The sequence below is a fragment of the Castor canadensis genome, chromosome 6 (genome assembly GCF_047511655.1).
Source record: "Castor canadensis chromosome 6, mCasCan1.hap1v2, whole genome shotgun sequence".
Classification (NCBI taxonomy): Eukaryota; Metazoa; Chordata; class Mammalia; order Rodentia; family Castoridae; genus Castor; species Castor canadensis.
Window position 1 is genome coordinate 19,006,908 of NC_133391.1, and position 288,358 is coordinate 19,295,265.

The following is a 288,358-nucleotide window of genomic DNA, read 5'->3' on the forward strand; positions in this document are numbered from 1 at the left end:
GTGCTGACTCACTCAGCCAGTGTGAAAAATGAAACAAGAGATAAGCTTAGGGAAATGGAATTGCATTTCTCAAGAAAACATACATTTGCATCTACTGCTTGAGTGTAAACATAAATTTAAAAGCAATTGAGATTAAGCCATCATTTTAGATGAGCCGAGGGTCAGAAGGAGGGACGAAAGTGACATTAAAAGGGTCCGGGATTTGAGCCATCAGCATAAAAGGAGCCATTACAATTAAAGGCAGAAATGATATGACTGATTGGTATAAAGCTAGCAATGAGCAGATGGGCAGGGCACCCGGCTTGCTAGGGTGCTAACACCAGTATGTTTTGTGTTTTGTTCCAAGTTCACAAATATTAGGATGTTAAAATGCATGAAACATGGCGTGAATCCCATCTCGCCATATTTTTATTACCAAGTTTGAAAGAATTAGGCTGTGTGAGATGTATGTAGATGCAAGCTCAACTAAGCATCTGGGGCTGGGGGAGGAAGGTCAGCTAGATCTGTTTTCTAAAGAGGAGCCAGCCAGTCCTGTCCATGTAGCAGCCCTAAGTGTTCACCCACTTCCAAAAAGACTGGTGGGGAAGATTAGATTGCCAGATGGCACTTTTGTCAGTGGTGGCAGTGACTCCCCATGGTGTTTGTCCATAGAAGGTTTCTTATTGGACTTGAGTATGCCACCCTAAGCTTTCTGTGGTTGCTAGCCTGTTGATCGTATACCAGGTGATGTCATTAAAAACCCATTTTTCCATACGTTTCCCGGTAGGTCTGTCTGGTGCCTAGGCTTACTGAGGCCATGTGGTGAGCCCTGGGATTGCATCACAGACCTGTTCAAGAGGCCAGTGACCTCACCTGAACTTCCTTATGTGCTCCCAGCCTGTAATAGGATTGTGACTCTGGTTCCCTGATGGAAAACTTGTCAAGTTCCTTTGTTCATGACTGTCACGTTCTAGGCTACCATGTTCTCTTCTGTCTTCAGAATGCATAGCAATATTTCCCTGAAAACAAAGAGAAAATTCTCCCTCTTCTCTTCTCATTTATGCCTGAATTATAACTGCACTATATTCGTTTACTTATTCAGTCACTTAGTCTGTAGTTTTTGAGTGCTTTCTGTGTGCTAGGTACTGATCCAGAAAGTAGGGAGAAAATGGCTCCTTGTTTATAGGTTTAAAAAAAGATCAACTTCACAGCTGTGTTTATTAACTGTGATTCCTTTTGACATGGTCTAAACACGCTGGGAAAGAACATCCAAGTCTAACATTGGTAGAGGCTTCAGCTGCACATTTAAAGGAATGCCAAGAGAGTGCATGCCATCCCCCGCCCTGCTCCAAGTTATGCTTTGGAAAATATTATACAGAAAAAGGAAGACTCTGTGGACACTATAATTTTTTCCCCAGACTGTGGGGTCATTGGAAAAGAGCATTAAGCTCTTTGATGAAAGGGAGCAAAACAAAATTGTGTAAAGTCATAAGTTACATAATTTCATTGGCCATGCCTAAAGATACATTTATGTACAAATTAATTTCATCTCATTATATATTCATACTGTACTAGCACTACAGAAATTAACATACACAGTTAAAAATATGGTTAAGACGTCTGTCACTATAGCCATGAGTTTAGTCAGCTTTCTGTTGCTGTGACACAATAACTGAGCTAATCAACTCATAAAGAGTAGAAATTTATCTTGGCTCACAGTTTTGGAGGTTTTAGTCCATGGTCACTGGGACTGTGACTTCTGGCCCTGTGGTGAGGCAGAACGTCACGGAAGGGGGTGTGTCATGTGGCAGAACTGCTCATCTTGTAGTGGCCAGGAAGCAGGGAGAGGAACGGGTCTCAATATCCCTCCAAGGTCACATCCCAGTGATGGGACTTCCTCCACTAGGCACCATCTCCACTGCCTCCCAATGGTGCCACAGGTTGGTGACCAAGCCTTTAGCATATGGGCCTCTGGGGGACATTGAAGATCCAAATTGTAACACCATGGACTGGAGGAAGTATAGGTGAGTGTGTATATGTGTGTGTGTGTGTGTGTGTGTATGCATGTGTTTACCTCCATGCATGTACATGCATGTGTGTGTACATGTATGCATGTCCACGTGTGTGCGTGTATGTGGGGGTGTGTGTTGGGATAAGGATGGGGGCTAGGAGTGGATGAAGGACCAAGAGAAGGAAACCAGAATTCTTGATGTCCACCGTCACAGTTACTGCACAGGTGTGGGTGGTACAGTAATCACGACAGGTCTTGACAGCAGCAGTGGGGGGACTTTGGAAGGAGATGGAGTAGAGTGAGATAGTAGCTTGGCTGTATCAAGAGCAAGTTCTGTCAACTTAATACACAATCATGTGGATTTATGTGTAATATACTGAGACAGATGCACACACATGCATAATTTATGAGCCAGTAGTAAGGAGAAATGTCCTTCAAAGTTTAGAAATCACTACTAAGATTTCTGTACTTGGTAGTAGAGTTAAGCTCCTTTATTTATCAACTATACATCAAAAATAACTTAAAAAGATGTCTGTGAAATTTGTTATAAAGAATGAGTACATTTTAAACCTAATGAAACATGCATATCGTTAGAACCATACTCAGCTGTTGATTACATGATATTTTAAAAGCCAATAATTATTTCAATATTCATCCAAAATATTCTGATTGAATGAGAAGATAAACAAATCTATTAAAAGATGAAAGGAGCATGCACATGTAAATCATCAAGGAGCACTTTAGAGAATTACACAGATACTCGAGGAAAAATTATGTAAATATAATTTTTAGAAACTCCAAGTGTGTTATACCATTGGATCATAAATATGTATCATTCTAAAAGTAATGCTGAATGTCTAAAGCATTTCTCTTCATGATAAACACTATTTAATGAAAATAGAAAACATTTTCAAAGTAACCTGATTGCTAAGTATTTGCAAAGCTACAACTGTTTTGGTCAAAAATAAACATAGATACTCAGGTAAAGAAACAAGCTGAAGTATTTTTGAAGTGCATTCCTTAAACATCACATAATTCACGGATAGAAATAATTTTAAAAGGTTAAAGAAAAAAACCTATAAAGTTGAACCATACTGGAGTATATTTTCCAGGACATTTCACAAACATTAATTCCTTTTACTAGCTCTACTGTTCTTCTCCTTCTCAAAATTATGGTTGCATGGTTTCAGCTAGCCAAAGACACCGGGCAGGCATGAAAGAGACAGTGAGCTCTGGATGTTGTCTATCTACTAACATGGGAATGAGAGATAAATGTTATGAAAATAAATAACTAATATTGAGGGTTTGCTATGTGCCAAATTTTGTGAAGCAGGTTTTTGTCATTTTAAAAGTTTAATGTTTCCAAAACCCCATGAGAAATTACAGTTATTATCCCCATGTTGCAAATGAAGGAACCAAGACTTAGCGTGATTTATGGAGACTTGTCCAAGGTTGGGGATCTAGAAGTTAGCAGAGCAGGACTGGGTCTCAAGAAGCTACACTGTTAACCGTTACTCTGGATGGCCAACCACCATAAAGCCAACTGTAACTTGAGGTGATTAATTTTACCTCAGGAAGCCAGAGAACTGTAAAATAACCTGCTCAAGGTTATTCTGAAGATTAAGTGTCAGAGTAAGATTTACACCTGAGTGTAAGCCAAAGCCACCCTGCTTGTGCTTTGTGCCTCTCACCTGAGATGTTTCCACATTCTGGCACCTGCAGGTTCCTGGGCCTTTTGGGGCTGTTCATGGATCCTCAGGGAGCTCAGGTACTGGTAGGGGCAGGGAGGAGGGGACCCTTGCCTCAGTGTACTCTTGGGGCTGTCCAGTGCAAGTCGGAACCCAGGTGCTTTGGTCATGCTGAGCCCTGGTGGGCCTTGCATCTGTACAGTAAAGAACTGACCCCGTTACCTCAAAATGAGACAAAAACGTGTGGATCACCATAAACATGAGGTGCAGATTAAGGAGAAACATCAAGCTAGGTGTATGTCAACAGTAGTAAGAAGGATATAAATATTGGAGTCTCTAAGACTTAAATGAATATTAAGAAGTGCATCAGAATGCATGTGACCTCATGTGCAGCTGAAATTTTGAGCATTGTTTAGAACCAAGTTTAATCAATATACCATTAAGTAGCTAGCAGTCATAATATTTATATCATGATACAATATTATAATCAAACGAGCATTATTCTTTCAAAGGACATAAATGTGACAAGGGTCTTTATGCTATATGAAAATAAAAGAATGAAGCCTGTTGAAATTATTCTAAGAATGGGGAGGAGGGGGAAAGAGGGAGAATGATGGAGGGAGTAAATCTAACTAAGCTATATTAAAGAACATATGTAAATATCACAATGTATCCTCTGTACAACTATTATATACTAATAAAATTATTTTTAAAAACCCTTCAATCCTCCTGCCTCAGCCTCCCAAGTGCTGGGATGACAGGTGTGCACCACCACGCCCAGTAATCTTTGAAGTAATCCACTGCCATTTATACCCTCCCCTGGAAAAGATTTATTTTTCCTTCCTGCCCATTATTATTTTTAAATTAAGAGTATCTTGATAGTTCAAGGGGGTTTCACCTTGGCACTTAGGTCTGTGTCTATCATGCTTTAATCAAACTAGCCCCCTCCCCCCATTACTTACTCATTCTCTACCATATGCTCCCCTAACATTCACCAGCTGACGGTACAGTGCATTATATTATGTCCATATATAGATGGCTTCTTTCAATCCTTTTCATTCTTTGACATTTTCTTTCTCCCACATCCTGTAGCTTCTCAGACAGACTCATTAATACAATTTTGTTCTCTCTGTTATTATATGTATGTGTGTGTATATATATATATATATATATATGATCATAAATGTTTCTGTGTGTACATTTAACTTACAGGTCTACCGTACACATATGAGGGAAAACATGTGACCTTTGATTTTTTGAGCTTGGCTTACTTTGTGTTGCATGAAGCTCTCCTGTTCCATCTATTTAGCTGCAAACAACATAATTTCATTTTTTTTTTTCAGTAGTGGGGCTTTAACTCAGGGCTTTTGCCTTGAGCTACTCCACCAACCCTATTTTTGTGAAGGGTTTTTCGAGGTATCGCAGAACTATTTGCCCAGGCTGGCTGTGAACTGCAATCTTCCTGATCTCTGCCTCCTGAATAGCTAGGATCACAGGTGGGAGGCACCAGTGTCCAGCTTCTTTCTTCTTTATGGCTGAATAAAACTCCACTGTGTATATATACCACATTTTCTTAATCCATTCATGCATGGAACATCTGGGCTGCTTCCAAAGCTTGGCTATTGTGAACAGTGCTACAATAAACATGGGTGTGCAAGTGGCTCTATCATTTTCTGGAGCACATTCCTTTGGATATATGCTGCTGGGTCGTATGGCAGTTCTATTTTTAGCTTTTTGAGGGACCTCCATATTGCTTTCCATTTCCACCAACAGGGCAAAAGTGTTCCTTTTCCCCGTCATGGAGGATTAAAGGTTGAGCCAGCCTAGGCTACATAGTGAGGCCCTGTGTCAAAAATAAAAGCCAAACCAAAGGAAGATGCTCTTCTGCATCAATGCTAGTCACATAGCTGCTGAGTAATCCCTTCAAAATGACCCTGTAGTGTGGAGGTTTAACACACGTACATGCTTCCAACTGTTTAAATGTCGGTCAGCTGATACGGAAATAAACATCTTGGAGTTACCAGAACTGTATTCCTCTAAGTGGATCATTTTAGTGAGGACACAGGTCTTCTGCACCTTGCCAAAACTGGTGCGTCACGCAGAGAAGACAGCTGGGACCAAGTGCTGCAGTTATTAAGTAATGGTTAAGGAAATTGTAGGTAGAAAGAGGGCACAAAGGCAAAATTTGGTGAGACAAATGACCTTTCAGTGTTGCTAAGGATTCTTATGGGGGATTTTCCCATTCAGTTCATGAATTTCCCAGGCATGAGGAAATCATTTCTGTTGCTGAGAGGACTCCTTGAGAGGAAGGAGGAGTCAGTGGGAGAGGTAAAGTGCGTTCCCCTGGTGTCTGCTCCACCTGCTGACATCCAGTGACCAGACACAGAGCAGCCTGTCTCATAGCCTCACCAGGCTGCCCTCTCTTCCCAGTTGGGAAGGGATGCCAGTGTTGTAACTCAGGCCTCATGTGATGTGGGGACCCTGGCATGCACTTTTCTTTTCCCTCTATCTTTTGATTCCTCTTCCTAAAGCACTGGAAAATATCCCTGAAGAAGCAGACCCAACTTCTTTCATGCCAGAGATACTATAATTCAAGAAATCCATTTTTTTCACCAAGGAGCTATATCATTATTTATAATATTTTAAGGCTGTTCTTTAGTCTGGCACAAACAATTCCAATAAAATATTTGACACTCTATTTGGGAAAAATAAATTATAGAAATAAATATTTAAGTAAAATAGGTAAAGCATGTCTAGAGGGTACATTAAACCCAAAGTTCCCGTCTTGCACAAGTTTACCATTCTCTGTGGGTTTACTATCCTGAGAACGGTTACCAAGTAAAATGAACCATTATTAAGTTTATGCAATTGTATAGCCAGATCTGGATTCTAGACCAGGTGAGGTTTTTTCCTTTTCCCAATAACTTCACTGTTCTGTATTTCAAGAAAATCTAATTTGGGTAACTGTGTAGTTGCCTGTTTGAAAAATTTCCTGATGCTAAAACATTAAGGAGTTCATCTTATCCATGGTTTAGCTAAACCCGTACAATTCTCTACGTCAGAGAAGAAAAGGCTGGTGGAGTTCATGTGTGGTTCTTAGAGGACTCAGTTCATTACTTTCCAAGTGGGTGTCAGCCAACTCTTTCTTTCAGAGCTCTCAGTGTACCATATAACCTCGCTCGACTGCTGACACAAATAAGATCTCTGTTTGCTAGGGGTAAAAAATCTTACAGCCAAAGCCCTAGAAAGGAATGGTGTAAAAAATGTGTTTTCCAGAAGAGGGGAAAATAAAAGAAAACAATGTTTCTAATGAAGCCAATGCTTTGATCTGTGGGGAGGAGCTCCCCAGGGGTGGAGTTTTTGTTCTGAAAAGCTTAGGAGGTAACTGTGTAGAGACAACTTGGGGTATCCCCACGTATGTCTCTTTTGTTTATGTTTTTCTTCCTTCACTGGGGAAGTAAGTAGAAACACTCCCACCTGTGCAAGTGTTCCTTAAACTGCATCAGACGCTGGCCAGCAGCCTTCGAGAGCAGTTCTGTGCCAGTGATGCATCAGGACTGGGCAGGCTGGCTTTCAAAACAGACATGGCTTGTGATCTGTCAGCTCTAGAACCACCAGACAAAGGGTGACTACAGCCTCCCCCGTACCACAAGAACGTTTGTGGTGTTTGTCTTGCCCAGTAAGTGCTCTAACAAGGAGGGTGCTGTTTCCTTGCTCCTCCTTGGCATAAGTCAGAGGCTTTTTCACCTTGACTTTGCTCATGGAACGGAAGGCCTCAGCTGCTGTGATCCCAACCTCTATTCTGGGGAGGATCCTGTCCTCCATTGCTCTTCCTAGATACTCTGGAGTGGAGGGCACTGTATAAAGGGTCCTAAGCTGGAGCTGGAAGGTTGGGCCTATTCCAACCTTCCTTTTTGAACTTCCACAAAATTTTGTTTGAATCCCAGTTATGGGTCTGGGTTCAATGTTAGGAAATGGTGTATTGTGTATAAAGTAATGCCTCCTCCTACATCATGTAATTATCAAGTAATACCTACATTATGGAAATACATTGCCTGTATTTTGCATTTCAAATATTTGTTGTCCTGAATGATGCAAAGATAGTCTTTCCCACCAGCCCACGATCTGGTCCTCAGATTCAGTCTCAGAATTTCAGCTGCCATCTCCATTTTTCAGCATTAGTCCTTACAGGAGTGTAGTTCTAATAGAGAAAGCTTAGTGTGTACCCTTTCAGCAGTGCTTTTGTTTGCAGAATGTGACTTCTCCCTGAAATGAGAGTTAAAAGGAAGAAAACAAACCCATTACTGTGGTAATGTGATTAGCAGAAGGACCACAAGTAAATGCCTAATTTACTGAAGGACTTTCCCTGGATGGCCTGTTGGCTACTGTGACAGAAGCTCTCTTCCCTCATTGTGTCTGGGGCACTTTGTTTGGGGAAAGCATGGTGGGTAAGGTCACAGACAAACGTGGATTTAGATAGCCTTGAGAAAGTTGCTTTATTGACCTTCAGATGCCTCCCATAGAAATAGATAAGGATTGTAGGGTATCATTAGAAGGAAATGCAAAAGCAAAATCTCATAAAGGTGCTTGCTCCATTGAGAGAGCTAATGACACTTGTCTGTCAGCACTTTTTATTTCTTAACAAATGATCAGCTTATCATGGTATAACTTTATGTGTCATTTTATTCAATATGGTGAAACAGTTAATATGAGAAAGGCTTTATTCCACTCAGAGTTCATGGTCTGCTCTAAGTGTATATAGACACGAGTCATTTCATCTGAACACAGGGAGAAACACTTTCTTATTGCATTTCCTGAATCTTCACACCCCCAAGAAGTTCAGAAGTCACATGTACTGCAATTTAATTGGACAGGAATGCAGACTGTAAGTGGACATATGCAGGAAGGGGTATTGCATAAATGCCATGTGAATCTTACACTAGGGCCTTACATACTTCATTCATCAGTTTACATTCATGATTATAGAATTTTTGCTGTCCTTGGCTCTTGTTAGAGGTATATCCACATAGATGCTAACACATTTTTTTCAAGTAAAAGGATTTGTGACTAACTGGCAAAGTATAAGGGCCCATCTTCATGGTTTTTTTTTAGAAGAAAAATGTGACAGCAATATCTAAGAGAGGGAAAAGTCACTGTTGGTGACAATCCAGATATACAATGACAGGAGATCAGCTAGCAGTGAAATCAGGGAGAAATCCAGGGGTGCCAGCCTGTTAGGAAGGAGCTCCAGGACAAATTTCCTACACCAGTGGATTTTCCTAGGTGACTTGAATTGAAGGATTCTTATATCAATTACAGCTTTTCTTTGCTATTTGTAAACAACAAAGATAGACAATCTATAATTGTAATTCTCTGTTAATCAAAGCAGAACTTGAGCTATGAATGCACTTTTGATCTTGCTGATCCACTTGTGAGTGACATTGATGGACATCTGGTGGGAAATGCAGAAAAACGTGGCATTTGGAGTCACATGCAATCCACATTTGATAGTGCATTAATGCTGACATTGCTTAGTTATTTTTACATTATACTCTATATTGAAATACTAATGCTAAATATCTCAAAAATGAATTCTTCATGGGTTTCACACCCCCATGGGAGTGAAATCACTTTTCTCCCATCCCTTCCATTGTCGAAATCTTCCTCATGTTACTGAACTCATGTCTTTCCAACCAGTATCCACTTCTTCAACTACAAACCATGGGTTGATTCTGACTCACATGTAAAAATAGCCATGCCATTCAGTGCCTTCTCATGCAAACATCATACCTGTAGACAGCCACAGACTCTTCAGTTTTTTTTTTTTGCAGAACTGCGATTTGAATTCAAGGCCTACACCTTGAGTCATTCCTCCAGCCCTTTTTGTGGCTTTTTTTTTTTTTTTTTTTTAGATAGGGTCCTGAGAACTATTTGCCCTGGTTGGCTTCAAACCACGATCCTCCTGATCTCTGCCTCCTGAGTAGCTAGGATTACAGGCATGAGCCACCAGCGACTGGCCAAACTCTTCATTTTTTAAAAAAAATTTCTTTAAGTCAGTACAGATTTAATATATATATTTCCTGCAAAGATCAAATAGACTGTTTATTTTATTGTCATATAAATAAAAAATCACATAGCCTCAAAATCACCTGCTTTTTAAAATAGGTATACAATAATAATGAAAATATCATTTTGTACTAATGATTAGGTGCTGGTGGTAATGTATGACACCTAGAACTCTCATACACTGTGCTGTGCTAATGCGAGTTGTACAATCACTTCCGAATGTTTCATTTCTATTAGAGATGACTGTATGTCTACCAAGGACACAGCAAGGGGAAATGCATAGATGTATTCTCTAAAAACATGTATAATATATTCACAAGAGCACCATTCATGACAGCCAGAAAGGAGGACTATCTGCTATCCACTGCCTACGTCATCAGAGTGGATAAGTGGATTAATTAGTACAATTGTAGAACTGAGTAGGGCACGGCAGTGAGACCACACAAACCACTACAACACTACAGCAGCAATACAGGTGAAGCTCAGAAACATTTTGAGCCAGATGAGAACTTACCCTATAATTCCATTTACATGTAACTCAAAACAGGCCACGTGGAGCCAGGAGAGCGATTGCTTTTGGGGTGCTAACAACTACAAGCAGACCCCTTTCCTGGCAGTTCACAGAGGGCAGGGCTGGGTCTGGAGCCATCACTTTGAACTCCATCCAGCTGTACTTCATGGCTTGTTGCACTTGCTCATGTATGTTAAACATCAGTAAAACACCAAAGAAATGTTCCAGTGGCAAAGTTAAGATACCTAAACCTATTACTTGGATGGTGTCCAAGTAATATTTCCCAGACTGGTATGCAAATTAGTCATAACATTCTGCAGAAAATTTTTGATTCAGCACGTTTATGATCCACATTTCATGAGCCTTTTCTCTTACCTTGGCATCACCCTGGACTGTTTCACGCCTCTTGCCTTCAGTATACTATGGATACTCTCTTCTTTGTCTGTAGCTGAGGCAAAGCTTCGAGGTCAAAGAACGTTAGTTTTATAACTGCTGTTTCCCAGCAATGCTGAAAAGTCATGAAGTGTATTCTCATTGTTAACGAGCCAGCAAAATAGATGGCCTCCTACCTCAGCTTTACTGTTATTAGGTTAAATAAGACGGCAGATGGAAAAAGTACATAGTAAACTTGGTGCAGTACAGGTGTTTGATGTGATGGCTTTATTAGTTCAAAATATTTCTCAGTATAATATATAACAGAGATAAATGAAAAAACCTGTAAGAAGCTCCTTATAATGCAAGGGTAATTACAATCTAGAACTCCAGATAGGGTTTTCCAGGTCCATACATGTGGAGAAGGTGTTTAAATATTTTAAGTAACCCTGAGGGGAAGGAGAGGCAGGTGAGGATGTCGCTCAGTGGTACACTGTTTGTCCAGCATGCACAAGACCCTGGGCTCATCTCAGCACTGCTAGGAAAAAAATCAAGAAGGAAGCAGAGATTCTTGCTAAGGACAAATCACCCTTTTGAGTTTTAATTTGTGGGTGTATAAAGCAAGGATTTGCTCCATTGATAAATAACTTTCTAGATGGACATTCTGTGTTTCACAGCATGTTATTTTGTATGCAGTTCACAATATAGCACAGCATGGAGGAGAGAGCACCACACTCCAATGCAGAAACTCATTGAGGGCAGATATGGCTCTGTCCCTGATCGAGGCCGTGGAGAGGAATCTAGAGACACAGATCACAGGTTAGGAGGACTTGAATCCCACCTGCCAGTCTAAGACAGAAACCCCAGGGTCGTTCCTGCTCATAAAGTGCCTACTGTACTGCATTCTCTAGGAACTCGGATGCCATTATTATGGTATTTTATCCAAAGAGAACAAATGTTTTAGTTCCATAACTTGAGAGAAAAGTTAAGTCAAGCTCACAGAACTAAATCTGACATCAAGCTGTGCTTTTTAAATTTTGTAGTTCGTTTGTCCTTATACACTTAGGTGACTGTCTAGGCTTTTGTCTCTGAGGCAAAGCACGATGATGTTCTCTCTAGTGGTACAGTCGCACACACGAACGCACATAGATCGAGAAGCAGCTCAGGGATTTCCCATAATTCTGACCAGTGATCCATCCTGGCATTTACTCTCAATGCAGCGTGGAGGATCTCAGGAGAACACGTAGGAAGAAAACATGTTTTCTTACAGATCTCAGAGTTCCCATTGATGGAAACCTTGTTTTTCTCAGAAATGGAAACAAGTCCTCATCTATGTCACTGCACGAGATGGGCAGACCTTCTACTTTAAGTTGCAGAAAGAAGCTAAGAAGAGAAAAGAGTGAGGAAGGTGGAATGATGTGCAAATCTTGTGGTGAGCTCTCTCCTCTAGGCCTAGATACATGGCTGTTAGTGACCAGCTGCATGTTTTATGGTAACCAAATGACATGAAAGCTCAGAAGAGCTGCGAAAAGAACAAGGGGGGCTGGGTCTGAGATCTGACGACCACTTAGCCTGCTTTTAGGCAAAAGGCTTCCTATCTCCTTAGGTGGACTATGAAGTGATAGTATACTGTGAATGTCCCTTAGGGAATAGCCAATACCACATAGTGAAGATAGTCGCCATTGTCACTGACTCAGCACATGTGTCTGCTAAAAGTTTACCCCTTTCTTACAATGCTAGAAATCCCTTTTCCTTGTGTTGAAGTTTTCTTTATGATTTTTCTAATAAGAACATTGGCCTAACTGGCCCAACTATAAAAATATAGTAGGAGAAAGGAATGGATTTGTAGAATGACACAAGAAGTAACAAAAAAATTCACCAGTGTCAGAAGTAACCAATAGAAGGATTCATACAATGTACCAAGAAGTAACTGATAAAAAGAGAAAAATCACCACACAGCTTAAAGAGTACTCTTCAGAAACTCCTGAATGAGAGGAAAGTCCAATTCCTGAGTCACAGAACACCCACAAAAAATGTATGACAAATGCCACCATTGAAGATTTGTCACTGATATGTTCTCAAGCTGAAGAGCCTGGAGACTGTGCCTTGTGGAGTTTATTACTGCTGTTGATTGCTGGGTTTAAGGACAGGTATGGACTAGTCTAGAAGGATGTTTAACATTGTTTTATGGAATGTGTGATAGTATGCTTTGAACTTAACAGAAGAGTATTTGTCAATAATCAAAACACACCTAAAGACAAGACTAACTCGGAGAAGCGCTGTTATTATCGTGGATTGTTGTAACTGGTAGATGTCCGAGATGCTGGTTTTGTAAGTTGTTCATTTATTCAAGGTGTATTGACTAAGTGTCTGGAAAGGCCATTGTGCTAAGGCTTGCGTACATTGTGAGGACATAGGGTTCACTCTACATGTTCACTCACATTTTCTACCTAATGAAGATGTGCTGAACACCACACATCATTGAGGAATTGTGAATTAAACAAAGAAATGCTAGTGCACACCTATAGAATGGCTGAGATCCAGAACACTGAGCATGCCAAGTGCTCACACGGATATGGGACAGTGACAGCTCTCATTCGTTGCAGGAGAGAGTGAAAAGGGGTGCAACCACTTTGGAAGACAGTTAGCAGTTTCTCACAAAACTAAAGATCCTCTCAGAATATGAGCATGAGCTCACATTCTGTATTCACCCATGTGAGCTGAAAATTTGTGTGCACACAAAACTCTGCACATAGATGTTACAGAAGCCTAAGTCCTAAGTGCCTAGATTTGGTAGGCAGCAACATGTTCCCCAATACAAGAATGGATAAGGAACCTGTGGTATATCTACACAATGGAATATTACTCAGCAAATGAAAAAAAAAAAAAAAAAACAAGACAGCCAGCAGGCCATGAAAGGGTACAGAGGAACAGTGAATGTGTATTTCTTAACAAAAGGAGCCAGTCTGAAAAGGGGCATGCTGTATGATTCCAGCTACAGGACTTCTATAAGAGAGAAAAAACCTGGAGGGAAGGAGAGGCCAAGGGGTAGAGCCCAGGGGACTGGTACAACAGAAATTATTTGCACGGGAATGTTCAATGTGATCTTTCATGAGTTACGGTTCTGGTTTTGTGTATAGCCTGGGAATGGATTTGTTTTGGTTTGGTTTGTTTGCTGTGTAGATGTGCCATTACTCTAGCATCTTCTATTAAAAGTCTGTCCTTTCCCCACTGGGAAAGAAAGGGTGCCTTTGCATATTTGTCAGGTCAGTCACCTGAGTGACACACTGAGATGCCATCACACCTAATAATGTCCAACGTAAGTGTGGATCAATCCAGTTTTTCCTTGCCATTTTGTTTTTGCTTTGCATCTTTTAAGGCCTGTTATTTAGGGTGTCAAGATTTAGGATTGTTGCGTCCTGTCTGTCAGTTTACCCCTTCGTCGTTATGAAATGCCTCTCTATCCACGTAATATTGTTACTCTGATCTGAATATAGCAAGCCCAGCTTCCTGTACTCACAGAAGCCCTTAGTGTCTTGATATCTAGTAATGCGTATGTTGGCTCTGTCTTACCAAATCTGTTTTATCTAATTTGCCTTGGTGTGTTCCACCCTTTATACTCAGTGCGGCTGATTTAATCTGCTCTCTCGCTACTGACTCTCTCTCCTGTGTTCTCCACTCTTTTTCTTTCTTTCCAGCTAGGATTTTTGGATTGAATATTCTTATGATACCACTTCATCTCCTTCGCTAGCATGTCAGCTGTAATGAATTTTTGTATTAGTTTAGTTACTGTCTTAGGGATTTTAGTGTACATCTTTAACTTATCATAGTTTAATTTAAGAACATAAGAGCACTACAAAATATATTTCATTTTCTCTTTTCTGGGGTTTTGGCTTTTATTTTCATATATTTTACTTCTGGGTAAATAATAAACTGCACAATGTGCTTTCAGTAGTTTTACTTTAGTCTACCCACTTTTAAAGAGAAGTATGTAATAAGAAAAACATTGTTTATATTTGCCAAGGCTGTTAGCATTTCTGGTGTTCTTCTTTCTTTTTTTGTTGCCAAGTTTTTGTCATATCATCTCATCCTGCTTGAAGGATTTCCTTCAACATGTTTTTTAGATATGTTGTCTGATTCTTAATTCTTCCTCTTGTTATATGTCTGAAAAAAAGTGTTTACTTCATCTTTGTTTCTGAGAGATATTTTCAGCTAGTGACATCTTCTAGGTTCCCAGAGTTTTCTCTTTCAGTGTTTTAAAGGTGTCTCTTCACCACCTCTAGTGCACATCACCTCACTGGGAAATCTGCTGTTAACCTGTGTTTATCCATCTGTATTAATGTCCCCATTCCCAAATGGCTTTTATGATTTTCTCTTCATCTTTAGTTTTAGGAAATATGTGATGAATCCTTCCTTTGTTTTCTTTTCATTAATTATAATAGGAGTGTGGTTAAATCTGAATGCTTACAATTTTGTCAAATTTGGGGAGCTTCTTGGCCAGTATCTCTTCAAATATTTCCCCTACTCCAGATTTCCCCAGTCAAAGTTCACATTTACGTAGTGATTACATATTGTCATGTGATTTGGTGATGGCTTTCTTTTCCTTACTGTTTCATTTTGGGTAGTTTCTATGGCTATGTCTTCAAGATTGCTAATAATTTCTACTGAAATGTCTAATCCCGCCTTAATTTCATCAGTCTATTTTTCTCTCAATCTTACAGGTTTCATCTCTGATTGTTCAGTGTTTACTCTTTATATCTTCCATGTCTGTTTAATATGCTCAATTTTTTGTTAGCTTTTCGATGAGTGAAGGATAATACCTGACTCCGTGCCCTTGTGTACTGTTGCCATCATATGCATCATTTCTGAGTCACTTGTTATTTCTTCCTCCATTCTATGCCTTGAGACTTTTTTAAATGGGGTCTTAGATATTCTGCAATTTGCTTTTGGGGTCCTGGGTATTTTTTAATTTTATGATTATTCTTGAGATTTATTCTGGGAAAGTGTCAAGATATTTGAGAAGTTGATTCTTGTGGCCCCTGCCTTCAAACTTGTTAAGTGGGGACTAAAGCAAGGTTAATTATTAACCCTCCTATTGAGGCAGAGCCCTTGTTAGTACTCTCACCAATGTCCTAAGAATCATTAACTCTTCCATCCTGGGTGTCAGGATTAAGCACTGCTCTTGCCCCTTTGCTCTGAACTCTCCTCTCAGAATTTCTGCTGGAGCTTTACCCAGCTTTGGTGATTTTTTTCGTGTTCGTGCTCACCTGTCCTCAGCTGAAGATGTGAAGGAGACCTTCTGCAGCTTTCCAGAGCTATCTCCATACATCCTATGCCTGTCCTGCATGAGCCTCTTAGAACCTCAGCCACCTGACTTCCCCATGATGGCCAGACCCTGAGGCAAAGGTCTGGGAGAGGGAGATCCAGGGCTGCCTTCCACCCTGCTGGGGCAAGAGATGGTCTCTGAGCAGTAAGCTGTGCTGGTCAGAGGCTACCTTACTTGTTTCTGTTGTGTTGAGGTCATTGTCCTTAGCTTACCAAAGCTGTTTCATACACTTTTGCCCATTTTTAAAGTTTTTTTAGGAAGGAAGATAAATTCATGTCCTTTTACTGTGTCTTTGCTGGCCATGAAACTCAAAATCGACTGTATTTAGAAAGTCACGAGAAGTAAATCTTCAAGCAAGAGTGGGTTTCTATGCCTGGCACTATGTTCAGATATATTAGCTCAGCCACCATGTGAAATTCATACCACGTACTTAATTTTTTAAAGCAACCCAGAGCGGTTCATATAAAGTCACGCAGTTGCTAAATAGTACAGCTGAAATTAAAGTCTCAGTCTGTTTCTACAAGCTTCCTCATAGACATTCCACACAGACTCACATGAACAAATTCACCTCCTTAAACGTGTAGAAAGCTGGGTGCTCACGCCAGTAATTCCAGCTACTCAGGAGGCAGAGATCAGGAGGATCATAGTTTGAACAGCCTGGGAAAATAGTTCCTTGAAAAAGTCTCAAAAAAACCCCATCACAAAAAAGGACTAGTGGAGTAGCTTAAGGTCTAGGCCCTGAGTTCAAGCCCCAGTACCATCAAAAAAAAGTGTATTGAGAGCCCACCACCCACCATATTCTGTGAGCTGGACTCACAGAGTTCATGTGATTTGTGATTTTCCTCACTTACTCCCAATATCTCAAATCAGCCCCACTAAAAGGACAAGCAACCTGTCCAAGTAAGAGTAGGTCAAGACTTGTTTCCCACCTGTATTGGTTTATTAGCATCAAGTATGAATTTGAAAGCATATAGTCGGGCCAGTGGTTCATGCCTGTAATCCTAGCTACTCAGGAGGCAGAGATCAGGAGGATTGAGTTCGAAGCCAGCCTGGGCAAATAGTTCTCAAGACTCTTCTTAAAAAAAAAAACAAAAAACAATCCGTCACAAAAAAGGGCTGGTAAAGTGGCTCAAGTGGTAGGGTGCCTGTCTAGCAAGCGTGAGTCCTGAGTTCAAAAAAGAAAGAAAGCATATGTGTGTGGTGTGGGTGTATATGTGTGTGTCTGCGATATGTGTGTAAGTATAGTGTATATGTGTGTGTGTTCGTATATGTGTGTGTGTGTGTGTGTGTGTGTGTGTGTGTGTGTGTAATAGCTATAGTGCTGGCATCTGGGACTTCCATGTTGGTGTGCTAGAGAACTTCTGCCTTGTAGCCAACTGTACATTTATCTTAGCATTCAAAAATGGCCTGATAAGTGTTTTAGGTACAATTTAAGGGAGGAAGACTCCAGAATTGTTGCTGCTCTGGAATAATTTCATGGTCCAATGCTTCTGGGTTTATAATCACCTAGGAACATGTTTTGTAAATTGCTGTCTTCTTCCACGGTAACCTTGTCCTGTCACAGGGAAGACAGGGTTTGACCTTCTCAAATGACCCCTGATGTGGCCGAGCCACTGAGGAGCATCTTAGTTTTTTGAGGCATCTTTTCCTCACTAGAAGCAGATTATTCTCTATCATTGTGCTGTGACATATTACCTGTGACCCCTCTGTCCTCTTGTACAGCTTCCTACAAAAGAAACAGAGCCTGGAAATCATTGCCTCTCATGCTTCAGAATGAGACATTCCTTCCCTTTTCCTGTCTTACCTGTCTACTGTCTGAAGGTGAGAGACACTGAGTTGTTGATAGCTCATGTGCCTCTCAGATAAGTTCTAGTAACGTCTTCCTAATGAACAAAGTCTCTCTTGGATATTTAAATAAATGAACAAGGGTGTCTTCTGTACCATTCAATGATACTCTGACTATATATTCTCTTATACCTGAGTGCATCTACATCTGGCCCTTAAAAATCTGCCACTTGTCAAGGAAAGTTGTCAGACGTAAAATGTAGGTCAGGTATAATGGGAACTGGTCAACATTAAAAGAAGAGAGTTGAGAACTAGTCCCCAAGGGACACTTGTCTTTTGAGGGCATTCCAGATGTATAAATGCAATTGTTCACATGACTAGATGACATGTGAGTGACATTCGTAAACCTCACACGAATGAGCTCTGGAAGGATGGTACAGCATCCAGTGCTGGGAAATCAAAATTTCCTTTCATTGAAGTTCTACACCCTTCAGACATCTGCCAGTGGTTCAAAGGGAATGTTTTTCCTTGTTCTGACCAGAGGTCTTCCATTGGTTCTGTTTTCTTCTCTTCTCATTCTGAACAGAGATCTGTAATTGGATCTGTTTTCAACTCTGAAGTGCAGAGTCACATTGAACTTCAGAGGACAGAAATCTAACGCCAGACAGCAAAACAGGAATCAACCATAATCAGAATCACTCTAGAGAAGCTTCCTGAACCACCCACCAAGCCAAGTATAAGTGGCTTTGTAAATACAACTTTCCATAGTAATTTCTAAGAACAATAAATTACGAGAGTCACTGGTGAAGAAAGAAGCTTGGGTCATGTAAACACTGCTGCTTTAAAGAAAAGTATGAGGAAATGGATGAAAAACTTCTAAAATAAAATTATTCTGTTAAGAACTTGTCTGTGTCTGTAAGACATTTTAGTAGAGTTTCATGTTCCTGTGATGGATACATGGGGACATTTATGTGAAACCTTGTAGCATAGGGCTTTGCACCAAGCTTCACCCCAGTATAACAAAGTACCCGAGGCAGGCAACTCATGAAGCAAAGAGAGGTTTGTGTTTGGCTCACAGTGCTGGGTTTAAGTCTAAGATTTGTGTCTCTGGTAAGGGAGGAATCTGTGTTGAAGTGTGCTCACATCCCGAGCCAGGAAGGGCGTGGAGAGGGGGACAGAGAGGAGAGAGAGAGAGAGAAAGAGAACTGTAGCTATAACTTTGGGCCTATGGCAATAGCGCAGCAAGACATTATGGCAGGAATGTGGAAGAAGAGGGTGTTGAGGAAGCAAAGAGAGGAAGTGCAGAGTCCAGGGTTCCATCATCTCCTTCAGGGACACCCTAAGTGACCTAACTTCTTCCACTAGGCCCTACCTCCTAAAGGTTCTACCACCTGCCAATAACAACACAGACTGGGGACAGAGCCTTCAGCAAGTGGGCATTTGGGGACATTCAGGACCCACGCTAGAGCATTCCATAGAGTAGGGACTTTGCTTCATCTGTATCCAGACTTTTAGCAATGAGAAGCATGAAGTAGGTGCTCTATCAGTCAATCAGTCAGTAGTAATGAATGTAATTGAAGATATGAGTGAATTGTTACTTATATAATCCCTGCTTAGATAGACAGTAAAACAAAACAAAACCCCACAGGTCCTATCTTCTTTTCCTGGGGTTCAGCATCTTGTAGGATGATAAAGAATGTGTCAGGAAATAAGGCTTAATATGTGCAGTTTTCTCAGTAACCCTTCTCTTTATTCTCTCCTTTCAAAACCCAACACTGCTGCCAAGGAAACAGTGCCCTTCACAGGGTCACAGACCCTCAGGTTGTCTTTATGAATTCTTTTGAACTTGAAAGCTGCCTTTGATGTCTGTTGGAGTGTCTGGAGAAAGCTAGCACACGGTGAGCTTAGCCCCCACATCTGTTTGACTGACCTTATTGTCCTGTGCTCTCTGGGGCTAGAGAAAACATGAAGGAGAATGGCTGTAGCTGGGCTGGGAATGTGTGCCCCACCCTCACCCCTCCCAGAACGCTCTGTCCTGGCTCGCTCAAGTGACTGGTGTCAGGGGTTAAGCTGTCTCCATGACACCATCTGCACAATTTCTAAGCAGCTTCTCAGAGGCAGAGGTGCTTCTTTTCCCCATAGTACTATTCCTTCCCTGGCAAATACAGAGTGCAAGTTATTCTATTTGGATATAGGGGAACCTAGGTGGACCAGAACAGAACCGGGGGCCTGAGTGTTAAGTAGAGCTTTGGTGCTGGGTAGGGGAAGAGCATTATTAGAGAAACAAGAGGACAGGGATTTAAATATCTAACACTTACCAGCTCTGTGACCTTGGATACTAGCAGTACTTGTTTCCTGCGAAAGATGGAAGCACTGAATGAGCAAATGCTGTGCAGTGCTGTCATACGTGGTGTGTAGACATGTTCAAACTTTGTTTTTTAATGTAAGTGTAATACCAGGCATTTAATACCAGACATTTAAAAGTAAAGCGTAATGTGGATCCTTGGATCCTAGCATCCAGACCAACTCAAGCAGTGTCTTTATTTAGATTGCAGTGTTAAAAATGAAAGATGATTAAAAAAAAAAAGACATGAATGTGAAATGAGGGGGACAATTGGTGAGTGGGGACCAGAGGATGGGGAAGAATGAAAGAATAGGGTGTGGGTAGGGAGGTGAGCATGATAAACTACTTCCTATACATGTATGAAGATAAATAATGAAACCTGTTAAAATTGTTTAAGAAAGGAGGGGAGGGTGGATAAGAAAGAGTAGTAGCGGGGGTAAATTTGATCAAAGTACATTCTATACATGTATGAAAATGTCACAATGAAACCCTTTATACAATTAATTTACACTAATAAGAGAAAACATTTGCAAAGCCCCACCCTTTGTGTGATTCCATTTGTATGAAATGGCCAGTAGAGACAAACCCAAAGGGACACAAAGTGGACTGGTTGGTGGCTGCTCAGGGCAGAGCAGAAACGCATCGCAGAAATGATGCGTGGCTGCTAATGGGTGCAGGCCTTCTTTTGAAGTGGTGAACTGTCCTGACGTTGATTGTGGTGATGGTTGTACAACTCTGAATACACCAAAAACCATTGGATTGTGCACCATAAGTGGCTGGATTTTGTGGTATGGGAATTAATGCTTAATAAAGTAAAAAAAGATGAAAGACCCACATTGCGTTTTCACTGCTTGTGCAAACATCTTCAGCTGCCCCTTGCAGGTAGACATTTGCATATCTGTATTTCTGTGTATTTGTCAGTGACCTGGTCAGATGACTCACAAACATTTATATTCTGATACCTCCTGCAAGTAAAGTAGTTCTTTCTTAGGAGCTTTCTGCCTCTCCTTCTTCATATATCCCCACCCCCCTCAGGCCCCATAAGGTACCCTTCATGCCTCCTGGAGCTGTGAGGACAGGGATCTGGGTTCCCCCACATTTCTATAAATTAAGTTGACATGAAAGAGAACCTTTGATTCAAATATCCTGTTTTTTAAGGCTTAGCATTCTCTGACTTGAAGCTGCCACCATCCCAGAGAGAAGAAAACAGCATTCCTATCACTGTGCTTTAATCCCAGGATGGAGTTCATTTATTTATTTTTTCCATGAATTATTTTGTGGTAAAAATAAATTATTAAAAAATAAGTGCCACAGCACTCACAACCTTTGCAACATCTTACCATGTAAGTGGAATCAAAATCGCATTCCAGGATAGAGTGTGAAGAGAGTTCTGTATTGTTGACCCCAGGTCACCAGAGATCACCAGTTGCTTAAAGCTGATGGTCCTGTGGGGTCACATGGGACCAAGTCAGTAAGCTAAAGGTTGAGGTGGACACGAGGAAGTAAGTGGGACACCCTCCTCCTCTGCCAGGCAGAGTCAGTTTGGATGATAAGGGCACAGACCTGAGTGTTGTGAGGTGTAAGTCTGTCACAGTCTCTCTCACTGAACCTTCTGGCCTGAGCTCCCCATTTAAAAAACAAGAGCACATAAGCCAGGAATCTAAGAACTAGGAATACTGGTCAGCACTTAGGAAGCTATCAGAATATAAAATCACTCTTGGTAAATGTCACTTTGGCCATTTTAATCAGACAGCTAGGGGGAGAACCTACTGTATATTGGAAGTTAGTTTAGATCTTAGATCCTGCGCTCTGCATCCTCCAGTGTTTCCAGGATGTGTCACTGGGGAAAGGATGACATTCTTGGTTGGTCAGTCCTTGAATTCAGGAGCTGAGAAATTGGAATTTAAGCTCTTGTGTGTCAAGGCTTTGGGAAAGCTGTCTAACCCTGGGGCTTTCCTCACCCTTTGAAGGAAGTGTCCCTGGTGAGTTATTGAGAGGCTAAAGTGAGGTAATTTGTATGGAACCATTCCATAGCATTTGGTGGAACAGGAAAGTCCACACGCCAGAATCAGAGGGACACTCTTTTCGATTCTCTGCTCAGCCACTCGGTGCCACAGTCTGAGAGCAGCTGAAGGATACCATATAACAGGCTGTCAGGTCAAGGTTCTTAGGTACAAACATGTCTGTAAATTCTCCTGGGGGGAAAGAATTTTATTTTTTCATCAGAACTCCAGTGTGTTCATGACTCCAAAAAAATGTTAAGAACCCCTGACATTGTGGACGACATTTTGCCTCCTCACTTTTTTACTGCTTCTCTTCACAAATGAAGTAAAAAGATACAGAAGAAAATGTTACTTTCTGCCACTATAAAAGAGAATTTTTCCTACTATTCAGCCAACATGAATTATTCCAGTGTTGGATGAGTTCTCTTAGGATACTAATTATTTTCTCAGCAAACCTAGAAATTAAAAAAATTGCATGGTTTGATACAAATGTTACTATCTTCCTGTTTCTGAACAACCCATTCTAAATTCCATTAAATTGGGCTGAGCAAAGTGCGGTTCAGGGATTGGGGTGGACAATGGTGTTGTCCATACAGGACGAGAAAGGATATGCGATGGGCCTCCTGGTTTAGGGTCTTGGAGTGAGAAGAATGTCTGTGTTTCAGAAAGGAGGACAGTGGCCATAGAGAGAGTCTGGCTGCATATGGAGGATTGACGGAACAAGTAAATATGTCACAGATGTGGGAGCCAGGTTCTCTACCATTAAAGGAGACAGTTACAAACAAGCAGAGAAGTCTTTAGAAGAAATGTGTGTTATTGGATTATAATTTGAATAATGGGTTTGAACTCATGTTTTTCAACTTACAGAAGATACAGAAATACACGTGTTATGTATTCATAAGGAGCACCGAGTGCAAAGACCCCTGTTTTGAAATTCCACTCTCCATTAACAGGAGCTGGGGCTTCTTGGAAAAATACTCAGTTCCAGGTTTAGGGCAGGAAAAGTACACAATGACTCTGGAACACCATTTGTGCCAGGAATTCGGGTGTGTTTTTAAAGCATGATGGAGCTGTGCCAAGAGGACATGAAAGCCAAACTGAAGGGGCTCTCACTGGCCAGGTTTGTAAAAACTTGAGCAGTTATAGTAATGGATTAAAACTGAAGAATAAAATGCAATCCATGAGTCTATACTGATAGGAATAAATAAATGAAGTAATTCTTTATGGAGATATTTATATATTTTCAAGCTGTCTTCCCACAAAATAGTTACTCCAAGGAAAAAACAGTAGCATCACAGTGGTGAGACCTGGCAGACACCTCAATCAAGTGACTTAACACCAACAGAAATAGCATAAATAAGACTCTGTAGAATTCAGGGAAGAGACCATGACATCACTGGGACATCCCTGCTATGGAACCGGCCCTAATCACTGGAAAGGGGACTTCTTCAAAGTCACCAATGACCTGTAATCTACAAGACTGCTAGAAGTATGGCAGGCCAGTGAAGATTGGGAACAGTTCTAGATGTGACAACTAAGCATAGCTTGCCATTCTGGACTGAATCCTACAAAAGACATTGTTAGAACAATTTGCAAAATTCCCATGGTGTCTCAGAGCTGGTTGGTAGCAAAGTATCAGTATGAACTTCCTGACTTGGCTGACCTACTGAGCTCTCTACAGAGCATAGCCTGTGAAGTGTTTGGGGATGAGGAGACATGTGTCAGCAACAAATGCTCAGATTGGTCAGGAAAATGAAATTTTGTACTGTTTTTGTAATTTTTCTGTAAGTTTCAGGTTCTTTAAAAGCCATTAATAAGAAGCAACATGACTACAATAACGATAAATTATTTTAATTAAATTTGTATATAGTGTTTAAAGCCCAGTGCTCAGAAAGTATACATATTTCAACCCAGAAAAGTAAATCACATAAAAGAACAGTAGGAACAGAACAGAGACTGACAAATGTTTAATGAGCTTAGATCCAGGACTCCAGTTCAGAGTCTGCAGCAGAGAGTCTGTGTTCAATCCCAGCCCCACCAGATAACTCACTCTGTGACCCAGGGACTAGTTCACCTTGCTGAGCTTCAGTTGCCTCTTCTCTGAAAAGGAATGATAATGTTCCCTTCCCACAAGTTACAAGGATTAAAGAAACCAGGGTTCACCTATGACTACAATGCTTGACCCAAGCAAGTGCTTACAGATAGTGCTTGCTGTGTGTGCTGCTGATATCTTGAATGTTGTATCCCAGCATCTCGGGAAAAGTCATCTGTGCTCTGCTCATCTCTTTCACTTCCCCAGTTTTGATCTTTTGTCTAGAAAAAAGTCAGATTCTTTGGTAGGGACGTTTGAACTCAGGGCCTGTGCTTACTAGACAAGTGCTCTACCTCTTGAGCCAAAACTTTTCAAGGCATTTCTAAACCCAGAATATGGTGTAAAGATAAAAGTAACAGTAACAACCAGAAAATCTGTATGTCACATACATCTGTTCGTTAGTCATTTTGTGTATGAAGTTAAGAATATTCCTTCTATAGATGAGAGAGAGAGAGAGAGAGAGGGAGAGAGAGCGCACTAATTATCTTCTTTGTGACTGCACTTCATATGCTGGAGCTATATGTGAAAGAACCCTTTCTTCTAAGCAAAGCGAGCAGTGGCTCTCCCCAGCTGATCCATGTCCCAATAATTGGACTAGTTTATCATTTTCCTTTGGGATGGTTCCAGCCGCCCTCTTCTGTGACAGGGAAACTCCAGTCTGACCCCACTATTCTAATGGCGCTTTGTTGCCTGCCAAATCCAGGCTGGGAAGGCTGGGCTCACTTTATTCCTGCATGCATCTCAACAACAATGTGAGCAGCAGGTATAGTTGTGACTTATCTTCAGAAGGGTTTCTGACCATCTGTGGGTCCAATTTTCCATGCTAGGGCAATGTTTAACAACTTTTCTTTCTCAGAAGCAAACATAAATCAGTGATTTGAAAGACTCATAAAAATGAGAAATTTTGGTAGTGTACACAATACAAGGTTACAGAGTAGCAAACTCCCAACCAGAAGTGGTTGATATTAAATACCACTTGTTCTTAGATTTTCTCTTTTTTACCTGTAACAAATAACATTTGCACTTTACAGAGGGATAACTTATATTAACAGGAATTAGTAAGACATGGAATACTGTCTTAAGTCTTTGGAAAACATGAAAATTAGAGCAATATTGATGAAATTGGTTCCTCATCTTTTCTGATTCCTAATTTATTTCACACACTTAATCAATCTGTAGAAAACAGATTTTTAAAGTGAAATAATTACGGTTATAATAATTTCCTAAACACTGAAAAGATTAACATATTTTAGACTGGAATTGCTCCCAACGTAGGAAGTAAAATAAAAAGTCTTATCTATTGTTCAAAGAGGTATTTCATTTATTATGATACAAAAGAAGAAAAAACAGTTTAACCCAAAGTCATCTAACATTCAGAAGTTACTTCAACTTAAAATCCAAGAAAGAGAAACTGTATTGTTGAAAATGATGACTGTACAGATGAACTTGGTCTAGTTTTTGAAGATTAGATACAAAAGGATTCCTTGACCCCAGTCAGTATGTCACATGTGTGCAGGGAAAACTGGGCCTGAATCCCACTAAATCAAAGCCTCTGGCAGAGACTGTGAATGGTTAATCTTAGATTAATGAAATCTATTTGTGGACAGAATGAGCAAGGAAATGATCATAACAAGGGCTGAGAAGTAAGAAAATAACCCTTTTTTTCTTTTTCTTTTGAAAACCAGCACAGGCAGCCTGTAGACCTCTACAGAGAGGCCGACTTAATTCTGATGTTCATTTGCAAAGCATTTAGCTTAAAAGGGAAAGCAAAATTTTTCCTGGGTAATTTGTTCCTGAGAACAGGTTTACTGTGAATAGAGTGGGAGAGAAGGAGAGGAGGAAAGAGGGAGACAGAGACAGATACAGAGACAGGGACAGAGACAGAGCAGAGAGACACACGGACGGGAGTATGTTTTCTGGGCACAAGCAGAACAGAGGTTGTTGACATTCACTGTTTTGTCAAGGCTAGGATTCTTTTGTTTTGCTTCTGGTTCTTTTCTCCTAGCTCAGTGACAGCTCCTCCTTTTAATCCATGCCACAGAGGTACACATGCTGCTAAGTGTGACGGGTCAGGGCTCCTTTTCATTTAGTCCCAGTAGGAGAAGAAGCCATTCTTCTTTGCCTAGGTGATAGAAGGGTATTTTCTTATGTTATTTAGGGTTCAGCTGTGTGAACCCCTGAGAATCAGTGCTGTCATGTCAAACTTTTTTAAATCATTTACAGAAGCAAGGGTCAGTCCCCACTTCCCACAAAGCATTGCTTTGGAGTTTGATGCTCTGGAAATGAGCCTGTGAAGTTGCTTATACACATTTTAGGGCATTATTTGACTGGCATTACACTTAGTAGGTGTGATGGGACAAAAGCAATTAACAAATGAAGAAGGTTCTGGCTTGGCCAGCTGAGTCCTACCCTTCCCTGCACACAGAAGGCAGCCCTGCCCTTTCCAGGCAGTTCTTTGCAGTTTTATGATGCAAAATTGGTGGAATGAGGAAAGATAGCAGGGCCAAGAGCCAGCAGATGGGGTTCTGACAGAAATGCAAAGAGTGCTGAAGAGAGCTGTAGTGTCGAGGGCAGGCAAGGCGTGTCTTTTGCTGGAGTGATTGGGAGTAAGTCTGGATGGTGGAGTGATCTGAAAGCATCCACACTTCTGGGGTAGGAAAGTGGGGGTTTTCCAGAGCTTTAGTGATATAAAATAAGAGGAGGAAAGGACTTTGATGTTTTGCTGTTTATAAACTGTGTACTCTGTAAGGATGTTGCAGTTTGGACAGAAGCACTGGGTGAGCTGTTAACAGCTCTCTGGGACTAAACACTGTGACCTGGGCTTCCTTGGTATCATATCTTCATTTTAGCTATGACCTTTTTCAGTGGGCATTTTCTGCTGGCACTTCCTACTTCAGACATGTTTTAGTACATTGGAAAAGTTCCAATGATAAGAGGTTTCTGTGAGCATGTGAGTATCTTTGACCTGATAGATACATTCATTGACAAGGCCATTTTAGACACTCATGAAGTATTCTCTGTGTCATCCAAGCAGTATCTCTATGACAGTGTCATATCATAAAACATGATTTGTGATATGGTTAAGAGATGCAAGATGGTAAGTGTGCTAACACAGTATAGCATTTCAAATGCCTGAAGGTGAGCTGGAAATAAATTAAAATCAAGCTTCAAGAGATTTATTTGCCAGTACAAGGCTAGAGAAAACTTGGCAAGGTGTGCAGAAATGAGTAAATACACAAATGAGCTATGAAGTGGCTTGAAACTTCCATCTGGTTCAAAATAGTCCTCTGATCACTTGCTGCTTGTTCTCTTAAATCTCTAAGTTTCTCTGGGATTTTCACTTTATAGCAATGATAAAAGATATTCAAAGGAAAATTAAGTATTTCTCAAGAGCTATTTGTTTCCATTTCCAAACACACATCCCTGATTTTGTATCACGTGATCAGTTTTTATCTTTGAAAGTCTTCTGCCCCCCACTTTAGATGGCACAGGGGCCTCCTGGTGAACTTACATCTACCCAAAAGAAAGATATTAAGCAGTAGTAAAGCCATTGATAAAAGTCTTTTGCAAGGCAGTGCAGTCTTCTTGGGAAGACCCAACCACACAGGTCATATGGCCCAACTGCAGGTGAAGATCATGGAGACTCGGAGGATTGAAAGAAATCTTTAAACCACAGCTGAATGTGTCCCCCAAATTTCTGGGTCAAACCTTAATCACCAGTGAGGTCATAGTGGGGCCTCTGGGAGAGGATTAAGTCATGGGAATAGGAGCCCTCATGAAACCATGAAGGGACTTGGGGGAATTAGCTTGGCACTTTTCCTTTTTCCTTCCCTTCCCCCATGTAAGATCAAAGCAGTGGTTCCCTGCAGAGAATGCAGCAACAGCACACCATCTTGGAAGCAGAGAGCAGGCCAAATACTGACTGCCAGGCACCTCAATCCTAGACTTGCACCCTTCGGAAGTAGAAGTGCCCTTCTGTTATTTATAAATCTCCTAGCCCAGTGAGCCAGTATAAATGGACCGAGGCAGCAGCCCTTTGAGCTCTTCTAGGTCATGCTTGCTCACCTTTCACTGTCCTGTTCATGGTATGTCATCTGTTACGACCCATTCCTTTATTCAGATAGGCTGTGCTGTCAATCACAGGTTCCTGTCATGGCCAACCATGAGGTCAGATGAGCCTGTGTTATTCTCCAGTTGTCACAGAATTTGGAAATGGAGAGCATGCAGACAATTGTCCCCTCTGTTCTGAAAGCATATTTCCCAGATACTTTAGAGATACCTCAGTTTACTTTAGTAACCTTGTGAGGCAGGCGTCTGTATTGGCCAGGACGAGCAATGAAGACTGCTGTAATAAGCACCTAACACGGTGAACATTTACCTCTGCAGTTTGATGGAAGTGATCTTACTTGGCAGGGAGCTGTCCACCTGGCCATACAGAAGTTCAGACTCCTGTGACTCTGCTGTTGCCTGGGGCCTTGAAGCCCTCTGCTAGATCCTCTGTATTGATTCAGAAGACAGGAAAAAAGAGTGTGAGTATCACTTGGAGATTTGTGGGGGCCAGATCTGAAGGCAATATCCACCATTTCTGCCCATATCTTAACAGCCAGAGCCATCTGGCCACAGTAAACCAGAAGAGAAGCTGAACAATACAGCCTGGCTTTTGGCCAGAGCAAATGAATCGGGGTTGGTGAGAAATAACCTGCCTGTGGTATCACTGGTGTTATTTTTTCCACTTAAACTGGTAAAAGGACAGACATACAGAGGTTAAGTAGTACACTAAAGTCACCTGGGCACAGGTAGGGAGGTAGAATCTGATTCTAGCAGAGCACTTTTAGCTTTGGTACCTGCCTTCCTACCAGAGAAGTAACTCATGGTACTCCATGCCTTGAAACAAGGAAAGCGACATGGAGAGAGTTCCTCCCTCAGTTTTGTAAAACTCGGTATTAAACTTGCTTCCACCATGGAATTGCTGCTCCTGCTAGGATGAATGTGTGACCTTTGGTCTCTGTGGCTCTTCCTCAGGATCTTCCTTACTCACCTTGAAAGCACCCAGTCTGCTCTCTGGTTCTGCAAGTTTGAGTTCTTAAAGGTTTTTACACCTAACAGATCATACACCATTTGTCTGTGTCTGGCTTATGTCACTTGCTACAACATCCTCCCATTTACCAGTGTCACAGATAGCAGGATTTCCTTCTTTTTATGGCTGAATCAAACTCAATTTTCTTTAACCATTGAAGGACATACAGTTGTTTCAGTGTCTTGGCTACTGTGAATAACAGTGTAAAGAAGGTGAGGGTGCAGATATTTCTTTGATGTATTGAAGTGGGATTGCTGGATTAAATGGTAGTGCTAGTCTTAGTGTTCTGAGGAGCCTCCATACGGCCTTCCATAATGGCTATACCAATGTCTAATTTTTGAAAATTAAACCAGATCATGAATTCCCCTGATTAAACTTGATAACAGCTCCCATTCTCATTTAACTAAAATCTCAAATCCTTTCTTTAATACAAAATGGTTTTTTCCTTATAGGTCTTGTTTGTCCAGGACAATCATGTCTTACACCATTGTTCTCAGCTTATTATTAATAGCACCTCTTTTCACTTTCAAGTATCCTGAAAAATGTCAAATTATATGATCTCTCAATTTTGATCAACTTAGAGCATTCTCACCCTAAGTAAATACTGCAAATGTTATTTGCTTATAAGACTTTAAAAAGTTTTAAGCTGGGTATAGTGGCACACACTTGTAATTCTAGGAACTTTGGAAGTGGAGATAGGAATATCATGAGTTCAAGGCCTGCCTGGGCAAAGATAGCAGGACTCAATCTCAAAAACAAAAAATAAAAATGTTAAAAAGGCCTGGGAGCATAACCCAACGGGTAGACTCTTGCCTGGCTTGTGTTCAATCCCCACTACCACAGCAAAACATTATTACGGGGTGTTGTCTCCTCCTAATTTGATTAAAGTCCTATAGTCTTAGATATAAAGCTTGAAGCAATTTGATTATAATGTTTAAGTTTGGGTTAAGTTTGGTTGGCTTTTAGCTATATTTAAACAGTCTGTGGGGGGTAGTCTATCAAACTCCATAGTGAGTTGCCTTAAGCCCAACATTCTTCTAAGTGAAATAATTCACTAAAGGATTCAGAGGTGACACCAAGTTCAAATCTAGGCACTCTGGGTCCAGTGTTGATCTTCAACTGCCACCCAAAGTTGGCTTCCCTCAAAACCCTTTTAGGAGGAGAGAACCACCTGTCTTATGTGCTGCTGTGTCTATACCCAACACCTCACACAGGACTTGGTTTAGTTAGTGTTTGTTGAGTTTGAATGAATACTTATTGCTATATAACTGTGCTGCTGTTTTATTTTCTGTAACCAGCGAACTTCTCATAGCTTTGTTTAATAGAAATGACAAAGTCTGGTCTCGAATTTCCACAGTAATGGAAGGCAGAGGCTCAGCCTGTTCCAAAAGTTGCAACAAGTTCTAGGAAAGTGCATGTGGCCCAGAAGATCCTGAAGGAGTCTGGGGAAATCTCAGGGTGATGCATTAGTAACTTTTGCACAACTGTGCCCAAACTACCTGACAGAATAGCTTTGGCTCATAGTTTCAGAGGTGTCAGTCCTTCATGGTAGGGAGAGCATGGTGGAGCAGAGGAGCTCACATCATGGAGGCCAGGAAACAGAAAAAGGGATTCGGGAGGGGCCAGGGAAAGATACAGTCTTCAAGGACACCCTCCAACGGTCACTATCTTCCAGTAATGCAGTTAATTCTAACCCATCAGTGGATGAATCAGTTGATTAGATCGGAGCCAATGATCTAATCAGCTCTGGAAACCTCACAGACACACCCAGCAGTGGCTTCATGTGTCTCTTAGGTGTCTTTCAATCCAATCAAGGTGACAATCAAGACTGACCATCACAAGTAGCTTTCTATGGGGTTTCTCCATTACTCATAAAGTAATCCAGCACCAGTTTACCAAATCTAAAGGAAATAAGATGGAAAGCAAATCAGAGACTGAATTAGAAATTCCTTTCATGGGTTCCTCAATGATGGGTTAGGAAATTCAGCTGTCTTAGATTGACTTTGTATTGCTTACAGCTGACTACCAGGGCCCTTCACCCCTTCCTCCCCTGCTACATCTCCTCTGGGCTCCCACAGCCTTCCTTTTTTTTTTGACAATGCAATCACAATATATATGAACTGAACCCTATTCAATGCTGGTTTTAAGCACACTTTGTTTTGGGGGGGAAGTGTGAATGAATTGCCCATAATACCATGGGTGGTCCTAGCTCCATTCTGTCTGCCGCTCCCCGTCTCCACCTTATCTATGTAGGGAAACAGAGCAAGAGCTTCAAATATGATAATTGTGTGATATTTGGCAGCCAGTTTTTCTCTGATCTTGTTTGGAGTAAAGTAAACTCAGGAAAATGACTTCCTTTAGTTTTAGGGTGTTCTCAAAATGTCCAAAGTATTTATTTCATGTTCTTCCCCCGAATTTTCCCTTTGTGGGCAGAATTATGAGTGTGTCCCACAGCCTTCTGTACAAACACACATATGTCTCTTTCCTTACTACAAGGTAGAGAACATAACTAGTTACCTGTAAGCCCTTTGACAGTCTCCTGTCTCTTCTGTCACTTACACACCTCAGCACCGTTCACAGCATTGGCTTGGTAGGTGTTGGCTGAGCCACTCTGACCTGCCACTCTAACCTGTAGGTACGTCTGTGACAGTGAAGGAGAGAATTTTATGGCTCATTTGTGAGTTATCCTCAGGCTACACGGGTGGCATCAGTCAGGTAAGGGATGTGCGTCCTTGCTCTGGAATGGAATTCTACTGCAAAAAGGTGATTCTTTGTCTGAACACACTAGAATCTGGCTGTGCTCCAGCTCACTGTAATGGCTCACTATGCCTTTTCAGTGTTGAGTTTCCATTTCTTCCTGAACTGCCAGTTAGTTATACATTTAATATGCAAATGTGCCAGCTTATACATCAGAGCCCAGCCCTGCATCCACGGGGCCTGCAGAAGCAAATCTGCATGTTGATCTGCAGTCATCCATTAGTCTGGGCTCATGGTGTTTGCAGGCTGGGCTTCTCGTCAGTCTGCCTCTGTATCACTGATGTCTGTGTAGCCCTTGTTTATTCTCTTTCTCTGGACATCTGGTATGCAGCCATTCCTAAAAGAAAAATAACACAAAATGGATTGACAGCAGTATCCCTGCCCTAGGAATTCAGAACTATTTTATACAGAAGAGAGTGATTTGTGTCATTTGTATTATTGCAAAATCAACTGCTAATGCATTGGGAGACTGCAATAAGGTGTGAGTTTTGAAATCATCAATAATGATCAATAATCAAAAGATTTCTAAAAGACAGGTAAAATCGAACCATCATGCAACATTCATCCTAATACTCACTATACAAAAGGAATTTTGTTCCAGACACTTGAACCACTATGCATTTGTTCCTTCTTCTTGCAAATTCGTTATATAAATATAAACAAAAAGGCTGTTTTTAAAATATTGAGTCTATTTCTTCAGTATGTCTTTCAACAAACAATTGTCTAAATATCATTGAACACATTTTGTGTTTTTGGGGACAAACTTTAGTTTCTTATTCCTTTAAATATAAAATCCAAACCATATTCTTCCATGAAAGAAGAAAATTGATTCACTAGAGAGGAAAAAATAATCCCACAGATGGGAAATGGAAGAATTGCTGGAAGATGCCATGAGTAGTTGAGAGTGGGATTCAAGGTACCTGTCTGGGACAGGTACAGGGTACAGGTGGTCTATCAATACTAGCCAGAATTTCTCCTATGATTGTATTTGCTCAATTAAGTAGGAAGAATGGGATCAGCTAAGGATGGGAGAGAGATGTTGGAAGAAACCTTTTGTCTTTTTTGGTAGTACTGGAGTTGGAACTCAGAACCTCACACTTGCTAGGGAGGTGCTCTATCACTTGAGCATGTCTCCAGTCTTTGCTCTGGTTATTTTGGAGATAGTGTTTTTTTTTTTCCTTTTTTGCCTAGGCTGGCTGGTGCTATGATCCTTCCAATTTCAACATCCCACAATGATGGAGGGGGTGAATTCAACTATGATGTATTGTAAGAACTTTTGTAAATGTCACAATGTACCCCAGTACAACAATAAAAAAAATTAGAAAAATTTAAAAGAATCCCACATAGCTGGGATGGCAGGTGCACACTACTGCACTCAGTTTTGGTTGAGACAGGGTCTCATGAGCTTTTTTTGCCAGGTTGGCCTCAAACTGTGATTCTCCCAATCCCTGCCTCCCAAACAGCTAGGATTACAGGAGTGAGTCACTGGTGCCTGGCTGAGCTATTGAGAGTATAGGAAGAAGTTGTGAATGGTAACCAGTGAGTGAAAACATTCAGGATCTGTGGAATGGGCTCTGAGTATGTCTGCATCTAGTGACTACACGAGGTTCACACTCAAGGATTTAAAGTAGTACCATGTCTAGCCAAAAGGATGCAGATATGAGATAATTCAAGCAGGGGCTGTGGTTTTACTAAGAAAGTGAGACAAAGTTGTGTGGCCTTGGACAGGTATTTAACTTCCATGAGCTTTGTGTGCAAAATGAGGACAATGATAGTGTGGGGAAAGCTGTGAGGACACAAACATGCTTGTCACAACATCTGGTACATAGCAAGTGCACAGTAGCCTCTGCTGTCTGTTTGGGTAGGAAAATTTCCAAAGGGTAAATACTGTTTGAGGCACACAGCTCACCAAATGTCTCTATGCTTAGCACATATCTTCTTAGCAAGTGGGGACCTAGAGATTAGGGCTGCGTTGCCTGACTCCCATTGTTTCACTTCTACTGGTCATTAACCTGTGGTGGGGGTGGGGGGGAATAGCTTAGAGGGTCATTTGTGTTTCTCTGCAGTGCATGGATTCCATTGTAGAGCAACATTTGGAAAGCCCAACCAGTCATTTCACTAGAGAGACTTTTGACATTTGATCATTTGCTAAATTCTTGGCAGTAGTTTTAAGGCAAGTAAGAACTGAGTTGCTTAGATCGATATAATTTTGAAGTTATTCCCATTTTGCTTTTTTTAAACTAGTACTCTAAATACAGAAACTCTATGCAAGCACTGATAGCTTGAATGTCTGCTCTACCTTCAAGCATCATAGAAACCATATTCAAGGATACAATAGCAGAATATTCCCCAAATCTAGGGAACAGGATCATATAGAACCTGACATAGACATCAGAAAAGAACATCTCCAAGTGACATCATAGTCAACATACTAAGACTATGGAATAAAGAAAGAATATTGAAACCAGCAAAAGGACAACACCAACTTATTTACAAAGGCAGACCATCAGAATTACATCATACCTCTTAGCAGAAACCATAAAAGCCAGGAAAGCATGGAGTGATAAATTTCAGGCTCTGAAAATAAATAACTGCAAACCAAGATTACTATATCCAGTAAAGTTATCCTTTAAAAATTGGTGGAGAAATAAATACTTTTCAAGATAAATATGAAATAAAGCAATTCATGATTACTAAGCCTGCATTTTAGAAGGTATTTAAGGACCCTGTGCACAGATGAGTGACACACGCAGTCACAAACACAATAGGTCAGGAAAGGAGACATTTGAGGAAAGGAATAGACAAAGAAATGAGAAGAAGGAATGACTCAAACATGCTTACCTCAGTAAACCAGCAAACTCCTAAAAGGAACAAGGGGGAAAAAATACACACAGTACTCATATCAAACAGGAAATGATACAACATGAAATTACAGAAGTCAATAAACAACTCTTAATTATAATCCTAAATGTAGATGGTCTTATTTCTCTAATTAGAAGATGCAGATTGGCTGCTTGGACTGAAAAATAATATCCAACTATTTGTTGTCTGCAAGAGACACACATCACTGACAAAGACACGGACTGAAATTGAAAGGTTGGAAATGACATACCAAGCAAGTGAAACCAAATGCAAGCGAGAGTAGTTATATCTGACAAAGGAGACTTCAACTAAAGTTAATCAGAAGAGACAAAGGTCTCTCTATATATACATTATATGGATCAATACAAAAAGAGAAATAACAAGTGTAAACATATACGCATCAAATATTGGTGCATCTAGTTTTGTAAACAAACACTATTGGATATAAAGGGACAAATGGGTCTAGATACAATAATAGTGTGTGACTTCAATACCCCACTCCAATGAACAGATAAATCAGCCAGACCCCCCCCCCAAAACAAATCACAAAGGAACTTTGGAGTTAAATCATATCTTGGAGAAATGGACATAACACATCTCCACAGAATATTTCATCCAACAGCTATGGAATACACAGTCTTCTCAGCAAACCATAGATATTTCTCCAAAACAAATCACACTGTAGTCCATAAAGCAAGTCTTAATAATGTAAGGCAATTGAGTATACTTTTGCATCTTATCATACAATGCTGGAATAAAATTGTATATAAATAGAACAAGAAACTAGATTCTTGTCTCTCACCTGTATAAAAATCAACTCAAAATGGATCAAAGAACTTCATGGAAGTTCTGAAAATTTGAAAGCATTAGAGAAAATTTTAGGGAAAAGGCTTCAAGGTGTAAGTATAGGTAATGACTTTCCCAACAAGCTACTGGAGAGTAGCTCAGAAATAAGAATAAGAATTGACAAGTGAGAGTGCATCGAATTAAAAAGCTTCTGCACATAGAAGGGAACAATCATCAGAGTGAAGCCAGAGCCCACAGGATGGGGGAAAATCTTTGCCAGCTATTCGTCTGACAAGGGATTAATATTCAAGATATATAAAGTGCTTACTAAAATAAGCAGCAAAAGAGTAGTTCATTTAATAAATGGACAAATGAGTAGGACAGAAAAATTTCAAAAGAAGAAGTACAGATGACTAATAAGTGCAAAAAAGTGTTCACCACCCTTAACCATAAAAAATGTGAATCAGAACACCACTAAGCATTCCTGTACCCCAGTGAGAAGGAATCAACAAAACAACCAACAAATGTTGGTGAGGATGTGGGAAAAAAAGAACTTTTATACACTGTTGGAGGGAGTGTAAATGAGTGTTTTCATGGGAAACAGATGGGAAGTTTCTCAAAAACTAAAAGTAGAACTACTGTGATCCCACTATACTCAAAGGAATGTAAGTCAACATGCAGTAGAGTCACCTACACACCCATGTCTGTTGCAAGTGATGCAATCAGCATAGGTGCTTATCAACAGATGAATAAAAAGACAATGTGGTATTTATACACAATGGAGTCCTATTCAGCCATAAAGAATGAAATTATGTCATTTGCAGGAAAATTCATGTTAGGTGAAATAAGCCAGACTCCAAAACATACAAAGCATATTGTATGTTTTCTCTCATTGTGGAATATAAATCTATAAAAAGAACATGAACATAAAAAGAGGACTATTCAGGGGGACCACCAAGAGGTGGAAGAGGAAAAGACAGAATAAGGGGGGAGCATACAATTGAAGTAAAATGTATGCCTATATGGAAATAGAATAAAGATATCCATTTGTAAAAATTTGCAAGTGAGTTATACACAAAAGGAGGGGTTGGTGGGAAAGTGGTAAGAAAGAGCAATGGTGAGTGCATATGGTCAAAGAACATGATATGTATGTGTGGAAATGTGACAATGAAACCCTCACACTGCAATTTATATATTCTAACAAAAATAACTTTTTAACAAAGCATCCATTGTCCATCTGAAATTCACGTTTATTTAAGCATCCTGTGTTTGTCATTGCTAAGTCTGACAGTGCTAACTTAACCATTGACATCTGCCTGACTTGTCCCAATCTTTTCTCTACACATATTTTCCTTTGCCAGACCATCTGGGGAATGTTTAAAAAATAAAATCTGAGTAGCTTTTGTGTGTGTATATGAAGCAAGATTGTCTGCATCTGGAGCGATATTTCCATTTGCTATTACAATAGCACTAGTCCCTTGCTCTTTTCTGGGCCTGGCCTGGCTGAAGGACTCATCCATGGTGTAATTACAAAAGCACTTCAAGGCTCCCGCCACAAAACCAGGTGCCTCACCAGCGAAGCAGTCCTCACCCTCCAAGCACAGACCGTCTAGAGTTGGTGCTTAAGCCTTGCAACCTCAGGGCTAGCGTCTGTGAAAGCTTGGTACTGAATAAGCAGCTCCATGGCTTCTCTGTATTTCTCCAGTGTGAGAGGTCTGCCCTTATCTAGATGAGCTGGGTAATGAGTGTTTAAGAGCACGTGTTCAGGAGCTACACAGTCACAGGTTAAAATCCCGTCTCCCAGTCGTGGTCCACTCAAGGAAGATGTGTGGTGTCTGTGTGACTCATTTTCTCATCTGTAAGACGCAGGGCGATGCACAGAGAGCACAGTGGCTTTCAGCACAGTGGCATCCGTGTTACTTTCTACCATAATTTGTCAGACTTCCACTGAAGCCAGGTTTATTTTGTGTGTTCCCCAGAAATACTTCCCACACCTGTTTGAAGACTTGTAAACCAAGCTCTTGCCAATGACCACTTGTTACAGCACATCCAAAGAGTTATATAAGAAACAGAATTGAGGTTAAGAGGGATGAGGTCTTGTCTGGGCAGAGTGGCTTACGCCTGTAATCCTCACTACTCAAGAGATGGAGATCAGGAGGATCGAGGTTCAAGGCCAATCAGGCCAAAATGTTTCCGAGACTCCATCTCAAGCAGTGGCTGGGTGTGGTGGTGTGTGTCTGTCATCCCAGCGAATTTTTAGGCTTGTGATCCAGGTCTAAAATGAGACCCTGTCTCAAAATTAACAAAACAAAAAGGGCTGTAGGCATGGCTCAAGTGGTAGAGTGTCTGCTTACCAATTGCAACCAGGCTCTGAGTTCAAACTCCCATAACACAAAAAAGGGGGGATAAGGTCTTAATTGTATTCTTACACCCATCCATACACAGCTGTGGGCCAGGGACTACCAGCCAGCCAGAAGGACAGTAGGAAAAAATGACTCCACCCACCAATGACTACACGGTGTGCCTGGATTTGTGTGTGCATGTGTATGGGTGTGAATACTCCGTGCGTGTATTTGGGTGTGTGGATGTGTGCATGTGTAGTGTATGCACATGTGTGAGTGTGTGCATGTGTGTGTGTATTTGAATGCGTATATTTGTGTGTGTGGTGGGCGTGTGCACATGTGTGCATGTATATGGGTGTGTGGTGTGTGTGGTGTGCAGACGTGTGTGCCTATATTTAGGTGTGTGCATGTGTGTGCATGTATTTGGATGTGTGCATGGGCACGTGTATTTTGGTGTGTGCACATGTGTGGGTGTGTGTACGTATGTGTATTTGAGTGTGTGTATATTTGGGTGTGTGCATGTGTGTAGTGGGCATGTGCTCATGTGTTTGTATTTGGGTGTATGCATTGTGTGGTGTGTGTGCACGTGTGTGTGGTGTGCACACGTGTGCATGTATTCGGATGTGTGCATGTGTGTGGGTATGTGTATGTGTGTGAATATGTGTGCACGTGTGTATTTGGGTATGTGCACATGTGTAGGTGTGTGTACATTTGTGTGTGTACATGTGTGCACACGTGTGTGGTGTGCATACATGTGTGTGTATTTGGGTGTGTGCATGTGTGTGGCCGTGTGTGTGTGCACTAGAGATGAGAAACACCCTAAAATACATAAAAGCTCATGTGTCCCGATGGGAACGATTTTCCTTCCTGTGCCATATTAATCAGGCACTTATCAGATCTGTTCAGTTTGGGTCGTGAGACATTTAAAGGAGTGGAGGAGACTCCGCTCCCATTTCCTGTGTGCCTGTGTGGGGAGCAAGTAATGATTCTCTCTCCTTTTCTCTCCCCTTCCCCACCCCGGGTCTATATTCCTATTATACTAAAATAAATCCTTGATAAAACTTTAGATAAAACAAAGGAGTATGGAGACACTGGGACAGACTCAGAACCACAGGTAATATTTTAAAAAGTTAAAAGCATTGAAAACGTTCAGCTTTAAGACGGTTTTGGATGTGGGAGAGGTAGAGCACTTGCATAGCATGTGTGAGACCCTGGTTTTGATCCTCAGCACTAAAATCAGTAACTCAATCAAAATGAAGTCTAAAAACTAAAACCAGAAGGTCTTGGGTGACTTGGTTTGTTTTCAAGAACAAGAATGGCTTCCATGAAGATGTCCAGCCACTGTCCCTGTGTCCACACAGGACCAGACTGAGAAGAAAAGGGTTACACAAAGCAGTGTATGTTTGTATTTTGAATAAAGAAGTACTTTCAGCAAATTTGGTGGCTGAAGACAGACTGGACTTCTGAGTCTGTTATGGAGTCCCTAACAAGGGTTTTGTCTACTGTAGCATAGTAGTCAAAACAGAAGCTGTTTACTAGAAATAATTTTAAAGTGTTGGCTTTTTGTTTTGGTTTTGTGGAACTGGGGTTTGAACTCAGGGCTCCAGGATTGTTAGGTGGTGCTCTACCACTTAGCCACACCCCCAGCCCAAAGAATCTTCAAAGCAAGAAAATAGCAAGCAGCTGCACATGGAAGATGTGTTGCACAGTTTAAAATCTGCTCATCTGTTGAAGAGGTGGGCCAGTCCTAACATGGAGACTGGCACTTCACAGGCGCTGACTATCACACAGAGGGGACACAAGACCCATCCATCAGCTCCCAGCAGACAGTTCCAGGTTAGCCAGACAGAAGGGATTTTAACGCTAATTACATTGGATTTGGATTTGCTATTACAAAAGAAGATAGCTAACAGTTTCTGGGAACATAAATTCGTTAAGTCTGTCTTGACCTGTGACTACTGATACAAACAATAAATGAAGGAATTACCATCCAAGCTGACCATCCCCAGACTGGATGGCGATATTGTCTTTCCTGACTCCACAGTGAGGGGGAACTAACTGCAGATGACTGACGGGCCTGGCTGCAAACCATGCTGGCTCCTTCTCCAGCCACAGTGACTGGGAAAGTTGTCCTCTGCTCGAGCTGCATGGCCGTAATCACATCTCCAGGTGCCTTTTCCTCTCAGTTTTTGTATTCCTTTTGTCTCCAGCCTCTAAAACGATGTGTGACTGTGTTCCCTGTGCTATGTTAGTGTTAGCCAGCTCATTCTTGTCCTCCTGAGCTGTGTGCCTGTGTCCCTTCTCGTGGTCTCTGTTTTTTCTTTACCTGATTAGTACAACCCCAGATAAGCCATCTTCTGCACGGCCATACCCAGCTATCAGTTGAGATGGGGTTTCACTAACTTTTTGCCTGGGCTGACCTGAAACTTTGAGTCTCCAGATCTCAGTTTCACAAGTCACCAGGATCACAGATGGGAACCACTGGCACCCAGCTCCAAGAATTTTCAGCATAAACCATGGCAGACTCTTAAGAATTCTGTGACGGGGTCTGTAGTATAATCACCACATACACGCACGCACGCAAGCACGCACTCATTTGGACACCATGGGCAGTTTTCAGGAGTTGCTATTGATCCTTATGATTAGTTGATGACATCTTTATCTTTCATGTGCTAAGTGTTGTCCTGATCTTTATGCTTGCTAGAAATGTGGACCGTGTAAAGTTTATTCTAGCTCAGTTCTGTCCAGTGGCTGCAGGGCTGTTTTGAAGTGCTTCATTCTTACAGCTCCTGCAGCAGTTGAGACATTTCTGTGATTCAAATGGCACTGTCAGGCCATGTGGCTGGGGACATGCTGTGTCATTGGGAAGCCTTGTCAGCTTGGTCACAGGACTGATGGTAGACTCCTTGTGAAAAACAGGATTTGAAAGGTTAAGGGATTGATTTCATTCTAGAGAAAGATGTTTTCTTGTTTTGATTATATGGCAGAAAAAAAAATCAAAATTTTAGTTTCTAGACAGAGACCAATGTTTGGCAAGTTGGAAAAAACCTACCTTGTTATCCTGAGTGCCAAATTAATGGACCATGACCTGAAGGGAAAACTAATTCCAGAACAACCAGTGTTTATCTTAATCCATGTTTTTCAAACTCAAATACCACATTTCTTTTGTATGAAATCAAAACCTACTCGTCCAGGGTCCACTATATAAATATTTCACATCAGTTGATCTGAGAAATTATCTTCTTTTAACATAGCTGATGAAGGGTGGGGAAGATTTAATGTTGTAGAATTCATTACTATTCCAGACTTGTCTGAAGAGGGATTTTTGTATCACTTTGTTTCTATAAATCATGGTATAGTTTTCCAGAAAGAACTGAACAAAAAATGAAATAAAGACACAGAGATAACATTTTTAAAGAATGTTTATTATTGAAATTGTCAAATATATCAGAAGAGTGGGATAATTCTATCACGAGCCTCAGCAGTCACCAGCACATAGCCTCTCTTGCTTTATCTCCCTCTAACCTCACCCCTGCCTTTTGACATGATGGATTATTTACGAGAGATCTCAAACCTCATGTCACTTATCTGTAAATAGCCATCATGTAGTGTCCGTGAGGATGGGTTCCAGGACTTCTGTGGACACCAGACACCATGGATTCTCAAGTCCCCTGTATAAAGTGGTGCAGTATTTGCATAGCGCACAGCCTCTGCGTTCTCTGACCAGCTCCTGATTGCTTACAGCACTTACTTGCTGCTACAAGGTCCTAGGGATAAATTCTGTGTGTTCAGTGCACGTGCAGTTGAATCTATACCATGAACACAGAAGTCTAACTTTACCTCATTATGGGCCTGTGCAAACTACAGATTGTGTTTTAAAAAATACATTCCCAAACACATTGTAACTCAGTGGAAAAACTAACACGTGGCACTGCCCATAGGATCTGTTTATTTTGCCTTTTTCTCTCTTCTTTTCACAAGTCAGCAGACTTGAATCATGATCCCAGCAGGTGCACAAATCACATTTGGTTGTTTTGTCCCCAGCAGTCCTGGTGAACTTTTCAAGTACATTTCTCTTTTCTTCTGTTTGGTTTACACCTTACTTGTTGTGAAATTCTCATGTGGGTTGCACATCGTGGACTTTGCTGGTTTGTAATCCTGTGAGGTCATTTACCCCGCTCCTCAGCTCCTTGTGCTTCTGTAAACCGGATTCTCTTCTTTTTGCAAGAGTGTTTTATAAATGGTGCCACATACATCCTGTCGTCTTGCGTTGGGGACACAATGCCAGCTGTCTGTCTCTGTGTTGTTCAGGTTGGTCAGTTTCATTAGGTAATCTAGGCCAGACATCTCCTTTATAAAGGTCCTCATCAGCTTTTCACCAGATACTTTCAGCAGTTTTCGTGATTACGGAAATCAGCTGTTTATTTCATTGACACTGCAAAATCGAGGTTGCTTAGGGCTGTAATTTCTTCTTTTGTGAGCTGGAATTCTACTGTAAATTATGGCTTTCCATATCACCTTGATGACACTGAAAAGGTCCTTGTAGGGAAAGGCTGCGTTTATCCATTTTCAGAACAACGAGCTTATTCCTTACACGTGGGGAAGTTCACCACTGAGCACTGAGTGTCGTAAACAAATGATACTTCATTCTTTTGGGGTGGTGCTGGGGTTTGAACTCAGGCTTCATGCTTGTTAGGCAGGCGCTCTGCCACTTGAACCACTTGGCAGCCCTTTCTGTTTGTCAGATTGGGTCTGCTGCTTTCTGCCTAGGCTGGCCTCTGATAGGAATCCTCCTACCTCTGCCTCCCGAATAGTTGGGACTTCAGGCAAGAGGTACTGTGCTTTTCCTTAATTCTTAATATATTTAATTTCTCCTGAGTCTCCTGCTGTTTTTATTTCTTTCTGGATCCAGTCATCCTCACTCTGGACATTGAGAGCATCATCAGGCTGGCTCCTGGGAGTTCCCCATGGCTCTTGGGCAGCCGATGGTCCCTGCTGAGTTTTACCTCGTCCTAAGGCTGCAGTCAGGCCTTTCTTTGGGGTTCCTGTTAAGGTAGAGCCGTGTTTTGAGCTTCGTGTGCTTGCTGGGCTGGCTGTTGTTTCTAGAACTGTTCAGTGGTGAAAGATACAAAAATAGTTGAGGAGCTCATAACATTTCCAGTAAGAGTTTGGATTATAGGATTTTTACATTTTTTTTACTTGTATTTGTAATTTTTCCTCTTCACTGAAGACCTCGGTTTCTAAATAAAACACTTTTTGCCTTATCTTCTCATGGTATCAGAATGACAGTGTGTCAGTGCTAGTGATATGAGTACTGTAAAGACTTTTTGCTTTTCTTTTGTTCTAGAATATATGCCACTGGAAAAATTCAACAAAATCGCTGTTTAAAAGCACTTTGAAGTAATTCTTCTTTGAGTAGTTAGACCATCACCTCAAAAATAGTTAGGTTTATTATTTTCTTTTAGCTTTTTAAGTTCAGAGCTTTCTTTTTATGTTTTGATTTTTTTTTTTTGGATGATGCTTATTTCCGGAGTGAAATCAACAATATCTTTTAAAAATCTAGATTTCATCCTCATCTCCTCCCCCACTTCCCGTCCTGACCTAATGGTGCCCATCACTTTTAGTTTTTGCTTTATCTTGGCATTTTAAAAATCAGCAGTGCATGTTTTCATGTGTGTGTGTGTGTGTGTGTGTGTGTGTGTGTGTGTGCCTAACCCTCTCTCCTCAGCGGGCACGTACCATGGTGGCATTTCTCATGTAGGAATGCGTTTCTGTAATCACAGCTGCTTAGTGCCTACTTTGACAGGTGGCCTTAACTTACTCACATTGTCCACAATTGGTGAGAATTTGGATCCTTCTGAGTTTTTGCTGTTTCACGTCTATAAGTGAGTATCTCTTATCGGAAGTACTTGAGACCAGAAGCATTTAGGTTCAAATTCTTTTGCATCTGTGAACATTTGCATCTACATAATGAAATAAGTTGGCGTATCCTCAGTTGACTCATGACTGACTGTCAAAGTCTGAAAGGTCATGTTCCTCCCAACATGTTCTCGGCTCACTGAGGACTGCACCTTCCACCTCTTGGTGACATTGCTGCTGTTCTCACCCCAAGTCCCCTGTCGTGGGACCATGTCTTTGTGAGGCTGTCCAGGCAGTTGATCAAACGCGAGGTGAGGTGCGACCATGTTCTTCATCAGTCGTGTGTCCTACACAACACTTGTCCTTTCTTTACCTGCCTGATAGGGGCAGAAAGAAAGGGGTGTGTGATGGGGAGGGAGTCACAGAAACAGCAGGTGTCCTGAGTGTTGGTCTCAGGAGCCCAGCATCTGCTTCTCTGGTGAGAAGGAGAATGACTTGCTGTGATTCTGCAGATTTTAACTAGTGCGGTGGCCAGGGAACAAGACTGGATGAATGACTCCAGACAGAGTGATTTAGTGAATTACAGGCTCTGGGTTGATTAAGTATTGATCAGTGACCCAGCCTGGTCTCAACCAGCCTCGGCTCTGCCTCGTAAAGCAAAAGAACTGCTCACCAATGTCACTGGCAGCCTCACTGTGGATGCTGTGAACCCTGAGGAATAAGAAGTTAGAAAGTTTGAAAACTCAATGCTTAAACTTTTTTTTATTTTAAACTGAGTTTATTAGATTTTATGAAGATAGATAAGCAGTCAAAGACAAGGATCAGTTGTGATTGACAGATATATGATTAAATAGATGACAAATGTGTAGATATTTTGAACCTCCAGGAGTATACTATCTCTATATATTCTTAAATCTTCTTTCATTTCTTTTAATAAAATGGTTTAGATTTTTTTATCTCAGTCTTGCATATTTGTCAGATTTATCTCTGCAACTTTATGCATTCTGTATCTTCTTACATGAGAGTTTTGAAATTATATTTTCTTTTTTCTAAGTACTTCTATCTTTATTATGTAACATAAACCAGTATTTTATACATTAACTCATTTTACTATGAAAATTTTATGTACAACTAATGAGAAACCACTACACAAATTGCTCTAATATAAACAGTGAGTTGTAATTTAAAAGTCCATGAGTTGTTTGATACATACCTTGGAAAATATTTTCCTTATAGAAAATAGTAAAATGGTAACATTTCCAGGCTAGCCCAATAAATCCATTTAAACCAAAGAGTAGCTGAATTATACACTTAACAGTATAGTTTGAATTCTGGGATCAGAAGAAATGTTAGCTTCATTTATTGAACACTCCATGTTTTACCTTAAAAAATGAAGTGAATAATTCTTGTTGGTCTTCCATCTCACTCTAGATTTAAGCTTTTTTTCCTTGATCATGAAATTATGTTTTCTAACTATTTGTTGCTAGTGAATGTACAATTGCTTTTTGTTTGTCCTGCGCAATACAGGTGTTGGGCACTATTACTGGTTATAACATCAACTTTTAAGCTTTTAAAGATTGACACTCCAGGTTTACTAAGGCAAATGCGACATTAATTAATCAATGATGTCTTTGAAAGCAATACATTCATTCTTATTTGAGATTCGTAAGTGCCTGAATCAGCTGTCATTAGAACTTTTTTTAGGATGAGTGCAGGATGTAAATTCTATAGGCTCCAAGTTGGAATAAATATCATATTGTAGCATGGGACCTTGGGATCTGGAGACATCAAACTATAGATTCCATGATGCTGTTCTCTGTTTACTGTGTTGGAATCTGTGCCGACAGTGCAAAGCACGGTGTGTAAACGTGGTGCAGACTTGGGAGGAATCAGGAGGTGGCACTGGGCAGTGTGTTCTTCTTTGCCATGAGCTCACTGTTTAAAAAGATGCCAGTTTTAATAATGCCCCGATGAACGAACATCGGCTAAATCTCAATGTCCTGCACACATTTTTCTAAAGGAAAAATCATTGTTCAAGTTGAAAACTGAACATTTTCACTGAAAAGAATGATGACAAATGGCACTTTATTAAGAGTGAATGATGCAAGCCTGCCACTGCAAGGAAAGTAGCTGACACTTGTTGCCAATAAGACTAAAGCCTTCAAACAAAAATGTGCATTTTAGGTAATTTGTATGCTAACTGTGTACTTCCCCAAACATAAAAGGACTTTTATTATGGGATGTGCATATGTTATGTGGAGGGCATTAACAAAGACAGCATTTTGACACTGTTTCATGAAGGTCAACATTAGGAAGAGGCTGCAGGACCCAAGGAACCAAAATTTCCAAATAGCAAATGCATCGGTACAAAACTGTGAGTGGGTGAAAGATCCCTAAGGGGGCAACTCAGCCCAGTGGATTTCATGTGACCAGCCTGAAACATGTTGCTATGGTGTTGGAACCCACATCATCAAGGTTGGGTGAGTCTCAGGGAAGAATTCCACAGTCATCCCAAAGGCCATGAAAATGCTTGTTCTTTTTCCATCTGTGCACTCTGTGAGGCCGGCCATGTCGTGTCATCTTCAACCAAGTATCGCATGGCAACTGAAGAGCGTGGGAGCATACGGGTGAATCCAGCTGCCTTCAGTTATCCAAACTCTTGGGAGGTTTGGAAAAATGTTAAAAAAGACATTTCTTTCTAAAATTTTTGTTTTGGAAAATATGACTATTTTCATCAATAATTATGTCAACATGCAGTGAGCTGTCACTATCGTTTTAAAATTAATAAATATTTGAACATTCTGACATGGGAAATATCAACAGACACATTCATATAAACATATCTCTTTAGAGTATAAACTGTGGATTAGCATAAATAAAACCTCTTGAGCTGGGCACCAGTGGCTCATGCCTGTCATCCCAGCTACTCAGGAGGCAGAGATCAGGAGCATCGTAGTTCAAAGCCAGCTGGAACAAATAGTTCCCAAGAAAAAAATCTATCACAAACAAGGGCTGGTGGAGTTGCTTAAGGTGTAGGCCCTGAGTTCAAGCCCCAGTACTGCAAAAATAATAAGAAGAATAAAATAAAATAAACAAAACCTCCTGGGGATCCTTAATTTTTGGAAGGCAAAATATCCTGAGCTCAAAACATGGGAGCAATGCTGCAATGGAGAGCTAATTATTATGTAATGAAGCAATGAAATGGATAGCTGTGCATTGTGCTGGGTTCTCCAGAGAAATAAAACCAGTATGTTAACTATGTAAAAGACATTAATGAATATAAATTATATGCAATACCTAAAAATAAATATGATAAACTGCCAAATAATGTAACAAATATAAAATCTGTACTTGCACACAGGGTACAAGTACATTTGTGTGTGTATGAGAAGTTGGATGGTGCAGGATGGAGGTCACGTGGTCCCAAGATCAGCAGTCAGCCAGTTGGAGACCCAGGGGAGCTGGTGTGTGATTCTGGTCTGAATCTGACAGGACCAGGATTGCTGACGGCAGAAGCTGCAGTTTGAGTCCAAGGCTGGAGGCAGGAGAAGACGATGTGCAAGCTAGAAGATGGGCAAGGGAGAGCTCTCCTCCTGCCCATCACACAGCCTTTGTCTCATGTGGCTGGGACAGATGGATGAGGCCCACGTGTGTGGGGAGTGTGGTCTCCTGTGTCAAGTTTAATCTCATACAAAGAGTCTTTCAAACAGACCCAGAGTAGTATTTGGCCAATGTCTTTACACCCCAAGGCACATTCCAGTTATACCCAGAATCAACCATCACAATCGGTAGCAGAGGAAGCACTTTCACTTTCCTGGGTTCACATAAATAAATACAAATGTGCTCATCTCAGGAATGTCCACATGCTTCGTGAGTGGTTAGAGAGGGATTCTTTCCTGAGCCTCATCTTGGGGATGGGAAGTTGTACTTAGCCACAGCCTCAAGTCCATGACCTCAGACCCCTCTGCTCTGCTCTGCTCTGGACTACTCACTTCCACCCGTTCTTCTGCAGTGCTTTCTGCACGGATTTCTGTCTCTCTGGAAATGCATACGTAAAGTATATTGCGGTTTTGTGTTGCATATATTGTGAGATACAAAACTTTGCCCAGCTCTTCATCTTAACACTGTGTTTTAAGATCTGTCCCTGTCACCTCCTGCTGATGAGGCCATTTGATGGATCCACACTTTTCTCATCACACACCTGCAGCTACCGGTGTGATGGTAGAGTTAAAACAGTTTACCTTTTAAGAAGAAAAACCATCGTTAAGCTCTGAAATCTATACAATCTGTTCCAAAATGGCTTTACCATTTGTTCTCAAAGCTTTTATCCATGGTCCCAGCTTGCTGCAAGCTCTTCCACGCTGTGAGAGTTTCTAAGAGACACAAAAGGACTCCAAGGCTTCAAATCTTGACTTCACAACTGTGTGACCTGGACAGTGTCACCTCTTTGATCTTAATCTCCTAATCTGTAAGCGGTGTTAAAAATAGTGCTGGGGCTATGGCATTGACATGAGGGTTTAAGTAAATTAGTATTTGTAAAATGCCCAGCACCCAGGAAGCTCTGTGTAGGTGTTTGTGGAATGAGATAATGAAATGAAATGAAGGAAAAGAGGAGCTGTCTGAGAACAGTGACTTGTTCCTGTGAGGTTACAGCACTTCTCCCCATTTCCTTCCCTAGAAAATGTTTGGTCATAAAAAGTCACTGAATGTTTATGAATTGAAGTAGTGGTACCTTATTCTGTTATTTTATGATCTTAATAGTTGTTTAGAAGGTTTAAAGACTTCATATAAATATTCTGAGTAGCTATGAGAATTCTCAGTGTAAGAATCAAGGAGCAGAGGTTCCTAGGTCCAAAAGAATTGTGGGCCTTGCAGACAAAGAAAACAAACTGACTGTGAATTTCACATCAAATACAACAAGTTGCCAAGCTCTGTAGGCCCCCCAGGCTGTCCTCTTCTCTTCCCCATCAGACAGCTGCCGCTTCTCCAATTCCTCTTGGCCACGGCAACCAGGAGACCCCATGGCCAGGAGGTGTGAAGTCAGAGCCACGACCAATGCCTTCAGGTTCTGCCCAGGACCATGCCACTCCTGGCACTGGTAATTCCTCCACTTTCCTCTGATGTTGTCCTTATCACCAATGAAGATGTCATTTGGGAGGCACTAACTGGGTGTCAGGAAAAGATGGGCATTTTTATTGGGGTTTGAAGAAGTATCCTGAGTGGAAGCAAACCATGGTATATATTTCTTAATTTGAAAATCCTGACTGTTTTCTGTTACAGACGTTGCTAACTTCCCTCCCTGAGTGCTTACAATCACTTTCAGATTGGGTGCCCTGGGATAAAGCCATATTAACTTTGAGCCACAAATTTTACAAATACTTTCATTTAACACAATCAGTTTAAATAGAGCCATTCTACAAAATGCAGAGAATGTAATTTGTGTAATTTTATTATTTTGTGGGAAACAACATACAAGCGTATGCTGGCTTTGACTTCTCTGATCTTCTTACAGCCAGAATTCTGGCAGAGTAATAACCAGAGTTCAAATCAGAGCCCCAGTGGAGGCACAAGCAGGGCCACCACAGTGCCTGTATTGGGATGGTCCCAGTCACCATGCAGCCACTTCCCAATCTTTCTCATCCCTGGCTCCTATTTGAAAGAAACAGTCTGAGCTCTGTGTTTGCTTTGAGTCACCCCAAACGTTCACTGAAACGACTGTTTCCTTCCTATACATTTGTATTTTTGTAGAACAAAAAAGAATTAAATAAAGATACGGACTGTTTGTGTTTTAAATATGCTTGGGGACTGTTGGAGAGTCTCCTCTTTGGGGATTAGAGTTTCTTTAGAGTTGTATTTCCCCACTTTTCCTGACCATGGATTACAGAAGAGCAAGATCAGACCTATGCCCTTGAATGGCCAAGCTTTTTAAAAAATTAGGTTATGTTTTTCTTTATTTATTAAGGCTCAAGAGGTCTGTATGCTTCTTTGATTAAAAAATTTAAAACTAAGGGGCTGGCAGAGTGGTTCAACTAGCAGAGTGCCTGCCTAGCAAGTGTGAGAACCTGAGTTCAAACCCCAGGACTGTGCCCCCACAAAAAAAGAGTTTAAAACTACATACCTTGGATAAGATTTATTCTAACCCCACTGCACTCCTACCTCTCTACACCTTTTACAAAACGGACCTGTGGGCCTGCCATGATGGCTCGTGCTTGTCACCCCAGCTACACAGGACACTAAGATCCAGAGGAACATTGTTCCAGGCCAGCATGGGCAAAAACTCCTCAAGACCCCATCTCAATGGAAAAGAGCTGGATGTGGTGGTACACACCTGTCAGCCCAGCTAGTGGGAAGCATAAAATAGGAGGATTGCAGTCTAGGCTGAGCTGGGCAAAAATCAAGACCCATCTCCAAAACAAGTGCAAACAAGGGCTGGGTTGTGTCTCAAGTGGTAGAGCACCTGCATAGCAAGTGCGAAGCCCTGAGTTTGAACCTCAGCACTGCCAAAAAGAAAACCAGATGCACTGGGATTGTTGACAGGAACAAGAGACAAAACAACCCATCTCACACTAAAACTTTATGGGTTACTTTGAAATTTTAATTAGTTTGAGTATTCTATACCATTGGGATATATTGACAACCATTCCTCTCCTGAGACCCAATAGGGAAGAGTGTACCCAAGTCCACTTGGAATGGGGGAGAATGGAGATCCAAGATGCCATGTGGCTGCATGTGGCTGTCTCGGGTCCCAGCTCTGAACAGTCACGTAACTAAGTACATGGATTTTCTGATGCTCCTGATTATTTCATGACATTTATCACAAACTGAGGAGAGTATGTTAGGAGACAGATTCTGTCGTAGGAATGCATAGTCTCTAAAATGAAGCTCATGTGAGTTTTCCCCAGGAGCCTTCAGCAACAGAGAAAGGAAGATTGTTTGTGTGTCTCAGAAAGCTGTACGGTTAATCGAGTCACAAAATGTTAATATTATAAGTGATACCGTCACACACACCTGCATGGCCCAGTCCACCTTCCTAAGTTCTCTAACTCAGCTCTCTGGGCTTCCGTTCCCTCACGTGATAAGTGGCTAATTACACCTCCTGACCCTCAGGAGCTCTGGGGAGAATTAAATGAGATAAAGGACTGCTGGTACAGTGCCAGAAGCACAGACCTGTCCTGACTAGCATTTAGCGTTTTTAGGCAACACACACAAAGAACTAAGTCTTCCTGAGAGTCCTGCCTTCAGGGATCTCACTCTCTCACTGAGGGTTCCACACACGCACAGACACGAAGTGAAATCTGTTGCAAATCAGGATATGGTTTAGCGAGTCGAGGAAAAGCTTTAGACTCTGGGGAGGAAGGGATTGTTATGGGGAGAGAGGCGTTGGGCTGGACCACTGGTGGAGCATGGGACTTGGTGATGTTCTAAACAGAGCAGTGGAGGGAACGCGGCCTTTCCCGTTCTCTCCAGCTCTCTTGGCTGGCGTTCTGCCTTATAAACCTGTGACCCTTTGGTCCATTTGGCTCTAGTCTCTGTATCCTCAACACGGTGAGACCACCATGCAATGTTAGTTGTTAGTTCTGTCTCCACTCTGCTGGCTGTATGTCCTAGACACTGTCATCAGGCAGGAGCCAGTGCAGTCTTAGGGCTCATTTGTATCCTTCCTTTCTCTTAGGGATATCTCATGACATCTGTTGTCCAGTGTCTGAAAACTGGCTTTTCCATGTATTTTATACTCATCTATATTGAAGACAATCAATTTGCTGTTAATTCATTTTGGCCAAAAGCTGAGTCCCCAATTGTGCTCTATGAAAAGGCACCTTGTCCTTTGTACCTCATGATTCTAGGAACTTTAGACTCAGGGACTCTGGAGCTCACGTGAGCAAAGTCTCAGAGTATCTGGTCGGTGTTGTTCCTGGATGGACAGAAACGTACAGAGGTGTAAATTCATGTCACATGCCAGTCCAGCTGTGTCAATAACAAGTCACATCACAACTGGAATAGAATTTATTAGCGATGGCACTAAGGCACTAGGATAATTTTCTGGGCCTCTTCACCAGTTAAATTGTCTTTGGGAAGTGCTAGTGACTGTCTTAATGCCAAAATGGCTCTTGTAAGGGGTTTAAAAATGAAAAAAAATACTCTTGGTTTTGTTCTGTTGGCTGTTGGCCTCCATTCCTGCTCAATCTCTATACTTCAGGATTCTTCCTTAAACCCAGCACTCCAGGTGTTAACTGTGTCACTTGCTCCTTTGTCCCTGTGACAGACACTTAGGTGTTGCCATTGCCTGTTAGTGACTTCAGATCTGGTTTCAAATGCACCTGACCTTCAAATCCCTTTCCTGCCCACTCACCTGCTCTTCCCTGTTGCTTCTCTTTAATACCAAGTCTCTAAGGGTTTCAAGGCTGTCTGCTAATGTGGACACTTGAAACTTGACACGTGTCAAACGTTAGCCCAGAGGGGCATAGACTCTGGAAAGCCATGCTTTTTCTTTTTCTGCCTTAGAAAATACCTGAGGGAGATAGATTTATATTGCAATCCCTTTGCTAACTGAGTTGTAAATGAAAGTCATGGTTACAGATCTTAGTAGGGGTGTGTCTTCCATTACTGAAAATGTATACACAGAGGAGATCAAGATGATCACAAAGAATTCTGGTGGGTTTTACGATTCTGTCTGCACCCTGCCCTCCTCTCTCCAACATGAATGTGTCATAGAATTAGTTATTATCAGGATATCATTTTAAAAATGAAAGAAAACTAAAACTATGGGCAAGTAATTCCATACCTGTGTGTTTTTTCCTGTTTTTCAACCCTCTACCCCCCCCATTTTGGTACTGAGGTTTGAACTTAGGGCCTCACACTTGCTAGGCAGGCACTCTACTTGAGCCACTCTCCCAGTTCCACCTACCCCATTTTAAATGCTATTTGTTTCAGTTACTCAGACTATTAAGGGACTTTGGAGAAAAGTTACTCAAACTGTATATTAACCTTTTCTTATATTTTATAAGGCCAGATTTTTAATATAAAATTTCAAACATAATTCGCCCCCAGCAGCATCTGCATTTGTGTGTTTTATTGAGAAGAAGCCTCTGTCTTGAACACACTGCACACTCACCAGTGACTTGCCTCTTATCAGCTAAGCACTTGGTTAGACTAAAACACAAAGCTGCCCAAAGAGTCTTACGAAGTCCCTGTCATCTACAAATATAGTCTGAATTGCTGCGAGTTGCCACTGTCGGTCATAACACATGTGATGAGTGTTGCAGCCTGGGATTTTCCAAAAAGCTGCAAGGGATTTTGCCATATTTAGGGGTGGCCCCTTTGTCACAGCCCAAAACACTGCCAGGGTTCCAGGCTGGAGATTAACTCCCTGTCTCTCAAGTTGGGGTCACGGAGGGAGGTGCCTTGCCAGAAGGCCTGTGGCAGTGAAAGCGTTGCATTCTGTTCTCCAGGTGAGTGCTTCCTACAAGCTCTCCATCTTCTCAAGAGATCCCAGCTGAATTTTCTCTTCTGTCATTTCTTTGCTAGATTTTTTTTTTCCCCTTTTCAGTGTAGTTGTGGTTCTGGTTTTCTCCGTACTTTCTGTAATGAATCGTCAGCAGATTGCGCCACCCTGGGCACCACGGTGAGTCTGTTTGCCTCGCTCCATCTCATCATGAGGCTCCTGTAACAGCTCTGAAATCTGTGCTCTTTATCCGTCACCTTGCAACGGCCTCTGGGTCTAAGCCACTGCATCCACGTAGACGAAGTAAACCCAGCAGGTCCCCTGCGGACCGTACACCAAGCATTCACGGAGACAGACTTAACACCCAGCCTGACTGGCGCCAGAACAAAGTTGACATTATTTTCCTTTTAAATAGCCAAACAGCTTGATAAACACTACTGTATGAATTAGATGCATGTATGCCTTCAAACGGGAAAAAGGAAGATGCTCTGCTTATTTGAAAAGTCAGAAATTTGACAGGTGTGGTGGTGCATAGCTGTAATTCCATCCAGGCAGAAGAAGTAAGTAGGTAGACTGAGGTCCAAGGCTGTCCCCTGGCAAAAAGCACAAGACCCTATTTCAAAAATAACCAAAATCAAAAAGGGCTAAGGCAGGGCTCAAATGGTAGAGCTCTTGCCTAACAAGCTCAAGGTCCTGAGTTCAATCCCCAGTATTGCCAGGGGAAAAAAAGTGAGAAAATTACAGTATTTGTTAATTTGGGTTCTCCCAGGTGTGCATGCCAAGGTGGACTTAAATGGGTGAGGAGTTAGACAAATGCCTTGAAAGACAGAGGATGGAGGCCAGACAAAGCACAGTGACTGAGAAGAGAGAAGGAAAGGAAGGCCAGACAGAAACTTCTTAGGCTAGCACGCCATCCAAGGAAGGCTCACTGAGGTCATGGGGTCCTGTGGCCTGGCAGAGGCTCCCGTGTCTCTGGAACAGGCCTGTCGAAGTGTCCTTGCTCCGCTGACTTCTGTCCTAAGCAGATGTGGGAAGACGTCCTGTGCCCACACCGGTGGATTTCAGAGCAGGGCAGCTGGTGCTTTTCAGATCTTCCGTGATGAGAGGTCTGTGAGACACATTCACGCCCACCACACTTACCTACTTAAATTATTCAGCAATGCATTTCACATAAAATATCCAAACCAATCTAATTACAAGCTCTTTTGTCACAGGACTTTTATATCATTAGTCTAAACAAGATTTGACACAATATCAGTAAAACAAGTTCTCAAAAGCAGCATACTTCATATGGGAATTTCACTGCCAGGGTCCCCGTGATGGTCTGTTATTATTTGCACCTTGAACATGTGTAGCACAAAGAGAAACACATTAGGCTGCCCTGTTTTCTTTTTTTGACAAAAGAAAGCAACACACTCATCATTGAAGGTCATGTTTGTGCTGGACCTAAACTCAATGGGAGAATTTACAACTTCCTCCCTACATAGAGAACACTTATACCAAAGGGGTCATGTCTCCAATTTCAAGTTTACAAAAGGTGGGGAAGTGGGTTTAACAGGTGACTCTTACACTGACTTTCCCTAATGGTCAAGGTCACAGCCCTGAACTGTAAAGTAATTTCTATGTCTGGCTTTAATTATGATTCAAAAATCCTGCCTTCAAATATTCGAGAGCAATGCATCAAAGAATTCAGAAAAGGAGGTAACGAACTTGCTCACTGGTCTAGGGTAGACCTTCTCAATTGCCTAGTGTCATAGGGAAATGGTGACCTGTTCTTGACAGTGGTCAGTTCACAGCAGAATTTGTAACCATTGTTTCCAAAGTGTGGTGTGAGTATTGCTCACATCCCAGGAGAGGTCAGAAAACAAAACCCATTTTATTAACTGAAATGTTACTTTATTGTGCTTTAAATAAAAATATAGCCAGAATAACCAGACCATCAAAACCATTAGCTCACAAGTAGGTTAAATTTAAGAAATGAAGACAAATATTAAATAAGTAATTGCATCCTGGTAGCAGGAAGGTGAGGACTATGTGGTAGATCAGACTGTGGCTTCAAAGATGTCCAGGTATTGATCTTGAACCTGTGGTGGTCACATGGTAAAAATAGGACAGAGATACCATCAATTAAAGACCTGGTAATGTGAGATTATTCTAGATTAACTGCTGGGCCTGGTGACATAATCCAGGATCTTTATGACAGAGCAAGAGGGCCAATGACTGAAGGCTTGGACAAATCATGGGGAACCAAAAGGCTGGAGTCACTCAGGGAAAAAACATGGTGTCTCTGGAACCTGTAAAAACCAGGAATGGCTTCTCTGAAATCTCCCAAAGACAGTCTGGCAGCACCCTAAAATAGGCCCCACTTCAGACTCCTGACTTGTCTCGTTTATCCTTGTAGTCCAAGGGCACTGAGAATGTGTTGTAATCTCTCTTGCATTGACAATGAATTTGCTTTGCTTCATGCACTGAATTTATGGTAATTTGTTACAGGAAATAGCAGACATTGTGAAACCTTGGCTTAGCAAGTGTCTGGATGTGGGTTTTTCATGCCATTGATAAGACAATAGCCTCAGGTTGCATGTGCAGACTTCAGTGTAATCTGTGTACTCACTATTCAGCAAATATTTCCACAAGTTATTCGTTATCCTGAAATATAGCTTCCTGTGGATCTGGAGACTTGGAATCATTTATTGAATTAATGATAATAATTATAATTGAAAGCATTCATTGAGCACTGAACAGGTCAGGAATCATTCAGGAACTTTCTACACTTTCTCTAACCTCACTCAGGAAGTTCTGTCCTAATCTCTGTTTTACAAAGGAGAAGTGAAACAGTGTACCCAGGGTCTCCCAGAGGTAGAGCCAGAGTTAAACCTATGGGGCTGTGTCTGTTGGTGCCTGAATTTTCACCATATGTCAGGAGTCCTAGATGCTGTTTTCCTGTTTCCTTGCGTAACTTGTGTCTCTGTTCTCTACTGACAATTCTGTTATCCTCTTTTCAGTCAATGGTCGGTCACGCTGCCAAAGCTGATGTAAGACAAGATCAGAACAGCTCTGCGCTCTGCTGCGTTAACCTGCCGTCCCAAACCAAATGCAATTCGACTTACCTTTACTCACTCTGTGCCCTCTGATAGTTCTCTCGAGAAGAAGCTACTTCAAGTAGGAAATAATATCAAGTAAAAATAGCTTTAAACAAGTCATGGAGCCGTAATAAAAATGCGGCTCTGTTCAAAGGCCACCCATTCTTCGCAGGAATTTAAACTCCTCTGTGATTTTGCTTTTTGCCCTTATTGTTTAGCAAAGGAATCAGGATTTCTCCCTTACTATGGAATCTTCTAGAAAGCACTGAATTCTTTAGAACCTTCCTCTGCAATCTGGTGTGGACCGGAAGAATACCAAGTTTTCTTTCAGTTCTTAAAGTCACACATGCATACTTATGTCTCTGGGTAAAAAAATAATGAACATAACTTTGTCTGTTGACATGACAGGGGACCTGTCATTTTCAAAAACCTCGTCTTTGGGGTTATTAACCTTGTGGGCTACTTCTGAAATTCTGGAATGTGCTTTCCTGCCATGAATGTTCCTGCTGCACTGTGGTTATTCTCTTCATTGTCCCATACAATAGCTCCAGGTAGCCACTGAGCATGTGAAATGCGGACAGTGCAACTGGGGAACTGAAGCTTCAATTTCATGAACTGACATTCTGTAGTGTGTGACAAGTGGCTTCTGTATGGAACAGCACAGCTCTAGATGGGGTCATGAAAATGATTGTTAGTGAGGTTCTCACTTGGTGCAGCAGCTCAAACGGACAGTGAGGTTATTGCACACTTAGGCGCTCTGCCACTTGAGCCACTCTGCCAGCTCTTATTCTACCAAATTAAATCCCAGCCTGGGATGAGGACTGGTTTCAATTCTCCCCCCTTAAGAGAAAGTCAAGGAGCTGAAGCTTGCTTTATCATTGCAAAGGCAGCAGTAGCAGAGCAAAAAATCCAGCATCACATCCCGGAGGGGATAGAGAACATTCTCGGATTGCAGAATATTGACGCCATGCGTCTGTGGACATCAAAGCTGCTGACTGTAAATCTTGCAGTCACCCGCCCACCCACCATAACAAAGGTAATGTTGACAGAGAAGTTTGAACGTTACCACAGGCAAAGAGGCTGTGCAGCCCTGGACGAGCAGCAGCCAGTTGCAGTGTGACATCCATCACCAGGCTCCTGTGGGACTTGGCCAAGCACTCAAATGCCAGTGTGTGATCCCCACATCCCAGGAATGAAAGGGCTGAAGCCAGCAGCAGCTCGGTGTTGAATATTCAGCACCCCAGCGCCAAGGAGCTCAGGTAGAATCTTAAATGTCAGTGCGAACCAGCTCTCACTTGCAGAGGCTCTGTTCGGAATTCTTTGGTAAAGGGTCATTTTTAAAAGAAAGGATGACAGAAATTTTGAGTTTCTAAGTGATTTTTTATTAAGTTGACCTGGCGAGTGACACAAGAAGCCATTGCCTGCAATTTAGTAGGGTATAGTTATAAGGGGAATCCAGGAGCTCTTTCTGGTTATTTTCTCTTACGTCTCCATCAGCTTCAGCTGTGAGAACTGAAAAGCATTGGGCATCTCAGGCAAATTTCAAGATTTTGTCTTATGTTCTTTCTCTGTATTTATGTAGTGCATGGAAGCCACATTAATGTGACACCACTGAGCTGGCAATAAGCCAGGATATCGGAGGTGGTGATAACTGGTATTGACATCGGTGTCTTGAGAAATGGAAGGCACGTGTTTCCTGAAGTTCAGTTCAATAGGAAACTTTAATTGCCATAGAGATAATTCGAACCATCTCTAGAAAACAGGGTAAATATATAAAGATTATGCTCCATGTGTCAGGCATGGGGATTGATGTTTGGGGTTATAATAATAATAATATTAATCTTAATATTAATATTAGTAAAGGCATGCGCTAAGCACCTTTGAAATTATGTAAGTGCTCTACATACATCAGCTCGTTTAATCCTTTAAGGTCGTAAACACTCTTAAGTGTGTGTGGGGGAAACTGAGGCACAGCATTCCTAAGTGATGGGCATCAATTCAGATCCAGAAGAGTCTGATCCCAAAGTTGCCCTGAAACCATTGTCCACAGTGCCCTAATCCCACATTTCAGTGACATTTTGAACAATCCTCTTTTCCAAATTGCTGTAGATATATTTTTTTGTGTTTTTGTTTGTTTGATTTTTGTTTTGTTTTTGGTGGTGCTGGGGTTTGAACTCAGGGCTTTGCGCTTGCTAAGCAGGCGCTCTACTGCTTGAGCCATGCCTCCAGTCCCCTTTTTGCTCTGGTTATGTTGGAGATAGGGTCTTGATTTTTGCCCAGACTGGCCTGGACTATAATCCTGCTGTTTTACACTTCCCACTGTGGCTGGGTTGACAGGCACAACCACCACACCTGGCTTTTCCCCCACTGAGATGGGATTTCCCAAACTTCTTTTTTTTTTTTTTTTCCTGAATTGGCCTTGATCTATGACCTGCCTAATCTTAGACTCCTAAGTTAGAATTACAGGTGTAAGCCACTGATGTACAGCTTGCTCTGGGTATTTTTAAAAATGAAACTTGCCTCTCACCAGGTCATAAACATTTGAGGTTCTTCCAACAGTGGGATAACTTTTTCTGACTCAGTGTCTTGATACAGTGGTGGGAGAGCAGAGATTTGGGGCTTGGGGAAACTGAACTGGAAACTCAACCTGACTGCTCTCGAAGGCATGGATCCTACTTCTGCCCCTGGAGTGTGGGATAAGGGGGTTATTGAGAGAAGTAAATGGGATGATGATGGAGTTTTTAGTGCAGACCCGGCATATAACAAACTTGCAATGCAAGTTCTTTTATTATTGGAATAAAGTATTTGTTTTAAACAACTGTTAAGCACTACTTCCTCTTTAAACTAGAACTAAACTTAGAAATACAGGGCCATAAAAGACCTGAGGGAGGCTCAGCCGCAGCCTAGAGCTGGGTAAATCGAGGTCCAGCCACACAGGCACTTGACAGTCTAAAGCCTACTCAGGTCTCTACACCAGAGGTCCCCTCCCTATCCCCTCCCTCCCTCCCTTCTCCCTCCTTCCTCCTCCTTTTCTCCCTCTCTGTGCATTCCTTCCCTCCCTCCCTCTCTCTTTCTCCCCCCTCTGGCTGTACCTACTCAGCCACCTGGCAGTATGAAGTAGCCACTGCACCCAGGCTCTGTTACAATCCTTCAGTTGTGTTCAGCAGTGTTCTTAGAGCATGGACCCAAGACCAGCAGCATCAGCATCCCTTGGTGTGATTGGTTCATTAGTTGTCAACTTGACTGAACTACAGGGTGCCCAGATATACAGCTAGACATGTTCTGAATGTGTCTGTGAGGGTGTTTCTGGGCAAGACTAACATTTGGATCCACAGACTGAGTAAGGCATACACCCCTCACTACTGCAGGTGAGCCTCACCCAGTCAGTTGAAGGCCTAACTAGAGTCCAAAGGTTGAGTTACAGGGAGCAACTCCTGCCTGACACAGGGCATCCAGCTCTTCCTGCCTCCAGACTCAACCTGGGAAATTGGCTCTTTCTGGGTCTGGCGCCTACCACCTTTTCACTGGGCTGGTTCTTGGGACTTTGGATATGGAGTGAACTATGCCATCAGCTCTGCTGGGTCTCTAGCAGAGGGGGCTTGGGACTCCTTAGCCTCCATAATCGGTGTGACAATTCCTTACAACAAATCTCTAATGCTGTCTATATTGTCGTGCTGCTGCTGGGAGTCTCTCTGGAGAACTCTGACAGAGCTTTGGAAACTCACTGCAGCTTCCCTTGAAAGGGTGGCTCAGAATCTGGGCTGGCACAAGGCCTCCAGGTGACACCCAGGCCCACTAAAGCCCAGAGCCACTGACCTTGAGAACCACGTCCTCCACTGACCTCGCCACAGGGGAGGGCAGCATTTTCAGCATCAGTAGAGTTAAACTCCTGGGTCATGGGTGATTCTCAGTCTTGGGAATGAGTGTCACACCCCTGAACGGCCATTTGACATCACCTTTCCTCAGTACAGCAGGACACTGTGTTGTGAGTAGGAAGGTGACCGTGCTGCATATTTGTTTGTGTGCTCAGCACAAATCTATTCTAAAGGGTGACAACCCCTCCGTCCCCCAACCAAGGATTCTACATACTCTACCTTTCCCAAACTGCAGGGACAATAAAACATTTTTTTGCTGGGTCATGGTGAGCAGAGGCCACTGAGCCACAGGGTGTCTGTCCCAGGTGTTCTGTCTGTTTTGTTCCTTCCCCGCCCGGGATTAGAGAAGCCAGCTGCACTCTGGCCATCCAGGGACCTCGCTGGGGACTTTGTATTCCACTGCTCCACTGTGAAAGTGCACTGCTACCAGGGATGGTCATCATTTCTGAGTTGTTCACCAGGGCTAGTCACCATTTCTAGTTGGAGGTGTGTGTTTGCTGTTTTCACTGACAAATTGGTAGTGGAAGCACAAGCTTCTTTATTTTTGCCTCAAGGAAGATCACCTGGAAAGAGTGTCATTTCAGTTGGGGCACTGGAACAGACTACAGAGCTTTTGTTCTAGACACACTGTGCAGTGCTTGGTCCCTGTACAGTGTGTGCCCAGGGAGGCGAGGTGGGCCCAGCCAAACAGCTCTGGGATTCTGTCAGGCATAGTGGCAGTCTGTTTTTAGTGACAGAGGAGTCAAACATGTTATGGGCAGTTAATCAAATCATCTCAATGTCCACTATCCTCCCACACGTTTACTGAGGGCCACCATGGAAAAGGCAGTGTCCATGGTATACCCACACGTAGATAAAGACAGACACACACAATCAGACACACAGACACACACAGTCATACACACAGACACACAGACACATTGATATAGACACCCACACATAAAGACATGCACACAGCCAAACACACAGACTCACAGACACACACATTGATACAGACACACACATAAACCTATAGACACACACACATAGAGACACACAGCCCTTCACCCTCGGCAGCACCAGAGTGTGCATCAACTGCTCCCAGGGTAGAAGCCAGTGCGAGGCAGTTATGCACAGTCACGCAAAAGCGAGGTAGCCTTTACAATGACTTACACATATTCATTGTGTCCTCTTAACATCACTATGAAGGAGGCATTATTGTCACATTTTGTAGATGAGGGAGTGATACAGAGAGATGTTAATTTGCTTAAAACACTTGTTTTGTGAAAAGGGAGAACGAGATGATAAATCAGCTGCTTTCAAATCCCAGCACTATGGGCTTTTCCCTCTGGTTCTGGTTTCTCTCTTAAGTGAGAAGTCAGAACGCCTACATTTAAAAACCTCAGTAAGGATGCAAATCCGAAAACCCCATTTGACAGAGGAGAGGTACAAAGAGCTCTAAAGACACAGAGATGGATAGGGGCTCTGTCCACCAAAGTTCAGCGGGAAAGACAGAAACCATGTCAGGTATTTTAACGAAGAGACTGGCCACATGGCATCGCTGGACTGAAATGGGTACCCTATAAGTACCCCCAGGCAGCAGCTGCCTCAAGGCTTCCTTCCTGACACAAGGAAGAAAGGCCTGAGTTACTAGAACTTCCATGATCAGAGAGGCCTGCTGGTGGGGAGTGCATTGATTTGGGGAAGAGGCTGTTTGGTGAAAATGGTAGCTCTGAGGTGGTACGTTCAAGTCTGTTCTGGGAAAGTGGGGGTGGGAATCTGAAAGCTGTGACTGTCCGTCACAGGAGCCACTGCTGTGGGGGGAAAGACACTAATGTGAGCTGCTCAGGGGATCAGGCTGCTGCAGAGAGCAGTCTAGGAGCAGGCCTGCTGTCCAGCTTCTACCCTCCAGGACATCTGTATCCCTGTGGGCAGAAAATGTCTGCTCTTGAAGCCACTTGCTCCTGGCTAAACCTTCTGTAGGGGGAGGGACAGACAGACTCTCCACTTCTGCACCGACTAGTTCAAGAATTTAGGAGAAGCCTGTGTGCAGAGCTCACTCTCTGCACTGTGCACCGTCCTCCTCCCTGATCTCTACTCCTCTCTCTCTGTGGATCTGGGATTTGCCAGGTTGATCACCACGACTGAGTGACTGGTCCATGGGCCCACTGTCTTAATTGAGTCTCAAACTTTACTACTGCCTCTGAATATGTATCCCCTCTACTAGAATAGATTTCACCTCTGCTTGGCACATCGTTCTGATTTTCATCTCTCTTTGCAAATAGAACCCATCTGTGCTGAGTTTTTTCTTTTTCTACATTATTATCTTCTACTCAGAAACACTCAGCATTTTTATCCCAAGTTGTAGATTACATTCCTGGAAGTTGGGGTTTCAGGTGAATACAGTTATAGCCAAAAGAATTCTCCAGAAAAATAAATGAGTGGTTCACTTCACCAGACCTCACACCAGTGCTGGTCCAAGATGACGTTTTCTGTAGTGAAAACATAAAGGAAGTACCAAGAGCTGTGAGAGGAAGCAAGGTGTCCCAGCTAAGGGTAAGGGCTGGGGAGCCAGTGGGTCTGGTGTGAGTTCTGGCTCTGTGTTCTTCAAGAAGTTACTTAACCTCTCTGTACCCCAGTTTTCTCATCTTCAGAATATTGTAATAATAACAATTGTTCCTTGGAACAGCAGGGATTAGGTTAGTTATTTTTTGAACACATGGAAGAGTAAGTGCTCAATAAAAACTACACAGATAACATTTTCTGATAGTTCAAGGATGCTAACTGGCCTTTCACGGGAAGGACTGATGTATATTCAGAGATCACAACATTCCTACTTCTTAAATTTTATTTGAAAATGTTTTCTGGGTAACCTGGGATCTGCAGTAGAAACAATGAATCTAAGGTCTTAGAACACTGTTGTGAAACGCTCCTAAACTATGTAAAAATGTAAATGACTTATGTGGGCATCAGCGGGAGGGGGAGGGAAGGAGAGAGGATGGGAGGGGGAAGAGGATCAGAGCAGAACGAAACCACCAAACACTGTTTGGAAAGGGGGGAGAGAGGGGTGTTTAGGGGACGTAATAACAACAGGGGTGAACTTGCTCCGAGTGCACTGTGCATATCTATGGAATTGTCACAATGAACCCCTGCACTGTTGAAAAAAAATGATAATAATGAGAAGCAAAACAGGGAGGGGTGTGCTCAGGGCTTCCTGATGTCATCATTCAACCTGGACATGGCAGGTGTCACCATGTTCCAGCCCCAGGGACAATGCCGCAGCCCCAGGATGAGCAAGACAGAGTGGTTCTGTCCTCAGAAAGGGACAGCCTGGTGGCTGTCCACATAGCAGATCCCTTGTCCTCCAATCACCTTGGAGAAGGTGTTGTTATCACTACCCTGTCTTTAAGAGAAAAGCAAAGTCTCATGAAGGGAAGTGACATTCTTTGCTCTGTACACAGACACATGTGTTATGGTTGGATGCTTCCTGCCCACCATAACACAACAGTGTACCACGTGCAGGCTGAGTGCTTCTCCCAGGATGCGTGCCTCTGGTCTACCATGCGAGCCAGTGGGCAGATGTGCCAACCACTGTATGTGGAGATCACTTCTCTGGAACACATCAAATCTGTGACACAAGACGGAGAATGGATTTGGAAGATTTTCCCCAACAGAACACTTGGCTCAGGAGTTTGACAGTTGGGTCTCTCACCCTTTCACTTCTTCTTCATGAACGAGGGGAGCATGACACACTTTATTGTGTCTGGCTCCTTTTTTCCACCTGCTTTAGGACCTGTTATCCACCTGTCCCCCAGGAGAGACCTTACTGTCTAATACCTACTGGTCTCAAAGCTCTCCTCTTTCTCATTATCTTCACAGGGGTGTCCACTCAGGGATCATTTGAAACAACTTAAGGTGACCAAAGTGTTGGGTCTCACAGGAAAGGAACTGAAATGTCAGGCAAGAGGGTCTGATTTTTGCTTGTTCCATACTCCTCAAATCAGAGCACTTTTGCTTCTCATTTTAACCTTTTGAGTGGTATGGCTAGTGCCTTTTATGTCTCAGTTTATAAATTCTCACAACACAACTATCAGGCAGGTACCTGCTATTCACAAGCCAGATGAGAAAGCCAGGTATTAATACTGTTATCCCTCCCAAGGGTCCATGGTCACGTGTGTTTGAGAAACAGGGAATGTACTTGATCCTGTGGAGAACTGGAGTCTATTTTTAGCAGATCAAGCAGCTGAGAAGTTCTGCTTAAGAGAAAAAACTAACAAGCAACTCTATTTATTTGGCATAAGCTAGCATCTGGGCTGGGCTCCTTCCTGAGTCAAGCACTCAGCACCCTTGCTGTGGGATGGAGACAGGGTCAGAGCAGTGAACAGCCCAGCCCAGCTGCTGCATTTCGATAAAAGCATTCCTTTGGAGCCAGGGTCAGGTTCAGATGGACAGAGATACCTGCTTAGTTGTAGAAGGCAGTGTTCATGACAGCCTTAGGACAGAGGTGTCATGTAGGGACCCGAGAAGGTTGCCTGCTCCTAAGAGGGAAAGGGCTCTTTAAAAGGATTCTTCTTCAGTTGGAGGTGCTGGGTGATTAGGACATGGAGCAGGCTGGTAGAAGCTGCAGTACGAAAAGAACCAGAACATTACAGTTTTGTATATTGTTATAACAGAGTCCTGTTCTGTTTTACAGGAGGAGGCGGAGAGGGATTGGTTCTTCCCCGGGGTGACAAATGTATTCAGCTGTAGGCCTTTCAGTGTTATTTGGATGAGCCCTGGTCAAATCTAGACAGTTGGTCACTGTACACTCATAAAAACTGATGATGTGCAAAACTGATATACTCCAACACCACATTTGCATGTCCTAACATGGCTTTCAATCTCATCTGACACATGAGGGGCAAGTCCAGGCGCAGACAACTGACGGTACACTTCTGGTTTAAAGTGAGGCATTCTTGTGTGTCAGATGTTAATGATAAGATTTGGGATAGATCAGGGATACATAAAATTTTTATTTTTAGCAAGTCAGAGCAGTGGGCAGTATTATTTAATCTGTATTGGCCCCTTTCTAATGTAGGCCTGGCCCATGGAGACCTAGGGCTAACGGGGCAGACCCGCCTGAGATGCAGAAAGTACCAAAAATCCAGACTGCAGCAGTCTCCAGCAAGTGACCAGCCTCAGGAATCCATGATGCCAGCTTAGAGACATTAACAGTCTGCATCTGCTGGCCTGAATCAGGATGGGACAGACCTTGGCCCCAAAAGGAAGGCAGGCCAAAGCTCTGGTTCTCAGAATTGACAAGCACAAAAGAGGACCAGGTCTTACAAATAAGGCAAGTGCAAAAGGCCATTGTCAGAGTGGGACATTGCAGAGGACTGAGGGGCAGCGTGGACCAACACACCGGGGCCTCCAATCTCAATGTTAGGCAGGCAGCAAGGTGTCCCACCTCCCAGGCCATTTAGTATGAAACTTTTCCCAGCAGCAAAGAGACCAGGGACCTAGGTCTGGGAAGGGCAAGACCTTACATATAGCTAGGGTGACTGTCAGAACCATCAGAATCAGCTGGAGAAAGACAAGGAAAGAGGAGATGAGGTTCACTGCTTGTAGGAGATTCAGTTTACCTCATTCAGTTCTTGCAAACCTCAGGATTTCTGAGAAAGGGTAAGCAGAAAGACCAACCCCGAAGTCCCGGGAGTTTTCTACCCACTCAGCTTTGAAATTTGTGTAAGGAGTAGCCATAAGTATTGCAGGGGCACACCATCCCCTCAGCTCCCATCAGCGCTCTGCCAGAGAACAGAGCTTGGTGAAGGCGGGATTTCTCTCAAGATCAGGACTTGATGATGTAGAACTCAGGCAAGAGCTCTAAGTCATGTGACATGAGGAGAGCAAAGGTCAAGTGGATGGGCTTATCCTAAAGAAAGGGAAATGGAGGAAATTGGCCAGGCTGTCATCCTCATCCCTCATCCAGCACCACCTCCTGTCAGCAGTCTGCTTATCTTCCAGTTAGAAACAAAGGAAAGCCGGCTTTGGGAAACTTCAGCTTACAGCCCTGCATATCTTCTGAACCGACATGAATTGTCTGGTTTGAAGGATGCCAGTGTTGAGTTATGACACTGAACCACACTGCCACCCTCTGAAAACCACGCGAGATAAAAACCTCATAAAGTCCCTGTGAAAATACTATGTGTGGTGTTCCTTAAACTAGTGTATCTTATAGAGTGTTTCAGATGACTAGAGAGGAAGTGGAGGGCTTAATCTCTTCGACAGCAGCAGTGACAGTGACTGTGTTCCTGGTGTCTAACTGGACAATCAACTTTAAAAGCAATACACATTTCTGGAACTTACATTGCTGTGCTTCAGCGAGTGACTGTGGCTTGTTCTCTGGTTTAACAACTTACTCATTTATATCCTCAAATCACTGTGCTTGTGGTTGTTTCTTTTGTTTGAGGATCAAGTTTCAGATGAAATACTTTGCAGTCAGTTCTTTGAAAGGAAATATCAGGAAATAAAGAAATGATAGAATTTTCCAGAAACAGCTCTGCAGATTAAGTTCTTGGGGTGATTTCTGAGGGCATCAGTTCCCTGCAGGTCTTCTGTCACCCCTAGACTCATCCTGTTATTCAAAGTCCCACACTGGGGTCACCTTTTACTGCTCGTTTAATGTGCATAATCCCAGGGCTTTGCTATCTTTCTGTCTCTCTTAGTGTACTGTCTCCAGACCATCTCCTTGGTAGCCATTACTTCAACTCACATCTCAAAGCCAGTATCTCCAAGCTGTGGCTTTACCTCAAAGCTATGGTTTGGACGTGATCCCAGAAGCTCTCATGTTGGAAACTTTAATTCCTACATTCACACGTGAATGGATATTGGATGAGAGGCGCTGGGGGCATAAACAGATTACGTGAGTACATGAGAGTGAAATTCCCATGATGGCACTAGTTCATAAGGAGAAGAAAAGAGACCTGACCTGTGCATCTGGACTCTCTGAAATGCTGCCAAATCATGGCCCCTTCCCTAAAAAGTTTCATAGGCAGCTCCAATGGATCATGCTCTGGTTACTGCTGACTCCTCTTTTATTTTGCATTTCAGGAGACAGTGCCTCCTCTGTTGGTTGGTTTGTGAATTGTCTTAGACTTTGTCCTCCACAGCAGCACCGCTCACACTCCACAGTGAGGGTCTCAGAAGTGGTCCTCACACATATCCTCCTGCCAGTGGTGGCTCCTGAGCCTCTACACCCAGGGTGATGTCGCTTACTGTACTGGCTTTCTGCACTGCGAAAGCCCTCTAGGTGTCTTAGAAAGGGGTTGAGCTGAGTCCCCAACTCCTTTCTCTCTCTGTTACCCAGACATGAGCAAGGGGATGAGTACAGTTCCAGAAGCAGTGCTCCGTCTCTCCTTTCATAGCTCAGGGGTTACTGGTCTGTGGCCGACACCATGAGTGGTCCCTGGCTACTCTCAGTGACACGCTTCAGTTCCCACCACAGGCAGCTCTTCCTCCCCTCTCCCTCTTCCCACTCCATTTTTCTCTCTTCCCTGTGCTTTAGGTCTGAACAGTTCCCCTGGCAGTACTCAGCGCAGCAGACTGGACTCCTGTCCTAGAGACCCTTCCCCTCTTCATAGTCTGCAGAACTTTCCAGGAGCCAATCCCACCCTCATTATCTGTTTCAGGTTGGGAAAGAGACAATGTTAGCTCTCTCTAGCATATGAGCTGGGGCCAGAGGAGCAGTGTGCTCAAATAACCTGCAGAGCTCTGGCCGTACACCTGTGGCTTCCTCAAGTCTAGGAAACTCACCTCTTCATGACAGTATTGCAGTGCGGGGAGGGGTCCTCAAAGGGAAACACAGCTACCCCCAAATTTGCCAGCCATCTGCAGGGCACAGTGGCCTGGCCCTAGACATCTAAAATGTGGCACTTATGAAGAGTGCCCGCAAGGGGAAGGAGTTCAGTTTTCCTTCAACAGCTTATGCTGAGATCCCAGGAAGGAGGCTGGGGAGGAAACTTCTAGAAGAGCCCTTGCCTTGCTCGCAGACATGTTGTGAGGAGGAAGGAGCCAGTGTCCCTAGTGGGAGGCCTGGTCTGCTCAGCACACACTACAGTAGCGGGTCAGAGCACTGAGCATATGAAATGTGAACTACCTTTGGAGTCACTTTTGGGGAAACAGGATAAACTACCACTTTGCCACGTGTGTGACTTCTCGATTTCCCACCGCAAGTTCCAGTTTTTAAAAATAGAAATTTCCAACAAAAAATAAAACTCAAAAAGCTTAGGTTTAAAAACAAAAAGAAGCTGGGTAGAGACGCTTCTGAGGACGGCTACTAAACAGCACTCAGGATGCAGCATATATCTTGGTCTGCAAAAAAATACTCAGTTATCACTTTTTCACACATATGCAGAATGTCTGAATCCAGTTTGGGCTCAGCCCTGGATTCCAATCATCTGTGTAAACAAATGGCACGCCACCTTGAGGCGCTGAACAGCTCCTGAATGTCTTTGTCCAGGTGTGGGCTGTGGTTTCTGGGCTGTTCACCTGTCCAATGCATAATATTTTGGGAAGTGCTGTGACATTGCATAAAGACGTCAGAAAGAGGCTCCAGTGATCCCATGACCTGGGAAGTGAGACTCTTTCACCAACCTGCTCATTAAGAAGTTATTCTTAGGGGCCTTTGCCCACTAGAAAGGAGAATTGTGAACCCTTATTTTGTATGACGTGGTTCTGGGGAGGCAATAACTTGTCTCCAAGGCCATACTGAACAGGAGCTGAGGCACCCGTGGAATTGGCAAACGTGAAAATATCCACGCTAAGTGTTGTGTGGTGATCTCGCTTGGAGTCATTGCTGAGTTTCAATTCCCAAGGGATTTGTTTCTTCCATTACCATTCTGAGTGTTACGCTACTATCATGAAGTGAAGGAGAGGGTGTGAGAATCTTCACCGGCAGTTTTGTATGAAAGTCAAACTTTGGAGAAATTTATGACTTCTTTCAGAAAGAGCATCTGCCCTCGTGTACTAACTTGTGCCTTATCTTCCACGTCCAGCCACTCTACGGCGACATAGAGAATTGTTTCTTGTTTGATAATTTCTAAGTTTAAATGAATGAAAACCAAAGATTACAACTGAGTGAACTGGCTTTCCTCTGACAGTCTCACTCGAATCTCGATACTTTCATTTTGTTTTCCTTCCAACTCCGCGATCATTTTCAGGAAGCAATGTCAGCATTTTGTCATGCTCTCTTAGTTCTTCCTCTCAGCTCAATAATCTCTTGTCCTTTTGAAGCCTATGACATGTGATTATATGACATAGTGTCCCCCATCCAAAGTCTATTTCTGTTGGTTATTTACCATATCAATGTTTCTGAGGAGCAGGGGGAAGTCCACATGCCCAGAGACTAGAGATCTGGGGTAGAATGGTGCCAGGTGAGTCCGGAGGTGCTGTAAGAACTGGAGAATGAGGACCCAGCGGGCTGTGTTGATAGTTTTTATCTTTATCCCAAAAGCAATCAGAAGCTCTTAGGGTCTTCAAAGGGTGAAATGACAACTAATGTGGGGTTTTAAGAGGCTACTTTAACTTCAGTGCCTCAAAGGGAGTTGAATGGAGCAGGAACGGATGTGAGAGTCATTAAAGGCCAGGTAAAAGTCAGGGCACAAAGATGACAGTGGCTTTGATGAGAGTGCTAATGGCAAAGGTGGGCAGGGTGCTAGGAGAAGCAGGCAGAATGTGAGGATGATTTGGATGGAATTCACAAAACAGAGAGAGGAGCCTAAGATGATCACAGGGTTTTGCAAGGAGCAACAGAGGCTGGAGGTCAGTTGCCTGAGATGTCCAGCATGAGAACTGTGGGCTGTCTTGGGAGTGAGGGGCACTTTGATTTCCTCACCCGCTGACTCCCCAACGCCTGCCTGGCAGGTGCTGATGCTGCCACAGTCCCCAGACAGGTAAGTGCTGCAGGAAACTCACTCAGAACACTGGGGCTGGCTACATGGCAAGTACATCAGTCTCTTCTTATATTAACATACGTTAAGTGTACAGAGACACTTCCATACATGCAAAGACTGTGTTCTGACCATGTTCACCCTCTTTACTCTCATATTTCACTCCCCTAAAAGCCCCTCTTTTACTTTCATGTCCTTAATTTTTAACTTAGATTTTATATTTGAGAGAAAACAAGTGATAGTTGTCTTTGTAGGACTGGCTTATTTTACTTAATAGGACAACCTGCAATTCCATTCACTTCCCTGCAAGACATAATTTCATTCTTCTTTATGACTGAGTAACTCTCCATTTTGTATACATACCACATTTCCTTTATCCATTTATCCACTGATGGGTACCTAGGCTGATTCCATACCTTGGCTATTATGAATAGTGTGAAATAAATGTGGGTGTGCAGGCGTCTTTATACTGTGCTGACTTTGATTCTCTTGGGGATGTGTCCAGCAGTGGTATGGCTGGATCATACGACAGTTTTATTTTTAACTTTTTGAGGAACTTCCATACTGACTTCCATAGCAGATGGACTAACTTACATTCCCCTCCAGCACTGAATAAGGATTCCTTTTCCTTCACACATCCTCACCAGCATTTGTTGCTGTTTATTTTCTTGATGATGGCCATTCTGACTGGTGTGAGGTGGAATCTCAATGGAGTTTTGATTTGCATTTCCCTCATGGCTAGGATGTTGAACATTTTTTCATGTACTTATTGGTCATTTAGACTTCTTCATTTGAAAAATGTCTGTTTGCCTATTTACTGCTTGGATTATTTGTTGTTTGTACGGGTTTTTTTGTTGTTGTTTTGTTTTTGAGTAATTTGTATATTCTGGATACTAATCCCCTGTCTTCTGAATATCTGGCAAAGATTTTCCTGTCTCTTTGCTCTGTTCATTGTTTCTTTTACTATGCAGAATCTTCTTAATTTGAGTCTCTCACATTTATCAATTCCTGCTCGTTTCCTGAGCTATTGGAGTTCTATTGAGAAAATCCTGTGTATGTCTGTATCTTGAGGTTTTTTCCTCTAGTAGTTTCAAATTTTCAGGTCTTTCACTAAGGTTTTGGAACCATTGTGAGTTGATTTTTGCAAAGGGTCAGAGATAGGGAACTAGATTCAAGCCTTCTCATGTGCGTATCTAGTTTCCCCAGCACCACTTGTTAAAGAGGCTGCCTTGTTTTCTAATCAATATGTGTTTTGGCACCTTTGTCAAACATCAGATGGCTGCAGATGCTTGTGTTCACTCCTGGATTTTCTGTTCTATCCATTGGTCTGTGTGTCTGTTTTTGTGCCAGCACTGTGCTGTTTGTTTTCTTCTTTTTTTTCTTTTACCATGGTTCTATAGTGCAGTTTTAAATCTGGTATTGCATCCATCCTTGCTGTTTTGCTTGAGATTTCTGCAGCTATTTGAGTCTTCTGTGTTTCCATAAGAATTTTAGGTTGTTTTTTCTTTCTGTGAAGAACATCATTGGAATTTTGATGGGAATTTTATTGAATTCATACATCACTGTTGGTAAGATGGCTATTAAACAAATATTTATTCTGCCAATCCATGAACCTGGGAAGTCTTTCCGACTTCTACTATCTTCTACAATTTTTTTTCAGTGTTTTATTGCATTCACTGTAGAGGTCTTTAACACCCTTCATTAAATTTATGAATAGGTATTATTTGTGAGGCTATTGTGAATAGGATTGTAATCCTGACTTCATTTTCAGTGAGTTCATAGTTGGTGTGTAGAAATAGCTACTAGTTTTTGTATGTTGATTTTGTATCCTGCTATTTTGCTGAAAGTGTTTATCAGAACTAAGAGTCTTCTGGTGGAGTCTTTAGGGTCTTGTAATACAAGATTATATCATTTGCAAACAGGGATAATTTGACTTCTTCCTTTCTTATTTGTGCCCTTTTACTCTTTCTCTTGCCTTAGTGCTGTGGCTAAGACTTCAAGCAATATATTGAATATGAGAAGTGATAGAAAAACAAGAAGCCAGTTCCAAAATTAGTAGAAGGAAAGAGTAATCAAGATTTGAGCTGAAATTCATAAGAGAAATACTAAAAGAAAAATACAAAGGATGAATAAAATGAAGAGTTGGTTCTTTGAAAAGATGAACAAGATTGGCAAATTAACCAAAAGAAAGACACAAATTAATACAATTAGGGACAAATATGTGATATTACAACAGATACCACTAATATCCTTAAGATCATTAGGGATTACTTTGAAAATTTATATTCCAATAAATTGGAAAATATGGAACAAATGAATAAATTCTAAACACATATGACTTACAAAAATTGAACCAAGAAGATACAAAAAAAGCTAAGTAGATCAATAAAAAGTTATGATTATGAAACAGTAATAAAAAAATCTCACACCAAAGAAAAGCCCAGAAGTGGACAGACTCACTTCTGAATTCTACCAGAACTCTAAGGAAGAACTATCCCAATGTTCCTCAAACTACTCCCCAACATTGAAAGGGAAGAAACACTTGCAAACTTTACCTGTGAAGGCAGTATTACCCTGATACCAAAACCCAGTAAGGAAACAGCAACAATAATAAAACTATAGGCCAATTTCCTTGATGAACACAGAGGCAAACACCCTCAATAAAATACTTGCAAAAAGGAATTCAACAGCACATTAAAAAGATTAAACACCACAGTCAAGTTGGATTCATTCCAGGAATGCAAGGATGGCTCAATATGAATCTAATACAGTACATAAACAGAGTCAAGGACAAGATCTACATCTATCTCAATAGATGTAGAAAAAGCCTGTGACAAAATCCAACCTCTCTCTGGAAGTTTTTAAGACTTGGGAGTCTTACTGCATTGCCCAGTTTGGCTCAAGTGATCCGTTTGCCTCAGGCTCACAATTCACTGGGAATACAGGCACACACCATGATGCCTAGCTTACTTGGAAAAACTTTTACCAAATTCAAATCTCTTACACTGTGTTTTAAACATGTTTTTTCTCTTCCATCACTTCCAGCCCTATCTTTCCTCCTCAGTGTTAGCCAATTTCCTTGCCTGTTAATGTACTAAAAAATTACAGAGATCAAAATAATGTGATATTTCTCCAATTCTTTTATCTCCACTTTGAAAGTTTTCCAAATTCTCCTTCATTCTCCTTTTTCCATTGTCTCAATAAGAAAATGGTCCCAGTCCCTGTGCTGTGTGTTCTCCACCTGTGTTTCTGATATTGCTCCACACCATTATTTCTGAAACATTGCTTCATAGGCTATCCCCAATCTTACATCACACATTGAAGAAAATAATTTTTTGGGTTCAGTAATTATATACCCAATGTAGAATATTTGAAAGGTACAGAAAAAACAAAGATGAAAACAAAAGTCATCCACAATCTTATATTACAAAGAAAATTATTTTTAATTCCTAAATCTTTAAAATCTTTTCTTACAGATTCCCTTTCCTTAGCCAGAAAATGAATTCGGGTCTTTTCTACTCTAAAGAAGCCCCCTCCGCCCTGCCCCACTAAACTGTCCTGAGAGCTCTTTCAAAGTCACCTGCTCTTCCAAGCACTGTCTGAGAGCTTTCTGATGCTTCTGGAATGACAGATGCTGCCCCAAGCTCATGAGGCTGAGCCATGTCAAAAAGCAAGACATGTGTAAAACTCATCTAATCAAATTACCTACACCTCTACCTTTATTTCCTGGATGTGCTCCTGTCACTTCACTACCCCAGCTGGTTCCTTTGGGATCTTGGCTTTGGGCCCATGTATGATGGTGAGCTTCCTCAACCAGCCTGCTGTGTCCCCTCTCCTTTTTCCGTCCTGTCCTATCCATTCTCTTGGCTTTATCACTATGGGTGATACATGGTGGGTTCACTTGGGGTTTCTAATCAAGACTTCTCACTGGAAGCTAGAATAATATTTCCAGCTGCTTCTGGTCATCTCAACATAGTTGTGTCACACCAGGAAACTCCACACATCCCAAATTAACTTCATTGTATTTTCTTAAACTTTTTTTTTCTCCACCTTTGTACTATTTCAGTTAGTGGTATTCTTTTCTCCACACCAAAAGTAGAAAATAAGGAGTCACCTCTGTCTCTTTACTTCCCTCAATTAAACATCAAATGATACTTATTTATTATCAAATTAGTTACTTATTGTGTCAGGCATCACTAAGTGTGAAAGGCCCATTTCCCCTATGAAACTTTCAACTACGCTGCACCATTCCATTTAACATTTCTTTTTTTTTTAATTGTTTTATTATTCATACGTGCATACAAGGCTTGGGTCATTTCTCCCCCCTGCCCCCACCCCCTCCCTTACCACCCACTCCACCCCCTCCCTTTCCCCCCACCCCCTCGATACATGGAAGAAAGTATTTTACCCTTATCTCTAATTTTGTTGTAGAGAGAGTATAAACAATAATAGGAAGGAACAAGTGTTATTGCTGGTTGAGATAAGGATAGCTATACAGGGAGTTGACTCACATTGATTTCCTGTGCATGTGTGTTACCTTCTAGGTTAATTCTTTTTGATCTCACCTTTTCTCTAGTTCCTGGTCCCCTTTTCCTGTTGGCCTCAGTTGCTTTTAAGGTATCTGCTTTAGTTTCTCTGCGTTAAGGACACAAATGCTAGCTAGTTTTTTAGGTGTCTTACCTATCCTCACCCCTCCCTTGTGTGCTCTCGCTTTTATCATGTGCTCAAAGTCCAATCCCCTTGTTGTGTTTGCCCTTGATCTAATGTCCACATATGAGGGAGAACATACGATTTTTGGTCTTTTGGGCCAGGCTAACCTCACTCGGAATGATTGTTCTACAATTCCATCCATTTACCAGCAAATGAAAACATTTCGTTCTTCTTCATGGCTGCATAAAATTCCATTGTGTATAGATACCACATTTTCTTAATCCATTCGTCAGTGGTGGGGCATCTTGGCTGTTTCCATAACTTGGCTATTGTGAATGGTGCCGCAATAAACATGGGTGTGCAGGTGCCTCTGGAGTAACCTGTGTCACAGTCTTTTGGGTATATCCCCAAGAGTGGTATTGCTGGATCAAATGGTAGATCAATGTCTAGCTTTTTAAGTAAACTCCAAATTTTTTTCCAGAGTGGTTGTACTAGTTTACATTCCCACCAACAGTGTAAGAGGGTTCCTTTTTCCCCGCATCCTCGCCAACACCTGTTGTTGGTGGTGTTGCTGATGATGGCTATTCTAACAGGGGTGAGGTGGAATCTTAGTGTGGTTTTAATTTGCATTTCCTTTATTGCTAGAGATGGTGAGCATTTTTTCATGTGTTTTTTGGCCATTTGAATTTCTTCTTTTGAGAAAGTTCTGTTTAGTTCACTTGCCCATTTCTTTATTGGTTCATTAGTTTTGGGAGAATTTAGTTTTTTAGGTTCCCTATATATTCTGGTTATCAGTCCTTTGTCTGATGTGTAGCTGGCAAATATTTTCTCCCACTCTGTGGGTGTTCTCTTCAGTTTAGAGACCATTTCTTTTGATGAACAGAAGCTTTTTAGTTTTATGAAGTCCCATTTATCTATGCTATCTCTTAGTTTGTGTGCTGCTGGGGTTTCGTTGAGAAAGTTCTTACCTATACCTACTAACTCCAGAGTATTTTCTACTCTTTCCTGTATCAACTTTAGAGTTTGTGGTCTGATATTAAGATCCTTGATCCATTTTGAGTTAATATTGGTATACGGTGATTTACATAGATCTAGTTTCAGTTTTTTGCAGGCTGCTAACCAGTTTTCCCAGCAGTTTTTGTCAAAGACAAGTTGGTTATAGTTGTGTGGCTTCATATCTGGTCCTCTGTTCTGTTCCACTGGTCTTCATGTCTGTTTTTGTGCCAGTACCATGCTGTTTTTTATCGTTACTGCTTTGCAATATAGTTTGAAGTCAGGTATTGTGATACCTCCAGCATTGTTCTTTTGACTGAGTATTGCCTTGGCTATTCGTGGCCTCTTGTGTTTCCATATAAATTTAATGGTAGATTTTTCAAACTCTTTAATGAATGTCATTGGAATTTTGATGGGAATTGCATTAAACATGTAGATTACTTTTGGGAGTATAGACATTGTTACTATGTTGATTCTACCAATCCATGAGCATGGGAGATCTCTCCACTTTCTATAGTCTTTCTCAGTCTCTTTCTTCAGAAATTTATAGTTTTCCTTGTAGAGGTTTTTCACATCTTTTGTTAGGTTTACACCTAGGTATTTGATTTTGTTTGAGGCTATTGTAAATGGAATTGTTTTCATACATTCTTTTTCCGTTTGCTCATTGTTAGTGTATAGAAGTGCTAATGATTTTTCTATGTTGATTTTATATCCTGCTACCTTGCTATAGCTATTGATGATGTCTAGAAGCTTCTGAGTAGAGTTTTTTTGGGTCTTTAAGGTATAGGATCATGTCGTCTGCAAACAGGGATATTTTGACAGTTTCTTTACCTCTTTGTATTCCTTTTATTCCTTCTTCTTGCCTAATTGCTCTGGCTAGGAATTCCAGTACTATGTTGAATAGGAGTGGGGATAGTGGGCATCCTTTCTCATTCCTGATTTTAGAGGGAATGGTTTCAGTTTTTCTCCGTTAAGTATAATGCTGGCTGTAGGTTTGTCATATATAGCTTTTATAATGTTGAGGAACTTTCCTTCTATTCCTAGTTTTCCTAGAGCTTTTATCATGAAATGGTGTTGGACCTTATCAAAGGCTTTTTCTGCATCTATTGAGATGATCGAGTGATTTTTGTCTTTGCTTCTGTTAATGTGGTTTATTACGTTTATTGATTTTCATATGTTGCGTTCCTGGGATGAAGCCTACTTGGTAGTAGTGAATAATCTTTTTGATGTGTTGTTGAATTCAGTTTGCCATCATTTTGTTGAGGATTTTTGCATCAATGTTCATTAAGGAGATTGGCCTATAGTTCTCCTTTTTGGAGGTGTCTTTCCCTGGTTTTGGGATAAGTGTAATACTGGCTTCATAAAATGTGTTAGGCAGTTTTCCTTCCCTTTCTATTTCATGGAACAGTTTAAGGAGGGTTGGTATCAGTTCTTCTTTAAAGGTCTGATAGAATTCAGCAGAGAATCCATCAGGTCCTGGACTTTTCATTTTTGGGGAGACTCTTGATTGCTGCTTCAATTTCATTTTGTGTTATAGGTCTATTCAGGTGATTAATTTCCTCTTGGTTCAGTTTTGAATGATCATATGTATCTAGAAATCTATCCATTTCTGTAAGATTTTCAAATTTATTTGAATATAGGTTCTCGAAGTAGTCTCTGATGATTTCCTGGACTTCCATGGTGTTTGTTGTTAACTCCCCTTTTGCATTCCTGATTCTACTAATTTGAGTTTTTTCTCTCCTCATTTTAGTCAGTTTTGCCAGGGGTCTGTCGATCTTGTTTATTTTTTCAAAGAACCAACTTTTTGTTTCATTAATTCTTTGTATTTTTTTTTGGTTTCTATTTCATTGATTTCAACTCTTATTTTTATTATTTCTCTCCTTCTATTTGTTTTGGGATTTGCTAGTTCTTGTTTTTCTAGGAGTTTGAGATGTATCATTAGGTCATTGACTTGGGATCTTTCAGTCTTTTTAATATATGCACTCATGGCTATAAACTTTCCTCTCAGGACTGCCTTTGCTGTGTCCCATAGGTTCCGGTAGGTTGTGTTTTCATTTTCATTGACTTCCAGGACCTTTCTAATTTCCTCTTTTATTTCATTGATGATCCATTGTTCATTAAGTAATGAGTTATTTAGTTTCCAGGTGTTTGCATGTTTTTTGTCTTTACTTTTGTTGTTGAGTTCTACTTTTACTGCATTGTGATCAGATAGTATGCATGGTATAATTTCTATTTTCTTATATTTGCAGAGGCTTGTTTTGTGCCCTAGGATATGATCTATTTTTGGAGAAGGTTCCATGGGCTGCTGAGAATAATGTATATTTTGTAGAAGTTGGATGAAATGTTCTGTAGACATCAACTAGGTCCATTTGATCTATTGTATATTTTAGATCTTGGATTTCTTTATTGATTTTTTGTTTGGATGACCTATCTATTGATGATAATGGGGTGTGAAAGTCTCCACAACCCCTGTTCTGGAGTTAATATATGCTTTTAGATCTTTCAGAGTATGTTTGATGAAATTGGGTGTGTTGACATTGTGTGCATACAGGTTGATGATTTTTATTTCCTTTTGGTCTATTTCCCCTTTTATTAGTATGGAATGTCCTTCTTTATCTCATTTGATCAATGTAGGTTTGAAGTCTACTTTGTCAGAGATAAGTATTGCTACTCCTGCCTGTTTTCGGGGACCATTGGCTTGGTAAATCTTCTTCCAGCCTTTCATCCTAAGCCTATGCTTATTTCTGTTGGTGAGATGGGTCTCCTGTAAGCAACAAATTGTTGGATCTTCCTTTTTAATCCATTTCATCAAGCGGTGCCTTTTGATGGGTGAATTAAGTCCATTAACATTAAGTGTTAGTACTGATAGGTATGTGGTGATTCCTGTCATTTAGTTGTCTTAGTTGTTTGAATTTTTGATTGTGTGCACCTAAGTTGAGGTTACTCTCTACTTTCTTCCTCTTTCGTTTCCTGTGGTTTGGTGCTGCCTGTCTTTTCATGGTTAAGTTGGGTTTCACTTTCTGTATGCAGAATCCCTTGAAGAATCTTCTGTAGTGGTGGCTTTGTGGTCACATATTGTTTTAGTTTCTGGTTATCATGAAGACTTTTATTGCTCCATCTATTTTGAATGATAGTTTTGCTGGGTAGAGTATCCTGTGGTTGAAGTTATTTTCATTCAGTGCCCAAAGATCTCACCCCATGCTCTTCTTGCTTTTAATGTTTCTGTTGAGAAGTCTGCTGTGATTTTGATGGGTTTACCTTTGTATGTTACTTATTTTTTCTCTCTTACAGCCTTCAATATTCTTTCCCTAGTTTCTGAACTTGTTGTTTTAATGATGATATGTTGTGGAGCAGTTCTATTTTGATCTGGTCTGTTTGGTGTCCTGGAGGCCTCTTGCATCTGTATGAGAATATCTTTCTCTAGATTTGGGAAATTTTCCATTATTATTTTGTTGAACATATTATGCATTCCCTTTGGTTGCACCTCTTCTCCTTCTTCGATGCCCATGATTCTCAAGTTTGGTCTTTTGATGGAGTCGGTGAGTTCTTGCATTTTCTTTTCACAGGTCTTGAGTTGTTTAATTAATAGTTCTTCAGTTTTTCCTTTAATTACCATTTCATCTTTAAGTTCTGAGAGTCTGTCTTCTGTTTGCTCTATTCTGTTGGATTGGCCTTCTGTTTTGTTTTGCAGTTCTTTTTCGTTCTTTTTTCTGAGGTTTTCCATATCCTGGGTGGTTTCCTCTTTAATGTTGTCTATTTTTGTCCTGACTTCATTTATCTGTTTTAATTGTGTTCTCTGTTTCACTTTGGTGTTTATACAGTGCTTCTATGGTTTCCTTTATTTCTTCTTTTGCTTTTTCAAATTCTCTCTTTTTGTTGTCTTGGAATTTCTTGAGTGTCTCCTGTACATTTTGGTTGACCCTATCCAGTATCATCTCTATAAAATTCCCATTGAGTACCTGTAGTATGTCTTCTTTTAAATTATTCTTGTGGGCTTCATTGGGTCCTTTGGCATAGTTTATCTTCATTTTGTTGTAGTCTGGGTCTGAGTATGTGTTTTCTTCATTCCCCTCTGGTTCCTGTACAAATTTTTTGCTGTGAGGAAACTGGCTTCCCTGTTTTTTCTGTCTTCCCGTCATTGTCTTTGGTGTTGTTACTGTCCCTGTACTGTGTGCAATTAAGTATTTTCTAGTTTGTAATAATAACAATGGTAATATTTAGAATGGAAGAGTGAGCTCAGATGGAAAGCAAGAAGTTAAAGAAAAGGGGAAAACAAATACACAGACAAGAGGGAGAAAGCAGAACAAGGTATCAGACAAGAAATTTTCAAAGGTATAAATAGGGAGCATTAGTGTACTAATCGACAGTAAGCTGAACAGGCATTAGAGAGACAGAAAGAGGATTGAAAATAAAAAATAAAAAGAATAAAGATAAGAATAAAAATAAAAAATAAGTAAATAAATGAAATATATATATATATATATAAATAAAATAAAACAAAATGAAAATAGAAAATAAAAAAATTAAAATACCTCCAAGTTCAAATGCAATGAATTTTCAGTCTTAATAATTTGGGTGTCTGTTTCAGTCTACAATCCTGGAGATGGTGCCTCAGATGTTGTTCTGTAGTTGTCTCATCAACTACATAAAGTAGAACAAAACTGCACAAAAAAAAAAACCCACAAAGTGTCCCAAGTTCAAATGCAATACAGTTTCTGAAAGTTTTTCAGCATGCAGGTGTAGTTCGGTTGTTTTCTCATCAAAGGTAGGGAGAGAGAGAAAAAAAAAGGAGTCTGGAGACAGTTCTGTGAATGGTATCTGCGGCTGTGGCTTGCCTGCCCGTAGCTGTCAGCCTGCTGTTGCTGGAGGCCTTATTTATGTAGATCTCAGGGGTGAGCTTAACACTCACCTGGCCCTGCAGGCTTTGTTTACTCGGAATTCTCCTGTGGGCAAGCCTCTGCTACAAGCTTTCCCCTTTCCAAGCACACTGGGGGAGGAGACACTGCACCAGCTTTCTCAGGCCTGCATGTTTGTTTACAGCGCACATAGGAAGTGGGTCTTCCCCCCTCTCCTGTGGAGTTTTCCTCCCTCTGCCACTCTCACCAGCTTTCCCACTCCTGGTTGCTGGCACACGCTCCCGCTCCCGCCGTAGCCTCTCTGGCCCACCCGGCTTGTTTATTTACAGTTCCGGGAAGGATTCCCTTCCCCCAATCTTTGTTGGGTGCGCCCCACCCTCTTTCCCATGTGTCTTTGTTGTTCTTATTGCTTATTACTCAGTTTCTCTTTTTTCCCCGGGTGGAGGTCAGTCTGTCCAGGGGGCTATGCTGCTCTGGCCCAGGGTTGTCTGTGGGAGTACCGCGGTACCACTAAGCTCACCTTGTCCGCCTCTTCCCAAGCCATCTGGGCGGGGGTGACTAGTGGCCCGGGAGCCCTCCTGGTTTCTCCATTTAACATGAAGTAGAGATGCTCTGCGCTGGCTGGAGGTGTGGAGGGGTCAAAGTTTTCCCTTTTCTCGGTGATTATGCCTGCAAGGTGTATCTCCAGCATCTCTCCAAGATTTCACTATAGGAGACACGCTTTCTGCTTCCTCCCTCTAGCCGCCACCTTCCAATTCTAACATTTCTTAAATAAGAAAACAGAAACTGAGTTCACAGCCACATGGTTGAGGCCAGCATTTGAACTCAGGCCTGTTTATTTCCAAAGCTGGTGTCTTGATAGACTTTTTTCAACCTGCCCTCTCCTGTCTTTTCTACTGCTGTTGCTCTAGTTCAGGCCATTGTAGCAGGTCTGTTGTTCACTTCCCAGCCATCAAGTCACCTTGCTGACTCTACTCTCCACCCCCCCCCACACTCATCACCAGAGGCTGGGAGACAGCCAAGTGCCTCTGTTAATTGAGCATTTTTCAAGAAATACTTGTATTTTATTTGCAATTTGGTCTACTCAGTTGTACTTTTCAATGTATTATTAAAATAATAAATACTATATAAACCAATGAATGTGGGTGTGCAAGACAGATGTTCCTGTGAAAATTAAGTTAAATACTTTGAAAAGACCTGGTGACTAGAAATATAATCCAAACAAACAATGGGTAAGATGAATAAAAATTGATTGAAAAAAACTATAAGAATTTCTTAAATATTTGCACTCTGATTGCTTTTTGCTTCAATTTAAAAAAAACCCAGAAATAGAAACATGGTAGAACTTATGCAAGAAAAATGCTGTGAAGCTCCAATTAACAGACCTATACTCAAAAAAGGACCTCAGCAATCTACCACACAGCTGGAGTATGAATGTAGCATATATCTTAAGTTAAAATATAATGCCTAAAACAAGGGCTTATGTTTTTAATCCTTGCTTTAACAACTTCTAAAAAGACTGACTAAATTCAGTTTCTAATATCACTAAGTGAGACATCTGCCTTTTCTTCCATTATCTTCCAGACAGTAACAGTGGCTTTATCTGACCCCTTAGTCTTTTGTCATCATTTCTGTGCCTCTCCATTCAATTAACGCAGTTCTTAGGATCCCATGGTCTAGACATCATTATCAGTATTACTTTCTTAAAACTCAGAACTACCCCTCCTACTCCTCTTCACAAAAACCCAATGGCTGTCATTGTCTACAGAATGAAGCTAAAAGTACTTGGAATGTTAAAACTGCCACAACCTGACTTCAGTCCACCTTTCTACCCTCAGCTCTAACATGGCACCAAACATTCTCTAAGCTTCAGCCATCCACACTTTGGGTGCCATCCAAACACAAACTGAGTGGGTGAATTCTATAGCGGTACTTCACTCATTATTGTAAACAGCAGCACATGCTGAGAAATGTATTACTCATTGAAATTATATCTTGCAGAAAATGCTGAGCATGCCTGAAAGAATTTACCTGAACAAAGTTCAGGTAGCAATGTCAAGACTATTGCATGATACATAGCTTGGGGTGGGGTGAGGGAATGACAGCTAGTCTGTTCTGCATCCAGTTGTCTGCTCAGGAATAACACGCAGTTCCCGGATGACAGTGTCAGTGGGTTGATGTGTTGCTGTCTGCAGCCTTCTTGGTCTCATCCATGTTCTTCACCTGGAGATGTGACTCTCTTGATCGTCTTAGCCACCTTACTGCATAGCATTCTCGAAATGTCCACCTCAGCCTAGTGCCTCTGTTAGTTCCATTCTTCTCTTTTTGTTGCTTTTGTGGTTTTTCACTTGGCAAAACACCATCTGATATATGAGTTCAAAACTGAATTTTCTCAGCACAGTAGTCTTCCTCTGCTTCTGTCTGTGGGACCACCATCTCCAAGGTGTGAGAATTACCCATAGCTCTTGAGGTCTGTTTTGATTTTCCTTAGCCCACCACTAATTGCCACTTATGTCTTCCTATAAATATTGAATATTTAAAGGCTTTGAAAACTGTAAACGGATGTGTCTCCTACAGTCAGACTTCTCGAAATATTTGTCTGCACTTACTGCACTTAACCATTCTGTTCACAGCTCGACCCATTGTAATATGGCTTCTGTCTCCAATACCTACTGAAGCTGGTCTCACCAGGTTGCCAGTTCCTTCCTGAATGCCAAACTTAATAGCCCTGTCTCAGCTGTTCACTTACGTTTTGGAGCTCTTTAGACCAGGATGTCTACTTAGACAACCTCCCGTGACTTCTGTGCCACTCCTTTACCTCTCAGACTGCTTCATCACACTGTTCTTTCTCAGGCTCTACTCACCTTTAAAAAATGTGTCTGTTCTTCAGATTTCTGAGTCTTCTTGTCTCCTCACTCTGCCCACTGCTCTGACAAGTCTCACTAATGCCCTTGGCTTTTGCTCCCACATCCATGTCAGTTACTACAACAGTGTGTTTCAAGCCCTATTATCCACTTAGTGCTTGCCATGCACGTGTCTAACTGTCTCTCTCCAGATGTCTTCTCTTGGGTATTACACAGGAACATGAGCTTCGATCTTCCAGAGGGTCAAGAACACTCTGCTTCCTGCCTTCCCTGTCTTAGAGAACAGTATCATCAAGACTTGACAGCTGTCAGTCTTGAGTCCTCTGTCTTGCCTTCCTCCAATCATTACTTACCCTGTTTTTGAAGTGTTTCCTAAATCTATTCACTTCCTCCATCCCTTTTGGCTATGGTTCAACCCTTGATGATATTTCCCTTTGATTTCTTCTAAATGGGCTCCATGAAGACCCCTCTCCAATCTGTTTTCCAGGCTGAAGCAAAGGACTTCTTTCCAAACATACAAATGTCATCACATCCCTTCCCAGTCCCCTGTGACTCTCTCCACTCAGCCTGAATTCTAGTCTCTTTCACATGGTTTGCGGCAGCCTTTGTGTTCCACCCTCAAGTCCCATGCTTGCCACTCTCTGTCACTCTGTGGTGAAGTTTCCACACAGCTCCAGCAATCTACCTGTGGGCTTTTGTGACCCCCACAAATCTTTTCTCCTCTGGACAGGCTGTCCTCACTGCTTATACTCTCTGCAGCCTCCCCCTGTGACTTATTCATTCAACACTTACTATGCACCAGACATCATTCCAGCTGCCTCAAAAAGAACAAACTAACAAGGAATAAGCCTAAGGAGATGAAAGACCTCTGGAGTGAAAACTAGAAAATACTGAAGAAATTGAAGGAGACACTAGATGACAGAAAGACCTCCGAAGTCCATGAACTGGCAGAATTAATATTGTTGAAATGGTAATATTAACAGAAGTGATTTGGGGAGTCAATGTAATTCTCATCAAAATACCACTGACATTCTTCACAGAACCAGAAAAAAAGAATCCTAAAACTCAAATGGAAAAATGAAAGACCCCAAGTACTAAAACAATCCTGGGCAAAAGAGCAATATGGATTTATCACAATACCAACTGCAAATTAACTCTTTGAGAGCCATAGTGACAAAACAGCATAAAGGCATAAAGGCAGACATGCAGACCAATGGAGCAGAGTCACGGCCAGAAATAAACACAAAGTGTTCCCTAAAGTACTAAAAATATGTTGGAGAAAAGACAGTGTTTCTAGCAAGTGGTGCTGGGAAAACTGGATATCCACATGTGGAAGACTGAAACTAGATCCTACCTCTCACCCTGCATGAAAATCAACTCAAAATGGATCAAAGACCATAATATAAGACCTGAAACTCTGAGGCTATTGGAGAAAAATACCTCAAGACAGAGGCACAGGTAAAGACTTTCTAAATAGAGCTCCAATAGCTCAGGAAATAATAGCAAGAATTGATAAATGGGATTACATCAAAGTAAAAATCTTTTTCACACCAGAGGAAACAAGCAACAGAGTGAGGAGACAGCCTACAGAATGGAAGAAAATCTTTGCCAGATAGTCATATGACAGGATTAATATCCAGAATATATATACATTATAAAACTCAAAAAATTAAACACCAAAGGAACAAGTTATCCAGTCAACAAATGGGTAAAGAACTGAACAGACACTTTTCAAATGAAGATGTACAAATGGCCAATAAATACATTTAAAATGTTCAACATCTTTAAACCAACCACCAGGGAAATGCAAATCAAAACCTCATTGAGATTGCATCTCACCCAATCAGAATGGCAACCATCAAGAAAACAAAAAATAACCAATGCTGGAGAAGATGCTGGGAAAAAGGAACCCTCATATGGTATTGATGGGAATGTAAATTATTCCCACCATGATGGAAATCAGTCTCAAGGTTTCTCAAAAAACTAAAAATACAACTACCTTATGATCCTGCTATAGCTCTCCTGGACATATACTCAAAAGAATAAAAGTCAGCCTACACCTGAGATAACTGCTCACCCATATTTTTTTCAGCACTATTCCACGTAGCCCATCAATGGAGGAATGGGTAAAGAAAATGTGGTATTTATATACACGGTGTATCAGTAACCATAAAGAACAAAATCATGTGATTTGCTGGGAAATGGCTAGAACTGGAGATCATGGTCCTATGTAATATAAGCCAGGGTCAAAGACAGGTAATTGAATGTTTTCTCTCAGGTCTGGAATACAGGAAAAAAAGGCATGACAGTAGAATGGGGCTTTTAAATAAGAACAGTTGTTCAAGGAGAGGGAAGAGGTGGTGAGATAGAGTGGTGAAGGGGGACATGATAAAAGTACATTATATGCTTTATCTAAATGTCAGGATGAAACCCATCATTTTATGCAAACATACACTAATAAAAATACATGAAAAAGAGAGAGCATAAAATATCAAAAGGAAGCCCAATGATGAAACACCATGCCCCGTTGCATTCTTCTTTCAACTTGACTTATTACATAACTCTTCATTGTCTACAACTAACATTCCAGAGAAAAGGTACACCCTCACCAGCCATGTGGGGTCAGTACAATCCTTACGTAATATTTATACAGTGATAAATTTTAAAGAATTTAGTTCCTTACAGTGCAAATCTGGAAGTTTTTTTAAAACAATATTTCAAAACAACCTTCTCACTGTCTTCTAACTTTTATGTCAAACCATTGTAACCCTGGCTGTTTGAGGTGCAAAATCGTTTTGAGTGATGATACAGCTTTAATTGTGAAATGATTTCTAAAAATAAAACATGATCCTACAGTAATTACATTAGTCACCATTCAAATTGAGGGCTCCATTTAACCCATAGCTGTGTCTGTTAAGTGAGTCTAAAAAGTGAGCATTGATATTTTTACCAGGATAAAAGTTTGACAAGTCTTACCAAGCCTACAAGGAGATTGAACCCAGGGATGTGAAATTTCCAGACATTATAGCACATGGGTGAAATCTGCCCCAACGATGAGACTGTTTTCCAGATGCTCAAGTACTGAGGCCTCACACTCAGGAAATTCCCAAGTGCAAGTTGTTATGAGCTAGTCTGAGCTGAAAAGGAGCTGATGGCATGTTTTTATGTTTTATTTAAATCATAAATCATTTTTGGCTGCTATGAAATATTTTATTTGCCCAGTGTGAGAACAGTGATCAGTTTTTATTCTAATAAAATATGACTTTGACATCAAGATGTTGTGATTTTGTCGATTCAACCCCACAAAGAGGTGAAGCAGCAGTCACCATGTTACCTTGTTAGCTTATGCAAGATACGAAAATGGCACCAGGTACGTTCGGTCTGAGGAAAGAATGTTAGCCAAGTGTGTGTGTGTGTGTGTGTGTGTGTGTGTGTGTGAAAGACAGAGAGAGAGAGAGAGAATTGAGAAAGACAGTGAGTGGTGAGTACATGCTCACCACTGTCAGGGTAGGTCACTAGGTCACTGTCTACTGACAGGCAAAGGAGGACAAGTGTCCTTCATTCACAGTGCTGTGCACACCTGCCTAGCAGAACTTTCTCCCCAGGCCTCCTGTGGGCTGCGCTGCCTTAGTGCAGACAAGCAGGACTAAAAATCAATATGAAAATATAAGTTTTAGCAGACGCTGCAATGCTAAGGATTTTGAAAAAAACCAGTCACATCTCAAAGACAAACTTTAGAATTGTCCAGGGTTTGGCTCAACTCAGAACAAACAGTAGTGAGAAACAAAAATGCAGTAGAAAACAAAGCCTGCTATTTTGTCAGATTGCTATTTTATGTGTGCGTCAACATAATGACTTTTTGGCAATTCAAACAGGTCGCTTTTTTTCTTGTGGTGGTACCCAGGGGTTCACGCTTGCTAGGCAGGCTCTCTACCACTTAAGCCACTCCTTCAGCCCTTTTTTCTCTGGTTATTTTTGAGATAGGATCTTGTTTTTTGTCCAGGCTAGCCTGGACCGTGATCCTTCTTTTTTTTTTTTTTTATTCATATGTCCATACAATGTTTGGGTCATTTCTCCCCCCTCCCCCCACCCCTTCCCTTCCCCTCCCCCACTCCCTCCCTCTCCCCCCATCCCCTCGCTACCCAGCAGAAACTATTTTGCCCTTATCTCTAATTTTGTTGAAGAGAGAGTATAAGCAATAATAGGAAGGAACAAGGGTTTTTGCTGGTTGAGATAAGGATAGCTATACAGGGAGTTAACTCTCACTGATTTCCTGTGCATGTGTGTTACCTTCTAGGTTAATTCTTCTTGATCTAACCTTTTCTCTAGTTCCTGGTCCCCTTTTCCTATTGGCCTCAGTTGCTTTAAAGTATCTGCTTTAGTTTCTCTGCGTTGAGGGTAACAAATGCTATCTGGTTTTTTAGGTGTCTTACCTATCCTCACCCCTCCCTTGTGTGCTCTCGCTTTTATCATGTGCTCAAAGTCCACTCCCCTTGTTGTGTTTGCCCTTGATCTAATGTCCACATATGAGGGAGAACATATGAGTTTTGGTCTTTTGGACCAGGCTAACCTCACTCAGAATGATGTTCTCCAATTCTGTCCATTTACCAGCAAATGATAACATTTCATTCTTCTTTATGGCTGCATAAAATTCCATTTGTGTATAAATACCACACTTTTCTTAATCCATTCATCAGTAGTGGGGCATCTTGGCTGTTTCCATAACTTGGTTATTGTGAATAGTGCTGCAATAAACATGGGTGTGCAGGTGCCTCTGGAGTAACCTGTGTCTCAGTCTTTTGGGTATACCCCCAAGAGTTGTATTGCTGGATCAAATGGTAGATCAATGTTTAGCTTTTTAAGTAGCCTCTAAATTTTTTTCCAGAGTGGTTGTACTAGTTTACATTTCCACCAGCAGTGTAAGAGGGTTCCTTTTCCCCTGCATCTTTGTCAACACCTGTTGTTGGTGGTGTTGCTAATGATGGCTATTCTAACAGGGGTGAGTGGAATCTTAGTGTGGTTTTAATTTGCATTTCATTTATTGCTAGAGATGGTGAGCATTTTTTCATGTGTTTTTTGGCCATTTGAATTTCTTCTTTTGAGAGATCCTTCTATTTTACACTTGTAGCCTCAGCTGGAATGACAGGCACAACACCATTAGTTGAGATAGGGTCTCACTAACGATTTGCCCAGACTGGCCTGGATCCACGATCTGCCTGATCTCTGCCTAGGATTACAGTAGCTAGGATTACAGGTGTGAGCCACCGGTGCCAAGCTAGATTACATATTCTTGTAAGAAATATAGAGGATGAAAAATATGTCCCAGAATGATCATATAAGTATTCCATGGCTGAGAGAATTAGACCATAAAATGGAGTACAACCCGGTTGTTTAAATGATTGCTCCCTCCCTAGATAATACCACCAGCATCATGAACATGAGCAGTTTTGTAAATCTGACTGAAGAATACCAGCCATCTTAGTCTGCCTGGGACCAAGGATTTTCCCAGGACATGGGACATTCAGTGCTACCAAAACTGCCACCAAGATGTCAGAGTCCTAGGAGTTCCTGGGTTTTGGTCATCCTACAATAAGTAAAATATTTCTGTTCCTATTTTTTAGTGACAGGTATCATTCTAGATACTTAATTGTACAGCATGATGTCTGCATGCCTATGTACATTGTGGAATGGTTACACCTAGCTAATCCACAAAGGCATTCACTTGCATAGTTGTCATTTTTGGTAAGAACATCCTCTCACATTTTTCATGAATACTAGATATCACCATTACCTGTGGTAATCATGCCATACCCTGGATCTCTTGAACTTACTTTTCCATCTAACTGTAACTGTATCCCTTGTCCACCATCTCTCCAGTCTGCCCCTCCCTCCCCAGCTTCTGGGGGCCACTGTTCTACTCAGGTCTACCAGAGCAACAATTTCAGATTCCATGTCTGAGGGTCATTGTGTGTTATCTGTCTTTCTGTGTCCACATGATTTCGTTTAGCGCAAGGTCAAATGACAGGATTTTCTTCTTTGTATGAGTGAGTGTTCCATTGTATATGCAACACATTTTTTCCATTCATCTTTTGGGGTTGATTTCATTCTTGACTATTGTAAACAGTGCTGCAATAAATAGAGTGCAGACATCTCTTTGACATAATGATTTCATTTTGGGGGAGGAAGGGATAAATACCCAGTGTATCCAACTGATGGATTTTATTGTAGTTCTATTTTTATTTATTTATTTGTGGTACTGGGGTTTGAATTTGGGGCCTACATCTTGAGCCACTCCACTAGCCCTTTTTTGTGAAGGGTTTTTGTTATGATAGGGTATCACTATTTGCCTGGGTTGGCTTCAAACTATGAGCCTCCTGATTTCTGCCTACTGAGTAGCTGGGATTACAGGCATGAGCCACCGGTGCCTGGTTATATAGTTCTATTTTCGGGTAAGGGGGACCTCCATATTGTTTCCCATAATGGCTGTACTAGTTTACACTCCCACCAGCAGTATGTAAGGGTTCTGTACCCTCCCGTCCTCACCAATGTTTCCCTTTTGTATTTTTGGTAACAGTCACTCCAACAGGAGTGAGGCAGGAACTCGTGGTTTTGATTTATGTAAATCAAAGTGATGGTGATAAGTGATGGTGACCATCTGCCTTCTTCTGAGAAATGTCTGCTCAGTCTTTTGGCCATTTTTAAATCAGGTCATTTAAGTTCCTTATATATTTTGGGTGTTAACCTCTTGTAAGATGCTCAGTTAGCAATTTCTTCTCCTCTTCTGTGGGTTCTGCCTTCATCCCGCATGTTCTCTGCTGTGCAGAATTATTTCAGGTTAATGCAATCCCATTTGTCTATTTTTGCTTTTGTTGCCTGTGCTTTTAAGATCCTATCCAGCAGTTCCTTGCCAGACCAATGTCAGAGCCTCTTCCCTGTGTTTTCTTCTAGTAATTTTATGTTCACAGTCCTACATTTAGGTCTTAAATCCATCTTGAGCTAATTTTTGTAAATAGTATGAAACAACGGTCTGATTTCACTCTTCTGCAGGAGACTTCCTGTTTTCTGGTACCATTTATTGAAGGGACCGTCCTTTCCCCATCATGTGTTCCTGGCATTGTCTAAGATCAGTGGACTGTCAATGCCTGTATTGATCTCTGGGCTCTCTAATCTGTTCCCTTCCACTGGTCTCCTTCATGTTTGTTTTATGCATGCTGTTTTGCTTATTGTAGCTTTGGACTATATTCTGAAGTCAGGTGCATGTTGTCTCCAGCTTTGTTCTTTTTGTTCCAGATAGCTTTGGCTATTCAGGGTTCCATATGAATTTTAGGATTATTTTTAAATTTCTGTGAAGAATGCCAATGGAATTTTGATATGAATTGCTTTAAATCTGTAAATCTTTTTGGCACTATAGACAGTGAGACAAATTAACTCTTCCAACCCTTGAACACAGGCTATCTTTTCATTTGTGCCTTTTAAAATTCCTTTCATTAATGCTTTATACTTTTCTTTGTAGAGGTCTTTTATCTTTTTAATTAAATTGAGTCCTAAATATTTAATTTCTGTAGATATTATAAATGGGATTTTTTTCAAATAGTTCACTGTTGATTAATATTGAAATGCTACTGATTTTTATGTGTCGATTTTGTATCTTGGAACTTTATTGAATTCACTTATTAGTTCTAACCATCTTTTGTGGAATTTTTAGAGTTTTCTATATATAAGTTCATGTCATCTATACAGTGACAACTTAACTTCTTCCTTCCCAACTTGGATGTCCTTTATTTTTTTCTCCTGTCTAATCATTCTGGCTAAGATCTCCAGTACCTTACTGAATGGAAGTGGAGAGAATAAATACACTTGTCTCTAACTATCCCCTACTGAGTCTGGTGTTGGCCGTGGGTTTGTTGGATATGGCTTTTTTTGTATTGAGGTATTTTCCTTCTATCTCTATTTTATTGAGTTTTACCATGAAAGGATGTTGAATCTTATCAAATGCTTTTTTCTGTAGCTATTGAAGATTATAATGTTTTTATCCTTTAATTACATTAATATGAGGTATCACTTTTATTGATTTTTGTATAGAGAAACTTCCTTGAATCTCCACAAGGAGTCACACTTGATCACAGTGACTGGTCATTAAAAAACTTGGTTTTGGTTGGTATTTAAGTCAGGGCCTCACTACATAACCCAGGATGGCCTCAAACTGCTGGTCCTCTGCCCTCAGCCTCCCAAGTGCTGGGATAACAGGTGTGCACCATCATGCCTGGCTTATGCCTGGTCTTTTCAATGTGCTATCCAATTTAGTTTTCTAGTATTTTGTTGAGGATTTTTCCATCTGTGTTTATCAGGAATATTGGCCTGTAGTTTTCTTTTTCAGTTGTGTCCTTGTCTGGTCTTGGTATCAGGACAATGCTGGCCTCATAAAATGAGTTTGGAAGAGTTTCCTCTTCTTTAATTTTTAAAATATTTGAGAAGAATTGGCATTAGTTCTTCTTAATTGTTTAATGTTTAATAGAGCCAAACAGTGAAGTTATTGGGTCCTGGGCTTTCCTTTGATGGGAAGCATTTTATTACTAATTCAACTCCTTCCTCATTATTGGTTTGTTCGTATTTCCATTTCTTCATAATTCAGTTCCAGTAGATTATAACAGGAATTTACCCATCTTCTAGTTTTCTAATTCTGGAGGGCATAACTGTGTTCCTTTGCACTTTGTGGTATCCATTAAAATGCCTTCTTTTTCACTTCTGATCTTACTTGTTTTAATTTTATCTTTGTTCTTCTTCTTATAGCTAAAGGTTTATCAGTTTTATCATTCCAGAAACCAACTTGTCATTTTGTGGATCTTTTCTCTTGTTTTTCTACTTCCCTCAAGTTCTAAGTGAGGTTGCTTATTTAAAATTGTTCTTTTCTGTATTACTATAACTTTCTCTCAGAACTGCTATATCTACAGGCTTTGGAAGGTGTGCTTTCCTTTTAATTTGTTTCAAGAAAGTTTTTAATTTTCTTTTTAACTTCTTTATTGACCCATTGGTCAATGAGAGCATGTTGTATAATTTCCACATATTGATAAATTTTCTGGTTTCTCCTGTTACCGAATTCTAGTTGTATACCTTTGGAGCAAGAAAAGAAACTTGAAATGGTTTCATTCTTCTTCAAGATGTTAAGACTTGTTCTGTGACCCAGCATAGAATGCATTCACATGCCTGTGAGGAGAACAAGCACTCTGTGCCATTGGATGGAAATCTCCATGGGTCTGTTGGGTCCATTTGGTCTAGAGTGTAGCTCAAGTCTAATCTTCCTTTATTGATTTTCTCTATGGATTCTGTCCATTAATGAAAGGGGGATGCTGAAGTCCTCAGTTTATCTTTCCCTTCATATTTACTAATATTTGCTTTATTCATTTAGGTACTCCAGTGTTGAGTGCACATATATCTATAATTGTAGCCTCTTGATGAATTGACCCATTTATCTTTATAAAATGACCATTTTTGTCTTTCTTCTAGTTTTGACTTAATGTCCATTTGTCTGCTATAAATATAGCCATTTTCCTGGAGTACTTTTCCATCCCTTTACTTTCAGTTTGTTTTTCTTTGCAGGTGAAGTGAATTTCTTGTGGGCAGCATACAATTGAGTCTTAAAAAAAAAATCAGTTCTGCTACTGAATGCCTTTTGATTGAAGGATTTAATCCATTTACATTCAAGGTTGTTACTTCTATGTAAGGACATACTACTGCCACTTTGTTGATTATTTTTCCAGGTTTTGTAGATACTTTGTCCTTTTATTCCTCACTTACTATATTCCTTTGTGGTCAGATTAGTCAGTTTTCCCATCATTGTGATAAAATACCTGACATCAACAACTTAAAAGAAGGATGATTTACTTTGGCTCATGGTTTCAGTCCATGGTCAGCAGCCTCCACTGCCTTCAGCAAAAAGTAAGGCAGAATATCTTGGCATGGAGCATGTGGTGCAGCCAAGATGCCTGCTTCATGGCAGACAGGAAGCAGAGAGAGCAACAGGAAGGAGTGGGGACAAGGTGTGTCTTTCCAGGGCACGTTCCCAGTCACCTCCTTCCTCTCTAGACCCCACCTTCGAGTGATGCCATCATAGTATGAATCCATCAAGGATGCATTAAGTCAGAGCTCTCAGGATCATCACTTTCCAAAGCCATGGACTGGCCACAAGCCTTTTTAAGGGACATACGAGCCTTTTTGAGGGACACTTCAAATCCAACCTGTAATAGTGGTGTTTTTCTCAGGCAGTATGCTTTATTTGATGCCTTGCTTTTTATTCTTTGTGAATCTACTTTTGGCTTTTGCTTCATAGTTAACATGAAGCTTACCAAACCATTTTATAACACACTATTTTAAGCTAAAAACAATTTGAATTGGACCTCTCTCTCCTCTTACTATACTCCCACTCCTTACAATTTGATTTTTGAATGTCCCCATCTGTATCTTTTTTGTGTGTGTGGGGGGTGGTACTAGGGTTTGAACTCAGGGTCTACACCTTGAGCCACTCTACCACCCCTTTTTTTGTGATTTTTTTTTCTTTTTCTTTTTCTTTTTTTTTTTTGAGATAGGGTCTTGCAAACTATTTTCCCAGGCTGTTTTGAACCATGATCCTCCTGATCTCTGCCTCCTGAGTAGGTGGGATTACAGGCATGAAACATCAGCACCCAGCTCCTATTTATTTCTTTTTTATATGCACATCCCTTACCAAATTATCGTCATTATCATTAGTTTTAGTGGTCTTGTCTCTTAACCTTCATATTGAAGATATACTACACACCACCATTATAGCATTAAACTATTCTTAAATACTACATTTATGTGTGAGTTTTATACTTTTAGGTGTTTTCATGTTACTCACTAGCATTTTTTTGTCAGTTTGAAGAACTCCCTTTAGCAGTCCTCATAAGACCTCTCTGTTGGAGATGAACTCAGCTTCCATTTGTCTGGGAAAGCTTTTGTCTTTGTCTTTTCTTCATTCTAAATGATGGGTTTGCTGAATAAATCTGGTTGGTAGTTTTTTTCCCTTTAGAATGTTGAATGTATCCTACCATTCTCTCTTAGCCTGTGATGTTTCTGCTGAGAAGTTTGCTGCCAGGTGTATTAGTGCTCCCTTATATGTTATTTGCTTCTTTAATCTTGCTTTCAGGATCTTCTCTTTGTCTTCAATTTTATGATAGTTCTTTATGTCTTAGGATAGTCTTAATTTGCATTGAGTCTAATTAGGATGTTTGACCTTCTTATACCTGGATTTTATATATTTCTGCAATTATTTCTTTAAACAAGCTAGTACTTTGTCTTTCTCTTGTCCTTCACAAACACCTATAACTTGAACATTAGCTCTTTCAATTGTATCTTATAAGTCCCACAAAATTCTTCACTTCTTTTCATTCTTTTTCTCTCTAATCTCCTTGTGTGGATTCAGTGTGACATGACTGCAGTCATCTTGAATTTTAGGAGTTGTTTGTCAGGTAATTGTATATCTCCCTTTCTTTAGGGTTGGTCCCTGGCACTTTATCTTGTTTTCCTGGTGATATCATATTTCCTTGATTGAAGGGTGTTTTTGTTTGTTTGTTTGTTTCTGGTGGGAGGGGTTTTGGTGGTACTGGGGTCTGTAATTGCTCCTGATCCGTGGTGCATCAATATCTGAGTGTTAAAGAGTAGGTACTTATTTTACTTTTTATAGACTGGATTTGCATGGGAATGCCCTTTAACAAATAAGCCTGTCCACAGATTCAGGGAAGACCTGCTATGATCCTATGCCCAAGACAGCTGTGGCCTTTGTAGTGTCAGGATATCCTTAACCCAGGACTTCTGTGGCTGGCAAAATGCCAGGCTGGAATCCTATGGCAGCTTAGGCTGGCACAGACCAGGCTGGAATCTTGTGCTGGCTGAGTTTGGTGCAGCAATGGGGTACACATGAAACCTAGGGACACTGAAGCCTGCCTTCTGTCTGGAGCCCTGGGACACTGTAGTCAGCCCTCAGTGGTGTGGACTATGATTGAGTCCATCTCACAGGGCTGGGTCTGTGAGCACACTGGCCATGTGGATCTGCCTGGTGCTGGATTTTACCATAATTGGCCTGGTATTGGTGCCTAAGGAAAAGTTCTATGCTAATTTCCCTCCCTTTCCCCAAGAATGGTATTTCTCCCCATACTGCAAGGCCCAGAGTTTGGGGAGGAGTGATGTGAATAATGTAAAACTGTCCATCTTACTGTCTTTAATGCTTTGTTTCTTACTAATATGATATAATGGTACTGTGCTCTCTTACCTGGTTTCATTATCTCTTCTGAAGGCACTTTCATGCAGACAGTTGTTCAAGTTCATGTTTACAAAGGGGAAACCAGATCACTCCAACATCTTTTCCACCCCTTCACTTTCTGTTTTATATGCTAGTCATGTGGAATTTAAAGGTGATAAGGAAACAATTTTTGCTGTTTTATTTGAAGCCACAAATCTCTTCTGTTCAATTTTTTAAATTATATGCTTACTGGAAAAAAACGGCTATGTGGATCCCAACTCCAGACTAGTACTAAAGTGATCATTTTTAAAAATAAAGTAATGCAATAAAATATTTTTTTCTTCACTAAACTGAAGACTTTTTTTTCTTAATTTATAAGAAATAATGCAATAATTTCATTACTTTAGAAGGTGTTGAAACATTATCTTTAAAAATAAAACAAACCTGGGCTAGGGGTGTGGTTCAGCTGTAGAGCTTCTATCTAGCAAATGCAAGGCCCTAAGTTCAAAACCCAGGACTGCCAAAAATAAAACTAAAATAGATAAACCAAGAAAAACAACAGGAAAAAGCACGAAATGAAATGACTCCTGAAAGCCAGTGCAGGGAAGGAGTGGCTGAGGGGGAGGAGCCACAGCCAAGGCAGTGACAAGCTGCTGTGATGTGATTGAGCTCTGAGCTGAGGCAGGTTACAATATGGGCTCAAAGCAGCTCTAAGTCATGGCTGTCTCAGGAGTGCAATACATATGTGAGAGGAAATGATGGGATGCAAGGAGCCACCCAGGGCCATTTCACTATCCTGGACAGTGTTGACCAAGGACCGGCCACCACGGAAGTGCAGAGGTCAGGAGGAGGGCGCTGGACAGGTGTGCTGAGACCTGCAGGTTACCCTATTTCTGCTGAATAGCAGGGCCTCAGCTTTGTTTATTGCATCAAATTTTAAAAGTAGCCAAGCAATTTTTAAAACACGTTTTAGAAGGAACATTATTCGTGTTTATGATAATTCTTACTTAAACTATAAGGCATTCTATTTTCATTCCTTGCTTTTATATTTTGCCTGGAGGCTCAGAGCCCCCTGCTGAGCAGAGAGCATGAGGTGCGCATGCTCAGAGCCTTCTCGTGCAGTGACAGTGTGAGATACGCATGCTCAGAGCCTCCTCTTGAGCTGAGTGTGAGATGCGCATGCTCAGAGCCTCGAGCTAGAGCCCAGCATTTGTAACACCCAGCTTGTCCCAGCACTTGCTAGGGATGGCTCACCCTTCTTTTTGTCACTTATCTCTAATAAGTGTCTGGGCCGAATCTCCCCGTTTCATGGAGTTCATGGAAAACCAAACCAAATGGGAAGAGAGAAAACTATCACATTCACAGTTTTTAAAATCGTTTTGTATTTACACAGAATCCACTTGAACTATAATTCCCATCATTTGAGTCAGCCATTTCATTCTGGGCAGAGATGGAGCAGTCATATATTCTACCTCTCTTTCACACACCTGTGACATGAAAGTAAAGGTGGCTTCCTCTCCGAGGAGCTGTAGATGAAGATGTTTTCTTCCACTCGCTGAGAAAAAGTCCCTTCCTCAAATCAGGGCTCACTGGGAAAATTAAACACCAAGGCAGCTATAGTGGTTGGCCACTAAGTATTCTAAAGGTGAGATAATTTTTTTTTTCTGCGCAAAAATCACAAATGTTAAAAAAAAAAAAACAAATAAAATGCACTCAGTTTCTCCACTGGGGATGGAGGGACTGGCTCCTCCCCTTCCCCAAGAAATAAAGCTGGCTGGTGTTTCCATGACAACAGGACACTGGAGTTTCTCTGGCCAGGTGACTGCTGAACAGAAGGCAACAAAAGAACACTTTGCCACTATTTGTATTTAAATGTTTTTCAAATCTATGAGGCACTAAGGGCCTCATGCTGCTAGGTGGGCACTCTGCCACTTGAGCCACTCCCCTAGTTCTTTTTGCTTTGGTTATTTTTGAGATAGAATTTCAGTTACCAGGGCCAGCCTGGACCTTGATCTGTGATCTTCCTACCTACACCTCCCACATAGCTGGGATGACAGGCATTAGCCAGCATGCCTGGATCCTCCATGTTTTTTAGCTTTGAATGGATGGAAGTGCAGATGCAGGAATAAAAGCCACATTCTGAATGGAAGTTAGTCAGGACATGAAGAAAGTGAATAGACCTGGGGCATGGATTGCCACCTGTGACCTGCTGGTGGCTAGTAGAGACCTCCACTGGTCTTACTGGACTCTGAGTCTCTTTCCTTGGCCTTGTTACTCTCTATTTGGTGTTTATTCATCAAGTGGGAGATGCTGGGTTGATGGTAATACTTGGATGAAAATTCACTCAACAAATGCCTAAGCAGTACCTGCTATAAGCCAGGCACAATGAGGCACGGGAGCACAGATAAATCAGTTCCTTCATGACCTACATTCTTCAGAGGGGGACACACCAAAACTGAGCAAATAGATCCAGATATGATGCCAGAAAGGAATAACTGCTTTACAGTAAAGAATATTAAGAGAGTAACAGGAAAAAAGAACAATGATTGTTAGGAAAAATGCCGCTCACAAAGAAAGCTCACGAGAAAAGTCTCACGTCCAAGAGCAAGGTTTAATGGCAGGATGGAAGTGCCAGGCTGGCCAGGAAAAGGTGGTGCAGCACTGACTCTGGGCCAGGCGTGGCTTTTATAGAAGAGGGAGCTTAAGGAAGTTAGCATGTGCGCAGAAGTCTCTGGTAGGGGTGGAGCTGTCTTAGAGCGTGGGAATTTCTGTTAAGGGTGGAGCTGCCTTGGGGAGGCCCCATCTCTCAAGAAGTGAGGTCTGAGGATAAAATGGCTGCTGATTCACAAAATGGGGACATTATTATTCTATCAAGGATAAAGAAGTAAAAATTAAAATCTCCAAGCCATTTGACACCCCAGTAACGAGACCTGTAGACACAGGTTTCTCATGAATATACTGAATCACTCAGTCTTTAAAAACAAATGGAATTGCAGGAGAGCCCTTCCATTTTCCAAGTACTGGATCACTACTCAGGACAGACATGATTCAGTTCCAGAACTGAAAATATCACAAGTCTTTAATAAAGCTAAGCAAAGCCTCAAATTTGGGACCGATTCTTTCCAGACTCCATATTTTGTATTTTTCTTGGGCTACTTTTATAAAATTTTCCAGACATGTTTTATTGCTCTAAAAAAATAAAAGAGGCATTTGGAGTGTTTCAATATAGTTTCTCATGGAGAAAAGAAGGTGCTATATTGGGGCCTGGAAGGTTCTCTGAATGTCTATGTTTTCAGTCTTAGTCCTCAGATGGGAGCTTTTAGGGGTGGTGGAAACTGAGAGGTGGGGCTTAGCAGGAAGTCTTCCAGTTATCAGGGTGTGCCTTGAAGGGAATAGTATCCTTGACTCTTCCTCCTCCTCTTTCCTACTGGCCGTGGGTGAACAGTTTTGCTCTGCTGTGTACTCCTCGTGGCGAGGTAGTGCCTCACCAGAGGCCCAAAAGCAATGGGTCTGTCTGGTCATGGACTGAAACCTTGAAACCATGAGCCAAACTAAACATATCCTTTCAATAAGTTGATTACTTAGGTATCTTTCAGGTATTTTGTTAACAGTAATGGAAGCTAACTAACACAGAAGGCTTACAGTTTTCACTGCCTGGCTAACAATTTCCCAGAGCAAGTTTCTTCATAGACTTCATGACCTCAGGACATAGTAATGGATTTGAGAAGAACCCACATATGTGTTTATAAGTGGAAGAGCCAAGGACTGGCAGAATGACTCAATTGCTAGAGAGCCTGCCTAGCAAGTGTGAGGCCCTGAGTTCAAACCCCAGTAATGCTTAAAAAAAAAAAAAAAGAAAGAAAGAAAAAGATGGGCAAATGTTAGAACCATTCCAACAACCTAGAGATAATGGGATAATGGGTTGGAGTTTGTACACTGGTAAGGAACAGAGGACTGCCATGGGATTAAGAGAATTGGGAAAGAGCCCTACAGTGAGGAAGGATGCTCAAAACCCCCTTCCCTACAAGGTTGTATGGCAACAGATGACTGCGTGTCATGACCTCTGGGCCACCCGGAGGCCAATTCTGTGTTCCTCTTGGATAAAGAGCCAGGAACTGACTTGTTGGCTTCTCTGGACAGCACACTGACATTACATTTTTGTAATGGAGTTCCTGAAGGGACTCAATAAAGTATGATTTCAATAAAGTATGTTTGCTATTTTTGTGGTACTAGCGTTTGGTCTGGATCATAATTGAACTATCTTGATTCTGAGATGCTCTATAAAATTATGTGTGGCCTGGTTGAGATGCTGGATTTAGAATACCCAGAGTTGAGATGCAGTAAGCTGCATACTCAGAAGTCTTAAGAAATGCAGATTCTAGACTGTGTAGATAAATGTCTAGGTCTATATGCTGCTGTTCCTCTCCCATTGGGTTTTTCTCTTTCAGTCTCATTTTGCTTTATGTGTTTGCTAGTCTTCCAGCTCACAGGTTTATTCCCTGCTGCCCTTGGATTAATTTCTCCCTAGCTGGAATTCAACTCTGTTGTTTCATGGCCCTTGAGAACTTCATCAAGCTGAACACCTGACAGAAATGAGATCCACACCTGTTCAGATGAAACAGAAAAGCCCTGTTTGCCCTTGAGCTTGTCACGTTCTAGCCTCTGGATCTCTCTCCTCAACCCCAATCCTTCATGCTCGTTTATTCATTCTTTTCCTGCTGAAGCATTTTTGAGAATGTTGGCAGTGGAAGGGCTACGGTATTAGCATGAACTCTCAGTGACAGTGACAGAGACCTGTCTCAGCCCATTTCTCCCACAGGCAGCACGGCCTGCACCAAGGCAGCCAGCCACAGCCCTTCAGAAGATCCTGTTTAATTAGTGGCAGAGCTCAGCTGTGCTTGAGGGACTTTGTGCTATGTCCTATCTCAAGCATTATTCCTTTTCACTTTCTGAGTCGAGAAAAATCAAAGTCAAAACATTAATGAGTTAATGAGCCTGGCTCATCTTATTTTTCAGATTTAGAAACTGATGTTTCCAAATGACAGAATTGACATGTCTTCCTTTCCTTTCTGTGTTAATTGATTTCTTTTGACATACATACACTATTTTTTTAAAAACTTAGAAGTGTCTTCTGCGTTCTGAGTGCAGTTGGGGATTGTGTGCATTACAGCTTGCACCCTTTCTGCATCGCCATGTGTGCACACAGGTTCCAGCATGCATCTGCCTCTGTCGGAGTCTCCCACTTCTTGTGATTCCCAGCTCAGCCTCCACTTGGGGGCTTTTGCCTGGCTCTTGATGTATTTCCCTTCAGCAATCCAGACCGAGGCTTGGCTGTTTCCCATGGATGCCACTCAGTCCCTAGAAGAGCAGGTTCCCCCTTCATTTTTGAAATGTGAGTCTTAAGTGCTTTGCCAATTTGTGTTATTTAATAGGGGTCATCTTGACACACTGCACCATGTCTCAAGTCATTCTATGACATCCTCGCCTGTGGTTCTGTTTGGTTAGACACAAGTGACAAAGTTATTTGGCCTTTTATTGGAACAAAAGCCTGTGAGCGAGAGGTGCTGGCTGCTGGTGGCTGAAGGGTGCCGAGAAGGACTTGACTTGAATCCCAGGCCCCATAGACTTTGCAATGAGGGCTGGGCACCTCCCATGGAGACTTCCCAGGAAGGAGAAAGCCAACCTGAGTTTCTCCCCAAATCCAGGGAGACGTGGGCTGTGTGGAAAATGGAAGCCATGAGAGTTCTGGAAGCGAGCGCTTGCTTCGGGAAGCCCAAGCCTGTGCACACTCCTGCTTTTAGCTGTCAGGCTGGTAAAAGTGATTAATCTAAAAAACCTCCCCAGGAGCCCATTGTGCGTGGGGAGGAGGACTGCATAAACATACAAATGTTATTGACTGAAAAAGTGAAGGAGTCAGTCAACATCTTTCTCTTCAGAGTGCACACCCAAGGTGAATGAACAGCCCATAATAGCATCAGAAGATGGTTAATTTAAAAACCTGTTTATTCCTAGCCAGAAAAGCTTTTAACGTGGTTTTTAAAAAAATGTATAAGCTAATATGTTTGTAGTAGCCTGTATAACTCCGAAAACAACAGTCAGGCAGAGGAGTGTGAGCCAGGGCTCAGCAAACCCCAGGTAGGGCCCATCCTGCTTAGCAAGTTCCCCAGGGGTCACTGCCTGGCTGGCAAACCTCTGTGCTCCTCTCTAATTGGGTCCTATCATTCCAGCCTTTGTCAAGTCACCATGAAAGGTGACCTCCTTCCCCCACTGCCCTGGCATGACCTGTCCCACACCTGCTTAGGCTCCTGATACATTCCAGTGTTCCCAGCGACTCTGTGGGTGCCCAGCCCTGGTCAGGAATTGCCTCCAGGCATTGCCCCTGCAGATGCACACCTGTCAGGTAGCATGCGGTTGGGCAAAAGCTATTTCCCTTCCATCCAGCTGCATTCCTGAGCCACTGCTTTGTGGTCTCAGAGCATTTCCCCTGAGGTCCTGTTTGGCCTCCCCTGTGCACTCAGACAGAGAGGAGCTGCAGCGTCTTCGCCCTCTCCTGCCCCAACCTGAGCAGGCGAAGTCAAAAGTCTTGAAGATATGCATGAGAAATCTAGAAATCTAGGGGCGGTCTCCATGCTGCATTATGCTACAGTGGCCCCTTCTGTGTGACTGCGCTCGTGCCTTGGACTGCTGTCGGACACCTCAGGTCACTGAAAGTCTGACTGTGGCCCTCTTCTATGATTCATATGCTGAAGTCTTAAATCCTGGGACTGTGTTAGGAGGTCATGGCTTTGGTGCAGTTTGTGATCAGAAGACTTCCAAATTCTTTGTGTCCCGTGGGAAGAATCCATGGCAGGACACATGGGTGTAAATGGAGTTTATTAAAAGTTAGGGAAGGGAAATAGAAAGGGGAGCACAGAGGGCACAGGTGGAATCTGGAGACCGAGAGAGTGTGCTTCTTGTGTTCAGGTGCCTTTAAAACCTACAATAACCTAGGGAAGGGAAGAACCAGGTGATTTCCATCCAATAATCAGTGAGTAGGGAAGGGCATGGGTGGTTCCCAAGTCAGGTGAGGGTGTGTCATTACCTGGTTCCATTACCTTTGAGCCAGGGGGAGGAGCTGGGTGGACTCCCATATACACTTATGTTAACTCTCTGGTGCCCCACCCATGAGGGAGGAAGTTCCCATTCTTTCTAACTTATTGTAATGACAATGGAGCTCTTAAAGCATGTCAGGGAGGGGTCTCAGTCCTAAACTTTCCCTAATACTGGACTGCCTCAGTAGGACCTTAAAGAGGTAAGATTAAATGAGGACTTCTGTCCTTGAAGAGGTAGGTGGAGGCAGCAGGGATGTGCACACAGGAGAGATCACATGAAGACACAAAGGCCTTGAAACCATCCAGGCTGCACCCTTGAGCTTGGATTTCCAGCCTCCAGAACTGTGAGGAAGTGCACTGTTTAAGCTTTCCAGTGTGTGGTGTTTCCTTATGTCAGCTCAGGTGGACTAATCTGCTCAGCCTGGGCTGTTTCCCCAACCCCATGCCCTTGTCTGGCCTGGGCTCTGTCTGCAGTCATTCAGCAGAGTGGTTACTTTCCCACACACCAAGAGTCCTTTCTGACTGCAATCCTGCTTCTTTGCTTTGTTGCTTCTTTGGATGTGTAGTGTAGGGTAGACTCAGACTTGATCAGGCTGCACCTTTCTGACTGTACGCAGGCCAGTGGCTGCTTTCCGGGAGACCTGAGCAGAACTGGATCACTGCTCTCTCCTCCTCGTGCCTGCTGGCATTTCTCACACCCCTGCATTGCATCTGTGGCAGGATGGGAAGTCACCTCCTTCCCTCAGCTTGTTTTCTCCACCCATTCATGCCCCAGGTCTCATAAGGCCTCTTGCTTGCTGGAGTACTCCTCAGACCTCCCCAGCCTGGCTGGGCTCCTCTGACCAGAACTTTCCTACATGCGGTTATGTCTTGGGAGGACAGAAAGTCCCTTCCAGCCATCGTTGTTAGTGCTTCCTTCTCAGCCATTCAGCATCCTGACTCACCCCATCTTCAGTGCCCAGATGCAGCAAGGAGTGGAGCTCAGAGGGTCGCCATTGATTTGGCTTGATTTTCAAAATGGCAGAGTGCCTCGTTCAAAGTTGGGCCCTCTCTCAGAATATTCAACAGAAATGAACGAACCAAGACAAATGAGTTGCACAGTAGTTAATAGCTTTAAGATGGAATGATGTGTGGAAGAAAATCAACACAGTGCTGCTTCATATAGAAAATTTCCAGTGCACTTCTTAGCTTCTGATACAGAGATGGCATTAAGAAGATAACTGATTTAAAGTTATGAAGGTATAAAAGCAGAGCATATTTAAATCAGCAGTTTGATTTCTAAGTTTTATTTTGCCACAGCTATTCAGTAAGGAGTAATTTAAAGTAAAATTGTGTTAGAGACAATTTGTGCATCACTGATAAAAACTGCACTCTCAAACCTGCATGACTGCTATTGCCAGAACAGAAGGAAGCCATTGCCAGTTCCTCTTCCCTGTCTTTTCCTCTCCCCACAGCGCCTTTTTGTCTGGGGAGCAGTGCAGTGAAGTGGGGAGACACCATGGGCTTGAGGCTAAAAAGACTTCACCTCCACTTTCTGGCAGAGTGACATACTAACAGGCAAACTGTTTATCTAGGCACAAAATGAAATGTGTTGTCTGAAAGAATCTGTGAAATGAGGACCACCATCTTCTGCAGGTTGTCTGTGATGACCAAATGATAAAGTGCCTTGCAGAATGTCAGCACAACAAATACCATTTCTCACTCTTTCTAGCCTTCCTATATTCTCTTTCAAAGGAAGGGGACCCATTTCGAAGGCTGCCATGTTTCCTGTGCTGGCCAACTGCCCTCCAGTCACCCACCCGTTCCGTTCCCTCACACGCCTGCCCTCTCAGCTTAGCCCCAGCGCCCCAGAGCTTCTGCCTGTTTTTAAGGCAATATAGAAAAATGACTGGTGTGTATTCCCTACTCATTTTCTTATCACAGGTCATCTCTGTAAGTCTTAATGGCCTCTGAGGTTTAAGCCCCTCTAGGCACCCATCGAAGGGTCTGGAATGCTGTCTTTCTCGTTTGGTGGAATTACAGCAACTGAAGTGTCCTGTGTGTAGGATGACCAAAGTGTGTTCACATGGTTAAGGAGTCAAATAAGTCACAACTGTTGCATTGAAAAGGCAGCTGATTAAAAAAAAGATAGGATCACAGCATTTGAACTTACAGAATCTTAGACTTTAATTGGCACCAAAATTTTATTTCTTATTATCTCTAAATTAATCACTAAAACATTCTGTAACAAGGAAACTAGATATAGCTCGATTAGCAGATTGACGATTGAATTGTTAGTCGCTTTAAGAAGCGTCTATTATAGTCTGACCTGTTTTGCATAGGCTCTACCCCGGCCTATGCATCTGGTGAATTGTGCCACTTTTACCTACCTGCTCCTGGAGGAGTCAGGACCCCTTCCTGCTTTGGCCAAGACCCCTGGTGCTACCAGCAAGGGCAGCACAGGCTCACCCTTGTTCATTCCTCTGCAAATTCACGTGTAGTTCAAATTTAACTGCAATTTCAAGATGCTTTTTAAAAAATCTAATCAGTCTAGTATACCATAAGCATTACTTAAATTACATATTTGCTAAAATTTGTGAAGGTGACTGGTGAATGGATTTTTGTCTTTAAATAGATTCAGCTTGCTGTATTCACAGAATTACTTGGACAAATCAACCATGGAAATTCACTGAATTGAAGCTTGCGGTATAACCTGAAGGACCTCATTTAACTAAGAAATCGGTGTGTGATTTATAAAGGTGCCAGGTAGAGACCTTATCAGGGTCCCATTGTCATGTCTCTCTGTTACAATTATTACTCGCTCAGGGAGATTTGTGGACGGTTTTTCTTTTATTTGTGAATACATCGTTGATTTCTCAGCCAATTAAGAATGTAATCATCATATGTCTTGAAAATAAATGTCTGTAAAAAGATGAATGATGCAGCTTAAAACTGCTTCTCTATTCATAGATTCTGAAAATGAAGAGCAGGAAGATCCCCAAAATAATATATACCATTCCCCTTATTAGACAGACACGCAAAGAGAGGCCCAGGAGAGACCAGTGGCCTGCGAGGTGTTTCTGCAAGTCAATGACCAAACAAGGCAAAGAACACAGTTCATGAGGAACTTGATATTACAGAAGGGATGGCAGCAATTTAAAAATATTTCATCCAGTTCACAGCAATATAATACAGAAGAAAACAGATGTGACTTAGAAAACCAGTATTCTAATTAATCAGCTTTCTATGTGTGCCAAGCCTTTACCAGCTGAATTCTGTATTCATTGTCACATTTCTTTTTAGTGAAAAGAAGTAGTTCAATAATTCTTTTCATCTGGAGCTTTACATCTTAAGGCTTCAGTTAGTTCTATGGGTAGACACTGATTAAGCAAGTTTGGAACACAGAAATCGTAACTGGAAAGCATGCCCACTTAATCCACTTGCTACTCTCCTGTGTTTATAAATGGAGTTTCAGAAGTGAACCGGCAGTTGAACATGGATTGCTGGTTTTGAAAATTCGAGCTACACTCGTCTGTCTGTTACAAGAGATTTTCTACTTTACTTGTTTAACCCATGTTTGTGATTGTGTGTGATAGAAAATAGTGAAACGGTGGAATTGCACATAGACTGCTGTTTGAGTCTAGCCTTTTACTCACCTTGGTGTGTACTCCAGCACACGCTTTTATGCCATAAAACTCAGAGGAAGAGTGATGGTAATTTCTGTCTCTGAAATATGGTGTTTCCTTGTTGCATCCTTCCAATCTACCTTTCTCCAGCCATAGTCAAAGCCACCAAGCACTGAAAAGTAGAGACTTTGTCAACACCAGACACATGGATGGCAGACTTCACCCTCCCAACCCAGCTGCCCTTAAGGGACTTTGAGAAAATCACAAGGGGGTGAGAGGATCATGGGGCTGAGCACAGTGGCTCATGCCAGAAAATCCAGTTACTCAGAAGGTGGATCACAGTTCGAGGCCAACCTGGGCAAAACATCTCTAAGACCCTTTCTCAAAAACAAGCCAGGCATGGTGCCACACGCATGTGGTCTCAGCTGCTCAGAAGTCAGAGGTAGGAGGATCACTGTCTGAGGCTAGCCCAGGCAAAAGCCTGAGACTCTATCTGAAAAACAAACTAAAAGCAAAAGCTAGGCCCTGACTTCAATCCCCAGTACTGTGCAAAAATAAATAAATAAATAAATAAAAGAAGAAGAAGAAGAAAGAAAAGACAAAGAAATTTGGGTTCACTACCATGAATGGTCTCCAAGTGTATAATGTGCTTAATGGTTTTACAAATGTAAATGCCTATATTTGGAGTGATTGCTCCAAACTGCTTATTGTAGTGATGTACAATTATAGGAAATTTGGAGATGTGTCAGTCATCACTGCTTCCTAAATGTCTCAACCTCCCTTATAGGATTGTATCCATGCAAAACCATCTCAGGGAGAGTCAACAAAACATTTGAAAGATTTCAATCTGATAGGCTCAGAAACATTATTTATAACAGGCGCAGTAAGGTCTCTGTGTCCCCACCAGCCTGTCCCTTGGGCTTCATGCAGTGACACTTGTCACTGCATGGCAATGCTAGCTGTGTATGGGATGTGGCTGGCATGACTGAGAAAGTCAAGTTCTAGTTTTCATTCAACTTCATTAACTTAAGGTGACAGCTCTGTGTCCTCATGGACCCCACTCCCCTTTCACCCAAGGTTTAATGGGGAAGGGCCAAGAGGATCCAGTGCAAAGGGATATACCTCCCCACACCCAGGCAGCCTCTGTGTGATGTCACACCATTTGGGGAAGGTCACAGGGGAGGCCCTCAGTCTCATGACTGCTAGTAACCTCACCCTATTGGATGAAAGCCCAAACATCAGAGCTTCGGCATGATCTTCCTGAACTGACTACCACAGCCCTTGAGGTGTAATTCCATTTTCCTAATAAACCACTCTTCACTGGGTTAAAAATGTAATAAATGAAAGTGAATTTTAATTTAAATTCCCACATGTGCCTACTACCTTCATTACTGGAGTAAGAGGTCCTTGGGATGGATTCTGAGCTCCTTCAAAGAGTCCCCAGCCCTTAGCACAGTGCCGGATACACACCTGTCAGATGGAATAAGTCAGTAAACGCAGTGTCCACTGAGGAAGGCAAGGTCACCCTAATGCCTTAGGCAAATATTGCAGAGACCCTCCCCCACCTCGGTTAACCTAGTATTTTAGAAAATAACCACCAAGAGTGCTTTCCTTGGAGGCTTATTCACATAAGGTAGAACCTTTAAAAACCAATTTTCTGTGTTATTAAAATCTGTCACCATGTAGGGAGACCCCATTAGTCCCCCATCTGAAAGGGATCAGGAAGTCCTGGGCCTGCTTCCTGTTAAGGCCACTTTCAGGTTCTCTCCATGCTGTGCCCCAAACTTCACACTCCTTCCCCCTACAGAGTCAGTGGCCCTGTCACCAATGTGTGGCTAAGGAGCCAGCTGACTGCACCATTATCACCCTGGCTCCCTGCGCCACACCTCCTGGTTGAGCATAACAGGGACTGGGGACTCAATCCACAGCCAGCAAGCAGAAAGCACTGGTGTCCACATATGGAAGAAGTGAGTGCTGGACTTCCCCATCTGGCAGTTACCTGGCTTACCTGCGACACGCTTGACACCATGGGAGATGAGAAACTTTGTCATCGCTGTTGATAAATAATCTTGTTTTTTCATAAATGTGAAAATGAAATTTCTAAAGAGATGAAAATGGGAGGAACTGAGCTGCTGCATTTGACAAGATGTTGCACAGCCCGTTGTGAAGGAAGAAGGTTCACACGGGTGCAGGGGGACCCCTGACTGAAGAGACATATGGGAACAGAAGTGGCAGGGAAGACAGATTAAAGTGGTAACACACTGCTTCACAGATGTGCAGTTTATTGTTTGTGGTGCGGGGATTGGGCCTAGGTCTTGTGTGTCCTAGGCAAGTGAATCACATACCCAGCCCTTGCTTTCTTGAGACAGGGCCTCGCAATGTGGTTCCCTCCACCTCCAGAGGACTGGGATTATAGGTGTGCACCGACACGCCTGGCTTAGACGTGGAGTTTTAAGTGATTCTTATTGCCTCTGTTTTCCAAATTTCTTTTGATAAACACGTGTTAATTCTCTAAATGGAAATCTTTAAATTTTTAAAAACAATCTTCTCTCTCTTGAATAAGTAAATAATCTTCTGGTAATAATGATGACATAGTACCTTGAGGGAGAGGGATAAGGTAGAAGAAGATAAACACCCTTAAATAATTTGTCACATGTCTCTCCTCTTATAATGTTCAAAATTCTTTGACAGTTTCTATGAAACTGGTTTTTCTTACCCAACTCTTAATAGTCAAGAAAGGCTATCTAGTCAACTAGAGACAGTTTAGACAGTTTTAAGACTTTAAATCAAATCAATTTACTCTAAAATAATAAGAAGTGCTTTTTGATATATATTACTGCAAACTTGGAAAATAATAAAATTAATTAATTGATAAGTTCATTCATTTTGGCTGTGAGGTCAGATTGAGATGGAAGCAATCTCTTCACAGATTTAATCACACATTTTATTTTATTCTCCTGTGCACATTGTCACTACTTCCAAAAATGGTTTGTGTTGGATTATAGGAATTCAATGGAAAACATTTGCTATTTAGATAACACAGTATTATAAAACAGTCAGGCGATCGATTAAAGTCATCTAAAACCTAGTTGGCTATTTTAGAAGATGACACCATAAAGATTGAAAATGTTTCCAGAAGAAAATCAAATTATTCATGTCCACAATACTGGGAAGTACATTTAAAAAGTATGTCTGCTTTTTCTTGGTTGATAGGTCTTAGGGGAAGCCTACAACCACTTCTCATACTTAATAGGTCTGTCCTAGAGAAGTTTTCATATTATTTGAATTATAAAGTTTAAAGACTAAAATGCAAATACCCTGGAAACAAGGTTGCAGGGGAATGATTCATTTACACTTCAACTTTCTGAGCCCTGAGAGACCTCACCTGCCTCTGAAGGGATCTTAAGAGTTGACAGCCTCTGCAGTTTGCTACCCTTGGAGCCTATTTTGGCACCTGTCCAGTTAGAGGTAACCTGCCTCTGAAGTATGTTTGGTTCTTTCTCTCTGTGTGTTTTCAGTCTATTTTTTTCCTCTCGTGATAGTCCAAGCCAGGGAGGACTTAAGTAAGCATGGCCTTTGGGTTAACAGACCTATCTGTTCAATCCAGCTGCCCTCCTAAGGGACTTTGGAAAATCTCAGGAAGGATGCCTCAGTCCAGCAGAGAGGTAGAAGGGGATTGAGAGGGCGATTTCATGCTACAGTCCAGGAAGAGCCTGGGAGACAGAGCAGTCTTATGACAGATGAGGGACAGTTGGAGGCCAGAGATCTGGAGAGAGTGGTGAAGGGGCAGAGGGAGCAGAGGGAGCTAAAGACGAGGGTAGTTTCCGAATCCATCCAGAAACACTGTGCTCTAATCACCATGTGTTCGAGAACCACTGACCTGCTCCTGCTGAGGTGAGACTGGTCTTCTACCCACGTCACCCTGACCACTGCCATCGCTCCTAACTTTGGATTATGATTGACTTTTAACAGTTAACGTGGGTATTGTGATTTTATTCCTGACCTCTAAAATGTCAATAGCTAACAATTGGGCCATTCAATGGCTAGCATCAACCTGCTCTGCAGGTCACCACCTCCCCTTCTCTCAGCAAATCACCCCAGTGCCCCATCGCAGGTATCTCTCTGTCTCCTCCCGACCCTGATGCTCTCTGGCTTTCACAACTCCTAACTTTACTTCTGTGGTTACACAGCCCAAGGCCATGACCCATTATGGAGCTCACTTACCTGAAAGCACAGAGTTCCCCTTGTTGACTGGATCCCAACACTTCAGGAGCCCAGTGAGACGTCCTCTATGTCTGACCCACTAGAGGTTCCACAGCAACGTGAGCCTGGTGGCACTTCAGTTCGTCATCCCAGGCCTCAACTATGCCCTCAGCTATGCCAGAGTCCTCTGACCTTTCTTTCACAAAGCTCCCTTTAAAGTTTTTGAAATGACTGCTTCATACTTCCTCTGACCCCAAACTGTCTTTACTCTCTCCCTCCCCAATCTTAGCTGAGAACTTAGATTTTTTACTTCATTGAAAAAATCTAGCTGGGCATGGTAGTTCCTGCGTGCAATCCAAGCTAGTTGGGAGGTGGAGACAGATGACCACAGCCCCAGGCAGCCAAGTCAAAGGTTAGTGAATTCCTATCTCAAAATCAAGCCAGGTGTGGGCTGGGTGTGTGGCTCAAGGGGTAGAGTGTTTACCTCCTATGACCAAAGCCATGGATGGTTCAATTCCCAGTACTACAAAAAACAAAACAAAACAAAGCAAAGACAAATAGGTGCAGTTATGCATGTCTGTGGTCCCAGCCACTATGGGAGGTGGAGTCAGGAGGATCATGGTTTGAGGCCAGCCAGGGGAAAAAAGTTAGCAAGACCCCATCTCAACCAATAAGAAGGGCGTGGGCTCACATACGTGATCTCAGCTATGCATAAGGAAGAATAAAACAGTTCAGGCTCCCCCCCTCCCACAAAAAAAAATATGAGACCCTATCTAAAAGGTAGCAAAACCAAAAATGGGCGGGGACTTCCTGGGGGACATGGCTCAAGTGGTCAAGGACCCTGAACCATCAGACAGGAACGATGTCACCTTACTAAATCTGCATTCCTGTGGCCTCTGCGCCCATATTCTCTCTGCCTGCCTTCTTTTGAAAAGATTGTAAGACCTGTCATGGGTCAGTCCTACTCACACTCAGACCCACCCGTTCTTGCCTTCCCAGGGACTTTTCTTCCCGTGGTGAGTCCCTCCATTCTGTATCACCAGTGGCTTCCTCTGCACTCGGTCATTCCCAGTGATATACAAACATGTTCCAAAGTCTTCAAATGACAAAGCCCAGCATATGTCCTCTGAGTCCCACTGAGTCCCACTGTGCCATCTACTACCTTCTGCTTTCCTTCACTGTGAACCTTCTGAAAGCACGGCTTGGGGTCTTGGGATTTTGTTTGCTCCTTTGGTTCATTACTCCATCAAGCTTCTGCTTCGCCCTCACAACCTCCCGTCCCCACCCCTTGTGTGCCTTTCTCAAGTTCTCAGTGTACCCACTGGCCTCTCTGCAGCATTTATGACATTGTCCAGCACTTCTGGAATGTTCTCTGTCTCACTTTTAAGATGAACACTCACCATTTGCCTGGCTTTGGCCCAACTTTGCTTTAGTTCTCTTTATTTTCCTGATCTCAAAATATTGAGGCATGACAGGGCACCATTCTGGACACCCTCTCTCTACATCTGTGCAGTGCATTCATTCCAGGTGATGTCCTGCTGTGGCCTTGAATGTCACCTATCAGCAGATTTCATTTGGGTTCATTCACCATCTTCCTTGACTTGTGTCATCACCTGGACAACACACACAACTTTCCTGTGTACCTTCCACCACATGTCTACCAGCAGTCACTCTTTCCTTTTAGCCAGCAGGACTTGATTTTGTGTAGTTACTAGGGGGCCATGATCTTCAAGGATTGATCATCCAAGCCACACCTGATCAGTCCTGGCCCAGTTGTGTCTGTTTAACTCTCTTCTCTTGGTGCTACTGGGAATTGAACCCACGGGTTTCCTGCATGGTAGGCCATCACTCTACCACTTGAGCTAAAGTCCCAACTGTCTTGTTTCTACCGTGTTTTTGAGACAGAGTCTCACTGACTTTACCTGAGCTGGCCTTGAACTTGTGATTCTCCTGGCTCCCTAGCAGTTGGGATTACAGGCAAGCCCCACCACGCACCGCTGATAGCTCAAGTCTTGTTGCCAGTGATTGGTTTTCAAGTAGAAGTGTGCCTGTGGCACAATCCTGGCCAATGAACCGGAAAACAATCTACTACAGAGTTCCTGGGGACTTTCTCCTGATGTCAAGAAGGACACAGATAGGAGTCTCCCTCTTCCCTGCTCCCCAACACCCTGTGTCTGCAAGGCGCCACCACTGGGCCTTGCTTAGCTTTTCCAGGTCTGGCCCTTCTTTTCTTTGCTTACAATTCTGGCCTCCTCTGTTTTTGGAACACACCAGGGTGTCAGGGTCTTCGCCGTTCCTGGTGCCTCTGCCTGGACAGCCCTTCCTCCAGGTTCTTCCGGGCATGCTCCTTCTTGTCGTGCAGACCTGACTATCTCCTAATCAGAATGGCTTCACTGTGTGTTCCATTGTAATTATAAATCATAGTATCAATTATAGTGTGCACATTTCTGCTGTAATGTCTTTGTGTGCAACATGGATCACAATCTAAAGTTATTATCTTATTGTTTATTTTCTTACTTTCTGTCTCTAGACAGGCCATCTGTATGAGATTCAAAACCCTGGAGAGGCTTACTCCTGAAGGAGTATTAATCATCCTCTAAGATAAGGTGTCAGTGTGGACCATCAGTCCTCCAGCTCTGTGGCCTCCACAGCCATGGGTTCAACCAACTGTGGATTACCAATATGTGGTTTTTTTCTTTTTTAAATTTCACCTGCGTGACCAAGCACAGCCTTTCCCCCTTGTCATTGTCCCTAAACAATGCAGTGTAACACATATTTGCAGAGCATCCATGTTGGGTTAGGCATTATGAGTAATTTAGAGATGACATAAAGTACATAGCAGGCTTTCACAGGCCATGTGCAAATACAAGACCATTGTATTTAAGGGACCTGAACATCCGTGATGGGGTGGGTGGTACCTAGCACCAAGCCCATTGATATGAGGGATGACTGCATTGCACACACCTGGAACGGTGGTTGGCATATTGCATTTGCTGATTGTTGAATGTATGCTAACTTCTACTATTGAAAATAAGTGATAGACAAGAGTAATATACAAGACTAAGAAGAACGTCGTCCTGAGAACCTGTGGGAAGTGTGCATGCGTCATTCCAATTGTCAGCAGCCGAGCTCATACTGGGGCCGTCACAGCAGAATGAAATTAGCCAGCTAGGATAGCTCTGACTCAAAATCAGTTGTTTTTGATGTACTGGGCTTTGAGCTCAGGGCCTCACCCTTGCTAGGCATGTACCCTACTACTTGAGCCACACCCCAAGCCCTCAAAATAAAAATTCTTAAGGAACAGTTTTTTGTACTTTTCTGAAGTGAGGAGGGGTAAGGAGATCAAAGGATTTGGTTATTTAATCTATCTTTTAACAGGAGGAAAAAGTTATGTTTGGAGACTAAAGTTAATATTTATTTCTGGTGCCTCTAGTATGGATGCAGAAATGGCTAAAGAAAGATGGGTTCTAGTCACGTGCCTTTGCTTTAACAGAACACTGTCGACTGGAAGGCTGACATAGCTAACATTAATTCCCCCTAGTTCTGGAGGCTGGAAAGTCAAGGTCAGAGTCCCAGTACTGTTAGGTTCTTGGTTCATAGATGGCTACCTTCTTGCTGTGTTCTCACATGGCAGAGAGTGAACCTCAGCCCCTCACCCTTGAGGACACTGACTCATCATGGAGGCTCTGCCCTTGGCTTCCTCTGTCTAACCACCTCCTGAAGGCTCCATTTCCAAATACCATCTCCATGGGGACTAGGGCTTCCGAATAGGAATCTGGGAAGGACACAGACATTCAGTGCACAATATGTTGGAGGCGGGGCATTGTGAATAATAAGCTTTGTTAACTCAAGACCCAAAATAAAATGAAGTATGGCTCCTCACCCCACTCTTTCACACGTATTATTTTTAAATAGAATGGAAGTCATACATACAAGTACTTCCATTAGCTTTGGGGAAATATTTTTAAGGTTTTGGAAGAAGCATGGAAGTTGGTTAGTAAGAAAATTATGCAGCCAAATCCCTTGGGTGGCAGAGATGAGTTTTAGAATTTGTAATTTTTTCTTTGTATAAATAATTCCAAGCTACTTGTTATAAGTCACAGTGCAAATGATAATGATGTATGTGTCATTCAGGAGGGAAAAGTCTAGGGTTAGAAAACAGAGGAACCTTGATGAACCAGGCCAAATTTCCAGCTATTGTTTCATTTAAGTTCTACACTGCAAATGTCTTAAATTATGTTCTGTGGAAACCTGGAGCTCCATGGTCTTTTGTCCATGGTATTTCCTTTATTATTTTCCACAAAGCCTGATGTGTGATGTCAAATATGTGTTTTGAACATTTATCATTGTGAGCAAATTCCAGCACAAGCACTCTGATCTTCCTTGCTGAATTAAGGTTGCTTCAGGTTAAATTTAATAGAGATGCCTTCCACTCTGCACACTGCATTCTAGATATATATGAATAGCAATTGTACCAAGCAGGGGACATATTGGTCTGATTCCCTTTAACTGAAAAGAGAGCCAAGGCTTAACATCTCTCTTTATAGGGGCAGTCTTTGAGTTTTTGGAGCAGTGCCCAACCCCAAGACCACTCTTCTGAATGACTTGCTTCCCTTTCTCTCTGCTAAGCTTCCCCTGGGTCTACTATTCTGTTTATTGCTGTCATGCCACGACTGGCTCAGCATCAATGTCTTCATTGCTTTCAATACTGCACTTAAGCTCAGAATTCCCCACACTCTATTCCAAGTAAACTCAGCATCCTTCAGTCTGTCCTCAGTTTACCTCCTGTCCAGGGCAGAACCTCTGCATCTGCTCTGGAGGTGGGGAAGGGCAGCACCCGTTTCTCTTGGGGGACACCATCTTGCTCACTCTGAGTGGGCTGGCCTGTGACTTGCCTCCCTGGTCATGGAGCCTCTACCCCAAGAACAGCTAGGAGTGAGGCTGGTGAGGACCCAGGAATTTCAACTTGTTCATGCCAGAGGTAAAAGTTCCACCGAATAAGTGGGAGGCTGGCTGCAGAGATGGAGTCCCTGATGTCTTGGTCATATTTGCCTGTAATTTCTACAACAAAGATCTGGGAGAGGATAAAGAAATATTGCTGCCCTAATCTGCCGGGGAGAAACCCTCACCATAAAGTGGGCTGGAAAAAGAAAGAGCTCTGGCTCTTGGCCATGCCCACTAAGAGCAGAGCTCCCATCACACACCCAGGAGGTGGGAAACAAGTTATAGATGAAATGCAGTCTCTGTTCTTAGTGATATGTAGTAGATTTTCCTAAACATAGACGTCTCCACCTTCTGTATGTCCTAAGAACAATTTCCTGAGGCTTTCGATGGTTGTTGCTTTTACAATTTTTATAATTCTCAATACTTGTGACTGTTTCTCTGGGAAGAGGCCCACGTGCTCCTCACACCACCATTGGGGATTGCTTTCCCCACAATGGTGTGTTTGTTTTCAACGGCCCCTGTGATGCATTATCACCAACTCAGTTCTGCAAGACGGAGCTCCCGGGGCAGTGTGAGGGAGTGAATTCGGGGTGCTGGCAGAAGGGTCCTTTGAGGCTCAGGAGGAATCCAATCCTCCTTGTCCCTTCACCCTCTGGAGGTGCCACATCCCTCAGGGCTCAGCCTCCACGTCACTTGGCCTGCTCCCTTTGTGAGTTCACCAGTCCATGTAGGGTCCAGGACAATCTCCCATTTCAAAATGTTTGCCTGTCCACCTCTGAATTTCCTTCTAACCATGTAAGGTACTATCCCCTCTTCCGGGACTGGGATGAAAGGTAATTAGAATTGCATAATGTTGGTGTTTGAAAGGAGCCATTGTCTTTGCTGATGGAGAAACTGTGGCTTGGGTTGGTCCAGGCATACTGAAGCCATTCTGCCAGGATCGAGCAGCCTGGGGCCTGCTCTCACCTCCCATATGGGAACACAAAGCTTGAAAGATTTCACAAAACTATAATATTCATATTGAGACAGAAGGGCCCCTGAAAACCTCCATTATGACCTCCCTGTGACCTTAAAGGGTGGAAAGAAGGAAAACAGGATGGAGCAGAATAAGGAACATGTGAAGATTAGGACCAACCAATCAGAATGTTGTAGGCACAGCCAATCAGAATGCTGCTTTCTGCATACCTCATTAGCATAGAGACTGAGCACTGTCCTGGAGAAAATGGGTACAAACCTTGGACCATGGTCACTTCTTTGGCAGCCTCTCTCCGGAGCCCCAGAGGCTCTCCTCTTCCGCTTTACACTTTTCTATCTTGGTTGACTCGTCCAGCATGTTCATTTCCTTCTTGGGCTCCATGAGACAAGAACTGGGACCACCACCCTCCCTCTGTCTAAACACCTACACCAGCAAGGTTGACTGGAGACTTTTGGACCTACACAAATCTCCTGTTTCAATATTATTTATGAAATAAGACACAATTATAGATTAAAATGTGAATTATGAAAGCACGAAAGTTTTTTTGACCTCAGATTTTTTTATTAGCACACATTGTTAGTGCAAGGGGGTATCATTAAGATAATTCCACAGATGTGCACAGGGGACTTTGAACCAGTTCACCCTCTATGATAGTCCCTTAATCCCCTTTCTTTCCTCTGCATATCCTTCTCCCTCCTTCCCATACAGTCCCTATTTTACACTCAAATCTCATTATTATTATTATTATCATTTTAGGTCTAGATTCCACATATAGTGAAAATGGGCTATTTTGGGAAGCACAAAATCAAAAATATCTGAAGTCAAAGTAATACATGCAATCAAATATTGTATTCAGACTTTACCTTTGACATCCTTTGTCTTTTAAAGAAGACTATAGGCTACAAGCACAATGTTTCTTCCCAAATTAATTTAATTCGTGGTCATCCACGAAGTTAGTTAATTCCATGTGCTCTGCAGGACAAACTCGCACACTCAGAAAATTTCTGGCTAAGGTTCCTGTGGTAATTCCAAATGAGGAAATCAGCCACAATGTTAGGAGCAACCTAGAAAAATTAATTGAATGAGCCGTGTGCAACGTGGAAGGGTCTCTTTCTAAAACCACTTCCTGTAATTCATGTTTATGAAGTGTGACCCTCTCCAGCGTGTTCTTCTAGGGTCGCCTTTCCTCTGTTCCTGAAGAGTGTTTTAACGTTTCTCTTGTGCCATAAAATGACCCATGACGAGAACTAATACTTACACACAGAACCTTAGGGGAGAGGCTGAGAGATGGGGTCGGCACTGTTTTTCAAAGATATATTGAGGGGGAGAGAAAGAGAGAGGGAGAGATGGCACCTTTTACTGGCACATTGCCATCTTCTGGTTGGTTATAAGCTGTAGGTTCAGGGGGGAGCCTGGCCCTGGCAAGGGATAGGTTACAGTGCCCTATAGATCTGATCTGACTCCCTTGGCCTGGCAAATTCCTCTTTGTATAGTATCAGTCCCAAGAGAGGAAAAGAGTTAGCATAGGGCGTGCCTTACTGGCTGGACCGATTTCCTACTGTTCTGTGAAAACACAGCAAGAGTTCACCAAACATTTCTGAAATGACTGAACCTAAAGCCCTCCTTCAAAAGAATCATAAGGCAATTCCTTCTCATCCAGAGAAGCCATCGTTTGATATATTGTCAAGAGATGTTCAGGCCTGTTGAGGATGTGTCTCTGAGGTTTCAGGTTGTGGGGAAGCAATCTTTTATAATCATTTTACTGAAGGCCCTGAAGCCTCACAAAAGTCCCAGCCCAGAAATAAATACGGAGAAGGAGTTTGCCATCCATGCTTAACCATGGAAGAACGAGGCACCGGTCCCCATGGTGTCCCATCCTGTAAGCATCGTGGGCACTGCCTTGAGGCTTCACTTAGCACTGTTAGGAAGGTGATCCTGGAGAATCACTTGGCAATCAGCCAAATAGTATTCACAGTTTTCACAAAGGTTTCTTAGCAGGTCTCAGTCCTGTGGAAATGTTAATACTTATTGTGATAAGCCGCACTTTCAAATCAGTCTTCAGCTGTAAGAAAAACTTCATTAAAGCAGTATATAGATGCAAAAATATTCAGACATCCTGAATCTTCAGGGTCATTAATTTTATCAGACTTAGCATTCTTGTGTAATCAGCACCAAGGTGTAAAGATAGCATCCCACACATTCCCCCATTTAATCTTTTAAATCAGGATTTGGTGTTTGTTGCTCACATAGAAACTGGAAAGGTTGGGCTGGAGGCATGGTTCAAAGATAGCAAGCATGAGGCCCTGAGTTCAAATCCCAGTATGGCCACAATAACCTCAAACAAAACAAAAGGATGATACCTTTTCCTTCACATTGTTTAGAGGGACAGAAAAAGTATTTGTCTTACACTTTAGGGCAGAGAAAAATTACCCTGAGAGGGATGGTTAGAGAAGTATAACCTTCTTTTCCATTCAGCAAGGAAGGGGAATTCATAGAACACGATGAGAAAGAACCAATCTGTGAAGAAGTCTGAAGCATTATTTTTAAATTTGTAAACTCTTGAAGACTGAGTTTAGGGTACAGGAACTGTGCACAGTCCAGGCTGCCAGAGGCCACCACTAGAGGGAAGCAGAGGTGCCACCCCAGGCTCTGTGACTCTCCAGCTGTCCCTGAGGCTGTCTTGGTGGTGATGAGAACAAGGCCCTGAAGCCAGGCAAGGTTCTGGTAATGACCAAGTAAAGACAGCGTTTTGTTCAACGAGAGTTCACTATTTAGGTGAAGACAGAAAGATAAGTAGTAAGCAGGGGAGTCAGAGAGGAACAGGCTGAAGAAGTTAGCAGGATCTAAACACCTGAGCTGGAGGCCCTAGTGGAGGAGGGGTAGGAAGCTCTAGAACTCCCAGAGGTGACAGTCAGGCTGTGAGGTGTAAGGACATTGTTTAGTGACTATCCTGACATCCTAGTTGCAGGAATATGAATGGTGAAGCCCAACCCATGCCTCCAAATCCTGGTTTCAGAGATCATTCTGTGTTAATGACTCACGCCAGGTCATTTTACAACCTTGCCTAGTGAGTTGTGTTGGATGGTCGCTGCCATTCTGGAGCCTGAAGAATGTAAGCTGTAACAGGACCATGCACTTCGGGTGCTGTGAACTCAGAGTCATATTGTTGCTCAAGCAGAGCTCCTCATGCTGACTTTACATTCAGTTTATAGAAAAAAGGAAAATAAGTGTGAAAGAAAGGGACCCAGCTACAGAGGTGTGCCCATTCAAATGACTCTGGTGTGTGTGTGTGTCCAACACACTCAGGTCTATTTCAATTACAGTAACGATACTATCTACTTTAGATCTGCAGGATTCAGTGTTTCCATACAGCTCTGAAAACAACAGAACATCTCAGTTGCAAGGGCAATTTATGGACACGGGGATGAGTGTTTCTTTGTTAAGACACAAGTGACTTGTTTACAGAAGTGATTTTTTTTTTGTGGTGTGGATGTGTTTTAAGACTTAGCTTATATGGTTAAATGTAATTAATCTTAAGCTAAACTATAACAAATAAGTAATGCAAATATTCGTAGCTCAATTTTCCTTTACCTTGGACAAAAATGAACACTGAAACTTGCAAAGCTTACCAAAGCCTTATACTCCGTTTAACTGTCTCTGCTTTAGAATGGTGACGCTACCTACTCAGGTAGTAGGAAATCATTGCCAAACTTCCTGTAATTGAAAATTGAGACTTTGTTTTCCTTAAAAGAAAGTGGAGGGGTTTGTGCACTTCATTTCACTCTCTGCTCTCGGGGTTTCTGGCTGTGACTGAGTAGCTGTTTCTTCTTCTTTGAACATGGTTTAATTCTTATGTGAAACTTTTAGCTTTGGTCTGCATCACAGTAGCAGACCAATAACCTCTCCCTAGTCATCTGTTTATGAAGGAATGTTTCTGAAAATCCAGGTGACCCAGGGGAACTCGGGGACTTTGGCTTTGCAGATGGTCTTCAGATTAAGACTCATGGCAAAAGTGAGGGATATGCTTCAGCCTAAGACTTAGGATTCTGGGGATAGTCACTTCTGGAAAGAGAAACACTTACTCAGGAACGACTCAAGTCACATCCCTGTCAAGGGCTGATGGCTTATGGTTGTGTCCTTCCTTAGCTGAAAGGTGCTTTCTGTGCATGTTGAGTATAAGAACAGTCGTGAGCTGCTCTGGTGGGTCCCATGGAAGCACAGGCCAAGCTTGTGTGAAATCTGGGCTCACAGTGCACTAGCCCAGGGCCACGCCAGGGAAACTGGGTCCTGCCATCAAGTCTAGCACATGAGTGAGGGGAGCCAAGCTAGGCCGGCATGGGGCAGAGCCTGTAGACACTGGGCTGCAGAAGGAAGTGACAAGGGACTGGAGCTGTCTATGACTCATTCTATAAATGGGAAGTCATGCTATGTTTTTGGCATCTGTTGGCCTTGGGATGTCACCCAAACAAGAGTTCAGGATCAGAGCAGGTACCTAATATCGACAGATTTATACCTGGATGAGAACCTGCTGTAATTTGTCCTTTTGTGATTTTCATGGAAACATTTAAAAATACATTGTAGGCCTCCTGTCTTTTTCAGCAGAGTTCGAGTAAGCTTTAAAATAGGGAGGCTTTCAGAGTCATTGAGCTCTGATCAGCTTCTTGTCCATACAGGAGACCACCGTGTTTCCTCAGACTGTCACATTTAAACATCCTTGTGTTTATTTATTTATTTACTTTGGAATTTTTCCCTGTAGCAGTGAGATGGTGTTTGTCACATCTGACCCCTCTCAGGTGCCCACCCTGAGCACTCACCCACTTCCTTCTCTTCTGCCAACTTATTTTGATTTATCTGTTTGGGACTGGACATTCAGGCTTATTACAACTACGTGCAGTGTGAGAATAGGAGACCTGAAAATGTCTTTACAAATTAAACACATGGACTTCAGTGCATGGGCCTCAAATTTCAAACACCTATTTTAACTGCTCAGAGTCCCCTTGGTGCTTTTATGTTTTATTTATTTGTTTGTTTTTACAGCTGAGATTCAGAAGTGTTATGTCTGGCTGTGTGAAGTATTAACATGATCTTAAGTGTTGGTTTACAGTTACATTTGCTGTCATGTCTTAGGTAGAGCCTGATACAGAGTAAGGCTTCATAAATATTTGGTGTGGAAATAACATTGATGAGTGAAGGGGGGTGGGCAGAATCTGCCCTACTAATTTCAGCTGCGTGCCCAGTGCAGCAGAAGGAAGGAATGAATATTAGCAAAGGATGATGGAGATGAAAGCTAGGTTGGTAATGTATTTCACAGGATTCATCAGCACAAGGTCAAGGGCAACACTGTCCAGCACAGTCTTTCGTGGGTGCCTGTGAGTTGTGTTTGAGCTCTACAGGCCACGGCCCCACCACCCTGTGTTGGGCACTTGGCTAAGTCATGCAGCTGGTGCACCTTGCTAAGCGCGTCCTGAAAATGTTCTGGATTTTCACCCCGAGTTGCTGTCTATGGAATCTTCTCTGAGGAATCTCACCACATGGCAGTGCTAGATGGAGACACACGCTGCCAACCAAACTCCCATTCCCCTCTGATTCCAGGTCTGTTCCTCCTTAGGCTCCTCCTGCTCGGTAATGTGCCCAGCATGCGCCAAACCTTGGGCTCTCTTCTCTTTCTTACATGTCCTCTTCACCCCATCAGCCAGGTGGAGCACTTTTGAAAGATATTTAGCACTTAGGTGTTTCTCTTCATCCCACTGCTACCTCAGGACAGCCCACAATCTCCTCTAACCCAGTGGAGGTCACTGTGATAACCTTGGACTGTTCCACCTACTTCTGCGTGCACCCTCATACAGGTGAGTCTCCCCACAGCAGTCAGGGTCCTTATGCTGTGGAAGTAAATTTCATCAGTTCCCGTCCAGAGCCCTCTAGTAGCTTCCCATCCCACTGGGCTAAAGATGCTAAAGTCCTCAACTGCCTCCCCCACCACATGTATCATGTGTGTTAGTCTGTCTTCACCAAGAATGGAATCTTTGTGATCGAAGGGACTTCACTCGTTCATTACCGTGTCACAAGAGTATTGAAGAAGGCATGAACAAACAAATGAGTAAGTGGAAAAAAAAATGAGCAGAGATTTATTCATTTAGCAAACATGGGGAGAGGCAGGTCAAACTTCGAGACAGAAGATGAACGAGTTGTGGGTCTACTGTGTGACTGTGTGTTGTGGTCATCACTACACAGTGTACACACATACCAATTCATCATGGTGTACTTGAATATATACAACTCTAATTTCTCAAATACTTTAAAAATTAAATTTCAGAAGTCTCCACCCCAAAATGAAAAGGTCTTGTGTCAATCCTATGAAAGGCACTGTTCTCAGCCCCTGGAACTCTCCAGTGAATGCCACACAAGTCTGCTCTTGTGACAGTCACCTAGCGATGACAAAAAGGAGGAGCTCAGGTGTGGGAGGTGCACAGGACAGCAGGTGAGCATGGGATCTGAGGTCAGCTCCCCTGGACCTGAGTCTCCCCTGCCATGCACCTGACCATCTCGAATGAGTTCCTTATGCTTTTGATGCTTCAGTGTCTCCCCTTCAGCAAAGTGGGGTGATGGATCTGTTGAGGTGCTGTGAGAAGTACACAGTGATAGTGTACTTAAGCACATGACACGCGTTAAAATTCATCAGTGTTGGCCATTGTTGGAGCAAATGAAGACAGAGAACCACCGAGTTTGGCTTCTCTGTCTGCACTTGCTCTGTGCCCTCGGTACATTGAATATGATGACGGGACCTGGGAGACCCCCGTGTGAGACTACAGAGCCAAGTTGAGCACTTTTAAGTTCAGCACAGGAAAGTGAATTGGTTCAGAGCACAGTAAAGCCAAAAGCCTTGCCCTGGGAGCACTGTGTGCCCCAGAAGCACCAAGAAATGGCAGCCACCCACCAGTAGCACCACAGCTTAGCTGTGGCGGGAAAGCTGGCGCATTTACTCCTGTGTTGTTGGTAAGCAAAAAGAAGTTTTTGCATTGAAAAACTACATTTTACCCTTTTCCAAAACTCAATGAAACAACAAAGACAAAACAGAATCTATAACATTTATTTTCCTAGAGTAAAAATTGGAGTGACAACACAGACTTAATTGGAATCAGACTGAGAGGACATTGAAGTTACCAATGTCCTATGAAAGGCCTGATTTTATTGGAATGCCCTTGAAAACACTGTTTAGGAAATCACTATGGGTAGTGCTATTCCCTACAATACAACCTCACATGGGAAGTGCAGTTTCATCTGGAAGAACAGCTCTGTTGTCACTCAGAGCCAACTGTGCAGTAGCTAAGTGCCTCCCCCTCCTCCTCTCTCTCTGTCTCTCTCTTTCTCTCTCAATCTCCAGCATTAAAAGCAGTATTAAAGGAGACTCTAAATCCTAAATCCTAAAATACACACGGTTACATGCTTATCTGTTGCACATATCCCGAATATTTATCTACAAAGCTAAGGCTTTTGGAGACACAGAATTCACAGGATCCCTGGGAAGGCCCAGACCCTTATCTAGCTCTAGTTATTTGGTTAGAACCAGAATTTACATGGAGGACAAACATCATACAACCAATGTTTCAAAAAAGGAGGCACCATAATCAGCAACACCACCAACAACAGGTGTTGGCGAGGATGCGGGGAAAAAGGAACCCTCTTACACTGTTGGTGGGAATGTAGACTAGTACAACCACTCTGGAAAAACATTTAGAGGCTACTTAAAAAGCTAGACATTGATCTACCATTTGATCCAGCAATACCACTCTTGGGGATATACCCAAAAGACTGTGTGTGACACAGGTTACTCCAGAGGCACCTGCACACCCATGTTTATTGCAGCACTATTCACAATAGCCAAGTTATGGAAACAGCCAAGATGCCCCACCACTGACCAATGGATTAAGAAAATGTGGTATCTATACACAATGGAATTTTATGCAGCCATGAAGAAGAATGAAATGTTATCATTCGCCGGTAAATGGATGGAATTGGAGAACATCATTCCGAGTGAGGTTAGCCTGGCCCAAAAGACCAAAAATCATATGTTCTCCCTCATATGTGGACATTAGATCAAGGGCAAACACAACAATGGGATTGGACTTTGAGCCCATGATAAAAGCGAGAGCACACAAGGGAGGGGTGAGGATAGGTAAGACACCTAAAAAATTAGCTAGCATTTGTTGCCCTTAATGCAGAGAAACTAAAGCAGATACCTTAAAAGCAACTGAGGCCAATAGGAAAAGGGGACCAGGAACTAGAGAAAAGGTTAGATCTAAAAGAATTAACCTAGAAGGTAACACCCATGCACAGGAAATCAATGTGAGTCAATGCCCTGTATAGCTATCCTTATCTCAGCCAGCAAAAACCCTTGTTCCTTCCTATTATTGCTTATACTCTCTCTACAACAAAATTAGAAATAAGGGCAAAAGAGTTTCTGCTGGGTATTGAGGAGGTGGGGGGGAGAGGGAGGGTGCGGAGTGGGTGGTAAGGGAGGGGGTAGGGGCAGGGAGGTGAAATGACCCAAGCTTTGTATGCACATATGAATAATAAAAGAAAAAAAAATAAAATTCGATATTCATTCTTGAAAAAAAAAAAAAAAGGAGGCACTGGCACATCCATGACCTGCATTGGTGGGAATTCTTTTTCACTAATTATGCTGAGAATAGCTTAAGCATCCAACTTTGGAAAAATGGCAGAACCAGCACTTGCCATCTTCCTGGATCTTAGCCTGACTCCCATCAGCCAAGCTGCCCTGGAAATCACCTACAGGTGTGAACACTATGCTCTCCTGAAGAGCCTCACAGAGCAAATGCTTCAAGGAAAGGAGCCTCAGGTTTCCCTCAACCACCGTGTGAACCAAAGGCAAAAAGCAAATTCAGGGCTTTGAGTTACTCGTATGTTTACACCCATTGGAAAGAAGTAAAAAGGCCACCATGTGCTTTAAGTACCTTTGTTCTGAACTTTTACATTTTAACTCAGTTTGATGACCTTTCCCTTTATGTTGGTTGTGTGTGTGTTTTACAATACAGCATTGGGGTTATCGATGGACCACATATATGACAGTGTTTCCATGAGATGATGATGAGCTGAAAATTCCTATTGACTGGTGACGTTGTAGCTGTCATCACATCAGTGCACTTATATGCTTGTAATGATGACCATGTAAACAACCCTACTGAGCTTCCCGACGTGCACTGTTCAGCAACACTATTGTGTACAGTATGTCATACTTGGTAGTCAGTGTTAGTAAACAGCTATTTGTTGGTTTATATATTTTCTATAATACTCCTTTTATCATTATTTTAAAGAATACTCCTTTTGCTTACAAAAAATGTTACCATGAAACAGAATGTGTGTCACACCAGCAACCTCACACATGTTCTGTTTGCCGTGTCTCTTGACCGCGTCAAGGGGCCACATCCACGACCTGGACTTGGACTATACCGTCTGTGTCTGTGTAACTACACTCTGTGATGTTCACACCAGGACAAAGACATCTAATGATGCATTCTTGGAAGGTATACTGTGGTCCAGCAAGGATGTGACAGTACTTGGAGAATAAGGAAGGAAAGCTGATTAGTTATATACAAAGAGCACATATCTTCGACCCCGCAAGTCTACTTCTATGGCTATATTCTAGAGAAACTCTAGATGTGTACAGGCGAACACTGACTGAGGTGGCCTTTGCAGTACTGTTTTTAATCTAAATGTTACCAAAAGGGGAAATCCATTGAAGCAAATTTTGAATGTCCTTTACATTGGCTTGGCACACTGTCAACCAGTGTCCAACCTGTTTCCTATTCTGGGGTAATCATTTCACAGTGGTGACATTGGTTGATGAATTTTACTCATTCAGTAAGAGACTACTAGATTTTAAATACTTACTAGGTCTATGTAAAGATAAAATTCTTGCCTTCTCAAAATAAGATCTTGAAATCAATTTAGGGTTATTGGTAGATCCTTTTTAGTAGTTGATTTGGTCTTGAAGATGATTATTCACACTGGTAATATTCAAATTCATGTCAAATGATTTTACCAATTACACAGCAAATCCATGGCTTTCTATTCAACCCTCACTTCTCCAAGGTGACAAAGGAATGTCACCTTTCCTTCCCAATCCTTGGTGCTCTATGCTTACCACTCCCAAATGTGTCATCACAGGACAAAGAAGCTGCTGAAAGAAGCTCCTGTATGGATAAGAAGCTGATCAGAGCTCAATGACTCTGAAAGCCTTCCTATTTTAAAGCTTACTCAAACTCTGCTGAAAAAGACAGGAGGCCTATAATCTATTTTTAAATGTCTCTATGAAAATCACAAAAGGACAAACTACAGCAGGTTTTCATCCAGGTATAAATCTGTCGATATTAGGTACCTGCTCTGATCCTGAACTCTTGTTTGGGTGACATCCCATGGCCAACAGATGCCAAAAACACAGCATCAGACATGGCTTCCCATTTACAGAATGAGTCATAGACAGCTCCAGTCCCTTGTTACTTCCTTCTGCAGCCCAGTGTCTACAGGCTCTGCCGCAGTGCCGGCCTAACTTGGCTCCCCTCACTCACGTGCTGGACTTGATGGCAGGACCCAGCTCGCCTGGCGTGGCCCTGGGCTAGTGCACTGTGAGCCCAGATTTCACACAAGCTTGGCTTGTGCTTCCATGGGACCCACCAGAGCAGCTCACGACTGTTCTTATACTCAACATGCACAGAAAGCACCTTTCAGCTAAGGAAGGACACGACCATAAGCCATCAGCCCTTGACAGGGATGTGACTTGAGTCGTTCCTGAGTAAGCGTTTCTCTTTCCAGAAGTGACTATCCCCAGAATCCTAAGTCTTAGGCTGAAGCATATCCCTCACTTTTGCCATGAGTCTTAATCTGAAGACCATCTGCAAAGCCAAAGTCCCCGAGTTCCCCTGGGTCACCTGGATTTTCAGAAACATTCCTTCATAAACAGATGACTAGGGAGAGGTTATTGGTCTGCTACTGTGATGCAGACCAAAGCTAAAAGGTTCACATAAGAATTAAACCACGTTTAAAGTAAAAAAATCAAAAGTAGCTGAAGCAAAAGTACTGGGGGCGTTGTCTCAAGTGGTGGAGGGTCTGCCTGGCAAGCACAAGGCCCTGAGTTCATGACTCATGATTGCATCATGCAATGGAAGGTTAATGAAATGGAGATATTTAATCCATAGGAAACATGACTTCTGGTAATAAAGCATAGTGTACTCATTGGTGCAGCCACCGAGAAACCCCTTTGAACAATGAACACACACTTGAAACAGTGGGCAGGAAGGTAACACAGGCCCTGGTTGGGGGTGGGTACTAGTGAGGGGAAGGTGAATGGAGAGGGTAAAGGAGGTGAATATGGTGGTGTATTAATGGAGGTGAATATGGTGTATGTTGAAACTGTTTTAAGAAGGAAGGAGAGAGACGAGGCAGAATGATGGTGAGGTGAATCTAATAAGCATTTAGATTCCATATAAGCATTGTAAGCATATATGGAAATGTCATAATAAAACCCCATGTGCAACTAATATACACTAATAATTTTAAAAAAGGAAAAATACAAAAAAGAATTGAGTTGGATATTTGAATCCTGTCCTTTGGAGGAGGAACTCGTTTGTTCCACATGGCCATAGAGGTAGAATTGGAACAATGTGGGGTTATAAGAAAAGAATTGGGGAAAATAAAAGGGGAAAACAGAACTAAACAAAAAGGGAGTAGGCACTCTCAAGTGGTAGCAGATCTCTGTCACCTGAGGTGATCATCCAGATTGCATAGCAATTTAAAATGGGTCCTTTAGATTGGAATGCTACCGGGTTGACTAAAAAGGGGCTCTTTTCAGTCATGCATTGGTTTTGTTTGTTTGCTTGTATGTGTGTAAGTTCTTTCTGAGCCTGGCATGCAAGTCCACCCAACTTCTTCCCTCCACATCCCCATTTTCATAGGAGTCTTTCCCAGATTTACAACTTTCTTCATTTGCAGTTTCCCTATAAAAATTTATTCCATTCTGCAATGGCAAACCATAGACACATTTTTGAGGAAAATTTCCTCCTTTTAGCCTGAGACAACACAACAAACAGGCCTTCCTACTTAAGAAACACCTGTGACTCTGGTTCTAGAAATTATTTAATAACTAATATGCAAATGACTTCCCTATTCCCATATTTTCTATGAGTTTGAGTCAGGCAGAGCAATGTCAAGCTGGTTTTGTAAGAAAGTTTTTGAAGTCTGATTTTGAGAGATAATTATTTTTCAGGCACTTTTCCAGTATTCCCACTGAGCTGTTCAACATATGTTTCTGGTAGAATTTGGAGCATTAAAATAACTATACATCTGGTTATATTTTTATGAAATTAAGGGACACTAAATCAGTGCCCCATAAAGTTAAAGTTCGCCTAATTAAGAACATCAGAAATGTAAGTAGTGACCTGGCAAGATGGGGTAGGAGAGCATCTGACTGTGATGCATCTGAAACTTTCAGGGAACACTGCCAGGTCCTCCCGCTGTCATCACAACACTGGCCACTCCCACCAGTGCAGCATTCTGTTGGGCAATGGCGGCCAAGATGTCAGACGTTTCTCAGTGTGAATTTATAGAAATGTGTGTTGTCCAAGATTCAGGGGACGGGATGTTCAATAGGGTGGCGTTGAAAGAGGAAAGGAAGGAAGGATGGAAGGGAGGAAGGGAGGGAGGGAAGATGGAGAGAGGGAGGGAATAACTTACATTGAAAAATAAGTCTGAATTCTTTGTTTATTCAACTAATTTTTTTTCTTTCCTCTTCTCATTTGCATTTGGACAGACTAAAATTAGTGAGGACTAAAAGTCAAATTCCATGTTGAAATGCATGACTCTAGCTTCCAAAAAGGTCCAAATAGGAGTCTAGCAGGCAGTTTGGTGAGGGCAAAGTAAGGGTCTTTACTTTTGGCACTTCTTAGGAAATAATCTAGATCTTTTTGCCATGAGAGAAAGCACTTTCAGGTGAGACTGAGGCCATATGGAGTTGCCAAGAGGAGGACGTCTGACTTCCTGACCACACCAGGACCTCAGACCTCAGGAATTCACAGAGATCAACAGTTTCCCTCTGAGCACTTCTGAGGCTTTCTGCCCTTGCTATCCACCTGATGTGGACAGCCAGTGAGAAAGTTGGAGGTATTTCTTTGTTTTCTTTCAGTTGGACTCAGGCCCTTAAAAAAAGAAAATTTAGGATTAACAAATTACAACCAGCCATGCTGCCCAAGGAGAAGCCTAAGTGAAGACTTGTCTGATTGATTTATGAAGAGGCTGAAAGATTAGTACCATATGAAATTTCTGTTATCATTAAGATAAATTTCTAGATATAAAAGGAAAGAGGTTAGAAAGAATCAAATTTTATGACATTACTTCCTAAAACAAGCTTTTCTTACATTATACAGTGAGCAGTAAAATTTGATGCATCATTTAGAAATGAAATATCTTGGTTTTCAGCCAATGTGGTACATGAAGACTGATAATTAAATATTGATTTTCTTTTCTAATAGACTGTACTTTGTGTTCCAAAAGCATTAGTTTGGCTTATAGGAGAATTGAATCTTCTCTGGGATTTAATCTGCACAAGTGTACCAGCTCTCTGTAGGAACATGTAGATAGGTGGTGGCTGCTTCAGGCTCAGCCTTGGCGTATGACTTTCTAACAAGTGGGAGACTCATGGAGTGAGCTTTCTCTCGGCCCTGGCTACTACTGAACCTAACTGGGCCTAACTGGGGGCAACGAGAGATGCAGAAAGGACAAAGGATAGACAGACAGACATGCAGAAAGTTACGGCCAGGTGTGTTGGGTGCTTGGGTGGAGACACAAACAGCCTCATTGCTTCTGTTCTGTATTATTCTCTTTATTTATTCTGCTTCTTTTCTCTAAGGCCTGCCTCCTTTACAATTCTTTAAAACCTTGCTTCTAAAAGTGTTCTTTTCTATTCTTTAAAGTCTCTTTCCTTAGACTCACACTGTCCCATGTTTTCTCTTAGCTTTTCTTTAGCATAATCTCTCTTAATGTCTTTGCCCCCAGACTTGTACTGTCCCAGGTTCTCTCTTTAGCTTTTTTAAAGCCTCAGTGTTCAGACTTGCACTGTCCCATGTTCTGTTTAGCTTTTCTTTAGTTTAGCTTTTCTAAAGCCTATGTATAAAGTTTGGTGCAGACTTGCACTGTCCTCACAAGCTGCCAACCAATTCTATCAATCCCTCTTTAGCAATTTCCCTTTAGCAATTCTCCTTCAGCAATTCTTTTCTCTTCAGAAATTCTCCCTTCAGCAATTCATTTTCCCCCTTCAGCAATCTCCCTCCAGCAATTTCCTTTCATCCAAAAAACCCCCCATCAAAAAGCCTCCCCCATCCAAAAGCCTCCCCTCATCCAAAAGCCTCCCTTCATCCAAAAGCCTCATGTCCTCCTTCAATGAGTCTTTTATATCCAATGGTAAACAAGGAGGTGAAGCAACAGTTTTCAGGGAGGGGTGTGACATTGTAACAGGAGAAACCTGTGTTAAACAACTGAGAAAAAACAACTGAGAAAAAGCAGCTGAGCTGCATCTAACCTTTTAGCTCTCTTCTGCAGCTGGGGCTGTGCCAAATCTCAGCTTACAGATTATTGACATAAACATTTTAGGAAAAGCAGCTGCTCTGCATCTTACTCTAGCCTTATTCTGTGGCTGGGGCTGTGCCAATCTCAGTCTGTAGAATATTGAGTACAACCACGCTTATCTCCTCATAGGCTTCTCCTACTCCTCTCCCCACAGACTCCCAGAGGAAGAGGTTGGGTAATAAAACTTTGTTATCCACACTCTTTTAAGCCTAATGTAGAGAATAGGAACTATGTCTTATGACTATTTTGTATAGGGTATTCCTACCATAAATATAGTAAATCACATAATCCCTTCCTGGAAGCTTGACTGATACTTGAGAAGGGAGGCATCAAAACAATATCAAATTCCTTGTTTTTAAGTTAGAAGATATAAAATGAAATGTATAACATATCAAAACAGTATATGCAAGTTTAAAATAAGTAAAATGAGCAAACTTATTATACCTACCATTCAGCTCCAGAAGTAGAACAGAGCACCAACCATGTCTCGAATTCACCTGTATTAATCCCAGTCCTAGCCCCTAAATGGTCAGGGTCAACCATCATCCTGAGCCTTGTGTTCATCAGTTCCTTGCATTTCTCTGCACTTTTACCACTTTTGTTTACACCTTGACATGTGTACCTATATGCGTCAGTGCATGTGTATTTTGTTTTTACTGATATGGAAAAGACACCCTACTTTTTTCCAATGACTTCTTTCTCTTGACATGTTTATAGAGTCATCCATGTAGGTGTGTATAGCTCTACTTAATTTGTTTCTGACTGCCTCATACATGGAGGTTTCATTCTTTGTCCTGTTGATGAACATTCAGATTGTTTCCAGAACTTTGGTATAATAAATGATTCTGCTATGCAACTCATTGCATGTGCATCTTCGACACATGTCTGGGTTATAGACCACACGTGTCTTTAGCTCTGCCAAACAGTCCCTTGTTGATTCCCCTAATGGTTTCCAGAAACATATGAGTTTCTGTTCCTCTGTGGCCTCTCCAAGACTTGATACTGTCATACTTTTTAAGCACATGTGATGGATTTTAAATAACATCTCATTGTGGTTTTCATTTGTATTTTCCTGGTTACTAACAACATTGAGCACATTTGTTTTTTGTATTTAATGACCATTTGGTTCTGAGTTTTGCACATTTTACTGTTGGAGTGCTTGACTTTAATTAATATGTAGATTTTGGCTCCTTTTTAACTATGAGGTAATATATATTTATATACAAAAATATATAAGACATCCATGTACAGTTAGTCAATAATTTTAAGGATATTTCAGTGTAAATACAACCTAGGACAAACACTACATATTTGTAGACCCAGAAACCCAGCATCTCTGTCTAATCCAACCCCTTAGTTTCCACAGAGAACCATTACCTCAGTTTCTTCACCATCATTTCCTTGGTTTTTTTTTCTTGACAGTTTACTACAATGTATCATCCCTTCACAACGCAGTTTAGCAGAGTCTCTTTTGAACATTCTTTTGACTTTTGCTTCTTTGGGTCTAGTGTCCAGAATTTGGGATCCTGCACCTTTGCCTATAACTCAAATTTACGTTAGATTATCAGAGACAAAATTTAAATAAACTGAAAACAAAATGACACTCATATAAATCCAATTTAAAAATCTCTCTCTCTACTACTACTTCCAGAAGAGTGGGGAGATTTGATTCAATTGCTAGTTGCTACGGTAACCAGTTTTTGTTTGTTTGTTTTCATTGCCACCTTATTCCTGAACATTTTATATTTGGTATAATCAGTAATTGACTTTTAAACACCCACACTTCACATCTATTACCTATAAAGCACAGCTAGTTCTTTTATATTTTTTCTGCTCAATTCTAAGAGTCAAAATTAGCACATATGTGTGGGGAGTGGATTATGGGAACCTGAGAAAGCAAAATCCAGCACAGCTGCTTTTCCTAAATTGTTTACTTTCAGAGAAGTAGGAAGCAGGCTTCTCTTGTTACAGTGTCACGCCCCTCCCCAAGAACTCCTGCTCCACCTCCTTGTTTACCACTGGATATAAAAGACTTGCAGAAGGAAGACACGAGGCTTTTTGATTGAGGGGTTTTTTTGATGGGGGGTTTTGACCGGCTGACACTGACGCTGTTGCTGGCTGGTGTGTCTCCACCAGAGCAGATTTCTGTACGGAGAACTTTATCCATAGGCTTTAGAAAAGCTAAGCTAAAGAAAAGCTAAAGAGAACGTGGGACAGTGCAAGTCTGAGCACTGAGACTTTAAGAGCTATGCTAATGCAGTCTTTAGACGCGGCTGCTGTTGTTTGCCTGCAAGTCTGAGCACTGAGACTTTAAGAGAGATTAAAGAAAACATGGGGCAGAGCAAGTCTAAGGAAAGAGACTTTAAAGAAGCGAGGTTTTAAAGAAAGACTTTAGAAGGAAGGTTCTAAAGATAGAGAAAAGAAGTGGAGTAAAGAAAAGGGAGGTAAAAAAGCAATGAGGCTGCTGTGCATCTCCATTCTAGTGCCCAGCACACCTGACCCCAACTTTATGCATGTTTGTCTATCTTTTGTCCTTTCTGCATTTCCCGTTGCCCCCAGTTAAGTCAGGAGGAACCATAATTTTGAAAATCTTTACTGGTGTTCATCTCGTTTTTCTTGTTCTCAGACCCTTATTCCCAAAACAGCCTCTGAATTCAATGTGCATTGGTTTAATTCAACAATTACTGAAGGCCAAGGCAGTATTCCCTCCTAACCATAAGAAAGGAAGGAAGAAGGAAAAAAGTAAGCAATTTCTTCTTTCTTACTCATAGTCAGTTCATAGCCCAGGAAAGAAGATAGGCATACAGGCAATTAGCGTGGAGTACCTAAGATTAACATAAAGTATTAAAGCAAGAATGAGGTGAAAGTCACAGAGTGGAGAGTACCTCTATTAGAGTTCAAGGTGTTCAGGTGACTTTAAAAGGTGGAATAGAAAATTTTCAGCCAAGAGCAAGAGTGTGGGCGAAAGCCCAGAGGTGACAATGTTTCAGTGAGCATGTGTCTCAGGATCCTGGAGCTCTAAGCACAGGGGAATACGGGGAGAGAGGAGGCTACAGAGGACATCTGAGGTCAGACCATGAATGGTGCGATGGCCAGGCAAGGGGTTGCAACTTCTTCCTAGAGGCCACAGGGGGCCACTGAAGCATCAGAACACAACCGTATCTGGGTTTCAGAAATGTAATGCTTAAGCTATTGTGGAATTTAGGTTGTCAGTTCTATATGAAGTATTCGGATTGATTTGATTGATAGTAACCCAAAATAACCCTGCTTTAGAAAGCTAGGTCAGAGATGCAGCTGACCTCAGAGCATCACAGACCCCAGTCAAATCCCAGATTTGACTGCTTCTTGTTCTGCCGCTGTCACATGCAGCTCCAGGTCGGCTGAGTATGGTAAAGTAAAGAGGTCAAATGCGTGGCCAACTGTCCTTATAGGAGACCCCCAGGGACTGTCACGTTACTCTTCCTCCAGCTCCCCTTGGCCTGCACGGATCACACAGGCTGCAAAGAAAGCTGGGAAGTGAAGACAGAACTGGGAGACAAATGGCAACTTTTTTGGTTTTTTGTTTGTTTTATCACTAAGAGGGCACTGGGTGCAAAGAAGACCACTCAGAATGACTGCCGTGTGGCCATGAGCCTTTGTGGGGCATTGGTACAGTGTTGGTAACAGAGAGCTGGCAATAGTTAAGAGCTGGTGAGGGACAGCAGGGCTGTGGCTCAATGGCAGAGCACTTTTCTAATGTGTGAGACACTGGGCTGGATCCCCAACCCTGCTCCCCCAAACCAAAACAAGACCAAAGCAATGACAGCTGGCGGTCAAGGAGATGGGGTGAAGGCTTGAGTGTCTGAGCAGACAGAACTACCACTACAGGGAATTTTCACCATCATAAAACAGTGGAAGGGGAAAAATGAAAAGAAAACAAACAGTACTTTTTAACTTGTTGTGCTGGGTGGGGTACATTGTGGCATTTACAAAGGTTCTTAAAATGTATCAAATATATCATTCTTGAATTCAGCCCACTGCACCCTTTATCCCCCTTCCCCAATTTCTGAATGGTTTAGACAAGTATAATTTTTGCATTTGCATACATGTGTACCTAGTTTTTGCATGATATTCACCCTTCTACCCCTTTCCCGCCACCTCCCCTCCCACAAATAGTACTTTTACTGCTAACGATCTGTGCATCTGTGAAGTTAGCCTTTCCTGAGGGCTTCCTAAAAATCCTTAGATTTTATTCCAAGCTGGAGAGGTGGTATTGACACCCAAACGTCTTTGGGACCTTGGCCTTTTTCCTCTGTTCAAGACAGTGAGATGGGAAAACTGAATCCCAGACCTAATTGTCACCAAGTGGACCACTGAGCAAGGACATCGTCTGGGACTTAGTTTCTTCCTCTACACAATAGGAAATTTGACGTAGCTGATGTCTAAGCTCTCATCGAGTAATAAATGACTTAATTGGGTAATTGGACCAAGTTCCCCTGCTCACTGACAGCACAAAGTGAGCGACCTTGTGTCACCCACACCTCACCAGTGGGGGAATCAGTTGAGGCAAAATCTTGAAGTTCAAGTAAACACCCTTTCCTGTCCAGTTGCTCCCATCTCTTTGCACTTGGCTGCTGGAAACCTCGCTCAGGGTAGTCTGGCAGCATTAAACTCTGGTGAACTTACAAAGTATCTTATTAAGGATGGAGTGGCTTTGCCAATGGCATTTCAAAATTTCTTTAAAAGGTTTTGCTCGGGGAGGAAAAGGATTACTTTTCTGATTATGGACATGAGTCTACATGTGGTCATGGCAAAGATCTCCCTTGAGTCAGGGAGTATTTCCCTTTTGACAGTCAAGTACTTGCCATTCCCCCTTCTACAAAGAACTAAAAGACCTGGTTCATCCCAGAGTGAAGTCGTGGTGGCAGCCTATGATTTCTGGCAGGAAGGACATGTCACTGCTAATTTCCTATCATGGACTTCAGCTGAAGTGGCAGCCTGAGTCCACAGTACTGTGCAATCTTGGCAATTTTATAAAATGCCAGTGAACCCAGAATGGTGGCTGTGGCGGGGGGGTTGCCAAGGGTGAGCCTTTGGGAAGGAGTTTGATTTCAAGGCCCTGAGTACCTTACAAAGACATGAAAGATGCCAGGGATGAAATTTGTAGACTCGAGGTTTGTTTTGGCCCAAGTCACTCTTATCTCCATCGTGGTCTGTGCCAACTGGCAGCTGTCCTGAAGGGCAGACTTTAAAAAGTCAGCAGCATAAACTAAGTGAGGACCAGGAGTGCTTTCTGCATGTGTGATCCATTTTATTTGGAAGGTGTTTCAACTAGTTTTTTTTTGTTGTTAAAAAATACCACTTGGAAATCTAAAACCAATGTAATATTTTAGAACTTATATCTAGCAGTACATTGGCATTTTTCAGCCAAGGAGAATATTCCCTACTGAGTAAGAATGAGATCCCAAGCAGTGATGAAAAGGTCAGCTTTTCGTTGTCCAAAGTAAAAGCAATGCAAGCAAGACTGTGATGATGGAGTTAACTTTGAAGTCACAGCTTTATATTCCTCAGGCCCCCAATAATCTTCAACCCTGTCAGCTGTATTTTTAAATTGATCATTCTTTAGGCTGGGCGTGGTTGCTCAAGTCTGTAATTGGGAGGCAGAGATTGGGAAGATCACAGTTACAGGTCAGCCAGGGAAAAAGTTTAGAGAGACCTCATCTCAACCAATAAAAGCTGTGTGTGGTGGTACATGTCTGTCATCCCAGCAATGCAGGAAGCATAAATAAGAGGATCGTGCTGCAAACTGGCCAAGGCATTAAAATATGACCCTATTTTAAAAAACAACCAAAATAAAAAGGGCTGAGTGTGTGGCTCGAGAGGTAGGGCGTCTGCCTAGCAAATGCAAGGCCCTGAGGGACCCCATGTGCCAAACTGCAGGTGGCACTGAGTACTCCTATCCTCAGGATATAAAGTCTGTGAGTTAGAAGTGACTTCTCAAAAGACAAAATTCCAAACAGGATTTGTGCTGACCATGAACTTAAGATGTGTGTGGGAGCCCGTGTGCTCTTGCTTACAGAGGACAGGTTCAGGGTTATTCTGAGCAATACTGGAGGCCAAGGACGGCCCTGCCTAGCCATGTGTCCTTTGTAAGTCAAAAATCCATGCATATGTTGCACATACTGTCTGTGCATGTGTGTGCTTGTGTCCGTGTGCACATGAGTGTGTGTGTATATCTGTGTGTGCATGTGTCTGAGTCTGTGTGTGTGAATGTGTGCATATGTTTGTATGTGCATGAGTGTGTGTCTCTGTGTATACACGTGTGTGTGAACTGGCAACTCCACTCCTTAGTTGCTGAGGCCTAACTCCTGGCGCATCTTGTCTCCTTTCTTTGAATCTTTACTTTTATTCCCCAGCACATTCCTCCTGCTTTGCCTAAACTGTGACCACATCTCACGGCCTCCATGGGTCCAGCGTGGTGCCCATGTCTCTCCCCGGGCAAGGATGGCTGCCTCTTCCTCACTGGTCTTTCTGCCTCATGTTCTCCATTGGCTGTTCTTAGGAAGAAGCCGCAGTGGCCTCTAGGAACAGAAGGCAGATGCTGTCACCCCGATGTCATCCCTTCTCTTTCAGAGTGGAGCCAAGTCCTCATTGGCAGATAAGGCCCTGGGCACCCAGCCCTTGTGGTTCCACTCACTCTGTGCTGTCACCGCTAAGCCACCAACCTCTGTGTCCCCTCCCTGACTCCCCACCCTGGACCCCATGTGCTGACCCTGTCAGGGAAGGGTTGAGGGCAAATGTTAGAGCTGAACCAACAGGAATGAAAGACAATAAATCCCAGCACGTTAGAGAGGGAGGGTAATAAAATGACCCAGTGGCAACCTGTGCAACACAAGTAAAACCTGTGTTCCAATATTAACTAAACATACTTTAAATATTTTGTTACATTGTTTAAATAACTTATTATATACTATATAACAAAACTTTTCAGGAGTGGGATTAGTGTTCATTTTGAAGTCAGTATTTTAAACTGGATTCTAGCTCTAAAATTCTGTAACAAGAGCTATGAAAATAATGATATAAAATAAATCCAGATGCATTCCCATCTAATGACACTTGTAGAATACTGATGCATGGAATTCCTTAAATATCAAATTTAGGTTGCTGTATTTTTTTTAAAATTTCAGTCACGCAAGTTTATGACAGACTTTTTGTTACTTACAGAAATTTATTGAGATCCAGTGATTTGAATTTCCCTCATACTGAGTATTCCCCTTTTTTCTTGATAGATTGGTCATGTTTTTGATAGTGAATCCATTAATTCACCCACAGGCTAAAAAAATACAACCAGGTCACCAATTTGGAGCAGTTCAACTATTATTTCTTCTATGCATAAAGTAAGGCTGACGAGAAATAAAAAGGAACCAGGCTTGATGGTGAATGTCTATAATCCCAGCTACTCAGGAGATGGAGGGGAAAAGGGAACTGTTTTCACCAACATGAATCAGGTTAGAGGAAGTCACCCTGCCCTCTGCCTCACCAACGCAGGTAAAAATGAGTTTAGGTTCTCGCCTCTCAGCAGCCTGCCGAGAGAGCAAGCTGCTGTTTCTGATGGTGTTTCAGTTTTGTAAGAGTCACATTTGCTCAGAGGGTTAGAAGAGGACTTAAAAACAAGGTGTCAGAGCCCCTCACATTCTGAACCCCATGGCCAGTGCTGCAGCTCAGCAATCTGCTCCCTTAGGTGCAGGAGTTGGTGGTACTGGGGTTTGAACTCAGGGCATCACGCCTAGTCTACTGCTTGAGTCACACCTCCAGCCCTTTTTGCTTTAGTTATTTTTCAGATAGGGACTCGCATCTTTTCCCAGGCCAGCCTCAGCTGGAGATTCTCCTACCTCCTCCTCTATGTAATGGGGATCACCATGCTTAACTTGCTCTTTGAAATAGGGTCTCACTAGCTTTGCCTGTGCTGGCCACCTCAAACTGCACTCCTTGTATGTCTGCCTCTCGACTAGCTAGGGCTATAGGCATGACCCACCATACCCACCTACACTTTAACAAACTTCTCATGTTGACTTATTCATGGATTTTTTTTTAATTGGTAAACAAAAATTTTACATATTTATTGTGTACATGGTGTTTTGAAATATACTCTGTGGAACACATGTACACTGCAGAATACATGCACATACACCCTGTGACTCAATTAAGATAATTAATATGTACGTTATTTGTATACTTATTTTTGAGGTGGCAGCACTTAAAATATTTCTTAGTAATTTTCAAAATTCAATACATTGTATTATTAACTATAGTCACCATGTTATACAGGAGAGCTCTTGAAATTTTTCTCCTATCTAATGGAAACTTTGTATCATTTGACTCATATCCCCCTAGCCCAGCCCCTGTAAGCATCTTCCTCCTCTCCAATTCTATGAGTCAATATTTCATATCCCACACATAAGTGATACCATGCAGCACCCGTTTTCCTATGCCTGACTTATTTCACATACCACTATGTCTTTCCTGTTCACGCACAGTGTCACAAATGACAGCACTTCCTTTTTTGGGCCTATGGTATCTGTTTTATTTGTCCACTTGTCCATTGATGACATTTAGATTAATTTCGTATCTTGGCAATAGTGAACAATGCAGCAATGAACATGGCGGAACTTACCGTCACAGCTGGAGGATTACTGCCAAGAAGGTATATTTCACATTTCGCATTAAAATGAGCACTAACGATATTACTTAAATATTTAAGTCAGTCTATAGAAAGTGTTCCTTTAACTTCTCAGGTGCATGTTTCCTGCCAGACACTATTCAAAGTCCTGGCACTGTAGCATTATTATTAGTAGTAATGAAATTACTACTAGCCAACAACCTTTCTTTTTAAGAGATAATTTTGGGATAGGTGTGGGAGATTCCAAGATGGCGGCTAGGGGGAGGAAGCAGAAAGCATGCCTCCTATAGTGAAATCTTGGAAAGATGCTGGAGACACACCTGGCAGGCAAAATCACTGAGAAGAAGCAAAACTTTGACCCCTCCACACCTCCAGCCAGCGCAAAGCATTTCTACTTCACATTAAATGGAGAAACCAAGAGGGCCCCCGGGCCAGCAGTCACCTGCACTCAGACGGCTTGGGAAGATGCGGACAAGGTGAGCTTAGCGGTACCACGGTTCTCCCACAGACAAGCCTGGGCCAGAGCAGCATAGCCCCCTGGACAGATTGACCTCCACCCGGGGAAAAAAGAGAAACTGAGTAATAAGCAATAAGAACAATAAAGACACGTGGGAAAGAGGGTGGGGCGCACTGAGCCCTGAAGATTGGGGGAAGGGAACCCTTCTAGGAACTGTAAATAAACAAGCCCGGCAGACTGGAGAGGCTCCAGCGGGAGTGAGGGCATGCGCCCAGCAACCAGGAGCGGGAAAGCTCCTGGCAGAGGGAGGAAAACTCCACAGGAGAGGGGGGAAGACCCACTTCCTATGTGAGCTGTAAACAAACACGCAGGCCTGAGAAAGCGGGTGCAGTGTCTCCTCCCCCAGTGTGCTTGGAAAGGGGAAAGCTTGTAGCAGTGGCATCACACACAGGAGAACTCTGAGTAAACAAAGCCTGCAGGGCCAGGTGAGTGCTAAGCTCACCACTGAGATCTGCATAAATAACGCCTCCAGCAAAAGCAGGCTGACAGCAGCAGGCAGGCAAGCCACAGCCGCAGATACCATTCACAGAACTGTCTCCAGACTCTTTTTTTTTCTCTCTCCCTACCTTTAATGAGAAAACAACCAAACTATACCTGCATGCTGAAAAACTTACTGAAACTGTACTGCATTTGAACTTGGGACACTTTGTGGGGTTTTTTTTTTTGTGCAGTTTTGTTCTACTTTATGCATCCCCTTTGATGAGACAACTATAGAACAACAGCTGAGGCACCATCTACAGAATTGGAGACTGAGAAGGACACCAAAATTATTAAGACTGAAACTTCATTGCATTTGAACTTGGAGGTATTTTTTTTTAATTTTCTATTTTTCATTTTGTTTTATTTTATTTTTATATATATATTACTTTCATTTACTTATTTTTTATTTTTATTCTTATCTTTATTCTTTTTATTTTTTATTTTCAATCCTCTCTCTGTCTCTCTAATGCCTGTTCAGTTTACTATCGATTAGTACACTAATGCTCCCTGTTTATACCTTTGAAACTTTCTTGTTTGATTCCTTGTTTTGTTTTTTCCTACTTGCCTGTTTGTTTTTCCCTTTTCTTTAACTTCTTGCTTTCCATCTCCTCTCACCCTTCCATTCTAAATATTACCATTGTTATTATTACAAGCTAGAAAATACTTAATTGCACACAGTATAGGGACAATAACAACACCAAAGACAATGACGGGAAGACAGAAAAAACAGGGAAACCAGCTTCCCCACAGCGAAAAATTGGTACAGGAACCAGAGGGGAATGAAGAAAACACATACTCGGATCCAGACTCCAACAAAATGAAGATAAACTCTACCAAAGAACCCAATGAAGCCCACAAGAATAATTTAAAAGAAGACATACTACAGGTACTCAATGAGAATTTTACACAGATGATACTGGATAGGGTCAACCAAAATGTACAGGAGACACTCAAGAAATTCCAAGACAACAAAAAGAGAGAATTTGAAAAAGCAAAAGAAGAAATAAAGGAAACCATAGAAGCACTGTATAAACACCAAAGTGAAACAGATAAATGAACTCAGGACAAAAATAGACAACATTGAAGAGGAAACCACCTAGGATATGGAAAACCTCAGAAAAAAGAATGAAACAGAACTGCAAAACAAAACAGAAGGCCAATCCAGCAGAATAGAACAAACAGAAGACAGAATCTCAGAACTTGAAGATGAAATGGTAATTAAAGGAAAAACTGAAGAACTATTAATTAAACAATTCAAACCTCTGAAAAGAAAATGCAAGAACTCACTGACTCCATCAAAAGACCAAACTTGAGAATCATGGGCATTGAAGAAGGAGAAGAGGTGCAAGCGAAGGGAATGTGTAATATACTCAACAAAATGATGATGGAAAATTTCCCAAATCTAAAGAAAGCTATTCCCATACAGATGCAAGAGGCCTCCAGAACACCAAACAGGCCAGATCAAAATAGAACTACCTCACGACATATCATCATTAAAACAACAAGTTCAGAAACTAGGGAAAGAATATTGAAGGCTGTAAGAGAGAAAAAAACAAGTAACATACAAAGGTAAACCCATCAAAATCACAGCAGACTTCTCAACAGAAACATTAAAAGCAAGAAGAGCATGGGGTGAGATCTTCTGGGCACTAAATGAAAATAACTTCAACCCCAGGATACTCTACCCAGAAAAACTATCATTCAAAATAGATGGAGCAATAAAAGTCTTCCATGATAAGCAGAAACTAAAACAATATGTGACCACAAAGCCACCACTACAAAAGATTCTTCAAGGGATTCTGCACACAGAAAGTGAAACCCAACTTAACAATGAAAAGACAGGCAGCACCAAACTACAGGAAAAGAAAAAGCAAGAAAGTAGAGAGTAACCTCGAGTTAGGTACACACAATCAAACCTTCAAACAACTAAGACAACTAAATGACAGAAATCACCACATACCTATCAGTACTAACACCTAATGTTAACGGACTTAATTCACCCATCAAAAGGCACTGCTTGACAAAATGGATTAAAAAGGAAGATCCAACAATTTTTTGCTTACAGAAGACCCACCTCACCAACAGAAATAAGCATAGGCTTAAGATGAAAGGCTGGAAGAAGATTTACCAAGCCAATGGCCCCCGAAAGCAGGCAGGAGTAGCAATACTTATCTCTGACAAAGTAGACTTCAAACCTACATTGATCAAATGAGATAAAGAAGGACATTCCATACTAATAAAAGGGGAAATAGACCAAAAGGAAATAATAATCATCAATCTGTATGTACCCAATGTCAACACACCCAATTTCATCAAACATACCCTGAAAGACCTAAAAGCATATATTAACTCCAGCACAGGGGCTGTGGGAGACTTTAAAACCCCATTATCATCAATAGATAGGTAATCTAAACAAAAATTCAATAACGATATCCAAGATCTAAAATATACAATAGATCAAATGGACCTACTTGATGACTACAGAACATTTCATCTAACTTCTACACAATATACATTCTTTTCAGCAACCCATGGAACCTTCTCCAAAATAGATCATATCCTAGGGCACAAAGCAAGCCTCAGCAAATATAAGAAAATAGAAATTATACCATGCATACTATCTGATCACAGTGCAGTAAAAGTAGAACTCAACAACAAAAGTAAAGACAAAAACATGCAAACAGCTGGAAACTAAATAACTCATTACTTAATGAACAATGGATCATCAATGAAATAAAAGAGGAAATTAAAAAGTTCCTGGAAGTCAATGAAAATGAAAACACAACCTACCAGAACCCATGGGACACAGCGAAGGCAGTCCTGAGAGGAAAGTTTATAACCATGAGTACATATATTAAAAAGACTGAAAGATCCCAAATTAATGACCTAATGATACATCAAAAACTCCTAGAAAAACAAGAACAAGCAAATCCCAAAACAAATAGGAGAGAAATATTAAAAATAAGAGTTGAAATCAATGAAATAGAAACCAAAAACCATACAAAGAATTAATGAAAGAAAAACTTGGTTCTTTGAAAAAATAAATAAGATCGATAGACCCCTGACAAAACTGACTAAAATGAGGAGAGAAAAAACCCAAATTAGTAGAATCAGGAATGCAAAAGGGGAGATAACAACAAACACCATGGAAGTCCAGGAAATCATCAGAGACTACTTCGAGAACCTATATTCAAATAAATTTGAAAATCTTACAGAAATGGACAGATTTCTAGATACATATGATCATCCAAAACTGAACTAAGAGGAAATTAATCACCTGACTAGATCTATAGCACAAAATGAAATTGAAGCAGCAATCAAGAGTCTCCCCAAAAAGAAAAGTCCAATACCTGATGGATTCTCTGCTGAATTCTATCAGACCTTTAAAGAAGAACTGACACCAACCCTCCTTAAACTGTTCCACGAAATAGAAAGGGAAGGAAAACTGCCAAAAACCTTTTATGAAGCCAGTATTACACTTATCCCAAAACCAGGCAAAGACACCTCCAAAAAGTAGAACTAAAGGCCAATGTCCTTCATGAACATTGATGCAAAAATCCTCAACAAAATAATGGCAAACCGAATTCAAAAACACATCAAAAAGATCATTCACCACGACCAAGTAGGCTTCATCCCAGGAATGCAGGGGTGGTTCAACATACGAAAATAAATAAACGTAATAAACCACATTAACAGAAGCAAAGACAAAAACCACTTGATCATCTCAATAGATGCAGAAAAAGCCTTTGATAAGATCCAACACCATTTCATGATAAAAGCTCTAAGAAAACTAGGAATAGAAGGAAAGTATCTCAACATTATAAAAGCTATATATAACAAACCTACAGTCAGCATTATACTTAATGGAGAAAAACTGAAACCATACCTTTTAAAATCAGGAACCAGACAAGAATGCCCACTATCTCCACTCCTATTCACCATAGTACTGAATTCCTACCCAGAGCAATTAGGAAAGAAGAAGGAATAAAAGGAATACAAATAGGTAAAGAAACTGTCAAAATATCCCTATTTGCAGACGACATGATCCTATACCTTAAAGACCCAAAAACCTCGACTCAGAAGCTCCTAGACACCATCAATAGCTATAGCAAGGTAGCAGGATATAAAATCAACATAGAAAAATCATTAGCATTTCTATACTCTAACAATGAGCAAACGGAAAAAGAATATATGAAAACAATTCCATTTACAATAGCCCCCCCCCAAAAAATCAAATACCTAGGTGTAAACCTAACAAAAGATGTGAAAGACCTCTACAAGGAAAACTATACACTTCTGAAGAAAGAGATTGAGGAAGACTATAGAAAGTGGAGAGATCTCCCATGCTCATGGATTGGTAGAATCAACATAGTAAAACTGTCTATACTCCCAAAAGTAATCTACATGTTTAATGCAATTCCCATTAAAATTCCAATGATATTCATTAAAGAGATTGAAAAATCTATCATTAAATTTATATAGAAACACAAGAGGCCACGAATAGCCAAGGCAATACTCAGTCAAAAGAACAATGCTGGAGGTATCACAATACCTGACTTCAAACTATATTACAAAGCAATAACAATAAAAACAGCATGGTACTGGCACAAAAACAGACATGAAGACCAGTGGAACAGAATAGACGACCCAGATATGAAGCCACACAACTATAACCAACTATAGTTATAACTATAACTATGATGGAGAAATAGCAGCCTCTTCAACAAAAACTGCTGGGAAAACTGGTTAGCAGTCTGCACAAAACTGAAACTAGATCCATGTATATCACCCTATACCAAGATTAACTCAAAATGGATCAAGTGTCTTAATATCAGACCCCAGACTCTAAAGTTGATAAAGGATGAGTAGGAACTACTCTGGAGTTAGTAGGTATAGGTAAGAACTTTCTCAACGAAACCCCAGCAGCACAGCAACTAAGAGACAGCATAGATAAATGGGACCTCATAAAACTAAAAAGCTTCTGTTCATCAAAAGAAATGGTCTCTAAACTAAAGAGAACATCCACAGAGTGGGAGAAAATATTTGCCAACTATACATCAGACAAATGACTGATAACCAGAATATATAGGGAACTTAAAAAACTAAATTTTCCCAAAAGTAATGAACCAATAAAGAAATGGGCAAGTGAACTAAACAGAACTTCCTCAAAAGAAGAAATTCAAATGGCCAAAAAAACACATGAAAAAATGCTCACCATCCCTAGCAATAAAGGAAATGCAAATTAAAACCACACTAAGGTTCCACTTCACCCCTGTTAGAATAGCCATCATCAACAACAGGTGTTGGTGAGGATGTGGGGAAAAAGGAACCCTCTTACACTGCTGGTGGGAATGTAAACTAGTACAACCACTCTGGAAAAAAATTTGGAGGCTACTTAAAAAGCTAAACATTGACCTATCATTTGATCCAGCAATACCACTCTTGGGGATATACCCAAAAGACTGTGACGCAGGTTACTCCAGAGGCACCTGCACACCCATGTTTATTGCAGCACTATTCACAATAGCCAAGTTATGGAAACAGCCAAGATGCCCCAGCACTGACAAATGGATTAAGAAAATGTGGTATCTATACACAATGGAATTTTATGCAGCCATGAAGAAGAACGAAATGTTACCATTCGCCGGTAAATGGATGGAATTGGAGAACATCATTCTGAGTGAGGTTAGCCTGGCCCAAAAGACCAAAAATCGTATGTTCTCCCTCATATGTGGACATTAGATCAAGGGCAAACACAACAATGGGATTGGACTTTGAGCACATGATAAAAGCGAGAGCACACAAGGAAGGGGGGAGGATAGGTAAGACAACTAAAAAATTAGCTAGCATTTGTTGCCATTAACGCAGAGAAACTAAAGCAGATACCTTAAAAGCAACTGAGGCCAATAGGAAAAGGGGACCAGGAACTAGAGAAACGGTTAGATAAAAAAGAATTAACCTAGAAGGTAACACACACACACAGGAAATTAATGTGAGTCAATGCCCTGTATAGCTATCCTTATCTCAACCAGCAAAAACACTTGTTCCTTCCTATTATTGCTTATATTCTCTCTTCAACAAAATTAAAGATAAGGGCAAAATAGTTTTTGCTGGGTATTGAGGCGGGGGGAGAGAGAGGGGGTGGAGTGGGTGGTAAGGGAGGGGGTGGGGGCAGGGGGGAGAAATGACCCAAGCCTTTTATGCACATAGGAATAATAAAACAATAAAAAAAAAGATAATTTCGCCAGGCATCGGTGGCTCACCCCTGTAATCCTACCTACTCAGGAGGCAGAGATCAGGAGGCTCACTATTCAACACCAGCCCAGGCAAATAGTTCATGAGACCCTATCTCAAAAAACCCTTCACAAAAATAGGTCTGGTGGAAGTGGCTCAAGGTGAAGGCCCTGAGTTCAAGCCCCAGTACTGCAAAAAAAAAAAAAAAAAAAGGCAATTTATATAATCTTCATTTAAAATGTGCTATTCAATGTTTTTTGGTATATTCACACAGTTGATTAACCATTCCAACAATTAATTTTAAAACACTTTCATCAATCTCGAAAGAAACTCTGTGTCCTATAGCCATGTCCACCTCCCCCTCTAGACCCCATAGCCAAGCAAACACCCGTCACATCTCTCTTTACAGATTTGCCTGTATGGACATTTTATGTAATGGAGTCTGATACAGTGACTTTGGCGACCTCTTTCTCTCAGGTAGCCTAAGGTTTTCAAGGTTTATCCATGTCGTAGCAAACGTACTATGCTGCGTCCTTAAATTGATGGTAACATCCAGCAGTGACGGAGAGTCCTGCCCCGTCCACACCCTCCTGCCACTTGCTTCTGTGGCTTTCATAATAACAGTCCTCATGGGTGAGAGACAGTGCCACTGCTTTCCCTGATGGCCAGCAGCGCCAGGCTTTGACTCCTGTGTTTCTCGGCCATTCGCACATCTTCACAGACAAGTATCTACTCAGACCCCTTGTTCCTTTTGAAGTGGGTTATTTGCCCTTTATCTTTGAGATTAAAGTGCTTTTGTATATTTTATATGCAAATGCCTTTTGTATGATTTGTGAATATTTTTTCCCATCTTAGGGGTAGTCTTTTCACTTTTTTGATAGTGTCGTTTGAAATGTAGAAGTTTTAATTTCGACAAATTATAATTTTCATTGTTATTTTTGACTTTGTATCTAAGACTTCATTGCCAAAGTGATGTCGTGATGTATCCCTGTAAACATAGTTTCAGTTCTTACAAGTTGATCTTTGATCTGTTTTTAATTGCTTTGTGTTTGTGGTTGAGGCAGGAGGCTAACTTAATTCCTCTGTAGGTAAATTCTCAGGTTTCCCAGCACCATTTTTGGAAAAAGCATCATTCTTTTCCATATCTAATGGTTTTAGAACCATTCAAAAAGTTAATGCAGCAGAAACGTGAGGGTGTATTTCTGGATTCTCCATTTAGTCTGTGCATTTCTATGTAATCTCTATTCTAAATTGCATTGCTTCCACCACTATCACTTTTTAGTAAGTTTTTAAATCAAGAAGGTGAGTCATCCAGTTTGTACAGATTTTTCATGATTGCTTAGGCTGTTTGGGTTTTTTAAATTTTGTCAGGTTCTTCCAAGATTTCAGGTGGGGTTCACAACAGTCATAGATTTGCCTGGAAAGAATTCTCATCACCACAGTGCCAAATCTCCCAATCTGTGCACATAAGATTCTTCCCTTTTGTTTAAATCTTCTTTAATGTCTTCAAAAACGCTTTGTAGTGTTCACAAAATGTGTGATTCACACTTCATCTGTTACACACGTTCTTAATACTTTATTCATTTTGATGCTATTAAAATATTTTTCCAAATTTCTGTTTGGATTGCTCATCAAGAGTAAAGACACCCAATAGATTATAATATGTATATGCACTGAATTATTTTTTGTATATGGTATTTGTAGTATTGTTTTTTGCAACCTCATTGAACGTGTTCATTGGTTCTAATAGAATTAGGGTTTGTGCTATTTGAAAGCAGAAGAATGTGATTAGTGGACCTATACACATCTGGGACTCAGCCTCTTTTGATCCTAATGGGGAGACTCTCCTGATAGTGTCTCTTGGAGTTACTTTAGTCTCTCCCTCTCTCCCTCTCTCTCTCTCTCTCTCTCTCTCTCTCTCTCTTACTGGGGCTTGAACTCAGGCTTCACGCTTGCTAGGCAGGCCCTCCATCACTTGAGCCATACCCCCAGCCATTTTTGCCTTTAGGAATTTTTTGAATAGAGTCTCATGGCTTTCACTCAGGCCAAATGTTTCTCCTATTTAAACTTCCCCACATAGCTGGCATGGCAGGCGTGTGTTACCGTGCCCAGCCAGCCATTGATTGAGATGGAGTCTTGCAAACTTTTTGCCCGGGCTGGCCTCAAACTAAGATCCTTTTGATCTCTACCTCCTGAGTAGCTGGGATTGCAGGTGTGAGCCTTTGTACCTGGCTAGCATTATCAACATTGATAGATGATCTATGAGCTGTCTTGCCTAGTTGTTCCTCATGTTTCTTCAGCAAGAAGGAAATCTCAACTGACAATAGCTCCAGATGTTTTAACACTAGATGCTTTAGCGATAAAACAAAAGAAGTTTCCTGATTTGATGAATAAAGTACTTCCTGGGGCCTTTGATTCGTCTCTAGTATATAACACTGCTTTATGACAGTTTCTCAGCAGAACAATCAGAATCAACTCATAGTTATAGGTGGTGGTCCTTCAAGATGGCTAGAGCCCAGCTTTTACAGGATGCTGAAAGGAATGTATTCCTCACCTGTGTTTTCCTACTATCTGACCGGAGAGGCTATATTCAGAGTGAAAAATTGGCTACCTACTAACTTAAACCAGACCCAAGGCTGAAGTTGACATGCCACACCCTTAAATCCAGGTCTCTTCTCACATCAGCCCTGGGGAGGAAATGTCTATTTCCCATTTGAAGAAAAAGAAAAACAGACCTCAGAGTGGTTATGTAGCCATCAAATCCAAGGTGTTGAGAACTTGCCTCAGTGGAATTTCATGTTCATCTGACACCCCAGTTTCTTCTTTTTTTTAAATTTCTTTTATTCATATGACCCCAGTTTCAAAGAAAGAAAAAAGTTGTGGGATGGCTTAAGTCACCTCTGTATCTGGTCCCAGATTATAAATCCACAGTGCAGCTCTAGTTATTAAATAAGATGATAATTATTTTTGTGTGAATCAGGCCAATGTCAGAAGGTAAACATTTATCTTCTGTAATGCTGTTTTTGAAAGAATTACTATAAAGACTGTGTACATTTTGTTCATTTCCACTCATATAGACAGGACACACCTACATGCAGATGTTACACCAGTCCTGGAGACATAGACATGAATAAGACTCCAGGACCTTGCCTTGATTTCACAGCCTCACAGAAGAGAAAGATTTGAAATAATGCTTATAATGAGAAGCGGTATTAAGATTGTTTAATCAAATCAGATGCTGGCTGTAGACAGCTGGTGGGGCTGAAGCTCAAGTTGCATACCAGCTTTGCCTTTCACAATATAATCAATACTAAAATAGGGATGACAGACAATGAAGTTGGGGAGGGATGGAAGGAGGGGGTGGGAGTGACCACCAAAACTACAAAATAGAGAAGACAGACTCTCATCCTTGAAGGATGTGTGAGAGTTTTCCAATGGACAAAAGCAGACATGGCATTGTAGGTGATCAAACAACTAAATCAAAGGCTGTGTAGCACTGGGAGATGTCCAGTAGCCTTCTGGGGTTAGATTATAGGGTTTATAAGGAGTAGTGGCTCAGAATGATGACATAGCTCATCCTTGGCTGGATCCTGAAGGACAGAGACACACTAAGGAGTGTGTCCAGGCCTGTGATGATTACAGTGGACCTGTGCTGTACAGAATGCCCTGGGGAGGAAAGACCTTGTAGAGACTCTTTCTTAGCTCAGGAGAGATGTGCTGAGAGCCTTTCACATAAAACACAGGATGGACACAGATACATGTGACCACATGCATGGTTGGTTGAACTTACCGAGAAGAAGCAGGAAGAACCAAGAATGAGTCCAGTGCTCTTGGCTTGAGCAACCTGGTTAGGTTTTATAAGCAGACTGAGATAACAGGGCCAGCGTGTTAGAAAGTGAGCAAGACAATGAGCTTGGTTTGAGACATGGTATGTCGTGTATGACACCAGATAGAGAAGTCAGACAGGCGACCGGAAATATTATAGATGACTAAAGAGTGCTACTCTGTTTAATTAAATCATGTATGTCATACACAAATATATGTGTGTGTATGTATGTATGTGTGTATATAACACACATTTACTGGAGATTTACAGCCTAAGATAGAAATGCTCTGAAATTGTGTTGTGGGGTTGGGAGGCAAACTTGCCTCACTGTCCACATGCTCCACGAGATGGGAAAGGTGGACAGCCTAAGCCAGGGACAACAGGGCAACAACTCACTCTAAGGGTGACATCAAGGCCTTGGGGAGATGGCATCACCTCCGAATCCCACAATCCCACAATTTCTCCCTCCATGGGCTCAATAGAGCAGGACAGTGGACTAGCCCAGACCCTGAAACCCACCCACTCAGAATCTGTGTTCTAAACTCAGGAGTTATTCCTAACTTGACTTTGGCCCTGACCTAAACACCAAAGAAGGAGCAGGTTGTTTCACTTCATGCCTTTCTCCCTGAGTTATCTGAAGACCTTCTGTGTCTTTAATGGAAACAACATGTTGCCTTAATTCTCAGATGACATTTCTTCACAATTCAACACCTCTGAAACTGGGGCTCATTGACAAGTGTCATCTTGTGCCATTGCTATTGGCCTGGACTGAATTTCTTAAGAAAAATGTTCACTTCTAATGGATATTTAGGGTCAACTAAGTAGCATGGGCAGTAAAGTGAGATCACCTTAAGTTTCATCCTCTTCCTGATTAAATTTCATCACCCTGGTGGTGCAGTGCTCAGCTCTCACCTATGTGAGGAATGGCTTGGGTTCCACAGCTCAGAGGAGATTTCTCTTTACTCTCTGCCCAAAGCTAAGGTTGGGAAATGCAACTTGTGCCTCAGGGGTCCCAATTTTTTGCATAAGTCCCTGATTAACCTCCCTACTTTGGGTCTTTTTTTTCTTGGTAGCTGATAAAATAAAGTTACTTCACATAGTCAAAAGAATTCTCAGTTAGAATTGAAAGAGATATTCCAAGGACAAAAGACTCCCTACTTTCCTACTTAAGGTAACCCCACCTTCTTCCAGTCTTCACCTGTCTTTTAGAGCCTGTCAACACCTTTTCAAAAGAGCCAGGTAATCACCCTCCAGATGAATGGTTCACTATGCAATTTCTATGTATAGGGGGACTTGTTAATTTTTAATTCCTCAGAGTTGCAATTTGTGAGTCAAGATGATAGTAAAGCTATAATTACCACTGTGCTTATTTTGTTTCTTCCTTTTGCAAATACTTACAAGGTGTCTGTTCTGTGTTCTGTGCCCTGGAGAAGGAACAAAGGCATCCCCTAAATGTCCCTTGACCTCAGAGAGCTCAGGTTCTGATGAGGCACAGTATATGCAACCAGAAATGGAACATAGGAAGCAATGGTGCCTAGGAGAAGGAATGGGAAGTGTGTCTCGTGGGTAACCAGCACAGAACGGAATCACTCCTGCTGTTAGGAGTGCTGTTAGGAGAGTCAGAAACTTCCTGGAGGAGGTGGTGATGATGACATTAACATTAATAATAGACTAATAACTAAAATTTAAAGTGCATTATTTACATTATTTTATTTAATTCTTTGTGAAGTAGGTATCCATTCTATTTTGTAGAAAGGAAACAGACCTGAAAAATGAATAGGTGCTCAGAGGCAGCAGCAGGGAAGGGTGTTGCATAGTTGTAAGGAATGGTCACAATAAGAGCATGAATGCCAGCAAGCCAGGGATGCACAGATACCTCGAAGGTCCATGTGGTTAGAGCATGGATGGGTCAAGGAAAAGGACAAGAAAGATAGAATGGGGATGCTTTCTTTGAGCGAGGTGAGGAAGAAACACAAAGGAGTTACAATGTGTGGTGAACAGATAAGATCGTTGTTATATTGAAGGATTGTATTGTGTTAAAGTATGAAAAATTGTTGAAATAAGAAGTATTAGCTAGTGTGTGTTAGGACTTAGATACCAGCCAGAGAGTGACAGGCTGATATGCTAATAAGCCAAACCTAAGGTGGTGGCTGATATGCAAACAAGCTAACCCTAAGGTGACAGTGTGGATAACAGAAGTGGTGAGGTCACCACAGGGTATATAAACGCAGGCCAGAACCCAAAACCTCACTCGCCTCCTCACCCATCAGAGACCATGCTGTCAGAGTCCGTCCTGAGGCCCTGACGTGGAGGCAGTGCCGCTTGTGAACGTGCCCCTTCTCCCGATGACCACTGGGCGTCACCGATGAACCATGAGGTTCACTGAGGGCTGCTGTGAGGATCCCCTGGGACACAGATACGCTCCCCTCATTGGCTGAGAAGACAAGACTTGGGGGAAGGTCTGAGTAACTCCTCGCTGGCTAGGGTACAGAGACAGGCATTAGGATCCATAGGAAAGTGCCATGTGAATTTGTTTGAATAAAAACCCTGTTCTCTGAAATAAGAGTCTCCTGAGTACTGTCTGTCTATACTCAATTGAACCATAAGTGCTTGCAACACAATGCAAATAGAAGAAAATAAACCAGCAAATGGTTTGGTGATAAGGGAGAAAGATTTATGACGATGAGGAAGTGAATTAGGGGTTGGGTGTCTGAATAAGAAGGTTACTAGAAGATACAAAGGTCTACAGGATATTGGGTTCTGTCCTAAGGAGTTTCATCATTAATGTCCCAACACTGGCTATGAGACAGGTCAGGACCCAATTCTTCCTAGGTGCTTTGTCAGGGTTAAGCACTGTTAAATACTGTTGAGCATGCTAGATGTGTCGACAGTTAACTGAGCCTTTGTTAATTCTTTTCTGTGACTGACTGAAGCTGGGGGGGCCTGGGTCATTTGACAGACCCTTCCCTTGAGCCTGGCAGCCTCGACTGTGCAGAAAAAGAGTGCTCCAGCATTCGGGGGCACAGTAACCAGAGCTGTTGAAGAATGGCTCCTGCTTTAGAGGCCTTGGTCCAGTCATGGCCTCCACCATTGTAGGAAATCTTCACTCCTGGCAAGACAAGCGTGGATGACCTTTATGACCTTGTCTGGTGCCACTCTGGAGAAGTGGGGCCCTGGCTGCTCCAGACCGTGCAAAGGCTGTCTTCAACTGGGCCAATTCCTTCATGTGTCAAGGAAAATGTAATGCATAACTACAGGGGTGAGGTGAGGTAATGTGCAGGATAGTCAGTGGGCATGAGTAGGAAATTCAATGTGTGTGGCATTTATTCACTTTCAAGGATGGCTGACTTGGATGCATGAAAGCGTTTATTCAGAAAACTAAGGGAAAACAAAAAAAACAAACATAGAACAACAATAAAGCAGTTAAGAATAATAGAACAGCTAAAGAAAATTTCATACAAATATAAGCATTGAGCTTGTCCTTCTATTGCGAATCAGCCCCTATTGGCTGCTTTGCCACCTATTTCTCACATGTGAATTTGAACAAGCAACACAAGCACTGAGTTAATTTCAGATGGTATGTTAGCCATACGTGTGCTCTTTTCCGTGGCTAGTGAAGACTAGAGTGCTCATTTCTTGCAAAAGCCAAGGGTCCTCAGTATTCTTAGGGTTCTCACCATGTCTTATATTCTCCTGCTTATCCATGTGGGTAAAACTTTCTGTTTACAGCTTGAAGTCGTCTACACTTCAAGTTATCAGAATAAGTACAATAGATTCATTTGTAGACAGAATTGTGGAGTTTCACAAGGATGCTGATCCCCTCTAGTGAACTGACCCATCGATGGCCCATATATTTGTCATCAATAATGAATATTGCTAACAGTACAACATTAGATTTTGTGTGTGTAGCAACCAGGGGGGAAAGGAACACGGGGTTGTGGCCACTCCCTGCCCAGGTGTGTCCACACTGGGGTTGGCTGCTCTCTACAGTCTTATACCTGTGCTGAAGCCATCAGGAACTCTCGTGTTCAGGCTTCTAATAACTTGTTCTCACTCCTTAAATCCAGTGCTTGTCACTCAGGATAATGTTCTTACGTATTTTAACCAGTGCTCCTGTGGGGTAGTGTCCCATTCAGAGGGTCAACATGCAGCCATGACATTGAATGATGACCACCTTTGTCCTGTATGCAAAAAAGATAAAGAAGTTACTGGGTAGAATTTTCTTAATTCAAAATTTTCTCCAATAATTTTTTGCAAGTCTTTGGCTCCAGATCCAACTTTTCTGCTAGAGGTTACCAGCAGAAAACAGAAGGAAACAAAATTGCAAGTTAATATGGGTGGAAAAACTCAACGGCAACCATTGGCTTGAGTTGAACAGTGTGTTCGTGCTTCATTTTAAGACACATAGGCTGGTAGTTATGAGTTTATGGTATACAAATGACATAAGATAGATTTCCTTTTGCTAGCAAAAACGTATAAAAACAGCGCACAGGTGATATCAAATATACTGATTTTTAAAGATATCCTACAAAGAATACGGAGTTCTGCTGGTAAGATCAAGTGTTCTGAATGTCTGTCCCCTGAACAAGTTGCCCCATCTTAGAAAAATGTGTGTGGAAGGAATGACTCAACTAGCAAGGTACTTATGGGGGAATGTATACTCTCTTCAGGTGCAAATATGAAACTCTTTGTGCCTTAGATAATGAGACGAGTCATCACGTACGTTTTATACAGTAAACCTCAGCCTCATGGAACTCATTCCCCACAGTCAGAGAGGGAAGAAGAATTCTCTACACAGTCTTCATTTACACAAGACATTTTGTTTCTATTTTCAATTTAATAAAAACTCCCCTGCTGTGCAAATGCTCTCCGTATGTGGAGACAGAGGACTACAGTGTAGAACGCCAGCCCTCTGTGCTCTCCAGCTGGTTCAAAGTTGCATTTTGTCTGTTTTTGAAATTGCAGACTATGGAATTTTTCCATTTCTAATTTTGGTTAATGGCAGTAAAAAAGCTCATGACATGAAACTCAGTTTTCGTTGTCTTATTTCAATCTGTGTCTACTCTTATGAGGGTTCAATTTTCTGTGCAGAACTGGTACTTTTCCAAGATGGGATAAGGCCAGAGAGAACTGACACAGGGCCAGGAAGCCAGGCAAATGAATGATTTGAGAACAAAGAGAAGGAAAGAACCAGATTAAAGCTGCTTCAGGTGTGTGTGAGTGATAGGGACGTCCACAGGGGAGTTAGGAAGGTGATGGGCAGGAATTAAAAGAGCAAGAGTGAGTATAGTGATGGCTCTGCCGTTTCCTGTGAACAGCCTTGGAGGAGGCATGTCGTCTCTCCGAAATCCCTTCTTCTCACACAGAAAGAGGGAGCTCCCTCTTCCACAGCCACAGTGGAAGAGCTGTAGTAACATCACTGCACTGCAGGAGCAGCAGGGCCAGGCCAGGTGCGGCAATCCATGCCTGTGATTCCAGCTAACTTGGGAGGCAAAGATTGGGAGGATCATGGCTCAGAGCCAGCCCAGGCCAAAAGTTTGCAAGACCCCATATCAACCAATAAAAGCCAGGTGTGGAGGTGCATGCCTGTCATTCCCAGCTACAGGGGAAGCACAAACAGGAAGACAGTAGTTCAGGCCAACCCAGGCATAAACGGGAAATCCTATTCAAAAAGTAACTAAAGCAAAAAGGGCTGGGGGCTTTGATCAAGTGGTACAGCACTTGTCCAAAAAGCGTGAGGCCCTGAGTTCAAATTGTAGTACCAGCAAAGTAATGAGGAGGAGGAGGAGGAGGAGAGGAGAGAGACGGAGCAGGGGAGGAGGAGTTAATTTATTCCTTAATAAATTTATTCCTTAATATCATTAAATGCCTAGTGTGCTTCAATTTCCAATGTGTCATATATTTTTAAGTTTGTTTGGAGTAGAATAAGTTTTATCCACAAAACACAACAGCTGTCTTTTCAATCTTGTAATCTCTGGGCACGCTCTTCTGTCCCGTGTTGCATCCCAGCTACAGGATTCCTGGAGTCAGGTTTTTGTGGCTGTTGCCGGTGTTGCTATCACTGTGATTACTTGTTACATTGACCATGTGGATTTCCCATGCGGCATTGCCAGGGATGAGGTAACTTTTCCAAATGGGTAAGCAACTCTTGGAAAAGGTTTCAGCAAATCAATATGCAATCTTTCCTCAATTTAAATCATGAATAAAGGGCTGGGCACAGTGGCTCACACCTCAAATACCAGCTATTTAAGAGGCAGGGCAAGAAGTTAGTGAGACCTCATCTCAACAAATAACCAGGATGTGATGGTGGGTGCATGTAACCTCAGCTACACAGGAGGTAGAGGTCAGAGATTGCTGGCCAAGGCTGATCCTGGGCAAAAACATGAGACCCTACCTGAAAAATAACTAAAGCCAAAAGGGGCTGAGGGTGTGGCTCAAGTGGTAGAGCGCCTGCCTAGCAAGCCCAAGGCTCCAAGCTCAAACCCTAGTATGGCCAGATAATAATAATACAGGTTATTTCCTGGACTTTTTGGTTTTTATTAAAAGCATGCAAAACATTTTGTATTTGTATGTAATATTTACATGTAGTTATAAAGCTAGACTTTAGACTCAACACTTACAACCTGTTTCCCACCAGTATGAAAGTCTGGCAAGTCAAGTGGTATGTGAGGAAATTGTTCACCAAGTAATTTTTTTCTGCCAAATTGCAGAAAGCCTCGTATTTCCAGCTCCTGCCCACTAATGTCCATGGCTCCTCCCTGATCTTTCTGACTATCATCAATGTCCTGTCGTATGAACAAAACACCCTCTGTGGCCGCTTTGTCTCGATTGAAAGCCACTGGGTGAGCTTGGCAGCAAAAGAAGAAATTGCTTTGTTGCAGATGCATGGTAATTTGAGAAAAAGAAGAAGGAAAACACCCTGTGTGGAGAATGAATATTAAAACTCACAGATCGAAAGCTTTTCTCAGTCAGCAGACTCTCTTCCTCTAAACTGTCAGAATCTGCGGCTAGATTCTCTGATAAAACAAATCGGGTCATAATGACTTCAAGCTAACATATGTAGTTCAAGCAGAAAAATTTTAACAGCTGGGAAACCGTTCCAACCAGGTAGTGAAAATAGTGGCAGGAAATTACAAATCTATTTTTAATTCTTTTCTAAACCTAAGTGTAATGCGCAAATCTGATGCTATTTTCATGTAATTTGCCTGTAACTGAACTTCATCTCTGAGACAGAGAAAATGGCTTCAAATACTCACTCCCCAGCTTGCCTTCTTAGGATAGTCTTGCCTGTTTCTCAACTCCTTAAAACCGTGTTTGTTCATTGTCTTTCTACCTAAATACTGTCATTCCAAGATGGAAGCTGTTTTCAAATCAAGATTGGAACATATATTTTCATTATTTTTTAAAGAAAGATTAATTAATTCCTGGTGCAGGAAATACTTGAGTGAATTTGCTTCCCGGTAGTCATCATTGTTAATAAATCTTTCTGACTACTGTCATGTCCCTTCAGATCCACTAATTCATTTTCACCACATCCTGATCATGAATCATTCGGTGTAGGGTGGGAACTGAAGTCATTTCTTCCAAATCAGGCTGATGATGGAACTAGAAGACCTTAGGTTTTGTGGCTTTAATTTTGCTACTTTAACCAGTAGTTGAAATGATATGTTTTCTATTCCTGAGGCCTAGCTGTGGTCTTCAAAGAACGTGTTTGTGTGTGTGTGTCAGAGAAAGAGAGAGAGAGTGTATGCAAAGGAGAGGGAGAGGGAGAAAAGGAAAAGGAGGGAGGGAGGGAGGGAGGGAGGGAAGAAAGAAGGAAAGTGTCATAAATTCTCACAATATTTATACATTGACCTTAACCCTCAAAAGTCCAAAATAGGTTATTAGACATTTTGGTATGAAAGTCTGTCTGGTAGGAGATGTGGCTCTCCTACAAGCAAGTTTCATCATCCAATGCCTGCTGCCAGCAAGCAGGTGCAGCATCAGCAGTAGGGTTCCAAGTCTGGAACCTTGTCACCATGGAGAATTACCTCACAGTGCTAAGGCGAGGTGGGCCAGAGTGACAGAGCTACTCACAGAGGTGGCCTTGCGGGGTCACTGCCCTCCCTCTGAGCTGCTCTGTACCTTCAGCAGAGTTTGTCTCAACCTTAGCCAGTGTCAGCTATGTCAGAGCTTACATGCCCACAGAATTCTGTTCCTAGCACCAGCATGGCAGAGAAACCTTTATATCTGCTAAACTGAAGACAGCCGACTTAAGGGGTGAGGTCACTTTACAAGGAAGTTCTTCTTGGGCTTCATCCTTACCATTGCTTAATGTTGTGCTCTGTTTACCTAGGAAAGAAAAGAGACTTCTCTCCCAGCCAAGATGAAAGACCCACCAGACACGCAGGAAGCTCCCGAGGCCCTGAAGACTGAAATCCCCACGCAGGATGACATGACGCAGAAACCAGAGCAGTACGGATGGCAGAGTGGGGAACAGAGCCTGAGCTTAGAGGGATGGCAATGGGGGGCCTGCCCTATTTACCTAAAAACATCCTGGGAAGTGGCTGGGACCAGGATCTAACCCACACATTTACTAAAAAGAATGAATTACACAGGACTATTTCCCCAACCCATGGTTTATAAGGTTCCAGCCCTACAGTAATATAAAAATTCACCCTGAGTAATGTAAGATTTCCAAAGTTCCTATTTGATGGGTTAAGGCCATGGGTATATAACTTCTTTAAAATCACTTGACTAATCTGGGACCAAAAATAACTAGAATTTGTTTTTGGAAATGTTTATGAGGATGTTATGTAAAATTACAGTGTTTTCTTTTTCTTTTTTTTTTTTATGGTACTGAGGTTTGAACTCAGGGCCTACACCTTGAGCCATTCCATCAGCCCTTTTTCTGTGATGGGTTTTTATGAGATCGGGTCTTATGAACTATTTGCCTAGGCTGGCTTTGAACTGCGATCTTCCTGATATCTGCCTCCTAAGTAGCTAGGATTACAGACGTGAACCACTGGCACCTAGCTACAGCTTTATTTTTACTAATATAAATCATTCTATCAGCTAAAGCAATAACACAGGTTTTCCAAAAATGAATTGTGTGGTTGAATATTCATAATTTTAAACTATGTGCTACTTTGGATCTACATGTCCCATGTTACCTTCCCATCCAAGCCGGTTGTTTAATATTCTTTTAGAGGTGAGAAATGATAGTTGTCAACAGGTCAGTGTCTATCAGTGTGACCTTGAGTTGCTGGGCTAGAGCTCCTGTCATTGTCTCTGGTGTAGTGCCTCTCAATTATACCAAGAGAGGGTCTGGAAAATTTTATGTGCTAAAGAGAAAGACTCTCCACTAAGTACTAAAAACAGGCTCTCGTCTTCCAAAAAGAGCCAAATAAGCCAGAAGGAGACAGGCTGGATCACACAGATCCGTTGTTGAAACGTTCCAGCTTTTCCCAAGATGTGTTCAGCCATCAGATATTTCTTTTATAACTACAAACATAAGAATATCCTGTGTTCCTGGGCCAGAGTTCTCTGATTGCAACTTTGCAAAGGCTTCTGGGAATCTTTTGTGGGATTAAATTTATTTGGAAATGCTATTGTTTTGCTGAAGGAAAAAATTAGGAGCTCACAAAATGAGCTGGAAAGATGTGGCCAGTGTGTAATGAAACCCAGATGTGAGGAATATTGAGACAGAAAAGTACTTTTCTGCTTATTCTGGACAGTGGGGTGCAGTTGTGCCACAGGATCCTGTCTCAGGCCTGACAGCGATGATGTATCTGTGACCTCACAGTCTGCCTCTTCATCACCATGATCATGATGCGTCTTAGGGGTTTGGGTTTTTCTGCAAATATGAGTGGCAAGCTCTCCAGCTCACTAAGCCCTGGGCTAGTAAAAAAAAGCAATTTTCAGAGCCAATACTTCTTATTTTTTTTTTAATTTGCCTGACATGGCTGAGCTTCCTGAGAGATACATTTAGACAAGTCTGGTTTTGAATAAAAGTTCTCCAGATAAAAGGTTTTTGGCAAGGGAACTTCCAAGTTGAAGGGCAAAATGATTGTGCATGCCTCTTGGCACTGAGAGGATGACATCAGCAAGATGGTGGAGGAGATGTTCCAAGCTTGCATTCCTTCATGGAAGCTATAACAAGGAAACAAACCCAACTGGAGACTGGCTAAAGTAGCCATATAGGTTGTGTTGGTCAGACCCTTTGTCACTGCAAATACCTGAGAAAACCAATTTAAAGGAGGAAAGATTAACTTAGCTCATGGTTTCAGAGGTTTCAGCCCATGGTCAGCTGACTCCATTGCTTTTAGGACCATGGCAAGGCATAAACATCATGGTGGAAGGATGTCCACCTCATCCTAGCCAGGACACAAGAGGACCCATGGAATCACAAGACTTAGTCCTGATTTACAGTAGATAGGCATGCGGACACCAGAAAGGCATGGCTGATCTTGACATTGAACAGTTTTTCAGAGCAATGAAGAGTTTTAACCCCAGGATTTTGGTTCAGTTTGAACATTAAACACACTCACACACATGCAGAGTGTGTATTTCAAAGCAGATATTAACAATAGAACGTTTGTAATTATTGGGAAATCAGTTAAGAAACAACAGGAACTAAGGGAAAGGTATAGTGAGCAATGATGTATTAAACAGGAATTATGATCTTTTATGTTAATGGAAAGAGAAAATATATAATAAGTGATAAAAGTGGAAAATAAAAGGTTTATAGAACCTCAATTTTGAGAAAAAAGGTGTTAAGAAGCCTGGAATAAAATGGTGAAATCTCTGGGTGGTTATTCTTTTTCTTTCTTTTTTTTACTTTTCTGGATTTTCAAAATTCCTATCTTCAATAGGAATTTATTGATTTTAAATAGAAAAATAAAGTAATAAAAAGTATGCTAACAGATCGTTAGATGCATAATTCCTTCAGAAAGCAGAGCTCTGAGTTCTTGCAACAACATGCTTCTTGATTCAGAGCCATTTTGACTTCCTTACTTTATGCCAATAACTTCTGTACACAGAAGAGAAGGCAAACCTGACGCTTCTCCTACAATGCCGTCGTTGGTACATTTCTTCCCAAAGTCGACCGATTCAGATGCCACGACACTGGAATGGTCACCAACGTTATCCCATGGTGCGTCTCCCAGCGGCAATCTGTCTAGCAGTCCTCGGATTAGCAGGATGACCTGGTCGACACTGGGGCCAGGGAATTCCAAAACAACGGGGTTGAGCAGTTTCCGAGCAGACGGGAGCTTGGGTAAATATTTTTAGACTGTTTTTAAGTGTGTATTTCAATAGATTCGTTTTGTGCCACATAGCCAGAATGATGCTTTGTTATTTGTACCCAATAATGCTAACTTCTCAGTGTCTTATGCAGAGTAACTGGGCAATGATCATCACTGATTCTAGAACCAGAGTCTTAAATTCAGATCAGGTTAAACGCATGTCCCAAAATCCATCATCCCAATGACTAACGTGTGGTTGACTGAGCTGTGGAATTGCTGAAGTAATATTCCTCTGAATGCCACCTTAAGGTTCAGGAACATCTTGAGTATGTTATGTCTTTAGGAGTCTTAGCTCAAGTTGACTTAATGGATAAAAAGAGGAAATATCAAGTAGGTAACAAAATGGCAGGGGGAAAGAGGAAAACAATAGAGCAAGCTTGGAGGCAAGGGAAATGCAAAGAACAGGACAGCTTTGACAGCCGTCCACCTGCACTTAGCAGTCCCCACTGCAGGCTCTGTTCCTCCCAGTGCAGGGAGCTTCCATGGTTTATAGAAAATGTCACAGTCCCTAAAAACACAGGACCAACTAACTGTCCTCTACAATGCGAGACATCAGGAAAAATATTTAGCATCCCCGGGTCTCATTTCCTACAACTTGAGAATGGGATTAAAATACCAACTTCACAAAGTTATTGTGAGGATTAGGTGGATATGGATGAAAATCAGCTAGCACGGAGTGAGTACTCAGTAAAAACCCGTGGTGAATCTTAACATACCTGTAAGCGCCTTTTAGAATAGTCTAGATTTGGGTTCTGTGTTTCCATTAGCCATCAACTACCAGGTTTTCAAGCTGTTAGCACAAACACTCCCACATTTGTCTGACGCCTCCATTTCTACCTTTTGGTCATTTTTTTTTTTTGCTTCCCATTTACGTTTAATTAGGTTTCTGGCATTTTCCTAAATCTTTGACACAGTGTTATACGTGGTTTTGTTTACTACAATGATACTCATATTCCCTGTTTCATTATTTGTGTGACTAAGATAAATTTACCAACGGCCTTTAGCAATAGCCAAAACCTCTATGCTTAAAAGACGCAAATATGAATTTAGGTCAAGAAGGAAAGATGGTCCCATCATGGGACACTGTTTATCACCACAACAGATGCTCTATATTTGGTTAAACTGTAAGGGCTCCTAGTCATGGAGGGAAGGAAAACACGGTGGCTTCTCTTCATGAAGAGAGAGAGATAGCCTGGGATTATCGCCTCCTTCAGCTCCTGCAGATTCTACTACTGTAGACAGATGTCTGGGTCCACAGAGACTTGTGACATCTGGTTCACTGTCATCTGTTTTTCTAGATGAACTAACAACTGGGAGCAAGGTTAGTAGTTTTGGTCCTCTGGTAACACAGGCTTTTATCCCTCCAGGTGAGCAAAGAAGGGTACACCTGTTATCCTTCCCCAAAGGAAGGTGAGGATGAAATTATGCTTGCTCAGCTGGGAATGAATTAATTTACTTCCTGTGTTTCTTCTCCACAAAATGCCTTGAGGAGTTCTCTTTATAATTACAGACTGGAGGAGGTCGCTTAGTGAGAGAACAGGCACTTAGCATGCTTGAGGCCCTGGGTTTAACCCCAGCAACAATAAAAATAAAAGCAAAAAGCTATGATTTTATTCATTACTGTCTTCCATCTTGCCTTGATTTGCTAATCCCCCAAGGACTTTGGACCAAGGTCACATTAACCAAAGCGCTTGTGCTATAATAATAGCTATCATGTTTGCATGCCAGCTGAGTACTTAACGTTGTGCTAGACACTTGTGTCATCACCGTTCCTTTTATCCCCACACAGGAGTTTTCTATTTCATGTTCAGGAAGTCTGAACCCCTTGGCTTGGTAACTGGGGTACAATGGCAGACCTATCGAAAGGCAAGATATGGGGTTTTTTCCATTTCACCTGGAGGTGTCCTCTCTTTGCTAATACATTATTAGAATATCCAGCATGGTTTTCTGCACAAAATTGCAAAACATATTTTGTATTTGAGTCTTAGTAGTAAGGATTTCAAAAAGAGCAAACTTCTAAGAGCATACTAGAATCTTAAGATTAAGCAGCACTCACTCTTTATAATAAAGATACCATTGGTGACAAGGACTCAGTTGAAGCTTTAATTTGTGTGTCATAGTTGGGGAGTGTAGCATGTGAAATAGAATAAGGTTGTGTTTGTATATAACATCCACATTCAACAGGCACAAGTGTTTTACCTACTCAAAAGCTGATACTCCTAACACAAATGAGTTGAATAGTCTTGATGCTGACGATACAATTGGTAGTCAGAGATGGCTGACATTATCTCCAGGAATTGAGGATGTCACTGAAAATACTCACCTACAGGTTATTTTATAGACTTTTATTTACAGCTTTTAGTTTTCCTTGAGTTTGACAGTTCAAGAAAATATAAAAAGAAATACTGTTTGGTAGAAGTTGGAATGACACCAAAGTCCTTGAGTCCCTTCCATGTTTATGTATTTACCTTTCTCTCATCTGCTTCTCTCTTTCATTTTTTTGAAAGGTCCAAAGACACAGACACTGTTGAGCCAGGACCCTGAGACACATGTAGCTGGAGAAGGAGAGGACTATTTCCTTTCTTTGTTTGGTGACTCAAAGAAGCTTATCTCACGCTCATCCCATGTGCAGGAGACTTGCAAACACTTTTCAATGATTCTTGAAGAAGTTGGCCAGTCCATATCCAGGTACACGTTGTATCTGAATGTTTAATACCCTTTGCTGTGGTAGGACTAGTGACAGAAGAAAATAGAGTTCCAATCTATTATTGGATCTGTAATTTTATCTAAAATCCCAAGCAATTCAATGAAATATAACTGTTTCATGTTCAGAGCGATTAAAAGCAGTTGATAAAACTTTCTGGGGAGCCAAGCAAGAAATTTTAATCCTTCAAACCCCCCAAAAAACCCACTGCTATACATCTCTACAAATAGAGTCAAGTCAATTATTCATGGGCTTTAATTCAAGACAGAGGGAGAGACATGAATGTGTACCTCAATGATCAATTTTTTAATGGTCGTCAATATCTATGGAAAAAGAATTGATCAGGAAGAAAGTTGCTGGTAGGAATGAAAGCAAAGGGCTCTTCTAGTCAGTCCCTTGATCCCACTTTACTGGTTACGTGAACAAAGATGAATTGTGAAGTATCAGTAAACACAAGAAGCTGGTTGCAGAGGTCGGTGTCAGACATAAAGGATTGTTTCTCTTAGTGCCAGGTCTCCTAAAATCATGCACTTGGGTCCTATTGCCATTTCATTGGTAATGGACAAAACCTAAGTGCTTGTTCCACCAATAAAAACACTTCATCAAATCAATCACTCAAAACCTACCATGATGAAATATTTGGGACAAAAACTTTTGAAAAGACTTGAGTGTGATTTTATACTCAAGTCGGGAGAGACCTGCAGATGAGGCTTAAGAGAAGGGCAGTGAGACACCAAGGTGTTCAGAGGTGAGCTTGCTTCCCACCTGGGATGATCCGGGACTTTGAGAAGGAGGTGGTTACTTTGGGATATGCAAATTTGGAGTCTGTGAGGACATGCTAGACACTAGTTTTCAATACCAAATAGGATCACCTGGGACTTTCAATGCCCTGCTGACATCACCTCAGACTACTTGAATCAGAATCTCTGGTAGTGATTAGGAATATGTCACTTGCGATTTTTGAATCCCAGAGTGATTGTAATACACAGACAGAGTTGAGAACCACCGGCCTGGAGCCCAGAACAGCACAAATAAGGAGGCAGAGCAGAAAAGCTAATGTGAAGACAAGAGCCCTACCCTGTGTCTACACTGAGCAGGGCGTGAAGAGGTGTCATGGGGCTGTTGGTGACAGTAGGGGAGAAGTCACAGGGAGCCTTGGCATCCAGGTTGAAGACTTTGGACTTCACTTTGAGGGACTGGACACAACATGGAGGAACAAGATTGCCATTCAGAACTCTGACCTTCCACAATGCATGCTACCCATGGCTGCTGGGTTTTGCCAAATTCTTCGCAAATCTTAAAACAACATTGCTCTCCTGGAATCAACCCTACTTAGTCATGTTTATCCTTTTTAATACATTCTTAAATTCAGTTTACTAAGCTTTTGTTTCACACTGTGTGTCTAGCTTGGTAAGGAATACTGGTCTTTTCCTGTCTTTGCCTGGCATCAGGGTAGAGCTCACCTTTTGGAATTCTCTCTTTCATTTTCTATGAGAGTTTTTGTACAGGAATGCTGTTTTATGGAACTGGTCAGTGAGTCTGGAGTTTCTTTGTGGGAAAGTTTTTTAAATTATAAGTTCTTTCTTTTGGGTAGTACTGGGATTTGAACTCAGGGTCTTATGCTTGCTAGGCAGGCACTCTACCACATTAGCCACTCCACCATCCTTTTTTTGTGTCTGGTATTTTCAAGGTAGAGTTGGAGAACTATTTGCTTGTGCTTGCTTCAAATTGCAGTCTTCCTGATCTCTGCCTCCTGAGTAGCTAGGATTACAGGCATGAGCTACGAGCACCTAGCTAAATTCTATTTTTAAATACATATCTGATCCAGTTGTGGTGGCACTACCTGTAATTCCAGCTCCTCAGGAGCATAGATTGAAAGAATCACAGTTTGAGGCTAGCCCCTGGCAAAAAATTATCGAGACACATCTCCACAAATAAGCCAGGCATTGTGACACAAGATGTAACCCCAGCTATGAGGGAGGCATAGGCAGGAGGATCGCAGTCCAAGACCAGCCCTAGGCAAAAAAGTGAGAACTTATACAAAAAATAACTAAAGTTAAAAAGGGCAGGGAGTGTAGCTCAAGTGGTAGAGCACCCCTGACAAGCATAAGTCCCTGAGTTCAAACCCCAGTCCCACCATTACAGTAATAATAATAGTGATATCAGGCTATTCTGTTTATCTGTTTCTTCTTGAGTGAAGTTGGGTTGTTTGTGTATTTCAAGGAATTTGTTCACCTCAGTTGTCAAAATTATTTATTTATTTATTTTCATTTTTATGGTAAGACTTTTTTTTCTTCTTTCTTTCTTTATTTTTTATTATTCATATGTGCATACAATGCTTGGGTCATTTCTCCTCCCGCCCCACCCCCTCCCTTACAACTCACCCTGCCCCCTCCCCAACCTCCCCACCCCCTCGATACCTGGCAGAAACTATTTTGCCCTTATCTCTAATTTTGAAGAAGAGAGACTATAAGCAATAATAGGAAGGAGCAAGGGTTTTTGCTAGTTGAGCTAAGGACAGCTATACTGGGAGTTGACTCACATTAATTTCCTGTGCATGTGTGTTACCTTCTAGGTTAATTATTCTTGATCTAACCTTTTCTCTAGTTCCTGGTCCCCTTTTCCTATTGGCCTCAGTTGCTTTTAAGGTATCTGCTTTAGTTTCTCTGCGTTAAGGGCAACAAATGCTAGCTAATTTTTTAGGTGTCTTACCTATCCTCACCCCTCCCTTGTGTGCTCTCGCTTTTATCATGTGCTCATAGTCCAATCCCCTTGTTGTGTTTGCCCTTGATCTAATGTCCACATATGAGGGAGAACATACGATTTTTGGTTTTTTGAGCCAGGCTAACCTCACTCAGAATGATGTTCTCCAGTTCCATCCATTTACCAGCAAATGATAACATTTCATTCTTCTTCATGGCTGCATAAAATTCCATTGTGTATAGATACCACATTTTCTTGATCCATTCGTCAGTAGTAGGGCATCTTGGCTGCTTCCATAGCTTGGCTATTGTGAATAGTGCCACAATAAACATGGGTGTGCAGTGCCTCTGGAGTAACCTGTGTCACAGTCTTTTGGGTATATCCCCAAGAGTGGTATTGCTGGATCAAATGGTAGATCAATGTTTAACTTTTTAAGTAGCCTCCAAATTTTTTTCCAGAGTGGTTGTACTAGTTTACATTCCCACCAACAGTGTAAGAGGGTTCCTTTTTCCCCCAAATCCTTGCCAACACCTGTTGTTGGTGGTGTTGCTAATAATGGCTATTCTAACAGGGGTGAGGTGGAATCTTAGTGTGGTTTTAATTTGTACTTCCTTTATTGCTAGAGATGGTGAACATTTTTTCATGTGTTTTTTGGCCATTTGAATTTCTTCTTTTGAGAAAGTTCTGTTTAGTTCACTTGCCCATTTCTTTATTGGTTCATTAGTTTTGGGAGAATTTAGTTTTTTAAGTTCCCTATATATTCTGGTTATCAGTCCTTTGATGTGTAGCTGGCAAATATTTTCTCCCACTCTGTGGGTGTTCTCTTCAGTTTAGAGACCATTTCTTTTGATGAACAGAAGCTTTTTAGTTTTATGAAGTCCCATTTATCTATGCTGTCTCTTAGTTGCTGTGCTGCTGGGGTTCCATTGAGAAAGTGCTTACCTATACCTACTAATTCCAGAGTATTTCCTACTCTTTCCTGTATCAACTTTAGAGTTTGTGGTCTGATATTAAGATCCTTGATCCATTTTGAGTTAATATTGGTATAGGGTGATAGACATGGATCTAGTTTCAGTTTTTGCAGACTGCTAACCAGTTTTCCCAGCAGTTTTTGTTGAAGAGGCTGCTATTTCTCCACTGCATATTTTTAGCTCCTTTGTCAAAGACAAGTTGGTTATAGTTGTGTGGCTTCATATCTGGGTCCTCTATTCTGTTCCACTGGTCTTCATGTCAGTTTTTGTGCCAGTACCATGCTGTTTTTATTGTTATTGCTTTGTAATATAGTTTGAAGTCAGGTATTGTGATACCTCCAGCATTGTTCTTTTGACTGAGTATTGCCTTGGCTATTCGTGGCCTCTTGTGTTTCCATATAAATTTCACGGTAGATTTTTCAATCTCTTTAATGAATGTCATTGGAATTTTGATGGGAATTGCATTAAACATGTAGATTACTTTTGGGAGTATCGACATTTTTACTATGTTGATTCTACCAATCCATGAGCATGGGAGATCTCTCCACTTTCTATAGTCTTCCTCAATCTCTTTCTTCAGAAGTTTATAGTTTTCCTTGTAGAAGTTGTTCACATCTTTTGTTAGGTTTACACCTAGGTATTTGATTTTTTTTGAGGCTATTGTAAATGGAATTGTTTTCATATATTCTTTTTCCGTTTGCTCATTGTTAGTGTATAGAAATGCTAATGATTTTTCTATGTTGATTTTATATCCTGCTACCTTGCTATAGCTATTGATGATGTCTAGAAGCTTCTGAGTAGAGTTTTTTGGGTCTTTAAGGTATAGGATCATGTCGTCTGCAAATAGGGATATTTTGACAGTTTCTTTACCTATTTGTATTCCTTTTATTCCTTCTTCTTTCCTAATTGCTTGGGTAGGAATTCCAGTACTATGTAGAATAGGAGTGGAGATAGTGGGCATTCTTGTCTGGTTCCTGATTTTAAAAGGAATGGTTTCAGTTTTTCTCCATTAAGTATAATGCTGGCTGTAGGTTTGTTATATATAGCTTTTATAATGTTGAGATACTTTCCTTCTATTCCTAGTTTTCTTAGAGATTTTATCATGAAATGGTGTTGGATCTTATCGAAGGCTTTTTCTGCATCTATTGAGATGATCAAGTGGTTTTTGTCTTTGCTTCTGTTAATGTGGTTTATTACGTTTATTGATTTTCGTATGTTGAACCACCCCTGCATCCCTGGGATGAAGCCTACTTGGTCGTGGTGAATGATCTTTTTGATGTGTTTTTGAATTCGGTTTGCCATTATTTTGTTGAGGATTTTTGCATCAATGTTCATTAAGGACATTGGCCTTTAGTTCTTCTTTTTGGAGGTGCCTTTGCCTGGTTTTGGGATAAGTGTAATACTGGCTTCATAAAAGGTTTTTGGCAGTTTTCCTTCCCTTTCTATTTTGTGGAACAGTTTAAGGAGGGTTGGTGTCAGTTCTTCTTTAAAGGTCTGATAGAATTCAGCAGAGAATCCATCAGGTCCTGGACTTTTCTTTTTGGGGAGACTCTTGATTGCTGCTTCAATTTCATTTTGTGTTATAGGTCTAGTCAGGTGATTAATTTCCTCTTGGTTCAGTTTTGGATGATCATATGTATCTAGAAATCTGTCCATTTCTGTAAGATTTTTTAATTTATTTGAATATAGTTTCTTGAAGTAGTCTCTGATGATCTCCTGGACTTCCATGGTGTTTGTTGTTATCTCCCCTTTTGCATTCCTGATTCTATGAATTTGGGTTTTTTTCTCTCCTCATTTTAGTCAGGTTTGCCAGGGATCTGTCGATCTTGTTTATTTTTTCAAAGAACCAACTTTTTGTTTCATTAATTCTTTGTATGTTTTTTTTTTTTTTTGGTTTCTGTTTTGTTGATTTCAGCCCTTATTTTTATTATTTCTCTCCTTCTATTTGTTTTGGGATTTGCTTGCTCTTGTTTTTCTAGGAGTTTTTGATGTATCATTAGGTCATTGACTTGGGATCTTTCAATCTTTTTAATATATGCACTCATGGCTATAAACTTTCCTTTCAGGATTGCCTTTGCTGTGTCCCATAGGTTCTAGTAGGTTGTGTTTTCATTTTCATTGACTTCCAGGAACTTTTTAATTTCCTCTTTTATTTCATCAATGACCCATTGTTCGTTAAGTAATGAGTTATTTAGTTTCCAGCTGTTTGCATGTTTTTTGTCTTTACTTTTGTTGTTGAGTTCTAGTTTTATTGCATTGTGATCAGGTAGTATGCATGGTATAATTTCTATTTTCTCATATTTGCTGAGGCTTGCTTTGTACCCTAGGATATGATCTATTTTTGGAGAAGGTTCCATGGGTTGCTGAGAAGAATGTATATTGTGTAGAAGTTAGATGAAATGTTCTGTAGACATCAAGTAGGTCCATTTGATCTGTTGTATATTTTAGATCTTGAATTTCTTATTGATTTTTTGTTTGGATGACCTATCTATTGATGATAATGGGGTGTTAAAGTCTCCCACAAACACTGTGTTGGTGTTTATATATGCTCTTAGGTCTTTCAGGGTATGTTTGATGAAATTGGGTGTGTTGACATTGGGTGCATATAGGTTGATATTGTTGTTTCCTTTCGGTCTATTTCCCCTTTTATTAGTATGGAATGTCCTTCTTTATCTTGTTTGATCAATGTAGGTTTGACGTCTACATTGTCAGAGATAAGTATTGCTACTCCTGCCTTTTTTTGGGGGGCCATTGGCTTGGTAAATCTTCTTCCAGCCTTTCATCCTTAGCCTATGCTTATTTCTGTCAGTGAGATGAGTCACCTGTAAGCAAAAAATTGTTGGATCTTCCTTTTTAATCCATTTTGTCAAGCGGTGCCTTTTGATGGGTGAATTAAGTCTGTTAACATTAAGTGTTAGTACTGATAGGTATGTGGTGATTCCTGTCATTTAGTTGTCTTAGTTGTTTGAAGGTTTGATTGTGTGTACCTAAGTTGAGGTTACTCTCTACTTTCTTGCTTTTTCTTTTCCTGTAGTTTGGTGCTGCCTGTCCTTTCATGGTTATGTTGGGTTTCACTTTCTGTGTGCAGAATCCCTTGAAGAATCTTTTGTAGTGGTGGCTTTGTGGTCACATATTGTTTTAGTTTCTGCTTATCATGGAAGACTTTTATTGCTCCATCTATTTTGAATGATAGTTTTTCTGGGTAGAGTATCCTGGGGTTGAAGTTATTTTCATTCAGTGCCCAAAGATCTCACCCCACACTCTTCTTGCTTTTAATGTTTCTGTTGAGAAGTCTGCTGTGATTTTGATGGGTTTACCTTTGTATGTTACTTGTTTTTTCTCTCTTACAGCCTTCAATATTCTTTCCCTAGTTTCTGAACTTGTTTTAATGATGATATGCCATGAGGTAGTTCTATTTTGATCTGGCTGTTTGGTGTCCTGGAGGCCTCTTGCATCTGTATGGGTATATCTTTCTCTAGATTTGGGAAATTTTCTGTTATTATTTTGTTGAATATATTATGCATTCACTTTGCTTGCACCTCTTCTCCTTCTTCGATGCCCATGATTCTCAGGTTTGGTCTTTTGATGGAGTCAGTGAGTTCTTGCATTTTCTTTTCACAGGTCTTGAGTTGTTTAATAGTTCTTCAATTTTTCCTTTAATTACCATTTCATCTTCGAGTTCTGAGATTCTGTCTTCTGGTTTTTTGTTTTGCAATTCTGTTTCATTCTTTTTTCTGAGGTTTTCCATATCTTGGGTCATTTCCTCTTTAATGTTGTCTGTTTTTGTCCTGAGTTCATTTATCTCTTTATTAATCATGTTCTCTGTTTCACTTTGGTGTTTATACAGTGCTTCTATGGTTTCCTTTATTTCTTCTTTTGCTTTTTCAAATTCTCTATTTTTGTTGTCTTGGAATTTCTTGAGTGTCTCCTGTACATTTTGGTCGACCCTATCCAGTGTCATCTCTATAAAATTCTCATTGAGTACCTCTAGTATTTCTTCTTTTAAATTATTCTTGTGGGCTTCATTGGGTTCTTTGGTAGAGTTTATCTTCATTTTGTTGGAGTCTGGGTCTGAATATCTGTTTTCTTCATTTCCCTCTGGTTCCTGTACTAATTTTTTGCTGTGGGGAAACTGGTTTCACTGTTTTTTCTGTCTTCCCGTCATTGTCCTTGGTGTTGTTACTGTCCCTGTACTGTGTGCAATTACATATTTTCTGGCTTATAATAATAGCACTAGTGATATTTAGAATGGAAGGGTGAGAGGAGATGGAAAGCAAAGAAGTTAAAGGGAAATACAAATAAACAAGTAGAAAAAAACAAAACAAAGAAACAAACAAAAAAGTTTCAAAGATATAAACAGGGGAGGCAGTGTACTAATCAACCGTAAGGTGAAAAGGCATTAGAGAGATTGAGATAGAATTGAAAATAAAAAATAAAAAAATAGAAATAAAAATTTAAAAATAAATAAATAAATAAATAAATGTATAAAATCTCCAAGTTCAAATGCAATGAAGTTTCAGTCTTAATAATTTTGGTGTTCGTCCCTCAGCCTCCAATCCTGGAGATGGTGCCTCAGATGTTGTTCTGTAGTTGTCTCATCAAAGGGGAAAAATAAAATGAAACAAAACCGCACAAAACAAAAAAAACCCCACAAAGAGTCCCAAGTTCTTTCAGGTTTGGACCCATCCTGAGCTCCCCCGGCATTTAGAGCCTCTTGTGAATGCTGACAGGTTTGCTCTGCACATGAGGTGTTGCTTCGCTCTCGCAGATTTCAACACTCTTTCCTTGGTCCATACGCTAAATGTTTTAAATATAATACAACATGGAGGCTCTTTCTGGTCTCGTCTGGTTTTCTAAAAGCCTGCTGTTCTGTAATGATCATCTATTTCCCAAGATTTGGGAAATTTTCTCCTACCATTTTATTGAATATATTTTCTGGACCTTTTGCTTTTATTTCTTCTCCTTTGTTTCTATGTCCATGATTCCAAACTGTGGTCTTTTAAGAATGTACCAGAACTTTTATATGGTCCATTTGTATTTTTTTTTGTCTTTATCTACATGTTCTAATTCATCTACCCTGGTATTCAACTTGATCCAATCTGCTGGTGAGGCTTTCAATTGAGTTTTTTTATTTGGCATATTGAGCGTTTCATTTCCTGAATTTCAATTTGATTTTCTCAGATTTCTGTGTCTTTATTGGATTCCTCTTTTATATCCTGATTTCATTTGGCTGCTAATTTGTATTCTCGTGGAATCCACACACATTTATTTATATCCTCTTTACTTTAGTTGATCATTCTTATAATCATTCTTTTGAATTCTTTGGGGTTTCATAGGGTCCATTACCATGGAGTTCTTGACTTTTGGAGTAGTCACATTGCCTTGTGTTTTCACACTTCTTATGTTTCTGCATTGGGATTTGTGCATCTAAGGCCAAGTTGTTCAGAGGTTTTAATCATCTGTAGTTTTTCAGATGAAATATTCTCAGTGTCCAGGCAGGACTGAGTAGTGGCTGGGTTGAGGTGCAGTTTCTCACCTCTTGCTGGGAGTGTAGCTCAGAAGCCAGACATTTTCCAATCTGCTGAGGGCACCAGGTCCAGAGAAGGAAACTAGCTGGAGTCTCTTGTAGTTCCAAGTATATAGGTTGTTGCTGTTGGACTGAGGTTGGTGCCAGTCAAGGGTCAGTTGTTGGATTCAGAGTTACTTTCATTTTTGAAACTTCCCTTCTTTGTGTACCAGGAGTCATTGATGGCCACAAGGACTTTACAGCCCATGGGTTGGACAGGTTCCCACTTGCTCCACAGACCCCCTTTCTGTGCCCCCAGGGGCAGGAGACATCCAAGCTGAGGGGTGTCCCCCAAATCTGTCAGAATGGAAGAAACAAATAGGGCACTGAACTTTGCACTTGAGGGGAGAACAGAGGAAACCTGGCTCTTTGCCTCTGGTCTCAGTGCTTCTGGACCTGTCCAGTAGTTGACCACCCTTTGGGAGGAAGGAGGCTGGGGGAATTGTGACTTGTGGGACCTAGGCCCAAAGCTCTCAGGCCTGTTTGAAGCAAACCACACTGTGCTAGGAGGAAGCTTCCCAAGGCTAGGCACCATCTGCCAGCCCTGGGCACCATCTGCCAGCCCTGGGCTCAGGACTCAGTTTCCACAGTGATCCTCAGGCATTGGGGCTTATCCTCACCACAAGGCCCATGACCACTGTGCCTGTCACTGACTGAGCTCCTTGCTGCTTAAATTCCCAGCAGGTTCACATCAGACCCTCCTTCTCTCCATGACCTCCTCTTGAGATTGTCTTCCACCCAGATGCCATGGCAGGGTGTCCCCAAGATCCCTGAGCCATAGTTGATCCTTGTTTTCAAGTCTGGAGTAGCTCAGTTTCAAACAATAGGCCCCTTATCAAGATGTCACCCAGCTACAGCTCTCCAAGGTGTCAGGAGTGACAAAATGGCTTTCTTCTTCAATGTAAGCCTGCCATCCAGAAGGAGTCACTGTCACACCAAATCCCCACCCTTGTGAGAATTGCAGGCTTTTCAGATGTTCTGTCACCTTCTCTGTGATTCCCGATGCTTTTTCTCTCTTTGATACATTGGCTCCCATTTTTCTGCTCTGACTCTTCTCATTCACAGAGTCACATGGAGGAAGCTTCTCATTCTCCACTTGCCCCAGGCTCTGTCTGTGTATTTTCTTATCAGTCATGTCTGTTACATTCTGTTTGGTCTTTTCTATAGCAGTGGTTCACACCTATAATCCTAGCTGCTTGGGAGGCTGATAATCAGGAAAATAATGGTTCAAGGCTAACCTGGGCAAGTAGTTCATGAGACCTCCCCCCCACCAAAATAGCCAGAGCAAAATGGACTGGAAATGTGGCTCAAGTGGTAGAGCACCTGCTATGCAAATGCATAACCCTGTGTTCAAACCCTGTCCCACCAAAAAAGAAAAAAATACACTTGTGAAGATATTTCCTTTTCTATTGTTTTTAATATCTGTATCAGTTCTGTGTTCATTTTGATTTTACATTCTTATTATGGGTTATATTTTCCTGCTTATTTGGATGACTGTCAATTTTTTATTAGATGCCAGAAGTCATGACTTTTACCTGGTTTGAGAGCTATATTACTTTTGTATTCCTACATAATTCTTGATTTTCTTTGTTCTGGGACATACTTAAGGTACTTGGAAGTAGTTTGAGCTTCTGGGGCCTTCTTTTAGGATTCACATGGTGTAAGCTGAGCTAAGTCTAGCCTAGGGTGAATTATTTCCCCACTCCTGAGAATTGCAGGCAAAGCCCAGGAACAATGAGGCTTTTCTCTCTATGGTGACCCTTTCAAATAGCCTTTTTCACCAGTCTTGGGGATTTACTCAAATGTATGCATTGTCCAGTCCTCAGCTGAGTACTCAAAGGAGACCTCCAGAAATCATTGAGCTCTCTGTGTGCATTGAATTCTTCCCTCTACTGAGTTGGACCTACTTGAATAATCCAGGATAATCTGTTTTAATATCTACAACTTTACTTATATCTGCAATGTCTTTTTTGCCATATGACACAAAATTTTCATAGTATCCAAAGATGAATGATGGATCTCTCTGGGAATCCATGTGTGTTCCCATCAGTGTGTGCATGTGTGTCCGTATGTTTGTGTGAGTGTGTGTGTGTGTTTTGTGTGTATGTATGTGAGCATTTGTGTGAGCATGTGTCTGTGTGTGAGTTGTAGCACTCCTCAGCAAGCTTTGGGTCTACTCCTGGGAGTTCCACGTCACAATGGCTTCATGCTCAGCAGTGGGAAATTAAGAGAATTATACCCTTCCCTTCCTGTGGCATTTATACCCTGCACTTGAAGCACGTTTTAGGTTTTGTTTTGTGTGAAGTGCAAAATTTTGTGGCACCAATGAAGAAAGAGAACTGAGAGAGATCAAGGTATTTGTCTCAGGTTACAAAACACATCACTTCCACATAGGGTTTGTGCACACTTTTTGTTCCATTCTTACAGAGAGTCAACTCACAGTCTCTGTTTACATCCTAGTTCTCTGGGCGACATTAAAATAGCTGAAGTGAACGTCATGGGCTTGTTTGTGAAGCTTGTTAACTCTTCCCGGGACAAAGAACTGGACATTGGAGGTCACACCCTGCAGCAAAATGTGAATGGACAGCCGGTGTCTCTCTACTGCTTCGTCCCCAACACTGTGATGCAGGCCAACTCCACGGTGACAGTGAGTACCAGGCACAAATACACGCAGTAGGGACATTTGTGCTGTAGCCTACAGCCCCAGCTTGGCAGCTCCTCATTATTTGATCCCTTTGAAAATGTGAGTTTTTGATGCTGACGTTCGATTGTGCCTCTTGGTCTATGATGTGGATGTGAACAAATGCCTGTAATTTAATTTTTACAACTTTGTGCAATTTGATATACAGTATCATTTTTGTTTTTATCATTTAACTATTAAAGTGAAATTCCTAAGTTCTTATAACTAAGCCAAACAAGTTCTTAGAAGGAAAACAAAGGAATTATTTGCTCAGAGAAGAGGCTTCAGGTGATGATGGAGGGAGCCCCTTTCTTGTGCTTTCATTTAAGACCGTGCACAGTACCTATTTGCTGTTAACTAGCTTGGCGTTATATGTTATACAACCATGATAATACATATATTTATAGCTTGGTTTTATATATTTTACAATCATGATATATACATATATTTGTGGGAGAGAAGCACTGGGGTTTGAACTCAGGACCATGCACTTTCTAGGCAGGTACTGCTGTACCCCATGAGCCATGCCCTCAGCTCAAGGTCATTACATTTTATAAACCTCATCTGAAGCAAGGCACAGTGACACACACCTGCAGTACCAGCTACTCAGGAGACTGAGACAGAAGGTTCATTTGAGCCCAGAGTTGGAAGCCAGTCTGAGCAACAGCATTTTTGCTAATTAGTAAATAAATAGATCAGAGGAAGCCCTCACTGTTCAGAAGCACTAAGCTACGACACCCTGTGGTGTCTGCAGAGCTGGGTCAGGCCTGTGGCCATTGTCACTGATGGATGGTTTTCTCTTCTCGAAGGTGTGGGCAGCAGCATCAGAAGGGAAGCACCAGCCCCCCTCGGACTTTGTGTGGAAGGAGCAGGTCAAGTTCCAGTCGACTCCTGACTGCACGACCATCCTGTGCAAGCCCAGTGGTGAGGTCAGTGTCTGCTTCTCAGCCACAGCTCAACACAGGGAGGGGTGACTGTGCTGTCCCTGTCCTCCTAGCTTACTGTCACATCCCATCCTGAGAAGCCCGGAGAGCCATAGCTAAGTTCCAAGATTGCTCAGGCTCCACTGACACCATGTCCCCAGAACCACAGAGCTGAGTGCTCAAGGCTTGACCACAGTGATGTCCCCAGGGCTCCAAGAAGCCACTTGAAATGTCAGGGTCAGGGGTGGGTTTTGTGTGTGACATCAGCCTGAAGGGCAAGACCAGGAAGGCCATCACTGCCTCTCCACCCTTCACCCACCATCAGGCATGGCCCTAGGTACCAGAGATAGGTAAGTGCTCCCCAGTTTGCGTCCTCCGGAGACTCAGAACCCATCAGTGAAGATGCAACCTCACAGCCCTGCAGTGCAGGGAGATGTCCCAGTCACAGGGTCACAGCTTGGTAGGGCAGCCAGGAGCGCTGCTCTGACGCCTGGACTGCAGGACAGGATGCCCCCATCTTCACCCCATTTCCCATCCTTTTCTCTGTTCTAACCACTCGGCTGTTCTCGTACTACTTCTTTTTATCACAAAATATTTTTTTCACTTTTTATTAGCATCTAACAGCTTAGGAGGACACATTGTGACATTTGCATATGTGCTTTCAACATACCTTAGTCAAATTCGCCTCCTCCCCCTCCTCCTCCTTCTCCCCCTCCCCACTTTCTTAGAACAATTCCCATGGGTTTCATTCTTCTGTTTTCCTATGTGAATACAAAGTGCATTCACTATATCCCTCTTCTTTTCCCAAGATGGGTGGCTTCAGTTCTGACTGCTCCTTGTGGCCATAGGACCTTGACATGTGCTCCTGCTCCCCCATACACTCCTTTCCCATTTCACCTGTTAAGTCCCTTCTGCAAAGCCTGGCAGCCAGGCTTTGCTTCTGGGTGACATCCCTGTGCAATGTCTAAGCCATGGAAAAGCAGTCAGCACTGTTTAATTCAACTGAGAAATATTTCCATGAAATATGCTGAAATGTAACTACTTTAAGTTAATGTGAGACCCTAATGTAAGCACAGAGTTCTTTTTTTACAAATTCATTCCCATTCCCACTTCAGTGATACTGGGCCTCACTGCCTGAAATAGCCAGACAGATTTTCCTTAAGAAGACAAACTGTGGGTGGTGAAGCCCCAAGTTCAAACCCCAGAACTGCAAAAAGAAAAAACAAACAAACAAAAAACCCACTGGGTGCCATGGGCTCAAACCTGCCATCTTATATGCTTTGAGTAGGATACCCAAAACTACATCCTACTCACACAGGAAACTGAGATCATGATGATCACGGTCAGGCCAGCCTTGCAAACAAATTCATGAGACATCATTTCAATGGAAAGAAGCTGGGCATGGTGGCTCACACCCAGTGAGGGTGGGAAGCATAAAATCTGAGGATCACAGTCCTCACAAAAAGTGAGACCCCATCTCCAAAATAATCAGAGCAGAAAGGACTGGAGGTATGGCTCTGGGCAGAGTGACTGCCTAGTCCCGAGTTCAAACCCCAGTACTGCAAAAGAAGAAGAAGAGGACAAGAAGGAGGAGGAGGAGGAACTGCCTCCATGCTGCGTGTCAGAAAATCCATAGGTGTCTTACATGTATTCAATCAACATCTGCACCTGGCTAGGCCCTGGCTCTGCTGTTGAGGTCCACGCGGCCAGCAGGAGGGAAGAGCTGGGGTCTTGTATTGCCTTACTGGGTTCTCAGCTATAGTCAAGTGTTTTACAGGAAGACAGTGAGACCTGGGAGCTACATAGTTCTGGGTGACACAGTCAGTGAAATAACAGAGCTCATCCTAGCTTCCAGCTCAGAATTTTTCTGTTATTTTTTTTTTAATGGAGCTGGAGTTAGGCAGACATTCTAACATTTCAGCTACTCCCCCCAGCCCTTTTTACTTTAATTTTTTTTCAAATAGGATCTCATTTTCTGCCTGGGCTGGCCTTAGACCACAGTCCTATATACACTTCCCACATAGCAGCAATTACAGACATGCAACATCATGCCCAGCTTGTTTGTTGAGATAGGGCTTGATAACTTTTTTTGCCCTTGATAGTCTCAAACCATGATCCTCCAAATCTCCTTCAGAGTAGCTGGAATTATAAGCATGAGCCACCACACGGAGCCAAGATGTTTTCTATGGTACTAAAAGTAGTCTACAAGTTTCATATGGTCAGCACTCCAGAAGAGAGTTAAATTCTATCACATTGTTCTGCCTCATCAAATATTTTTAAGTGTTCACAAAACAGGGGGAAATAAAATATTGCTCTTGCCTAGGAGACACATAAAATGTAATTAAGAAAAATGCACTAAAAAGATGATGGGTTTATTTTCAATATGTCTGCATCTGAGCTACTGAAGGGAAAGAGCCCTTGCTGGTCACCAGCTGCGGAGTGGAGTTTTCTTGCTGTTATTCATGAAAATGGGCTTTTAAAATTTTTAATTTTCCTTTTTCAGATCAGCCTCACCCTGACAAATTTGCCTTTGCACCCACATGTCCATTTAATTTGTCAAGCAGACCTGAGGGTTTTTGAGGTCGTGGCATGAAACCAAACCTCTAATTTTATGAACAAAAAACATGTCCCATGAGCAAGTAGGATTTGGGGGACATGTTGGAGCTTCATTCCTTGTGCTGAGGGGAGACGGGTTCCCCCATGCGTGGTTTGTTCACTGTGCCCCCCAATACCCAGAAACTGAGGCAGCTCCAGCTTCACGCTCAGGGGGCTCCTTGGTTCTCATTCATAGTCTGCTCCCATCTCTAGTTTACTGTCTCTTCCTGAGAGAGAGAGAGAGAGTCATAAATGATTAAAATTCCAACTTGTTAATATTGCAACTACTCCCAGCACAGTTCTTTGCTGTCCCCAAATCCAGCAGCTTCAGTGAATTTGCAGCATTCATTTAGAGACCCCCCTCCCTCCCCTCCATGTTACATGTGAGGACAGAGTCCAGGACACCAGGCAACCATCCTGGAAACCCATGCCCTTGTCATGGGCCACAGTCCACACGCGGTCAGCAAATGGCATTGCACAGCTGGTTTTTGAAATGTCGCACCTTATCACACACCACGCACCAAATCATCTTAAAACAGATCTAAACTGAGACCTGAAACCATGAAGCTCCAGAAGGGAACAGACAGGGACAGTCTCAGACTGTGACCTTGACAGTGACATTTTGGTGTCACACCCAGGCTCAGGCTACTGAAGCTAAACAATTAACAAAATAAAACAGCAGCCAATGAACTGGAAAAAATATTTGCAAACCATATATCTGATAAAAGCTTAATATCCAAATTTTGTAAAGAGCCCTTATAGCTCAATAGCAGAAAAGCAAATAACCCAGTTGAAAATGGGCAAAGGACCCAGACAGACAGACACATCTCCAGACACAACATGAAGATGACCCCGATGGAGTTAGGAAAAGGCATTGGGCATCGCTAGCCATCAGGGAAATGCAAATCATCTGATGCCACCTCACATCTGTAAAGACGGCTAGTACCAACACTGTGTTTTATTTATTCTTCATTTTGGCTGTGCTGGAGATCGAACCTGAGGCCTTGCACATGTAGGCAAGTGCTCTACCCTGGGCTGCATCCCCAGCCTGAGACAATGGAGTGGCCCTGTGGTCTCCACATCCCTCCCGAAGGGCTTCACTGCCCGTGAGGACGCAGCCGCCCACTTTAGTATCAAAAGGATGAGAGGTGGAGGTCGTAGGGAACCCACAACACTGTGAGGGGATGTAGACTGTACCAGCCATGATGGAAGACAGTGTAAAGAAATCAAAACCAGAGCTACTGCCCAGCCCCACAGTCTCTCCATGGGCTGGACATGTAGAGAGATGAGGTCACCGCCTTGTGAAGGTCTCTGCCCCCTGAGGCCATTGAAGCTTTGTTCACAGTGGCCAAGACAAGGCAACAACAAATGGATAAAGAAAATATGTACAATGGAGTAGTAGCCTGAAAAAGAAGGGGATACTGTCCTTTGCTACCACACAAATGGACATAGAGGACATAAGGCAGAGAAAATAATTCAGACAGAAAGAAAAATGGTTTGTGACCTTACTGGCATTTGGGATCTTCTGAAAAGTTCAAATATTGGGCAGAGATAGGGAATAAAATTGTAAGATCCCGGAGATAGAGTTGGGGAGGAGGAAATGTCACAGCACACAAAACGGCAGGTGTGCAAGATAAACCCGTCTAGACATGCATGTACAAGCTGAGGCTGTAATTAATTAAATTGCATCGCACTGGGACCATTTGCCGAGTAAGTTTCACCTGCCATTCTCACAGGGAGAGCAGCTCCGTGAGGTGACAGCTTACCCTGCTTCCCTGAGGGACCATTCCCCTCTGTGGACCTCAAAACACTGCACAGTAAACCTCAAATACACACAGTATTGGAAGATAAGTTCTGCTGCAGTAGTCAGTGGCATTGAAACATGTGTCCCTGCAGTGACGTTTGTCATTGACAAACCGCTTCTGCCAGGCTGTGGCGTGGTACACGCCCATCCACTGGAAGCAAGCGTGGGAAAAGCTGGAGACCGACATTGAGTTTGACCGCTGCTCTGTGGTCACCCCCACATTCCGAAGGCATGTGTTTCGCTGGACAGCGTCAGAAACCACGATGACCAAGGACAAACAGGACGAGCCTAAGGAGGACCCGACCGGGCCCCAGGAGGAGCAAGGCCTGCAGCTTCTTAAGAGGTAGGATGTTTTATTCAGCCCTTCCTGTGGCGTGCCAAGTAAGCCAACCACGGTGCAAAACCGCCCATTTGAACAGAGCCCATGTGAAAAGTGCAAGTCCACACAGTGGGTAGCCATGTTCTTATGGGCAGTGAAGGCTGATGGTCTTGGGTAGGGACGTGGAGACCTAAAGGCCACTCCATTGTCCTCGGTGCTGCCCCCCAGTCCAGGCTGCTGTGCAAGGTGAGGGGAGCCGGGCCCCATCCTCAGCAGAGCTCAGGTGGAGAGAGGGGAGCACGGCCTGAACTTCCTCTTGATCAAGAGCTGACCATGGACAGATGTGCAGTCGTCCTTTGTTAGTAGGCAAATGCTTCTGATGTCACAGCAAGTTCCCCGCCCTCGCCCTCGAGGCTGAGAACCATGAGTTCCTGCCGTTCTAAACTTGCTTTCTCTTAAACTGCATCCTCAATGCCACGGTCACCACTGAAATGCCTTTGGGTCCAAGTTGGTCTTTTCTTCTTTTGCAGAGAAAAGGAAATCCCACCGTCTCTTTTCCCCAACCGCAGTCCATGGTGCAACAGTCCCTGTGCCCCTGCACACCCCTACAGCCCTCTGATTGACCCGCACAAGGCCTCCTGCACCAGGAGCAGCTCACGGCCCAGGCCTCAGCCAGCCAAGCCCAGTCCAGCCCCGGGTAAGTCACTGGTGCTGATGCCAGGAGGGCAGGGAGTGTGTGTGCACGTGTGTGTGCATGTCTGTGTGCATACTTGTGTGTGAACACACTGTGTTTGTGGACCCCATGTATATGTGTGTACATGTGTGCACACGTGTCTCTGTGTGCATGCTTGTACATGTATTGTGTGTACACATGTCTGCACACCTGTGTGTGCACATATACTCATGTCTACATGTGCATTTGTCTGCAGTAAGTATGCGTGTGTTGGCATGTCTGTGTTTATGTGCATTGTGTATATTTGTGTGTATGCATGTGTGTGTGTGCATGTGTTTATCCATGTGTTTGTGTGCATGTGTGTTGCACATGGGCACATGAGTATTTAGACCTATCCAGATCCCCCACCAAGGCCCTTAAGGTGAGTGACACGAACCGCTGCCTTCCTTTGCCTCAGCGTGTCTCCACAGTTTGTCCTTCACAAGTGACTGTTGAATGACTCAATAAATCAAAGGAGCACACAGACAGCAGTGTGCATGTGGTGCTTGAAGCTCATGAAAAACACCTGTGTTTCTCCATCAGGCAGGAAAAACTGGTACCACAGGTTGTGCTGTGACAAAAACTACCCAGCTCTTCCAAACACACTACTATAGTAATCCCCAATTCTCACTCTTTTTCAACCAGAAGCTTCTGAACCCCTATGCACAGAGCTTTCAAAGCTGGTGTTAAAATGGGCTCTGTGAATGGGTTTCCACTCCATTCCATTTTGCTTCTGCTGATCTTGGTGTAGAAGAGTGTGCCTGTGTGATTTTTTTCTGGGGGAGACTGCATGAGCTCCTTCAGATGCCCCCACATATCTGAGAGAACTGACTTAGAAGAACATGGTGCCAGAAGGACCCAGATCCTAACATGGACAGAATCTGCTTAGTACAGTAGCATGTCCTGCTGAAGTTACAATGATTTGCAAATTTGTATTTAGCAGAGAGATGCTTTCTTTAAAAACTGAAATATTAAGCGGAATCCCAACGTATGGAAGCAAACAAAAACACCTATCCATGACAAAGAGGTTCTCAATTCCCACTTCATCTCAGATCTGACATTCTCCTTCCTGTGATCAGTGGAGTCACAGGATTTTCAGAAAACACTCAGAAAAGCTTGTCACATCCTTGAGAAAAAATATCCCCCAAATAGTGGCTTTTAGAAACTGAATGATAAGCCAGACACTGGTGGCTCACACCTGTAACCCTAGCTACTTGGAGGCTGAGATCAGGAAGATCGAGGTTCAAGACCAGGCTGAGACCCCATCTCCAAAATAACCAGAGCAAAAGGGACTGGAGGTGTGGCTCAAGAGGTAGAGCTTCTGCTTAGCAAGTGCAAAGCTCTGAGTTCAAACCCCAGTTCCATTAAAACAATGGAATGCTGTAAATCTTGTAAATTACTGACTATTCCATTTTCATAAAATTACACATGCTTCAGTTTACTTGTCTGTGAAATACGATTTGGATCTGAGTTTTCAAGAGCTCTTTGAAGCAGTAAATTTTGCATGTGAGAGGTTGAGAGTATAACATTTTCAGATTTATATTTGAGACTCTAGAAATACTGACTTCATATTTTTCTACTGTGGATGACAGCCTGAACTACTGGATTCATCCCTAACAACTTATTTGTCAAAGAAATGTAGTTTCCAGTCTTGAAGCATTTTTCTGAGTGGAGGCAGCTCAGCTTGGTTATGCAAGTGTCTGCTGCTCAACGCAAAATATTTCACTCTGTGTGGGTGTTTTGTGATGATAACTCAAAAACAGTTGATAGGGCCTTTGCTCATTATTAGTTAACTTTTAACAAATATACACCAGAATTATAAGACCTTTTCTTTGATTTCTGTTGCAAAAGATGTCTGTGAAGAGACATGTCATGATGACTGTCAATGAGTGATTGATAAAACAATTCCTGAAAATGAAAGAATAAGAAATGAGATTCTTCAAGGGAAAGTTACAGGGCTTATTAAAACCCAGTCTTGTTAAATTTGTCTACGATTGGACTACTTGCTGGTATTAGCACATACTTTAAACTGGCAGAGGAAAACACAGATGAAACAAAAAATTATCAACTGCACTTACAGGCTCCCCAATCTTGCTCCTTTTACCCATAAAATCCTGCTCCTATTTACCAGCCTTTTAAATAGACTGGTTTTCTGTTTACAGAAGAAATAATCTGTAATAGAATGAATAGTTTTCTTGCTCTTAGCTGTCTCTATTAAATACGCTACAGAGGAGCCTAGAGAATAGGGAATAAGTTTATAGAAATATCTTCATTACATTACAAAATGTCAAGCACATTCTGTTTTAAAAACATGCTGAGTGGCTCAAAGGGTAGAGTGCCTACTTAGCAAGCACAAAACCCTGATTTCAAACCCCAGTACTGAAAAAATTAATTTTAAAACATGTTGAAAAATCATAAAGTACAGAGTAAAAACCCATAAGCTAATCATTTAAATTAATGGATCTCAATATTTTGCCTTATTTCTTCACTTTACCAAAAAAGTCCCATAAATTTGACATCTGTTTTGAGCTAATACTGGAATAAGTCATTCTGATCATTTTTTACTTTAGCTGCACTTGTGTGGATCCACAAAACACATGCAGTGCAGTTTCTCTGTTTCTCATTTCATAAATGCATCATGCTAGATGGATCTCCTCCCTCTGTCTTAACAGTACAATCCAGAGGATTTAACTCTAGTGGAATATGTAGATGTAACTCACTTTAATATTATATGATGTTTCCTTATACAATTGTAGCATATTTTGTCTATTCCCATTACTAATTCTTCACTCTGCTTCAATGTAGATGAAAACCCTGTGTGTACTTCAGTGCTTCTCACTCTGCATAGACCCTTACACACATGCACCAAGGGTTCTGTGGGGTTTTACCCAAACTTCCCAATTCCTCTGCAGTCCCATGGTGTCCTTGCTCAGTTGTGTGGCATTGCAAACTTCATTACATTTTGCCAACTTGTGCTCCTGTCTACAGTGTGTAGGGTTCCCCATTTCCCTTGCTCTCACCAGGACCTGGTGGATGGTGACTACAGCTCACTGCTGTTTTAATGGGAAGCTCCTCTTTCACAGTGAAATTGGATGTCTTTTCATAAGTAAAAAAATGAAGAAAATGTTCCCTGTCTCATGATGATAAGTTTATGTGCTTATATTTGTTTTTAATAGCTTTTAAATTTTTTGTGAATGTAAGTTAAGTACTCTAAATTCCCTTTTTTGCTAATAAGTTGTCAAAGTACTAATTTATATTAGACTTCAATAAATCAAGATGGCAAATAGAAAGGAGCTGGGGATGCGATAAGGTATGGAATAGAAGTTTCCTCTGTTTGACTCTGTGAAAGAGAAGAGTTGGGGTAACAAAGGAGAGACTTCATTCTGGAGAGAGACAGAGCAAGAGAGAGGAAGAGCATCAGGAACCACAATAGAGGAACAGGACAGCTGAAAAGCACAGAGGACAGGAGAGAAGAAGACATTGTTGCTCCCCATGCCTAGAGAGCTGCAGGGAGTTAGTATCTTGACAGAGGACCATCATTTGAGACTGAGTCACTCTGAGGCCTTAGAAACAAAGTAAAGTCGTGGCACAGAGGCTCAGGACACTCTGTATGGTATCCAGGAGGACATGGGTATGGGGAGGGAGAGGACTAACATGGGCCCACTGAGAAGAGTACTGTGGTCAGTGGCTCTGTCTGTCCCTGGCAAGAAGCAAGTCTCATTGCTGGAGGATAAGTAAGGAAACAGAGAACCAAGCCTATGGCCAGCAGAGGACTCAGCCTCCAGGAGCTTCCTGCCAGTTGCTGCTCTTTGCTGCCAAGCAGGACTGAGAACCCTGATCACAAGCACTGAGAACCATGGGATTCCCCAGAGTGCTCTATCCACGTGTTAGGGACAGGCTGGGCAGAGTACAAGAGCACTGCAAAGGCCTCCTAGAGCTGCCAGGCAGACCAAGAGCTCTGAACACAGGTCCTGTGAACCACGTGGTCTCTCCAGCCTTCTCCACCCAGGGGGTGATAAACTGCTTGGTGAGGTCTGACAGTGTTGGCACAGTACACAGAGAGTCTGAGTGCCTCAGTTCTCCACCAATGCAGAACTTAGTGCTTGTTTGCTTGTCCAGCACATTCAGGGAACACTTCTAGCCCTGGATACTTGCTGACCCCGGGGCCCAAACTGGGAGGCTGTAGAGCACTGGGAACCTGCCTGGTCCACAGGCCACAAGCTCCTGTGGTTCCCAATACTCAAAGAAGGAAAGGTTTGAAAGTGAAAGGCATTCCAGAAGTAGATCACTGACTCTTGACTGGCCCTACCCTCAACCCACACACAGCACCAACCTGTGCTCTAGGAGCCATGAGAGAACCAGCTAATTTTTGTCCATCAGGGTGGTGCTGGGATCAGGCCCATGCATGGAGCACATGGACAAATTGTAGTCATGGAGTGATACCTCCAGTTCAGTGGTGAGAAACTGCATCTCAACCCTGCCCCCACCATCCCAAACACTGAATATTAAGCTGAGTGTATACCAGGGATGAAAATTTGCTACTAACAACTTGGCGTCAAAAGCTGAAATCCCAATGCAGAAACAGAAGAAAATGTGAAAAAGCAAGGCAGCATGATTCCTCCAAAACATAGCAACAGCACAAAAATGGACTCTAATGAAAGCAAAATAGGTGAAATCCCAAATGAATGATTCAAAAGGCTGATTGTAAGGATGATCAATGAAAAATTCCTGAATGATTGAAAATATCTGAATAAATTCAAAGAGAATGCATAAATTACTGAGTGAAATGAAAAAGAACATGCAGGATATGAAGGAAATTCAATAAAGATATAGAGATCATTACAAAAATCAAACTGAATTTCTGGAAAACAGAAGCTCAGTAAGTCAAAAACTCACTTGAAAGCCTGGCGAAAAGACTGGATCAAGTCAAAGAATGTCAGGGCTTGAAGACAAGGTAGATGAGTCAAATCATTCAGGTAAAGGTAAAGAAAAACCAAGGATCAATAAAACATTCAAGAACTCTGAGACACCATTAGAAAACCAAATCTATGAATCGGACAGAGGAGAAGGAAAAGAGGTGCAAGGTGAAGACATAGAGAACATACACAATAAAATAGTAACAGAAAACTTCCCAGCTATTGAGAAAAAGACTATCACTGGGTACAGGAGGCCTTTACAAAACCAAACAGACTATAAAGGGACACCCACACATAATATCATAGCTAAAATATGAAGAATGCAGAAAAAGGAAAGAATGTGGAAAGCTACAAGAGAAAAACACCAAATCACATATGAAGGCAAACTTATCAGAATAGCAAAAGATTTCTCAACAGAAACTCTAAAAGTCAGTGGGGCATGGAATGGTGTATTTCAAATCCTGAAAGAAAATAACTGCCAACCTAGGATGCTGTACCCATCAAATCAATCCTTCAATATTGAAGGGTAAATAAAATCCATCCATGATAAACAAAAGCTGAAGGAATTCATGACTACAAAACCAGAAATGCAGAAAATACGTAAGGAATCCTACACACAGAAGAAGAAGATAAACACAACCAGGAAAATACAGGAAAGAATAAATTCTGCTAGACATGTAGATAAGATCTGAGGACTGGAAAGTATCAAACATTACAAAAACAACAAAATTAAGAATTGCCACACACTCTTCAATAATATCTCTCAATGTTGATGGTTTTAGTTCTCCAGTAAAAAATTAGACTGGCAGACTGGATTACAAAACAAGACACAGCCATTTGTTGCCTGTGAGAAATGAACCTCAGTTGAAAAGACAAATAGGGCTTAAAATAGAAGAATGGAAAATGATATTCCAAGCAAATGCAACCCAGAAGCAAGCAAGATTAACTATACTCAGATGTGACAAACTAGACTTCAAACCAAAATTAGGCCAAAGAGACAAAAAAAAAAAGTCACCTTATATTAATGAAGCGAACAATTCATCAAGAAAATATAATCACTGTAACATGCATGCAGTCAGGTGGGCACACCCAATTTCATAAAACACAAGGACATAAAAGCACAGATAGAGTCCAGCACACTAACAGGTGACTTCAATATTCCACTGTTGCCAATAGATAATCCATTCAGACCAAAGAAAATCAATAAAAAAAATAATAATGCAATAGATCAAGGGAACTTAACAGACATCTACAGAATATTCCTCCAAACAGCCACAAAATGCACATTCTTCTCAGCAGCCCATGAAACTTTTGGAAAACAATCATATTTTAGGACATAGAGCAAGTCTTGACAAATACAAGAAAATGAAAATACCCTCTTGTATGTTATCAGACACAATAGAATAAACATGAGATCATCTGGAAAAAAACTACAGGAAACATTTCACCTCATGGGGAATGAACAACACATGTTCAATGATCATTGAATGGTCATTGAGGAAATGAAGAATTCCTAGAATCAAATAAAAATGTAAACACAATTTACCACAACTTTTGGGACACAACAAAGGCAATGCTGAGAGGAAAGTTTATGGCTTTGAGTGCTCATGCTAGAATATCAGAGAGGTCTCAAATAATCTATTTATGCGCTTCAAGCTCTGTGCAAAAACACAAGCCAACCCCAAAGAAATAACAAAGGAATTGGAACTAGTTGGAAAGAAATAATAAAGGATAGGGCAGAAATTAGTGAAATGAAGACAAAAATAACAATACAAACAAACAAAGCACTGCTTCTTTGGAAAAACAAGATTGACAAACCCTGAGCCAAACTAACCAAAAGAAAGAAGGAAGACCCCAAATTAAATTAGATATGAAAAGGGAATATCCCTTAAAAACTTACATTCTAATAATTTGGAAAAATCTAGAAGACATGGATAAATTTCTGATGCAGGCAACTTACCAAAACTGAGCCAAAAAGATATAAACTACTTAAACAACTCAATAACAAACAATGAGACTGAGCAGTAATGAAGACTCTCCCAACAAAGAACATCCCCGCACCAGACAGACTCACTGCTGAATTCCGCAGGCCTCTAAAGAACAACTGACACCATGGCTGCTCAAACTAGTCCATGAAATTGAAAGGGATGGAATGCTACCACACTGATTCTCCACAGCCAGTATATGCCAAAACCAAGTACCCAACAAAAAGAGAAAACTGTAGACAAATTTCCTCCGAGAACATATACACAAATTCTCAATGAAACACTTGCAATACAAATTCCACAGCACATGTGAAAGACCACACACCATGATCACATCTGTTTCATGCCAGGAATGCAAGGATGGTTCAACAAATCAATAAACATAATACAGCATATAAACAGAATAAAGGGTAAAAAATCTCATGATCATTGAAAATTGAACGTCCCTTCATGATAAAAGCTCTGATGAAGCTAGGAATGGAAGGAATATACACAACAAACCTAAAGCCAACATTTTACTAAACAGAGAAAAACTGAAACCATTTCCTCTGAAGTCAGGAACAAGACAAGGGTGTCTACTCTCCACTCTTGTTCAGTGAAGTGTGTGAATTCCTATCCAGAGCAACAAAGCAAGAGAAAGAAATAAAAGGATGTGAATAGGAAAGGCTGAAGTCAAATTGTTCCTATTTTGAGATGGTACAATCCTATACTTAAAGGATCCTAAAGACTCCACTGAAAACCATTCATCCCTGTGAAACACTTTCAGAAAAGCAGCAGGATACAAAATCAACATGCAAAGTCAGTAACTTTTCTGTACACTGACAATGAATTTACTGAGAAAGAAATCAGGAAAACAATTCCATACACAATAGCCTCAAAAAAAAAATACCTAGGAATAAACTTAGCTAAGAAGATAAAAGACATCTACCCTGAAAATGATAAAAGAGTTAAGTGAAGACAGGATGGACAGCAGAGGGTGGACAGCCTTCCCACGTCCATGGACTGGCAGAATTAATGTGGAATGGCTATACTGGAAACCGTCTATGGATTCAGTGCAACCCCAAAGCAACAAAGCCAGTCTGGCACAAAAACAGACACACGGACCAGAGGAATAGAAAATTTGATTCAGAATGACCCACACAGCCTCAGAATCTGAGTTTTGACAAAGGCACCACAAACATGCTGGTGAGAAAAACAGCCTGTTCAGCGAGTGGTGCTGGTAAAACTGGATGTTCACATGTAGACTGAAGCTAGCCCATCTCTCACCCTGAACAAAAATCAGAGAAGACCTTAATGTAAGTCTTGTTGAGAGAAAAATATGGAAGAGTAAGGGTTATCAAATGGGATTGTATCACATTCCAAAGCTTCTGCACAACCAAGCAAACAGTTCCCAGAGTGAAGAAGCAGCCCACAGAACAGAAGGCAGTCCCTGCAGGCTATTCACTGGATGAAGCACTAATATCACGAATATACAAAGAGATCAAAAAACTAAACATTAAAAGAACAACTAATTAGTAAATGGACAAAATGTTCAACATCTTACTGACAGTCCATCTCAGCCCAGTCAGATGGCTGTCATCAAGACTAAACAAAACCTCAAATGCTGGCAAGGATGCAGGAGCGAAGGTGCCCTGATATATTGTTGACAGAATGGATGTCAGGATGTCAAAAAACTCAGAACCACCGTCGTGGTGCAGCTGTTTCCTTGCTGAGCAGATGTCAACACACACTAGCACACACTAGCAACACCTGCACACCCTTGTTCATTCACTGCAGCCAAACGATGAATCAGCCCAGGTGCACATCAGCCAACGAAGGGATAAAGAAAATCAGCAGAGTATTATTCAGCCACGAAGAAGAATGAAAGTATGTCATCTGCAGGAAAATGGATGCAGCTGGAGATCGTCATGTTGAGTGAGATCAGCTGAGCTAAAAAGCCAGCTATCTCATGTTTTTTTGTCATCTGGAATCTTGGTCTAAATAACAATAATAAAATAAGCCATGACTTAAAAGGGAGGTTGTGGGGCTAACCGTGAGGGGAGGATGGGAGGAGAGAGTGACAGGGAGGATGGGAGGAGAGAGTGACAGGGTGAATGTGAACTTGCAAGCATGTGTGGAAAGCTAACCCTCTGGAAACTGTAAGAAGGGGGCGCGAGACCAGGATTAGGAAAGTGTACAGAGCGCTGAGTTTGATCCAAGTACACATCTGCACGTATAGAAAAATCACTGTGAGACCCATGTGTACTAATGAAGTGACTGATGAAAACAGAAAGGGAGGATGGCGTCAGCACAGAAGAGAAAGAAACCCTAACGATGAATGCACTGAACTCAAGATGGACATCAGTGACATGAGGCTTATTTTGTGTAGGAGAGTGATACACCATCTCTAGCCCAGGTCTGTCTTACACTTAGCGTGTTGGCGCTCATTTTGACAGAGTTTGTCTGTAGCTCAGTCATTCCAGGAGCACCCCACGGCTGAGATGGCTAATCGGTGCCCCCAACCTACTGTCCCCTCAGACACAAGACCCGGAGGCCAAGGGACAGCTGGACATGTGGACACCAAGCGCAAAGACTGGGTTTCTCCCCGCGGCTGCCGCAGTAGCGTCTGTGTCAACATTCTGTACGATGGCCAGGAACAGAAGCTGTGATCCTGGCATCCGTGCCTTTTCTCTGTGGTGACAATGGGGCCGGGCTGCTGTCTCCCAACCCAGAGATGAAGCCATGAACAACGTGCCCCATGAAAATGAGAGAAATAATCTTGTTTGAGCTGTTGTTAAGTTGCAACATTGTCCCCAAGCCATGTCATTGCTTCACTTAAGATTTAGCTTCACATAAAAGGTTAAAAAAAAACAACAAAACCTCGCAGCTAGAACAGACGTTGTTAAGACAGATAGACTTGAATGTAGAATGACTATTAGAACTTGTGTCATTGTGGGTTACATTGGCTGTGCTTAGATGATGTCACATTGAAATGTCTATATACTTAACTGACAGCTAATGCAAATATGACAAAATATTAGTGACTGAGTCTGGGTGATAAGTATACAAGTTTGGTTGTACTACTCTCTGGTACTTTTTGTATGTGTGAAATTTTTCACAATAAAAATTTAAGAGATAAAACAGTAACACGTGGTTTGCACCTGGAGCTGGCAGGGCGAAAGTCAAGGCACTGTGTGCGGAGTGAGGAGCCCTTGGGACAAAGGACAAAGCTTTCACAGGTGACAGTTTGCACTATGTGTCCCAGACCTGGAGGCAGCACGCTTTCTGCTTGCAGACTGGATGACTTTGTCAGTGTTCCCTGTGACTCAGATTAAATGGCAGAAGCTAGCATCAGGACATATGTGGCAGACCCCAAGGACGAGTTCATTAGCGAGTGCACCTCACTTTCACCTGGGTGGTGCCCATGGCTGTCACTGTGACCCTTGTATGTTCTGTGAGGTCCACATCAGCTGTGGGCGCCACAGCTGCTCTGTCACAATGAGACGCCATATGGTCACACCATCATCACAATAACCGCTCTTTGCTGGATGTGGGACTTCACAGTCACAGTGTGAAAGCCAAACTGTTAGAGAATAAATGACCCAGCCCAGAGTGAAAGGTTTAAAATGTCACCAGCATGCGGCATCTCACAGGAGCTGCATGGTGGGGACAAGTCGGGTACCTGGGGGGCCGATGGCCTCGGCAGGAGGACTTTCCACCCCGTGTTCCTCAGCTTCTTGGCATCCGTGTTTACGAGTCATCGGGGTTGCTCGCTTTCACTGATCGGGCTGGCGTTGACGCCCATGTGACAGGCACAGAGTGGAGCCGAGCTCGCGTTGGTTACCCTTATTTATAAGCACAGCAGTGGCAGAAGCAGAGTCGTATGTACTGTGCATAAAGTTTAAGTGAAAGAAACCTCCCAATCCCGTGGGATAGAAAAGTCTAATTCCAGGTAATGCTTACAGTGACAATGACAGCAGATGACTCAGAGTAACTCCAGAAAGCACCACTGCCTCCATCCACGCTTTGCACCAAAATTAGTCACTCTTGAATAAAGGAAAATTGTGACACACCATGTATTTGAGGGCAATAATTTTCTTTTCCCTTTGAAAACTTTAGAGGGTAAAACCATTATATTTCCACAGGACTTCACTTAGAAGGAAAAGGAAGAGGCAAAGTGACATCTTCACTTGCAGTTGAAATGTTTCTTTCACGGCCAGAGACAGAATTCCAAGGTCACAGTCCTAATGACAAAACCAGGTGGCATGGTGACTGGACCTGAAACTTCAAACACTGCAGTGTTGCCAAGCAAGCGTTCCACATGGCTCTTTGGTGATGGAGGGCCACAACCTCATTTAGGAAAAGTGTCATTCCTGGTCCATTCCTCGCACAATAAAAAATGCTACTCAGGAACTCGGAGAACTCAGATTGAAATGAGTACGTGTGAAATAGTTCAGGCTCAGATCACCTGAGGAGTTTGTCATCACACAGCAGAAGCCCAACACATGGCACCCGCTGCGGGTCCTGTCGCTGAATCAGCGGCTCACACGTGGGACTTTCTGTAAATGTCATCAGCCATAAATCTAAGCTGATCATGACAGTCCTTGAGAAATGAGCTTCTCCTTGTCAGCCTGGAGGACATCATATAAATGCACACATTCTCTTTCATGCCATCAAATTGTCCTGAAGGTGACAGTAACCAGTTCCATTCTTCCCATGGCTGCCTTGCTGTGCGGGTCAGGGCCATGTCTGAGGATCCCGTCCATATAAACGCACTACTCAGACTTCATTCTGTCCTGGTCCCCAAACACAGAGTCCCATGAGTGCTGAGGGCATGGCCGTCCACAGGGTCACCCTGCCGTCCAGAATCCTCCAACGTCACATCTTAGTTTCTTTCAATCAAACACTGGCCATTGACCTCAATGGCTCTGCATGGTGGGAGGAGAAAAGGTGATGGTGTCAGAGAACATTTCCCGGGTTTTTCCTGGAGTGGCTCCTTGTCATCTGTACTCACTCACAATGTCACTTTGCCATCCTGACCTTGCTTTGCAAGACATCCCACTCTGGTCCTCAGCAGCTGTACTTGGAACAGCAGCCCTGCACCTGTTCAGATGGAGTCAAGGTTTCTTGTGTAAACATTTTGTCACATTCTCACAAAACGACGTGCAGTCGCTTTATGTGCAGGTCCTACGTCCGTGAATTCAACCACCATAGACTGAAGTATTCAGAAAACTGCATCTGCATTGAGCAAGCGCAGACTTGTGTTTCTTGTCAATATTCCCTGAACAATTCAGCAAAGTTATTCACACAGCATTGATATCCTGCTATGTATTTTGTGAGCAATCTAAATGTGATTCAAAGTACACAGGAAGATGTGTGTCAGTTACCGGCAAATATTACACTGTTTTATATATGAAACGAGCATCTTTGGGGACTGAACCCAATCCCCTATGATCACTACCTACTGTGTAAGACAGCTGGGCAGCACCTCACCCACCACTGTGGACTGGACTGCAATGGCAGGCTAGGCAGCAGCCTTTTGTTCACATATTTATTCATGCCGAGTTAGCCCAATTCCTCTCCTCCCTCCCCCAGCTAATGTGTCATTATGGCAGATATAAATATAAAAACATCTGATGAGTTTTTATAGGCAGGTCAAGTTATTCTACAAACTTCTGTGTGAAAAACACATAGCTTCCTGATGGGTATTTTGGGTAATTGTGTGTTGAAATCTGCTTCCTTTCTAAATGATTTCTGAGAACCGACAGAATAATGATATTTTCACAGAGGTAGTTTTTAAGCTGCTTGGTTCAAGTCTTGGTACTGATCTTAAATGATAGATTTCTTCTTCAAATGAAAGAACCCCCTTCCGTTGTTAGCTTATTGTAGAATCTGTTTTAATGTGAAAAGTCAGTCAGGACTGTGGACTAAATGCCTCTCCTTCCTTCTCTCTCTCTCTCTCTCTCTCTCTCTTTCTTTCTTTCCAGGGACCAGGAAGAAAAGGAAATCTAAATTACAGTCAACTCCATCTTCAAAAGTAAGTGACAGTGTTGCAAATTTGCTTTCTCTACAGAAAAACTGACAATTTTCAGAAATGCCTTTTTTTTTTTACTTATTTTTCTGGTGGTCCTGGGGTTTGAATTCTACCACTTGAGCCACTCCTGGCCCTTTTTGCTTCAGTTCTTTTTTAGATGGGATCTCACTTCTTGTCTAGGGCCAGCCTCAGACATTGATCCTCCTACCTGCCTCTTGCATAGCTGAGATGACAGGAATGATCACCATGCCTGGCTTGTTTTTTGAGATGGGGTCTCACTAACTTTTTGCCCAGACTGGTCTCGAATGATGATCCTCCCAATGTCTGCCTCCCAAGCAGAACTGTCTTTAAAAGCCATCAGAATGTGAATTGTTCTTATGTGTCCTAGAGTAACTAATTTTATGTTGCTTTGGGGACCATGGGGTTTGTCTTCCTGTTGAATGATAAACGTTCTGACAGTGAAACAAGGAGACTTCCCATCTTTACTTTTGCCTCAGATCCTTGGACTCTGCCCTTGTTCTTGGATAAATAGTGAGCCACTGAACCGGGTGACTTGGGATACTCACAAAGCGACTCTGCGATGGGTTTAAATCCTGTGAGCAGCAATGAGCACTGTCCCCTAGCTGTGAGCTTATAAATGACAATGGCCTCTGCCATTTATGGTCATTTATGGCAAATGACCCTGAGTCACTGAACCAGTCACTTCGGTGTTGCCCCATCTTTTCCTGATGACATCAGCATCTGCATATCCGAGGAAGATCCCCAAAAGGCGGCTTTCTGGTTTTGTAAGTGATGGTGTCTAAACTCGTCCCCAGAAAGCTGAGGACAGGTGGCCTTTTAACCTAAGGTCCCTGTGGTCAGTATCAAATCCAGTCCCCCCGGTAATAATAATAATAAAAAGACTTGGCTCTTCTGGGAATATTGAGGCTGCTCCATGCTGTGGAATAGATTCAGCATCACTTTTATAATCGCTGATGTATCAGAAGGCCAATTACACGACAAAGCCATCAGGGTTCGGCCTCTGGGTCTCTGCTGATCAACTTTCCGATAGAAACGTGCAGCTCAGCCCGTCCCAGCTTCAGGGCTTTCCCGACTCAGTCCTTGTGGAGTTGAACTCCGTGAGTCCTGGACTATAGGTATGTACAATGCCACCAGACACTGCAGAAGCCACAAGCAGAGACGCTGGCTGGCTCGGGCATGTCCAGTGCTGCTGGATGCCTGCCAGGGACTCCGAGAGTAGTGGGGGGACACTGAGGTCCCTAGGGCAGAGGAGCTGAGTTGCCTTGTCCCATCTCTCCCTCCCGGCCTCCAAATACAGGGTGTCTCCCAACCCTCCATGGGACCCTAACAAGAACTTCCCATAATAATCTCTCCTGGCCCCACTTTTTATGAATGAGGCATCAGCATTTCACAGAATATTTAATATTCTTTTTTTGGTGGTACTGGGGTTTGAACTCAGGGACTTGTCCTTGCTAGGCAGGCTCTCTACCACTTGAGCCAGCCCTTTTTGCTTTTGTTTATTTTTCATATCGGGTCTCACTTTTTCCTGAGGTCATCCTCAGACCACAATCCTCCTACGTCTGCCTCCCTCCTAGCAGGAATTACAGGTGTGAACCATCACGCCCAGCCCTATCCTTAACATTCTGTTCTGTGAAACCTCGTTAAAGGCATTTTGAAAGTGCAACGACTGTGTTTTCTGCAGTCTGAGTGTCCATGCATTCTGTCTGTGCTTTGTGACATGTCCCCTGTCTCTGCACTAATGATGTCTTTCCCCGGAGTTCTGATCAACTTCCAAACTTCTTCACTGGGTGAAATTTCATCACTGTCTTCCTTCGAAGTTTGTGTTTCCTCCTCTGTTCCTGTCGGCCTAGCTCCTCCTAGGGGTGTCCGGCTCGGTGGTGAGGGAAGAGAGGAGACCAGCAGGCGAGGCCATGAACGCCTCCCCGACCTCCAGGCCTGGGTTCACAGAGGAGGCTTGGTGGGGAGGCCCAGGCCAGGACTCATCCTGAGTCTGGGTGCGTCTCAGACAGCTGAAGAGAAAGCTCACTAGGTGCCACTCAGGTCCCACCATGAAGGACACAGAAGATGTGATCGAGTATTTAGAAATGGGCCAGAAAATGGTCACCCAAGATTCAAGACCAGCATGAGCTGTGCTCGTGAAATTCAGCTCGTGAAATGCTAAGCTGCCTGGGAGCCAAAAGCCATGAGTGTCATTAAACCTCCATTAAGATGAAAATAACTAAGAAAAATGAAAATTAATGCAAAATAACTGGCAGGTACCAGTGCTCATGCCTGTGATCCCAGCTACTCAGGAGGCAGGAATCAGGAGGATTGCAGTTCAAGGCCAGCCCAGGCAAATAGTTCGTGATACCACGTCTTAAAAAAAACCATTGCAGAAAAAAAGGCTGGAGGAGTGGCTCAAGTGTAGAGTGCCTGCCTAGCAAGTGTAAGGTCCTGAGTTCAAATCCCAGAACTGCCAAAAATAAATAAATAAAGTAAATAAGCAGTGTCGGTGTTACAGTCCAATGAGCAGGACTGAAATGAGTGACTGGCTCCCACATGACTGTCCTGTATCCCCAGGTGCAAATGATGGAAATTCCAGGTCTTCATTTAAGATTAATGTGACTGCAAAGACCTGCACAACTTGACTTCAGACCCCCATGACTCCCACACACTCCCTGAACTGCACCAGGCCAAGCACCGCCACCTCACTGCATTGCATTTTATTCTCTGTGCAGGATGCAGGATGGTAAGACCCACGTCTAGAGAGCACAGGACACCTGCCAGGTCCCCAACAGCCTTGTCACCAACAGTCACTTCACCAACAGTCATGTCACCAACAGCCTTCACCACCCAGGAAACAAGAAGACATTTTCTTTAGAAAAAACAGTTCTTGGGCCTTGACCGTGACTGTTTCTATGGAGGGGCTTGGATCCCTGGACTAGGTAGCATGGTTGTTTCCTAAGCAGTTGAGGGGAAGGCCAGTGGTCAGCAAACCACACAGTCTGGTTGAGGTCAAGGTCCTAGGGTGACCCAGCCTCTACTCCCTGCACGACTGCTGGGTGGACAGCCTCTCACATTCTCGGAAGCGTGGGGTCAGACAGGGGTATGGGTTAGGGGGTCTCAGCCTCACTTGCCATCCATCTCTTGGATGAGGGGTTTGCTAAGCTTCGTAACAATGGGAGCCATCTGTGGGGTGACTGGTGGGGTTTTAATAAAGTCGCCTACACTTCCTCAAAGTCAGCCAAAATGGTCTCACCTTTCAGCTAGCCACACCATGTTCAAAAGCCAGGATGGGCAATGCTGATGGAAGGGAAATGACTTGTTAAACTGTTCAGAGCTGTTGTCGAACCACTATCTTTGTTCTGCACTTTCTTACGCTCTGACCATCGACAGTCTACAAGTTGAAAAAGAATGGAACGAGCCCAGGACCTTGTGTGGTCAGAAGAGCTGATTGCTGAGATTCTGGGATGTCCTGCCTGGACCTTGAAGTCCTATTTCACTTAGATTGACTCGTGTGTTTGTAGCACTCCCAGGAAGATGGGCCGCACACTGTCTCGGGTGAGAAAGAGAAGACAAGTGAAAAATTTTCCCCAATATCTGCTTCAGAAAAATAAAGAAGCAGGGCTTCTATCAGAGATGACCACTAATTGAAGCACATTGAGTTTTGGGTTTATTATATCCAAACATCAAGTGCTAAAAAAAAAAAAAACTTTTTCAAAATCATGCCAAGTGCCCGTCCACAGATGACCAGGGTGTTAAATTCAGGTACAAGGGACCATCCAGCTATGGAAAGGAAATTCTGAGACACACCACAACACAGATGAGCCCTAAACGCTTTATGGTAAATGAGGTAGAAATGAGGCTGACACAGGACAAATGACAGGTATCGGCCATCTCATCAGGAGGGAAACCACAAGGGTCCGCCAGGGGCGTGGGTGCTGGGGACAGAACTGGAACTTGCTCTTTAATGTGCTCAGAGTCTCCTTTGGATGTTTTTGGTTTGGTTTAAAATGATTCCTGTCAGGCCATGAGTGGTACAGAGTGAACACCTCCACTTGTCACAGGTGACATCATTTCTCACTCTCTGGACCCTTGGGTTGACCTCCACATTTTCAGAAGGCTGTCAGCCACACAGATGCCAACTCTTGCCATTAAGTCTTAGCTGTGTGTCACCTGTTGGCTGAGTCTGCAGGCACCTGTCCCTTTCATCATTGCTATGGAAATCAAGCAGTCTTGACGCTTTGAAGTCACTGGAAGGGGACCTGGATGATAATGAATGTGAAGCCTCTTGGTGTGTCATTTCTTCCATCTGTGGTGATTCCGTGTTCAGTTTGGGAGTTTAGATGCACAACCCAAGGGCTGTGGGGACTGTGGCCAACTTGCCACCTCCCCATAACAGCCACTTTCCCTCAAAGATGACCCAGAAACACATGGAGTTCATGGCAGCCAGGCTCAGTGTTCCCGGTGACATCCCTCTGAGGGACACAGACCTGAGATCCTCAGTCCAAACATGGTGCTGTTCAAAGCTGGTCCTTGTGCCCAAAGATGGCACTGTCTCAGGAAGCGCTCATCTGTGCATCTGACTCCTTGATCATCACTCCTCTAAACACTCATGGCCTCCCTTGGGGACCAGGACACCTAACAGTTGCTCACTTCAGTGCAGCGTGAGCTTGGGGGAAAACTTTTGCTCTTGTAAGACAGAAGTCAGTGCATGGCCCTGGGATCTGTGGTGGGTCCCTGCAAATCACACCATTCTCACCACAGCCACAAGTGTCTCCTGCCAGGACCCTGTCTCTGAAGGGCATGGACTCACCTTTTCTGGCCACCATCACATCGACGTGGGCCACCCCATGTTGATGCCCAGGCCAGATGACTCAGTGATGGTGAGGTCATGCTCGGAGAGCTTCTTCCCTGAGTCTCCAGAGTGACAGTTGTCAGGTTGGGTTTGGGGCATCGTGGGCCTGGACAGCACCAGGAATTTGCCACTTTGTCACTGTCCCCTACATGTCACCTGCGGCCCTGTGTGTAAATAAGCACCTTACAGGAATTGTGATGAGGTTTTCCTTAACATTTGAGTGATCACTGTGAGATAATGTTCACATTAGAGAAACAATTTCACATACAGGTGGATGAACTGAAACGAAGAAGAAATTGCAGCCTCACTACCACTTAAACCCCCAAACAGGTGGACATTCTCACCCTCCACACACCACACGTACCATGCATGTGCCGACTGGAATTTTGACAGGAAATAGTGGAAAAAGTTATGAAAGGGTTCACACTGTTGTAAAGAGAAGGTGTTTTTAGGTAACTTCCAAAGAGCTTTGAAAGAGAACCCAATTTTTCAGCTGAGAATCAGAACAAGAGTTATTTCAGGGTGCATGGTTACTGCCGTTCACACTTTCTGTCACGTCCAAGTACAGAAGGTGACAGGAATGACGTTGAGGGAGACTTAGTCAAGGGTAAAGTTTCAGCTGGATAAGATGTGAAAGCTCATGGTCCATTATACAGCAGGGTGACAGGGTTGATGATAAAGGATTGTGTATCTGAAAATCAGAGGCAGGAGAGCTTCATGAAACGTTCTCATATTGTATTTTGATTGGTGATCCGATATGTTGATATACTGAGTTCATATTGAGACAGAAGCAGAGCCACTCTGAGCCCAGCTCACAGGAAGTGCTTTCCGCCTTCATGTTTTACACTTCCTGCCACAATGGAAACACAAGGGATTGTGGGTAGGTTGGGGGGTATGGGACACCCACTCCCAAGACAGCCCATCCCCATGGCAGGCAGTTCTGAAAGCAGGTTGTGTCCACATTGTTCTCCTGTAGGGCACCTAGGTTCCAGGGGCGAGTGTCCTAGAGACAGGCAGTGGGAGCTGCTAAGTCCTTGGGATCTGAGGCCAACCGTGGCACTTTGCCATGTTCTGTCAGCCAGCAGCCACAGCGCCCGTGTTCAGGGGAGAGGACAGAGAACTCCCTCTCTAGGAAGTCCTGTCAAAGAATTTTCTGTCTTAGGCCCACCAGTGTATGTAAATTGTCATGTAACTACAGACCATCTTTCAACTTCATCTTGCCCTTTTAAACTCATTGGGAATGCCTGCCACAAACTAGGAAAATCAAAGATGTTCCCAAGCTCACTTGATAGAGCCAATGAATGTTTTTCTTTGTGGCCCTAGGATTTGAACTCGGGGCCTTGCACTTGCAAGGCAGGCACTCTACCCCTTGAGCCACTCTGCCAGCCAGTCATTGAAACTTGAGGTTGCAAAGAATCACAACAAAACAGGCTGGATGGTTTGAGCATGGATTCCACAAGCAAGGCTGGGTCATGGCTCTGCGGAAGTCATGGGTTTGTGGGAATCACAGAAATGCCACAAGGAGCTCAGTGTGCAGAACCCTGGGGCTGTCTGGACATGAGGAATCGCAGGGAGGCATCCAGAAGCTGATGTTGAACAGATGGATAAAATGTCGCAAGTCAGTGGGTAAAAAAGAAGAATGCTGATCAGGGCGTGGAACCCACTGGGCAGTTTGGAGAAATGGTCACTACAATGGCGGATTTAATAACAGAAGAACAAAGGAAAGGGGCAGGAAAGTCAGTGGGCGACTCAGGAGCTTCGTGTTCTGGGACCACGTGAGGATCCCTCCCATGACGTGGAGAAGGGAAGGAATAAATCCCGAGCCTCCTCTGCCGTGTGTTGTGCATGGATGGAGGAGCTGGACGCAGAACTTGCGCTTCTGTGGCATGTAGCTATTCTTCTAAGAAACCCCAATTTTTGCAAAGTTGCTTTTCATAACACATTCTGTACAACAAAGCCCTTCAGTGAGGAAAAGTATGAACCAGAGCATTGCCAGCTGCACAGGTGTAGTTAAAAATCCAAACATCACTAATCAAATAGTGCTCAGTTATATCTAAATGTCTGTCTTTGCTATCAGCATGGGTCTGTTACAGTTCTCACCTATTAGGTGAGCTATTAGAACGAGCAAAACAAAATCCTCAAGGGATCTGTGATTTTTATGCCAGCTGTCCCCCCAGAACTCAGTTTTAAAGCAGTGTCCGTGCAAGGTCACTCATATTCGTTATTCATAAATTGCATATTGTGTAATCTCCTTATGAAAACATGCTACAGGACAGTCGCCATGTGTGAGGAGCTGTCTGGGAATCAGAGGGTCCCCTACATAGGGAAGACTGGGAGATGTAAGGAAAAGGCGTCCGATGATTACCGTCACTCTGCTGCAGAATCCTCAGGTCTGGGGAGATGTTCTGATCATATGAAGACTTTTAAGAAAGGGGCTGAGCCCCATTTGCTCTTTTAACCTTGTGCCCTCAGCTTTGCCAGAATGAAAACTGTCACCTTGTAGTACAGGGTCTCACTCACTCTCCTCCACTCACCGGTAATTGGAAACCTGAGTCAGCTCTGCAAGGCATGGCTTCTCCTGGATTTCTACTCAGCCTCCCTTCTGTCGTTAGGACCACATTCTTATGTAAGTCTGAACTCCCTAAATGTACCCAGGACCCCAGTGTGCAGGACCCTGTCCTTTGGCAGGTTAAGGGACAGTAATAGAAGGGCGAATCTGATTAAAGTAAAAATGCCACAATCTATGACCTGCACAACTAATCTATGCTAACAAAAATGTCTTTAAAAATGGCTTGTGACCTGTCTCATTCCCCCACAACGGGAAGCCCGGCATCTTTCCCTGCAGGTCTGGGAAAGAGTTGTTTCCCTTCTCACCACTGACCTCCTGAAGTCTCCATGTCTATCCTTTCTGTCCTTGGGCACTGGGGGTCACACCTGGGGACTTGGGTGCCAGGCAAGTGTCCTGCACTGAGCCGCACCACACCCCTGTTGTCTGCTTGCCTGACCTTTTGCCCTTGATGTCCTGTCCCTTCTGTACGTGAGCCTGGGGGTGACAATACCAGAGTTGTCCTCACCCTGTAGTCCATCCTACACAAGGTGGGCGTGTCCAGCACACTTGCCTTAGGGCAGCCAAGAGCATCTGTGTCACTAGACCACACTCAGCAAGTGACTTAGAGCTGGACGTTTAACATCGCCGTGCTGTTTCTTGGGGGACATTCCTGTCTTTAGGAAGTTCTCGGGGGGTTTCTTGCCAGAATGCTGGCACTATTGACTTTTCCTCTTGGCTCATTTCCTCGCCTTCATCATCCACTCCCTACAGACATCCTGCTACTTCTCTTTTGGGAAGTGCATCTGGAATTTGGGTTAAGTTTATTTAGTTTTCTTCCAAAAGCAACAGAGACTTAAAAAGCAATGTCTTCTGTCACTGGCCTGTACCCATGGTCTCATTCTCTAATCGGCATTTGATTTCACCAGTACAAATGGCACCAGGTTCCTATGAAACAGGAAGTGGAAGCTGCCACTTCTTTGGGGTCTGAAAGGTGACTTGGTCATGTTCCCTGATAGTTTCATTGGGTGATTATTTTATAGATGGAACAGGGGACAGTGATGATTGAGCATGTGCCTTGAGCCTGCAAGTGACTCGACACTAATTGGCCTTTCTACCTCAGGTGACACTGGCCCTGCCAGAATAAGTCAGCTAGGACACATGGCACCTGCTGCATCTTAATCTGGCAGTGCTCAGGCTCGCCTAGGCCATGGCCCAGTCCACTTGTGTTTCATAAAGGCAACTTTGCCTCCTGGTCCCCTGCAGTGGGGCAAAGCATAGACCAGACCCTACAGTTAGAGGCGTGCTCAGTGTATTCTGAGTTCACCGAGTCCTCCCAACACTCCTTTGGTGCACACCCAGAAGGTCAGCACTTGAGGCTGAGGGTGACCTTGTGTCCTCAGAAGAAAAAGCAAAGTGTTCAATAGCACAGAAGTAAGGACAAAGAATGGCTTTAAGCTGTCCTGACTTTCAACTATTTGCAGAATTTAAGAAGTGAGTTTCGAGTTTGGGGCTCTTCATATCTCCGTAAAATGAGCCTTCCTTTTCCACACCTGGGATGTGAGATGTCACCCCAACTTTTATGGATGGAGCCACTGGAGGGTAGATGTGCCATTTGGGGGCATTGGTGACATTCACCATGGCTAAATGTTCTAGAGATGATGTCCTGGAGGAAGGCTCCATGTTTTAACATCACTGAGGAGAGAATTGTGTGAACAGGAGGAAATCATCTTTGAACTTGAACTTGCCCACTGGAGCTTTTGCTAGTTCTCTTACAAAAACAACAGCAACCAAGACACAAGTGTAGGTGAATAAATAAAAATTTGTCATTATTCAGTGTCTATCACCTGCAGGGTTGTTTGCTTGTATATTTCTCGGTAACTTTTCAAAAAGGAATGATTAGAGAAAAATGGGATCACTACAGAAGAAGAACTGTCAGTTGTCGACTGACCTAAAATCTCCAAATGCTGAACAAGCCGGGGGTCAGGGGAGTAGAGAGCTCCAAGGGCAAATGCTGAAATAACTTGAAAAGAAACTAAACTTTCTGGTTTCCCTTAGATTTTATAAGTAATGTTTTCAGTAGCATTTCTTTCTTTGGTATCAAGATAAATCTTTCTAGTCTATTACTTCAAATTGGATTTTTTTCACATATCATAAAGATTTTAGAAGCTGCACGAAGAAACACAACCAGCACACCCAGTCACTGTTCCTGCTCCTGGTGGATTTCCAGTGATATTATTGGGTTTTTAAAATAATTTCATCAATTCTTAACCTGGCCACAAGGTTGAGTCTCTCATAACTCATTTACCACTCCTATGGGATAGCTAAATTATTTCCCAATGCTATTTCTTATAAATGATGTGTCAAACATTCATACAAATTTGTCTACATATTGCATTATTTACTTGGTGTCTAAAAATGCTGATTACCGTTTTTATTTAAAAGTAAAAATATTTGGAGAGAGAAATTTGACTCTAATTGAGAACTCTCATTGGATGAAGTATGAGTGTTTTCTGAATGTGTCTCTCCTGCTCTCAAATCCTTTTTTTTTAATTTCCAGAAGAAAAATTTAAAAGTCAGCTATACTTAAGCACACTTGAGTTTCTCCTCACTTGTCTGGCAAGTTTAAGGTGAAGCCACTTTTTGCTGAACTTTGATTTGTATAAATAGACACAATTTTTCATTTTTTTGTTTGTTTTTTGTTTGGGGTTTTTTTGGTGGGACTGGGGTTTGGACTCAGGGCCTCACACTTGCAAAGCAGGCACTCTACTGCTTGAGCCCCACCTCCAGTCCATTTTTCTCTGGTTATTTTGGAGATGGGGTCTCATGAACAGTTTTCCCAGGCTGGCCTCGAACCAAAATCCTCCTGATCTCAGCCTCCCAAGTAGCTAGGATTACAGGTGTGAGTCACTGGTGCCTGGGTAAACTTTTCATTTTTGTTCACCAAATCTCTTCCTGTGTCATATTGGGCACTCACACTGTCTATCAACCAGGACTAAAGCGTTTAGAATTCCTTCTCATACATTTCACCACCACTAGAAGCTCTCCTGTCACCATTAACTTTACTCAGAGCTCCACACTGATATGTCTGACACCCTTTGCATTCTCTGCAGTTTGTCCTTCATTTTATGTCAAAAAATGGGAAAAAAATCTCAAAGAAATGAACCCTAGAGTTAAGAGTAAAGGATTTTTGAAGCCAGGCATGGCGACTCAAGCCTGTAATCCCAGCTATTGAGGTCACGGAGATGGGGAGGATCTTGGTTCAAGACCAGCCCAGGTAAAAAGTTATTGAGATCCCCATCGCAACAAACAAGCTGAGTGTGGTAGTTTGCAACTGTAATCCCAGTTACCCAAGAGGCATAAGTATAGGAGGATCAAAGTCCCAGGCTGATCAGGGCAAAAGTAAGACCCTATCTAAAAATAACCAAGCAGAAAGTTTGACTTCAGGAACAAGATGGCGGCTGATGAGACCCTTGAATGACTGTGTCCCACAGACATAAGCTGAACAGCGATTTACACACCAGCTACTGCACATGTGCTGAGGAGTCAGGTGAGACCACAGAGCCTGCTGTTAGCATAACAAATTAAAGAAACTGAGTAAGGAGGACAGGAAGGACAGTCGTCCTTGCCACCTGTCTCCCAACTCCAAGTCACCCACTACAGAGAGAGACACCTCCTGCCCAGGGGAGGGAGAGCTAAATCCAGGCCTTAGACTTGAAACCCAGCTTACAAAGTTCCCATCCCCCTCCCCCAAGGCCACTACCTGCACATTGAGCCACTGGAATTGCATGCAGGCTAAGCGGCTGACTGCCTCACCACCACTCCTCCATCCTCAGGTGACAGAGGGGAGAGTCAAACTTCACCCGCTGGGAGCAGGTGGGGAAAGGGGTCCAGAGCTTGTCTTGGAGCCCAGTGCCAGACCTGCTTCCCTGAGACCAAGCACCCTGAGTAAACTGAAGGGCAGAGTTCAGATGGAGCCTCCAGCCCCACCCAGCTGAGGGCAGAGATCTGCATAGCACAGAGGAACTCCAGTTCATCACATCAGTTCTGGCCTGGGAGTGGGCCTGGGGCACACCTATCCACTGCCCCTGTGACTCAGATGTGATCCAGCTTATGTTTAGCCTTGGTGGCCAGGGAACTGTCTCTACACCCTGTCCCTCCAACTTCAACACAGCCATCACCAGGTTGGGGTTCACAGATGGAGCAGAGACAGGACCTGTGCCTCAGAGGGACTGGCCTCTGTGTTTTGGCCTCCATCTCTGCCAGCTGCATCATGGGCCCTGATGCACCTGTGCAGGTCCTTGTGGCTTTAAATCTCAAGATACCCAGCCTAGCCACCAAGAGTGCTTCATTTAAAGGCATTGAATGACCAGATGGATTAAAAAAACTAAGACCCAGCCAGGCTTAATAGTACATGCCGGTAATCCCAGCCAGAGGCCATAGATAGGAGAATCATGGTCCAAGGTCAGCCCTGGGCAAAAATACAAAACCCTGTCTGTCAAAAAAAAAAGTGCAAGAAGGTATGGGGTATGGCTCAAGAACTACTGCCTAGCAAGTGTGAAGCCCTGAGATAAAAAAACAGTACCACCGAAATAAAAATAAATTAAAAAAAATAATAACAAGACCCAGCTAAGGGACATGACAGATGGAATAAGATAGTCATGCAAACAGAATCCAAAGAAGGGAGGAGTGACCACATCCATATCGGGTGAAATAGACAGTAAATCAAAATCAAGAAAAAGAGACCAAAGAGGCCTTTACATGATGACAAAGGTCACTTCAGCAGGAGGAATGAACAATTATGAATACATGTACCTGATACCAAAACACCCAAATATATGAAGCAAATATTAACGGACCTAACAGGAGAGGTGCAGCTGCACACCAGTTGCTCACATCTGTAATCCTAGCTACTTGGGAGGCTGAGATCAGGAGGATCATGGTTCAAGGCCAGCTTGGGAAAATAGCTCACAAGACCCCTCATCTCCAAAATAACCAGAGCAAAATGGACTGGAGCTGTGGCTCAGGTGGTAGAGCACCTGCTTTGAAAGTGCCAATTCCTGAGTTCAAAACCCAGTCTTACCAAAAAAATTAAATAAATATAAATAAAAAATAAAGGAGAGATGCCATCCAATATAACACCAGTTAAGATTTTTTTGGAGACAGAGTCTCACTCTATACCCCAGGCTGCCCTTGAAGTCACTCTGTAGACCAGCACAGCTTCAACTCATGATCCTCTGCCTCCACCTCCAAAATGCTGGGATTACAACCATGTGTCACCACACCCAACTAATAGCTGAGGATTGATGGACAGAAGATCAACAGAGACACCCACAGGACATCCAGCCAACAGCTGCTGATACACATTCTTCTCATTAGCATGAAATGTTCTCCAGGACAGGTCACTTGATAGGCCACAAAACAAATCTCAACAAAATTTTAAAAACTGAAATCATATCGAGTGTCTTTTCTGACCACAATTCAATACAACTGGCAATTGATAAGACAGAAAAACTTTGGGAATTATGCAAACACATGGAAATTAAGCAACTCACATGTGAACAGCCAATGGGTCAAGAAAGAGACCAACCAGGAAATTACAAATTGTATTGAAGCCAATGGCAATGGTCACTGCACATCAAAACCTATGGGATTCAGCAGAAGCAATGCCAAGAGGGAAGCTTATAACAACTAATGCACACATTGAAAAGCAGGAAGACCACTGTGAGCAACCTATGGCTTCATCTCCAGGAGAAAGGGAAAAGAGAACAAGCCAAACCTGAAATTAGTAGAAGGAAAGAAATAATAAAGAACAGAACAGGAAAAAAAATGAATGAAACAAAGTGCTAGTTCCTTGGAAAGATAAACAAACCCTTAGCTACACTTAGAGAGGGGAGACCAGACGAAATCATAGGTGAAAAGGGAGACACTGGCATCAGCCCTGCAGAGACATGAAAGGTCATTAAAGATTATTAGGATTATCTGCCCAAAGGTTTGATAACCAGAAGAAATGAACAAGTTCCTAGACATATTCACCTTACCAAGACTGAATCATGAAGAACTGGAAAACCAAAAGACCAGGAACAAGATTGAATAAGACACCATCAGAGAAAAGCCCAAGACCACCAGGCACCAGTGGCTCACACCTATAATCCTCAATACTTGGGAGGCAGAGATCAGGAGGTTCATGGTTCAAGGCCAGCCCTGGAAAATAGTTTGTGAGACCCTATCTCAAAAAAATCCATCACAAATAAAAAGACTGGTGGAGTGGCTCAAGTGGCAGAGTGCTTGACTAGTAAATGTGAGGCCCTGAGTTCAAACATGAGTACCACTGAAAGAAAAACAAAGAGAGGGGGAAAGGAGAGGGAAGAGAGGGGAGGGGAGGAGAAGAGAAAAGAGAAAATCCCAGGACCAGATGGTGTTGCTGCTGAATTCAAACACAGAAGACAACTGACCAACCAGGGTCCTTCCATGCAGGTTCTACAGGCCAGCATTACCATGATATCAAAACCAAACAGGGACTCACCAAAAAAGAAAACAACAGGCCAATATTCCAGATGAGCACAGATGCAAAAATCCTCAACATGATATGAGAAACCATATCCAACAGCCCATTAAGCAGGTCATTCGCCAAGATAGAGTGGGCTTTGTCCCAAGATGGAAGGATGGTTCCAGGTACACAACTCAATAAACGTCAACAGAAAAGGACAAGAACCATATGGTCATCCCAATTGGTATAGAAAAGACAGTTGATGAAATTCAACTTCCCCTCATGACAACAACTCTAAACAAATTAGTCAGGCGTGGAACATACCTTGACATTATAAAGGCCACTTATAATAAGCTAACAGTTAACATTACACTGAATCATCCCTTCCGTTCCTCTTTCTTAGCCCCCCTTGGCTGCTCCCCCTTTTAAAATAATCTGTATTAGGTTTTTTTTACTCCATTTTTATACACGTATGTAAAGCACCTCAATTATATTTACTACCCCCCTTCTCTCTATACTTTCACCCTCTTCTGTCCCTCCCTCTGGTTCCCATCACCAAACAGTCCCAGATTCACCCTTGTGTCATTGCTTTTTTAGGTCTAGATTCTGCCTATGAGAAAGTGCATTCAACGTTTCTCCCTCTTTTTTTTTTTTCATTTTTCTTTTATTATTCATATGAGCATACAAGGCTTGGTTCATTTCTCCCCCCTGCCCCCACCCCCTCCCTTACCACCCACTCCGCCCCCTCCCTCTCCCCCCCCAATACCCAGCAGAAACTATTTTGCCCTTATTTCTAATTTTGTTGTAGAGAGAGTATAAGCAATAATAGGAAGGAACAAGGGTTTTTGCTGGTTGAGATAAGGATAGCTATACAGGGCATTGACTCACATTGATTTCTTCTGCATGGGTGTTACCTTCTAGGTTAATTCTTTTTGATCTAACCTTTTCTCTAGTTCCTGGTCCCCTTTTCCTATTGGCCTCAGTTGCTTTAAGGTATCTGCTTTAGTTTCTCTGCGTTAAGGGCAACAAATGCTAGCTAGTTTTTTAGGTGTCTTACCTATCCTCAACCCTCCCTTGTGTGCTCTCACTTTTATCATGTGTTCATAGTCCAATCCCCTTGTTGTGTTTGCCCTTGATCTAATGTCCACATATGAGGGAGAATATACGATTTTTGGTTTTTTGAGCCAGGCTAACCTCACTCAGAATGATGTTCTCCAATTCCATCCATTTACCAGTGAATGATAACATTTCGTTCTTCTTCATGGCTGCATAAAATTCCATTGTGTATAGATACCACAATCCATTCTTAATGGATTTTTTCTTAATCCATTCATCAGTGGTGAGGCATCTTGGCTGTTTCCATAACTTGGCTATTGTGAATAGTGCCGCAATAAACATGGATGTGCAGGTGCCTCTGGAGTAACAGTCTTTTGGGTATATCCCCAAGAGTGGTATTGCTGGATCAAATGGTAGATCGATGTCCAGCTTTTTAAGTAGCCTCCAAATTTTTTTCCAGAGTGGTTGTACTAGTCTACATTCCCACCAACAGTGTAAGAGGGTTCCTTTTTCCCCACATCCTCGCCAACACCTGTTGTTGGTGGTGTTGCTGATGATGGCTATTCTAACAGGGGTGAGGTGGAATCTTAGCGTGGTTTTAATTTGCATTTCCTTTATTGCTAGAGATGGTGAGCATTTTTTCATGTGTTTTCTGGCCATTTGAATTTCTTCTTTTGAGAAAGTTCTGTTTAGTTCACTTGCCCATTTCTTTATTGGTTCATTAGTTTTGGGAGAATTTAGTTTTTTAAGTTCCCTATATATTCTGGTTATCAGTCCTTTGTCTGATGTGTAGTTGGCAAATATTTTCTCCCACTCTGTGGGTGTTCTCTTCAGTTTAGAGACCATTTCTTTTGATGAACAGAAGCTTTTTAGTTTTATGAAGTCCCATTTATCTATGCTATCTCTTAGTTGCTGTGCTGCTGGGGTTTCACTGAGAAAGTTCTTACCTATACCTACTAACTCCAGAGTATTTCCTACTCTTTCTTGTATCAACTTAAGAGTTTGGGGTCTGATATTAAGATCCTTGATCCATTTTGAGTTAATCTTGGTATAGGGTGATATACATGGATCTAGTTTCAGTTTTTTGCAGACTGCTAACCAGTTTTCCCAGCAGTTTTTGTTGAAGAGGCTGCTATTTCTCCATCGTATATTTTTAGCTCCTTTGTCAAAGATAAGTTGCTCATAGTTGTGTGGCTTCATATCTGGGTCCTCTATTCTGTTCCACTGGTCTTCATGTCTGTTTTTGTGCCAGTACCATGCTGTTTTTATTGTTATTGCTTTGTACTATAGTTTGAAGTCAGGTATTGTGATACCTCCTGCATTGTTCTTTTGACTGAGTATTGCCTTGGCTATTCGTGGCCTCTTGTGTTTCCATATAAATTTAACAGTAGATTTTTCAATCTCTTTAATGAATGTCATTGGAATTTTGATGGGAATTGCATTAAACATGTGATTACTTTTGGGAGTACAGACATTTTTACTATGTTGATTCTACCAATCCATGAGCATGGGAGATCTCTCCACTTTCTATAGTCTTCCTCAATCTCTTTCTTCAAAAGTTTATAGTTTTCCTTGTAGAAGTTGTTCACATCTTTTGTTAGGTTTACACCTAGGTATTTGATTTTGTTTGAGGCTATTGTAAATGGAATTATTTTCATACATTCTTTTTCCGTTTGCTCATTGTTAATGTATAGAAATGCTAATGATTTTTCTATGTTGATTTTATATCCTGCTACCTTGCTATAGCTATTAATGATGTCTAGAAGCTTCTGAGTAGAGTTTTTTGGGTCTTTAAGGTATAGGATCATGTCGTCTGCAAATAGGGATATTTTGACAGTTTCTTTACCTATTTGTATTCCTTTTATTCCTTCTTCTTGCCTAATTGCTCTGGCTAGGAATTCCAGTACTATGTCGAATAGGAGTGGAGGTCGTGGGCATCCTTGTCTGGTTCCTGATTTTAGAGGGAATGGTTTTAATTTTTCTCTGTTAAGCATAATGCTGGCTGTAGGTTTGTCATATATAGCTTTTATAATGTTGAGGAACTTTCCTTCTATTCCTAGTTTTCTTAGAGCTTTTATCATGAAATGGTGTTGGATCTTATCGAAGGCTTTTTCTGCATCTATTGAGATGATCAAGTGGTTTTTGTCTTTGCTTCTGTTAATGTGGTTTATTACGTTTATTGATTTTCGTATGTTGAACCACCCCTGCATCCCTGGGATGAAGCCTACTTGGTCGTGGTGAATAATCTTTTTGATGTGTTGCTGAATTCGGTTTGCCATTATTTTGTTGAGGATTTTTGCATCAATGTTCATTAAGGAGATTGGCCTATGGTTCTCCTTTTTGGAGGTGTCTTTGCCTGGTTTTGGGATAAGTGTAATACTGGCTTCATAAAATGTGTTAGGCATTTTTCCTTCCCTTTCTATTTCGTGGAACAGTTTAAGGAGGGTTGGTATCAGTTCTTCTTTAAAGGTCTGATAGAATTCAGCAGAGAATCCATCAGGTCCTGGACTTTCCTTTTTGGGGAGACTCTTGATTGCTGCTTCAATTTCATTTTGTGTTATAGGTCTATTCAGGTGATTAATTTCCTCTTGGTTCAGTTTTGGATGATCATATGTATCTAGAAATCTGTCCATTTCTGTAAGATTTTCAAATTTATTTGAATATAGGTTCTCAAAGTAGTCTCTGATGATTTCCTGGACTTCCATGGTGTTTGTTGTTATCTCCCCTTTTGCATTCCTAATTCTACTAATTTGGGTTTTTTCTCTCCTCATTTTAGTCAGGTTTTCCAGGGGTCTATCGATCTTGTTTATTTTTTCAAAGAACCAACTTTTTGTTTCATTAATTCTTTGTATGGTTTTTTTGGTTTCTATTTCGTTGATTTCAGCTCTTATTTTTAATATTTCTCTCCTTCTATTTGTTTTGGGATTTGCTTGCTCTTGTTTTTCTAGGAGTTTGAGATGTATCATTATGTCATTGATTTGGGATCTTTCAATCTTTTTAATATATGCACTCATGGCTATAAACTTTCCTCTCAAGACTGCCTTAGCTGTGTCCCATAGGTTCCGGTAGGTTGTGTTTTCATTTTCATTGACTTCCAGGAACTTTTTAATTTCCTCTTTTATTTCATTGATGATCCATTGTTCATTAAGTAATGAGTTATTTAGTTTCCAGCTGTTTGCATGTTTTTTGTCTTTACTTTTGTTGTTGAGTTCTACTTTTACTGCATTGTGGTCAGATAGTATGCACGGTATTATTTCTATTTTCTTATATTTGCTGAGACTTGCTTTGTGCCCTAGGATATGATCTATTTTGGAGAAGGTTCCATGGGCTGCTGAGAAGAATGTATATTGTGTAGAGGTTGGATGAAATGTTCTGTAGACATCTACTAGGTCCACTTGATCTATTGCATATTTTAGATCTTGGATTTCTTTATTGAGTCTTTGTTTGGATGACCTATCTATTGATGATAATGGAGTGTTAAAGTCTCCCACTACCACTGTGTTGGCGTTTATATATGCTTTTAGGTCTTTCAGGGTATGTTTGATGAAATTGGGTGCGTTGACATTGGGTACATACAGATTGATGATTATTATTTCCTTTTGGTCTATTTCCCCTTTTATTAGTATGGAATGTCCTTCTTTATCTCATTTGATCAATGTAGGTTTGAAGTCTACTTTGTCAGAGATAAGTATTGCTACTCCTGCTTGTTTTCAGGGGCCATTGTCTTGGTAAATCTTCTTCCAGCCTTTCATCCTAAGCATATGCTTATTTCTGTCGGTGAGATGAGTCTCCTGTAAGCAACAAATTGTTGGATCTTCTTTTTTAATCCATTTTGTCAAACGGTGTCTTTTGATGGGTGAATTAAGTCCATTAACATTAAGCGTTAGTACTGATAGGTAAGTGGTGATTCCTGCCATTTAGTTGTCTTAGTTGTTTGAAGGTTTGATTGTGTGTACCTAACTTGATGTTACTCTCTACTGTCTTGCTTTTTCTTATCCTGTGGTTTGGTGCTGCCTGCCTTTTCATGGTTAAATTGGGTGTCACTTTCTGTGTGCAGGATCCCTTGCAGAATCTTTTGTAATGGTGGCTTTGTGGTCACATATTGTTTTAGTTTCTGCTTATCATGGAAGACTTTTATTGCTCCATCTATTTTGAATGATAGCTTTGCTGGGTAGAGTATCCTGGGGTTGAAGTTATTTTCATTCAGTGCCTGGAAGATCTCACCCCATGCTCTTCTTGCTTTTAATGTTTCTGTTGAGAAGTCTGCTGTGATTTTGATGGGTTTACCTTTGTGTGTTACTTGTTTTTTCTCTCTTACAGCCTTCAATATTCTTTCCTTAGTTTCTGAACTTGTTGTTTTAATGATGATATGTTGTGGAGTAGTTCTATTTTGATCTGGTCTGTTTGGTGTTCTGGAGGCCTCTTGCATTTGTATGGGAATATCTTTCTCTAGATTTGGGAAATTTTCCGTCATTATTTTGTTGAATATATTACGCATTCCCTTCGCTTGCACCTCTTCTCCTTCTTCGATGCCCATGATTCTCAAGTTTGGTCTTTTGATGGAGTCAGTGAGTTCTTGCATTTTCTTTTCACAGGTCTTGAGTTGTTTAATTAATAGTTCTTTGGTTTTTCCTTTAATTACCATTTCATCTTCAAGTTCTGAGATTCTGTCTTCTGTTTGTTCTATTCTGCTGGATTGGCCTTCCATTCTGTTTTGCAATTCTGTTTCGTTCTTTTTTCTGAGGTTTTCCATATCCTGGCAGTTTTCTTCTTTATTATTGTCTATTTTGTCCTGAGTTCATTTATCCATTTATTCATTGTGTTCTCTCTTTCACTTTGGTGTTTATACAGTGCTTCTATGGTTTCCTTTATTTCTTCTTTTGCTTTTTCAAATTCTCTATTTTTATTGTCTTGGAATTTCTTGAGTGTCTCCTGTACATTTTGGTTGACCTTATCCAGTATCATCTCTATAAAATTCTCATTGAGTACTTGTAGTATGTCTTCTTTTAAATTATTCTTATGGGCTTCATTGGGTCCTTTGGCATAGTTTATCTTCATTTTGTTGGAGTCTGGATCTGAGTTTCTGTTCTCTTCATTCCCCTCTGGTTCCTGTACAATTTTTTTGCTGTGGGGAAACTGGTTTCCCTGTTTTTTCTGTCTTCCCATCATTGTCCTTGGTGTTGTTACTGTCCCTGTACTGTGTGTAATTAAGTATTTTCTGGCTTGTAATAATAACAATGGTAATATTTAGAATGGAAGAGTGAGCTGAGATGGAAAGCAAGAAGTTAAAGAAAAGGGGAAAACAAATATACAGACAAGAGGGAGAAAGCAGAACAAGGTATCAGACAAGAGAGTTTCAAAGGTATAAACAGGGAGTGTTAGTGTACTAATCGATAGTAAGCTGAACAGACATTAGAGAGACAGAGAGAGGATTGAAAATCAAAGATAAAAAAATAAAAAATAAGTAAATGAAAGTAATATCTATATATAAAAATGAATTAAAATAAAATGGTAAATAGAAAATTAAAAAAAAAAAACCAAAAAACTTCCAAGTTTATATGCAATGCAGTTTCAGTCTTAATAATTTGGGTGTCTGTCTCAATCTCCAGTCCTGGAGTTGGTGCCTCAGATGTTGTTCTGTAGTTGTCTCATCAAAGGGGATACATAAAGTAGAACAAAACTACACCCTCACACACACACACACACACACACACACACACACACACACACACACAAAGCCCCACCAAGTGTCCCCAGTTCAAATGCAATACAGTTTCAGTAAGCTTTTCGGCTTGCAGGTGTAATTCAGTTGTTCTCTCATCAAAGGTAGGGAGAAAAAGAAAAAAAAGCGTCTGGAGACAGTTCTGAGAGTGGTATCTGCAACTGTGGCTTGCCTGCCTCAGCCTGTAGCTGGCGGCGTTATTTATGCAGATCTCTGGGGTGAGCTATCACTCACCTGGTCCCACAGGCTTTGTTTGCTCAGAGTTCTCCTGTGTGGGGGCCTCTGCTACAGGCTTTCCCCTTTCCAAGCACTGGGAAAGGTGACACTGCCCCCGTGTTGTCAGGCCTGCGTGTTTATTTACAGTTCATGTGGGAGGTGGGTCTTCCCCCCTCTCCTGTGAAGTTTTCCTCCCACTGCCACTTTCAGAAGCTTTCCTGCTCCTGCTTACTGGGCGGTGCTGCTGCTCCTGCCGGCCGCCATGTTTGTTTACAGTTCACGTGGGAAGTGGGTCTTCCCTCCTCTCACAAGCTTCCCCGCTCCTGGTTGCTGGGCACACGCCCCGCTCCCGCCAGAGGCTCTCCGGCCCGCCTGGCTTGTTTATTTACAGTCCCAGGAAGGATTCCCTTCCCCCGATCTTCAGCGCTCAGGGCGCCCCACCCTCTTTCCAGCGTGTCTTAACTGTTCTTATTGCTTATTACTCAGTTTCTCTTTTTTTTTTCCTGGGTGGAGGTCAGTCTGTCCAGGGGGCTATGCTGCTCTGGCCCAGGCTTGTCTGTGGGAGAACCGCTGTACCGCGAAGCTCACCTGGTCTGCGTCTTCCCAAGCCGTATGGGCGCTGGCCACTGGTGGCCCCGGGGGCCCTCCTCGTTTCTCCGTTTAACGTGAAGTGGAGATTCTCTGCGCCGGCTGGAGGTGTGGAGGGGTCAAAGTTATGCCTTTTCTCGGTGATTATGCCTGCAAAGTGTGTCTCCAGTGTCTCTCCAAGATTTCACTATAGGAGGGTCGCTTTCTGCTTCCTTCCTCTAGCCGCCATCTTGGAATGCAAACCATTCTTCACGTTTCTCCCTCTTAGTCTGTCTCATTTTGCTTAACATGCTGGTCTCCAGTTCCATCCACTCTAGTTCCATGTATAGGACTATGTCCTGCAAATTGACACATTCCATTCTTCTTATGGCTAAAAATACTCCGTTGGGTATATGTACCAAATTTCCTTTATCCCTTCATCAGCCAGTGGACAGACAGCTGGGTTGGTGCGACAGTTTGGCTATGGTGAACAGGGCTGGTATGAACACGGTGTGCAGGGGTCTGTTGTATACGGACTTACATTCTTTTGGATAAATGCCCAGGAGTGGTGTCACTGGATCACAATGCGGTTGGTTCTGTTTAGAGTTTTCCGTGGAGCCTCCACACTGACTTTCATAGTGGCTGCACTAATTTACATTCCCAAAAACAGGGCATGAGGGTTCCTCCCCCCGCCAAGCACTTCTTTGCCAGCATTTGCTGCTTGTTTTCTTGGGAACAGCTATCTTGACTGAGATGAGATAGAATCTCAGTGTCATTTTGATTTGCCTTTCCTCTATGCCTAAGGGTGTTGAACATTTCTTCATGTATTTAGTGGCCATTTGCACCTCTTTTGAGAACTGTCTGTTCATTTGTCCATTTATTAATTGGAGTGTTTGCCCTTTTGCTTAATTTTTGGAGCAATTTATATATTCTGGAAATTAATACTTTATCCAATGAATAGCTGCAAAGATTTTTCTCCCATTCTATCTGTTTTCTCTATACAGAAGCTTGTGTGTGTGTGTGTGTGTGTGTGTGTGTGTGTGTGAGAGAGAGAGAGAGAGAGAGAGAGAGAGAGAGAGAGAGAGAGATACTGAGGATTGAACCCAGGACCTTTCATACACTAGCCAAGTGTCCTATCACTGAGCTATACCCCCAGCCCCCTGTGCAGAAGCTTTGAAACTTAATACAATCCCATTTGTCAATTCTTGCTCTTATTTCCTGAGCAATTACTGTCCTAATCATAGTCATTACCTCCAAGTGCTCTTCCCTGTTCTCCTCTAATAGTTTCAAAGATTTAGGTGTTGCATTAAGATCTGTGATCCATTTTGAACTAATTCTCATCTAAGGTGAGAGATTGTTTCAGTCTTCTAGATGTGGGTCCAGTTTTCCCAACACCATTTGTTGAATAGGTGTCTTTTCTTCAACGTATATTCCTGGTGCCTTTGTCAAAAGTCAGGTGGCTGTAGCTGTGTATGTTTATTTCTGGGACTTGTTTTATATTCCTTTGTGCTTTGTGTCTGGTTTTGTTCCAGTACCATGCAGTTTTTATTACTATGGCTCTGTAGTTATGTTTGAAGTCAGGTATTGTGATACCTCCAGCATGGCTCTTTTTGCTCAGGATTGCTTTGGTTACCCTGGGTCTTTTGTGCTTCCATATGAATTTCATGATTAATTTTTCTATTTCTGTGAGGAATGACATTGCAATTCTTGTGGAGATGGCATTGAATCTGTAGATTACTTTCCGTTGTCACCATTTTCACTATAATTCTACCAATCCATGAACATGGGAGGTCTTTGCATCTTCTGGTGTCTTTAAATTTTTTTCAAAGATTTATAGTTTTCATTGTAGAGGTCTTTCACATCCTTAGTTAGCTTTGTTGCTAGGTATTTTTTATTCTTCAGCCAATTGTACATGGCTCCCTGATTTCAATCTCAGCATGTTCATTATTGATGTATAAAACAGCTACTGAGTTTCGCACACTGAGTTTGTATCCTGCTATTTTGCTGAAGGTGTTGGTCAGATCTACAATCTCTTAAATACAGGATCACATCAACTGCAAATAGGGATCATTTGACTTCCCCCTTTGCTATTTGTATCCTGTTTATTTCTTTCTCTTGCCTTATTGCTCTGGATTCAAGCACTGCATTGAATAAGAAAAGACAGAGTGATCACCCTTGTCTTGTTCCTGGCCTTAGAGGTAATGGTTTCATTTTTTCTCCATTTAGTATAGTGTTGGCCTTAGGTTTTTCATATATAGCCTTATTATGTTGAGATGCATTCCTTCTAGTCCTTGTTTGTTCAGGGCTTTTATCATGAAGAAATGATATCTTTTGTCAAAGGCTTTTTCTGCATATGATGACATAAGTACGTGATTTTTCCTTACTTCTGTTTACATTCTGTATTACATTTATTGATTTGTGTATGTTAAACCATCTCTGCATCCATGGAATGAAATCAACTTGATCACATGTACAATCTTTTTAATATGTTAGTGATTTTGGTTTGTAAGTATTTTATTGGGAAATTTTGCATGTATGTTCACCAAGGAAATTGGTCTATAATTTCCTTTTTTTATTGTGTCCTTATCCAATTTGGTATCAGGGTAATACTATCTTCATAGAATGAATTTAATAGCTTTCCTTCTTTTTTGATAAAATAGTTTGATGACCATTGGCGTTAGTTCTTTAAGGTTTGGTAGAATTTAGCAGTGAATCATCCAGTCCTGGTCTTTTCTCTGTTGGGAGACTCTTTATTACTTCTTCAATCTCATTGCCTGTTATACATCTGCATGGGTAGTTTATATCTTCTTGGTTCAATTTTAGTAGGGCATTTATGTCTATAAATTTATTCATTTCTTAGAGATTTTCCAATGTATTAGAATATAGGTTTTCAGAGTATTCCCTAATGATCCTCTGACTTTCATTGTTTTTTATTGTGTTATCACCATTTTCATTTCTAATTCTATTAATTTGGGTCTTCTCCACTTTCCTTTTACTAGCTTGGCTAAGGATTTGTCAATCTTGTTTCTTTTTTAAAAGAACCAACTTTCTCTTCCATTGATTCTTTGTGCTGTTCTTTTGGCCTCCATTTTATTGATTTCTGCTCTGATCTCTATTATTTCTTTCCATCTACTGCTTTTGGGTTCAACTTGTTCTCCTCTTGCTAAGAATTTAAGGTGCATTATTAAATTATTTATTTGAGGTCTCTCTGATTTTTTAATGAAGGCATTCATAACAATAAAAGTCCTTCTTATCACCACCTTTGCTGTATCCCCAAGATTCTGGTAAGGTGTTTTCATTTTCCTTTAATTCTAGGAACTTATTTACCCCCTTATGTCTTCAATAACTCACTGATCATTCAAAAGTGAGTAGTTCACTCTCCTTGTGTTTGAATATTTTCTGTGGTTTCTCTTTTATTGATTTCAAGTTTTATTCCATTATATTTGGATGAAGTGCAGGAAGTTATTTCAATTTCCTTGTATTTGTTAAAATTGCTTTACATCCTAAAGCATGATCTATTTTGGAGAAAGTTCTATGGACTGCTGAGAAGCAAGTGTATTCTGCAGCTGTTGGGTAAAATATTCTGTAGTTGTCTGCTAAGTCCATCTGCTCTATAGTGACATTTAATTCTGATGTTTCCTTGTTGATATTTTTTTGTCTGGATGACCTGTTGGTGAGAGTGGGGTATTAGAGTTGCACACTGTTATTGTGTTGGGGTTTATCTTTGCTTTTATTTCCAGTAGTGTTTGTTTTGTGCAGTCAGGTATACTGATGTTTGGTGCATTTATCTTTACAATTGTTACATCCTCCTGATGGGTTATTCCCTTTATCTATATGATTCTTTGTCTCTTCTAATTTTTGTTTGAAATATGCTCTGTCAAATATGAGTATAGCTACTCCTGCTTGTTTGGGGGCCATTTTGAAAATCTGTTTTCATTGTTTCACTTTAAGATAGTGCATTTCTTGTAGGCAACAAATGGTTGGGTTATTTTTTAATGCAGCCTCTGTCTTTTGATTGGAGAATTGAGACCATTAACATTTGGTTTTGCCAGGCATGGTGACTCATACCTGTAATTCAAACTATTTGGGAGGCAGTGATCAGAAGTTTTGTGATTTGAGGCTAGCCCCCAAAAAAGATAATGAGACCCCCATCTCAACCAACAACCAAGCATGATGGCCCATAGCAGTAATCCCAGGTAAGATCATGATCCAAGACCAGTCCCAGGCAAAAACTCAAGTTCCTATCTGAAAAATAACTAAAGTTAAAAAAAAGATAGGGCATGGTTCAAGTGGTAGTGTGCGTGTCTAGCAAGTGTGAGGCCCTGAGTTAAAACACCAATACCACCAAAAAGAGTCCAGTTATGATTGGAATGTTTGTAATAATTTCTACCATTTTGTGTTTTGTAGTATTTGATTCTTTCCTACTCTTCATTTGCTTATCTACTCATCTTGTGAGATTTCTTCTTTCTCATATTTTCATGATTATGTTTATCTGCCTCTTTTGTGTGCAGGATTCCTTTAAGTATCTTATGCAGTGCTGGTTTAGTGGTCATGAATTCCTTCAGCTTTATTTATCATAGAAGGTTCTCGTTTCTCCTTCAGTTATGAAGGATCACTTTGCTGGGTACAGTTATCTAGGTTGACAGTTATTTTCTTTCAGGGCCTGAAATACATCATTCCATGCCCTCCTTGCTTTCAGAGCTTCTGTTGAGAAATCTGTCACCATTCTGATATGTTTATCTTTCTGAGTGACTTGATGCTTCTCTCTTATAGTGTTCAATATTTTCCCTTGCTCTGCATATCTAATGTTTTAACTGCAATATGACATGGAGAGGTTGTTTTATGGTCTTGTCTATTTGGAGTTCTAAAAGTCTGCCTTAGTAGAATGAGCCTGTCTTTCTTAGTATTTGGAAAGTTTTCTGCTATTATTTTATTGGACGTGTTTTCTAGCATTTGGCTTGCACCTCTTCTCCTTTTTCTATACCCATGACTCATTGATTTGATCTTTTAATATTGTTGCCAAGGTCTTGCATGTCCCATTTGTACTTCTTTATTTGTCTTTTTAATCTTCATCTGAATGGTCTAATGAATATACTCTGTCTTCGAGCCCTGATATTCTATCTTGAACTTGATCCAGTTTATTGATGGGATTTTCAACTGAGTTTTTTAATTTAATTTATTGAACTTTTCATTTCCAGAATGTCAGTATGATTTGTTTCAAAATTCCTCTTTCATGTCCTGCATTATTCAGCACTTTGAGTTTTCTTGGAATTCACTCAGGTGTTCATTCATGTCCTCTTTAATTCCATTTATCATTCTTGTAATCATTTTTTAAAATTCTTTGAGATTACATCTACTTCACTATCATTAGAGTTCATTACTATGGAGCTGAGTTCTGGAGGAGCCATGTTGCCTTGTTTTTTCATACCTTTTATGTTTCTTGTGTTGGGATTTGTGCATCTGAGGCCAGGTTGTTAGTTGAGAGTTTTAATCCCCTATAGTCTTTCAGTTGACATATTCTCAATGTGCAGGTGGGAGACTGTAGTGGCCAGAATGGGGTGCAATTTCTCCTCACTGGACTTGGGGTGTTGCTCAGTAACCCAGCATTCTGCCAGGTGCTCAGGACACCAGACCCGATCCCCAGCACTGCACAGAAATGTGGACACTGACTGGGGTCTTTGAAGAAGGGTCAGTTGTCACTGCTGGGCTGTGTTCACTACAGATGCTCCCCTTCCTTGTGCACTGGTAACTGCTTTAGCTTAATAGTGTGTGGGTTGAGCAGATTCTCAGTGCTCCACAGTCTCCCCAGCTCATGTCCCCAGGGACAAGAAGCATCCAATCCAAGTGGTGTCCTCAAAACCCTGAGTTCTGCACTTGCAGGGGGAGAACTGAGGGACCTGAGCAGTTTGTCTGCTGGTCTTGGTGCTTAAAGACCCTGTTCAGGGGTTTGGGGCCCTCAGCCCTGCCTGACAGCAAACACACGCCTGGATGAAGTTTCCCAGAAGTGATGCTCAGGGCTTCCAGACTCTGCCCAGCAATTCCAGGTGATCCTTGACTTTTACTCATTCCTGTGTTTATCAAATTTCAAAAGAAGAATGTTACTTTTACTTGGATTTATTTTATCTTAGCTATACAGTAAGCCTTGCTCAAAATACCAAATATTTTTTGAATAAAGTCAGCATCTTTTACCTAACATATAGAGTGTTAATTCAAAAGACATAACCCTAGAGTGAAGATACACAATAAAATAACAGAATCAATAAATACCATTCACATAATTGTGCTCCACAAAAATTTAAATTCTTTTCTATGAAAAGGAAGGGAGAACTTATTTTCCCTGAATAATTGTGTCTAGCCTGCATTTTCTTATATTGGACAAAATTTTTTTTTAAATCTTTTCCAAGGCCAACCAGCCAAGTGCTCAAACTTCAAAGAGTTCTCAATTTTCTGTATAAAAAATGATTGATCACAGCAGGTATGACCATTTCTAAAACCTTTTTAACTACCATGCCTCTTCCCTGATCTAAGAGCATTAACCCAAGGTGAAGTTCACCTGCTGCCACTGTTGCTCTCAGGACAGCCAGACTGAGGGGAAGTGTAAGGGAAGTCACAGGAGAACAAAGAACCAGGTGGTGCATAACTGAGCAGCCAGAGTTGCACAAGAGTACTTGCCAGTTGCTGGTCATACAGACACCTCTGCAAAGGTCACCTGGAGCCACCACACCTCAAAAGAGGAGAGGACAAGAGAGAGGTATATGTCTGGCTCTTGTCGTTCTGTCCAAGTGCAGAGCACAGAGCTTCTCCAACCCCATACCTCCAGGCTGTGCTTCTGAGTCTTTGGGAGAAGTTGCAGGGGAACCCAGATCTATATTTAGCAGGAATTTCCTCCCTTGAACCCAGAAATGGTAACTGAAGCCATGGTCTTTGTGAGATGGTTGATCAAGAATGGAAGCCTGGTCCTTACCCAGGACTGATGGCCTTGTCAGGTGGTACAGTGGCCAGGGCTCCTCATTGAGCAAGTTGTCAAGGGGTGATGAGATGATACAAACCTAGGAAATGTATCAGTGGGCATGGTGCTCTCTACCGGGCCTGGCCACCAGCCTAGGCCACAATGTCCTCATAACTTCATCTCTTCCTGTTCAAAATGGAACTTGCTTTTTTTTTTTGGTGATACTGGGTCTTAAAGTCAGACTTCATGCTTGCAAAGCAGGCACTCTACCACTTGAGCCACACCTCCAGCCCACTTTACTCTGGTTATTTGGGAGATGGGGTCTTGAGAACTATTTGTCCAGATGGCCTCAAACTGCAATCCTCCTGATTCCAGCCTCTCAGGTAGCAAGGATTACAGTTGTGAGCTACTGTGCTCAGCTCTTCAGATAGGAGGCTGTGTGTCATGGAGACAGCTTTGAATTGAGTCAAGTTTCCCTGCTTGCTCCAGGGATGACCTGGCAAATCACCTTCTCTGAGATTTATCACTAGACTTTCACCTTATTAACATTCAATAAATTTTTCCTTATTGAGTTCCTCTTTAAATATTAAAAAGCATGGCATGCTGCCAGTGAGATTCATGAAATAAAAAAAAAGAGAAAAATAAATGAACTCACACACCTTCAGCACCTCAGTTGGCATTTGTAGTTGAGTCTATAGGTACACGTTTGGTAAGCATGGGGAGAGATGCAGGGAGAACACCAGACCGTATAAGCCTTCTGTGGTTTTCTGCACTACATAACTACTCTGCAATTTGGTTTTCTTAACTGTATATCAAAGGCTTCCCTCCACACAGATAGGTGTAGCTCTAACTCATTCAATATAGCTTTCAAGTTTATCCTGTGGCATTATCTTTTATTGACTACAATTTTTTTTGTTGCACTGAGGTTTGAACTCAGAGCTTTATACTTGCTAGGCAGGTGCTCTACTACTTGAGCCACTCCTTCAGCCCATTTTTTATTTTTCTGTATTTATTATGTGCCATTAAACTTGCCTCTAGACTCTCTTCTGAAGGGAAAAATAGAGGCCAGGTAGCACAAATAGCCTTTGATGTCAGACTAACTCTAGCTCTGAGTAGCTGTGTGACTTAGGACAAGTTACTCAACCTCTCTGTGTTTCAATTTCTTTATCTGCAGAAAGGATTATAGATTGTCCCCAACTTGCCATGGTTGGAGTGCCGATGTTTTGACTTGATGACAGCATGTCAGCGACAAGCATCAATAGCAACCATACCTGGAATTTGGAATTTAGATTTTCCCACACCAGTCGTAGGTGAAACAATACTGCCTTGGGAGACGCTGAGCAGTGCCAAGGGCCTTAGCTCCCAGTCAGCCACTGATCACCAGGGGGCAAATGATTCCTTTGCAGTGTGTGGTGTCATTAACCAATGATGTTTGGTAGGAGTATTAAACACATCCTCAACTTGCAGTATTTTCAATTTACAGTGGAGGTATCAGGACCTAACCCCGTCACCAGTTAAGAACCACCTCCTGGATGGCATTGAGAGGATTAAATGAGTTTGTAAACTAAAAAATCTTGTTTCCGAGCCTTGCCTGTATGAAGCACTAAGTGCCAACTATGATTGCCTAATTGACGGCGTCTCCTAATACTTACAGAGAGAAATGATGCATTGAACAAGAAGCGAGCGTGAATTGAGTCTTGCTCAAGGAAGCTTGAATTATACTCTGCTGAGTACTTAGGGCAAGGCAGGATTTCCCAGAGAGTCAGGGGAAAGATGGGGGTGGGGACAGGTGAAAGCACAGTCACATGATCAATGATCCAATAGGCCGAAGCCAGTACTGTAGGGCTCAGTGATAGAGTGAGATTTGAGATGAGCTTGAAGATGGGTAACAGGAATTTGCCCATCACAGGTGGTGACATTAGAGTGGGTGTTTCAGCTGACAGACATGCTCCATGGGGAGACAGCAAGAGATGACAATTTTCTTTCCATTTTCCAAAATGTCATATCTCAGTATCCCAAGCAGAGCATCTGGGCTTCTGCCATGCACTTCACAAAATGTTTTGGTTCTCGTGATTCATCCCTGTCGTCTCGAGTCAGTGCTGTGACTCATCCTGTTCCCTGGAAGTGTGACTGTCATCAGAAGAGCATCTCCCTCTGCAGGACACTTGATGGCTCTTGACACCAACAGCACTGGATGGTCAGGTGTGGACGTGGCGCTCCAACGTGGATTGCAGCACTGCCAGGGACCTTGTCAGGAGCAATAAACTGGCACTGAGCCTGAGCAGAAAGAATAGATGAGCAAAGTCCAAAGGGGGAGTTTCGTGCTGCTGTGTCTGTGTGGGTCCAAGAACAAACACTGCAACGGCACAACTTCATAGCCACAACTAACACAGGTGATTCCTCTCTGGCTGCTTGACTTCATGGGGTCAAAGGTGTGGAGACCTTGAGAGAGTCCCGATCACCGAACCTCCCTCATTTGATCATATAAAATCAGACTTGCTCAGGTTTTAGGGTATATGACTATGTCATTGTTAAATCCTGCCTCAAATAAAAATAAGTTACAGCCAGGTGCCAATAATCCTATAATCCAGGCCTATAATCCTAGCTGCTCAGGAGGCAGAGACCAGAACAGTTTGAGGCCAGCTCAGATAAAATGAAAGTGAGAATTTATCTGAAAAATACCCAACACAAAACAGGATTGATGGAGTGGCTCAGGTGGTAAAGCACCTGCCTAGCAAGTGTGAAGCCTTGAGTTCAAACCCCAGCATCACCAAAACCAAAATGAAGTAAAGAATTTTCAAATATTTCTTTAGAAAGATTAATTCCTATCTTCTTGTGGATGGTGAATAGCTGAGCTCGGTGCCTTGGATGGATCCCCTTCCACATAACAGGGCCTCCACTTTCTAGAGCTTCAGGTTCTAAATGCCCTCACCCCCTCCCCGAAGATTCAAGGAACAGCAGAAAGCAGTTTTAAATATCGATAGCCTTTCTCTATGAAGACACCTACATTTTTTTAACACAAAATGCTTCCAAAATAAAAGAGTTATTTTTTAAAAAACCAACATGTGAGTAACAAAATACCCTCAGAGAACACTCTGAACTGTTCAAGAGAGCTGGGGTGGAGGGAGGAAGCAGAAGGAGGTGTAGACAAAACACACTGGACAAGAGTCAAGCACTGACTGGCCTGGGATTGTGGCTGTGTGGAGGTGACCATAGTGTCTGAGGTAGCAGTTGTCATGGTCTTCCCTGTCACAGAAACTGCCGATCAACGTTTGTTTGTGGAGTTGGGAAGACCATGTAAGGAGGCCTCCTGGTCATGGTTGTCATGTGTGCCTAGGCATGCATTAGCACTCAGGATGAGAAGCCACAGGACATCATCACGTTTGGGACCTTACAACCCCTGCCGTCACTGAGCCCAGAGCTCTGAGCTTTTCCACTCATGGTCATGGTGGTGGTCGTGATGGTCATAGTTTCTAACTATGACTCCTCTGTCCCAAAGAAGAGCAGGGAATTCATTCATTCCAGAAGATCCAGGGAAGTCAATTTGTTAGTGCATAGAAAACTTTATGTCATAAATCTTAAAATATGAACACACTCTAATCCATTTCCTACAGAATACATATTTTATAGGTTGTATTTCAACCTTGGCAGTCAAATCCAGGTAAAAACAATGTAAGGTAGTGATGCCCTGTGTAGCAAGTGATGGAGAAAATTCTTCTGTTTTTATGACCTCTGTGTAGACTGTTATGAGTTCTCAAGGGTTGAGTTTCTAGGCTGTTTTGATATAAAATTCTTCCAAGGTAGCATTCGTATACACTATTGAATGATTCATTGCTGGTACGGGTAGAGCAACTCATTTCTTAATTTGGGGAAGAGACTTTGTTTGAAGTAGAAATGTATTTCATTATGCTAACTGTTCATTCTCTCTTACATTTACCATATTCTTTGTAACATTGCTAAAAAAGATTCATTCATGAGTGACTCATGCCTTTCTTCCACAGAGGACAGCACAATAAAGTCAGCACTATCATCTTTTGTCAAATGCTTTGTAGTGATATCATTAAATGATGCAGAAATGACCTTTTAGAACAACACAGCAGAATGTGGAGGTAGAACGATGTGATGCTGGTTTTTGCAAAATGTCCTCCACGTGACTCCAGTTTTGGGTAGTGCTAGTGGATTTCATCTGCTGGAGTGAGGAAAGTCCTGGGGGCAACAAACTTAGAAGGCATGCAACAAACAAGTCCATTACTCCTGCTTCTAACTTGCTGCTGGAGACCCCAGTGTGAGGGAGATGACACAGAACACTTGGGTTTTGGGTTATGTTGTTGTCAGTATTGTTTTTCTTTTGTTTTAATGCACTTCCATTCATTTACTATTTTATGACTTACAACTCAGAAGGCTTTAGCGTCACGTTTTCTTAACTGCTTGTTGATACACCAAAGTTTTTATTGCTTCACATTTTACTAAAGATCATTCAACTTCCCCATCACAACAAACACAAAGTTGACATCCTCATCGTAGGTGGAGCTTAGCCATTTGTTTTCTTTTGTGTCCACTGTTGGTTTTCTCTTTTTCTGAACAGCCCCTCAGCCCCGTGTTTATGAGGGAGAGTGCAGGGCCAGCTGTGGAGGGGAGCAGGGAGCGTTCACCCCGCACCGAAAATCAGACCCACTTGGTTACACATAGGATGGTTGGCTAGTAACCGCTCATCTGTAAAATAAAAATGACACCTGATTTGCATGGTTCTCATAAGATTTAGATTTACTAGAAATTAAATGAGTCCTGTTCTAAGTAGTCTGTAACTCTCACTGTAATCTGTAGGGGAAAAAGATGGATAAACTAAAAAAAAAATTATTTTTCTGGCAGATGCAAACTCTGAAGGAATAAACTCCAGACAGAAAAGATCCTTTCCCTCCCTGCTGGAACGCGCTGACCATAGGGCAGGCAAAGGTTCAGCTTGCCATGGGAGCGTTTTTATTCTTCCCAGGGAAAGGAGAGGCCGTAACAGACACGTGAGTATGAGTGACATTGGAGTCCAGGACACTCCAAGAGCAGGGCTTGTCCTCCCACCATCGGCCTCCACCGTAGGCTTTTGATAACCTCTGAATGGCAGTTGGTGCTGCTAAGGCACCAGGCTGGAGAGGTGAAAGGACATCTTACAGTCACCGTGTGACAAAGTCAGATGGAGCGAACAGGACAGAGCTTTCTGTCACACACTGGACACCAGATGGAGCTGAAGCAACCTAACCCTGACCCCTCTCCATCCCAACTCCATCTCTGATGGGACTGGAGTGATTAGCTCCTCAGTGTTCCTTCCTGAGTGAGGGAAAGTGTGTCCCACATGTAGGAAATACATCTAGTCAGCTTCTATAGGTCTTGTCACACCGTGCCCGGCATTGATAAGTCATGTTGATGCCACACAGAAGAGTGACGAGGGACTGAGAGCCGTTTATAAACAGTTAACAGCTCACTCAAGAGTGAGCAGACTTCAGTGGCATCTTCCAGGAGGCCCTTGTTGCCTGTAGTAAGAGGGCAAAGAAAATTATGTGGCAGGTGAAGACCCTAATTCTGAGATCCAGAGCCCCAGGAAAATGTGAATTTGCAGTCAAAGCAAGTCTGTGTGAAGGGAATGGCCCTGAGGACAGGGACATCTGGATAGAGGCCCCTGGGATACTGACCCTCAGTTCTGTGGGGCCTTTGTCTTACAGAGGTGGTTTTCCCTTGCCTGGTAAAAAGCAGCCCTGGAAGATGTTACATAACCTGTCCCAACATGGCAGCTCCTGCACTCTACAGAGCTACCAGTAGCTCCTCTCCCAAGGACAGACCTCAGTGTAGGGTTAGGTCCAAGTGTGACCTAGCTGAAGATATACAGAGCTGCTATGGGGACATTGATACCCAGAGAGAAAGTGTTGTAAGAGTCCTAGCAGGTACTGGCAGGAGCCAGGAAGGTCACAGGGAGTGGGTTTGCAGGGGATCTGAACACAGAAGCTGAGATGTAAGACTGGACAGACAAGAGTTCAGCCACTTCAGAGCCCTAAGAACACAGTTCTCACCACCTTAGCCAGGACCTGAAGAGGTCAGATATGCTGCTGCTGTGATGCTCAGAGACCCGGAAAACTAAACTCTCAGCACAGAAGCAGCCCCCAGGTTGCCTTGGCAGGTGGCCAACAACAGAATAAAGTGACTGTGGAGAGCTGGCACGATGGTGTGGATGAGTTCTGTACTCAGAAGATCCTCCAGGTGATCGTGTCCTGTGAGGGGGCTCAGAGGACACAACATACAGTGCCTCAGGCATGTGTCATCGGGAAGTGTGGTAACGGCTCTCCTTTGTCAAGTGGGTGTCAGAAGGAGGGTGATCACATGATCACAGAGTTTGAGGCATTGATCTCCATGCAGAGGATGCGGTCCTGAAGAATAGTGAGGTGGCTGCACTTACACCCCAGCAGCCAGGGGACCGTGATTAATATAAGGACCAGCAAGGTTACAGGAGCAGTCAGTGGAGATGAATGCAAAAGTTATTATGGAGATGCCAAAGAGCACAGAGTGTCAGATGGGCAGCAACGTGAGTGCTGATTAACACTCATGATTTCATTTTAAAAAGAAAAAAAGAGGGAGAGGATAAGAGCAACCCTTCCAGTGAAAGTCACAATCCCTTGCTCAGGTTCCAGAGCTGAGTCAAACTCCATATCCACATCTGCTGATTAAAGATGCATCCAGATTCCTGGGAAGCAGGGCCCTACAACACAAGGGAAACACACAGGTCAAAAAGGGACATCAGCCTTGTACTCAAGTGACTGCACCCTAGGGAAAGGGCAAAACCAAGCATTTTAAGGACTGTTAGACATGGGGCCTGAGCAGACAAGGTAGATACCTCATGGCTGTGATGACGGCCCACTTATTAGGTGAAGGCATAATGGGGGACAGGCAAGCAATGGAGCCCCATGTGTCAGGTGCACAGTGGGGTCCCTGGGCACAGCCCAGCCCAGTGACCAGTTCCCAAGTGCATAACTAGAATTGAGAGACTTTACAGCTGGATGGACTCTAGTTCATGGAGCACAGACTCCGGTCTGCAGTGTGGAAGTCAAGGTGCAAGCATCCAGGTCTGGTGACATGGCTCAAGTGGTCAGATATTTGCTTAGCTAGCACACGGCCCTGAATTCAAAACCCCAGCACCACTGCAAAGAAAAAAGAAAAAGATGGGAACATCTGAAACTCCCTCTTTATCCTTGGCAAAGACCAGAGGAATGACAAAGACCAGGCTACTTTGAAAGGTCGGAGTCCAGGTTAATGCTTCCTCACATCCCTCCATTTGTCTGCCCCGCCTGACTCGGGAACCACACCGACCCTTGACAATGGCTATGGTGCCTGCTTCCTTGCCCGACAGTGCCTGGACCACAGCTCCGTGCTGAGAGACTGACGAAGCCCTGGTCCATGGGAGGTGGTCAGTGACTCGGCAAGTTCTCTTTTCCGTTCCTAGTAGGAAAGAGGGTAAGAAATCTTAAACATTCACATAAGACAGGTGATAATATTCATTTGCATTTTTGCCTTTGGGTTATGCTAATTCTCCCACCCTGAGCCACAATGTAGTTCATAAGCACCTGGACTTCCTGGTCATCACACAGAATGTCACCCTGATCTATCACATCAGGACACCACGATCTTGGACAGGACAAGTAAGACGCAGCCAGTAGTTGGAGGTCTTGCGCTGGTTTTACTTACTTACTTCTGACACAAAACGTGTGGGGCTCTCCTCACACCCACGATCTCTCCAGCTCTCTGGACACCAACTGAGGGTCCTACGATTCAACTCAATTCTGGTCCCAACTGTTTGAGCTCAGTTCCACAAGGCTGTGCTAGTCACAAGTTCAGGTCCCCAGGCTCCCCATCTTCTCATCCAACTTTATTAAATTTGATAATTTGCTAGAATGGCTTCCAGAGCGTAGGAAAATGGTGCATTGATATTACTGAGTTATTATAAAGGATGTAACTCAGAAACACCAAAATGGAAGAGATTTTAGTTCCAGGTAGGAACGAAGACATTCAGAGTTTCCATTGGGTATAACAGCCTCTCAGAGCCCCCAAAGTGTTCACCAACTCAGAAGCTCTGCAAATCAATGTCAATTATGGGGTCTTGTGAGTCTGGGTCTTGTCACCCAGACTGGATTGATTTGTAATGAAACTCCATCTCCTGTTCATTGCTCCTCTCCAGAGGTACAGAGTGGAGCTGAAATAGTTCCTCTGGCAACTAGCCCCACCTCCTGAAGATGTAAGGTCCACCAAGAGTCACTTGATTTTCATAAGCTCAGATATGGTTGAAAAGTACAAGTTATAAATGATAGAAAATACTCAAATCACTCCTGTCACTAAGGAAATTCCAAGGATTTTAGAAGCTCTGTGTCAGAAACTGGGGCAAAGACCAAGTACATCTCTCTTATCATCCCAGGAATGGGGAGATAAAACCTATGAAGACACATCTTTAGCCATTTCAGGGAAGTTTTGGGGTCCACCTGGTGAGTGGTGTCCAAGAATATCTCCTCCAAATTAAAGGACAAATTGTCATATCTTGCATCTCCATCTCCTATCACAGGGAAGGAAGAACAGTCCGTGTCAGTTTCTGCTCTGGAGGCAACAGACCCCGTGCCTAATAATATTTCTATAGCTCCAATGACATGGAAAACTTCCATCTTTGAGTGGGACCAGGCAGGACTGAAGCACAGGACAATCATCTCTGTCACTTGGGGCATATAATGCAACAAACTCTTAATGGTGTCAGAAGTGTCATGAGGTAGGAAATGTAGCTTTGGACAAACTCCTCAGGGAAGAATCGTAGCATGGACCCCTGGGATCAGGAGCACAGCCATGTCGTGATCAACAGAGAATGACAGGTCTCATTGGTTGGTGAGTTTGGTCATAGAAGAGATGGAAAAAATGACTATGAGCTAACAAGTGACCATCTAGAAATGTCTGTTATGCCCTAGGCTCTGGGGTAGCCACTAAATGACAAAGCTACAGGGGCTGGTAGCAGCCCATTGCAAGATAAGAGTGATATATCTGACATTGACCCTAAACAGGAATAGAAGAAATTAAATGTTGTGAGTGGAGAACCAAATTTCCTTCACCAAACACAATAATACCAGTGCCTCCTACCCTTGCACCAGTGGATATATTTGGGCAGAGGAGATTGGAGGAAGGTCGCTTATGACCAGATGAAAGAAAAGGGAAAATCCCAAGCTTGGTTTATAGATGAATTGGTGCAATATGTGAATATAAACCAAAGAACACAGTAGCTTCATTACAACCATGTTCAGGAAAAGATTGAAAAGCTGTCCTTCCCCATGGTGGGGCTGTGAGCAGCATGACTGGTCATCAGCTTGGGGTAGAAAGAGAAATAACCCAAAGTGAGGATATGGAAAAATGCCAAGGAGGTGGTCAATAACTTGGTTTTCTAACCAGAGAACTGGAGGGATGGGAATGGAGAAGAGACTGAGGAAGCACGAGTGACGTCACATGTAGCGACATGTCCTATATGTGTCTCCCATGGAAGGAAATGCATGAAGTAAGTGCCAAACAACCAAGTATACAAAATAACTCAGCAAATATAGGATGATATTTTTGTCATGGGCCATGCAGAGCAGGAATGGTGAACACGTAAACATGACCTGGTGGCAGAACTGGATGTGAGCCCAGCAACATGGATGTCACTTACCAGAGCCAGTCTGACTGCTGCTGCCTCTGAACCTCCAGCACTGAGCCCCCAGTAGGCCATTGTTCCTTCAGGACATCAAGTTAAATCAACACTTTGCTGTGAGCTGGCTTCATGGACCCGTCAATCCTGGGAAGCACAGTCACTTACCCTCAGACAGACAAATGCCTCCTCCAGCTTTGTGTTTGTCCTTCCTGCCTGCACAGCCTCAGCCAGCGCCACCATTGGGAGCTTATGGTCCACCTCACCCACAGGCCTGACCACGCACACGACAGAGTGTGCAACCTGGTGACCCATCCACCAGGAAGGCAGTGTGGGAGTGGGCCCAGGACAAGGTAAACACTGGTTGTATCCCCCACTGTGCCGTCCAGAGGCAGCTGGCTTCATGGAATGCTGGAAGACCTACCCTCGGAAATGATGGCCCTTTTGTCATTTTTACTCAGCCGAGTAGAATGCAAGAAACAGAAAACGCAGCGTAAAAATGAATGAAGTAGTTGCACAAGAGTGCAGATGTAAGAGTCTGAAAGAACAGAGCCCTGCCACGTCTCAGTGTCCAGAGAGCCACAGTCCATGAGGCCATGCTCCCCTGCAGAAATCGCACCATCCCTCCCTGCCTTTTTTGGGCACCAGCAAGCCTGACTTGATTTCCATTATTTACAACAACGCATAATAACTACCAAAGAGACAAACTGTTACCTTTACATGAACTTTCCAAAAAGCAGTGTAGCTGTCCACAAGTGGAAAGAATTTCTCTTGTCACCTGTGGACTTAGCCCTTCAGTGGTGTGGAGAAAAGAGTCCATCACTTATACAGCAGATGACCTAAAGGTTCCTTGCCACCCCGTGGTCCTCTGATGAATATCAGGGGAAGAAGGATTGGGAAGATAGAATTGCTTCACTGTTTGGGAAATAAAAAAGTAATGAGTTTCCAAGTGCTCGGTGACTTTCCAAAACAGGATTGCAAGAGTGGTAATATTACAGGAAAAAACTAACAGATTCTAAGCTTAGCCTTTGTTGGAAAATCGGAACCACATTTTACAATGAGTTTACCTTTTATTAAACTAATGTACAAAAAGCATAGAAGTATTTGTGATGCATAAAGTGTAAGAACAAAATAATAAATGAAGTGGCTTTTAGTTTGCATTTTATTTACTGGCTGAAAGAGAAATTGAAAAGGTCTCAAGAACTTTTTTGTTGGACGGTCTAGGGTGCATTCTCTTGAAATGACTGCCAACAGTGCCCTCTGGTGGTACACTAAGCAGGCACTGAAGGATGAACAAAATGAAACCACCCTGTTAAAGTCATTGCTAAGATTTCCATGAAAATGTGAACTTTCCTGCTTCCACTTGGTAACCGTAGATTATATTTGGCAAGAAAACGATTCTTTTCAAAGCATCACAGTGTAACTTAAAGCACAATCATTTCAAAGTCCAATTTCCCCTGTGGTTTTCCTGGACATAGGCTAGGCAGCACATGAAGACTGCCATCTGCAAAGTCTTATTGGGCCAGTCCTGGGTCACAAGTCCCACTGGTACCTTAAAAGAAAAGTAATCTGCTTTTTATGAAGGATGAAATCATTCTCCCCAAAACTTCTGCTTTTAGATCCAAATACTTCCAAGAATGATAGCTTCAGACAATTGCGAGATTTTATCTGGGTTCTGAACTCATCCACCAGATGAAGTTCCTTTGCTTGAGAATTCTTCAAACTGCTGTACTCAGCGCTGAGGCGAGCCAGTCAAAACAGTTACGGTGGTGGGAATGAAGTGTCTCTAACCCTGGCTCATCAAAGAGCCTCCCAAAGGAACTACAGCTCAAGTTCAAAAGCAAGGCAGCTCACACCCTCGCGTTCCTCTCACTCAAACCAGAAGACTTCTGGCTTCATCTGTGGAATAATATTTTTTGTGTCTGCAAATTGTTCCCCTTTCTCTCCCTTTCATACCTCCTTCCCTTAAAATTTCTAACTAGAGTATATTCCCTTCAGCAAATAAATGTGTGCGACACTGAGAGACACATACACCCTCTTGTAACAATCGACTTTTAAGAGAATTTTCTCCGAATGACTGAGTAAGTATGAGCCAGTACTCTGTCCCAGGAAATTTCTCCCTGAAACACGTCTTCAGGTAGCTATGCTGAGTTGACAAGGGTATTGATATGAATGTTAATTTCCTCAGGAGGACCGAGATGACCACATGTGAGTGCTAGGCATTTCCTGGTTTGCACTGATAAAAAAGGAATCCATATATTAAGGAATGGTCTTCAAAGAATGCCTTTCTCAACCCGAGACAAAGTCTCATAAGGCCATCTGAATTTCAGTACCATTTTCTCCGTCACTATTTCTGGTGTTCCAGAAATTCCTCAGCCATTGGAGTCAGGTGACTGTAAAAGTATAGATCCCATGGTCACCACTAACTTAGCTGTGCTGATTAGTAACTGATTTACACAAACTACTCAGGCAGTTACTTGAGCACTCACAGAGCACTTGGCTGGCAATTTCACCTACACCCCGCAAAGATGCAGAGGTTCCAAGATGGCAGCACAGAGCAGTGCATTCCCCAAAGTGTTATATGGGACAGTCCCCGACGTATTCGGCCATGGAGCCCTTTTTATTCAAAGCACTTAGAAAACCAAACTTTACTCATCTCTTCCACTCTTCAGGAAATGCTGGTACAGGGTATTTCATAAAAGATTTCAAATTCAAATTACATCCCTTGAATTTCCTCAATTACTCTGGCTTCATTTAAAGAGTTCAAGAGCCACTATGGCGATGGCTACCGTAGTGGACAGAGCAGAACTGGACATTCATCATCTCAGAGTTCTGTAACACGGTCATTCAGTTTTCTTCCTAACAACACGATCATATTGAAACTCAGCTCTTGAGAAGCTCCTAAAAATAGTACCTCCTATCACCTTCATCAGGCGACCACAACATCTCACTGTGATGGTTTACCAAAAATACGGAACCTGAATCATCTCTTGAGGAAATACCAGACAAAAACTGAAGGATAAACTACAAAAGGATTGGCTTGTATTTTTCAAATGGAAAGGTCATAAAAGACAAACACTAGGGAACTGTACCACCTGAAAGGAAAGTGAAGAGGTGTGACAACTAAACAAGGCACAACCACCCTCAGCTGGGAAAAAGAAAAGTACCCAAGAACTCACTAGGGTGATTGATCAAATGAACTGGGGGTGACCGAGTAATATTACAAAAATGTCAAGGTCCTCGATATTGATCAGTGTGGCAAGGTCATGTAAGAAAAGGTCTTTCACGTCACAAAACAGACACTGAAGCATCTCAGAACCTCCACCACCAGTCTGACCCTATACAGCATACAGAAGGTGTTGAAGACTCACCCACAGGATGGACAACTGCCCCCAAGTCCCAGACTGGCCACTGGGTGCCACGCACAGGGCAGATCCAAGTAGCCCTGCAAAGACTGAATGCTGAGCTGACATTGGAGCCATGGCCAACTGAAGGCAGGACAGCCACTGGCAACCTAAACCTCAACTCGTCGATTTCCTTCTGAAACAACAGACAAAAGTTTCCCAAACATTAAACAAGGCCCAGAGTCCTATAGATAATATTCCAAATGTCCAGGATCAAATGCATAATTATCCAACAATGAAGAGCCAGGAAAATCCTGACATCTCACAAGGAAAAACCCAATTGACAGCCATGAGCATAGATACTGCAATCAACAAAGACCACAGCTAGTGAAATCATCTGCCTCTAAGTTTGAATGCTCTTGAAACACAAAAAGATAAGAAACCTCAGAAAAGAACCAGAATTAGCAACCAGAAGCAAAATGAAATTTTAGAGCTTAAAAAATACAATAACCAAAACTAAAACTTTATTGCACAGAATTACTGGAAAGAAATTGAAGATAGATCAATAAATGTATCCAATCTGAAAAACAGATGGAAAAGATTTTCTTAAATTAGCAGAACCTAAATGAGTTGTGGGGCAATACCAACGACCCAATATTTATGTCACTGGGGTTCTGAAAGAGAAAGAGAAAGTCATACAGAAAGATATTTTAAGAAATAAAGGATTTAAAAAATTCCCAAAGTTGGCAAAACATAAAATTGCATATCCAAAAGACTCAGTAAAACTCAAACAGAATAAATTCAAAGAAATCTGCACCCAGATAACAGCACAAACTGAAAATGAAGGACAAAAGAAAATGCCCTGGAAGCACAGAAAAGCGACACATGGCACATGATGGTTCAAGCAGCCTGACAACCTTGCATTTCTCATCAGAAACCACCAGAGCCGGAAAGCTGGTGAAACACTTAAACTGCTGAGAGAAAGCAGCTTTCAACCCAGAATTCTACGTCCACTTCAGACGTTCTCCAGCAACACAGTAAAATAAAGATGTCTCAGATCAAAAAAGACTGAGAGAGCATTCATCACCAGAACTGCTGTAAAAGTTTTCCAGACAGAAGAGAGACGAGTAGAAACACTTAAGAGTAAACCAAAGAAGCCTGAATAAGTGGGGTGGCAAGCAACATTTATGGGTTGAAAGACTCAGAATAGCTAACATGGCATTTCTCTTCAAGCTTATTTGTAGACTGAATACAACTCCATTAAATCCCATTGGGATTTTTGTTGACATAGACAAGATGGATCAAAAATTTACCTGGAGTATGGAGGAGATTGGAGAAGTCAGAGGAAACTTTTTAAAGAAGATGAAGTCGGAGGGCTCCCAGCACACAATTTTAACACTTACAAAACTGCAACGTTCAAGACAAAAGTGATAGGGGCATAGGGCAAAGGAAGGGAACGTAAACACACACACAAAGTGGCCAACTGATTTTGAACAAAAGTGGGACAGAATTCAATGCAGTAAGGGTAGTCTTTTCTATGAAAATTTTGAAGCAATTGGATATTCAGATGCAAAAGGAAAATGGTATCTCAATTTCATTGCCCTTTATACAAAAATTAACTGAAAGTAGATCTCGGGTCCAAAGTTAAAACCTAAAATTATACACCTTTCAAACTAAAGCAAGCTAAAGCCTGCATACACTCGCATCAGGCAAAGCATTCTTAAATATGATGTCCAAAATACAATCTACGAAAGACAAAAGGACAAATTGAACTTCATCAAAATGAGTAAGAAGCTAGCGTAAAATATTTGCAAATCACAGATTCAGCCAAGGGCTGAGTATTGAAAAATGTCTTAAGAACCAACAGTGTAGAAGGGAAGAATTTGAATGAGCACTTCGTCAAAGACAATCCATAGATGCAAATAAACACATGGAAATACTAGTGTCACTCATTTGTTATTTTCTTCCTTTTTAGGCAGTAATGGAATTTGAACTCAGGATCTGTGCTTGCTAGGCAGGTACTCTGGCACTTGAGCCACACCCTCAGCCATTTTTGGTTTTAGGTTATTTTTCAGATAGGGTCTCAGTTTCCCATGACCAACTTTGGACCATGATCTTACTACCTATGCCTCCTGCATAGCTGGGATTATAGCTGTGAACCACTATTCCCAGCTTGTTTGTTGTTTCTAACAGGTGCCTGCCAAAAATACTTTGATGCACTTTGCTCTGTCTTCTCACAGTTCAGCGTATTTCTTCCACTTCTCAAAGCTGTAATACTCAACAGAACTTGAACTAGTTAGTATAAATGCCCCTTCACCCTTCAACATCTTCTTAAATGGGTATTGAGATAGCTTGTACTGTTGCCTTTAGTTAAAATCTTACAGCTCATATTAATGTCTTTCATGTCTTCTCAACTTTTTGGTTTCTTTTTACTACTTGATTTTGCCTAAACAATTGAAATAGTCTCAGCTTTTTCTTCACCTTGACTTTCATGCACTCATGCTGACGTTCTAACGTACAGGTAGAGCATACGGATGGAGTGGCTGCTGTGAACCAGGGACAGCTACTTGGAGGACCCTGTCCCAACCCTCTCAAATCCAGGTCCAGCATGGAAATGACGGTGCTGATGCCCTGCCGAGCTCCTACCACGACTTTCTTAGGCGAGAACTGCAGTTACAGCTAGTGAACCTCTTGGCATGTCTGGCGTGAGGTACTCTTCGATAAATAGTAGCCATTAACATAATTACACATTAGTGCCAAGTACACTGTCCAGAACTGTCATTATTTCTAATTTACAAGGAAAGCAAATTTAAATAATTTTTCAAGCCACCCAGTGAGTCAAGGACTCTTAAACAGGGCCAAACTTCTCAAGTCTGTTTACCCAGCTCTCCCATAAAAAAATTCAAATAAAATTCTTCAAAAAAAATCAACCGTGGCTTTTAACCTCTCTCATCTGTTTCTAATCTGCTTTGGAAAAAGTCTCCATGATGACGTCAGCTGAAGATGAGCCCCAGTTTCTTCTCAATCATGAGGGTTTTTTTTTATTGTTTTATTATTCATATGTGCATACAAGGCTTGGGTCATTTCTCCCCCCTGCCCCCACCCCCTCCCTTACCACCCACTCCGCCCCCTCCTTCTCCCCCCCACCCCCTCAATATCCAGCAGAAACTATTTTGCCCTTATTTCTTATTTTGTTGAAGAGAGAATATAAGCAATAATAGGAAGGAACAAGGGTTTTTGCTGGTTGAGCTAAGGACAGCTATACAGGGAGTTGACTCACATTGATTTCCTGTGCGTGGGTGTTACCTTCTAGGTTAATTCTTTTTCATCTAACCTTTTCTCTAGTTCCTGGTCCCCTTCTCCTATTGGCCTCAGTTGCTTTTAAGGTATCTGCTTTAGTTTCTCTGCATTAAGGGCAACAAATGCTAGCTAGTTTTTTAGGTGTCTTACCTATCCTCACCCCTCCCTTGTGTGCTCTTGCTTTTATCATGTGCTCATAGTCCAATCTCATTGTTGTGTTTGCCCTTGATCTAACAAAATCATGAGGTTTAATGGAGGAGACGGGTGACAGACGACATGACCTACTGCTCTTTCGTGTCCTGTGCCCTATAATCCTGCCAGCACTCTCAGCTTGGATGATTCCTCCAAATGTCAGCATACTTATTGACACTAAACGAAATCTCTTCTTCAACAAAGTGAATTATGAATATTACACACCTCAAAACATAGCTACGGTGAAACAGCAGACCCAAAACTCTGAACACCCTGAGAATTTGAAAATAAAATGACTTTATCCCAGTGATAATCTCCCAGAGAGTCCCAAAGACAGCCTGTTGGATAAGAATCAAACTTAGGACCCATTTCCAAATATGTCCAGAAAAATGTGCTGTCCCCTCACCACCAGGATTTAATGGAAGACAGAGCTTATCTCATACTATGACCTTTGAGATGCATCACAAAACATCCCTGAGACAGACCCGCTGCCCTTGCAAACAGGAGTGGGTCGAGGTCCTGCAGGGTGGTGGCGTGGCTGCAGCAGGGGCACCACCCCTGTGTAAGGTGAGGATCGCTGAGACATCACTCCTCAAAGCTGCCAAAGTCAGGGACAATAATACAAGTCTTGGCCACATGGATACGTTATTGCAGAGAACACTAACTAGCATTTGTGAGCCAATGCAAAGCTGCCTTTCCCATCACAAATGCTTGTTTTACGTAGTGACTCTGAAAACTCTTTGCACCCCAAGTTGAGTGTTATGAAGTCATCCCTTCAAAGCTCTCTGCGCTAGGAAAAAATATGCCAGAACCTCAAGATAAACCGTTGCTAGAGTTGCCGTTCCAGCGTTAAGTCTGGATGACAGGCTGGTCACCATAACCACTTCTCCTTCCTGTCTGCTCTGTTCACATGGGTATTATAAGCTGTTCTTGGCATCCTGAAACACCTGTTTCTACTCAGGTACTCATCCTGTAAGAGACTCATCTCTCTTACCTTTTAAAACCAGTTCCACACACCCAAGGGGGAAATTTTGCTTCTGGTATCTGAATAAGTTTTGATCTTTGAGCTGTTTCACCATTTGCTTTTGCTGCCCTATAACCTTGATCATCCAAAAATGGCATCTGAACCCTGTTCTTTTCACTCCATAACCATCCATGCCCTTGGTTCTACTTAATTCTCCCTCAGCTAGCCCTACTTCCCGGCCTTTTCTTTTCCAGGTCTTACCTGTCTTGCTTTGGGAGCTTAAAAGATGCCACAAGACCTAAGGTGGGGCTCCTACACAGGAGGCAGTTATCTTGTCCAGAAGATCCACTTCTGTTTCCTTCCACAACCTTGAGTCTCCTTGTCAGCAAGATGCCTGATGGGCTGCAAAGTGCTGGCACGACCCTAGAGCGATGGCTCTGCTGCCAGAGTCTTCTGGGCTCGTTCTTCCACTGACTTAATATGGCCTGTGCATAACAGAGCCCAGTACAGCCATTTTTGCAGAACGGCCATCACTCTAGAGCTACCATAGCCCAGTGAGATGTAGCTGTTCTCCCTAGAAGATGGGAACTGACCCCAACAATAAACTTTGAAATAAAGACAAAAAAGACCCTTTGTGGACGGGCATTATTATGACTATTGCTATATACTTCTGATAAAACTGAAGCTCAAAGACTTTTCTTTGCAGTATTGGGGTTTGAACTCAGGCCCTCACGCTTGCTGAGCAGGCACTCTGCCGCTTGAGCCATGCCCCTCGTCCTCTTTTGCTTTAGTTATTTTTCACATGGGGTCTGGAATTTTTGCCCAGGGTCAGGCTTGGACTGTGATCGTCTTACCTATGCATCTCATGTAGCTCAAATGACAATCACGCATCACCACGTCTGGCTTAATGGTTGAGATGGGGTCTCCCTAACTTTTTGCTCCAGCTGACCTCAAAATGGGAGCCTTCCAATCTCCACCTCCTGAGTAACTGGGATTACAGCTACCACAACACTCAACCCAGAAGAATTTTTAAGCTACTTGCCCTCAATCAGAGGAAGTGGTCAAGTAGAACTGAACCCACGTCTCCTCACAATACCTTTGCTTTCCCCACTGAGCTGTAAGCTGTTAGAAGGCAGAGACTTCTCGATGTCACCTCTGCAAGGTTGAGCGTTATCTTGGCACACTCGGTGAACATTTTAGGAACTGGAGGGCCTCAGCATCACCACAGTGAGAGGTCTGGCTCACCAGGAGTCAATCAGAAGACACTAAATCCTACAGAACATGCTGGAAGACTGAGTTTATAAGTGTGCATACTACTTAAAATTAAAACACCACCCTGCAGGGAGATTTCTCTTCTTCCTCACTTTTGTCCTTCCATTTCAGGCACATTTGTTTGCTTCTGAGGGGCAAAAAGATTAGTCAACAGGGTAAAAGACAAACCCTCCTTAGGGAAGAACTGCAGATGCTCTCTGCCAGGAGGTAAAGCCAGAGTAGCCTGAGTAAAGTGGGTTGTTCTCCCTGAGGTTGACCAGGACAACCCCGCCTTGAGCAGGAAAGACATCCAGCTGCTTCTGGCTGAGATTTCATGGTTCCCTGTCTCCAGAATTAAACTGAAACACCCTTCCTGGGTCTTGTGTGGCCAGCCAACAGACGAGACACTCCCAATGGCTCTCTGGTCACCTGCTCACGCTCCTCTGTGGAGCTTGTGTCCTACCTGTGTCCACATCACGTGAGCCAAATACTGGTAAACCTCTGCATATGTGCATGTGTGTATATGGTGTGTGTGTGCGTGTGTGTCTGTGTGTGCATATGTGATGCTGTGTGTGTGCATACGTGTGTGTGACTCTTTAGGTTCTGGTTCTCTGGAGAACCCTAACACAGTAGTCTAGACTTGGTGATTCACTTCAAAAGACAGTACAGCAAAGGACAAAAATAGTAACTTCTCAGAGGAGAACTCACAAACCACATTACCTGAGTGATGAAGAAGGTGACAGTCACCAGTGACATCGCCAGTATTAGGCACTTCACTTCAGAAAATGACACTTTCCTTCTGTGTTCTTCCCAAGCACATAACCTCCATCTAATCATGAGAGAAGCAGCAGAAAAACCTACATAGGGGGTGCCATGATTTGGATACGAAGGAACCCCCACCCCCCAAAAGTCTCCCGAGTTAAAGGTTTGATTCCCCAGAGGATGGCACTGCTGAGGGAGAGCAGGAGGACACTCACCTCATTACTGAATTCATCTAGTCACGAATTTGCTATTAGGAAGTGGGCTCTGGTTGGAGGGAGTGGGTGTCTGGGGCTGTGTTTTTGAAAGGTATGGCCAGTCCTTGGCCCCTTTCTTTCTCTCCCTCTCTCTCTCTGCCACCACGCCCTTCCACCATGATGTTTTCACCTTCCCACAAGCCTAACAGCACTGGGCCAGCTGACCGTGGACTGAAACCTCTGAAACCATGAGCCAAAATAAATCTTTCCTCCCTGTTTTCTCAGGTGTTTTGTTAGAGGGATGAAAAATGACTAATGCGGGAGATATTCTACAAAACACAGTCAAGTTCAGGAAAAACAGGAAAAGTCTGAAAGACGGTCACAGACCAAAGGAGACCAAGGAATGTGGCATGTCCAGATGATGTCTACATTGGACCTTAGATTGGGTCTTAAAGCAGAAAGATGTTAAAGAAAAACTGGCCACGTCCTCATAAAGTCTAGGGTTTTATTTACTAATAAACCCTGCAGGTTTCTTGAGAAACACAGTGTGGTGATGATGGGAAAAGTGGAGAAAGCATGCACTGGAACTCTACTATTTGGCAACTTTTCTGTAAACATAAATTTATTTCAAAAATAAAAGGTTTACTTTTAAAAAAAGAAGATGAAGAAGGAGCCTGGCACTGGGGGCTCACGCCATTAATCCTAGCTACTTGGGAGGCTGAGATCAGGAGGCTCAAAATTTGAGGCTAGTCAAGGCAAGGAGTTGGAAAGACCCCCATCTCAACCAATAGCTGGGTGCAGTGGCTCACACCTGTCATATCAGCTACATGGGAGGATGAAATTGGGAGTACCACAGTTCCAGGCCAGCACAGGCCAAAAGAATATCAGAGCCCATTTTGATGGAAAAAAGCTAGGTGTGATAGTATGCCTGTCATACCAGCTACAGCAGGAAGCTTAAAATAGGGGGTCGTCTTCAGGCTGGTCTGGGCAAAAAGGGAGACCTGTCTCCAAAATAACCAGAGCAAAATAGGCTGGAGGTGTGGCACAAGCACAAACAAGTGTGAGGTCCTGAGTTCACACTCCATGAACACTAAAAAAATCACAAGTCTCAAGTTTATGTAACAGTACATACCATGATAGAAAGGACACGATTTCTACCTTCCCATGAAGCTCAGAAGCTGCTCCACTGTCTCTCAGGGAGCCCAGGGACTTTCACCCTTGCTCCTCCCTGTACCCCAGCCCACTTTCCTCCTTGAAGACTGATAGTTACATTTGCCTACAACTGGAGCCTGTAAATAACTCTGCCTTGTCTTGTGTCATTGTCATTCTAGGAGGCCACGATTCTATTTCATTTCCATGTCTTGTGCCATTGAGCTCCATTTCTGTGCCTCTAGTGCCAGTTTTGAAAGTGAGTGGAGGTCATGTCACCTCAGCCATGAGTCAGCTTCCCTTGATGTGGATGGACAGTCCTGTTTTAGTCAAATGGCTTCTTTCACACCAGTATGACTCCTCGGTCCTGCCATAGTCTTGGAGGACTACCTATAGTCATTCCTATACAAGGGATGACTGCCAAAAGCCAGTGAGCCTGGGGTGTGCATATAAGATTACCTCTGCTTAACAACATCTAAGACACTGTAAAGCCAAATGCTTTTTAATGACTTGGTGGACTGTGACCATAAACATGTGAACCTGAATGGTGGAGAGAGACAGTCTTATCTTTTTTTCATGTCTGTGAGAAGGATTGGGAAAAAAAAATCCCTCTGTTTGGAGGAATTGAACTGCATGAATGGTTTATCATCTGGGTTCTAGCTAAGATGTCAGGAGTACGGATGGTTTTGCAAATTTACTAAGTAATTGTGCGTTTGGGTTCCTGGATGTGGGTTGTTCTTATTGCCAAGACGACATATTTTTCAAGAAGGCCATGAGATGTAATGGTCCTATAAATTTCTGAAGATCATAAAGTTGCTGGGTGACCTTCCCCCTTAGGGCAAGAATACTTTCCAGAGCGTTCTCTGTAAGGAAATCAACCCACCCTCCCTGGAGATATCCTGTGATGGGAGCTCATTCCCTCGCCTAGGAGTTCACTGCAGCCATGGCTTGCACTGTTACAGTTTTATTCCTTCTCTTGAGGCTCAGTCTGTTATGGGCCGGACTGGTGCTGTTCACACCTCAAGATGAACACAGAGAAAGTACATTGTGACCGCCCTCAGCTTCTCAGTTACCTATGGCATGTATGACTGGGTGCGGTGGCTCATGCTTATAATCCTAGCTACTTCGGAGGCTGAGATCAGGAGGATCATGGTTTGAAGCCAGCACAGGCAAACAGTTTTTGAGACCACATCTCAGAAATAACCAGAGCAAACTGGACTGGAGATGTGACTCAAGCCACATCTTCGAGCTCCTTCTTGCTGAAGCCTTGAGTTCAAACCTTAGTCTCACCAAGAAAAAAAAGAAAAAGAAAAGAAATTAAAGCCTGAGTTCATGTAACAACCTGTACATGCATGCTAACAGCTTTATTAATAGACAAAATCTAGAAACAACTCAGATGTCCTTCTGTGGAAGGATGTTAAGATTGCGTTACCCCACCAATTCTACCAAACACCACCCTATAATAGAAAGGAAGGAGCCATCCAAAGATACAACCTGAGTGACTCTTGGGGTACTGGGCTGAGTTAAAAGCCATCTCACAAGGCCCCATGCTGTCATATCTCATTTACACAGTGCTCTCAGAATGATGAACCTACATGTGGAGAGAGGAGATTGGTGATTGCTGGGAGACAGGTGGAAGGTCAGGCCGCAGGTGACTGTGGAGCCTGAGGAGAGTCCTTGTGTTACCACAGAGCCACAGTGGTGGAGCCACAAATGCACACGTGGATAAAATGGCAGGATGTACAGATACACACATGCAAACACCCCCATGTACAGAACAGTGAGTCTAGACTCTATCAAAGGTGAAAACCAAATAAAGTCTGTCCCTGGTCCTACCAGTGAATGCACCCTGGTGTTGACAGTGCAGTAGGGCACACATGGCAAGGCTAGGTGAAGGCGTGGGACTCTATCATTTTTGTAACTTACTGAGAGCCTCTAATTATCTCCAAATAAAAAGGTGTTAAAAATGAACAAGGGATCTTAAAGATACTTTTCCAAATAATGCACACAAGTAGCAAATAAGAGTCTCATAAAATGATCAGCGTCATTAGCATCAGGAAATGCAAATTAAGCCACAATGAAACACCATTTCACACGCACTAGAATGGCTAAAGTAAAAAACAAAAAAACCCACCAAGTATTGACAAGCATCTGCCAAGCATTGCTGAAGGTAGAGTCACTTTGGGAAATAATTTGTCATTTTCTTACACAATGAACAAATACACTCTGGTCATGTGACCAATGACCCAACTCCTAGATATTTACCCCAGAAAAACAGAAATCCATGTTCCCATATGTGATGAAGTCGTCATAGCAGCTTCATCACTAAAAGCCCCAAACTGGAAATGATCCAAATACCCAATAACAGCAGAGTGAATCAGCGATCATGATAGACCCACACAGAGGAGTGACAGCAATAAAATGAGCGGATCTCATTCTTCTAGCTGGGCACGGTGGCTCAGGCCTGTCATCCCAGCTACTTAGGAGGTACAATAGGTACAACAGGCAGGTGCAGTGACACACATCTGTCATCCTAGCTACGAGGGAGGCTGAGAGTGAGAGGACTGTGATGCCAGACCAGCCCAGGGAAGAAAGCTTGCTAGAGTACACCTTGATGGATGCTGAGGGTGGTGGCGTGTGCCCTTTCATCCCAACAAAAGTGATGGGGGTGGGGAGAGCATAAACTAGGAGGATCGTAGTCCAGGCTGGCTCTGGTAAAAAGCCAGACCTTATCTCAAAAATAACCTCAGCTGAAAGGGCTGGAGGCTGGCACAAGCTATAGAGTACCCGCTCACAAGCATGAAGCCTGAGTTCATATATACCTTATATATGTATATCCATAGACGTACCTGAAGGTTTTCCTGGATTTGCAGGCATGACAGCGAGAGGTAAATCAGAGAAGAAAAGGTCTTAATTCTACGTGATGAGTAGACCTATACTGCCTTTAGTGGGCAGGTGTCTTTGGGGAATCCCAAACACAATCTGCAATAAAAGTCCCTGTTTACAATACAAAGCTACTTTTCCTTGGGTGCCTCCTGCTTTAGTGAGGGACAGCCTCAGCTATGCAAGACAGGAAAGTAGAGGGCACTCGCTCATACTCAACTTTATCACTTACCCAGCCTTGCAAGCCATCTCCCAACCAGAGTTAAAACGTGCTGGCTTCTCTCCATCTCCTTCGTGACTGAGTAGTTGATCTGTGCACTACAATAGTGCACCAAATCCATCTCCCTGCACCTTCTCTTATTCCCAGTATTGACTGGCTGACTGCAAATGACAGAAATTCAAACTAGTTTGCTGTTTCTAAAAGTAAGGAAATGTATTCACATAACCAAGGATGAACTGGTCATGATTAGATCTGTGGATTTGCCTAACTTGTTCAGGAATCTTTTTTCCTCTCCCTCTCTCGGCTGTATTTGTCTGTGTTGGTTTTATTTCCAGGTGGTTCTGCCCAAGTGACAGAAATGATTGTTAATCTTTTCCTTGTGGATCTGCCTGATCCTTGTAACCAGCAATCCCATAGGGACAGTGGTTACCTCTTTCCTGAGAGTTTAAACAGAAATCCTAGAGCAAGGATGCATTAGTCTAACTTGGGTCATTGTACCCAACTCAGAACCAAGCACTAAGTGAGGTGAGCAAGGAAGGCTGTGGTTAGACTGGGCTGCGGGGCCGAGAGTGCAGCTTAGGGGCAGAGCACTAGTCTAGCATGCAGGAGACCCCGGGTGTGACCCCAGCACTACAACACAACCAACCAACAAATAAACAAAAATCTCGGTTAGCTGTCCACCTCTGAGATGGGCGACAAGGGACAGTCAACTCCCCTCAAATCATGTGGAAGGGCTCCCCACAAGAAGGGCAGTCTATTAACCAGAACTGCAGGGAAGGAAGGTGCAGGGTGAACAAAAGTTTTGACTACCAGAGTCTCATTCCACTCTCTTCACAGAAGTCAGGACGGTTTTCATTCTAATCTTTTTATATAAAATTTGATGGCATATCATTCTCCTGCTTCAAATCTTTCAATTGTTTTTAGAAGAAAATTCAAACTCTCTCGGATGGCTCAAAGGTCTTCATGCTCAGAGCCTTGCTTTCCTCATCAATTTCAGTTTTGTCTCACTTGCTTCCTGTTCAGTGTCTTTAGGCGGTCATATTTTCTCACGATGAGGGTCCTTCCTTCAGCTTCCTCCCCTGGACAGGTGCCATAGTACCCAACACCGGATGCCAAGTTCAGACTCAGCTTCCTCAATCAAAGTGAAGTTCTCCCATTGACCTCACTCATGGTCCCTGTGCCTCCCTTATCACATTATCTATTAAACCACACAATCATTAAGTAATTACTGCTTAATATCTGACCAGGCCTCTTAGAACAGAAGCTCCACCATGGCTGGGCTACGCACACTTCATTCATCTCCAGTCTTAGCACCTTGCTCAGTGTCTGGCACAAAAAAAGACCTCAGTTCTCCCCTAAAAATAAATTCGATTTTAGATAGGTTGAAACTGAAATAAAGACAAGGCAAATGAGGTATTTATAACTGACACTTGAACGATGGCGCTATCACAACCACCAGAATGCCATGAGCCATGACACCAAAGTCTTTCCAAAAAAAAAAAAAAACTTCAAATCTGAAAATATCCAAAGTTCGTTCTGTTTTCTCAAATGAGGGTTGATTTCCAGGTAGGGTTGAGAGCTGACGGTGTGGAGAATAAAAGCCCAGGTCACTCCGGAAGCCACACTGTCCTCACAGATGATTTACTGACAGCTTGCCCCAAACTGGAGCCACAGCAGAAAAAAGGAGGAAAAAATATTTCACAGAGAAAGCTGAGGGAATTTTAGTTTTATTTGCACAGGTTGTTCACCTTGGAAACCGAAGTCAAATTTGGAGATTCAAACAGTCCCTGTAATGAGCACATTTTCTCCCGTCCTTACTGTGGAAAGCAGCTCTCACACAGAGAGCACAGGACTCCCAAGGAGAGCTGGTGTTCTGAATCTTTTCCAATGGCCCCCGCCTCCATCCCCTCTCCTCTGGGGGATTCTGTGCTTAAGCACTTCTCAACCAAGCAGCGAAAGGGAGTTTCTGTATTTTCCTTCCTAGGGTTGTCCAAGGGGAAAACCTCTCACAGCTACACTCCCATTCAAAACAGCCAGCAACCACTCTTCTTCTGTATTTAATTTAATAACCCTTAACAGAACAGTGAGTGTCTAGAATTTAGAATTCTACTTGTAGCAGCTCTTTAATAAAGGCAGGTGAGAATGTTTCTGAAACCAAATTTGGTTGTAAAACTTATTTAATTTATTAAAAAAAATATATCAGGAGCTGGCGGAGTGTCAAGTGGTAGTGGAGTACCTGCCTAGCAAGCGTAAGGCCCTGAGTTCAAATTCCAGTACTGCCAAAAAAAAAATCAAATGTCCAACTTAAAGGAAAAAGGGATGGGGAGGAAAAAGCACAAGAGAAAAGAGTCAGCTGTGCTCTAGCTTTATAGGAAAGTAACTCCAATCCTTTGCCAAACCATGGTTCATGTGTCCACAGCAAACAAAGACATCTTGAGAACAGAAAAGGAAGCAGACAAGAAGTGAGAGAAGAGCCTTCTCTGAAGTTCCTTTATGCTTGGACATCTTTCCATGGCTAATTCTGTAAGAACTTTCTTCATGTGGCCTCCCATGTCGTTGACTGCATTTTCAAAGGCAATGGGCGAATGCAAGCTTAGTTGAGATGACACATATAAGCTGTGCTCAGTCCCTGGTCACTGTACGTCTCCACCTATTCCTTCTCTTTTCCTGACTTTTTTTTGCAGGGCAAAGAAAAGGGAGAGGTCACAGATGTCTGCAGAGGGCAGTCACTGTCCAAGGAGTGTGCAACCTAAGGTTCAGAAATGGAAGGTGACAGCTGTCAGGCCAGCCAGGCGAGGGCAGGGGGAGTTAGCTTAGGCTTTTGCAAATGTTCCTGTCCTCTGCTCATCGATGCCCACAGTTCTAGGCTTAAAGAAAGCAACTCTTGTGGAAGAAAATGAGCATTTGGCTAACTACTTAAAATTGCCTAAATGGTAGTTGCCCTGGACTTTTTCAGAAAATAACTTTGCCAAGTTTGAGAAGAGAAAGGAGTGAGGAGAGGAGATTTGTGAAGGACCAAGAGAAAGAGCAAAGAAAGATCAGGCAGGGAGGAGAAGATATCTCCTCCAACACCACGACTGATATTAGGTCTAGGCTTGGCCTAAGACCAGCTCCTACATTCTGGGAAGTCTTTGCTTTTTGTTTCTGCTTTGAATGCAAAGGATGAATCTTCTTAGAAGGTTCTAAGATTTTGGCAACAGTCCCTCGCTTACACATAATTGAGATTACAATGTGTGCACAGAACAGTCAATGCTCATGGGAAAGAAAGAGGCTTCCTCTGGATTTCAACTTCAGCCCTAATACCCACAAAAGATAAAATCTCTCCTGGTTGCACGCATCATAACTCCAAGAGTAATCTGGAAGTGTATCGCGTATCATACACTTATGCTATGGTTCATAAATTGCATCAGACAGAAATAGCTTGAGTATAAGCCTGTGTGTTCAATAATCACTGTATTTGTCTAGAAAAAAGTTGTATTCTTCCTCTAGAGCTTCTGTAACAAAGTACCACAACCCAGGTGACTTAGAACAACAGAAATATGAGGTTACACAGCCCTGGAAGCCACAAGTCTAACCCAAAGGGTCCTTCCCCACTCCTGGAGGCTTGCCAGCAATGTTCAACGTGCTTATAGACACATCCATCCGCTCCCTGTAGTCACGTTGTCTTCTTCTGTGCATGGCTATCTCTGGTCCAATTTTTCCCCCTTTTTATAGGTCACTGGTCATATTGAATTAGGGTCCCTCTAATGACCTCATTTTAACTGGGCCATTTATGCATAGGCCCTATTTCCAAACAAGGTCCCATTTTGAGCCACTGGTAATGACTATTTCAACATCGCTTTCTGCAGAGCACAGGATTCAATCCACAACATGAAAGGTCATCAGTAGGGAAGTAGAATTCCACAACCCTACAGTGGACGGCTCTGTAGTCAGAGTGCGAGACAGCAAGAGAAAGAGAGACAGACAGAGAGAAAGCTGAAAAGTTCTCTGGGGCATATTACTGAATGAAAAATGTAAACATTTCAGATAAATATGCATAGCATGGTCAAAAAAAGAGACCCTGGAAATCTTACCTAAAACATGGACTTTTGTTCTAAAACACTATTTGGAACAAAGCTTTTTAACAAATTTGAAAACACAGAAGAAATGGACTTCAAAAACCAAACTATCACAAATGACTCCATTAACATACATAATTTGAATATCTCATTAAACTGAATTTATAATTTAGCCTCTGATCATTACCCACTTTGGGCAGTGTTGCACAATTATCTCTGCCAATAAAAATATAATTTAGATAATGTACCATTTTCTGTGTTCAACCAAACTTAACACATATTCAGAAGTTATTCACAATGTCTTAGTTTACAATTCTTAAGCTAAGTTACTCAAAATTGCTGTCATTATTATAGTTATTCATTTTATCGTTATTTATCTGTAGCAAATGATCTTTGGATTGGTCCCAAAATCATGACACATTTTCAGAAATGTCCCTCTGTCATTCCTGCCTAAATCACAGCACAGCTACTTAAACACACTCAAATAATCTGACTGAGGTTTTAATTAACCACTTGCTTTCTCAAATGAGACTTGGATCTGGGCCATGGCTTTAAATTAGTATTTTAGGGTGAGCTATCACTTGTTTTTAAGACCATAAATTCTAGACAGGCAATTGAAAACTAGTGAAATAATCTATGTTCTTATACTAAACAAATTTGAATTTTGGGTTCTACTGTCATAAGTCATGTGATTATATCTGTAAGTCTTTCTGAAAAATAAAACCTCTTTTCAAAATGAAAAAACACAGTAGTAGCTCTATAGTCATAGCCAAATCTATAAACTTAAAAAAAAGCAGTCCCCTCTTTTAAAAATAAGAGCAATAATTGTTTATCATACATTACAATCCCATGTTTCACAAAGTACATTATAAGTATTAAAGTACGTATACCAAGAAGTTTCTGTCCCTTTCCTTTCTGTGTTTTAAGGCATCTATTAACCAAGACTCAGAGAACAATATCCCTAAAGATACATGGGAAAAGTAGTAACGTTGTATTACTGAAGAAACCCAGGGCACACTTTAACCAAGTGATCAAGAGTAAGGTCACCAGTAATCACACAGATCACACCATGTGTCCTCTGAGATGGCATGCAAAGTCAGACACATTACCTCTAGGATGCTCTTGTCAAAAATGCAGACGTTCCATCTAACCTTGAGAAGACAGAGAAGCTCCAAATAAGAGGCATTTGGAGTTTCAAGGTCATTAGGACAAAGAAAGAATGAGGGACTGTCACAGACTGGAGGAGACTGGTACCAACTAAACTCAGCATGGGATCCTAAAACAAAACAACAAAAAGCTCCGGGGAGAAAACTGGTAAAATGAGTAAGTTTAGGTAACAGGGTGCGAGCTTCCTGGTTTTAGGCATTAGTTAGGTTGTAGACGTCACTAACATCGCCGGAGGCCAGGAGAACGGACAGGACAAGCTCTACCTTGCTTTTGCAATGTTTCCACAAGTCTATAAGGTTTTTTGCTAATAGAAAGAGGAGGAATAAAATCCAGATAGACCTATAAATTGTGCTGTTCGCTTTAGTTCAAACCTAAAGTAAACGTCCCATCCCTGTTGTTTGCTAAGATGTTGCCATCTAATTGGATGTAGCTTTGTTCTTGGTAAGCAATGAAGACATAATTGGTGCCAAATTTTCACCCCTATATCTGACCCTGGCAGACAATAAATTTTCTCAATTTGCCCCTATCCACTCTCCCTGTAGGGTGCCTTACAAAGGCAACCCCAAACCCTGCCTCTGCTGCTGGTTGGAGGGCTGATTTCTCCCACTTTTCTGATAGTGGCTGAGTCCTCAGTCAATCACAGCTGTAGGTGTACCTCCTCAAAGACTCCACTCTCACCTGCTTTATAACAAGCTTTACCCTGTCCTGTCCTCAGATCCAGGGTGTAATGTCCTCCCACTGTTACTAGTCCCTGGATGCCTCAACATCCCGTGTAGAGCCCCTGGATCTACTCACAAGTCTGTAAACAAGTCTTCTGAGGCTCACTTCTTTATAAAAATCCTGACTGAGTGTGCTGTCCCTTTCCCACTGGGATCTTCATCAACTTTTTCTTTTCTTTCTTCTTGTTTTCCTTCCTTCCTTCCTTTCTTCCTTCCTTCTTCCCTCTCTCCTTTCTCCCTTCCTTCTTTTTTCACAGAAAGTCAATAGTATTCTAACACTTCTGGAATCAAATTCCATCAAAGGACATCATTAAACCACACTCTTTCCACTGCACAGTGATTTTAGCTGCTCTTTTGCAGTTGGAACTTCTATCCTTAAGACATTTCCCTAAAGCCCTGCAGAAGAAATATCCAGCTCCAGTGGCAATCGAGGAGACACAAAGAAGTGAAAGTACCTGCTGAGTGACCCAAGGACAGAGGCTGTGCAGCCTAATGGCACACAGCACAGACCCTGGCTGTGGTGGGCCAGGATTCACATCCCAGTCCCCCAACTTTTTCGCTAGGAACTCTTGGGCTTCTCCTCTCTGTGCCTCAGTTTCTTCATTTTAAAAGCACCTGCCTCAAAGAGGTATTAGAGGATGAAATGAGACTTAATTTTAGCCCTCAGGTAGAGTAAGCATTCATTGTTCTTGGCCTGTTTTCATCTGTATTGATACAACCTCAGTGCTGTAAAGCCTCAAGCACAATGCATGATTAGTCAATTATGTGGAAAATGGCAGGCAGAGAAAAGTCTGTCCTCTTCCCCAGAACCCTCTGTCACTCCCTGAATGAGGATAAAAATCCACTGGAGCTGGAGATCCATGGGGGAGGGGCCAGAGCCATTGCTTTGAAGAAGGAGCTGCTGCTGAGTTCTTAGGAGAAAGCCTGTCCCTGCCCTGCTGAGATGGTAGTGTTTCTGTTTTAATATGCATGGTGTGTGTGCGTTCATATGTATATGTATGTATCAATACATATGTATTTTTATTAGCATATAATCATTGTACAGGATACACTAGGACATTTACATATGTGCTTACAATATGTCTTAGTTAGATCTGCCCCCTCTGTCATGCTCCCTCTTCCCTGCATCCTCCCTTCCTCCCCCCCTTCTTCGAACAATTTCAACAGGTTTCATTCTTCTTCATATACATGAATACAAAATACATTCACCATATTCACTTCACTCCCCCTTTCCTTGTGCCCTTCCCCCTCCTACTGGACCCCACCCCTGGAAAAGACCTGTTTTACCCTCCTGCCCTTCATTTTTTAAAAGCGTATATTGACAGTCAAAGGGATTTCACCTTGGCATGGTCAACAGTGTTGATGGCAGAATAACTTTTAAAGAAGTACCCATCTCTTTGTGCTTCTGAAATTGTCCTAGCTCAGGAATAAAAGGGAAATGGTACTGGATACTCATTTTAATTTTTGGTAATGCGATTTTTTTCAGATATTTATGATAAAGACACTCTGCTTTCCTTTATCATAAAAGGAGTATTTCTTGTAATAAATTAAAATATACCTGCATATAAAGTAAAAACAGTAGTTGATTTGAAAACACATACTTTTAAACTCAGAAATCTCTATTTTCTTATTTCTCATTTTTCATTTTTATTAACATACTTTAATAGTACAAGGGGGAGTAACTTCTAATCCACTTCCAACTTCTATGAGTATCTTGAAACAAAAATAAAGTATGAACAAAGGAAGTTGGGATGCATTGCTCCAAATTTAAATTAGCTTAAACTTCAAAGGTTAATTGAGTTGAAAGTTATTTAAAATCACTGTCACAGTGGAGACTCGACATCCATTCATTCTGAAAATAGGACCGGGCATCGTATTCTTCGCCTCACTTCTCCCAGCTCCTCATCCTTTACCCTTGAACCTCTGCTTATACAAATGGTGTTTCTAGACCGCTTCTTTCCACCCTCACGTTCCAGCTTTGTGAGCACCCCTGGTCCTTGTGCGGTCACTCATGGTCACTTACATTGCTCTATGACGTCCACTGGACATTGCAGCCCCAGCACCCTGTCTTCTTCATTCTGCTCTCTTGACATTTCTAAAACCACAACATCTGTCTTCTGTCCCATTCACTCCAGCAGTCCTTCTGTCTTCCTTCCTTACTCCTCTCACTAAGTCAGAACTTTACCTCACCCCCCAAAGCACACTGCCTGCTAAACTTGATCTCAAATCTCTCCCTCCTCTTGTGCATTTACTCCAGACCTCACTCCATACCTCCTGTGGCCTCACGAAGAACTCTGACCAACCCACCCTACAACTCTTTCCATACTTACTGCCCACGTTTGTGCCTTACTTTCTCCCTTTCCTTTTTCACTTTGCTGTCTGTCTGTCCAGTAAAATGTGCGCTCTATGAAGACAAATACCTTAACTTTAATCTCTACCACCTGGAACAGAACCAGGCCTCACAGGAAACGTTCAGTAAACACTAAGTAAATGCATGAACGCTACTGCAGTTAGGCTGCAGGCAAGGACAGAAGAGACAAAAATAAAGCTTTGCCTCTAAAGAAGCTTTATTTATTCATGTGTTAGTGCACCCATTCGCGCAAATTTCAGCTGTATTTCCTTGAACCAACCGCCTGTTCTTGGCTCATTTAAAAGGTCACCTTCTACTTCATCACTCCAGTGCCCTCATACTAGAATTTGGCAAGTATCTTACCAGCAGGAAAATCTTGTCATTTTTTGAACACGTCTCTTGGGTGTATACACAACAATCTAAGGCACTGAAAAGCCCTAAAAATAACTAGCCATTGTTAAAATCTGTCTGGCAAAAGTTATCAACCAACTCAAAAACATCAAATGATGGTGGCAATGTGTGACAGAGGACAGCGTCCAGGGGTGTTAAGAATTTCTTACTATTCTTGCCTCTAGACCCAATGGTGACCCAAATTGCTTCATTGTGCAAAATGGAAAATTCCCATTCTCAAGACACCTTGGAAATTGTCCTGATGACGTAAATTCATGCTAACTACAAATGAGAACAGTTTCTCCCAATGGCGCACACTTCTACAGTCAGAAAGATGGCTTAACTCATATTCCAAATGTGTCTGAGCAGGTGCCTTTCCTTCTTCAAGCTACCCCATGTCATATGAAACCAGTATTTTCTGACATGTGCGTTGGGAAGCATTGCTCTTAGTTACCACATTCAGTGGTTAATATCAGGCTATTTCCACTTCTACATGTTGGTAATATTCTCTATTTTCTGAGGGAATGGAGTCTGATGGACTTGGATTTGAGACCTAGTTCTGAAACAAACTTGAACAGGTTGTGTGACCTCTGTCCGGGCCAGTTACCTCACGTGTCAACTGCAGGTAGCAACAGTACTTTTATTGTAAGATTACTTACGGATCCTAAGAGACCTTTGTATGGTAACTGACATGTACTAAAATGTCATTTAATGTGAGATTCTAGGTCTTCTAATGGCTATCTGATCTGTATAGCAAAGTTACAAAATGGAAGGTGTGTTTGAATGAGGAATCATAATGTTGAGTGATTACAAAACATAAGTCAACTGGATTTTGTTGCAAATTTATTTTGCTAAAAACAATAGTAGATCAGGTGTGGTGGCACACACCTGTAATACAGCACTTAGGAGGCAGGAGGATTGGGAGTTTGAGGACAGCCTGGACTACACAGTAAGAATTTGTCTAAAAAAGAAAATTGATGAGTACCTAACAGATAACACATGCAAAAGACCTAAGTTTACCAAGTAGGGACTTCATACTTTTGCCAAGAGTCAATCTCCAATACTCAGGTCCTTAGGCGATGTCATCTCTCTGTCATTAAAAAAAAAAAAAAAAAAGCAAGAACAGTGGTAGCACAGAGGCCACCTCTAGTGGGTGGGACTGCAGCTAGCTCACTGCCAACTTAACTCATGGTCCCTCTGACCTCAGTGTGTACAGGTCTACGTGCAGGGCAGCCAGACTGCTTCACAAGCCTTGTCATGACCCATTTCATCCTAAGCCTTGACCTGCTTCCCTGCCGTGGGTACCCAGGAGACATGTGCACTGATCACCTCGCCAGCACGAGGTGCTGGACCTTGGGACCATACACATAGCCCTCGGCTCACTGGAAATGCCACTTCAATGGACCTGAACAACCGGACCTTTGGAGATCAGAGGTTCAGGATCAACTGGCGGAGATTTGGTTTCTCCGAAGCCTCTTCCAGGCTCGCTGACCGCCCCTGCCCACTGTTTCCACCAAGCACACGTTCATGTACTACACCCCTCTTACAGAGACACAAGCCATATTGAATGAGGGGGCCAAACCAAGACCTTCATTCAACTTCATTACTTCTGTGATGGTCTCTCTGCACACACTTGCTCTCTAAGGTACAGAAAGCGGGTTTAACACATAAATGAAAGCAAGGGGACACAAGTCAGCTCACCACAGCCTGTGGCCAGCAGGAGTCCTTCGCACTTCTGTAGGAGTGCTGGACGAACACAAGGACAGAGCCTCCTCAGAGGCTGAACACACCACCCACATCACATAAGTCTGCCTCTGTCACTGAGAGAGACCAAAGACAATTCGTGATCACTCTCTAGGTGTCTCTAAAGGAAGGTACAGTGCTTATTGTGACATACTCGTTTTATCTCTTTGCTGGTGGTTAGAGCTCCCCTCTAACCTGCCAGTGACTCAGAGTTGAACTTCACCTCTAAACACGCTCTCTCCTCCCTCTCTCCTCTGCAAGGCAGGCAGCTGGCAGCCGAGCACCATTGCAGGAGAAGCCATGTGCAGCTCTCAACTTACACAGTGACTTGGACTTTTTAAAAATCTTTTTTCATCTGGGCATAGGAATAGGCAACAAAGGAATGTAGTGTTTAAAAAACTTAAGGGAATGAAAACAAGATTATCAGGAAGACAGTGGTTCCAAGTGCATTCATTCTTGCCCTGGGAAATTAGAAACTGCTCAGGCAGACGGAAACCAGAAGATTAAAGTATCTTAATATCAAAACATTTTGAAAGGGCTGGGAGCACAGCTCAAGTGGTAGAGCACCTGCCTAATGGAGGGTGATGCTCTGAGTTAAACCCCAATACCTCAAAAACATTTTTTCATATTTGTATGGTTAATGCAGAGAATAATGATTGCAAAGCAAATCCATCTTTTGCTTTAATATAATCAAGATTGCTTTTATAGTACAAACTGGGCTGGGCACGGTGACTCATGCCTGTAATCCTAGCTACTCAGGAGGCAGAGAGTGGGAAGATTGTGTTTCCAGGCCACCTCCCACAAAAAAATTTTCTGAGACTCCATCTCAACCAATGGCTGGACATGGTGACACACGTCTGTCATCCCCAACTACCTGAGGATGCAAGTGGGACCCTATCTCAAAAATAACGCGAAAATGGTTTCTGGAGTGGCTTCAGTGGTGGAGCGTCTGTCTGCCTAGCAAGGCCCTGAGTTCAATCCCTAGTACTGCCAAAAAAATAACAGTGACGTATAAACTTGTTTATATTGCTAAAAAAAAGGAGAAAGATATTTTGGGTGATATGCACAACTGAATTATAACACTTACTCGGCAGTAACAATTAAAATGACCAAACAGATGCTGTCTCCAGCTCTCCCACCCCTCCCAGAGTTTCTCGCAGCGCCGCCCACAAGGCGTTCGACAGCAGGGGGCGCTCTTCTGCTAAAATCGAAGCTCCTTTGAAACAGCGTGACAGCAGTTCATCACCAGCATTCAACTTGAACCATGACAGCACCGTCTTCTAGAGTTTTATTTGGGCGGGAAAGGATTTCAAAGTAGAACATTTGTGAGATAAAATTCAGCGAGATCTTTGGCTTTCGCGCATGCTTAGTCTCTGCTAGATAAATGTAATTGTCTTATTCCTTCCAGTAATATTTACGCAGGACCAACTCAGACACCAGCGTATTCCAGAGTCATCCCTGGAGCCTATGCTTTAAGAGCGGGGCATCTGAAAGAAAGAAGGGATTCAAAGTCAGGATATTGATCCCACTCCAAAGGAGACAAATGACTGTTACGGTAAACGGCGAGCAAACCGCAGAGCCGTGCGCGTCCCGAGGGAGCGACTGTAGCCACGAGGTTGTTACAATGTAACCATCGCCGCGCGCTAGGCGGCTCGGGACCCGGGTGACAAGGCGTGGTCCTTCCTCCCTCTGCGACCACCTCGGGTCAGGATCCCGAGCCCGCTATCACAATCGCTACCGGACAGTCTCTCCCCGAGGACCTCAAGGGGAAAGCTCATGCCATTTTATAAAAACTAGGTCGACACGGGGAGATATCCTAGCATCCTGCATTTTCCGAACCCTCCGGGGTTCGTTGTCCTGCTTAACCTGGTCTTGCTAGCGATCGTGCAAAGCCCTGTTTCGAACACCCCAAGCACCGCACAAGTCATCGGAGGGGCGCTCGCCCTGCCCAGGTCTGCTGTGGCTTAACTCGGCCTCTGCAAGCCACCCGGAGCCATGCTCGGGTACAACCCTTAAAACTTTCTCCTCCTTTCTGTAGGAAGCAAAACGACCCGGTTGTAACAAGAGAGAGGGTTCTCGTCACTACCCACAACGGATCCTTCCGCGGGGCAGTGGACGCCCCGAGAGCCTCCGCCTGACACGGTGCAAGCGACTCCGAACGCCTCGTCCCCGCCCGCTGCCCCCGGGCGGAGGTCGCCCAGCTTGTGCAATCCGCATATGCAAATGAGCAGGGCTCGCCGGCCAATCGGAAGCGCGATGCGCCATGACGCGCGGCCGTGCAGCCGGAGTATTTATAGATCGTATTTAAAGAGCCCTTGGGAGTCGCCGGGTGGCTGTGGCCGGCGGAGGGCCGTAGCGGGCCTGGGGTGCGGGCTGGGCGCGGTGGGGGTACTGGGCGTGGGAGAATCCGTGCACGATTCGCGGTGGCTTTTGCCACTTCCTACTTTCGGGCCCGGGAAAGGAGGAGGAGATGCGGCCGCTAGGACAATGCTTAGTTTAAAATACAGCCAGGGATCTGGAATCTCAAAAGAGCGGGGGGAAGCGGAGGGAGCCTCCACGGGAGCCTCCAAGCGACGCGGTTTCCTGGCGCTGGCAATGCGCAGAGGCGGCCTTCCTGGGGGGAAGGGAGAACAATGCCTCCCGCGAAGCCAGAAGTGGGGGGAGGGTGGCCCAGGGGTGGGGTTACTGGACCGGTTACTGTGGGTTCGTGGAAAGTCGATTGAGAGATAGTGGCAGTGGTGATCTCTGAGTTCGGTCGACTGACCTGCAGACCATAGCAGCGACCTGCAACTGCACTGCGAACGCAGCAAACGCATTACGTCAGCAAAGGGCCACACTTTGAGGCTGTGCTGTGCAGGGTGCCTGGCCTCCTCCCTCCCCCTGCGCACGCCTTGCTTTTTCAAGGACCTGCGGCAGATCCTCGGTTTAGGAGCTGGGCTGTGCCCCCGAGGCATCCAGGATTTCGGGGGGGTGGGGAGGGGCGCGGGGAACGGCTCCCCTGGTGCTCTGAGCCCCGGCCCCGGTGACCCCCACGTGGCTGTCCTTGGCCAGCTCCTGGAAACCAGGCTACTACTTTTAAAAACTGTCCGGTGCTTAGATGGAATTGCACATTTCCAGACCAGTGGGAGGGGCGACCCAAGGGCTCAGCTGCTGCCCTCGATTTACCGCGCTACTCGGTCAAACCGAGGAATGGGAAGGAGTCCCGGAGAATGCAGGACTGGAGGGCTTTCCAACACCGTGTCACTTCTCACTATTGAGGAACGGGTCACATTGTCCCCTGCCAGGCCCTGCTTCTTGTCACTGCTCTTTAGAAAGCTGAAGGACTGATGGAGAACACTGCCTGTTAGTACATCTTAATTCTGACACTCGCCTCCCCTGCTCTGCTGCTCCCTCAATTCCAGGTTCAGGGTCATTGCAAGATAGCCTTAGTAACCAGAGATAGGGGTCCCTTCCCCCCGCCCCCGCCCCTCCACCTCACACACACAGCACCTCCCCTCCCAGCAAAGCTGAGCACCAGAAAAGGTGGTGCCAAGAGCAAGGACTGTTGACTGTCTTGTGCTAGGCAGAATGCAAAGAGCTTTGCAGGCATGGTCTTAGCCTACAGCACCTGGGTGAGGTGAGGACAATTGTGTCACATTACAGATAAGGAAATGTTCTGAGGATTGCTGCAGCCACCACCCTGCAGGGTGTAAACCCAGCCCTCTGCCTCCAAAGCTCTTGAGTGATCTTGGGGTGTACTACCCCTGTTCGAGAGGACATGATGTCTGTCTGGGGGCCTTCCAGGCTGATGTCATCATACCCACCAGGAGAGCAAAGGCCTTTGTTCAAGCTTACCTTCCCATCAACTGCCATAAACGTAGTCCTGGTTTATCAGGGCAAGTGTCAGGTGGCGTGTTTTAGTGACCTTGTGTTAGAATTTGGTCAGAAAAATGCAATGACTTGCGGTCATTTTCTCACTGTCTTGTATTTATAACAGAATCTTACAAAGCTGTTGAGTGGTTAAACTTTGTATGGCCCTCAGTCCTAGATCAGGCCCTCACTGGGTAATGGGGTAAAAGCTGATCCCTTTCTTCCCATTAAACATTTAGAGGGCCTAAAAACCTGAGTGGCTTACTGTGTAAATTAGGAGTGAAATGATGTAGTCAGATGAGTCTTCCTTGACTCATCCTGTCCCCCAGCTCCTTCCTTATCCAATAACCCCATCATTAGTGTGGGGACAAAAGAACCAGGCCTGCCCCTGGTTTGGGAGGGTGGCTGTGACTAGTGTCTGGAACAGCAGTCCAAGTGAGGAACCATTTAGGCAGATGACCTTGTACCTGTTTGTTCAACCACAGTCATGAATAATCAAACAGGTGGTTTGGAAACCAGGCACCTGACAGCAGATAAGCTCAGTTCTGCTCCTTCTAGCCAGGTGGCCTTGGACCAACTTGTGGAGTCTGAGTCCCAGTCTCCTCAGCTGTGAAATTGCAGCTCACCTGTCACCCATCTGCCAGGAGCCTTACTCCCAACTGCACCCCCTCTTCCTCTTCTATTCTTTTAAATGTTGGTGTTTCTCTCAACATTCCCTCCTGTTGAGTCTTACCACTCAACACACTCTTGGAGTGCTTCCAGCTGCACAGTAGTCCCTGAAAACATTGACACCTTTTTTTCTCTTGCCTGCGTCTCTTTCCTGAGGTCTAGACCTGTGTATCCAACTATATCTGAGCACCCCCACTTGGACACCTCAACTTTGAATGTCCTGCACTGAACTTTCCATTGTGTGTCTCTGATGAAAGAGATTACACCTCTGTGCGTCCCCCTCAGTGGTTCACACTAAAGCCTGGCTCCTTCTCTTTTCCTGACCCAATCCATCAAATCAATGACCAGCTCCTAAACATAGGCAGAGCCATCAGCTGCCACCTGTCCACAGCTCTGAAATCCTTCATACCCCCTGTTGCCCTCAGCATGAAGCATGACCTGAGGGCCATCACCCATGGCTCCAGTGCTCCCCTTGCCTACTCTACACCCTTCCACCAGTCTTAAATTCTTTCAGTTCTTCTAATGGTGCCAGATTCTTTTTCTGTTTCTCTGAGCTTCAACCTGGACTATAGAAGGCTGTCATATCACTCATCCCATCCTGTGCTCTTGCCCTGGCTCAACAGCTTCTACCTCCATTTCAGTTCTCACTGAATGTCACTTCCTCCAGAAAGCTGCTCTTGACCTCTGCCCAACTCCACTGTGGGTACTGCTGCAGCCTACTCAAAACACTGCTTCCTGTCCCAGCATCTAGACACTATAACTGAGGTGCCTTTTACCTTTTCTGAACCTGTGTTCCTGTTCTTGTAGAAGGGGACTAATCAGAATCACTAGGGTCACATTCTCAACTTGTACCCAAGTCCTCATCTGCCCCTCACCCCTCCCAGACTGTGTGTCCTGAGCCTCAGCTCACTGCACATGAGTCCCTGAGCTGAGCAACCTGCACTAGCGCAGCCACTCCAGAAGGAAAGAGATGTCCCAGGTGCCCTGCACAAAGTGACACATATAGTAGGGGACACTCAGGAGGCACTTGTAGGAACTATACACATCTACTGAGTGCCCAGGACCTAGTTGGTACTGGAGAAATCTGATTGTCTTTTTCACATGAGCTACAGTGGAGCTTAGGGTTGTCATCTGACACTGTGTGCCTGTCGTCCTTGTCCCCACTGTCCTCTAAGTGAGTGAAAGATTTCTAGAGTAGCTCCCAGCCCTCTGTGCCTCATCACTTATGAAACCTAGGCCTGCCTGATAGTCGATTGACAATCTGTCACCTCCCATTCACTGAATTCTCTGTTGGTCTATTTGTCGTTTTTTAAGAAGAAATGCGTTCCCCAAATCCTCTTGTGAAGGAAGCTATCTTTGTGGGAAAATGTTTTATGAATAAGAAGTGGGCCTGACGCAGCTGGATCTGGAGTAGGGTTTGGAGCTGAGTTCAACTGTGTGGACTTAGCCCACAGCACGGCCTGTCTGGGTCCTTTTTTGGTAAACTGAGATTCGTTTTCCCTACCTACCAACAACAGATTTCCTGTGTCAGAATAGACATACTTTGTAAAATATAAAGTGCTACATAAATATAGGGCAACAAAGGGTATTATGGGTTGGAAGTCAATACCCATTTATTGAGTATCATATGGTTAGTACTGAGACATAGAGAGGGACGAAGGAGAAGAGAAATTTATATGTATTGATCCTGTGATTTCAGTTCTAAGTGCATTAGCAGTCTCTCTCTCTCTCTCTCTCTCTCTCTCTCTCTCTCTCTCTCTCTCTCTCTCTCCCTGTACTGGGGGTTGATCTCAGGGCCTCACAATAGCTGGACAGGTGCTTTACCACTTGAGCCACTCCACCAGCACTTTTTGTGTTGTTTATTTTGAGATGGGGTCTTGCTTTGTGCCCAGGCCAGCCTGGACTTTGATCCTCCTATAGCCTTGGTGACTGATGGGTGTCACTATGCCTAGCCATTGGTTGAGATGGAATCTCACAAACTTTTTGCCCAGCTGGCCTTGAGCCATGATCTTTCTGATCTCAGTCTCCCCAATAGATAGTATTACAGGCTTGAGCCACCAGCCCCCAGCTATAATCTTTTCACAGTACCAAGAGTCTCTCTGCCTTCAAGACACGCATACACAGCCAGGTGACACGGGCACCTATTAAAATTCAGAGAAAGCAGCTATGATATAAAAAGATGATAAATGCCAAAATCATCAGGGAGGAGCACAGATGCAGGAGCAGAAACCTGCTCGTCTCTTTGTGGTGAGGGGAAGGTGAGGAAGAGGTAAAGAAGCAATGGCCTTGATGCTTGAACCTCGCAGAGTAATGTAGGGTTGGTTGACCCATTAGAGGGAATGGCCAAGGTAGGAGGGAGGAGATGGGAAGAGTCAGCAAGTGAGGGGAAGTCAGGACATGTGGGGTGGTGGAGAGGGATCACAGTGGTGGAGGTAAGCAGATGGTCCTGGAAGGCTTTGGACACCATGCCGAGAAACGCTACCCTATAGGTCATGATGAGTCAGCCCCCAGGACATCTTTTTGCCTAGAAGGAAAGCAACATGTTTAAATCTGCCTGTTTAGAAGTCAGCTGCATGGAGACCAAACTGGAGACAAGGAGCAAATTGGGAAGTATGTGAAGTAACTCAGGCAAGCGATCATTCTGAATCAGGGACTTTCAAACTCATTAGTGGATCGTGAAATGACTTCAGTGAGTCATAGCCTGCACTTAGAAAAAGTAAACTAGAACAAAAAAGAAAACACCTTATATAACAAGGGTAGGTGTTGCTTTACAAATCTCCCGTTTGATGTATTTATGTTACGCATAAACTTTCTGAGCAAATTGAATTTTTAGTAAATTCACACCTGTGACAGGCATAAATATTCTTCAGAATGAACAGTCAGGATGCTTAAACTGCAGCATGTTCAGTGGTGGGAATCTTATCTTGCAACATCACTGTGAAAAGAAAGCCTGACAAGGCTGATGCCATTGTGTCTCAGGCTTATAACCAGGAAAGTTCAAAAGAGGGAGAGAGAAAAAATAGGCAGATAATGAATGGGTATGGTCTGCACCAAGGTCACACATCTGAGAACACTCAGTTGCATTTGCAAGTTGTTTGTACCTTGTATAAAAGTGACATGATTAAAAATTTGAATGGTGGGATGTAAAATGTATTACTCAATGGGTCATGCTCAAATGACCAATTGAGAAGATTGGGGCAGTGTCACCTAGTGTGAGAGACATATCAGAGAAATTTTCAAGGCAGAAGAACAGTTGAGACTTGCTGACCAATTGGATGTGGGGTAGAGAAGGAACGCAAGGCTGACTCACTGGTTCCTAATTTGAGCTGCCAGGTGTGTGGGGACAATCCAGTTTACTGCCACCAGTATCTCGATGGAAAGTACAGAGACAAACAAACTGGGAGGGAATGGCCTAGCTTCTCCGGGTACCATTTGTAGGAGTCTCATCCTTGAGTGTGATAACACAGCAAGGTCACCGCAGTCACGGATGGATGCATCAGCGGCCACACCACCCAGCCTGGTTTACACAGAACCTTTCTGGAGGAAACCACCTTGAGCTAAAATTGGAGGGAAGGTTAAAGTCAGCCAGATGTAGATATGTAGGAAGGAAACGGTGTGGCAGCAATCAGAGTGGTGGAGCAGGATGTCTTTGTGGGGTTGTGAGCAGACAGGGTGTGACAGTGGGTGACAGCGGAGTAGATGTCAGTAGCCATTCCATGTCCTTAGGACATTGGGAGGTCACAGGAACAGCCAGCCAGGATAGAGGCAGGTTGTAAAACCTTAGCCCACCGTGAAAAGGAGCTGGGCTTCTGTAGGAATGAAGAGCTTCCCAAGTGTTGGTAAGCAGGTCTGTCACAAGGTCACAAGAAGGTGACCAAGTTTTAGAAAGCAAACTCTGAGCCATATGGAGAAGGTGTTTAGAAGCAAAGAGGTGGACAGTCCAGAGACTGGGATAGGGGGTGTTCAGTTCCTCTGGGTGAGTGTTGCTGCCTGCATTAAGGCAGTGAGAAAGTGAAGAAAAGAAATACAGAGCTAAACATGTCTGATCAATATTCAATTAAGAATAAGAATATTCAGATGGTCACTAATTGAGATAAGCTTACCAGTCAGTGTCCAGTCAGGAAAACAGTGCAGGCCAGATAGTTAGAAGAAATTTAATGATAGGGAAGTTTTAAACAGATTTGGGAACGCTGAAAAGCCAAATGAGCAGGGGATGTGGGAATCAGGAGCTGAAGCTGGGCCCTGAGGAGAGAGACACAGTCACTGTCACAAAAAAGGGAAGAAAAGTCCTTGATTTCCTCCTCCCTGTCCTGCTGTGTCATCAGTCCATCCCAACCTGAAGCTACTTGGCAAGTGAGCCTGGGAATCATGGTCTTTTATAAGAGGAGCAAATTAGGGAGAGGCAGGAAATTATCTGAGCAAACACAGGTGAGAGAGCAAGGAATGAAGATGAAGGAAGGTGGCAATCCTCTGCTTGGTCAGGGTTGGATGGTGGTAACAGAACCTGAGGTTAAGAAATCAGGAAGCAGATTGGGAGACAGACAAGGAAAAACCAAACTCAGAATTCCTGACTTTTTAAAAGCTTTCTCAAAAACCAGGTGTGATGGTGTAATCCCAGCTACTCAGGAAAGGGGATGCAGAATGATCTGAAGTTTGAGGCCAGCCTGGGGAAAATCAGGGAAATCCCATCCCCAAAACAAAATACAAGCAAAAGGGCTGGGTAGCAGAGCACTTGAGACTCTTGGTTTGATCCCCAGTACTGGGAAATAAATCTCCCTCAAGGTGTTGCTAGCATGTACTTAGGATTGTACACTGTAAGTAAAATTTATTTTTATTTTTTTATTTAGTGATATAGGGTTCGAACTCAGGGATTCACCCTTGCGAGGCAGGCTCTCTGCCTCTTGAGTCACTTCACCAGCCCTTTTTGTGATGGCTTTTTTCTAGATAGGGATTTGCAAACTATTTGCCTGGGCGGGCTTCAAACTGAGGTCCTCCTGAGTAGCTAGGATTACAGGCGTGCGCCACCAGCACCTGGCAGTGAAATTTATTTTTAAAGAAATGTTCACAACTATTTTCAAACTCAAATTATCTGTTAATATGGAGGCGCCACCATGTTTCAAATACTGGTTTTTCTTTTCTTTTTTAATTGTTTTTTTTGGCAGTCCTGGGGTTTGAACTTAGGCCCTCACACTTGCAGGCTCTCACAGAGGCCTCTCTCTAAATAAATTCCCCACCCAGCTGAAGGAGTCAGGGAGACCCATGGCCTCTACAGGACAGACAGCCCATTATCAGGAGGCAGGAAAGGATGTAGTCCTCCGTCCTGTCTGCAAACCTCACCACAACCACGGCCAACGGCATCTTCAGTTCCTGGAATTCCAGCATGGCAGTGCTGAGAGGAGCCACCGTGCCACTTGCCATTTGAAAAATAACGAAGTGCTGGTCACCTCCAAGGTTAAGTACTGATCAGTTTGTCATTGGTGAAAGTCAAAGCCCTTCCTTGTAATGCTTTGTTTGTTTGTCTTCCAGTTCGAGGGTTTGAACTCGGGACCTTGCACTTGCTAAGCAGGTGCTCTACTACTGGACCACACCCTGTACCATGGAGGTGACCTCCTGTCTTCCCTGGCCAGGAAGTCCATACTTTGACAAAGCTAGGCCACCCCACCATACATGTGCTAACCCTGAAATTCAGAGTCAACTCCTTAGATGTAGATACAAGGGCAGCAGACTGCCCACTGTCATGTCACCAATGCCTGCCTCGGCAAGAGTTATACATTTGTATCTTTGTGTGTGTGAAGAAAACTGCAAAAAATGCACAAGAATCATAGACATGAATGGCACAGAAAAAACAAAAAAAAAAAATGCCCCAAGAGCGTTTTCTCTGGCTGGTGAGACTTCTGTTTCGAATCTTTCTTTTTAAAGTAAAGTTTACTAAAATGAACACAGAAAGCTTGCAGTAATCACCAAGCCTCCGAGAAGTATATACTCAATTTCTAATTGATGTACTGCTAGCAACATGCAGTTAATTCTAGCAGTGTTCTCTTTGATCTGAGGAGTTAAATCTAATGTACGATATGTTTACATGTTTAATTATATTTACACCAGATTTTGAGGTATAATTTACTGACATTAAAATTAACCCCCTTTTGCCTAGCACTGGTGGCTGATGCCTGTAATCCTAGCTATTCAGGAGGCAGAGACCAGGAGGATCGAAGTTTGAAGCCAACCCAGGCAAATAGTGAGACCCTATCTCAAAAAAACCCAACACATAACAGGGTGGCTCAGGTGATAGAGAGCCTGCCTAGCAGGTGTGAGGCCCTGAGTTCAAACTCCGGTACTGCCTCCACCAAATTAACCTCCTTTTACTGCACAGTTCACTTGAGTTTTGACACAAACTCAGTCATGTAGTGAAGACCCCAATCAACGAGGGATGTCTCTGGCATGCGAATGTCCATGACAAGCATGGACAAGGTCAGTCCGGACAAGCATGTCTCTGTTTTCTTCCCTCTGTTTTTGCCTTTTCCAGAACATGTTATAAGTGGAATCAAGCAGTCCTAGTTTTTATTTCTGACTTCTTTCATTAGAAACATTGCTTGACCACCTGGGATCTGGGATGTTTACTAACAAAAGGTTTTGCTTGTTAATGTGTAAATTAATTTGTGATTAATTATCCTTGGATTTTTACTTAAGATCTAATCTTCATTCATCTCAAAAATGTTCATATTATATAGTTGACAGGTTTTGTTTGTTTGTTTTGCTTTGTCAAAAGTTTAAAAAAAATTGAGCAAAAGAACAACCAAGAAATGAGCCTTGTACATAAGAGTGACTCGCCTACTTAGGTACCTATAAGAAGACAATCCTGTAATCTTTTGAAAGAACTAAAATGCAAAACCACCCTTTGTTGTGGTTACATAAGGTAAAGAAAAATATGCCTTTTCCACTTGTAAGCATTTCAGTTTTGCATTGCACATGTGCCTAAGTGGGACCTGTAAACCTCTGTAGTTCTGACAGCAAGTTCAAAGTCCATCAGACTTACTGTCAGGACAGGGGAAGCCAACCTTAAACTTAGCTTTAAATAACCCTCTTAATTGCATTTCTTTCTGTCTGTCTTCTTTCCTTCCTTCCTTCTTTCCTTCCATCCTTCCTTCCTTCCTTCCTTTCCTTCTTTTTTTCTTTCTCTCTCTCTTTTTTTTGGTGCCATACTGGGATTTGAACTCAGGGCTTTATACTTGCCAGACAGGTACTCTACCACTTGAGCCATGCCTCCAGCCCTAATTGTATTTCTTATTAGTGCTTTTGTTTTTAATATTCTGTTGGAGTGGCTTAACATTTTATTTCAATTTTAGCTTTACTAAGAAACAGGAAGATGCCATTTTTAATAGAACCTTTTTTTTTTTTTTGGTGACTTTCTTGCACATGTCAAATCCTTTAGCTAAATGTTTTCCTGGTCATCAATTATAATTTTTAAAACAGCTTTATGAGATATAATCATCACAAAATTCACAAATTTAAAGGACATAATCCAACAGTTCTTTCTCTCTCTCTCTCTCTCTCTCTCTCTATATATATATATTATTTAAAGGACATAATCCAACAGTTCTTTCTCTCTCTCTCTCTCTCTATATATATATATATATATTTACAGAGTTGTGCAACCATCTTCAGAATGTGATTTTAGAACATTTTTATCACCACCCCAAAAGAACCATGGACCCATTCCTCCCACCCCAACCTCAGCTCCAGTCCAGCTAATCTCTAATCTACTTTCTAAATGACAATGACTTTTAACTTGGTAAGGTTTTTTTTTTTTTAACTCTTTGATAAAAGTGGCCGTATTCATATGGACTCATGGTAACGTCTGCAATTTTAAACATTAATTTAAGACAATTTATTGCTACTGTTCCTAGACTGCCTACATTAACTTATCTTTTTCTAAAAATAGTTCTTACAAAGATGAAAACCGGTCTTTTCCTTTCTTCCTCCATCACAACTTTTAAAGCTCTTCCTATGCGTCCTTTGAGCACGTAGCAAAGGGACAGCGGGTGCCCAGGAAAGCAAATATTAGCAGGAGTGACTCCAAACCCCCTCCTTCAGCAATTAGCAGGGAGTTTACACAACTAAAAATATTTCAGTAGCAGATTTTCTCAACAAGTTACTTAGTGAAAGTAAACAACAGAAGTTCTAAAATATGTAACAGTAGCACTGTTGTTAGCTGTGATTTTAAGGGTTAGGTCTGTTTAGGTTTTAAAGGAAGACTGGTGGGGTACAGACACTACCTCACTGCTATTTTGTATTCTTTTGCTTACTGACCTCAGCTCTCTTGCTGAATTTTTACTCCTGGTAAAGAACACAGTGTTTCTAGTTTCCTCTGCAGCAAAGATGTCATGGCTGAAGACAAATGTCTCAGTATTAGAAATATGAGCGCCTTAGAGATAGGTACCTCTCAGAATGATAGACTCACCAGGAAGAAGGAACCAGAAAACAGATTCTATTTCTGGTAAAGTGATCTAATTTAACATGTTAAGTTAACCCAGTATTTCAGAAGAATAGGTTGCTAAATTTGCTCAGATATTTTTGCTAAATTTATTTTGCTTGTTAGTTTGTGTATTAGTTATTTATAGCTGTATAACAAATAATCCCAAAACTTAATGGTTTAGCCTAATATTTACTATTTCTCACAGTAACCATGGGCCAGGATGTAGGGAATATCTTGGCTGGGAAGTTCAGCCTCCACCTCCCCAAAAGTCTCACTGGAATGTCCCTGAGGTTGACATCATAAACAGATGTCATTGAGGTTCAAGGTGGCCCACACACAGGCAAATTGGTGGAAGCTCTTGACAAGAAATCTCAGTTTCCCTCTGTATGTGCCTCTCTATTGAGGGGCTTGAATTTCCATAACTTCTCCTATAGTGAATAATACGAGAGGACAGGGGACAGCTGCAAAGTCACCTTGCTTCAGGAACCTTCTTCCTTTCTCTCTTGGCCCCATGTAGCAGCCCTTGTTGAATGTGAGGGCAGACAACCGCATGAACACTGATGACACAGGAGTCACCAACTATGGGCCCCTACCATAAAAACTAACGACTAACTTTTAAACATGGCCAAAGTCCATAGCCATTAACGTCTTGAAGTATAAAAATCCTTTTAGATACATATTTATATTTTTAAAATATAAAACTCCCGTAAGCAGCAAACCCTTGATGATTCAAGGCAATGAATCATCTATCCATTGAGAATATGCTGTGTGCCCAGATGTGGGGATCAGAGCTTCAGGGATGTGCTGAGTTGTCTCAGAATTCTATCTGAGAATGTGTTTCTAAGATCTTTGCAGAACAGTTTTTCTGCCAAGAGTTGGGTGTGAAATTCAACCCCAATCCCCACAGCTATGCCTGTAGCTCCAGCTCTTTTGGGAAACCCTGGTTTCTCTTAGAACTGAAGTAGGTAGAATGGCACCTATTAGAAAGAGAAACCTAGATTCTAGCCATGCTTTGCTTTGTGTTGTTTGCTGGTTGGTTGGTTGGTGCTGGGGATGGAACCCAGGCTCTTATGGTAAGTGCTGAGCCCCACTCTCTACCACCTATACCTGTATCCCCCACAGCCCTGCTTTGTTTCAAACACTGGAATACATCCAGGACACACAGACTACTGAAATTTTCTACATTCCTGAGTTTGTTCACAATAGAGAAAACTCTGGAAGGATATCCACCAAACTGTCAAGAGAGGAAAACAAGAGCATTTTATTGCGTCACACCTTTCTCTGAAGAAAGCAACCTTCTATCTGATAAATGGCTGCTCTTCCCACTCCATTGGATCCCAGTGGGAACAGCAATTTTCCTTTCAATTCGACTTTGCTGGATGCAAGAACTGACCAGTTGTGCCACTCAAGACCTCTGACCATAGATTGACCTATAACCTACTACAGACAAATCTGAGTATTTTCCATGAGTTTTGCTAACTGGCTTCTTTTACAAGAAAGAGAAAGACCTCTTCTGTCTACAGTGACAAAGATGATTCTTGAGCCATTTTTATTCCCAGTAATGGGGAACCAGTCTGAGAAACAGAGTCAACGTGCAGAGTCAAGTGGACCTGAGACGGGGCTAGTCATGAGCTCCTGGCCCCAGAGTTCTCCAAGCCAAATGCAATCTTGCCTTTCTGAAGCCTTGTTGATATGAGCAAGCTAATTCCCCTATTTGTTTAAGTTGGATCAAATTGGATTTCTGGTACTTATATCCTTAAGCCCTTACTAGTACCTCTTGAGAAGGGGTTGGGAACATGTAACTTTCAACTTTATATAGTAATCATATTAATCAGAACTTTTTCCTGTGGAGGATAGAAAGTCTATCTGAGCTAGCATAAACAAAGAAAGGGGTTTTTAGATTGTGTATTCAAATGTAGGAAAGGCACTGGGAAGTTCGCCCAAGAACATCTAGAGTCAAGGATCTGAATGCTGTCAATACTTTCACCAGTACTTTGGGGTTTTTTTTATGTGTCTCAGCTTTATTTTTATTGCTCCTTAATTGTGGGCTTGCCTTTTTCACTCAGTGGGATCATGGCCATGAGTGGCAGCTTCTACACTCATGTCTGAAAAGAAAATTCTTCTTCCACATTTTGAGTCAGCAAAAATTTCAGGGAAGGATTCTCATTGGCTAGGCTTGAGTCACATGACCACTCTGGCACCAACTACAGTGGCCAAGCACCTAGGTACCCTCATGCCCCAAAATGGTTCCTTGCTCTCTCCTTGACTATTCTCTGTGGCTAAGAACCTTGTGAGAGCCAGACAATTCCTGTCTAGAAGTGATTTCTAGAGGGAGAGGAAAGGATCCCCTCTTCAGGAGAGAGAGATAGAAACTTGCTCTAAACCTCGCTCTGACCATGTCTCCAGAGATACCATTAGAAGTTGGACATCTACCCTAATTTTTGTGTTTAGTTCTTTCTCTGTTGTTCACATATTTCACAACCAATAGGTAGCACTTTGAAAAATATTAAAATAAATAATTACTATACATTATATAGTATATAACATTATTTCATATAATGTATTTTATAGATTTATTTGGTGTTATGTTAAGTGATTTTCCCCAAAGTAGTATCAAGTGTGTTCAAAACCTCAGAATTCCTGTGGTTTAACTATTACCAAGACGCCCTCTCGAGTTGTCTTGGAGTAGGGACTAGAATATCTTTGTACCCTCAGTGATGGTGTAAAGAAGGAGTGAGAATGTGTGTGTCTGGGAAACAGCTGAGCAGAGCAGCACAGTTAACTAAACCAGGACTGATTAATTGATCTGTAATCTTTGTACTACCTTGAAAAACTCTCTATCTTCCTTTTCATATTAAAAATGGAAGTAACAATAATAATAATAATAATACTTATGTTTTAAAAATAACCTTGGAGGAGAATAGGAGGAGCAGTATTTCATAAGCAGTCTGCAAATCAGTGTAAATCATTTTCTTTGCACTGTTATGAAAATGAAACCATCCCATTGATGCATAGAACCAGCCTGGAACACTGCATGGCGGTTTAGTTTTCAGGGCACATTGTTTAGTACTTCTTGAAGACCAGCTTGTTCCAGAAGCGCTCAGGGACAGCATGGCCTGTTTCCTCCTGGGATTCTGCTGCTGCTCTAGGACACTTCGGGGCTCTGTCCATGAAGCGACTTCCCCGAAATAAGCCAAAAACTTAGTGTGAGTGGCACTCAGCTTCGTGAGCATTCAGAAAGATGGAGTTTGACTGTATCTGTCTTTGCAAGGATGTATCATTGAGCATAAAAAAGGAAAAGACACAAGGACAGCAATTTATGCAAAAACTGCGCTCGTTCTGCTTGACCAGTTGGGCAAGATCACATTAACAGGGAGGAGGACAATAAAGTACAAGGGAAGAGGGGCCGTCTCATTCCTGCAACTCAGAGCAACACTTTCCCTCTAAGACGAGCTCCTCAGACACCTGAGGTACAAGGACATGACTGGCACAGACTCACCCGTGTGCTGTCCTACTGTGTGTGTGTGGGATAAGGACAGATGACATTTCCATTCTGTTCATCCACTCGCATTCTGGGTGACTTCTGACCTGCGTTACTTAACCTTCTTGGACTCATTTCCTCATCTAAAATTAAATATATGTATATATTAAACCTAGTCATCACATTATATTATTTAATATGTTATTAATATATTATATGTTAAATAGACATGTGTATTTCGTAACAACCCCTAATCCATCTGCTCACTGGTGTGATTACATGACATAATTAGTGCCTGGCTTGCAGGGACATTCTGTTCATAATATTGAGCTGTGTTCCTATTATTTTGCCAAGACATAGCCTCACCCCCTGACTGAAAGCATGAGTTAAAGAGCAGGCCATGGAATTGTGAAGATGGTGACATTGGGGACCTGGATGGTTGGCAGAAGATCTGTTCCTGGAGTTTCATGCTGTCTTGATCAGTGCTCCTCCCCCAGGTGGGGAAGTCGATATGTCACCTGTTTGTCTTGAACTCTTCTGAAGTCCTCTGAAAACCCAGAAAACCAGTGCTCAACTGGACCGAGCATGTGCTCAGCCCCACCCCGTTCCAGGCCCCATGATCTCCATCTGCCTTAGTCTGCCGTCCAGCCTCTGAAGCAGGCGAGGTGTCATTGGGAGACACTCTTCGGTGAATGTTGTGTTTCTTTTGCTGCAGGTTTGTATTTTTAAATAACATGAAAGTTAATAATGCAGAGCTGGGGTTGTGAAATGAGCCACGGATAACTCAGTTCACTCACAGTGGTGTCTGTCACAATGGTTACAGTCCCAGGGTTACTGTGGGTACAACTTTTAACCCAGCAGCACTTTGGCACGACAATTGCTTTCTACAAACCGGTCCCAGCTTTAAAGAACTAGCCTTGGTACAATGAGAACAGGGAATGTACTGTCGCTCACAGAGTTCCCCAGAGATTTCTGAGTTGAGCAGCAATGGAGTCTCCACTGGGCTGGAGAAGGTGACCAGCCAATGGAGTGGGACCTCAAGGTCAGGTGCCTAGGCAGCCTCTCCCTTCTAGCAGCAGGTGGACACCAGGTGAGAGGGACAGGTGTCCAGGCCCAGGGGAGGCTGCACTCCACTGTCCCTCAGGACAGCACTACGATGTCACATTGCTGCTCCTCGAGGTCCTCTGCCAAGGCTCCATCTGCGTCTGTATTTTTAAAAGGCTCTGTTTATTCATTAAAACCATATGCCTTCTCACCTTCCTTTAACGCTCTCCCCAACACTTGATTGAGTTTATTTAGTACATTCCCCCTCCCCCCTTCCTCACAACTCCTGTCCTCATTACTGCCAGCACCGTCCTGGGTCACACTGACACATCACCGAGAAGGCTCACTCTGCAGCGTACAACACTCACCTTATTTCCCACTTTCTAGGTTCTTAGTGGGGTGCCACCCAGCACCATGGGCAATGGGCCACACGTGTCCATTCCATGGTTCAGGCCCTGCAAGTCCTTTTAAGTTCTAGGTCTGTCAGTTACTGCAGGGTCAAGTTTTGTTTTATGGATTCAACTGACAACACAGGTTTACCTGTTCTGGTGGCTAGAATCACTGATGCAACACCTTTCAGATGAGTTTTTACAGGAGGCATTGGTGGTACAGTGGTGAGCATAGCTGCCTTCCAGATGAGTTTTTACGATTTACCTTAGTGACTTGGCGCTAGTCTTTTCGCCACTGTGAAAGGAGGAACGTCAGGTTCCATCTACTGTAGAGAATACTGATGTGAACTAGGAATCCAGCAGAGTGCTGGTAGCAATATGAGTTTAGTAATAGATAATCCAAACACTGTCTTTGTGTTTTGTGAGCTCTGGCTCAGGGTTTATCGTGTGACCTCCTTGGACTTGAGGGATATGAGGTTGGAAAATCTTTCATTTAAACTTAGCCCTTACAAGCTGTGTGACTTTGGGAGGGCTGCTTACCTCTCTGAACCTCATCTCGTGAGGTTGGATGAACTTAGGTGAGCTTATACGTGTAAAAGCATAGTTTAGTTGGGAGCCTAGGGTTGAAGGTCCTCATCAGGTAGGACATTCACTTCTTCCGCTCATACCCCCGCTGACATTTGTGGATTTAACAAGTCTTTCTCAGAAGTCCCTGAAGCTGGCCAGCTCCCTTCAGGACAGTTTCTTGCTCTCACAAGATGACCAGGTTCACCAGGATCACAGGCCCCGGAGCTCTAGATTTGATGGGCCTGGAGGACTCGGAGGTGAGAAGCTGGGAGAAGTGGGCTTTGCAGCCCCGTGTGGCTCATCTGAGACTGGCGGCACGGGCTTTCTTCCCTGCTCTGATGAGCTCGGGTGTGAAGGTCCACTGAATTCCTGGTAAATGAAGGGTGACCGTCGTCCTCATCCTTAGCACAATGGGACACCCAGTAAGCAAGAAATCCTAATCTTGGCTGCCAAGTATGTGAGTGGCCTTACTTTTTATGAGAAGTAGATATTTGGTTCAGATTAAAAAATAAGACATTCTCTGAGTTCAAGCCCCAGTACCAATAAATAAATAAATAAATAAATAAAAATAAAAAAGACATTCTCAGAGCTTGGAAAATTGCAGAAAGCAGACGATAACTCCTACAGATAACACATATGTAAACATATATGACATCTCCATGTACTTTGAGAACAGTATTTCTCAAAGCTGATCAGATTCAGAGCCTGCCACAGTGGTTTCTATGCAACTGGAGACCTCAATAAGGTGACCCGAAGTTAAAGTCCCCAAGGGGCAGGAACCTGACACTCATGAGCTTACAAATGAGTCCTGAGGTGGCTCGAGTCATGTCATGAGTAGATTCTTACCAGGTATTTAACTTCTTATCTTGTCCTGCAATTACATTTTTGTCATTCAAATATATAAAAGTGGGGGTGGGGATTGTGCAAATGTCTGTTTTGCAAAATGATTTGCAAGTTTCTGTAAAGCAATGCACTCAGATAATTCACTTTCTGTATAAGAGGAGGACAGCATGTGGGAGAAGCATTGAAGGATAAGACGTCGGAGGTCAACTGATGTAAGTTTGCATCCCATTTCCATGGGATTGGGGGCGGGGCCAGTGTTCTCTCGGCCTAGAGAGACGCCATGACACTACCTGCCTCTATCCTTCTGCTGGATTTGGTCCTCCTGCTCTCCGCAGAGGTAAAGGCTGCCACACACACTCCACAGTCATGCTCCACCCTGGAGGGACACATGTCTTTTGCCACCTGCTCCAGAGTTGACTTTTAATCCCCTGGCTCTGACAGGAAGGTGGCCACCAGATGGACGCTCTGCAAGTGGACAGTGGCTACACTGTAAACTGCTCTGTGTCCATGGACTTAGAGATGACTATCTGATTCCAGAAGTGGTTAGCTGAATCTGACTTTTTTTTCTAAACAGAGTTGCATAATGGAAAGCTTAGAAAATGGACTTGGGGTCAGATAGGCTACCTGCAAAGTCTGATCCCACTACTTCAAACTGTGCAGCTTAGGCCTCCCTGCTGTGGGATGCCAAATAAACAATGTGAGCACAGGCGACAAGGAGAAAAGTCACAATGTATCTAACATGCAGGGCTGATAGAAGTCCTAGTAAAGCTGTATGGCCATGTTCTTGCACTTGAAGCTTCACACCTGTGTAACACAAACCCAACCTGAGGAAGGAGAACTGAACGCACAATGCCAGGAGGTGTTTCTCCATTGGGAGGGATCGGGCGGGAGGGAGCTTTGTTAGAACTCCCCAGCACCTGGTCCAGGCTCTGATGGCTCAGCGAAGGTTTCCCAGACTTTACTGAAGGTGGCTAAAGGTGGGAGAGATGGAGGGAGAGATGCAGGGAGAGACGCCCCCCAGGGTCTAGGGAAAAGCCCTTAGAAAAAATTCTCCTCTCTACTGTACAACAGAGGTATCTTAGTTATGTATAAAAATGATGCTGTGTGTGTGGTGGTGCACACCTGTAATCCCTGCACTCGGGAAGCTGAAGCCGGAAGATCCTGAGTTCAAAGCCAGCCTGGGCTCACCACCCTCCAATCTTCACAGTAAGTGAAAATTCTAGGAAGCTACCCTGGGCTCATTCTGAGGCCTCAAATGCCTGGGTGAGGTGCCCACAGCAGCTGCACCGTAGGTGTCTAGCAAGTCCTGAGTGAAAACTGGGGCAGAAGGGCCAACTTAGCCTTCCACAGTCTGGGTGCCATTTCCCTGCTGTCCCTGCTGTCCTTCCCAAATGCCTCTCCTTTCCATACACAGATGTCCTTCAGCTGCCCTGGGCTGTACCCTGCTGGGAACAAAGGGCTCTCGTGCCAACTCTTCCGCCTTGGTCCCTTGGGGCTGCAGAGCCAGGAACCCCAGACCAGGTGGCTTATCAAGAACACCACTTACTTATCTTGCAGTCTTGACACTGAGAAGGGGAAGATCCCCAAGCCACCAGGATCTGTGCATGGCGAGAGCTGGCCTCTTGGTGTCCGATAGTGTCTTCCTGTGTCCTCGCATGGTGCAGAGGACAAGGCAATTCCCTTGGGCCTCTTTTCCAAGGCACTAATCCCACTCATGGGGACCCCACCCCCATAACCTAATCACCCCAGACTCCACCTCTGGATACCATCATTTTGGGGGGTTAGGTACAAGCATTCAGCCCCGGCAGATCCCACTTCTTCCCCACAACACCACCTCCAGCTGGAAAGGCGATTTCCCTACTGTGTAGACATTTCCAGCTTCCCGGAGCCTGACCCTACCCTGAATATCCAGTACAGGTGGCCGTCCTGTGTCCCTCAGGGCAAGGGACACTTGGCACCCGGTAAGCCACTACAGACTCCAGTGACTAGTGAAAGGAAGACAGCTGGGAGAGGCACTGGTTTAAAGACTTGTGTTTCTCACACACCACATCAGTCTTTAGGGAGAGTAGATATGAGGTCAATGTTTTAAAGAAAGACGCTCCGAATCATCTTAGTCCAGATGTGACTGTGTGTGCACAAAAGGGCTGTGCCTTAATCACATGACCTTATTACACTTCTTTACATTATGTATTTGAAGGAGTGACTTTCATGTAAAAAATTTTCTGAAGGAGGCAGACCTCCCATTGCTTGAACCTCCAGCCTTTTTTGCTTCACTTTGTTTTTCAGGTTAGAGTCTTGCACTTTTGCCCAGGCTGGCCTTGGACTGTGATCCTCCTACCTGTGCCTGTTGCATGGCTGAGATTATAGACATAAGCATCCATGCTCAGCTTGATTTTTGAGCTAGGGTCTTACTAACTTTTTTCCCAGACTAGACTTAAACTGTGACCCTCCCGTCTTCACCTCCCAAATAGCTGAGCTTACAAGCATGAAGTACCATGCCTCATAATTTTTTTCTTTTGGCCGTACTGGGTTTGAATTCAGGGCTTTGCACTTGCTGGGCAGGCACTTTATCACTTGAGCCATGCTCCAGCCCTTTTGGCTCTGGTTGTTTTGGAGATGGGGGTCTCTCTTTTTGCTCAGACCTGCTGTAGTTGGGATGACAGGCATGCACCACCATTCTCAGCTATAGGGTCAGGTGGGGTCTCACTAACTTTTTACCTGGGCTGACCTTGAACCGCAATCCTCCCAATCTCGGCCTTAAAAAATTTGAATGTGACAGACTGATCTGCTGATTGAAAAGTGAGGTTCAATTTTTCCCACTTTTAATCTGAGCAGGCTAAAGAGAGTCCCACTGTGCTTGTTCTGAGATTTCTCTCTTAAATAGATAAGTACAGATGTGCAAAAGCCCATCACAGCTGCTGAGAACAAAGAAATGAAGCTATTACAGAAAGCAAAGCCATGTTGGGGGTCTCGCTATGTCTGGCTCTAAAAGACAACTAACACGGAAATTTGTTAGATGTGGCAGTTTGGTTTACTTAATTTTGGGTTCTAGAAAAACAACCATCAAGAAAAAACAGCCAAAAAAGTCTACTCTCCGACTAGCTTACTCAGAGACTGTGCGGTCCTGAGGCCAGCATTACTTTACCTCCTCCTCTGCTGTCTTCGTAAGCCTGGGGATGGTGCCGGGGACATCAACAGCTATTTTTTCTTTTGCTGTCCTAGAGATCAAACCCAGGACCTTCTACCTGCAGGGCAGCTGTTCCCTAGCCCTTTTTAATTCAAAGTAAGGTCTCACTAAGTTCCCCAGGCTGGCCTGAAGCTTGAAATCCTTCTACCTCAGCCTCCTGAGTGGCTGGGATTACAGGTGTGTAGCATACCACCTCACCCAGCTGCATATCAATATCTCAAGGAAATATAGGACCAAAGTTAGAAGTTCATTTTAATCTTCATTCTTATTCTTATTTAAGTGAATTATATTATATTATATTATATTATATTATATTATATTATATTATATTATATTATATTATACTAATAAAAGCAGTCTGTTTTAAGGTCTAAAAACCCAGCTTGAGATGTCAGGTGTGCACTTAGTGCTTCACTACACAGACCTCTACTACCCGCTCCCTGGCCTCTGGGCACTCACGGGTTAGTCAGGAGCAGATGGAGGGAGACACAGGCCCAGGGACCTAGTCCCCCTTCAGTAATTGACCTACTTAGCATGGGCTTTGTCTTTTCAAATGAAACAGTAAGCATACATCCCTTCTACAAATCTGGAATTTGGTTGAAAACTGTGAAATAAGCACTCACAAACACACTGGAACAAACACAAAGGCTCTGATAGCTAAGAAAAGGCAGCAGTTTGAGAGAGAACTTGAGTGACAAAATGGTTTGTTTCACCAAAGAACACAAAAGATGAGTCTCTACTCGCATTTACCTTTAAAATAATTGCTGCTTAATTTTAGGTCAATAAATACTGTCAGAATTTGTTGCACTAGAATACAAGTAATATTTCTAGCTAAAAAAACAGGAAATAATGTTGTTAAAAAATGCATGAAGGAAGGTGAACGTAATCAAAGTAACTTTATACACATTTATGAAAATAAAATGCTGAAACCTGTTCCCAATTGTCTTGCAAAGGGGGGAAGGAGTAATAGAGCTGTGTAGTAACGTCTGTTGTTCAGGTATGGAGACCCCACAATGAGCACACACAAATGTACAATGAGTTTAACCAAAAGCAGTTTCTTCCCAAGTCCGCCCTAATTCAACACTGAATGGTTCATGTTTCCCAAGCTCGGAACGGCCCACCTTCAGGGATGTCAGAGAAAAAGAGGTGAATTTCAGAAAGGATTGTCTTCCCCAAGTTCGGATCTTTTCCAGGTGGTCCACGCTACTCTGAGTTGTAATTACGTTTTGTCTTGCTTTTGCTTCACATCTGATGCTAAACCTCCCAGAGAAGATCGTGGACAGTTCCTGGTTGACAGTGGGCCAAACTGAACACCCAGTGTCCAGAGGGAAGGGGAAGGGGCTGCAGTGAGCATCAGTGCCCTCCGAGCACTGCGCCCCAACACTGCACCCCAACACCTCACCCCAGCACCTCACCCCAACACCACAGCCCAACACTGCACCCCAACACCTCACCCCAACACTGCACCCCAACACTCACCCCAACACTGTACCCCAACACCTCACCCCAACACTGTACCCCAACACTGCACCCCAACACTCACCCCAACACTGTACCCCAACACTGTACCCCAACACCTCACCCCAACACTGTACCCCAACACTCACCCCAACACTGTACCCCAATACCTCACCCCAGCACCTCACTCCAACACTGCACCCAACACTTCAACTCCAGCACCTCACCCCAACACTTCACCCCAACACTGCACCCCAACACTGTACCCCAACACCTCACCCCAGTACTTCACCCCAACACTGCACCCCAACACTCACCCCAACACTTCACCCCAACACTGCACCCCAACACTCACCCCAACACTGTACCCCAATACCTCACCCCAGCACCTCACTCCAACACTGCACCCAACACTTCAACTCCAGCACCTCACCCCAACACTTCACCCCAACACTGCACCACAACACCTCACCCCAACACTGTACCCCAACACCTCACCCCAACACTGCACCCCAACACTCACCCCAACACTGTACCCCAATACCTCACCCCAGCACCTCACTCCAACACTGCACCCAACACTTCAACTCCAGCACCTCACCCCAACACTCACCCCAACACTGCACCCCAACACTTCACCCCAACACTGTACCCCAACACCTCACCTCAGTACTTCATCCCAACACTGCACCACAACACTCACCCCAACACTGCACCCCAACACTCACCCCAACACTGCACCCCAACACTTCACCCCCAGCACTGCACTCCACTTCACCCCAACACTGCACCCCAACACTTCACCCCAACACTGCACCCCAACACTTCACCCCCAGACCGCAGCCCCAACACTTCACCCTCAGCACCTCACCCCAGCACCGCACCCCAACACCACACCCCAATACCTCATCCCAGCACCTCACCCCAGCACTGCACCCCAACACTTCACCTCCAGCACTGCACCCCAGCACCGCACCCCAACACCTCACCTCCAACACTTCACCCCAGCACCGCACCCCAGAACCGCACCCCAACACCACACCCCAACACTGCACCCCAACACTGCACCCCAACACTGTACCCCAACACTTCACCCCAACACTGTACCCCAACACCTCACCCCAGCACCTCACCCCAACACCACAGCCCAACACTGTACCCCAACACCTCACCCCAACACTGTACCCCAACACTGTACCCCAACACCTCACCCCAACACTGTACCCCAACACCGCACCCCAACACTCACCCCAACACTGTACCCCAACACTGTACCCCAACACCTCACCCCAACACTGTACCCCAACACTCACCCCAACACTGTACCCCAACACCTCACCCCAACATTGCACCCCAACACTCACCCCAACACTGAACCCCAACACTCACCCCAACACTGTACCCCAATACCTCACCCCAGCACCTCACTCCAACACTGCACCCAACACTTCAACTCCAGCACCTCACCCCAACACTTCACCCCAACACTGCACCCCAACACTGTACCCCAACACCTCACCCCAGTACTTCACCCCAACACTGCACCCCAACACTCACCCCAACACTGTACCCCAATACCTCACCCCAGCACCTCACTCCAACACTGCACCCAACACTTCAACTCCAGCACCTCACCCCAACACTTCACCCCAACACTGCATCCCAACACTTCACCCCAACACTGTACCCCAACACCTCACCTCAGTACTTCACCCCAGCACTGCACCACAACACTCACCCCAACACTTCACCCCAACACTGTACCCCAACACCTCACTCCAACACTGCACCCAACACTTCAACTCCAGCACCTCACCCCAACACTTCACCCCAACACTGCACCCCAACACTGCACCCCAACACTTCACCCCCAGCACTGCACTCCACTTCACCCCAACACTACACCCCAACACTTCACCCCAACACTGCACCCCAACACTTCACCCCCAGCACCACACCCCCAACACTTCACCCTCAGCACCTCACCCCAGCACTGCACCCCAACACCACACCCCAATACCTCCTCCCAGCACCTCACCCCAGCACTGCACCCCAACACTTCACCTCCAGCACTGCACCCCAGCACCGCACCCCAACACCTCACCTCCAACACTTCACCCCAGCACCGCACCCCAGAACCGCACCCCAACACCACACCCCAACACTGCACCCCAACATTTCACCCCAGCACCTCACTCCAGCACTGCACCCCAGCACTTCACCCCAATGCCTCCACCAGACAGCCCAGGCTCTGAGCTCCCAGAAAGTGCAGCGAAGCTGGTGACCCACCTGACACTCATGGTGTACGGGCCATTACACACAGGACCACGGGAGGCAAACGCCCCAGCAGGAAAATCGAACCGCTGCTTGAGACCTGACCTCCCTGGAGGACACAGGGCCAGGGTTCTTTAGTCAAAATATTTAACCCTCACAACTTTCCGAAAGATCCGAAGAGAGGGAACCCACTGTTGAGACCAGGGCTCGGGCTTGAGTTACAGGATGAATGCAAAACCTGTTCTCGGTGTGACTGCGAGCTGGGGTTGACGTCAGACATTCTAAAGTGCACTTCTGGGTTTAGGAAGGAAGGAGGCTCTAGTGACAGCAGTGAGGCACCATTTCAATGCTATGTTGGAAATCACTGATGCTCAGAAAGTGAAATTGAGAAGTCAGTGTCTACACTCTGATAGCTTACATCTCCAAGAAGTTATGGCAGATTTTAGGAAAATATGTGGTGTTCTTGCTGTCCCATAATGAGCTGAACTCAGTTCTACTCATGTATGTGCCACCCTCCCCTCTACTCTTCAACTCCACTGTACGTACGTTAACACTTTGGAAGGCACAGATGCAGTCTTACTCACCAATGACAGGAGGATGATGAGTTCAAGATCAGCCTGGTTACACAACAAAACCCTGACTCAAAAAACAAATGTCTTCAAGAATGAGTGTGGTGGCACCTGCCCATAATCCCGCTTACTTGGGAGGTGGAGACAGGAGGACCCCAAGTTAGGGCAACCCAGACCAAAAAAGGTAGCCAGACTCTGTCTTCAAAAGAAAAGAAAAACAAAAAGCTTGGGGGCATAGCTCAAGTGGTAAAGTGTTTACTCGGCATGTGCAAAGCCCTGGGGTCAATCCTTGGTACCCTGCCCCACAAGAAATAACTGCATCTGGAAAGAAAGAAAATGAATGAATGCATATGGATTTTGTACCAGTCTCCAGGTGCTGTGTTAAGTACTTCATTGTGTTAGCACCAAGAAGCTTAGTAACCTCCCATTTTGTGAACAGTAAATCGAACCACTGTTTATAATGTATCATGAAACAGGAGGATTTGATCAGAGGGGTCTAGAGCCACCAGTCAGGGACGATATCTAGAGTAAGTGGATGGGACCAAACCCACCTGGCAGGGTGCACTGGACAGATGCTCCGGGGTGTGGAGTCGCCTTCCATTCAGCCTTTCACACAAACTGGGATGGAGCAAGGAGAAGTGGGGCCTCGTGGGTGCAGTTCCTAGAGGAGAATTGTAGGTCACCCTCAGGGATGGAGCACTCTCTAGGACCCAGTCCTTAGAACCATTTATACACCCCAAATTTAGACCTAATCTGGCTACCTACACCCCAAATTATATGTCCAACTGAGGCCCATCCTGAGTTTCAAGCTCAGATCATCTGACTTCTTGACATCTCCAAAACATGTCCAAGCTGAGCCCACGGCACTTGTTAAAGAACGAGGGAATAAATGACAAATCCTTCCCCGAGCAGAGTGTCTCTGTTCTAATTTCCTTAGACGACTGAAATCCAAGGAAAAGATCACGGTGATATCCGAGCTTCGTCTGAATTTCCTGGAGTTTTCCAGAACCACTAGATAAGAATCCATTGTTGATTGCATAAGGTTCTGCTGGTATCTGAGGTTGAACAGATGCAGAGGTACACAGCCTTACTTGAGGATTTGCCTGGATGCCTGTCACCCCAAATCTTCACCTAGCAAGCTGCGTATTATTCTGACTCTTGGCTGAAGTGCCATGTCCTCAAAGAGGGGCCCAGGGGCCCAGGACGGCCCAGTACGGAAGCGGCCACAGCCCCCACCTGTTCTGCCCTCTGGGCTCTGTCTTCTTTGTAGCAGTTGTCATTGCATGAAATCATAGCCCCTCTTCCTCACCCCACTAGAACCCACCCCATCAGAAAGGGACATAGTAGATCTGTTCCTTCCTCTCTGTGGTCACCAAACCACAACAGCCAGCATCTGGGACTTGTGAGGTGCTCAATAATTATTTGTCAAATGACTGAACAATTACCCACAGGGTGTTTTGGTTCCCTCAACCCTGACCTGAAAATTTTCCACAGTTAAGGTCACTGAATAAAGTTACAAATATCCAGGGAACCTGGCTAGAAAGAAAATGGTATTTGGGCAAGGGCAATGGCCAAGGGCAGCCATTAATACTTAATAAGCACTTCTTTGTCTGATGAGAAGCAGACTGTTATCTCATTTCAAACAAGCCCTGAGGGTTGCGAGAAGTTGGCTGGAGGATGGTGACAGCGATGATGACAGAGTCCTCCCTGGGTAAGACGGAAACCAGGAAGTGAAATGGCTGACTTGTACTTTTTTTTTTTTTAGTATTTTGCCTAAGATTTGACCAAGCCCAAGAGCTGTCTGATCAACACCCTTCTCTCTCCCTTGGCTGCTCCTCGCCTTTTAATAGCTCTATAAACCAAGAGACAATGTTCTCTGTTCTATTTTTTATATATGTAAAAAAAGAGCTATTATATGCATAACTTAATCTTAGATCTAAAGTCTTCTTTGAGGGCGGGACTGGGGTTTGGAAAAAATCTTTTCTGTTTATGATTTTCTTGCTATACTGTAAACTAATGTTTTCTTCATATTATCTCTATGGGAAAGAAAATATCTGTTTAGTGTATAATTCACAGAATATATGCTCAAAGACCTCAGATACTGCACTTACTAGACCATGAAGATTAAAAATGATCCCCTTTATTTGCTTTAAAGATGGGGTTGGGAGCCAGGTGTGGTGGCTCAGACCTGTAATCCTAGCCACTTGGGAGGATCACGGTTCAAGGCCAGCCCAGGCAAATAGCTCTTGAGACCCCACCTCCAAAATAAGCAGAGCAGACTGGACTGGAGGTGTGGCTCAAGTGGTAGAGTGCCTGTTTTGGAAAGCCCTGAGTTGAGTTCAAACCCCAGTCCCACCAAGAAAAAAAAAAAAAAAAAAAAGCAGCAGCAGCCTGGGGTGGCTGGAAGGATTCTAATCAGGTTTAGAAGCCAGTCTCAGCCAAGGCCGTTTTTTTCTCCAGTTTAAATAGCCCAGATCTTCAAGCCTTTCCCATAGGGCCTCTTCCACTAAAGTATCTTGATTCTTTTCTCCCTAAAATTGGGGAAACTTCCAGTTGTCGACTTCCTTGGAATCCCCAAGTATCTGAAACATGCCTTCTGTCCCAGTGCAGAAGGTGATCCAGCCATCTGTCTCCTGCTGTGCGTCTTTAAGT

At 42.7% G+C, this 288,358-nt stretch overlaps 1 protein-coding gene across 1 annotated transcript; it reads left to right on the forward strand.

The window, feature by feature from the left end:
* The first annotated feature begins 56,749 nt into the window (after positions 1–56,749).
* On the forward strand, positions 56,750–192,761 carry Lmntd1 (lamin tail domain containing 1). Its single transcript, XM_074077827.1, has 9 exons — positions 56,750–57,644; positions 159,286–159,404; positions 161,972–162,207; positions 164,743–164,923; positions 176,640–176,826; positions 177,669–177,788; positions 182,307–182,524; positions 183,031–183,197; positions 192,631–192,761. The coding sequence occupies exons 2-9, from the start codon at positions 159,316–159,318 to the stop codon at positions 192,759–192,761; spliced, it is 1,329 nt and encodes a 442-aa protein (XP_073933928.1). The 5' UTR covers positions 56,750–57,644; positions 159,286–159,315.
* The last annotated feature ends 95,597 nt before the right edge of the window (positions 192,762–288,358 follow it).

What these genes read in the sequence shown, in the direction of transcription:
- Lmntd1 (XM_074077827.1), top strand. Translation starts at nt 159,316, where the DNA reads ATGAAAGACCCACCAGACACGCAGGAAGCTCCCGAGGCCCTGAAGACT. An exon ending in AGGCCAACTCCACGGTGACA is followed by an intron (nt 176,827 to 177,668) that starts GTGAGTACCAGG and finishes CTCTTCTCGAAG; the next exon opens with GTGTGGGCAGCAGCATCAGA. An exon ending in TGTGCAAGCCCAGTGGTGAG is followed by an intron (nt 177,789 to 182,306) that starts GTCAGTGTCTGC and finishes CGCTTCTGCCAG; the next exon opens with GCTGTGGCGTGGTACACGCC.